This window comes from Dama dama, chromosome 21 (assembly GCF_033118175.1).
Source record: "Dama dama isolate Ldn47 chromosome 21, ASM3311817v1, whole genome shotgun sequence".
Classification (NCBI taxonomy): Eukaryota; Metazoa; Chordata; class Mammalia; order Artiodactyla; family Cervidae; genus Dama; species Dama dama.
The window spans coordinates 54,864,196-55,152,553 of record NC_083701.1 but is presented as its reverse complement, the minus strand read 5'-3'; the positions used below and the strand labels follow the sequence as shown (position 1 = coordinate 55,152,553).

At 39.0% G+C, this 288,358-nt stretch overlaps 1 protein-coding gene across 1 annotated transcript; it reads right to left on the bottom strand.

Moving 5' to 3' along the window:
• Positions 1-120,363: 120,363 nt before the first annotated feature.
• On the bottom strand, positions 120,364-281,754 carry RSPO2 (R-spondin 2). Its single transcript, XM_061122854.1, has 6 exons — positions 281,434-281,754; positions 280,791-281,046; positions 201,026-201,214; positions 175,345-175,488; positions 173,125-173,313; positions 120,364-121,931 (listed from the first exon to the last, which is right to left on the bottom strand). Exons 2-6 carry the CDS (start codon positions 280,882-280,884, stop codon positions 121,816-121,818), a joined length of 732 nt encoding a protein of 243 aa, XP_060978837.1. The 5' UTR covers positions 280,885-281,046; positions 281,434-281,754; the 3' UTR covers positions 120,364-121,815.
• Positions 281,755-288,358: the final 6,604 nt, after the last annotated feature.

Genomic DNA, 288,358 nt, shown 5'->3' with positions numbered 1-288,358 from the left:
GGTTCCTTCTCTAAATTCAGCTTATACATCTGCAAGTTCTCATTTCACAAACTGTTGAAGCCTAGCCTGAAGGACTTTGAGCATTACTTTGCTAGCATGTGAAATTAGTGCAATTGTATGGTAGTTTGAACATTCTTTGGCATTGCCCTTCTTTGGGATAGGAATGAAAACTGACCTTTTCCAGTCCTGTGGCCACTGCTGAGTTCTCCAGATTTGCTAGCATTTTGAATGCAGCACTTTCACAGCATCATTTTTTAGGATTTGAAATAGCTCAACTGGAATTCCATCACTTCCACTAGCTTTGTAGTGATGCCTCCAAAGGCCCACTTGACTTCACACTCCAGGATGTCTGGCTCTAGGTGCATGATCACACTATCGCGCTTATCCATGTCATTAAGATCTTTATTGTATAGTTCTTCTGTATATTCTTGCCACCTCTTCTTAATATCTTCTTCTTCTGTTAGGTCCAAGAGTTGGATCATGTTAAAAGTCAGTATTTAATACATGGTCAATTTCTTTCACAGCATCAACAATTATGTCAATCTGAGTCCTTAAACCTTTTAAATTTGGCCACTGTTTTAAATCTGCAGGGCTTCCCTGGTGGCTCAGATGGTAAAGCATCTGCCTGCAATGAGGGAGACCCACGTTTGATCCCTGGGTCAGGAAGATCCCCTGGAGAAGGAAATGGCAACCCACGCCAGTATTTTTGCCTGTAAAATCCCATGGACAGAGGAGCCTGGTAGGTTACAGTCCATGGGGTCGCAAAGAGTCAGACACAACTGATTGATTTCACATGGTTAAATCTGCAGATTTTAAGAATCATGATATCTGTTGTTGTTGTTGTTCAGTTTTTCAGTTTCTATCTTTTTTGTACCCATCTTTGCATGAAATGTTCCCTTAGTATCTCTAATTCTCTTGAAAAGATCTCTAGTCTTTACCATTCTGTTGTTTCCTCTATCTCTTTGCTGTGTTCACCTAGGAAGGTTTTCTGATCTCTCCTTGCTATTGTTTGGAACTCTGCATTCAGATGGGTATGTCTTTCCTTTTCTCCTTTGCCTTTTGCTTCTCTTCTTTTCTCAGCTATTTTAAGGCCTCCTCATACAACCATTTTGCCTTTTTGCATTTCTTTTTCTTGAGGATGATTTTAATCACTGCCTCCTGTACTATGTTATGAACCTCCCTCCAGAGTTCTTCAGGCACTCTGTCTATTGGAGCTAACCCCTTGAATCTACTTGTCACTTCCACTTTATAATCATAAGGGATTTGATTCAGTTCATACCTGAATGGGCTAGTGGTTTTCCCTACTTTCTTCAATTTAAGTCTGAATTTTGCCACAGGGAGCTCATGATCTGAGCTACCCAGTCTTGTTTTTGCTGACTATATCATGCTTCTCCATCTTCGGCTACAAAGAATATAATCAATCTGATTTCAGTATTGACCATCTCGTGATGTCCATATGTAGAGTTGTCTCTTGTATTGTTGGAAGAGGTTGTCTGCTACGACCAGTGCATTCTCTTGGCAAAACTTTGTTAGCCTTTGCCCTGCTTCATTTTGTACTGCAAGGCCAAACTTGCCTGTTACTCCAGGTATCTGTTGACTTCCTACTTTTGCATTCCAGTCCCCTATTATGGAAAGGACATTTTTTTTTTTTTTTTTGGTTTTAGTTCTAGAAGGTCTTGTAGGTCTTCACAGAACCATTCAACTTCAGTTTCTTCAGCATTAGTGGTTGGGTCTAGACTTGGATTGCTGTGATATTAAATGGCTTGCCTTATAAATGAACCAAGATCATTCTGTCATTTTTGAGATTGCACCTCAATAAATTAAAGATATACTGAGCATTGTCTTGCCCACCAGAGCAAGACTCAGTTTTCCCCATAGCCAGTGCCTCCCATCAGGAAGCTTCCACACACCTCTTATTCTCACCCATCAGAGAACAGACAGAATGAAAATCACAGAAAACTAACCAAATTCATCACATGGATCACAGCCTTGTCTAACTCAATGAAACTGTGAGCCATGCTGTGTAGGGCCACACAAGACATATGGGTTATGGTGGAGAGTTCTGACAAAACATGGTCCTCTATAAAAGGACTTGACAAAACACTTTAGCATTCTTGCCTTGAGAATCCTATGAACAGTATGAAAAGGCAAAAAAATATGACACTGAAAGATGAACTCCCCAGGTTGGTAGGTGCCCAATATGCTACTAGAGAAGAGCAGAGAAATAGCTCCAGAAGGAATGAAGAGGCGGAACCCAAACAGAAGCAATGCCCAGTTGTGGATGTGTCTGGTGGTGAAAGTAAAATCAGATGCTGTAAAGAACAATACTGCACGGGAACCTGGAATGTTACGTCCATGAATCAAGGTAAATTGGACGTGGTCAAACAGGAGATGGCAAGAGTGAGCATCAACATTTTAGGAATCAGTGAACTAAAATGGACGGGAATGGGTGAATTTAATTCAGATAACCATTATATCTACTGGGCTTCCCTGGTGGCTAAGCCACTAAAGAATCAACCTGCAATGCGAGAGACCTGGGTTTGATCCCTGGGTTAGGAAGATCTCCTGGAGGAGAAAATGGCTACCCACTCCAGTATTCTGGCCTGGAGAATTCCATGGACTATTGCATGGGGTCACAAACAGTTGGACATGACTGAGTGGCTTTCACTTCACCTCACTTCATTATATCTACTACTGTGGGCAAGAATCCCTTAGAAGAAATGGAGTAGCCCTCACAGTCAACGAAAGAGTCTGAAATACAGTACTTAGGTGCAATCTCAAAAAATGACAGGATGATTTTGGTTTGTTTCCAAGGCAAACCTTGATATCTGACTCATCTTTATTATTTAAATCAGTTTTAAAGTATTATAAAAGGCTTTTGCTCCAGAATTAGAAACATCTTTAACAACGTTATTGCATTTCAAAGTTTGAGTATCCTTAGAAATCATCTGATTCAAGGTCATCATTTTACAGATAAAAAAGCAAATATCCGAAGAGGCAGATACATGCCCAAACTCCCTTATCCAGGCAGCAGTAAAGCCAGAACCAGGCCTTAGATCTCTTCTTTTCCATCTCAGCACTCTGCTCATCATAATATGTGCCTCTTTTCTTCAACTTTGAATGTATGCTTCAATGTTTTCATTTCCCTGACATTTGTCCTTCATCATGAATGAATCAGAGGAGAGTGAGAATGGGTTTTGGGAAAGCAGTGTTGCAATGATTCAGGCAAATCCAGTGTTCTGAAATAGGGGAGTGTTAGAGGAGGTGGAGAGAGCTACACAGATTCCAAGTATAGTTAGGAGTATTTTCCTAGAGGGAGGAAAATAAAAGAAACACAGATGAAAGTGAACAATGAGATTAGAAGCACCATTCATAAAATGAGGCTACAGAGGTGGAATCAAGAGGTTGATTTCCCCCTGACTTTGTGCAGCCTTCAACACATCCAATGGGAAATCTCCTAGAGGCAGTTATGGATCCATATCTGTGTATCAGGATGGATAAATGCAATGAGTGCATTTGGCTCAGTCCTTTGGCAAATAAGATGTGAACACCTACAGTGTATTGGGCATTGTGCTAGGCCCAGAAAATGCAGTGAGAGCCGAGGCAGGTTGGTATTTGCTGTCATGGAGCTTCCCCGGTCACAGGACAGTACGAGCCCATGAGCATCCTGGTTTTGTTATTCCTCGTAGATGTCAAAAGTGCAGCCACAGTGTACCTCCAAAGGTACACTGGCCTTCAAAGGCCACATTCTTTTCTGAAGATATCAAAAGAACAGACTCCACAGTGCTCAATGATTTGCCCAAATCACATTAACTGAGAAATGGTAGAATGAGAGCCCTAAGCCATCTTTCTGTGGCTTACTTGCTCTCTAACTCTGCTCCTCCCTTGTCATCTTCTACATGGCTGGAGAGGAGTTTCTTATTATAAACCAAGTGGCCTTTATTTCTTGTTGAGTTCCTGTTCCAGTTCAGATTTTCAGAAGTAAGTACTGAAAATGCATGCCAACAATTTAAGCATGGATTTCTGCCCTCCCTCATGTGCTAGGCTGGCCACGAAGTATTCCACTTGGCACAGCCAGGGCCAATGGTGCTGGAATGAATGAGACCCATGACTTGGGGTTCCTTTTCTTTTTTTGGGGGGGGTTCTTTTACTTTGACACTCTTTCCTCTCTTGTTTGAAGTATATATGTTTCACCTTCACACACAAATCATTTCTCAGGCTACAAGGCTTAAAGTAGAGGCTCTGCCAAAGAGGATCTCATAGTTAAAGGATAGTGAGGCAAGAATTTGCATTGTAAAATGTTATTTAGGCAGAATTAGAAAAATCTAAAAACAATAAATGCTGGAGAGGGTGTGGAAAGAAGGGAAACCTCATACACTGTTGGCAGGAATGTAAATTGGTACAGTCACTATGGAGAACAGTATGGAGCATCCTCAAAAACCTAAGAATGGAGCTACCATATGACCCTACAACATATACTCAGAGAAAAACATGGTCCAAAAGGATACATGCACCCTAGTGTTTGTTGCAGCACTGTTTACAATAGCCAAGACACAGAAGCAACCTAAATGTCTATCAACAGAGGAATGGATGAAATAGATGTGTATACAAATATACAATGGAATATTACTCAGCCATTAAAAAGAATGAAATCATGACATTGCAGCAACATGGATGGACCTACAGATTGTCATGATGAGTGAAATAAGTCAGAAACGGAGGATTGCTATGACATCCCTTATATGTGGAATCTAAAAAGATGTGCTAAAAATGAACTTATTTACAAAACAGAAACAAACTCACAGACTTACAGAATGGAATTTATGGTTGCCAAGTGGGGAAATTGGGGAGAAGAAATAGTTAGGAAGTTTGGGATTGAGATGTATGTCTGTGAAGTTGCTCAGTCATGTCCGACTCTTTGCGACCCCATGGACTGTAGCTTACCAGGCTCCTCTGTCCATGGAATTTTCCAGACAAGAATATTGGAGCAGGTTGCCATTTCCTTCTGCAGGAGATCTTCCCAACCCAACGATCGAACCTGGGTCTCCCACATTGCAGGCAGATGCTTTACCTTCTGAGCCTGTTATATTTAAAATTGATAACCAACAAGGACCTACCGTATAGCACAGGGAACTCTACTCAATGATATGTCACAGCCTAGATGGGAGGGGAGTTTAGAGGGGATTAGGACACAGGTAAATGTATGGCTGAGTCCCTTTGCTGTTCACCTGAAAACTGTCTCAAGTGTTAATCAGCTATACCCCAGTACAAAATGAACTTTAAAAAAAAAAGTTTATTTAGGCAGAATTGGAAACTTATGGCAAAACATGGATTGTCTGACAGTCATTACCAGCTTTATCATCATCATACCTTCAATTTCTTGATTGTTTCCTATGGCCCAGACACTGTGCTAAGACTTCGGTATATGTGAAATATTTTGTTTAATCCTTACAATTTTCTTATTTGACAGATAATGGAACTATAGCTTAAAGAGGTTAAGTAACTTAAACTAGGGTTTCCCAGGTGGCAATAGCAGTAAAGAATCTACCTGCCAAAAAAAAAAAAAAAAAAGAATCTACCTGCCAATGCAGGAGACATCAGAGACACTGGTTCAATCCCTGGATCTGGAAGATCCCCTAGAGAAGGGCTTGAAAACCCACTGCAGTATTCTTGCCTGGAGAATCCCATGGACAGAAGAGCCTGGCAGGCTACAGCCTGTAGAGTCACAAAGAGTCAGGCATAATAACTGAAGCAACTTAGTACAGTACAGTACAACTTAAACAAGGCACTATAGCTAGTAAGTATCAGATCTGGAACACAAATCTGTCAGTTCCCTCCAAAACATGCTCTTACCCTCTAAACTAAATTCCTTTGAATTCAACATTTTCTCCAAGTGTGGTTTTGAAGGATGCCGTACTTTTCTCAGAGCATCACATAAACTGTTTGCCACAAGGGCTCCCTCTTCCCTTTGCACAACCTTTGGCATAAGCTGGACGGTGAATGCAGTGTAGTTCACACATTTCCTGTATTACAAGCACTGTGTTAAGCAGTCCTAAAGGAACTTAATGCTTGCACAGAATTCAAGTTTCCAGACTATTTTATTTAAATTACATGCTAATTTAACAACCAGTGGTATTTCTCACCTGAGGCAACAAGAAGTTGAACTGTAGATTGTTTTTATTAATGCAAAGTAGTCAAGTGATACATCCTACACAAGCAAGGGACACAAAGGAAAGAGAAATGCTGGACAAAGTCTGGGGAGCAAAAGGTACACCATTTGACAGAATTAAATATGAGTTAGATGGTAGAGACTCTGCCTGCAATGCTGGAGACCTGAGTTTGATCCCAGGGTCGAGAAGATCCCCTGGAGAAGGGAATAGCTACCCACTCCAGTATTCTTGCCTAGAGAATTCCGTGAACAGAGGAGCCAGGTGGGCTACAGTTGTGGGGTCGTGAAGAGTTGGAAACAACTAAGCAACTTTTTCACTTTTTTTAGATTGGTTTTAGCGTAAAATGAACCAACCAGAATTACTCAATTGGAGAAACCTATTGTATTTCAGTTTATATAAACTTTGAATGGGAAAGAAATACCAAGAAAAAATGATTTTTTTTAAATGCTAAGAAAAATAGTGAGTGAAATTTATTTATAGTTTTGTTTGATTTACTTTCTCAAACTTTCTCAGCCTTTTCATGACCTGAATTTTCAACCCCAAAGTATACACTCCATGTATTCTCTCTGGAGCAAGATAGCATGTAAAGAAAACAAGTAGGATCGCCGATGTTTTGCAAAGTTGAATGCCTGAGGTTTTCAACAAAACATACAGAGATAATTTGGGTTTGAGTAGGGAGCCTTATGGCCTATCACGGTGGCTCAGACGGTAAAGAATCTGCCTGCAATGTAGGAGACCAGAGTTTGATCCCTAGGTTGGGAAGATTCTCTGGAGAAAGGAATGGCAAGCCACACCAATATTCTTGCCTGGAAAATACCGTGGACATAGGAGCCTGGCGGGCTGCAGTCCATGGGGTTGCAAAGAATCAGACATGACTGAGAGACTAACACTTTCACTTTTTTCGGGAAAACTTATACCATGATTACCCACTAGATGGCGAAATGTGACATGAAATTGAGGCTGTGGAGGAAGTTGAAAGTGACTTGGAGTTGAGAAAGCTTGTTAGTGAAAACCTATAATGGTACTATATTCGTAAAGAGGTATAATATAATCATTTTTAAGGGATGGAAATTTCTTCTAATTAAAAGCATTTAATGTTGAAGCTGAAACCCCAATACTTTGGCCACCTGATGTGAAGAACTGACTCATTTGAAAATACTCTGGTGCTGGGAGGGATTGGGGGCAGGAGGAGAAGGGGCAGAGGATGAGCTGGTTGGATGGCATCACCGACTCAATGGACATGGGCTTGGGTAGACTCCGGGAGTTGGTGATGGACAGGGAGGCCTGGCATGCTGCGGTTCATGGAGTTGCAAAGAGTGAGACACGACTGTGCTACTGAACTGAACTGAACTAAAAGCATTTACTGATTAATTCAAATGCCTGTCTTGAAGTCCTAAGGCTAAAACCCAGTTGACTGCAAGGATGGTTCCCAAACTCTACTTCTTATCTCTGCCAGTCTCCCCCAACCCAGGGCCTAACTGTTTAACAATATTTCTCAGTACCAACCGCCATTTTGCCTGGGTACCAATTATAATTCTCTTCTGTCACAATCTTGATCATGTTTCTTAGCATTTCTTCAGCAGCCTTCACTGCTTCACCCTTGCATATTTGCTTGGACTGAGCCCAGCTATGGTCACTCTTTCTGACCATTTCGACTCTTTTTTTTTTTTTTTTTAACTCTCTGGGGGACCTAATGAGCTTATTTCTCAGCAGTGCACCTAGTAAGATGCTCAGTTTCCAGGTCCTAACTCTAAACCAAAATGAGCCCCAAGTTATGAGAGGAAACTTTCTTTCTTTTAAAAAAAGAAAAAAGGAGGGGTCATCTAAATGTTACAGGAAGGCTGATGGAGAGGAAGAGATTAAAGTCAGACCAGTTAAGCAGCTTACTCAAAATTTCTTATCGATAATTGCTAAAAATAGAGCCAGATACTCCTGACACCTTATTTGGCACACCATTTGGTCAATCGTATCTTTCTTTGATCATGAAATGAAAGAACAGAGTGGCAATTTGGAGGAAAAGCCTGCCAAGTAGACTTAATAATCTTTTCCAATTGCTATTGGTGAAACTAGAAATAGAAAAAAAGTTTTCTTTTGGCTCTTCACTATTCTGGACTCAATATTTCTATAACATTCGACACTCTGAAATTGAATCATGTTACTAGAATCTCTTGTTGGAGACTGATAAAGTGAAAGTTAGACTGGGCTTCCCTTGTGCCTCAGCTGGTAAAGAATCCGCCAGCAATGCAGGAGACCTGGCTTCAAATTCTGGGTTGGGAAGATCTGCTGGAGAAGGGAACAGCTACCCCTTCCAGTATTCTGGCCTGGAGAATTCCATGGACTGTATAGTCCATGGGGTCACAAAGAGTCAGACACGACTGAGAGACTTTCAGTTTCAGACTGAAATTTTTCAAAGTAAGTGGTCTTTGGGAGAACCCCCCTGTATAATCCATAGTATATGTCATTCTATACACAGATAAGTTATAAAATAGAGAAGGGAATTTCTTCATGAAATGAAGAATGTTGAAGAAAATTTTGAAGAAAAAATGAAGAAATTTCCTCATTTCCTAATGAGGAAATGTACCTCACCTAAAACCCAACATCCAAAAGGACTGTTGTAGTCAGTGCCCGACCCCGCAGCAGGCCACTGTCAACCCACACCTCTGTTGGAGACTTCTGGAGACTCACAAGCAAGCCTGGCCCAGTCTCTTGTGGGGTCACTGCTCCTTTCTCCTGGGTTCTGGTGTGCACAAGATTTTGTTTGTGCCCTCCAAGAGTCTCTGTTTCCCCAGGCCTGTGGAAGTTCTGTAATCAAATCCCACTGGGTTTCAAAGTCAAATTCCCTGGGGGTTCTCAGTCCCTTTGCCAGATCCCCAGGTTAGGGAATCTGTTGTGGGCCCTAGAACTTTTGCAACAGTGTGAGAACTTCTTTGATGTAATTGTTCTCCAGTTTGTGGGTCATCTGCTCAGCAGCTGTATGGTAGGGCTAATGGAGACCTCCTCCAAGAGGATTTATTTATGCCACACGCCACGCTTCCCAGGTCTGCTGTAGCCAGAGCACCTGCCCACGTGGCAGACCACTGCTGACCTGTTCCTCCACAGGAGACACAAACACTCAAAGGCAGGTCTGTCTCAGTCTGTTAATGAGCCAGATAACCACGATAGTGTGATCACTCACGTAGAGCCAGACATCCTGGTGTACGAAGTCAAGTGGGCCTTAGAAAGCATCACTATGAACAAAGCTAGTGGAGGTGATGGAATTCCAGCTGAGCTATTTCAAATCCTCAAAGATGATGCTGTGAAAGTGCTACACTCAGTTTACCAGCAAATTTGAAAAACTCAACAGGGGCCACAGGACTGGAAAATGTATTTTCATTCCAATCCCAAAGAAAGGCAATGCCAAAGAATGTTCAAACCACCACACAATTGCACTGATCTCACACGCTAGCAAAGTAATCCTGAAAATTCTGCAAGCTAGGCTTCAACAGTAGGTGAACTAAGAACTTCCAGATGTTCAAGTTGGATTTAGAAAAGGCAGAGGAACCAGAGATCAAATTGCCAACATCCATTGGTAATAGAAAAAGCAAGATAATTCCAGAAAAAATATCTACTTCTGCTTCACTGACTACACAAAAGCTTTTGACTGAGTGGATCACAACAAACTGTGGAAACTTCTCAAGAGATGGAAATACCAGGCCACCTTACCTGCCTCCTGAGAAATCTGTATGCAGGTCAGGAAGCAACAGTTTGAACTGGACTTGAAATAACGGACTGGTTCCAAATTGGGAAAGGAGTACATCAAGGCTGTGTATTGTCACCCTGATTATTTAACTTACATGCAGAGTACATCATGTGAAATGCCAGGCTGGATGAAGCACAAGTTGGAATCAAGATTGCTGGGAGAAACATCAATAACCTCAGATATGCAGATGACACCCCCCTTATGGCAGAAAGCAAAGAGGAACAAAAGAGCCTCTTCATGAAAGTGAAAGAAGAGAGTGATAAAAAGTTGGGTTAAAACTCAACATTCAGAAAACTAAGATCATGGCATCTGGTCCCATCACTTCATGGTAAATAGATGGGGAAACAATGGAAACAGTAACAGACTTTAGTTTCTTGGGTTCCAAAATCACTGCAGATGGTGACCGCAGCCATGAAATTAAAAGACGCTTGCTCCTTGGAAGAAAAACTATGACAAACCTAGACAGCAAATTAAAAAGCAGACATAACTTTGCCAACAATGTTCCATATAGTCAAAGCTATGGTTTTTCCAGTAGTCATGTATGGATGTGAGAGTTGGACCGTAAGCAAAGCTGAGCACCAAAGAACTGATGCTTTTGAGCTGTGGTGTTAGAGAAGACTCTTGAGAGTCATTTGGACTGCGAGGAGGTCAAACCAGTCCATCCTAAAGAAAATCAGTTGCGAATATTCATTGGATTCTGAAGTTGAAACTCAAATACTTTGGCCACCTGATCAAAGAGTTGACTCATTGGAAAAGACCTTGATGCTGGGAAAGATTCAAGGCAGGCGGAGAAGGGGAAGAGAGAGCATAAGATGGCTGGATGAGTTGGCATCACCGACTCAGTGGACATGAGTTTGATCAAGCTCTGGAGCTGGTGATGGACAGGGAAGCCTGGTGTGCTGCAGTCTGTGGAGTTGCAGAGTCGGATACGACTGAGTGACTGAAACTGAGCTGAATGCCCAACCTCATTTCCCTTTCACCTGGCATTTAACAGATGGTCTATTTGCACAAGCAAAGAAGGGACAAAGGAAGTGAAAAATGGAGAAGAAAAAAAAGGGAGATGAAAGAAAAATATATTTATTGAAAAGATCTAAACAAATGCTTGTAAAATCATCAAGAAGCATACTTTTTTCTTTTTTTTTTTTTCTTTTTTTTTTTATTAGTTAGAGGCTAGTTACTTTACAACACTGTAGTGGGTTTTGCCATACATTGACATGAATCAGCCATGGATTTACATGTGTTCCCCATCCTTAACCCCCCTCCCACCTCCCTCCCCATCCCATCCCTCTGGGTCATCCCAGTGCACCAGCCCTGAGCACTTGTCTCATGCATCCAGCCTGGACTGACGATCTGTTTCACAACTTGATAATATACATGTTTCAATGCTATTCTCTCAGATCATCCCACCCTCACCTTCTCCCACAGAGTCCAAAAGTCTGTTCTATACATCTGTGTCTCTTTTTCTGTCTTGCATATAGGGTCATCATTACCATCTTTCTAAATTCCTTATATATGCGTTAGTATCTATATTGGTGTTTATCTGGCTTACAAGAAGCATACTTTCTTTATCCAGTTGAGATGAAGAATTGTCAGCTCTCTTAGCATAAAACAATGTTTTAGGCTTGGTCATTATAAAAAATATTCCCTAAACATCTCTTTTCTAGACAAAACAATTCCAGCCCCTAAAACTTTCCCTCAGGACTTTCATTAATTGTCTTTGTGCTTATCCATATCAATTTTTATATCTTTCTTCAAAGTCTAAGTTGTTTGAGATTTTATACCATAGCCTTTCATTATCCTTTAAATGTTATCCTCTTTTGAGAGATAGTTGTATAAAATAAATAACAAATTTTGTAAGTTTTTAGGAGAAAGCGTACTTTTATGCCAGTGGAGAAAATATTGTATGGTATTTGATTTTGATTACAAACAAATCAATTTTATCATAAATTTGCTCTTTGTAAAAGAAAAAATAAATTGATTATTGCATCTTGATTTCTCAGTCCCTCAATACAACACACACATACACACCACACACAGTTCCTATGCTATGAAAAATTAGTCAAGTATGATAACATAATAACATAAAGGGCTTCCCTTGTGGCTCAGCTGGTAAAGAATCCACCTGCAATGCGGGAGACCTGGGTTTGATCCTTGGGTTGGGAAGATCTCCTGGAGAAGGAAAAGGCTACCAACTTCAGTATTCTGGCCTGGAGAATTCCGTGGACTGTTTAGTCCATGGGGTCTCAAAAAGTCATACATGGATGAGTGACTTTCACTTCAATAGGATAATATTTACTTCCCAATGATGATAATATTTAATGAGATATTAAAATTAAGGTATTTCTTTAAAATATTTCTTACCCTGCGTTCATGAACTATGCAAAGAATTCTTTATAATATATAAAAACTGTTGGCAAATATTATTGGGAATATACAGATAAATTTTCCAGTTTAAGCTCTTTCCTTTTTCCATTAATTTATCAAACTGCTGTCTATGAACCACCTTGCAGAAGGATACTTCAACAGTATTTGTCAAAAATTCTGATTCTGGCCTCCAGTCCAGTCCTACTGACTTAGAAACCCTAGAGGTAGGGTTCAGAAAATTGACATACTCTTCAGATAACTCTTACAAATGTTTCAGTTTGAAGGAATACTTATACCAAGCTTCTGTCTTTTCATTTGGTGGAGCAGTCCTTTTGTTTTCTTAGAATTATAAAGATATTTTTTTAAGTTGGTATTTACACAGAGATGGTAAAAATGTGAGTGGCTTCCTTCTTTTCTGTCAAACATCCTAGGTCTGGTTAGCAACCTGACTATTGTGAAGAGAGAATTTAATTGTGTTGAAATTGAAAGTGTTAGTCACTCAGTCGTGTCCAACTCTTTGCGACCCCATGGACTATAGCTCACAAGGCTCCTCTGTGCATGGAATTCTCCAGACAAGAATACTGGAGTGGGTTGCCATTCCCTTCTCCAGGGGATCTTCCTGACCCAGGAATCAAACCCAGGTCTCCTGCACTGTAGGCCCATTCTTTACCATTTGAGCTGTGAGTTGCTTAGTTGGCCAAATTTTCACCTCACGTTGCAATGAGTTTGATTTCTTTCTTGTAGTAGCTCTAATGTAAAACACTGTCTTTTGAATAAGGAAATGAGAATATTTATTTTCCCGTTGGCCACCATTGGCCAGGGAGTTGAAAACAAGGGAAAGCAATGCAGAGCTATAATTGCTAAGAGCCAGTGGTCTGAGTCTAGGAAACTCAAGATCTTGGGATCCTCAGAAGTGGGATTATAATACTCTTAATTTTCCAGTTTCCACCATTTAGGTCACCTCTGATTTATTTGCTTTAAAAGGTGATCTGTTGCAATCTTGATAGCTTAGAATTTGTGTGACAGCAATCATGTGTTAGTTTAGAATGTTGCCTGTATTTATGCTAGAATCTATCAATAATGTTATTCTCTAAAATAAACTTCACCACTTTGAAACACACTTTTTTGTAAAAATGAATATATTTTGAAATCTCTGTGGCTGTGATTTACTAGATGCTTCTCTATGATAATTTTCCTTTGATTTAACTGGCTTTCATTTTGTAGTCTGTAAAAGGTTTTGATATTTAGGTTTTGTATAGGTTTACACTTTATCAAAAACTTTCAGATCTATTTGATTCTTGCAATCACTCCAAAGATGGCAGGAAATGTACTGTCTATATTTTAATTTAAATAAAATTTAATAAATGTCATAATCATTAATATGATGTTTATCATTAGTAAAACAAGAATATTTTGGACATTAACTTTGGTATAAAGTTAAATTAACATAGAAAATATAATTTATCTTGTGTTAATGAAAGATGAGAGAGGAGTTTATTAATGAAAAATCTCTTCAAATTGCATGAGTCAAACTGCTTTTTATTCAGTGTGGTATAAGAACAGAGCTTCAGGCTTCCCAGGCTTATTATACTATCATTTACACAGAATGTTGGGCAAACTTCATCATGAGGAGGGTATGTGTCTCATTTTGCCCCATTTTACACCTGTAGCTCTAGCACTCCAAGAGTACTCCTAATGAACAATAAATTAGATTATCACTCATAATATTGATAAATTATGAGTCCTTGGGCTACAATTTAATCAAATGTAACATGATTCTTTGTGACCTCATGGACTGTAGCCTGCCAATCTCCTCTGTCCAGGAATTCCCCAGGCAAGAGTACTGGAATGGGTTACCATCCCCTTCTCCAGGGAATCTTCCTGACCCAGGGATCAAACCTGTGCCTCCTGGATTAGCAGGGGGATTCTTTACCATCTGAGCCACCAGGGTAACCCTTGGGAAAATTTAACTACATGATAATGATAACTTCCAACCCTAAGATTCAAAGGGAAAAATCTCTATGCTAATGTTATCTTATTTAATAACTACACTGCTTGTCTCTTAGGAGTATTATTCTGTTGTCAAAGAAGATACAGGAAGTTAGGCTAAGTAGATACAAGGGTAGCCATTTCATTTGATGCAGAAATACCATTTCCAAGTTGATTGCTTGGAAACTGAAACATATTTTGCCCTATGTTGCTGCTGCTGCTGCTAAGTTGCTTCAGTAGTGTCCGACTCTGTGCGACCCCATAGATGGCAACCCACCAGGCTCCCCCGTCCCTGGGATTCTCCAGGCAAGAACACTGGAGTGGGTTGCCATTTCCTTCTCCAATGCATGAAAGTGAAAAGTGAAAGTGAAGTTGCTCAGTTGTGCCCGACTCTTCGAGACCCCATGGACTGCAACCCACCAGGCTCCTCTGCCCATGGGACTTTCCAGGCAAGAGTACTGGAGTGGGTTGCCATTGCCTTCTCTGACTTTGCCCTATAAACATGTTATAAATTATTATTAAATTCCAAAACTTATTTGAAATGTTTTTCGTGGGACTACTCTGAAAAAAAATGACAAGTGGGTATAATCAACCAACCTCCAGAGAAGGGCTGTGTGGTGATATTTGTACATTCAGGCAACTGCAAATCAATCATAGGTGAGGGTCACAAAAAAAATTATGGACAAAGGCAAACTAGAGTCTTGATGCTGGAAGAGATCTTTGATTTCCTCACAGGATGATGACACATCATGGGCTAATTTCCCTTGGGAATGTAACCAGATGCATTTCAGAGTGTTGGATCTAACCCCTTTTGAGGATGTGATTCATAAGTTTTTTTTTTTTTTTTCCTTCCAAATGCCAAAGAAGCTAATGAAATGGTGTAACTTCCAGTCCTCCCTCAGCAACCCAACCCATATCCTCCTGAGACTGACCAATCACACCATCCTCATTTTGGACATCTGTATTTCTCTACCAGGAGATCTCAAAAAAAAAAAAAAAACAGGCAATAAACACCTTCAAAGATAGTCCCTTTATCTAAGCTCTACAATGAGAAAGGAACTTGATTTTGATCTCTTCCTTTGGCCAACAGAACTTGGAAGTTTTGTTAGGGTTAGGCTTTTTCCAGTAGCCAGAGCTTGTCCCTCTCCTTTCCTCAAAGGTTTCCTTCAATCAGAATAAAACATAATGATCCAATGCAAGTTCCACCCTCTCCAAGGAACCTCTCCCTTTATTGTATAGGAGGGCTACTTATAAACCTGATGTTTTAAATCAAAGAATACTTGAATTCTACCAGTTCCAAAACACAGCAGTAATGTTATTCTCATTATGAGTGTGGAGTGTATGTGCTCAGCCGTGTCCAACTCTTTGCAACTCCATGGACTTCAGCCTGCCAGTCTCCTCTGTCCATGGGATTTTCCATGCAAGATTACTGGAGTGGGTTGCCATTTCATACTCCAGGGGATCTTCCTGACTCAGGGACTGAATCCATGTCTCCTGTATCTCCTTCATTAGTAGGTGGTTTCGTTAGCATTTTACCACCTGGGAAGCCTCATTCTGGTTATAGTGGTGGCCATATTGATTTGCAGTGTGTGTATATGTGTTCACATAACAAATCTCTGCTATGAATTTTTCTTGTGATTTGCCCCACTTCTCTAAAAATTCAAATTCTAATATAAGAGATTCTGTTTGTGTGTTTCAGAGTCAGAGGCAATTTGTTCCAAGTGAAATAGTTATTTTAAATAGGGGCATGTGTGTGTGTGTTAGTCACTGAGTCATGTTCATTTATTTGCAACCCCATGGACTGTAGCCTGCCAGGATCCTCTGTCCATGGAATTCTTCAGGCAAGAATACAGGAGTGGGTAGCCATTCACTTCTCTAGAGGTTCTTCCTGACCCAGGGTTTGAACCAGGGTCTCCTGCCTTGCAAGCAGATTCTTTACCATCTGAGCTACCAGGTAAGTTCTTATATTATGATACCCCTATTTATTTATTTTTTTTAAAATTAGTTGGAGGCTAATTACTTCACAACATTTCAGTGGGTTTTGTCATACATTGATATGAATCAGCCATAGAGTTACACGTATTCCCCATCCCGATCCCCCCCTCCCACCTCCCTCTCCACCCGATTCCTCTGGGTCTTCCCAGTGCACCAGGCCCGAGCACTTGTCTCACGCATCCCACCTGGGCTGGTGATCTGTTTCCCTATAGATAATATACATGCTGTTCTTTTGAAATATCTCACCCTCACCTTCTCCCACAGAGTTCAAAAGTCTGTTCTGTATTTCTGTGTCTCTTTTTCTGTTTTGCATATAGGGTTATCGTTACCATCTTTCTAAATTCCATATATATGTGATAGTATGCTGTAATGTTCTTTATCTTTCTGGCTTACTTCACTCTGTATAAGGGGCTCCAGCTTCATCCATCTCATTAGGACTGATTCAAATGAATTCTTTTTAACGGCTGAGTAATATTCCATGGTGTATATGTACCACAGCTTCCTTATCCATTCATCTGCTGATGGGCATCTAGGTTGCTTCCATGTCCTGGCTATTATAAACAGTGCTGCGATGAACATTGGGGTGCACGTGTCTCTTTCAGATCTGGTTTCCTCAGTGTGTGTGCCCAGAAGTGGGATTGCTGGGTCATATGGCAGTTCTATTTCCAGTTTTTTAAGAAATCTCCACACTGTTTTCCATAGCGGCTGTACTAGTTTGCATTCCCACCAACAGTGTAAGAGGGTTCCCTTTTCTCCACACCCTCTCCAGCATTTATTGCTTGTAGACTTTTGGATAGCAGCCATCCTGACTGGCGTGTAATGGTACCTCATTGTGGTTTTGATTTGCATTTCTCTAATAATGAGTGATGTTGAGCATCTTTTCATGTGTTTGTTAGCCATCTGTATGTCTTCTTTGGAGAAATGTCTGTTTAGTTCTGTGGCCCATTTTTTGATCGGGTCATTTATTTTTCTGGAATTGAGCTTCAGGAGTTGCTTGTATATTTTTGAGATTAATCCTTTGTCTGTTTCTTCATTTGCTATTATTTTCTCCCAATCTGAGGGCTGTCTTTTCACCTTACTTATAGTTTCCTTTGTAGTGCAAAAGCTTTTAAGTTTCATTAGGTCCCACTTGTTTAGTTTTGCTTTTATTTCCAATATTCTGGGAGGTGGGTCATAGAGGATCTTGCTGTGATTTATGTCGGAGAGTGTTTTACCTATGTTCTCCTCTAGGAGTTTTATAGTTTCTGCTCTTACATTTAGATCTTTAATCCATTTTGAGTTTATTTTTGTGTATGGTGTTAGAAAGTGTTCTAGTTTCATTCTTTTACAAGTGGTTGACCAGTTTTCCCAGCACCACTTGTTAAAGAGGTTGTCTTTTTTCCATTGTATATCCTTGCCTCCTTTGTCAAAGATAAGGTGTCCATAGGTTCGTGGATTTATCTCTGGGCTTTCTATTCTGTTCCATTGATCTATATTTCTGTCTTTGTGCCAGTACCATACTGTCTTGATAACTGTGGCTTTGTAGTAGAGTCTGAAGTCAGGCAGGTTGATTCCTCCAGTTCCATTCTTCTTTCTCAAGATTACTTTGGCTATTCGAGGTTTTTTGTATTTCCATACAAATTGTGAAATTATTTGTTCTAGTTCTGTGAAAAATACCATTGGTAGCCTGATAGGGATTGCATTGAATCTATAGATTGCTTTGGGTAGAATAGCCATTTTGACAATATTGATTCGTCCAATCCATGAACACGGTATGTTTCTCCATCTGTTTGTGTCCTCTTTGATTTCTTTCATCAGTGTTTTATAGTTCTCTATGTATAGGTCTTTTGTTTCTTTAGGTAGATATACTCCTAAGTATTTTATTCTTTTTGTTGCAATGGTGAATGGTATTGTTTGCTTAATTTCTCTTTCTGTTTTTTCATTGTTAGTATATAGGAATGCAAGGGATTTCTGTGTGTTGATTTTATATCCTGCAACTTTACTATATTCATTGATTAGCTCTAGTAATTTTCTGGTAGAGTCTTTAGGGTTTTCTATGTAGAGGATCATGTCTTCTGCAAACAGTGAGAGTTTCACTTCTTCTTTTCCTATCTGGATTCCTTTTACTTCTTTTTCTGCTCTGATTGCTGTGGCCAAAACTTCCAACACTATGTTGAATAGTAGTGGTGAGAGTGGGCACTCTTGTCTTGTTCCTGATTTCAGGGGAAATGCTTTCAATTTTTCACCATTGAGGGTGATGCTTGCTGTGGGTTTGTCATATATAGCTTTTATTATGTTGAGGTATGTTCCTTCTATTCCTGCTTTCTGGAGAGTTTTAATCATAAATGACTGTTGAATTTTGTCAAAGGCTTTCTCTGCATCTATTGAGATAATCATATGGTTTTTATCTTTCAATTTGCTAATGTGGTGATACCCCTATTTAAAATAACTTTTATTTGGAAACAAATTGGTTCTAATTTGAACTAGGAATTAAAGTAAAATGATGTCACTAAATCTAGTTTTATCCTACCTTCCAGGTTAGATATCTGGCTTTTATTAAAATGATTGTCTTTTCTACTATTTCCACAGGAACATCTCACATGATCTCCAAATGAAATCTATTCAGTCCTCCCTGTGCACGCTTGACATCGAAAACCCTGTTCCTCCCAATGTTCCTTATTGCAATTAGTGACACTGCCATCCTCCCAGGTGCTCAAGCAAGAAACTTTATAGTCACCTTCAACTTCTCCATCTCAATTAGGAAGTCTTGGTGAGCCAGAAGAATCATGCTTCTTATTTACCACCATGAACAAGTTACTGTCAATTAAGTGTTTAAATGATTTTTAATTACCCATCTATTTACTCTTAGGCAAGACACTTAACCTTTCCAAACTCCAGTTTCTTCATCCATAACTTCATATATATGGACTACAGAAATAACTCTGAGATTCTCTAATACAGTGCTGCAACTGCATTCATACAAAGCTTTCTCAACAAAAAAGTCAATAATCAGTAACTAACACTTTTTATACATAGTTTGCTTATAGGTTGGTTTCCTGTTTCACATGCTTTTCAAATACCCTGCATTTGATTCTATTATAACATTTATCATTCTCAAGTACAACTTTGTTTGTTATCTATCCTTCCAGTAGATGCTGAGATTTCTGAAAGTTAAAACTCATACCTACAGACTATGATCTTTATCATTTACCGCCCCTTTCTACCAGTGCTTTTCAAATAGATCATCCAAAATAGATTTGAAAGCATTTGAATCTCTCCATTCACACTGGCTACCCTAGTCTAAGCCGCCCTCATTCTTCCCCAGGATGACTGACAAGCCTCTTTGTTTTTGTTTAGTCGCTAAATCTTGTCCAACTCATTTGCAACACCATAGACTATAGCCCACCAGTCTCCTCTGTCCATGGGGTTTCCCAGGCAAGAATACTGGAGGTGGCATTTCCTTCTCCAGGGGATCTTCCTGACCCAGGGATCGAACCCATGCCTCCTGCATTGTCAGAAGGATTCTTTACAACTGGGCCACCAGGGAATCCCTGAAAAGCCTCTTTAGCTGTCTGCTATCAGCACCCTTGCCTCCTTGTATCCCAAAGAGCAAAGTAATGTGCCTAAAACCCTTCCTTAGCTTCCCATTTCATTTGTAAAAGGCTCTAAAGTCCTTCTTGTGGCTTTACAGCTGCCCACTGCCTACTTCACAATCTCAGCTCCTGCCACTCTTGCATTTGTTGATCTGCTGCAGACACACTAACCTCTTTTCAGTTCCTGTCTCAGTAGCTCTGACCATGCTCTCCTATCGGCCTGGAACCCATGGGACTTAGTTCACCTAAAAAGATATATGATATACCTTGAATATAATCTTATTGTATGAAACTGTCTTCAGAAGTAGCACATTAACCTTTTTTTTTAAGCTCTTGTCCCCACAGTTGCTTTTCTAAAAATGATAAGAAGTTAATAATGTGGTTCAGGAGTATGTTTGTCTACAGTTAACTAAATAGAATTTCAAATTTTTTTCAACTGGTAGCTCAGATGGTAAAGAATCTGCCTGCAATACAGGTGACCTGGATTTGATCCCTGAGTTGGGAAGATCCCCTGGAGAAGGGAACAGCTACCCACTCCAGTATTCTTGCCTGGAGAAGCCCATGGACAAAAGAGCCTGGTGGGCTGTAGTCCATGGGGGTCACCAAGAATCTGTCAGGAGTGAGTGATTGACACTTTCACTTGGGCTTCCCAGGTGGCACTAGTGGTAAAGAACTCTCCTGCCAATGCAGGAGTCCTAAGAGATGGGGGTTCGATCCCTGGGTCAGGAAGATCCCCTGGAGGAGGGCATGGCAGTTCACTCCAGTGTTCTTGTCTGGAGAATTCCATGGACAGAGGAGCCTGGTGGGTTATAGTCCATAGGGTTGCAAAGAGTCAGACACAACTAGAGCAACTTAGCACACACACAAAGCAAAATTATCACCCACTTCTAATGAAATGTGACCTTTTCTGAGGTAAGATATCATAGGGCTTGAATATTTTATTACACTATACACTGGGATTAGAATTACTCATGAAGAATACCCAAAGGTTATCACTTAAATTAGCTTGTTCTTTGTAGAAATCATAGAATATCCTTCTTGACCTGTATTCAGCTCACAATATCCTCTTATATTTCTATCATCAGACATAGCAACACACTGCCTTATTACTAAAAGGTAGAGAATTCACACCTAATAAAACAGTCTGACATTCATGGGAAAATTTCTCAGTGATGATTTCAAATATTTCCAAGAAGATAATGTCTTAAGGAGAAGAAGCCATTGTCCTGATCTGGTCCTTTCTTGATGTGAAGATTTGAAGAACATGTGATCAGTCCTATAGTTTTAGTAAGTGATTTTCCACTGCCAATGAAATCATGTTGTTGTTTTTTTTTTTTTTTTCACTTTCTTAGGAAACCTAAAAATAGCACATGCAATACTATCAGTTTGTTTACACTTAAAATCAAGCATCAGGACTTCCCTGGTGGTCCAGTGGTTAAGATTTGGCCTTCCAATGAGGAGGTGTGGGTGTGTTCAATCCCTGCTCAGGGAGCTAAGACCCGGCATAATGCATGGCTAGAAAGCAAAGCAAAACAGAAGCAATGTTGCAACAAATTCATTAAGACTTTAAAAATGGTGCACATCAAAAAAAAAATATATATATAAAATTTTATATATAAAAATATATAAAATCAAGCCTCCTCTCATGAAACTGAATGTTATTTTTTAGCAAAGCATTTTTTAATTTGGGGGAAGTTATATGAATTGGAGGCTATTAGGTGCTTCTTTTTAGATATTTGTCTCCCATGTTCGGTAAGTACTGACTCCAGAAGGAGGCTCCTGCAATCACTAAATAACAGCAGCTCTTACGTGGGCATAAACAAAGGCCACAGCCCAGACACCAACTGTCAGAGGCTGCCAAATCTGATGTGAATTGTTGTAAACTCACTATGCAGAAACTGAAACAGCAGAGACCTTGACCCTTGCAGCACCTGGGAAAGAGGCAGACTTCCTACTGGTCACGCTGGGCCTCTGTGTGCTCTGCCCTGCAGATGCGTTTACACAAGGATTAGTTTTCCTGACAACTATCCGGGTTTTGATTTAGGAACTGAATAGGACTCTGCCACAAACAGCCACTGGATCACAGACAGTGTGTTCTTTTAATTTACTTCCATAAACAGGCAAAAATTGAAGTCAGCTGTCAGCATAGACCAAATTAAAGAGCAGAGTGTCAGAGCCAGAGTTGAATCAAGATGAGTTTTTGAGGTGGGGGTGGTGGGAGCTTGGCTTTTTAAGCTTCCAAGGAAGATATGTTGTTAGGTACAAAGTTACGACTTTCACTCTGTGGTTTAGATGTACTGTGCATTGTTTACTTTTCAAAAAGTTAGATTTAGACTGAAACTAATATCATTCCTAAAAAAACTTTTCTTACTTAAGTGATGTACAGGATCTCAAAATATAATGCAATAAATGTACAAACCATAACCATCCCTAATTATGGCAAATATAACTCAGTCAGCTAGGCTTGTGGGCTGTGTATCTCCTTGATATTGCTCATCATAAACTCTTAATGCTTCTTTTAATGATTTTAATGATTACTCTAATTCTGTCCTGGTATATTTTTTTTTTTTCTTGCTTCTCTTGTTATCTCACAGTGACCCTGCTTCTATGCCAGTCTGATGAGGCAGAACATTGTAATTGTTATTGGTGAAGGAAAGGAAGCAAAATCTCTAACCTGGAACTTTTGATCACTCACTAAATAGTACAGGCATTCATCACATATATTAAGGTAAGTGCAGACATCTGTGGCTATGTGTGGTGGCCCAAAATTTGGTTAACATCAGTATGAGTGTAATTGGGCAATATGCCATAGTAGTTAAAGTACATTGGCTATGGAGTCAGATATGGGTCTAATTTTCAACTTTGCCATTTATTAATAAGTTAGTGCATTTCCTTGAATTTTACTTTTTTCAATTGTGAAATAAGTATAACAATATTTCACAAGATTTCTCTGAAAAATGAAGTATGATAACATATACAGTGTGCTTACATAAGTCAGGTATATGGAAGGCACTCAATAAAATCATTATTCTCATTATTTTATTATTAGCTCAATTCAGTAAAAAGATTGTTAAGGCCCATTATGTGTCCAGCCCTGTGGGATACACAGAAGGAGTATGAAATAGTGTTCCTGTCCTGAATAAGCTTATAATATAGTTGTTTGTTTTAATTATGGAAATAAGCTATAGTGTCTGGAAAAAGCAATGTTACTTTTGGGGGAAGTGTCTAAATGAGCGAGGGGAAGAAACAAGAGCTGCAAGGGGATCAGAGAAAGAAGAGGTCACTGTTAACTGAGAGAGTGGAGAAACACTGCATGGAAGTTGTCAGAATGATGATGAATCTTGAAGAGTGAGCTTTCTGCCTGTGGATTAATTAAAAGGTTACAGAAATAAAAACAACCTATTTGGGGAACAAGCATCTTCACCACAGCAGTGTTTGTGCTGGAAGGAAGCAAGGATCAGGTTGTAAGGAGTGGCATTGTACACAGTGTGTTCTAGGATACGTTGTGCTCCTGATTTATTTGACCATGAAAACACTCTTTCCCTCTATTCCCCTTCCCTGTCCTCCTCCCTGCAGCCCATTCCCTGTCCCTTCTCTTCTTTTCTCTCCTCTCCTGTCTTCTCCTCTTTTCCTTCCCCATGTCTTTCCCCTGCTCCTCTTCCTATAGAACTAAGAAGTGGAAACATTATGGGAAAGGGCTTAGAATAGAAAAATTAAGAACTGGACCCAAGCTTGTCTGTCTTTGGAAGATTTGAAACACAAAGTTTATGATTAAATCTGTAAGGATTTTGTCTCCTGACAGCACTGTTCTGTGGATCAGTAGGAAATAGGAAGTAAATTACACTAAAGCTTCTAAAAGAATCGAGACAGACTCAAAACAAAGGTACACCTGTCTTCTGATACCCAGGAACCAAGACATTCAATAAATGTTTGTTGACCCATTGCTCTGCGAACATCCATGTGAACTTGGATGATTAAAGGAATTCAACTTTTATAGGAGATGTTGCCCATATATTATTTTTTTTCCTTTTAGTAATCAAAAGCATAGATTCAAATGTTATTTGAGTCCAGTAAATTCAGGTATATATTTTTTTAATGATAGTTAAGAGGCTCTTTTAAGTCCAGACTTCATCAAGATAACAAAAGAAAGTAGATAAGGATGCTTAACTGTCCCTATGGTATGAACTAAACAGTTAACGTAAACACATATACACACATCATAATAAGTAGTTGTGTCCACATTGCACTTCTGTTACAAATTCCAATCACACTTTATTAGGATAAGAATGGCTTTAAGAACCAGTCCTCATCTTCTACATAGTAATTTATATGATTGGTCTATTTCTGCATCCTTCATTTGTCCTGAGTGGCATCCATCTTTGTTAATTCTATTTCTCATGATCACTGACACTGGTCAATAAAAAACTTCTCACTTTTTTTATATGAGAATTATACACAGGCATGTTTTCTTATACATGAGGAAATTCTTAGTTGCTTTGTCTACAGCTCTTCAAATAAACAAAATATATGTCAACTATTTTTTCAGCATTTGTTATTTCTGTTCCTATACTGCTACTATATAGATAGCACTGGAAATTCAAGCCCCATCCATTCTGCAAATTATACCCATTGTGTCTGGCCAACTTCTCCGACCTGACTTGCTACAAGATGTCTATACTTTAGCATGAGAGGGCTTATACACCTTTCTGCACTTAGGCAGCAAAGGCCACCAAAAGAATTCTACTGTGGGTGCTGACTTCAAAAGTTCCTCCACCTCTTTTCCCCAGCATAATATTTTTAATTCAGTTTCTTCCTAGTGATTTCCATTGTGGCACCCTAAAATGTACCACTGACATCTCCCCAAGCAGCCTTAGTTGCAGGTTTAAAATATGAATACTTTGTTAGATGACTGGTTTTTAATCCTTTCATGTTTACTCTAGGAAGAAGAGATACATTCGTATATACAGTCAATAAAAACCAATAATTAGTAACAGCAAACATTTACTGAGAGTACTGTGTGCCAGGCACTGTGTTAAGAACTTTGTAACACATTTACCTGTTTAATTTATATACCACTCCTGAAGTTTATCCTTCATTCACTATCTAGAGTCCTCTTTTAGAAGAGTAAATCTGACCTGTCAACATGCTTAAAGTCTTTTTAGAGTAAAATTGTTTTATCATAGTCTACAAAGTCCTCCATAATCTCCCCTTTGCCCATTTCCCCAGACTTATTATCTTCCTTGTTCATAGCTTTCTTTCCCTTCAACAGCCAACCTCATTCCTGACTCACTGCCTTTACATCAGGCTTTCCGTCATCCGCTTCCTGGACTTTCCCACAAGGCTTCCTTATTTGTACCATTTAGGTTTCTAGCTCAGGTGTCCTTTCTCTGGAGAGTTCACCTTGGCCCATCCTAACTAAAGCATCATGCCCTCCCCCTTTGTCACTCTCCCTCTATTCCATTGCTGTTTTATATTCTTTCCAAAACATGACATTGTCTGAATACATCTGCTGTATTCACGTGTTTATGTACATCTCTCTGTCCATCCTTGCTCAAATGCTGCTGCTGTTGTTCAGTAACTCGGTTATCTCTGACTCTTTGCGACCCCATGGACTGCAGCACACCAGGCTTCCCTGTCCATCACCATCTCCCAGAGCTTGCTCAAACTCATGTCCATTGAGATGGTGATGCCATCCAACCATCTTTTCCTCTATCATGCCCTTCTCCTCCTGCCTTCAATCTTTCACAGCATCAGTCTTTTCTAATGAGTCCGCTCTTCGCATCAGGTCGCCAGTGTATTGGAGCTTCAACTTCAGCATCAGTCCTTCCAATGAATATTTAGGATTGATTTCCTTTAGGATTGACTGGTTTGATCTTGCAGTCCAAGAGAGTCTCAAGAGTCTTCTCCAACACCACAGTTTGAAAGCATCAATTTTTTGGCCCTCAGCTTTCTTTATGATCTAATTCTCACATCCATACATGACTATTGGAAAAACTATACCTTTGGCTATATGGACTTTTGTTGGCAAAGTAATGTCTCTGCTTTTTAATATGCTGTATATGTTTGTCATAGCTTTTCTTCCAAGAGCAAGCATGTTTTAATTTCATGGTTGCAGTCACCATCTGCAGTGATTTTGGAGCCCAAGAAAATAAAGTCTGTCACTGTTTCCATTGTTTCCCTATCTATTTGCCATGAAGTGTTGGGACTAGATGCCATGATCTTAGTTTTCTGAATGTTGAGTTTTAAGCCAACTTTTTCATTCTCCTCTTTCATCAAGAGGTTCTTTAGTTCCTCTTCACTTTCTGCCATAAGGGTGGAATCATTTGCATATCTGAGGTTATTGATATTTCTCCTGGCAATCTTGATTCCAGCTTGTGCTTCCTCCAACATGGCATTTCACATGATGTACTCTGCATAGAAGTTAAATAAGCAGGGTGACAATGTACAGCCTTGACGTACTCCTTTTCCTATTTGGAACCCGTCTGTTGTTCCATGTCCAGTTCTAACTGTTGCTTCCTGACCTGCAAACAGATTTCTCAAGAGGCTGGTCAGGTGGTCTGGTATTCCCATCACTTGAAGAGTTTTCCAAAGTTTGCTGTGATCCACACAGTCAAAGGCTTTGGCATAGTCAATAAAGCAGAAATAGATGATTTTCTGGAACTCTCTTGCTTTTTTGATGATCCAGTGGATGTTGGCAGTTTGATCTCTGGTTCCTCTGCCTTTTCTAAATCCAGCTTGAACATCTGGAAGTTCATGGTTCACGTATTGAATTTTGAGCATTACTTTACTATCGTGTGAGATGAGTGCAATTGTGTGGTAGTTTGAGCATTCTTTGGCATTGCCTTTCTTTGAGATTGAAATGAAAACTAATTTTTCAAGTCCTTTGGCCACAGCCGAGTTTTCCAAATTTGCTGGCATATTGAGTGCAACACTTTCACAGCATCATCTTTTAGGATTTGAAATAGCTCAGCTGGTTTTCCATCACCTCCACTAGCTTTGTTTGTAGTGATGCTTCCTAAGGCCCACTTGACTTCACACACCAGGATGTCTGGCTCTAGGTGAGTGATCACGCCATCATGATTATCTGGGTAGTGAGGTCTTTTTTGTACAGTTCTTCTGTGTATTCTTGCCACCTCTTCTTAATATCTTCTGCTTCTGTTAGGTCCATACTGTTTCTGTACTATATTGTGCCCATCTTTGTATGAAATGTCCCCTTTGTATCTCTAATTTTCTTGAAGAGATCTCTAGTACATCCTTGCTCAAATGTTAGCCCCAGTGAAAGCAGTATTCTTATATGTTCTCTTTAGAGCTCTGTCCTCTGTCCTTAGAAGAGAAAATATTTTTGACTAAATGAACATTTAGTGTTGGCAGTGGTATTAATTTTCTCCCAAATTAGGGAGACATGTTTGTGCTAAGTAGTTTATCCACAGTCATTCAGATGATGAGTTTGATCTTGGACAAGTTACTTACTCTAATATGAACTCAGGACTTCATGTACTGACTTGACTTGACTTCATGTACTTGACTTCATGTTCAAATCCTATGCCTTTAACACCTAGGCTACCCTGTATGAAGTTATAATACCTCTGTGACATATAAAAACTGAACAGTTCTACCTCACTTTCAGTAATAATTGGCTGGGTAAATTGTATAAAAAGAAGATATTTTGCTCTCCTACCTTATTCTTATCTGAAAAGAAGAGGACCTAAATATTCAGGATTATCATAGAACTTTGCTTCATTAAGGAGAACCTGCCAAAGAAGGCAGGAAAAATAGAGAAAAGAGGAAACTGAGATTTTTCAGTCCCTGCCTTTTGTGAGCCATGTGGTAAGTGTTATGATGATTAACACCTACACTGCTTGTGACAAACGCCATTGCACAGATGAAGAAAGGAGATTGAGAGCATTAAGGAACACACAACTTGGTAATAGTAGAATATGAATCCTGTTCTTTAAAAACCCAAATTCCATGAATGTCCCACTACTCCACTGGCTTAATGAGTGGTAGCTATGTAGTTAAGACTAAAATGTGAAGATTTTTACTGTTACCATCTACATTTCTTCTTTTTCACTGACATTTGAATATTCCCAGAATATAATATGATACTTTTTTATCAAAAAACCTGACTTCACTCTTGTTCAATAATAACAAAAAGTTATGCCAAATTAAATAAAGCCACATTACTTAAACAGCCTCACCAGAAATAAGCCAAAAAGGCTGGATAGTGCTCAGCAGTGGATGGAATTTTGAATCTCCCAGGCAATTAAGAAGTTTATTTTTCTCTGAGGCGATATAAAACATGAGCCATCTTCTCTCTTATAAAATTAAATCAAGCCAGATCTGTGTGGCAATTTTACCTAGAACCCAATGGTCTCAAATCAATCAAGTTCCTTTTTTTTTTTAAACTAAAGTCTAGGTTTGACGCTCCTCCTATTTTCCTGGAATGTGAACCAAAGAACTACACACAGATGTCAAATGACCAGCCTAGAACCATCAAAATTTGAAATCAACGTTAAAGATTCTACTTGAAGAAACATCCATTTTCCTGGTTTCTCAGAATCCTGAGTGAAGGTCTCCCTTAATTTAGGGATAACTGAGGGCAATTGGGCCTTAGCAGTGGTCAGGTTCCCCATGGAACAAGGGCTTTCAGACAGTGGCAAGGTGAAAGTTATCTCAGTGCCCTTCCTCAAAACTATGATCATGAGAAATGAGATCATATAAAAGATGCTTGCAGTTGACAACATCTCTCCCTGTTGGCAACTTCTCATTTCCTGATGAACCATCCATTCCCCGATCCTCACGGGAGCATAGCTCTTACTTCATCCACAACATCTATCTTTTGGCAAGCTGCTCACCCTGGAATTAAACTCTTTTGAAACGGTTTCCCTTCTTTCTTGGATTTCCAAATGAGAGTGCTTCCCTGCAAGTGCTCTCCTGGCAGCCACTATCTTTTACTTTAGAGACACATTTAGCACTCTGTTCTGGCCAGCAGATCACCCATGACAGGGAGCAGCAGACAAAGCTCAGATGTGAAGGCATGGAGACTGATGAAATACCATGCTGTTGGCTGCCTCCCTGCCGGAACCAGCTGTTCCCTCTGCACAATCCACATCTGCCCTGAGAGCCAAGAGAGAACTCTACAGGGCATTCTGCCGAAAGCCAGGCTTCAGGGTTGTCTGGTGCCATGGAGGACCCATCGCACTCCTATTGATGCAGGATTGCTATAAAAGCATAAAAGTACCTTCTGCTCTCTGCCCTTTTCAATACAATATTCTTTTTCTGAGGTTTCCAAACAAAAAAAAAGAAAGAAAGAAAGAAAGAAAATGTCTTAAAAGATCTTGCCTAATAGCAAAACTCAGGGGTTGGTGTCTGGAGAAATGATATGGCTTTGCTGGTATGTCTATAAAATCTAGTCGAGTTTTTTTCTTATATAGAGCATGGCATCATTTAGATCCTGAAGCAAAAGAAAACTCCACGGTACTTCACCCCTTCATTATTATCTTTTTCGGGTATGAACTGAAAACTGTCCTCTGGGACACTGGTTCCTGACCTCTAAATCAATTGAAAAGAACCTGGAGGACATCCATGGTGGCACAGTGGATCAGAATTTGCCTGCCAATGCAGGAGACACAGGTTCAATCCCTGACCCAGGAAGATTCCATATGCTGCAGAGCAACTAAGCCCCTGAGATGCAACTGCTGGAGCCCTCTCACTCTAGGGGCCATGCTCAACAAGAGAAGCCACCACAGTGATAAGAACCCCAGGCATCACAATGAGGAGTAGCCCTGGTTCACCACAACTGGAGAAGGCCCACATGTGGCAACAAAGACCCAGGACAGCCAAAAATAAATAAATACAAATTTTTTTAAAAAAGAAAGGCACGTGGATCCTTTCTTTATGAACAAACAACCCCTGTGAATCTATCAGCCCCTCCCTCTGATCCTGCATTCAAATGAGCCCTCCTATCCTGGGCTTTCTTAAAAGGTATTGAGCCTTTCTTGGCTCATTCTCTTAAACATTTGTTCTTCTCAGCGGCAAACTAAGGATGCAGGTTGATCCAGCCACTCTGGCCTTTGGCACAGCTCATCAACAGATGAACTAGAGTTTGTGTATTCTTCTGTGAAAGTGAAAAGTGAAAGTGAAAGTCACTCAGTCATGTCCGACTCTTTGCAACCCCACAGACTATACAGTCCATGGAATTCTCCAGGCCAGAATACTGGAGTGGGTAGCCTTTCCCATCTCCAGGGGATCTTCCCAACCCAGTGATCGAACCCAGGTCTCCCACATTGCAGGCGGATTCTTTACCAGCTGAGCCACAAGGGAAACCCAAGAATACTGGAGTGGGTAACCTATCCCTTCTCCAGCAGATTTTCCCGACCCAGGAATCGAACTGGGGTCTCCTGCATTGCAGGTGGATTCTTTACCAACTGAACTATCAGGGAAGTGTATTCTTCTGTAGTTTTCTGAATTTAGAATTTAAAGTATGTGGGTAGACTAAATCATCCAGATCCATGCAGTTGTAAAAAGATTATGTTCAATCAACAGTATGTATACTAATGTCAAGTAGTACACATTAAAATACACTAAGTAAAAAAATTAAGTTGCAGAAAAAGGAAGTGACTTATCCTACATGTTTATCTCATTTGTGGTAAAAATATACATTTTAATTATAAAAATAGTACACATTCATGGAAAAAAATTCATGAAAGCATACTTCTTAGATGGCCATGGATAGGAGGAAATTTTTTACTTTTCACTTTACACAATTTTGGTTTCCTTGAATTTGTACCATAAGCTGGTATTCTAAAAAAAATAAAATAAAAATGAATTAGCAGTAATAATCCTAATAAACTGGTGGGGGACTAGTCAGATGTCAAGTGAAGTTGGATATAGACTAAAGGAAATTTTAGCTTTGTTTTCTCCTGAATCAATTGTTGTACCTAACTTTCAAAGTGTGTTTGTAAGTAGCCCCTTCTGAATAAATGCCATCCTATTTGTCTGCTTGATCTACTATGCACTTAGATTAACCACAGAACTTCTTTTCTCCTGCAAATTCCAACACAGCATCCATTCTGCACTGAAGATGTTGCCACACTACCTTTACTCTGACTGGTCTATGCCATGTTCCCTCTCCATATGGAAAAGATGGACTTTGCAAGTCAGTCTTTGTCAACATCCCCCTATTGATCTATGAGCCCCGCTGTGGATAAGACAACCAAGGCCTTTTCTTCTTGCCTTTCATAAAGTGTCAGAATGATCACTGATGGGTTGATGAGACAGACCCTCTGAAACCAAGAGATTCAAAATCTCAGCCTGTAGAAAGAGGCTGCAGCTTGAGGACTGATCCCAGTGTAATGAGCGTCGTGATGCTAATGGGAGTAAGCAAACCCCAGGTTACCCAGAGGCTCGGGTGACAGCGGGCAGTTTGGCCAGTGATAGAACAAAGCAAGCTAAGTAGTGCCAGGAAGTCAGGATCATGGACAAGTAGAGGAGGATATTGTGCTGTGGCCAGGGGCACAGAGGCAGAAAAATAGGGCCCTGGGCTCAGAGGAGATACCATATTGGCTGATTATTAAGAAAAAGAGGGATGAGGGATTAGTTATACAAAGTGGAGCACAAGCTCAGAGATGCACTTGCAATGGGGCTGACTCATGCTGACTGGCTTCTTTGACCAGATTCAGGCAGCTTTTAATCCCTCTGACCGAGGAAGGATGTCAGTCCTCTGCCTGCAATGAGACAAGAGTCTTTAGGGTCAAGTGAGCCAAACAGTGAGAGAGCTGAAATTGGCAAGGCAGGTTAGTCAGTGCATTATATCAATCAGAGTGGGGGATGAGGGCCAGCTGGAGGTCATATAGCACAAGCCACAAGTGGGGCCAGCAACAGCCGGCTGTTGGCATCAATTTGAAAGTTCAGAAAAAGATAAAATCTATTCATTTTGCCTTTCTTCTGCACATTTAGGGGATATTGGAACCTGGAATCCAATGCATGTCCTGAAAGTCTCAAGCTGTGAAGCAAAGCAAATAAAAAATACAACCAAACAACAAAAAAAATAAAAGCAGCAGGATGACATTCTTCAGTCTTTGAAGGGAAAAGTGATGACTTATATGGAGCCCACCATGAGGACCATCCACAGCATTTAACCCTGGTTGCAATTTTCTTTTTATGTCTGGGTTAGAGGAACACACCCATTTTCCTTAAGTCACATTTAATTTGTTTCTTGGAGGTTCTAACGTGTTCCAAGAGAGCAACTTCCCTCCATTGCCAAAGTCTCCTCTTGGCCTGATCTTTCTTGTCTCGGGTTTTAAGGCATTGTCCATTTCACGTCTCACAACATAACACACAACATTACTCACTTCGTCAGATGGCCTAGATAAGGTGCAATATTTTCCTATTTCAGGACTGAGCTCTTACGGCAGGCTGCTTGTTGGAAAGAGTGAAAGAGTGGGGTGTGGGCAGGAGGTAGTTAGACTATTACATTCTTTCCTTTAGCTGCCAATAAAAGTGTTGAACTATAGACCGTCCAAGAGGGCCCTGTTAGAGCAGTTATATTCTGGGACCACACCAAATGGAGCTCGAACTGTTGGTAATATTTATCTCAGGGATACAAATTGCAGGTGGAGAAACAAAAAGCAGCTTTGGGCAAATTTAGCAAGCCGTTTCTTGAGGTTTTTGAAAACTGAACACCCAGTGAATCAAAATGCCTCCAAATCTAGCCCATATTGGAATTTTAAATAAAACTACTCTCATTTTGAAGAGCATTTAGTACTGAAAAGCCATCAGCATTCCTGTTCAAAATCTGGCTAAATACATTTAGGACTGTCATTCCTATGGTGTCCTTGGTCCAAATACTAGCCTGACATTACCTCCTAGGACTTTCTCCTGGTGTGTTTCCAAGGCTATGAATCTTCAAGAAAGATTCCTGGGATATCCCTGCTAACCCTATTCTCATGAGATATCACTCATGAGATAAGCACATGATGGATCCCTTTCCTACTTAATGAACTTCCTCTTTACTTTTATTGGCTATTACCTATTAAGTCATTTTCTTCAATATCTAAATTTTCACTGCATGTGCATGCTGCATGCTAAGTCACTTCAGTCGTGTCCAACTCTGTGTGACCCTCTGGACTGTAGCCCACCAGGCTCCTCTGTCCAGGCAAGAATACTGGAGTGGGTTACCATGCCCTCCTCCAGGGTATCTTCCTGACCCAGGGATCAAACTCATGTCTCTTATGACTCCTGCATTGGCAGATGGGTTCTTTACCAGTAGCACCACCTGGGAAGCCCAATTCACTCCATAGACATCTATTAACTGCTTTGCATGCATATGTGATCTAGGTTCTTGGAACAGTGAAAACCAAGATGAAAAAGGCAAGAGCATTTTATGCAAGATAAAAACAATAAGTATTTATTGAGTCAATAATTATAGGCAGAGGAATGAAGTGATATCACTAATAGGGAAAAAAAGAATAATCAGGACTTTTTCAATGAGTAAAGGAAGTTTTCAGAGAAAGGATGCTTGCACTTCTTGAAGGATATGTGATTTGACAGACCAACTGTAAAAGTGTTATGGACTCAATGATTGTTTGCATTCTCCCCAAATTCTTATATTGAAGCCCTAGCATCACCACAACGTAATATTTGAAGCTGGGACCTTTGGTAAGTAATTAGGTTTAAATGAGGTCATGAAAGTGGGGCTCCTGTGAGGAAATTTGTGTCTTTATAAGAAGAGGAAGAGAGATGAGAGCTCACTCCCTCTCTCTCTTTCATTGCAATGTGAGGACACTGTAGGAAGTTGGCTGGCAGCAAGACAGGAAGTAGGCTTTCACCTGGAACAAAATCTCCTGGCACCTTGATCTTGGACTTCCCATCCTCCAGGACTGTGAGAAAGAAGTTTCTGTTGTTTAAGCCATTGCACCTGTGGTATTTTGTTATGGCATCCTGAGCTGATTGAGACAAATGTTAAAGGAAATGGCATTCCCAACAGTGGTTAGAGTTCAGCATGACATGGTGCAATGATTTGCAATGGTGCAACCACACCAAGCAAATGAAAACTATGCTGCTTCATCATAGTGGGTGTGGGGAGGTCATGGGCCACCCCCCCCCCCCCGCCAACTGAATACACATCATTCCAGGGGGAGCACCACCTTTTGCCTTCCCCGCCATATTTATAATGGGTACTAAAGGCAGTGTTGTAGCCTTCAGATATTGTAAGGGGATTAGTGTTAGTCACTCAGTTGTGTCCAACTCTCTGTGACCCTATGGACTGTGGCCCACTGCTCCTCTGTCCATAGAATTCTCCAGGCAAGAATACTGGAGTGGGTTGCCTTTCCCTACTCCAGGGGATCTTCCTGACCCAGGAATCGAACCTGGGTTTCCTGCATTGCAGGTAGATTCTTTACCATCTGAGCTACAACCTGTTGTAGCCATCAGATATTTTAAGGTAATTAATAGATTATTATAAGTGAAGAAAGACAGAAAAAGACAAGTATCATATCGTTTTCATGCTGAATCTAAAAAAAAAAAAAGAGAGAGATACAAATGAGCCTACTTACAAAACAGAGAAGACTCAGAGAATAAACATGGGTACCAGGGAGGAAGACTCGAGGAGATGGTGTGGGGAGAAGGGATAGATTGGGAGTCTGAAACTGACCTATACACCCTATGATATTTAAACTAGATAACCAACAAGGACCTAAGGTATAGCACAGGGAACTCTGCTCAATATCCTAACAATCTAAATGGGGAAAGAATTTGAAAAGAATTACTTGTGTATATATGATAGAATCACTTTGTTGTACACTGGAAACTAATACAACATTGTTAATCAACTATTCTGCAATATAAAATAAAAATTTTAAATTAAAAAAATAAAGACTCTGCTTTACACTTGAAAAGTGGCTCCTACACATTAGCTCATTTGATTTCTTGCTGCAGCTCGGTGTGGTAAGTGAAATTATCCCCATTCTTACAAATGAGGAAACTGAGGTGGTAAGTACCTTCTCCAAGACGAGGTAGAGTTAGTTACTTTCACCTCCTTCCTCTCTCCACAGCCTTGATGAGAAATTCTACTATAATTCATGCCTCCCATGGTGCTTTAGAATTCTCTCATCTTGAGGAAAAGATCCTGCTTCACAAAGGTGAGAACTGTTTCTTACACCCCTTTTTATCACCAGGACTGAATTCTATGACAGAGTTAGGAAAAGATGCTTGGTGAGTAATTGAGAAGGGAGGACTAAGCCCTTTCATTCCAAATGCCACATTTTTCCTCTGATTCCCAGCAGGGTCATCACACCCTAAGTCAAGCCTCCTCACCTGCCTGCTTCCTGCTCTAAGCACTTGCTGTTTCCTCTGTGCCTCATCAAAGTGCTGTTTTCCCTCACCAGTTTATGCATTTCTTCATACTTAGCACAAAGAACTGGCAAGCATCTACTATAAAATTAAATTTACTTTCCACTATGTAATGACTAAAGATAATAACCCGAGGCTAAAACAGTTGCTTATATAGATTTCAGATGTGGTGACAACACCACTTGGAGAGGGTCACTGGGACCCTAGATACCAAGATGAGGTGTTCACAATTTGCTTTGTCCACACCTAGTAGAAATGTAGAGTCTAGCTCTTCTGGTTCTGAAATTTTGCACGTATTCCATATTTCCATAACAGTGCCCAAATGGCACTTAAGACTTTATTGACTTTCCTCTTCCAATGCTCTTGATCATCCCAATACGTTTCACTCTGCATAATAGGTACATTTCTGAAAATGTGAATGTAAACCAGATCTCGACTATTTTATACACTTGGAGGGAACATTTGATTTTAAACATGATTCAATAGATGTAAGATTAAAAAAATGCTGGTTTTAATTTTTCTTACTTATGAACTACCACCTATGATAATAAACATGTTATTTAAATATGAAATATATTAAAATAAATATGTTGGATATTACAGTAAATATATTAAATATATTTAAAAGAGGAAATTCAGTAATTTTTAATCTCATATCTTTTGTATAAAATGTAAAGTTCTGGAGAGGAAATAGGAAAATATTATACAGTAAAACGTCTGTTTTTCCTGGGGTGAAAGTCTTAGAAATTTTTCCAAAAAGCTATTTCTTCCTACATAGATTATAAAGAGAGGATTAAAAAGGCCCACCGCACATCTTTAGCAGGCTTAAAATTTAACATACAGAGGACCAAAGTATGCTGAAAAATAACTTCTTTATTTTCTTTAATTTTGTTTTACTGATGGCAGAAAAAAAACCTCAAACTTGCCCCTGAAAGACCACTCTCCCAGGTTTAAAATAATCTGTTTTCATTGAACTCTGGTTTAGTTTTATAAATATCCAGGCAATTTAAATTTCAGACTCCTTACAGGAGCTTAACTAATGTTCACAAGGCTCAGGCCAGTTTTAATTATGCACAAAAGATAAAAACAACCCAGAACATTTTGGGTTGCATTGTGTAAAAGTATCCCTTTCTGGCACTAGGTTTTCCCAACACGGCCACATTGCCCTGTCCCAAGTCACATGAAGTCTCTTCTGTAACCTTCCACTCCTCTGGATCTGGGGCTCTGCGCTCTGGATTCAGACTGCCTGGGTTCCAGTCCTTCTGACTTAGCTTACTGACAGGGTAACCTTAAGCAGATTATCTCAGGCCTCAGCTTCCTCAGTTGTAAAGTAGTCAGTTACTTCATTGGAATTAGTGGTGAAGATTAAATTAAGATAACATCCATAAAGGACTTTGATGCCACTGCCTCGCAAATCATCTACGGTGAAGTTTTGGGAGATTTTTAAATTCTCTAACAGCTGTGGAAGAGAATGCAATAAAATGCATTATTAGAAATTATACACACATGCACATAAAGGCAGTATATGTACACAATGTTTTTGTGCTTTTTTTTCTTTATTTATATGTAAAGGCAATAAATACATGACAGAAGCTCAAATTACTACAAAGCTTCTGGCCACTTTAATTTTTGTATGCATCTCATCATCACAGGTAATAGTTTACGGGCTGAGGTCTGCTGGCCACAGTTTGAGAACCAACACCTTACACAATACCTAGCACAAACGAACACTCATTAAATATGAGCTATTATTATATTTGTTGAGTTCGGTAGAAAGAGCAGATGGAGAATCAAGCATGTCATCAGTTAATGAATAAGAAGCATTCATTAAAGATGGAGTAAACATGAAAACTTTCGAACCATGACCACATCTATAACCTCTGTCCATCTATTTTATTTTAAAAATGCTTTGGGATCTCATTTTATAAATGAGAGGACTGGTAAAGAGCTGACTACACATGAGAATCACCTGGGGAGCTTTTAATATTTACTGCTGCCCAGGTACCATTCCAGCCAGGCAAGTTAAATCAGGGTCTCTGGTGTTAGCACATGGATGTGGAGACTTTTGTAAAGCTCCATGTATAATCCTAATGTGCAGGGCTGGGTTTCTGATAGAACACATTCCTGGACAAGGCAGGACTCTGGTGTCTCTACCTACTGTCCACACACTGTATCGCTGTTACATTGGAGACCTCCTGCAGGGGAACATTTCTTTTCAGACAATTCAGATGAATTCATTCTGTGAAAATGAAATTTAGAGTAGAAGGGGGGTCAATATTAAACAGCTGACCGATGAACCTTACTCATGACCCACACAAAGGCACCTAACTTGGTGTCTCTAAATGCCTACCTGGGTGTTTTGTGAAGTCCCAGGAAGACACACAAATAAGCCCAATTATTAGTAGAAGGGTGATATGGTGTACTTTGCATAACCTTTTAGATTCAGCTGGAAATTCAAGGCACATTTTTTTTTCTTAAATGAAATATCCTATTTCATCCTTATTTCCAGAATTGTAATCAGAACTCTGGCTTTTATGATGTATTATTTTTCTCATTTGGTTTCCCTTGGAAGAGAATGGAAACTTTGAGTCTTGGCCACTCTCCGTCACATTCTGATTTCCCCATTTAGTGGGCCAGAGAGCTTCATGTACTTTCTTTAATATCAATGGAATTAAGCTGCCTTCTGAGGAAAATGTACAATGGAGATTTATAGACTTCAAAAACATAATAAAAATTAAGCTAAATGTTGAAGTTTTCTTAAAGGTGGAGGTAGTACATTTGAAGTGCTTGCCAATGATGAATTTTGGGAAAAAGCATTTAAACGTTCCAAGGCTGCCTTTATTTTGTTTGTATTCAAAATATTGGTTCCTAGACCTCCCCTGTAGTGTAGAACTCACTCTGAGCCAGTCAGGGAAATCTTAGGGGGATACGATAATGAGTGGGGTAGATTTGATCACATCACAAGCCAAGTTGTTTGCATAATCTACTACTGCAGAAGATGATAGCATGAGGGAGAATAAATTCTCAGAAGAATTCTGCTGCCCATTTCTTGGTTTGCCTCCCTCAGATTTCTCATTCAGTCCTACCTGAAACCTCACTGTCTTTGAGAGTTCTTCTGTTACTTCACAAATTAGTTTGAATCTCTGTTATGCTACAGGTTTTTGAAGAAACAAATGACACTATCACAACTATATTTGCTTGTGTTTTCCCTGCTAGATTATAAGCTCCATGTTTACCTTGTTCTATGTCTAGCACCCCAGTTCACAACACAGTGCCTGACCTTGTGTGGTTCAGTACATTTTGTTGAATGAGTGAATATGCCTCATACCACCATCACTTCCCAACCTCGCCACGCACACACGCCCGTTGTTTAAGGGATTTAAAGTATTTGCCAGAAGAGTAGAATATACTCATACTAAAACCTTCGTGATGTCTTTAAGTTCTGCTTTATAAAACCCACAGACTACACAAACTTTGTGCCATCGTTACAAAATCTGAAACCACATTTGAAGACAGTTAGATGGGCTGAGACCTTAAAAGTTGGAATCTGACTTTGGCTTAAATCTTGAGTCTTGCCACTTGCTAGCAATTTACCTAATTTCACAAAGCCTCAGTTTTCACATACATAAAATGGCAAGCAGTAACAACAGTAATGAATAACATACCACAGACCACGGCTGTAAGGATGGAATGAGATAATATATAATTTAAAAGCTAGCAGAGTTTCTGGCACAGGGTAGGTCCTCAGTTAATGCTTATTGAATTTGAAAACAACAACAACAATGGCCATTTTGGAAGGAAGTTTTCCAGGTAAAAATCCATTTGAAAGGCTCAGATGTCATTCACCCTGACTGCTCCCTGGGGCTTCTGGGCTATGGCTCCTGCAGCACTTTGTTTCACCTGTGGTTTCTGGAGCCACATCAGAGTTTGGGGTAATTTCAATTAATATCCCTTCTATAACAATATCAGGTCATCTGAAACTTCTATTTTCTTTGTCCTCATTATTTTTTAAAAATCAAACTCAAAATTATTCTAGAAACTACAGTAGAAATAATATATTGGTATACTACTACTTATGAAATTAGTCCTAAAATGTTTACCGTTATACAGGAACTCACAAACTCAGTTTTAAAAGATCTCCTTGATTTATTTCAAAGAGTACTTTTGTACCTACTTTTCTCTATATAAGTCTTGCTTTTTCAAAATCAGTAACATTTTGAACTGTTAACAACTTTTGAAGTTTGTGACCTTAAGTAGATTATTAATACTTAACCTTTTTAGCCAAGTTTCCTTAATTGTTACATGTGAATAATGAGTACTTATCATTTAGGGTGGTTTTGAACATTAAATATGTCCATTTATGTGAAGCATAAATTCATTGTCTGGCACCTCATAAGAATTCAATATTTGCTGCTTTAATACAACTGAATGGATAAGCTGCACACGCACACACACACATACACACAAAACCATCTTGAGATATATATAGTAATTACTACTTAAAGTGACTATCTGAAAATGTCACCATTTTTTAGTTCATTAAGCTCAGATTGCATATTAAACAGATTTTTAATGTTATGTTAAACATATTAAATGTTATTTAATATTTTCAAACTTCCATGTAGTTGAGGACCAGTGCATATTGAGCCTTTAAAAATCTCATTACTGCATGGAAATATTCCTGAGTACTCTGTAAAATAGAGTTTCTCCAATTGTAGTACACCGACCACCCGCATCGAAATACCTCTGGGGCTTTTAAAGATTGCCTGGGCTGCATACAATCCTACTGAATGAGAATCTGTGGGTATGGAGCCATGGAATATGCATTTTAAACAAATTCATTAAGCAATCCCTATATATGCTAAAATTTGAAAATAGCTACAACAGATTGAGTAACAATTTGTTACTTTTTTATCACTGTGACTTGTTCACTAAAATGTCAATACCTTCCTGTAATAGGGAACACCAAAAAATGCAATGTTAGCCTAGTTCATAGAAACCAAGGTGAGTCAACAGTTATTGTATACCTCCATGGGTCAGGCACTAAGTGCTGAATGTTTAAAGATAAAAAGGGCTGGTGTTGTCCCTGGAGATGCTTGTACTGCTTATAGTTTAATTTCAGAAACTACTTCTCCTTGAAATATTCTTTAAAAGTCTGTGTCATGTAACCAAGATCCAGACCATAATAGCTCTTGATCAAATGTAATGATTCCTTTATTTGGGGACTATATTCTATTGTAAATACACAAGCAAAGGAAGAGAAATCCAATTAACCAACAAACATATATAATATGCTTGATAGATCACACAGCAGTATGCTGACAAATTTTAAGAAGAAAAATAAAATCTCTCTGGCATGGAAGTAAGGTTAACAATAACATATACACCCATCATGAAATATATAAGGACTCTGACCCATGAAGAAAGCTAAACACAGTTCTAGAGGAAGCCTTGTATCCTAGTAGGTACACTCAGTTTTCCCTGGTGTGTGGGATGTTCCTGGGTAAGGGCTGTGAACCCAGTGTGCTTAACATTGGGCTTCCAGCAACCTCTTGTAGTAAGATTATGGTTAACACTGAACAGTAAGCTGGAGGGAACTCAGCTCTCACGGAAATCTCTAACATGTTCAAAACATTCGATTGCTCTGGAACCTGAGAGAGATTACTGGAGGTCATAGGCACCCTGGTTCCTCACCAACAGACCCCTCCCAGAGTTCAAGCAAAGCCTTGAGCCAGTCAATGTGAAGTCTGTCAAGAACAGTATATAAGTGTGTTAGTGTTAGTCACTTCAGTCGTGTTTGACTCTTTGCCACCCCATGGACTGTAGCCTGCCAGGCTCCTCTGTCCATGGGATTCTCCAGGCAAGAGTACTGGAGTGGACTGTCATTTCCTTCTCCACTGTATATAAAAGGAGCTGAAAAAATGGGGGAAAAAAGCTATAACTAAAAGTATTTTTTTTAAAAGGTCAGGTGGGTACAATAGCTTGAAGCAATAATCCTCCATGCTAGGTTGTCCTAGGAAATAATAAAACTTAAACTCAGCAGAATACATTTTTTATAATACAAATACTGAATGGCTTGACTTTAATAGTGAAAAAAATGACATTTCACTTTTTCTTCTACCCCTCATAAAAAAAGAGATTTTCTTCTTACACTGAAATGTAAGAAGAAATTCAAATTCTTATTTGAATTTTTTATTCTTGAATTGTTATTCTCAAATTCTTGTTTGTGATTTGTTTAGATACTAAGAGGAACAGGTGGCAAGTGGATAAAAAACAGAAGGCTCATTTTGAACTTTCTTCAACTCCTAAAATTTCTCTATCTCTAAGAAAAAAAAATAGAAGGCACATTTCATTTGCATTTTTCACCCCTAATTGAAGAACCAGTTTCTAATGGAAGAACATGATGCTGAAAAGGCGCCAGTGAAATAGCTGGGTTTCATCCGCCGTGGGGCTGCTTGCTCAGTACAAACAGCGTTTGTGGTTTCTAACACAGAGTCTCTGTGGCTGGGTTAAGTGAGCAGCAACTCAAACCAAACTTTGTGTAGCTGTTTTGACAAGCAGGAAATGTGTTAACATTTTCAAAACCACCAAAGACTGTCAGGTAAGGGGAGGACTGCCATGCTTCTTTTCTGCCACCAAGTGTCTCCCTCTTCATTCCTTACTCGCCTGGTTAGTTTCTTCAATTCAGAATCTAGTCATATTTCATCTTAGGACTGACCTTCATTTGACATTGTATGCAAACTATAATAAATAACACATAACTATTAAGCAGTCCCACCCCTATTCTGAAGTACTGTTTTAAGGTCACTGAAAAGTCCTTTAAAAAAAGGAAGAAGAAAAAGGCAAAAGGAAGAAAAAGAGAGGAGAAAAAAGTCAGGAAGGAGAAAGGGGATGAGGAAGGAAAAAGATAAAGGAATTGTCAATGGCATGATAAAGTATTGAGCTACCCTGTAGAATACCTTTACGTGCTTCTAGTATTAAAGGAGTCTGTTTGCATTAAAGACAGACTAGTTCAGTGAAAGACAAAACCAAAACTCAGATTTCCAAGTCTCAGCTAGCTCCAGGGCTCTTTTTTGCTCCCAGCCATTTCCCACCAGGCCATACACAAGAAGGAAAGTGTTTATTTATTGCTCTATTATGACTGAAACCAGCATTATTTGGCAGTTACTCTCCAACAAGTTTAATGTCAAAACTTCAATTTCATGAAACAACGGGTTTGGTCAAAATGCCTTAGGAGTAACTTCTTTTTCTCATGGTATTTCCATGGCTGGTTCTAGCCAAAACCCAAACTACATACCCAGATGAAAATAAACATAAATCAAAAAAAAAAAAAAGAAAACAAAACCCTCAGAAGTGGTTTGAGCTTAGTGTGAAGAGTGAACGAATGATGACTTAGGTTAGCTCGTATTTTATCTGAACTTGATCCTTGACTTTTTTCAGCTGGTTAGATCAGGATTTCTTTTCATTTCTTATTGGAGTTTAAAGATCCTTGATTTTTATATGAATAAAATTGTTATTGTACTGGTAGAAAGAAATATTCAGAAATTTTAGCCTGCCCCCACTAAATGTTAGGCAAATTCCAGTGATTGATGACATATTGCAATTATTTCCTCAGTTGTTCCTGGTAGGGGGTCTAACTAGGAATTGAGCTTTTTTATAAAATAAAACAAAAGGAAACCTTGAGTCTCTAACTTCTCAAATCACTCATTCTTAGGGAAAATGTGGTAGCACCTTTTGTGAGCTGTACCTTAATGTTAGAAATAACTGAGTCAGAAGTTCCCTGGGTTCTTTTTTATTAGTTTGTGGACTTGGTGACCTTCCTTTTTTTTCTAATATGGACAGGATGAAGCACATAAAAGCATTTATTAAAGGACATATTTTTGCCTAAAAACCAGCCCCGTTTCTGCCCCCACAGGATGTTGGTGCTCTCCACAGACCTCGTGTTGATTACCCTCTGTGGGAAGCAGCGGTCAACTCTAATTAACTAATTTACTTTCAACAAGTGTTTAATTAGGGCTTTTGCCCATATGTTGTGCTCTTTTGAAGATTCTGCACAATGTAGGGACTTTATTAAAATACAAAGAATTAATCTGGCTCTCTGACGTGAGAGGCCTTTGACCACATAGAAAATAATCTGAATCAGTCGACAAGTATTAAACTCAATAAATATATATGAAACAACAGAGGGCATTGAGCCAGCCACCATGGAGATAGAATACTGAGCCTTCAGATGCTAGGCTGAAGAGAAGTACATGGAAACCAAAGGGCCATATTCAAAAGAGGCAGAATTGTGATCACTGCTGGTGGATTAAGAAGAATAATGAATTTTTTTCTGACTCATCACTGTGTGCCAGATACTTTCTGCACTCTATCTCATTTCATGCTCCTAAGAATCTACAATCAAAAATCATTCTCATTTTGCAAGTGAAGCTACTGAGACAAGAGAGTTTAGATAACAGGCGAAGGCTCCAGTTGGCAAATTGCAAACTTGAGATTCCAACTAGAAGAGGTGGGAATGACAGAGTTACTTTAAAGAGGTGCTTCTCAAATTGTGATGCCCATTAGGACTCACCAGTGTGTGTCTGCGTGTGTGTGTGCTCACTCAGTTGCTCAGTCATGTCCGATTCTTTGCAACCCTTATGGACTATAGCCCGCCAGGATCCTCTGTCCATGGGACTTTACAGGCAAGAATACTGGAGTAGGTTGCCATTTCCTACTCCAGGGGATCTTCCTGACCCAAGGATCGAACTGGTGTCTCCAGCATTGGCAGGCAGATTCTTCACCACTGAGCCACCTGGGAAGCTCAGGACTCATCAGGGAATCTGGTGAAATTAGATTCTAATTCAGTGGGTCACAGGTGGGGTCTGAGAGTCTGTGTTTCTAACAAGCTCCAGGTAGTTCTCATGCTACCAACCCTCTGACCACACTTTCAAAAGCAAGGACTTAAAGGAACCAGTGAGGATTTCAACAAACTAAAATTCGGTAGAGAACATGCAAGCAGCTCTTGAAACTTAGAGGGCATCAGCAAATTAATCAATGACACAGAGCTAATAAAATTGCGCATGAAGTTCTAAAGCTCAGATCGGGGCCAGGCACTGTGATTCTTAACCCTTTACTCTTTCCCCTGAGCACTAAGACTACATGATTATAAAATGTGGATATATTGGAAGTAATGACTGCAATTGGAATTTAACAATTAACTGCTTCTCCATGGTGCTGTCACATCTCAAACTGATTCCATCCCAGTTGATCGCCATCCTTGAAGACGGGAGCATAGGAGGTAGAATCAAACTTTTAAACCCTGCATTTCTATAAACTGTCCTAACAATGAGTAAAATGGAAGCATCACTGAGATCAGCTGTGTTCTTTTCCCAGAGGAATCAGATCATGCAGAAGTTAAGTGTCAAGTAGGCGCTCTGGCTTGAATCCCGGCATCACCTGCTAGCTGTGTGACCTAGGTTGAGTTGCTTAACTTTCCTGTGCTGCTGTCTGTAAAATGAGAATCACAGTAGCACCCACCTCTGAAGGTTTTTCCAAGTATTAAATGTGATATTATTGAAAAGTGCTGGAAATAGCTCTTAAAATGAAATATCTATTAGTTAATGTCAATTTGTTCTGATTTGCAGAACCTAGAATGAGCACTGACACACCAGTGGGGAAGGGGCAATGGTAAAAAATGAACCAAATTAAGGGAGAGAATAATTAAAGCTCGGCTCTGCCACTACTTTGCTAACTTTGAACGATTCACTAGATTTTCCCGAGCCTTAGTTTCTTCACTTGCAAAAGAAAGGATGTTGAGTAAACTGGATAATTCCAAACATTTCTGCCAGATATAGTAAAGTAAGAATCTATGATTCCATTATGAATGAGAAGGGAGGGGAGGGACATGGGGATAAGAATTATTTGCAGATCTTTGAATAAAGCTGTTCAACCATGCTCCCCAGACTGCTAGTCACCCCCCAGCCCTGCCAATTTAGTAAATATACAGAAATATAGCTGCATTTTAACAAGTACCTCACACAATTCTCATGTATGTGATCCTTACTCTTTAAGATATCCTGTCCTAGGTAAGAGAAAAAAATCCAGTCTAGAGTTATAGTTTTTTGGAAATAATCCTTACATAGGTGATCCAGATGTGGATAATGAAAGATAACATCCAAAGTAATGGCAGCTATTTACTGAGCACATACTCTATGCCAGTGCAATAAATATTAGATATCATATGTATGTGTATGGGTATAAGATATCTATTTTTCACAAAATCCCTGTAGCTTTTTTTGAGCTAGAATTCAAGTTATCTGAGCCTATTAATTCCCTTTTCACTTAAGCCATGTTGAGTTAGGGTTTCAGCTCCTTGCAGCTCAAAATACCTAACTAATTCACATGCTTTATTTCAGGTACTATGGGTTTAAAGAGAGTTTCCCCAAAAAGCTCAGGAGACTCATGGGAGGGGGAAAGGGTGTCAGACTAGCAAAGTTGTGATAAGTTTCAAAACAGATTTATTTAGGAAGCTATGGAAGCGCTGGGGAGGAATAGGAATAGTTTAGGCTCTCTTTTCGCCTTAGAAGAGGAAGGCCTGAACTAACTGGTGAAAAATGAACAAACAAAACACGTGAGAAGAATGTTACAGGCAGAGGGACTGACTTGTGTAAAGGCACAGACATAGGGGAAAACATGGGTTATGGGGCTTGCAGGAAGCGGGTCTCATGTGCCAAGCTAGATAGGGTAGATTATCAGCAGGTCCATTTAGGCAACAAGAAAACATCTGCTCTGGGAACCATGTGGAAGAAGCATCTGGGATGATATTATCTTGAATCTGAGAGATCTGGGTTTAAATCTCAACTTTGCCCTTCCTTAGCTGAGTGATCCTGAGTAAGTTGCCTAACCTCTCCAAGCCTCCATTTCCTTGTCTGAAAAGTAGGGTTAATGATGTCTAATTTGCAAATAAAGTTGAAAAATGAGGTGTAAAAAGGGTTTGGCACCTATACTTTTGCTATTAATTAGATAATGATTACTATCTTTATGCTAAGAATACAAAGAGAAAAAGACATTGCACCTGCTCTTGAGACGCTTAACATTTGGTTAATATGCAACCAGATAGTCCTCTGAGAATAGGAATGCACAAGATAAGTATGAAGTACACTTTTGAGCTTAATAATAAATTTGATAATAAAGTATTGATTGGAAAATGATATAAACAGGTGACCAAGGTTTCATTTGAGATCATGGTTTCCAGAGCTGCATGGAGAATTGATCATCAGTAGAGGCAGCAGACTGGTTAAGAGACTGTTAACAGGGAGAGGTGAGGCGAGAGGGTGAGCTAGGGGTTAGCAGTGGAAGGCAGAAAGCTAGATAGATTTGTGAGATATTTAGTAGAATTGGCTGGATTTGGATGTCATGCCTCAGCTGCAAGTCTGGGACTATGCTCACATTTCTAATTTAGGAATGTTTACTACTGATGTCATTCTCCAGAATCTGGAATGCCAGTGGTAGAGCTAGAATCACCATCATGTGAAAAGAAAGCAAAAGATGTTTTAAGTTCATGGAAGCAGGCGTCTCCACAGGAGACACCTGAGTTGCCTCCAGATTTCTCCATTCAGGCATCATCTGAATCAAGACTCTGACCTCTCCCAGTGATGAACACCAGAGAGTCATAATTCTGTGCATAGTCTAGAGACCTCTCACTACTCACATCAGTTGACCTGGTTGAACACCTGTCACGTGGAAAGCTTCAGCAGTGGGCTGAAATAATTTGGATAACTTGACCAGCCCCCTATGGATTATCTGTAACTCCCTCATCAGGTTATGGGTCATAAATTGTGACAGTGAGTTCATGAATATATACTTATCTCCAAATTCAAGTTGTATACATTTAAACATATACAGCTTTTTGTATGTCAATCGTACCTCAATAAAGTGTTCTTTGAAAAAAGCAAAATAGAATGAATCACCATCATTTTCCCGTTCTCATTGTTCTCACCTGATTCACCCAGTGCTTAGCTAACAGTTAAGCATCCTTCCCCTGCAATCTGTGTTATGCCATTTCAACACGCTGGCTTCTATCCTGGTACGTCTGCCTAAACTTTTCTCTTTTCAGGGGTTTTCAAAGTTCAGTCCTTAAGCTAGTGACATCAGCATTGTATGGGAACCTGTTGGAAATGAAGATCCCTAGGCTGTGTTCCATACTGACTGGATCAAAAGCTTAGAGGCGGGGCCTACGCAGGCCAGGTGATTACAAGGCACGTTGGGTTTTTTGTAATCACTGGTCTACAGAAACCATCGGCCTTCGGTGATGGGTAGCGTCCTGGCATGCACGACCGGAAGCCTCGCCAGCAGCATTCTCTTAGTTTCCAGGGAGAAAAAGGATGACTTCCCACGGACAGCAGTGGGGCCCCAAGGATGGAGCCGCCTGACAGCCCTCACGGCAAACACAGGTAAGATCCTGCTGGGAGAATTACAATAAGCTGGGGGCAGTTCTGTAACCGATTTGGCTCAACCTGGGTTTTCCTCCCTACTTAAGGAATATCAGAACTCTCGGAGTAGCCATGACCCGTGCTACAGGCTACCTTAAGTTTAGTCCAGTCTCCATGCCCCCAACTCCCCTCAGAGAAAAAGTGAGGCCTAGTGGAATATGTAAGAGGAAATCAAAAGGAAAAGTGTCCCTCAAACATGCCCCTCCCGCACACGGGGACATTCCACTATTCTTATGGACAAGACTTCTCAAACTCCAAGAGACAAATATAATAGCCCATCATGCCAGGTCAATGGGTAGAATTTCAAGGGTCAACAAGCCACGGTCTTAAAGGCTCCAATTACAGCTTGACCACCACACAGATGCTCAATTGTCTACTGGCCTCTGTGGCACAACTCTCTGCTTCTTGGGGAATGGGGGAAGGTCCCTTGGCTCTTTCTCAAGGAAAAGGAATTAATCCTATCATGACCTCTAGGTCTCAGCTCCCAACTGCCCATTAACTCTCTGACTTAGTGGCATGCCTGGGTGGGCTGCATGGTTTGCGAATTGCTATGAAATCCCTTCCTGTCTATTTCAGTGTAAAATCTTAGGTACAGAGGTATTTCCTTTTTCATTAAACCATTTGTTTCCTCATCCCCAGTGAGCTCTTTTGTTGAAATATTGCTGAAAATACTTAAACTGTCCCATCCCTGATGATACACAACTGTTGTTAGAAAAGCTCCTTTCTCTAATGACGAGAGGCTGTGTTAGACTCTCGAGCTAAATACGTGCAGCTGCCAACCATCGTGCTGCCTGGATTCTCACAGTTCAGCTCCTCCCTGACCCTCTTAGCTGATTACAGTCGCAGCTCTGCTCACAGTTAGACATCTATGGACAGGATCTAGACATGTAGGACTACCCAGAGGTCAAATGGGAGACTTTTCATCTGTTTGTTTTTCTCCAGTCTTACTAGGAATTGTTAATTGCAAGTAGTCAGACAGCTAATTCTGACCCAGTCCTTAGGGACATCACATTTTCCTCTACTCACTGCTGAGTTCAGTGCTGTTGCAATGAAGACCTCTGGACTCTCAGAATACGCTAAACTCTGACCGAGTGACAAAGATTTAATTTATGCAGTCTTCATTTCCTCATCTGTAAAATGGGGGTAGTTGTGAACATTAAATAGAAGAATGCATACAAAGTTAGTTATGAACCTCGTACATGGTGCTGAAAAAATGTTAGTGCTGAGATGATGATAATGTGGACAGTTTTGGTGCTCCCCAGAAACACCCTGATATTTTCTGTGCTTTCCCCCAGAGGCTTTTAGCCAATGACTAGTGGGTGCAGGAATGTGAAAGCCCCAGGACCCACTGGGACCACAAGGTTTCTCTGGAACCAAAGAAAAAGAAGATGTCACAAAAATGAGGGAAAAGATCCTCCTTGCTTTAACACAATGGCTTTGGCATAGTTTTATGTGGATAATTCTTGACTTTGTGGGCTTCAGCAGTGTCAGTACTCATACCAAAGGTGCCAAAGCCAGTGCAAGTGCCAACTTAGCCTGATGGAGGAAGCTGTAACTTCATGAGTGGGCCAGCAGCTTCCAGGTTATGGTGGGGACAACAGTAGGGGTAAATACTAATAAATCACTGGTAGCCATGAGAAGTGTGGATGGTTAACAGAAGTTTGAAGAACTTTATTTGTAAACTCTGAAGTTTCTCCCAAAATAACTAAGGGATCTTTGATAGTAATAATAAATTATTGTCTTTGATAGTAACAATAAATTACTGTCTTTGATAGTAACAATAAATTATTGTCTTTGATAGTAATAATAAATTATTATCTTTGATAGTAGTAATTACTATTTATTAATAGTAAATAGTAAATAAAAATAGTACCAGAAAAAATTTAATACACTACTGAACCAGGACAAGCTTTTTCCATGACTTTCAAAGTACAAGAATGGCAGCTATAGAACTTCCTACCTCTCTCCACCTAACGCAGCTGGACCACAGATGAGAAAGCAGGAGGAAGGATTAGGAGTCCAAGGTGGTCTGGTCAAAGAAGGACCACAGGCTCTTTGCCTGGCCCAGATCCTTCCAGTCCAATGTGCGTGGCTCACTAAGAACTGGTCACCTCTTGCCTTCCACCTCCATCCATTGCAGAATGCTCCTGTGCGAATTATCAAGCCTGCTAGTATATGATATTGGGCTTCCCAGGTGGCACAGTGGTAAAGAATCTACCTGCTAATGCAGGCGATGTGAGAGACACAGGTTCAATCCTTGGGCCAGGAACATCCCCTGGAGGAGGAAAAGGCAACCCACTCTAGTATCTTTGACTGGAAAATTCCAGGGACAGAGAGGCCTAACGGACTATAGTCCATGGGGTTGCAAAGAGTCAAACATGACTGAGTGTACACACACATAGTGTATGATATTAGAGTCTATAATAAATTATTTATTATTTATGTTGATAATTTCTTGATTTTTCTAAATCAGTTCGATCAAAGTCAACCTTGCACAACTCATGGGAAACCCACTTGCACTTATCTTTTATAGGTCTCCTTCTGTTCCTATGGTTGTATAAGAATCTTGGCACTTCCTAGTGATAAGTCTCCAAGTTGATGAACTCTGTTCTGCCGTTTCTGATCAACCATACCCCTGTGGCTCCCTGGAAAGTATCTTCATACAGCAAATCTGGTCTCCATGGCCTTTGACCAGGCTCTCACAGCCATGGAACTCATACTGGTTTTCATATGGTTCTTAATACAAGTCCCCTAATACTCACATGGTCATCTTATCTAAATTCTTGTCACCTCCAGGGTCCCATGTGTCTCTTAGCTCCAAGTGTCAAGCAATTTCACTCACCCCTCAATGAATGGTTCCATTCTTCTAGTCAGTCCTCAAGAACACCTGATCTAGAAAAATGTAGCTCTAAGATCTTATAATAATAGCATCAGCCATAGCTGACCTTTAGTGAACTTTTTTATATTTCCAGAACTATGGTAAAAGCTAAAATTATAACAGCATATGTGGTATTAAAGAACTTAGCTACTCTCTTGATTCATCCCACCCTCTCCTCCCCTCTGCTCTGTCCACAAGTCCGTTCCTCAGCATCAGAACATATACATTACCAAAATAGATAGCTAGTCAGGATTCTGCTGTGTAACACAGGGGGCTCAACCTGGGGTCCTGTGACAACCTGGAGGGGTGGGAGGAAGTTTCAAGCAGGAGGGGATATGTGTATACTTATGGCTGATTCACGATACACGGCAAAAACCAACACAACATTGTAAAACAATTTCCCTCCAATAAAAGAGACCTTCCCTAATTAAAAAATAGAAAAATATGTAGAGAACTATAAAATATGGTGCTAAGTTCTGACATTTGTTGTTCAGCTACTCAGTCGTGTCCAACTCTTTGCATCCCCATGGACTGTAGTATGCCAGGCTTCCCTGTCCTTCACCATAACCTGGAGCTTGCTCAGACTCATGTCCATTGAGTCAATGATGCCATCAAGCCATCTCGTCCTTCTGTCACCACCCTCCCCCCCACTTCTCCCGGGGAGTTCTGACATAGCAAAATTCATACAGCAAAAGAATAAGAGCACCCATTTATTGAGAGTTTATGCATTGTGCCAAGCTATGCATTTATACAATATATACCCTCTTTTATTATTTCTCATAACAAACTGTTTTAGGTTCATTTTGAGGTATATGAGGCACAGAGGTTAAGGATCTTGTATAATGTCCTCAGATAATAAGTGACAGGGCTGAGATTTGAATACAGATTGACCAGCAAAGCCTGCTGCACTTTATCCCCTTTCCCACCCCACCATGGGCACATATAAGAGATTTTCAGTCTAGGGACCTAGGGAGATCTTTCTAGTGGAAAGAATAGAAATTATATTTGAGAGAAGACCAAAAGAGTACCTAGGAGTTGGCCCATGACAAGTGCTGGTCTATGTACCCATGTTGGCAGTGGAGAAAGGAGGTAAAGAGTTCCCAATAGAACAGTAAGTGCCCAGAAACAACAAAGCACATTGCTCATTACTGATTCTATCTGCTGGTACGCTGGATGTAAAAGATTGGGAAATTAAAAAGTTGAGGAGTTTGAACATTGGTTTGAGAGTGATATGGAGCCAGTGATATATTTTTAAGATGAGATTAACAAAATAAAATGCAGAAAGATATTGTCTACATTATGCAATAGGAACTGTAGATGGACACGTCTGGAAGTGGGGACGTCTTTGTGAGTCTTCACCTCAAATGTGCATGTATCTTGTGTGTGTTTTAGCGTGTTAACTGTGGGAATACACTGTATCTTTGTGTTCTACAATTTTTGCTGAATCTATTTATTCAACAAATATTTGCAGAGTGCTCTCAGGTAAGGACATTACAGGAAATGAGGATTACGGACCAATATCCCTCATGAATATAAATGCAAAAATTATATAAGCAAATCAGACTCAGCAATATTTAAAAGAATAATACATCATGACCAAAGGAGTTTTATTTCTGGGACTTTAGATTGGATTTGCATTAAAAAATAAATAAATCGATGACAGTGACATTATCAAGATAGGTGATTCCTGACTTTAATTCCCCTCGGGAGAAGAACAAATGACATCTATTCAAGAACAAGACACAACTGAGAGAATCCTAGAACACAGGTGCAGCTCTACAGCACAGAGACCAAGGCAGACTGCACTTGAAGGTAAGAGCAGTGGCTAATGTTGATTGCATTGGGCCTCCCCACGACAACGCAGCACCGTGTGGGAAGGTCTCCCCTGAGCCTCTGACTCCCCCAGTGGAAAAAGAGACCAAGAGGGGTCAACCAGCCTTCTCCAGCTTTGTGGGTCTCTCTTTACAGCAACTTTTACTATGATCTCACACCATGGAGATTATAGGGGAATCCATGAGGCCCACTCACTGGAAATATGACTGTGACAGAGAAGAGGGGTGGGATTTGCAAAAACCAGCACATGGGGTTTGGCAAATGCCCAAGTAGTAATCCCAATGCAACAGCTTTGTTCATCTGCAGAACCAAGTCAGGGGTAAACTCTGAACAGGAAACTTGGTGGGTGTACACTTCTGACTGACTTGAATTCTCAAGAAAGGAGTTTTGCTGACCTTAGAGCCCAGTTTGCCCACACCCAGGTGGGGTGCCGAGTCACAGCCCTACCTGCTATGGAGAGTTCCTTTAAGCTTGATCAGACCAGAAGGGCTAGTGATGACTCTTGGAAGGTGTGTGGACAAGGTGCACTTGAGCAGAGAGGCAGGCGGCCAAGGCTGTTTGTCCTCAGAGCAAAGCCAGTACTGGGCCTGAAGTCACATGCTACGTACAGGCAGGGGATTAATCTACAGTCAAAGCTTAGGGTACCTCCTGGCCCTCCCAACCAGAGAGCCTGTTTGGGAGATTAATGGTAGTTTCAGGGTGGTGAGAGAAATACATGAGGATGATAAAGAGATATATAATGAATAAGTCATGGGGATATGATGTCTATATAGGGATTAGTCAATAATTAATTGGTCTTATTGCAATGATCATTTCATATTGTGCTTATCATTTCATAATGTATAAAATATCACATACTATGCTGTGTACCTGAAACTAATATATTATTGTAAGTTAATTCTAACTCACTTTTAAAAAGAGAGTGAACCAGTAGCCTAGAGTGGCAGCTCCCCCTCTCTGCCCTGCAAAAAATAACCTAGTCCCACCTGCTGTGGGGTCTTCCAGTCCCATCAGACCTGAAGGACTGACCCGAGTTGTGACAACTCCTAGGAGCCGTACAATTCACTGGGAGTCAAGCAGAGAGAAGGGCAGACAGAGCCGATAGTTTATAGAGCAAATACAGTGACCTTATTCAGCCAAAGAACTTGGGGTGTGGGTTCTCGGCTTGAGTTGGGACAACAAAGGGCTTTACTGGTTTCAGAGCTGCTTCTCCACCTACCTGTGCCTGGGCAGGGAATTGAATCATAGTCCTGCTCATCACTGAATATTGACTTCAGCCTGTCTGATCAGAGAACCTAACTGGAGCACATGTGAGGCTGCCTAACCAATGAACAGCTCTTTGTACAGTGGCACTTGAACTAAGAACATAGCCCAGCGCTTCCCCATCTGTAGAGCAAAACTGGTGCTGTCACCTGAGCAGGTAATTCAGTGCACACTGAGGCCTGATTTGGGCCCCTGAATAATAAGCTGTATAGGCTGTGGACCCTGGCCTACTGCCCTTCCAGGGCGTGGGAACTAATTCATAGCCCTATCTACTACTGAATGTAGTACATGGTCCCAACCATCTAATAAGCCTGACAAGAGAGTTCAGGCAACTGTGGAGCCCATTCTACAGCCTTTTGGATAGGGAACCGTTTAGTAGTCCTATCCAGTTCTTCTCAGGCAGCAGCACACCACCCCCCCCCAAGTCCCTAACCTCAGAGCTCAAGGGGTTGCCTTGCCCCAAAATAGACCATAGTAGCAGGTCCCACCCACCTAACAAACACAGCCAGAAACTCAAACTGATGTGACTAGTGAAGAACTGTATCTGCCATAATAAATACACAAATTCTGGAAGAGAAGCCCCGTTACTCAAGTAGGCAGATACCAACATAAGGAATCAAGAATCATGAAAAATACAGTAAATATGACACCACCAAAGGAAACTAATTAAGATCAAATAAGTGACCCTAAAGAAATAAAGATCTATGACCTGTCAGACAATGAGTTCTTAATAACTTCTTAAGGAAGCTTTGTGAACTACAAGAAAACACAGACAACTAAATAAAATTAGAGGAAAGGAAATCGCAACCATCTAAAACAAACAGAAATCCTAGAGTTGAAAAATACAGTAACTGTGGCTCAGATCATGAACTCCTTATTGCCAAATTCAGACTAAATTGAAGAAAGTAGGGAAGACCACTAGACCATTCAGGTATGACCTGAATCAAATCCCTTATGATTATACAGTGGAAGTGACAAATAGATTCAAGGAATTAGATCTGATAGACAGAGTTCCTGATGAACTATGGACAGAGGTTTGTGACATTGTACGGGAGACAGGGATCAAGAGCATCCCCAAGAAAAAGAAATGCAAAAAGGCAAAATGGCTGTCTGAGGAAGCCTTACAAATAGCTGTGAAAAGAAGAGAAGTGAAAAGCAGAGGAGAGAAGGAAATATATACCCATTTGAATGCAGAGTTCCAAAGAATAGCAAGGACAGATAAGAAAGCCTTCCTCAGTGATCAATGCAAAGAAATAGAGGGAAACAATAGAATGGGAAAGACTAGAGATCTCTTCATGAAAATTAGAGATACCAAGGGAACATTTCATGCAAAGATGGGCTCAATAAAAGACATACATGGTATGGACCTAACAGAAGCAGAAGATATTAGGAAGAGGAGGCAAGAATACATAGAAGAACTATAAAAAAAAGATCTTCATGACTTAGATAATCGTGATGGTGTGATCACTCACCTAGAGCCAGATCCTGGAATGTGAAGTCAAGTGGGCCTTAGGAAGCATCACTATGAACAAAGCTAGTGGAGGTGATGGAATTCTAGTTGAGCTATTTCAAATCCTAAAAGATGATGCTGTTAAAGTGCTGCACCCAAAATGTCAGCAAATTTGGAAAACTCAGCAGTGGCCATAGGACTTGAAAAGGTCAGTTTTCGTTACAATCCCAAAGAAAGGCAATACCTAAGAATGCTTCAACTACTGCACAATTGCACTCATTTAACATGCTAGTAAAGTAGTGCTCAAAATTCTCCAAGCCAGGCTTCAACAGTACGTGAACCATGAACTTCCATATGTTTAAGCTGGATTTAGAAAAGGCAGAGGAACCAGAGATCAAATTGCCAACATCTGTTGGATCATCAAAAAAGCAAGAGAGTTCCAGAAAGACATCTATACCAAAGCCTTTGACTGTGTGGATCACAATAAACTGTGGAAAATTCTTCAAGCAATGGGAATACCAGACCACCTGACCTGCCTCTTGAGAAATCTGTATGCAGGTCAGAAAGCAACAGTTATAGAACTGGACATAGAACAACAGACTGGTTCCAAACAGGGAAAGGAGTATGTCAAGGCTGTATATTGTCACCCTGCTTATTTAACTTATATGCAGAGTATATCATGAGAAATGCTGGGCTGATGAAGCACAAGCTGGAATCAAGATTTCTGGGAGAAATATAAATAACCACAGGCATGCAGATGACACCACCTTTATGGCAGAAAGTGAAGAAGAACTAAAGAGCCTCTTGATGAAAGTGAAAGAGGACAGTGAGAAGTTGGGTTAAAACTCAACATTCAGAAAACTAAGATCTTGGCATCTGGTCCCATCACTTCATGGCAAATATGTGGGGAAACAGTGGCTGACTTTATTTTTTTGGGCTCCAAAACCACTGCAGATGGTGACTGCAGCCATGAAATTAAAAGACACTTACTCCTTGGAAGAAAAACTATGACCAACCTAGACAGCATATTTAAAAGCAGAGACATTACTCTGCCAACAAAGGTCCATCTAATCAAAGCTACAGGTTTTCCAGTAGTCATGTGTGGATGTGAGAGTTGGACTGTAAAGAAAGCTGAGTGCTAAAGAATTGATGCTTTTGATCTGTGGCATTAGAGAAGACTCTTGACAGTCCCTTGGACTGCAAGGAGATCCAACCAGTCCATCCTAAAGGAAATCGGTCCTGAATATTCATTGGAAGGACTGATGTTGAAGCTGAAACTCTAATACTTTGGCCACCTGATGCGAAGAACTGACTCATTTGAAAAAACCCTGATGCTGGGAAAGATTGAAGGTGGGAGGAGAAGGGGATGACAGAGGATGAGATGGTTGGATGACATCACCGACCCAATGGACATGAGTTTGAGTAGGCGCTGGGAGTTGATGATGGATAGGGAGGCCTGGCGTGCTGCAGTCCATGGGGTCACAAAGAGTCGGACACAAGTGAGTGAGTGAACTGAACTGCACTGAGTTCCAGGGAAGAAGAACAAAGCACTCATGAGGAATAGCAGTAACCATTTCTACTAGGCCTTGAGTTAGGTCACCTCTATATTTCTGAGCCATAATTGAGTCCTTCAGGATATCCCATTGATCCTGTACATTTACAACACCACTTTGATAGGATCTAGAAAACAGGAAGTAGCAAGTATTTTTGTTGTTTTGTAGGACAAAAGGTAGGAAGTAAATCCCCCTCAAATAAAGGGATTTTCTATCTTGATTAAGTTTCTGGGCATCCATGGCCTGGAGTCTGCATGGATATTCTCTCCAAAGTGAAATACAAGTTGCTGTACCCAGAATTTTCTACATGTTGAAAACTAGTGATATCATTTGTTAGAACTTTTTCGACTTTTGAGAAATGACATGTTTTGGTTTAGTGTTCTGACTAATATATTAAGTGACCCAAAAGGCTGCTAATTTTGACCAGAACCTGAAACCAGAGTAAACTCTCTAGTTTGTCCAGGTATAAACCTTGGATGAGATATAGGAAAGGATATCCTCCTGGTGGGCAGAATCTTCCTAATATCCTCTTTGTACACAGCACTTTAGGACTGAAAAAAATGACCCTGCAAGCTGTAACTGTGAAAAGTGATCTTAATCATCAAGGAGAAAAAGTTCTGTGACCTTTAACATTTTTTGTCAAATGTTAAAAACTCTATCAATTATAAGTGCATAGGCCAATAAAAAGTGACACTAATATTTATGTAATAATCTTTAAAGTATTAGAAACATTGAGAATTAGAGTGTTTTATTTCTTTGTTTAAAAAAAGCTTATCAAGAGTAATTTGAGCAGTGATTGCCTTCTTTTTGTATAACTCTCAATATGGAAAGAGTGTCTTTCTATGCCTTGGTGAATTGCCAAACTCCTTTTTATCCTTCTAACATTTTATTCTTTGCACTTACACTGTCATGAAATATATCTGAGTGTTATCTCTGTGATATGTGATATGTTTTTTGTCAGCATCACTTCCTCTGAAATTGTCTTTACCTCTTGTCATAACCACTTTCCTCGCTTATGCGCATAAGTTTGCCTTCACTAACTTCCTCTGACTACATATCCAGAGTCTCTGAAATGGTAAAAATCTAAAAATTCCTCAGGTTAGCCATTTTTTTCCATAGCTCCAGTTACATTTTATTTGAATTTCACTCCCAGAGTTATCAGTTTTTGTTTCTTTGCTGCACATCCATTTTTGTGGGCCAATTTCCTTTTAGGATTATCCAGTTTTGTAAGTCACACAGGTTTATCACTGGGAGATGAGGAGGCAACAAATGACATGCTGTGTTGTTTGTGTGAACTGAATAGCAGATGAGAAATGACCATTGATAGACGTTGAAAGAAGTGACATGATCAGTCACTGATCATTAGATGTGTCTGTTGTTTCTTTAGAGACCTGTGGACCAAGAGCTGGCAGTGAAGTTTGTACTTTATGCAGTCTCTCAGGGCCAATAGACCACGGTAACTGAAATTCCAACTGTTATTGGGGGATTGTTGTTAAACTGAGATAACTGAAATTTGTGCATGTAGGTTAGGGTCTGCATAGTTATATGCCATGGGAGGACCACTAATACTTTTGTTGTTTTCCTTGAAGGATATATGATCAAAGGTAAGAGCCTATACTGATCTTTAGGCGTGGTTTGACCATTTAGCCAAAAGCAAGAAATTTTAGCAGATTAGTGACAAAGATGTTTTGGAAAGGATCACATGGGTGGTCCGCACAGAATGAGAGAATAATTGCATCATATGTGTTCACTAAAGGTCCCCTTTGTGAAAGAGCTTTTGGTAATAACATGAACAAAATGATATACCCCATGTTCATCAAGTCAGCCATTCCCAATCTCCCTAATGTTTGATTAGTGGATTCCTGAAAGTGCCATGATGGCAGGAAAGAGACCTAACCACCTCCCCAGAGCCCCACTTCATGATGCCATCACCTTGAGAATCAGGATTTCACCATATGAATTTTGAGGCAACACTTTCATAAGACCACAGCAATCATGGAAGACACAGTGCTTTCTCTTTATGATACTTCTGAATTTGGGTTCACCTCCCCTACCCACCATACTTAGGCTAAAAATTATATCTAAATCTCTCCTCTGTTAGAGTTTTCTTCTCCACAAATATCTTGATCAAGAAACTCATTTTTTCAGCAAAAGAAAGGTGAGCCTGTAGGCTAATCATCATGGAGCTCATGAGTTTTACTGTGTACCTCATCACGCATGTGAAATAAAATTTACCAAAGATTCAGTACAGCACCAGTTGGCAATCAACACCTTGCAAGGTTGGGACACAGCGTATACTCTGAACCAGTGACCGAGAGGAGGTGCTGTTACCCTCAGAGTTAGAACACTTGGCTCTGGAAACCCGGGGTTGGATGTGAACATTACACCTCCCATTATTATACCTTATTACTCATGTGCAAAAATTTTTCTCCCAGTCCCCAAACTCTGAGCTTTGCTGGTTGGAGAATTTAGCACCCTGAGAGAGAAATGTTTCCACAGTGGGGCATAGCAACTGCTGCACTGAACTGGGAACTGTGACTGACCATTGCCATTGGGGATTTTCATGGTATTTAACAAACAGGAAGGAACAGGCTACCTCTGTTCTGCCTGGGTAATTAATTCAGATGAGGGGTCTTTACTTTTTCCATAAAGGAACAGGTAATTTTTCTGGTTTTGTGGGGCATATGTTCTCTGTCACAATTACTCAACTCAACTGTGGTATGAAAGTAGTCATGGTCAGTACTTAAATGAATGGCCATGGCCATGTCCTTACAAATAGGAACAAGACACAGAACCAAAAGATGAAAGGGTCTCTTCCTTCCCCTAAGTCATCCCCATTTGAAACACAGAAGTGTGAGATCAGTTATCCTTTCAAATTTTCCATGTTCCTGACAGGGCCAGTAAAATGGGAATTCCTACCCTCTGAGAAGTATTGGGAAGAAATGCTCTCCATTTTTTAATTGGCCTTACATTCATATCTTTCTCAAGATTTGAGGAGTAACTGAGCATTATACATGTATAGTTCAGCTTTCTCTGGGCTTTGCCTTTTGGGGCAAGTTTCAAATATCCATGTATTTTTCCACATATACGCTTTACTTCTCTGATTGCTTCTCTGTAGTAAGGTTAGTGGAGGCGGGGGCGGGGGGGGCCGGGGGGTGATCAGACCCTGCAAGAGAAGGTAGGTCTGAAGGATGGGGAATTCTGCAGTTTTGCAACTGCTTTTGCCTGTACCTAGTGGATAAATTTCAGAGAAGGCAATGGCACCCCACTCGAGTACTCTTGCCTGGAAAATCCCATGGACAGAGGAACCTGGTAGGCTGCAGTCCATGGGGTCACGAAGAGTCGGACATGACTGAGCGACTTCACCTTCACTTTTCACTTTCATACATTGGAGAAGGAAATGGCAACCCACTCCAGTGTTCTTGCCTGGAGAATCCCAGGGATGGTGGAGCCTGGTGGGCTGCCGTCTATGGGGTCGCACAGACTCGGACACGACTGAAGCGACTTAGCAACAGCAGCAGCAGCAGTGGATAAACTTAACTTCTTCTTGAATAACCTCAGTCCTTGTGTAAGGCTCACTGTTTTATTCACTGATTCCCCTTCCCTAAACCTCTGCTCTAGTCCAGGATAACCAAAAACAAATTTAAGACTTTTCCTCAACTGACAGTTTTCTATAATACCTAAAGTGTCTTGCTATTGTGAATCATGAGTGTTTATATTGATAATGATCCCCATGAGCATCGCTTAAAGTGAAGATGGGAGAATATAAACTCCCCAGCTGAAAAGAAGGTCAGGGGATTTTGGAAGGCCAGGAACCCAACAACAATTTTATATAAAAAAAGTTCTAGCTATTGATCTAGGCACTTTTGATATATTACCTCGTTTAATTCTTTAACCATTTAAAACTTAAAACAACCTAAATCTCATATCCTCACTTCAGATGAGAATATTCAACACCTCACTACTTAAAACCAGAGATGTTAAGTCACTTAATATTACCTATGCAAACTGCATGTGTGCCTGCTCAGTTTTTGCGACCCCATGGACTGTAGCCCTCCAGGCTCCTGTGTCCTTGGGATTTTCCAGGCAAGAATACTGGGATAGGTTGTTGCCATTTCCTACTTCTAGGGATCTTCCTGACCCAGGGATCAAACCTGTATCTCTTGCATCTCCTGCACTGGCAGGCCACTTCTTGACTGTGCCCCCTGGGAAGCCCCATGTATACAAACTAGTAAGCAACACACTCAGAATTTAAACATAGGTTTCTTTGACTCTCACATTTGTACTCTTAATCACTGTGCTATATCAGTGATTAGCGGAGGGGAAGCTAAAACAATTAGCCATGATCATTTGGCAACCAACCGTTCCAAAACAGAGATAATTCTGAGTAGCAGAAACTACCCAAGAAAGACAGTTCATCTGTGGCCATTCCTAACTGAAGTTGAGCATTCCGCTAATCAAATATCTTCCTATTTATAGAAATTTGAACTTGGGTATATCTTAATTCACGACTCTTCAGCAGAGTTTCATTTCCTGACTTTTCCCCATTACAGTGATCCATACATGATGAACATAACCCATTGATAAACTGACAGAATGAAAGAACAACACGTAGGACTCTGATATGAAGACATCCAGTGAGGGAGACCTTTCATGGTCCAACTCATGAGTGTCGCCTTTTATACTGTCTCTACTGTCTCTGCTTTGGTTGTTGGTGGTGTTCAGTCGCTAAGCTGTGTCCGACTTCTTGTGACCCGATGGACTCTAGCACAGCAGTCTTCCCTGTCCCTCACTGGCTCCTGGAGTTTGCCCAAGTTTATGTCCATTGAATCGGTGATGCTATCTAAGTGTCTTATCCTCTGCCACCCTCTTCTTTTGCCTTCACTTCTTCCTAGCATCAGAGCCTTTTCCACTGAGTCAGCTCTTCGCATCAGGTGGCCAAAGTATTGGAGCTTCACTTCAGCATCAGTCCTTCCAACGAATATTCAGGACTGCTTTCTTTAGGATTGAATGGTTTGATCTCCTTGCTGTCAAAGAGATTCACAGGAGTCTTCTTCAGCACCAAAGTTTGAAAGCATCAATTCTTTGGCATTCAGCCTTCTTAATGGTCCAACTCTCACATCCATACATGACTACTGGAAAAACCAGTAGTCATTATTCCCTAGATGGACCTTTGTCAGCAATGTGATTTACTTTGATATATGCTGTCTGAGTTTGTCATAGCTTTTCTTCCAAGGAGCAAACATCTTTTAACTTCATGGCTGCAGTTACCATTTGCAGTGATTTTGGAGCCCAAGAAAATAGTCTGTATCTGTTTCCATTGTCTGTACATCTATTTGCCATGAAGTGATGGAGCCAGATGCCATGATCTTAGTTTTTTGAATGTTGGGTTTTAAGTCAGCTTTTTCACTCTCCTCTTTCATTTTCATCAAGAGGCTCTTTAGTTCCTCTGCCATTACAGTGATATCATCTGCATATCTGAGTTTGTTGATATTTCTGCCATTACAGTGATATTATCTGCATATTACAGTGATATCATCTGCATATCTGTTTGTTGATATTTCTCCCAGCAATCTTGAGTCCAGCTTGTAACTCATTCAGCCCAGAATTTCACATGATGTACTCTGCATATAAGTTAAATAAACAGGATAACACTATGCAGTCTTGATGTACTCCTTTCCCAATTTTGAACCAGTCTGTTGTTCCACATCTGGTTCTAACTCTTGCTTCTTGACCTGTATACAGATTTTCAGGAGACAGGTAAGATGTTTTGGTATTCCCATCTCTTGAAGAATTTCCAGTGTGTTGTGATCCACACATTCAAAGGCTTTCGTGTAGTCCATGAAACAGATGTAGGTGTTTTTCTGGAATTCCCTTGCTTTCTCTCTGATCCAATGAACATCAATTTGATCTCTGATTCCTCTGCCTTTTCTAAACCCAACTTGTACACTCTGCTAAACTAGGCAGTATTCTCAATGTCCCCCTTTTCTATAATTCCCATAATTTATCCTTTTTTTTATTCTGGAGAAAATTATAGAACCATTCTGATTCACTGAAAATCCATGATACATATAGCTTAGTTGATTTTCTACAATCTTTTAATACTTATTTTATTGGCTCTTAAATACCCTTCTCCACAGCCACTATACAAAAGGTCCAGCCTCCCCAGATATTTCCACTCAGGTTAAATAACTCCACCTACTTGTATTGAGAAGGAAGCCATATGACGTATTTCCTCATTTCTCTTCTTTGAAATGTGTCTTGATATCATACCGTGATTGGACTGTCTTTGTAAATACAGAATACTTACCCTAGACAGTGAGAACACAAGGTACACAATAGACAATTGCAATGATAGACTGCTTTCAATATGGCTAAAAGTTCAGGTCACTGCTCAGCCATCTGGCTTATACAGGGAAGACAATAGACCTACAGAATTGGCTGAGAAACACAAGAGGAATCATCTGGTTGTCTAACAAACCTTGCTTGAGTTCCTAATCTTCCAGGAACTGTAACCAAGATTGAAGATAATAGTTCGGTCCTATGGGGCTTCATACCAGAAAGGCTTTTTCCAATTTGAATTCTCTAACAATCGCCTAGTCTATCTTTAAAACCTATGTATGAATACTTCATTTGTCAACTAGATATCTACTGACCACGTCAGATATAGTAAAAATGAGTGGGTTTCTTTTTTCACCCTACTGTAAGAGATTAAAATAATTGAGTTGTTTTTAACTCAATATTTGTATTAAATGACAATTCTAGGTCCTTTATCCAGTGTTCTATTTTATACCCAGCACTGTTTTTATTTTCCCATTGCTTTAAAAATGGACCTATTCTCAGAGTCACCTGTTTGATGATGACTCTTCAGTGGTTTCTTCTAGTTCTGATTACCCCTCTAAGCACTAGCCATGCTGCCTGCTGGACATTTCCAGTTGGTTGTCTTGCTGTCTTTCCAAAGTTATTTAATCAAATTTATCCTTAACTCAAAACTAAGTACTGTTTCTAAAATTTATATTTCTATCAATAGCACAGTTTTATTCTTTCAGTGATTCTGTCACAGAATCTGGTAGTCACCATTGATGTACTGTGTCTCTCAAGCCTGAGAAATTATTAATCATTGATCATGCTGGTTCATTATTTATCATGTTCTCTGATCCACTTAAAGAAATGTTCTACCCACCCTTCCTAGTTGTTGACTCTATTCCTTAGGATGGTTAAAGAGTAGGGTACAGTATCGCTCAATCTCTCTTTCTTTCTATTTCTTCATATAAGCATATCCACACTTTTTATTTTAAAGTTTTGTTGCCTATTAATTATAGTCTTTATCACAATGTAAATTAGTTTTGACCATATTTCTCTACAGTTACTGAAAGGGAAATTAATTTCTCCCATTTCACTAAATAGCTAATAAAATATATAAGATGGCAGTATACCCCTAAAATACATAAGTCATTGGCAGTTCAGAAAAGCTGTTTCATTGTTGCTTATTTTTATACATACAAGTCAAATTAGACTACACTTTATAACATTATTGTCTCCATGATATTCTTTTTTTATCATTTTTTTTCTTTTTCATTTATTTTTATTAGTTGGAGGCTAATTACTTCACAACATTGCAGTGGGTTTTGTCGTACATTGACATGAATCAGCCATGGAGTTACATGTGTTCCCCATCCCCATCCCCCCTCCCACCTCCCTCTCCACCCGATTCCTCTGGGTCTTCCCAGTGCACCAGGCCCGAGCACTTGTCTCATGCATCCCACTTGGGCTGGTGATCTGTTTCCCTATAGATAATATACATGCTGTTCTCTCGAAACATCCCACCCTCACCTTCTCCCACAGAGTCCAAAAGTCTGTTCTGTACATCTGTGTCTCTTTTGCAGTTTTGCATATAAGGTTATCGTTACCATCTTTCTAAATTCCATATATATGTGTTAGTATGCTGTAATGTTCTTTATCTTTCTGGCTTACTTCACTCTGTATAATGGGCTCCAGTTTCATCCATCTCATTAGGACTGATTCAAATGAATTGTTTTTAACAGCTGAGTAATATTCCATGGTGTATATGTACCACAGCTTCCTTATCCATTCGTCTGCTGATGGGCAACTAGGTTGCTTCCATGTCCTGGCTATTATAAACAGTGCTGCGATGAACATTGGGGTGCACGTGTCTCTTTCAGATCTGGTTTCCTCAGTGTGTATGCCCAGAAGTGGGATTGCTGGGTCATATGGCAGTTCTATTTCCAGTTTTTTAAGAAATCTCCACACTGTTTTCCATAGCGGCTGTAACTAGTTTGCATTCCCACCAACAGTGTAAGAGGGTTCCCTTTTCTCCACACCCTCTCCAGCATTTATTACTTGTAGACTTTTGGATAGCAGCCATCCTGACTGGCGTGTAATGATACCTCATTGTGGTTTTGATTTGCATTTCTCTGATAATGAGTGATGTTGAGCATCTTTTCATGTGTTTGTTAGCCATCTGTATGTCTTCTTTGGAGAAATGTCTGTTTAGTTCTTTGGCCCATTTTTTGATTGGGTCATTTATTTTTCTGGAATTGAGCTTCAGGAGTTGCTTGTATATTTTTGAGATTAATCCTTTGTCTGTTGCTTCATTTGCTATTATTTTCTCCCAATCTGAGGGCTGTCTTTTCACCTTGCTTATAGTTTCCTTTGTTGTGCAAAAGCTTTTAAGTTTCATTAGGTCCCATTTGTTTATTTTTGCTTTTATTTCCAATATTCTGGGAGGTGGGTCATAGAGGATCTTGCTGTGATTTATGTCGGAGAGTGTTTTACCTATGTTCTCCTCTAGGAGTTTTATAGTTTCTGCTCTTACATTTAGATCTTTAATCCATTTTGAGTTTATTTTTGTGTATGGTGTTAGAAAGTGTTCTAGTTTCATTCTTTTACAAGTGGTTGACCAGTTTTCCCAGCACCACTTGTTAAAGAGGTTGTCTTTTTTCCATTGTATATCCTTGCCTCCTTTGTCAAAGATAAGGTGTCCATAGGTTCGTGGATTTATCTCTGGGCTTTCTATTCTGTTCCATTGGTCTATATTTCTGTCTTTGTGCCAGTACCATACTGTCTTGATGACTGTGGCTTTGTAGTAGAGTCTGAAGTCAGGCAGGTTGATTCCTCCAGTTCCATTCTTCTTTCTCAAGATTACTTTGGCTATTCGAGGTTTTTTTGTATTTCCATACAAATTGTGAAATTATTTGTTCTAGTTCTGTGAAAAATACCGTTGGTAGCCTGATAGGGATTGCATTGAATCTATAGATTGCTTTGGGTAGAATAGCCATTTTGACAATATTGATTCTTCCAATCCATGAACATGGTATGTTTCTCCATCTGTTTGTGTCCTCTTTGATTTCTTTCATCAGTGTTTTATAGTTCTCTATGTATAGGTCTTTTGTTTCTTTAGGTAGATATACTCCTAAGTATTTTATTCTTTTTGTTGCAATGGTGAATGGTATTGTTTCCTTAATTTCTCTTTCTGTTTTTTCATTGTTAGTGTATAGGAATGCAAGGGATTTCTGTGTGTTGATTTTATATCCTGCAACTTTACTATATTCATTGATTAGCTCTAATAATTTTCCGGTAGAGTCTTTAGGGTTTTCTATGTAGAGGATCATGTCATCTGCAAACAGCGAGAGTTTCACTTCTTCTTTTCCTATCTGGATTCCTTTTACTTCTTTTTCTGCTCTGATTGCTGTGGCCAAAACTTCCAACACTATGTTGAGTAGTAGTGGTGAGAGTGGGCACTCTTGTCTTGTTCCTGATTTCAGGGGAAATGCCTTCAATTTTTCACCATTGAGGGTGATGCTTGCTGTGGGTTTGTCATATATAGCTTTTATTATGTTGAGGTATGTTCCTTCTATTCCTGCTTTCTGGAGAGTTTTAATCATAAATGACTGTTGAATTTTGTCAAAGGCTTTCTCTGCATCTATTGAGATAATCATATGGTTTTTATCTTTCAATTTGTTAATGTGGTGTATTACATTGATTGATTTTGTGGATATTAAAGAATCCTTGCATTCCTGGGATAAAGCCCACTTGGTCATGGTGTATGCTTTTTTTAATATGTTGTTGGATTCTGTTTGCTAGAATTTTGTTAAGGATTTTTGCATCTATGTTCATCAGTGATATTGGCCTGTAGTTTTCTTTTTTTGTGGCATCTTTGTCTGGTTTTGGAATTAGGGTGATGGTGGCCTCATAGAATGAGTTTGGAAGTTTACCTTCTTCTGCAATTTTCTGGAAGAGTTTGAGTAAGATAGGTGTTAGGTCTTCTCTAAATTTTTGGTAGAATTCAGCTGTGAAGCCTTTTGTTTGCTGGAAGATTTCTGATTACAGTTTTGATTTCCTTGCTTGTGATGGCTCTGTTAAGATCTTCTATTTCTTCCTGGTTCAGTTTTGGAAAGTTATACTTTTCTAAGAATTTGTCCATTTCTTCCAAGTTGTCCATTTTATTGGCATAGAGCTGCTGGTAGTAGTCTCTTATGATCCTTTGTATTTCAGTGTTGTCTGTTGTGATCTCTCCATTTTCATTTCTAATTTTGTTAATTTGGTTCTTCTCTCTTTGTTTCTTAATGAGTCTTGCTAATGGTTTGTCAATTTTGTTTATTTTTTTCAAAAAACCAGCTTTTAGCTTTGTTGATTTTTGCTATGGTCTCTTTAGTTTCTTTTGCATTTATTTTTGCCCTAATTTTTAAGATTTCTTTCCTTCTCCTAACCCTGGGGTTCTTCATTTCTTCCTTCTCTAATTGCTTTTGGTGTAGAGTTAGGTTATTTATTTGGCTTTTTTCTTGTTTCTTGATGTAAGCCTGTAATGCTATGAACCTTCCCCTTAGCACTGCTTTTACAGTGTCCCATGGGTTTTGGGTTGTTGTGTTTTCATTTTCATTCATCTCTATGTATATTTCAATTTCTTTTTTGATTTCTTCTATGACTTGTTGGTTATTCAGAAGCGTGTTATTTAGCCTCCATATGTTTGAATTTTTAACAATTTTTTTCCTGTAATTGAGATCTAATCTTACTGCACTGTGGTCAGAAAAGATGACTGGAATGATTTCAATTTTTTTGAATTTTCCAAGACCAGATTTATCACCCAGGATGTGATCTATCCTGGAGAAGGTTCCGTGTGCCCTTGAGAAAAAGGTGAAGTTGATTGTTTTGGGGTGAAATGTCCTATAGATATCAATTAGGTCTTGCTGGTCCGTTGTGTCATTTAAGGTTTGTGTTTCCTTGTTAATTTTCTGTTTAGTTGATCTATCCATAGTTGTGAGTGGGATATTAAAGTCTCCCACTATTATTGTGTTACTATTAATTTCCTCTTTCATACTCATTAGCGTTTGCTGTACATATTGTGGTGCTCCTATGTTGGATGCATATATATTTATAATTGTTATATCCTCTTCTTGGATTGATCCTTTGATCATTATGTAGTGTCCTTCTTTGTCTCTTTTCACATCCTTTATTTGAAAGTCTATTTTATCTGATATGAGTATTGCGACTCCTGCTTTCTTTTGGTCTCCGTTTGCATGAAATATTTTTTTCCAGCCCTTCACTTTTAGTCTGTATGTGTCTGTTGTTTTGAGGTGGGTCTCTTGTAGACAGCATATGTAGGGGTCTTGTTTTTGTATCCATTCAGCCAATCTTTGTCTTTTGGTTGGGGCATTCAACCCATTTACATTTAAGGTAATTATTGATAGGTGTGGTCCCGTTGCCATTTACTTTGTTGTTTTGGGTTCACGTTTATACAACCTTTCTGTGTTTCCTGTCTAGAGAAGATCCTTTAGCATTTGCTGAAGAGCTGGTTTGGTGGTGCTGAATTCTCTCAGCTTTTGCTTGTCTGTAAAGCTTTTGAATTCTCCTTCATATCTGAATGAGATCCTTGCTGGGTACAGTAATCTAGGTTGTAGGTCATTCTCTTTCATTACCTTAAGTATGTCCTGCCATTCCCTTCTGGCCTGGAGGGTTTCTATTGATAGATCAGCTGTTATCCTTATGGGAATCCCTTTGTGTGTTATTTGTTATTTCTCCCTTGCTGCTTTTAATATTTGTTCTTTGTGTTTGATCTTTGTTAATTTGATTAATATGTGTCTTGGAGTGTTTTGTCTTGGGTTTATCCTGTTTGGGACTCTCTGGGTTTCTTGGACTTGGGTGGCTATTTCCTTCCCCATTTTAGGGAAGTTTTCAGCTATTATCTCCTTGAGTATTTTCTCATGGCCTTTCTTTTTGTCTTCTTCTTCTGGGACTCCTATGATTCGAATGTTGGGGCATTTCACATTGTCCCAGAGGTCCCTGAGGTTGTCCTCATTTCTTTTGATTCTTTTTTCTTTTTTCCTCTCTGCTTCATTTATTTCCACCATTTTACCTTCTACCTCACTTATCCTATCTTCTCTCTCCGTTATTCTACTCTTGGTTCCCTCCAGAGTGTTTTTGATCTCATTTATTGCATTATTCATTTTTAATTGGCTCTTTTTTATTTCTTCTAGGTCTTTATTAAACATTTTTTGCATCTTTTCAATCTTTGTCTCCAGGCTATTTATCTGTAACTCCATTTTGTTTTCAAGATTTTGGATCATTTTTATTATCATTATTCTAAATTCTTTTTCAGGTAGATTCTCTATCTCCTCCTCTTTTGTTTGACTTGGTGGGCATTTTCATGTTCGTTTACCTGTTGGGTATTTCTCTACCTTTTCATCTTGTTTAGATTGCTGTGTCTGGAGTGGGCTTTCTGTATTCTGGAGGTCTGTGATTCCCTTTTATTGTGGAGGTTTTACCCAGTGGGTGGGGTTGGACGATTGGCTTGTCAAGGTTTCCTGGTTAGGGAAGCTTGCGTCGGTGTTCTGGTGCATGGAACTTGATTTCTTCTCTCTGGAGTGCAATGGAGTGCCCAGTAATGGGTTTTGAGATGTGTCTATGTGTTAGGTGTGACCTTGGGCAGCCTGTATGTTGGCGTTCAGGGCTATATTCCTGCGTTGCTGGAGAATTTGCGTGGTATGTCTTGCTCTAAAACTTATTGGCTCTTGGGTGGTGGTTGGTTTCAGTGTAGGTATGGAGGCTTTTGGACGGTCTCTTAAAGTTCCATGTAGTCAGGAGTTTTCTGGTGTTCTCAGGTTTTGGGCTTAAGTCTCCTACCTCTGGAATTCAGTTTTATTCTTCCAGTAGTCTCAAGACTTCTCCTACTATACAGCACTGACAATAAAACTTCTAGGTTAATGGCAAAAGATTCTCCCCCATTAGGGACACCCAGAGTGGTTCACAGAGTTACATGAAGAAGGAGAGGGAGGAGGGATGAGCAGGAGGAGAAAAAGGGGGACTCAAGAGGAGAGAGACAGATCTACACAGTTGTCTGTTCCCAGAGTGTTCTCCATAGCCCAGACACCCACCAAGATTCACAGAATTGGATTGGGAAGAGAAGGGGAAAGGAGGAAATAGAGGTGTTCTGAGGTAGAAAACAGAGAGTCAAGATTGGGAGAGAATAATCAACACACTCCTGAATAAAAATGGAAACTGAATATTGGATTCTTAAATGTCCACAATTTATATCATATACTGAAAAACAAAGATTAAAAATCTACAGTAGAGGTTAGACTCTTAAAAATACTATATTAAAAACAAAAACCAAAACACACACAAAAAATTTTTTAGAAATATATATGAAGTTCGGTTTAAAAATAGGGCTTCTCCCTCTTTTTTTTTTTTTTTTTTGGTAAGGTTATAGTGTAATGAAAATGAAAACTAAGGAGTAATAGAGGAGTAATAGAGGACTTTAAAAGGAAATAAGAGAAAAAGAAAAATACAAAATAGAAGAGAAACAGGAAGAAAAAAAAACAAGAAAGAAAAATTTTTCTCCTAATTAAAAAAATCGTAAAAATCTATGAAAATGAAAGTTAAGGAGTAATGGGGGAGTAATAGGGAATTTTAAAAGAAAATAAAAGAGAAAAAATGAAAAAGAAGAAAAAAGAAAAAAAAAATTTTTTTTTCTTTAAAAAAATTAAAAAAAGTAAAAATATATCTAGGAATTTCTCTGGAGCTGTTGCGGTCAGGGTGGGTTTGGTTCAGTTTCATATAGCTCGTCGTTCCAGCTTACACGTCTCAATATCTACAGGCCCCTTCCGGTGTAGTCGGTGTTTTCTACAGGGATTTTAATCTGTTGCACCAGTCCCTTCTGAAGCGGTTCCCTTTGTTTATTTGGCTTCTGTTTGCCGGTTTCTTCAGTGCCTAATTTCCGCCCTGACACAGGCGGGCGGAGGTGGTCTCTTATTCAGGTTGCTAGTTCCCTCGCGCTGTGGGGAGGGGCTGGCACTGCTTTCCCCATCTACACTGCTCAGGCTCCCAGCTGCTCTATATGGAGCGTGCCCTGCGCTGCGCACAGTTCCAGCCCTCGGGTGTTCCACAAAAGCGCAGAACAAAAAGCTGCGCCTGCTTTTTGTGCCTTCCCTGTCTGAGCGGCTCAGGCAGCCAGGAGCTTGACCGGCGCACTCCCCCGGGGTGCGGCGCGCCTTCTCCCCTGCGCGATCCCAGTCTCAGTTTCCGCCCGCGCCGGTCGGGTGCCCGTGCCCTGTGTCTCGCTGCGACCCTCCCGGCAGATGTCGACCATCCAGAATCTCAGGAGGTCTTTGATTAAAAACTGGAGGCCTGTTTGCAGTGCGGTAGGGGATGCCGTCCTTGGGGCCGAGCCTGCCCCTTTCCCCTCCCGCCTGCCTCCTGCCTCCGGCAGGGCTGGGTCGGCCCGCAGCCTATGAGCTCTTCTCTGGACTTGCTCCGTCCCTTTGTTCTGAGAACAGCCAGCAGTGTGTTCGGGCAGGTTAGTTTTCTCTCTCTCTTTTGCTGACCCACAGTTTAAGTTGGTAACTCACACAAACTCCCTCCGATTGTCCTCAGGGCACTCAGGCCCGGTCCTTACCCTAAGCAATGCTGCCCGCTCCTCTCCGTTCTGCCCCCACTTGCTGGTGGCGGATGCGGGCGTCTGGGGTACTTTTCTGCTGGGAGTTGCTTTTAGGCACATAATCTGTGAGTTTTATTTTTTGATCCCCTCCCAGTCAGGTTGCCCTCCGAGATTCAAAAACTTCCCCCAGACCCACCAGTGCGAGGGTTTCCTGGTGTTTGGAAACTTCCTCTATTGGGAGTCCGTTCCCGGACGGATCTCTTGTCCTTAGCTCTTTTGTCTCTCTTTTTATCTTTTATATTTTGTCCTACCTCCTTTCGAAGACAATGGGTTGCTTTTCTGGGTGCCTGATGACCTCAGCTAGTGATCAGAAGTTGTTTTGTGAAGTTTGCTCTGCGTTCAGTTATTCTTTTGATGAATTTGTAGGAGAGAAAGTGGTCTCCCCATCCTATTCCTCCGCCATCTTGGCTCCTCCCTGGGATTCTTTTTTTAGAACTCTGACTCTGCAAAGGCTGGGCCTTACCTGGATATATAATCTCCATCTCCAGGATTAGCAGAAGATTGATATGTGGCCAGTAGTAATCCCATTTTCTTGCGTTGATTGATGATAACTCTTCGTTAGACTAACCTATAAGAACCCAGAAGGGTGGGACCTTGTTTTCAAGTATCTGGATTCTTAGATCCTAGCAAACAGCATTGCATTTAGTGAATTTGTTCAATAAAGAAACCCTGATTTTTGCTTTTTGAAGGCATTGTTAGAGAATAAAAAGACAAACCACAGACTTGAGGAAAATAGTGGCAAGTGAATTGTTAAGCAACTGTATTCGGACCTCATGAAACAGTCCATAGGGTCGCAAAGAGTCAGACATGACTGAGCCACTAACACAAGACACACATTGAAGAAAACACAAAGAACTGCTCAAACTCACTAATAAGAAAACAAACAATCCAATGTTTTAAATGGGCAAAACAGTTAAGCAGACACTTCACCGAAGAAGATATAAAGATGACAAATAAGCTCAGGAAAATATGCCAACAGCATACTAACTAAACCCAATGATATACTACTATACACCTATTAGAATTTCTAAAATGAAAAAAAAAAAAAAAACCTTACCATATCAAGTGTTGGTAAGGATGTAGACCAACTGGATCTCATACACTACTGAGAATGTAAAATAGTTAGATCACTTTAGAAAATAACTGGTCAGTTTTTAAAATCTTAAACATAAACCTACCATAGGACCCAGCCATTCTACCCTTAGGAATCTACTTTAGGGGAAGAGGGTTTCTCTTATGGCTCAGCTGGCAAAGAATCCACCTGTAGTGTGGAAGACCTGAGTTTGATCCCTGGGTTGGGAAGATCCCCCGGAGAAGGGAAAGGGTACCCACTCCAGTATTCTGGCCTGGAGAATTCTATGGACTGTATGGTCCATGGGATTGCAAAGAGTTGGACACGACCAAGCAAGTTTCACTAAGGGGTAAAAATGCATACATTCTCACAAGGATTTGCACACAGATGTTTCATGGTAACGTTTTTGGGAATACCCAAAAGCTGTAATGGACTCAAATGTCCATCAGCTGGTAAATGGACAAATTGTGGTATATTCTTGCAATGAAATTTGTTGTTCAGTCGCTCAATAATGTCCGACTCTTTGCAACCCCATGGACTGCAGCTTGCCAGGCTTCCCTGTCCTTCACCAACTCTCAGAGTTTTCTCAAACCCATGTCCATTGAGCCAGTGATGCCATCCAACCATCTCATCCTCTGTCATCCCCTTCTCCTCCTGCTTCCAATCTTTTCCAGCATCAGGTTTCTTTTCCAGTGAATCGGCTCTTCAAATCAGGTGGCCAAAGTATTGGAGCTTCACTTTCAGCATCAGTCCTTCCAGTGAATATTCAGGGTTGATTTCCTTTTGGATTGACCCGTTTGATCTCCTTGCTTTCCAAGGGACTCTCAAGAGTCTTCTCCAACACCACAATTCAAAAGCATCAATTCTTCAGCACTCAGCCTTCTTTATGGTCCAGCTCTCACATCCATACATGACTGCTGGAAAAACCATAGTTTTGACTATATGGACCTTTGTTGGCAAAGTGATATCTCTGCTTTTTAATATACTGTCTAGGTTTGTTATAACTTTTCTTCCAAGGAGCAAGCATCTTTTAATTTCATGGCTGCAGTTACCATCCACAGTGATTTTGGAGCCCAAGAAAATAAAGTCTGTCACTGTTCCCATTGTATTTGCAATGAAATACTACTCAGCAAAAAAAAAAAAAAGAATGGACTAGTATTACAACATATATTAAATCTTAAAATAATAATGCTGAGTGAAAGAAACCAGGCATAAAAGAGTACATACTGTATTATTCCATTTATATAAAATTCTAGAAAAATTAAATAATATATAGTGACAAAAATCAGATCATTGGTTGCCTGAGGACAGAGTATTGCCAAGGGGCATAAGTAAACTTTCAGAGGTGTTGAATATGTTCCTTATCTTCGTTGTAGTAATGATTTCATGGATGTTTACATATGTCAAATGTCACCACGTTGTACACTTTAAATATATGCAGTTCTTTGTATGTCAAGTATACCTTCACAAACCTGAGAAAAAGAAAAAAGAAAAACTCTTGCTTTCACTGTATTTGAAGATATCAATCATAGGGATAAAGAGAAGTCACAGAGGGAGACTTGCATTTTTTTTTATGAAAATCTGACTAAGGATTATTGCTGCAAATGCAAGACTGGCTCATTCATTCACTTGTGCTGTGCTTAGTCCTCGGTCATGTCCAACTCTTGTGACCCCACGGACTGTAGCCCACCAGGCTCCTCTGTCCATGGGATTCTCCAGGCAAGAATACTGGAGTTGCCAGTCCCTTCTCCAGGGGATCTTCCCGACCCGGGGACCATACTCAGGTCTCCTGCGTTGCAGGCGGATTCTTTACTGTCTAAGCCACCAGGGAACCTATTCATTCATTCACTTAGTATCTACTTATTTAGGACTTATTATCTTCTTGGCGCTGTTCTAGGCACCAGAAATATATCCTTGAATAATGAAGGCAAAGTTCCCACTTTCTCGGAGATTAAACTTTAGGGGTAGAGGAGATGAAATACTTATTGCATAGACAAATTGATTCCCTGTTTTTGTTAGGAAGAGTACAGCAGGGGAAGCAGATAGACAGGGATGATGCACGGTTGCAGGGACAGGTTTCTATTTAATTTGGATGGTCAGGGAAGATCTGGCAGGTAACATTTGAGCATAAAACCTTTTTCATACATCAATGCTTTTAATTCACAAATTGTCATAATTACATTTTTTGAGATTTTTGGATAGGGAAATAATGTTCTGGAGAGTAACTTATAATTCCTTGATCCTTTATGTGACTCACTTCCTCTATCTTAAGAAAGAATTTGGGGGGTTTGATGGTAGGAGAGTGAGCTACAGAAAGTTAAACAAAATGTATATAAATTAAAGGCCTGTGAGAATTCTAAAAGCCAGACACCAATTAGGGAGCTAGTTTCAAATTAGAATCATCTCTTTAATTACAACTTGGAAAGGAATTACCTTGCTCCCCATAATAGAACATGTAGCTCCCTTTCATTTTGCAGCTGAGCATAAGCATTCTGTTTTTGATTTACCTTTTCTTGTCTGTACTGACTTTTATGTGATGAAATCAACACATTCATATCAATGAATGATGAGATCATTTCTGTCTGAGCATATTGGCCCCTCTGGGTTATTGTCTATCATTCACCATCCAGCCAGCATGTACTAAGCCCCAACTATGCTCTGTGTATGAGGCTATGGAAATGAATCATACATAGACCTTGAACTTGAGTGGCTAATCTTAGCTCCTATAAATATATGTCTTCTATATATATTTATATGTAAATATATTTACATATTAATATAAATACATTCACATGTATTTTTAGTAGATACATGCAAATAAGTGAGAACTGAAATTATCAGACGTGTTGACTTACAAGATAAAGCAGAAGGAGAAAGGTGGCTTGTCACGCCCACTATTATGGGTGTCCTTGATGACCTTTCTGTGAGGTGGAGTTTTTTCCCCCTCCCTGTGATACTGTGTCTTTAGCTTTTTGGAGTCAACAAATCTCAGTTATATCTTTAAATATCTTTCAGGTCCTTAAACCTCTTCTAGCTGTTTACTTATAAAGTTGGAGATAGGTAGCAATAAAAATTAAAATATACAACAAATATAAAGTGTCTTACATATTAAATGTCCAACTGATATTTCTTTCCCCCATGTTTTGCTCACCCTAAAAACCAAGTCTGATTTTACATTTCAAAGGGTCTAAAAAATTATGAAATGTTTCAGATACAAAAGAGTTTAATGAATAAATCAGTAAACTTAGCCTCAGAAACAAAACATTATCAATGTAGTTGACATCTATGTATCTGACTCTTTCATCTCTCTCCTAATAGTAACCCCTTCCAAAAGAAGTAATTTCTATCCAAAGTTTGCCGTCTTCAACCCATGCATTTCTTTATATTTTTACTACTTATGTATACATATATACTGCATATGTGTACAATGTTGCTTTGTATGTTTTTAAAACTCTATATAAATAGCTTCATATTTTAAGTATTCTGAAAACCAAGATTTTCCTGCAAACTTGTCTGTAAGATGCATCCTTGTTGATATGTGTAGAACTGGTTCAGTCGCTTCTCTGAACTCTTCTTTGTGAACATTCCATGATTTCTTTATTTCTGTTCTGCTTGGTAGACTTTTAACAAAAGCTACTTCAACACTGCTACTTTAAATGTTCCTATATAAGGTGTCATATGCAAATGTATGTATTTCTTAGCATTGTACTTGGAAGTGAAATTGTTGGATTATTGAATATATGCAGCTTCCATTTTATGGGTGTTACCAAATTGCCCTGAAAATGTTGTTGTAATGTGAACTCCCACTTTCAGTATATGAATTCCTCATTTTCTGCATTCTCACTAATAGAAATGTTCATCACAGCATTATTTACAACAGCCAAGATAGAGAAGCAACCCAAGGGCCCATCAATACACAAATAAAGAAGATATGTTATGATACACACACAAATACACAGTGGAATATAACCCACAAAAGCAAATAAAGTCAGTGAGTCTGTTTTTGTTTTGTAAGTAAGTTCATTTTTAGATTCCTCTTATAAGAAAAATCATATATTTGTCTTTCTCTGACTTATTTTACTTAGTATTGTAATTTCCAGGTCCATCCATGCTGCAAATGACATTATTTCATTCTTTTTAGTGGCTGAGTAATATTCCATTGTATATATGTACCCAATCTCCTTTATCCTTTTATCTGTCGATGGACCTTTAGGTTGCTTCCATGTCTCGGCTGTTGTAAACAGTGCTACAGTGAACACTGGGGTGCACGTACTGCTTCGAACCATGTTTTCCTCTGGTATATATGCCCAGGAGTAGAGTTGCTGTATCATATGGTAGCTCTATTTTTAGTTTTCTGAGGAAGCTCCGTACTGTTCTCTGTAGAGCTGCATCACTTTCCATTCCCACCAACAATGTACAAAGGTTTCCCTTTCTCCACACCCTTCCCAACATTTATTGTTTGTAGATTTTTGATGGTGGCCATCCTGACTGGTGTGTGGTGATAGCTCATTGTAGTTTTGATTTGCATTCCTCTAATAATTAACAATTTTGAGCATCTTTTCATGTGTTTCTTGACCATCTATCTCTCTTCTTTGGCAAGATGTCTAAGTCTTCTGCCCATTTTTAATTGCATTGCTTGTTTTTTGGATATTAAGCCACATGAACTTTTTATACATTTTGGAAACTAATCCTTTGGCGGTCACATCATTTGCAAATATTTTCTCCCATTCCATGGGTTGTCTTTTTGTTTTGTTTGTGGTTTTCTTTGCTGTTAAAAAACTTTTAAGTTTAATTAGATCCCATTGTTTATTTTTATTTCTATTACTCTGGGAGACAGATTGAAAAGATACCGCTGTCATTTATGTCAAAGAGTGTTTTTGCCTATGTTCTCCTCTAAGAGTTTTACAGTATCCAGGCTTAAATGTAATGGGCTTTAATCCATTTTAGTTTATTTTTGTGTATGGTATTGAAGAATGTTGGTTTCATATCTTTTATGTGTAGCTGTCCATTCTTCCCAGAAGTATTTATTAAAGATACTGTTTTTTCTCCATTGTATGGTCTTGCCCCTTTTGTCATAGAGTAATTGACTGTAAGTGTGTAGGTTTTTTTCTGGACGTTCTATCCTGTCCCATTGATTTATATTTCTGTTTCTGTGCCAATACCATATTGTTTTTGATGACTAGAGATTTGTAGGATAGTGTTAAATCAGGGAGCCTGATTCCTCCAGTTCTGCTTTTCTTTCTCACATTTACTTTGGCTATTTTGTGTCTTTTGTGTCTCCAAACAAATTTTAAATGAAGTGACTTCAGCAGTTAAAAAAAAAAGTGAGTGAAATCTTGCCATTAAAAACAACATGAATGGACCAAAAGGGTATAATGCTATGTGAGATAAATCAGACAGAGAAGACAAATACCATATGCTTTCACTTATGTGTAGAAGCTAAAGATCAAAACAAATGAACATTTACAACAAAACGGAAACACAGTCATAGATATAGAGAACAAACAGGTCAATTGCCAGAGAGAAGGAGGGTGGGTGATGAGAGAAATAGGTGAGGGAAGTTAATAGATACAAACTTTCAATTACAAAATAAATGAGTCAGGGTTATGAAATGTACAGTGTGGAAAAAAATTTTTAAATGAAAGAGTGTGAAATGGTAATTCAATATGGTTTCAGCTGACATTTTCCTTTCTACCGGCAGAGCTGAGTGTCTTTTCATGGGCTTAGTGGTCATTTGGGTTTCTTGTATGAATAATTTTTGCCAGTTTCCTCCATGTGTCTTCATAGCAGAATAGGATGCAGTTGAATCTTTTGGAATATATATTTTTAAAAATATAAATGAGGGGGATTCTTCATGCCCTCTCAGTGGCTATGCTGAGAGCATTGTACTTTCCTCCTCTCCAATAAATCCTATTCACTTGCTACCATGAATGTTTGCATGTTTGTGGATTCCGTTCTTTGGCTGCATGACTAAGAACTCAGATTCCTGTTGCATCTTTTGGGAGCTCACCTGGGATTCCTCAATGCTGACTCAAGCACAGATACTCACTCTCAGCTCTGTCATCCTGTAACTCCTGCCTTTGGGGGACTCTTTACTCGCTGTCAGTCTCTATGCTGAGAACTTTGTACTTTCTTTCTCTCTAATAAATCCTAATTGCTTGCTACCATAAAAAAAAAAAAAAAAAAAAACATAATGAGATTTTCCTACCACCTTTATCCCCAACCACCCAGTTTTCCTCTTTGTAATTAACTTGTTTTCAAATTTGAAATCTGTAAGCAACACATGGGATTATTGTTTTTACCTGGGGATTGTTCCATCTATGCAGTGAGGGGGAATATAGTAAGTAGAGTGAAACTTAGGGTGCTATGGCAATTTTTCAAGGACTAGAGAGACCGGAGTCAGTCAAAAGGCATTTATTATCCTTGCGCAGGGAGACAGGGTGAAAATAAAGGAGAGAGAATGGTCACTGATGGTTGAAAGTCACAGAGAAAATTGAGAATGGAAGGTCTCATCCCACTGGAGAGCTTAGGCTGGAACTGTCCTTGAGTGCAGCAGACTCATCAGCTTGGGTATGAACCTGTCTGTCTGTATACAAGGTAATGAACACTGGGCTTTACAGAGATGAGGGAGTCCATACCTGGTATCCAGAGTTTCTTTACGAAGCCTGTTGAGTCATGCAACATGATGGATGTTGCTTCAAGGTTCTCTGACATTATAATGAATAATATGTCTATGGCTTGTACTTATTAAGTGTTTGTTATATAGGAAATACTTTGGACACTAGCTCATTGGATTTATCAATACTTCTAACAGATTATTGAACCATTTCACAGATGAAAAACCTGAAGTTCATACTGGGGAATAGTTTATCCATAGTCATAACTGATATGCTACAGCTTGCCTTGTGATGAAGTCTAGATTCATTTAAAATTCATTGGGAAGGAGAATTTAGTTATTCTCAAGTTAAAGTTGTTGAATCACCCACCTGCAGGTGAGAATGACCAGTTTATTGGGAAATGGCTGGGTTACTTCACACCAAACTTCACAGGGCATTTCTTTACAATGAAGGTATATGTACAGAGTATATAAACCTCAGAAAGGTGGATGCCAGGTCACCACTGAGAAAGATCTGACTGGAAGCCCAAACAGTTGAACATTGCTAAACATATAGCACTTTTTCCTTAGTGCTACCATCCTCAACCATCTCCCCCTGGGTATCGGTAGAGGCACAAGTTACTCTTACATCGCAGCTTTCTGGATTTATCATAAAAATGATGAAACCTCAGATTTTGGCAATTTTCATTTCTGCAAGGAATTTTTAACAATCTAGCTCTAGGATCCCACACTTGCATATGCTAGCCAAAATGAACTCCAGGATTTTCTTTCAGGATTCCCTAAAACGTTCCCCACTCTCCCAAGGTCTCCTTTCTCAGAGGCTGTGAGAAGTAGTTGAGTGTGAACTTGAGGGTCTAACTGCCAGTTGTTATTATTTAGTTGCTAAGTCACGTCCAACTCTTTTGCAGCCCCATGGACTGTATAGCTCCTGTCCATTGGGAGCCTGGCAGGCTCCTCTGTCCATGGGATTTCCCAGGCAAAAATACTGGAATGGGTTGCCATCTCCTTCTCCAAGGTATCTTCCTGACCCAGGAACTGGACCCACGTCTCCTGCATTGGCAGGCGGGCTCTTTACCACTGAACCTCCAGGGAAGCCCTAACTGCCAGTGCTAGAAGGTTAATTACTACTAAAAGAAGTTTCCCAGATGAAAATTCAGTGTCTTTTATAAAAAAAAAAAAAAAACATATTGAACATGTGTTTTAAAAGGTGATTTGGACTCCGTGAAAGTCTTTGCGCTTTTCAGCAGAATGAATCAAGCCAGTCTGGTGGTGGGGGGTGGCAGTGGGTGTTCGCCTTTCAAACTCAGGTGGCCACTAGTCCACAGAAGGTGTTCACACCTTTGAAGTTTCCTTTCACTCTGAGCTGACAGGGTTTTAGCCAAATTTGGCTTTAGGAGACCTTCAGAGATTATTCTCTGCCTAGGTTGTGTCCTCTCTGTGTAGTGGTTGAGCCCTTGGCTTAAATTTCATGGGGAGAACCAAGTTGTTGGAGTACAAGGCAGACTGGATAAATGTTTCCAGTTCAGGGAGAGAGTTGTGGGAGGGATGTGTGTGCGTATGTGCATGTGGCTTTGGTTTCACTGGAGTGAACCCAGGAGGTATGTACTGAAAAGTTTAATTGTGTACTTAGTGTTTTCTAAACATTTATGTTTATCAGATCTAGAAATAGCTTTGTTTCCAAATGGTAAGGACTATACAATGGTTATTTTCTATATTATCATTCTTTCCCCATGAAATTCTTACCTAACTTGAAATATTGATGAAATAATCTCAGTAAATTGTCTAATAAAAAGTGTCATGCCAAATTGACCCTGAGCAGCAATGAAAAAGTAGCACATAAAAGTGGTTAAGTGTATTACCCAAAGTTCCCATTACTGTATTCAGCCATCTCGCTTTACGAAGCACTAATATTTCTCTTAAATAGGGTCATGGATCATTAATTCCCTGCCTGGCCTTGCAATCTCTTATTACTAAAAGTGTTACTTAGCAACTTTTAGACATTGAAGTTAATCCAAACACGAAAAGCCAAAAGGTCTGTTGGTCTCTTCACTCTTACTGTGAAAAAACGGTTGATGTCCCGTGCCGAAATATTTTTCATTTGCTTTCTTAGAATTATATTGTATTGACTGAGTTAGGGGAAAAAAGGAATAAAATGTAAGTTTCCTTGGCTCCCATAGATGAGAAAACAAAATCACATACACATTTAGTGTTCATCTCATATGTCCGCCTCACTATTCTTCATAAATGAAAATGAGTTTCTTCTGTCCTCCAAATGTTGGGTTCAGTCTTTAAACAATACATACTATGTAATATCTAGCTGGTAATCCAGCAGGTCCAAATATGCCTATTGCTTTTTCTGCAGGTTTGATTCAGTGTCTGTAGTTTTTTTTTCTGAAAACAATCAGGTTTATGTTGATTACCATATACTAATTGGTGGAGCTACTAGAACTGTCCAGAATGAGAGCTCCATTTCCACTGCAGCATGTGAATTTAATGCTGCCCATGGCTATCTTGAAATTCAGATGTTTTGAAGAAGACGCTCAACATTTTTTGTTTTGTACAGATCTCCACATGTTACGTACCTAATCCTGCTTACAAGTCTTTCTTCTTACTGGACTTGAGCTATTGGAGGGATGAGGTTGGCCAGCTAATCCATGTTGCATGGATTGATTGTTTCATGGAAAGCAGAAAGTTTTGATTACTCATAATACAACCTGATAATACATTATTTGTTTTAAGTTTTGAACAGAAACTTCTTTCTTCAAGTTGAAGTCTATACCTAAATGATTCAATCAGTGTATTTTAAGTATCTCAGGTAGGTCCCTGAAATGCTTTGGGTACCAAGGCATGAATAATTAAGGATAAAAGACAGTTTTTCTCAAGAGGAAGTTTAGAATTAAATGTGATAGCATAGCTTTCTACCTGAGAGGAGAAAGCATCTTATTATTAAGGTTTTAAAATCTCATTTAGATGGTTATTAAAACTTGTGATTTAATAACATAGCTGCTCTTAAACAGTGACTATTAGCTATCATCATTCTCTCTCTGTGCTCTACATATAAAACATACTTGTATTCATTACTTTTTTTCCTTTCAATTAGATCTCAAAATACAGCATTTTCATGCACTATTGGTGGGAATAAAAATTATGATAAACTTTCTATAATGGAATATGGAATAATAATAAAAATCTTAAAATATACAAACTCTCAACTGACCAACATTTTATTTCTAGGATTTTCTCCTAAAACACATTACACCTACAACAGTAAAATATAGGAATAAATAAATAGTTTATTTAAAAATAATATATATTATTTTATTTTAATGATTGAGGGAAATTACAGAATAATTATAAATAAATATAAATTATAAAACAGTTGTAAAGCCATGCTTAAATTTTTATGATTCCAATTTTATTTTTCAGTGGATCAATGCATTCAGTTCAGTTTAGTTGCTCAGTCATGTCCAACTCTTTGTGACCTGATGAACTGCAGCATGCCAGGCCTCCCTGTCCATCACCAACTCCCGGAGTTCACCCAAACCCATGTCCATTGAGCCAGTGACGCCATCCAACCATCTCATCCTCTGTTGTCCACTTCTCCTCCTGTCCTCAATCTTTCTCAGTGTCAGGGTCTTTTCAAATGAGTCAGCACATTAAAAAGTAGAAATAAACACACTAAGGAATGCTCTTTTGGAAGAAGAGATTATAGATAATTTTTGTTTTCTTTTTAATTTCGATATTAAAATGATTGTTACATGTTTTTAAATATTAGTTTTCAACATTTGAGGTTGCCTCCTCCTTTGTTAAAGATGTTAATCTAAAATTATATGCCTGTGTATCAAAGATTGTATTTAAACTACAAAAACCCTTAAGGGGTATTTGAATTTTTGAGGAATGGATGTAAACCCCAATGAATCCTTAAATGCAGTGATGTTGAACTTGGAAAGTGTTCCATTCTTTCAAAAAACATTGCCTGAGAATCAGCATCGTGGACAAACACCAACTGTCCAACTTTGTAAGTCACCTTAACACTGCAGGAAAGCAACAGATATTCCCTGGACTTGGGAAAGAACTTTATAATGACAGATCCCTAAGTAAATGTGTAAGACTGGGTCTATTGAATTGAACTGGTCTCTTTGCAAATGGTGGCAGAACCTTTGTTTTAACAGAGTAATTTATTCACAGCTCACTTTTAACACTTTGTATTCAAAGTGTTCAAGTACCGCTTTGCAGGTCTGTTTTCATTGCTAAACTTCATGCTGCTTGAGGGCATGCACCATGTATTTTTCACATACCACTCCTCCCAATGCACAGCGCAGGCACTGGCAGATAAGACGACACTATATATGTTTTGAGAATGAGTGAGGAATGTGCAAAGGCAAGACTTATTTATCCTAATATGGGTCATATTGCTTGACCTTTGGTGTTCAGTAAAGCTATATAAGTGCTTTTTATGTTTAAACTAGACAGAACCAAGTTTTGGTGTCAAAATTTTGAATAAGATGATGGAAACAGGCCTTAAATTTAGTTATAATAGCTGTTTAGTCCTGGAGGAAACACCTCTACAGTTTCATAGAACATTTGGCTGCCAATTTCAGATTCATTACTGAACAAATATTAGTTGATAGCCTGGTATAAAAAGAACCATAGATGTAGATAAATTACTCACTGAGTCTGTTTCCTGTTGTGTCAAATGGGAATACCACTATTTGCTTATTGTACCTCACAGTCTTGTAGAGGCCAAATTTAAAAAATAACAAAGCTCTGCAGAAAGATTACTTATTATAAGTCCCATGTTAAATGATCTGGGAAAGCAATGCTTTAAACCCCAAAGTCCTATCTTCAGGGAATTTATAATCAAATTACAAGTTTGAATTGTTCAGTCTAACAATGGGGGGGGGTGGTTAACAGTCGGGGGCGGGGGGCAGTTTGTTTGTTTTTTTGGATCACAGAGCAGAAGTACCTCCATGATTAAGTCAATCCATCAAAGCCTCCTGTTTCTACTATAGACTTTGTGAACCTGTGCTTTTTAGCTGCTCAGACTTTCAGACAGTTTGGAACCTTAATTTTCATAATTTTGCACATTTGAAACAATGACAAGAGGCAAAGATTCTTATTGTTCTTTTTGAGTTTTTTCTGCTTTGAATAACATATAATTTCCAACAAAAATCATGGACCATAACTTTTCCTGAATTGTTTTTCTCAAGTTGAGACCGATTATGGGAAAACAGAGGGGCTGGTGGAGTGGGAAAGAAAGAGAAACAGAGAGAGGAAGAAAGAGAGACAGGGAATATGAGGGGCAGAAAGGGAGGGTGGGAAGCTGATAGAGTAGAATCAGGACTGTCTGCAAAGGTTGCATTAGCATCTTATATTCATCCTCTTGTCTCCTAGGCTTGTGAAAAATTTACCACGTTTCCTGGATGAGGACGCTTGGTAAACATTTTAATATATTTGTATAAAAGATTTTTTTTAAGTTACAATAAGTTTTCTCAAAATCATTATCATCATTGCTACCAGAGGAAGGGAGAGGTTATATTTAAGAAATAAGTCTATACAGTAGTATAGAATTGGCACCACTAAGAAATTCTGCCACTTTAGGTAAATTTGGGCATGTCTAAGATATAAATTGAATCTGCCTTGAACTTGGACAGTTTGAGTTTTACCTGGAAGAACACAGAAGGAATTGCTCAGGTAATAATAGCCCAGAGATTTATGCAGAGCAGATGTGGGATGTGAGGTAGTGGGGAAAAAACCACTCCTATCCTTCTTTTATCTGGGCCTCAATTTCCTGTAACTCCATTGTCTAGGGAGTCCAGACCAGTTTCTGGACTCACTATAAACTTTACCCAACTTCAACTACACTCATTTTTATGTAGTTTTGTATTAAATCATCCAAGGCCCTCACAGAATCATAGGGTGAGTTTGTGGTAGCTTTTCCCCAAAATTATTCTGGAATGTGTTTGGATTGGCATTTGAGCACCAGTTTTATTTGCCTCTGAGTGTAAATCAAAGAAATAATCATTTCTGGGTAGAGCCAGATCCAAATATCTCCAACACAGCTGAAGTATACATGCAGTCAGTAGAATGTTATTTAATTCATTTTTATAAAATACTGTTTGTACATAAAAAAAAAAAGTTTTAGAAACAGATCATGTCAGCACTTAATCAGTACTGTGAAGTTAAAAAAAATCATAATCTGAGAAAATATATTTAATAATTGGTGCCAATTTTTAGATGGTGGTCTTTTGAATTTTCTAAATTTCCTAATTAGGGTGTAGCAAATTTAATGACAAAGAACTGCACACAAGCACCTAATTATAGTGGAGCACCACTGATATTGAGAAGCTAAAGAAAGGGTAACTGACATACCATCCATTTTGCCTGTTGCTATTCCGCAAAACACATCAGAGTTCAAAACTATAAGATGAAACACATTCAGCCAGCCTATTTTCAAAAGCTCAATTGCCTGTGTTTTTGAAATGCACTAATTTAAATTTAAAGACACATATTTAATGTTTCCCCTTTGTAGGCTTTTCAGCAGCATACACACGTGGCATCACCATCTGTTTTCTGCCTGGTTCATTACCAATTCATCCCCTGCTCTGTGTGATCAGATCAAGAGGGCGGACATAAATTTGGCCACCTGGACACCGGTGTCATTAATGGGCAGTCCAGCCACACACTCATAAAGTGGTTTTGCTTGGAGCTATAGCTTCGTGGTGCTTCCTTTTTCCATTTGATCAATGTTGAGTTTTGCTCAGTAAGCTCTTAATAGTGTAATTTCAGAACAAACTAAGAACCAAGAGCTTTTCAGGAGTCCTGCATATCTGGAGAAAATAATTAGTGTTTTCAGGGACAAATACAGATTGACAAAACTAGCAGGGGTATAGTCAAAGAGAGAGGGTAGAAAGGCAGTGAGAGATACACAAAGACATATAAACAGGAACAGAGAAACATACACAGGGCCTTGTGCCTTTTATTTTAATGAATATGTGCATGAAAGAGTTCAGACTATTTCAGTATAATTCTGAGTATGGTTCATGATTGAAAATGGGTGAGTCCATGTTTTTTCTTTGTTGTAATAGAAACCCATAGCTATTCATCCCAAATCACTTAGTTCATCCCAAAATAAAGATGTTATATTTAAAACACATGTTTTACATCCCTAATTAAAGCTTTAACTGACCAAATATCATGTTGCAAACTACAGTGAATGGAGAAATAATATGATAAATTATGAAGTCAATTAAGACAGATAAATCACCCTGTTTCCTTTTTTCTACCTCCTTTAAACATTGAGCAAAATCACAGAAACCCAGTTGTCTTAGAAACATGATAGAAAGTAATTTATAGTACAGCAAAAAATCAAAGCATGTACCATTAACCAAATCCTTTAGTGAAAACCTACTATGTATGCAATTTTGAGAAATAGAAGGATGGAATATATAGCATGGACTCTCATCTCAAGGATTTACAATCAATTGATGAGATTATTCACTTGAAAAAAATTATATTAAATCTCAAATCATTTTTACAGTAGAAATTCCGAGAAGGAAGGTATTGTAAGTCAGGAAAGTAAGGTTACATGGAGGAGGTGATGAGAATCTTGTGAAAGCTAGTGAATAGTCTTCTAAAGTTACCTTAATGAAATACCATAGACTGGGTGGTTAAATAACAGAAATTTATTTCTCTTAGTTCAGAGGCCAAACGTCTGAGATCAGGTATTGGAAGGTTTGATTTTTCTTTAGACCTCTCCCCTTGGTTCACTGGTAGCTATCTTCTCACTGTGTCCTCATATGGCTTTTCCTCTTGCATGCCTTCTTTTGGTGTTTCTCCTCTTATAAGAACACAAGTCTTATTGGATTTAGATCCCAACCATGTGCCCTCTTATAACTTTATCACCTTCTTGATGGCCTTATCTTCAAATACATTCACACTGAGGGTTAGAGCTTCAACATATGGATTTTGAAGGTGCATAATTCAGTGTATTGGAGAAGGCAATGGCAACCCACTCCCATACTCTCGCCTGGAAAATCCCATGGGGGGAGGAGCCTGGTAGGCTGCAGTCCATGGGGTCGCTACTAGTAGGACACAACTGAGCAACTTCACTTTCACTTTTCACTTTCATGCATTGGAGAAGGAAATGGCAGTCCACTCCAGTGTTCTTGCCTGGAGAATCCCAGGGACGGGGGACCTGGTGGGCTGCCATCTATGGGGTCGCACAGAGTCGGACATGACTGAAGCGACTTAGCAGCAGCAGCAGCAGCGATTCAGTGTATAATAGGTGGGATTTGGATGGGGATATTTTGTGGGATGAGTGGTCAGTGATGTGATACATATATGATAAGGCAGTCAAAGATCAGCCTCATTAACACAGAATAATTGCAGGCTATTAGTTTCAGTCTTTTTTTCCTTTAGCTTTATTGAAGTTTAATTGTACATTATTTGGTATGTATTAGGGTATATATTATGAAAGAATTCCCCCCATACATCACCTCACATATTTATCATTTCTTTGTGTGAGAGAACATTTAAGTTCTACTCTCAGCAAAATCCAACTATACAATATAGTGTTATCAACTGAAAGTCACCATTAAATACAGATGGTCCTTGTGATTTTTCAGCTTTACAGTGGTATAAAAGTGATATACATTCAGTAGAAACCATGTTTTGAGTTTTGATCTTTTCTCTAGCTAGTAATATTCAGTACAATTCTCTCTCTCTTTCTATTTTTCTCTCTCTCATGATGCTGGCCCACAGTAGCTAGCCACAACTTTCAGTAAACCATGCAATCTTGAGGGTAAATAACTACTCTGCACCCAAACAACCATTCTGTTTTTCACTTTCAGTATAGTATTCAGTAAATTACATCAACTATTTAATACTTTATTATGAAATAGGATTTGTGTTAGATAATTTTGTCCAACTATAACCTACCACAAGCACATTTAGGTTAGACTAGGCTTCCCTGAAGGTCAGATAGTAAAAAATTTGCCTTCAGTGAGAGAGACTTAGGTTTGATCCATAATGGCTATACCAGTTCACTTTATCACCAACACCATATAAGCATTCCTTTCTCAGCTTATCATCTTGACTTTTTGTTAATAGCTATCCTAACAGGTGTGAGATGATATCTTATTGTTGTCCTTTTAGTTTAGTTTTGTTTCGGTAACAAGAAACATTTTAATGGAGATTGTGAAGAGACTGAATTCTGGAATAAGTTAATATTAGTTAAGAGTGAGTGTGAAGTGTTGTCTTTTTAAGTCACTCTTGGGATTATCATTTTCATTATTCAACATTTTTTATTTTTTCCAGTTTTACTGCATTATAATTGACATATGACATTGCATTAGTGTAAGATATATAACTAATGATTAGATATGTCTACATTGTGAAAGGATTATCTCAATAAGTGTAGTTAATATTCATCACCTCACAATTATACTCTCCTAGCAACTTGTAAATTTATAGTACGGTATCGTTAACTATAGTAATTATGCTATAGACAATATCCCCATAACTTCTTTATTTTATAACTAGAAGTGTGTACCTTTTGACTACCTCCATCCATTTCCCCTACTGTCACCCCCTGCCTCTGGCAACCACCAATCTGTTATCTGTTTCTATGAGTTCAGATTTTATCAAACTCACAATTAAGTGAGATCATACAGTATTCATGTTTCTCTGTCTTATTTACCTCACTTAGCAGAATGTTTTCAATTTCCATCAATATATTCACAAATGACAGAATTCCATCTCTTTTTATAACTGAAAATTATTTCATTGTGTGTATACATATATATATATACATATATATATCACATCTTCTTTATCCATTCATCCCTAGATAAACACTTAGGTTGTTCCCATGTCTTGGCTATTTTAAGTAATACTGCAGTGAACATGGAGACACATGGATATGGAGATACCTTTCTGAGTAGTAATTTTCCTTTAGTTGAATATCCAGAAGTGGGATTGATGGATCACATAGTTTTTATTTAATTTTTTGAGGAGATGGCACATAGTTTTTCAGTAGAGCAGTGAACAGGGGTTCTCTTTTCTCTCTGTCTTCACTAGTATTTATTATCTGTTACTGGATTTTTATGATTGGCATTTTAACAGATGTAAGATCATATCACATTTTGCTTTTGATTTGCATTTTCCTAATGATCAGTGATCTTGAGTATCTTTTCATGTATCTGGTGGTCATCTGTATGTCTTCTATGGAGAAGTGTTTATTTGGGTCCATTATTCATTTTTTAATTTGGTTTTTTTTCTATTGGTTTTTATGTGTTTCTTATGTATTTTGGATATTAATGTCTTATTAGGTGTGTGTTTTGCAAATATTTTCTCCTATTCCACAGGTTGTATTTTCATTTGATTAATGGTTTCCTTCACTGAGCAGAAACTTTGGTTTGATGTAGTTCCATTTATTTATTTCTGCCTTTGCTTTTAGTTAAATCCAAAAAAAAAAAAAATCGCTGCCAAAACCAATGTTAAGGAGTTTACCCCATATGTTCTCTTCTAGGAATTTTATAGTTCAGATCTTATTTAAAGTCTTTAATTTATTTTAGGTTTATTTTGATGTATGGTATAATTTAGGGATCTGGTTTCATTCTTTTTCATGTGACAAGTTCCCAACACATTTATTGAAATGACAACCCTTCTGCATCATATATTCTTGACTTCTTTGTCATAAACTAATTAACCATACATATATGGGTTTATTTCTGGATTCTCTATTCTGTTGCACAGAGCTGTGTCTGTTTTTGTACCTGTATCATATTGTTTTAGTTAATGGAGCTTTGTAGTTTAGTCTGAAGTCAGGGAAAATGATACATACAGCTCTGTTCTTCTTACACAAGATTGCTTTGGCTACTCAGGGTCTTTTATATTTCTATAAAATTCTAGAATTATTCCTAGTTCTGAGAAAAAATGCCATTTAATAGGATTGCATTAAATCTCATCTGTAGATTGTCTTCAGTGATATCATCATTTTAACAATATTAATGCTTCTAGTCCATGAACAATGTACATCTTTCCATTTGTTTGGATCCTCTTCAGTTTCCTTCAGCACTGTTTTATAATTTTCCTTTTACATCCTTAGATAGATTTATTCCTAGGTATTTTATTCTGTTTTGGTGAAATGATAAATGGAATTTTTTTCTTGGTTTCTGACAGTTCATTGTTAGTATATAGAAATGCAACATTTCTGTATATTAATTTTCTAGGTAGCAACTTTATCAAATACGCTGAGCTCTAGTAATTTCTTGGTAGTGTCTTTGGGATTTTCTGTATATAGTATCATGTCATCTGCGAACAATTTGGACACCTTATTATCCTTTTTTCTCTTTTTTTGCTAATTGATCTAACTGGGATCTCTACCCCTATGTTGAATAAAAGTGGTGAAAATGGGCATCCTTGTCTTGTTCATGATCCTAAAGCTTGCAATTTTTACTGTTTAACATAACATTGGCTGTGGGCTTGTCATATACAGCCATTTTTATGTTGAGAAAGATTCTACTATACCCACTTTGTTGAGAATTTTTATCATAAATGGATGCTGATATCCATTTTTTTGAAAGCTTGTCCAAAAGCTTTCTCTGCACCTGTTGAGATGATCATAGGATTTCTATTCATTTGTTAATGTGGCATATCACATTCATTGATTAGCAGATATTGAACCAACTTTGCATACCTTGTAAATCCCACTTGCTCATGATTCATGATCTTTTTAATGCATTGTTAAATTTTGTTTGCTAATATTTTGTTGATGATTTTTGCGTCTTTGTTCTTTTTTATTGGCTTGTAATTTTCTTTTTTTGTGATATCTTTGGATTTGATATCAGGGTGATGCTGGCCTTGTAGAATGAGTTTGGAAGTGTTCCTTTCTCTGAAGTTTTTGGTAATAGTTTGAGAGGATAGGTGTTAACTCTTCTCAAAATGTTTGACAGAATTCACTCTCTGGCCATGGACTTTGGAAAATGTTCTTCTGTCATCTCATTTTGCCTAATTTGCTGGTTTTTTCCTATGTATCTGGTAGGTTGGTTATGTTTTCTGACTTGGAGAAGTGGTCTTTTGTAGAACTGTCCTATGTGTCCCAATAGCACATTCTACTCTGATCACCAGAGATATGTTCTCTAGGGGTAATATGTTCCCTGTGGGGTGTGTGGGTACTTCTGTTGTGGTGGAATGGCTACTATGGGTGATCTGGTAGACATGGCTGGCCCCCAGTCCAATTGGTTGCCAGACCCTTCCTTGTACAGAGGCTGCCATTTCTAGTTGGCAGGGCTAGGTCATGAGGCAGGTGGCTACAGAAACCCAGGGACACCCAGGGCTACTGTTGGTTCACTGGTGGTAGAGCTGACTCCTGGGTTGATTGTTTTCAGGGTCTGGATTCACAGATCTAGTGTCAGTCTGCTAGTTGGTAGGGTTAGTTACAGACACGGTTGGCTTTGAGTTCTGAGGTATCCCAAAGCTGATGCTGGTGTACTGGTAGGTGTGGCTAAGTTTTAGTGTGGCTCATCTCCTTGAAGGAGATCAAGGTGTCTCAGAGCTGTTGTTTGTTGGTAGATGGATCTAAGTCCAAGGGCCTCTGGCTGTAGAGTCCTGGAGGTCTCAGAGCTGGTGTCAGCCCATTGGAGTGTGGGGCTAGATCCTAGAGTTGCTGGTTGAGAGACTCAAGTTGTCCCAGAGCTCTTGTAGGCCTGCTGGTAGGCAGTGTTGGGATCTGATGGGTCCCAGGTCTGATGCCATTCTGCTGCTGTGTTGACTGTGTCCCAGTAAGGCAGGCTGCAGAGGCTCAGGTGATCATGGGGCTGGTGTCCACCCAGTGCTGAGAAAAGCTGGGTCCTGGAGCTAGTGCTGGCCTACTTGCAAGTAGAGCCAGATCCTGGGGTCTCTGGTGCAGGGCTTAGGTATCTCTGAGCTGGCTTAAAACTATTGGTGGGTAGGTCCAAGGCCCAGGGTTTCTGGGTGTAGTTCAAACTGACTGGTAAACAAAGCTGAGTCCTGGGATCTCTGTCTGCACAGCCCTTAGGGCCAAGAGCTGGTGTAGACCTGCTGGTAGGTGGACTGGTTCCTGACAGCTTTCTGGGGGTCCTGGGGTGTCCAAGAGCTTGTGTCAGTGGGTGGTAGCTTGGACCAGATCCAGGGTGCCTGGTTGAGGTGTGCAAGGTGTATCAGAACTATTGTTGGCCTGCTGGTGGGTGTGGCTGGTCCCAGGGTGAGGCTTTGGTGGGTGGGGCCAAGGCCCAAGAGGTTGCAGGGCTAATGCTAGCTTGCTGGTAGATGGAGCCAGGTCTCAAGTTCTCTGGCTGCAGGGCCCTGCGTGTCCTGGAGTTGGTGTGTCAGCCTCCTGGTGGGTGGGGCTGGGGCCTAGGATTTCCTGAGGTTGGTATTCACATGCTGGTAGGTGAGACTGGTTCTGAGACTGAAGCTGGATCACTGGGGGTCAGAGCTGAGTCCCAGTGTCTCTGGCTGTAGGATCCTGGGTGTCCTCGGGCTACTGCCTACACACTGGTATGTGGGGCTAGGTCCTGGGCCCTTTAGTGAACAGGATTGTATCCCAGTGTGGTTGTGGGCTTAGGAGGTCTTAAGGCAGCCTGCCTGCTGGTAGGTGGAGCTGTGTTGTTGCCCAGCTAGTTGCTTAGCCTGAGGTGTCCCAGTGCTGGTGTCAACAGGCTGGTGGGTGGGGCTGGGTTCAGGTGCTAATAAGCTGGAGGGAGATTTCCAAAATGGTGCTTGCCAGCACCAGTATCCTTGTGATAAAATGAGCTCTCTATAATGCCTGCCACCAGTGTCTGTGTCCGCAATGTGAACTGTAGTTTTTCTTTTCTCTTCAGGAGACTGCAAGAGCAGCAAATGGGTCTGACCCTTGCTTCTTTGAAATTATTGCTTCTTCCCTGGGTCTCGGAATGTGTGAAATTCTGTGTGTACTCTTTAAGAGTGGAGGCTCTATTTCCCACAGCCCTCTGGGTCTCCCCAAAGTAAGCTCCACTGGCTTTCAAAGTCAGACATTTTGGAAATTCAGCTTTGCAGTGTAGGATCCCAAAGTTTGGAAGCTCAGTGTGGGGCTCAGACCCATTGTTCCTTGAGGAAACTCTGCAAGTTTAATTATCCTCCCATTTGTGGGCCACTCATCCTGGGTATGATACTTGACTATACCACAACTTGTTTATATCTTTAGTTATAGAAGATTTTTATTTTATTTATTTATTTTTTTGCTAGATTCTGGTCTTTCTTATCAATAGTTAAAATTTTGGTGTGCCCATGACAGGAGGTGAACTCATGGTCTTCACACTCTGCCATCTTGGCCTGGACCTCTCTTTATAGTTATTTTTAATCTTTATACAAGAGTTATAAGTGATTTACCCATACACATTATATGATAGTATTTTGAATTTAACTATATATTTATATTTACCAGTGAGTTTTATACTGTCATATATTTTCTTGTTACTAAATAACATCCTTTTGTTCCAGCTTGAAGAATTCTTTTTAATATTTCCTGTAAGGCTAGTGTAATTGTGATGAATTCCTTCAGCTTTTCTTTGGCTGGGAAATTCTTTATTTTTCCTTTTATTCTAAAGGACAACTTTGCCAGATAGAGAATTATAGATTAACAGCTTTTTTTTTTTTTTGCTTTCAGCATTTTGATTATGTCATTCCACTCCCTTCTGGCCTACAAAGTTTCTGCTGAAAACTTTGATAGTCTTATGGGGGTTTCCTTATGCATAACATGTTGCTTTTCTCTTACTGCTTTTAAGATTCTCTTCTTCTCTGTAACTTTTGACAATTTCATTATAATGTTTCTTGGTGTGTATCTCTTCAGATTTATCTTATTTGGTTCTCTCTGGGCTTTCTAGATCTGGATATCTGTTTCTTTCCCCAGGTTATGCAATTTTTCAGTCATTAATTTTTTGAATAAGTTTTCTGCTCTCTCTTACCTCTCCTTCTGACACTCTCTATAATATATATATGTTGGTCCAATTGATAGTGTCCCACAAGTCCCTTAAGCTGTCTTCATTCTTCTCTCTTTTTTTTTTTTGCTCTTCTAATTGGATGACTGCCCTCTCTTTGAGTTCACTGATCCTTTATTCTGTTTTACCTAGTCTGCTATTGTACCCCTCTATTGAACTTTTGTTGTTGTTCAGTTGCCCAGTCATGTCTGACTCTTTGCAACCCCACAGGATGTAGCACACCAGGCCTCTCTGTCCCTCACCATCTGCCAAAGTTTGCCCAAGTTCATGTCCATTAAATTGGTGAAGCCATCCAGCCATCTCATCCTATGATGCCCCTTTCTCCTTCTCCCCTCAATCTTTCCCAGCATCGGGAACTTTTGCAATGAGCCAGCAGTTCACATCAGATGACCAAAATACTGGAGTTTCAACTTTAGCATCAATCCTTCCAACGATTCACAGTTGATTTCCCTTAAGATTGACTGGTTTGATCTCCTTGCTGTCCAAGTCACTCTCAGGAGTCTTCTCCAGCACCATAGCTCGAAGGCATTAATTATTTGGTGCACCACCTTTACAGTCCAGCTCTCACAACTGTACGTGACCACTGGGAAGACCATAGCCTTGATTATACAGACCTTTGTTGGCAGAGTAATATCTCTGCTTTTCAACACACTGTCTAGATTTGTCATAGCTTTCCTGCTAAGAAGCAAATGTCTTATGATTTCATGGCTGCAGTTACCATCCACAGTGATTTTAGAGCCCAAGAAGAGGAAATCTGTCACTACTTCCACCGTTTCCCCTTATATTTGCCATAAAGTAGTAGGCCAAATGCCATGATCTTAGTTTTTTTAATATTTAGTTCTAAGCCAGTTCCTTCACTCACCTCCTTCACCCTCATCAAGAGGTTCTTTAGTTCTTTTTTGCTTTCTGCCCATAGAGTGATATCATCCACATATCTGAGGTTGATGTTTCTCCCACCTATCTTGATTCTGGCATGTAACTCATCCAGCCCAGCATTTCTCATAATGTGCTCAGCATACAGATTAAACAAACAGGGTGACGGCCCTGTCCTACTCCTTTATCAGTCTTGAACGAATCAGTTGTTCCATAGAAGATTTTACATTTTTAGGTTCAGGTATTTTTCAGCTCTGTGACTTGTTTTGTATGTTTCTATATTTCCTCTTTGTCAAAATTCTTGTTTTGTTTGTAAATTGCTCTCATCTCCTCAGTGATCATCTTTATATCATTACTTGTTTTGTTTTTTAATAGTTAAAATAAAGGGATTTTTTTTCTGAGCCAAATTGAGGATTATAACCTAGGAAACAGATTCTCAGAAAGCTCTGAAAACTGTTCTGCCTGTTAGAAGTCAAAGGCCCAGTTGTATATGTTTTTGAGAAAAGAGATTATATATCAAAATGATATACTGATATTTTACATAACGTTCATCAAAATATATTGTCAAGGTAAGCACAACAAAGTGAGCACTAAAACATTGTGACTCTCCCTAATTTAGCTTAGCAAAACTATGAGGCTGCACATTACCAAGAGATATAAGAAGCTATTTGACTAGAAATACTGTTTAAAAAAAAAAACTATAATTAAAAAATTTCCTTAAAAATTGATATCATTTACATCCACATAATTTATTTGTTCTTAACTATCATACATAGATTATTCATGAAAGTTTTGTGAGACATTAAATAAATCATTATTTTAAAGATCTTTTGTTTTACTTTGCTGACAAATTTTGTAACAGATAAAAATGAGCCTATTTGATTTTACTTGACACAGGTATAATAAATGTAATATGCATAATATGCATAATACTAATACCTTTAAAGACATGTCCATATTAATTTCACCAGCAGAGTTAAACTAGCTTTTATTTACCAAAAATAATCCTAGATCATATGAAATTCAAAAATATTTTGCTTAGCTTTATTATATTTTTGAGAATTTATATTTAATTGTCTAATCAGCCTTTGATATATATACACAGACACATATAGATACAAGTAGACACAGGCAGAAATCTCATAGTTTTTACTTAAAACTTTAGGAGTGTTGCTGTTGTTCAGTTTTTCAGTCATGTCCAAATCTTTGCAACCCCATGGACTGCAGCACGCCAGGCTTCCCTGTCCTTCACTATCTCCCAGAGTTTGCTCAAACTCTTGTCCATTGAGTCGATGAGGCCATCAAACCACCTCATCCTATGTAGCCCCCTTCTCCTCCTGCCCTCAATCTTTCCCAGAATCAGGGTGTTTTCCAATGAGTTGGCTCTTCCCATCAGGTGGCTACAGTATTGGAGTTTCAGCTTCAGCATCAGTCCTGCCAATGAATATTCAGGGTTGATTTCTTTTATGATTGACTGGTTTGATCTTGCTGTCCAAGGGAGTCTCAAGAGTCTTCTCCAGTGCCACAGTTCAAAAGCATCAATTCTTTGGTGCTCAGCTTTCTTTATAGTCCAAATCTCTCATCCATACATGACTACTGGAGAAGCCATAGCTTTGACTAGACGGACCTTTGTTGAAAAAGTAATGTCTCTGCTTTTTAATATGCTGTCTAGGTTGGCCATAACTTTTCTTCCAAGGAGCAAGCGTCTTTTAATTTCATGGCTGCAATCACCATCTGCAGTGATTTTAAAGCCCCCCAAAGAGTCACTCTCTTCACTGGAGAGTGGTGTCACTGCTAACAGTGATACTTTAGACATGAGGGGACAGCCTTGAAACCTTAATTGGAAACCTTGAGAGTTTCCTGCATCTTCAAAGTTTTCCTACACAGAGAGCCTGTGATATAAAGTGTATATCTCTACAGACGACCAACATTATTCATTGAGTGTGGATACTTATTCTTTTTTAAAAAAATATATTAGTTTATTTTTATTTTTGACTGCATCGGGTCTTGGTTGAGGCACACATTGAGACTCCGGGGCTTCTCTCTAATTGTGGCGCGGGAACTCCAGAGCGCATGTGCTCTATAATTGTGGCCTGTAGGCTTAGTGGCCCGACCAGGGATGGAAGCCTCATCCCCTGCATTGGAGGGCAGATTCTTAACCACTGAACTACCAGGGAAGTTCCAATACTTTTTCTTTCAAATTCATTGACCTTCCTTTTTTTTTTTTTTTTTTTTTTTAAATAATCAGTTCTGGGGCTTTCCTGTTGGCTCAGTGGTAAAGAATCCGCCTGCCAATGTAGGAAACACGGGTTCAGTACCTGATCTGGGAAGATCCCACATGTCTTGGAACAGCTAAACCCATGCACCACAACTACTGACCCTGTGCTATAAAGCCAGGGCTCTGCAACAAGAGAATCCACGGCAGTGAGAAGCCGGCATGCTGGCAAGTAGAGAGTAGCCCCCACCCACTGCCACTGGAGAAAAGCCTGAGCAGCAGTGAAGACCCAGCACAGCCAAAGATGAAATAATCAGTTCTATACAAGATTTCAAGGTACTTGTATTTTATTTTTATTTTTTGGCTGCACTATGTGGTATGTGGGATCTAAGTTCTCCAACCAGGGATCGAACCCACACCCCCTGCATTGGAAGCATGGAGTCTTAACCACTGAACTGCCAGGAAAGTCCCCCTGAAGGTATTTAGTGTACTAATGTTGAATGGAAAGAATGTTGTTCTTAGAAGTCAGAGTACACAAAAATGAACACAAACACAGTGAATGCCCATGTCAACTAACTTTGCAATGGCACAAAATAAAATGAGCATGCAACCACTAACCCCATTATTTTCTGATCTTCATTGCTCTAGTTTGTATTCTCCCTACTGTTTATAGCTGAAAATATATTATTTCTTCCCTGTATGTTCATTCTTTCCTGGTCCTCCCACTAAAGTATAAATCTTCCCTAAGCTCTAAAAAAAAAAAGAAAAAAAATAAAGCCCCCCAAAATAAAGGGTCTCACTGTTTCCACTGTTTCCCCATCTATTTGCCATGAAGTGATGGGACCAGATGCCATGATCTTAGTTTTCTGAATGTTGAGTTTTAAGCCAACTTCTCCAAGAATCTTCTCCAGCCCCACAGCACTCAGCCTTCTTTATGGTCCAACTCTCACATCCATACATGGCTACTAGAAAAAAGCATAGCTTTGACTATATGGACCTTTGTTGGCAAAGTGATATCCCTGCTAGATTTGTCATAACTTTTCTTCCATGGAGCAAGCGTCTTTTAATTTCATGGCTGCAGTCACCACCTGCAGTGATTTTGGAGTCCAAGAAAATAGTCTGTCACTGTTTCCATTTTTTCCCATCTATTTGCCATGAAGTGATGGGACCAGATGCCATGATCTTAGTTTTTTGAATGTTGAGTTTTAAACCAGCTTTTTCACTCTTATCATTTACTTTCATCAGGAGCCTTTTTATTTCCTCTTTGCTTTCTGCCATAAGGGTGGTGTCATCTGCATATCTGAGGTTATTGATATCTCTCCCAGAAATCTTAATTCCAGCTTATGCTTCATCCAGCCTGGCATTTAACACAATGAACTTTGCAAAGAAGTTAAATAAGCAGAGTGACAATATACAGCCTGATGTACTCCTTTCCCAATTTTGAACCATGTCTGGTTCTAACCGTTGCTTCTTGACCTTCTTACAGGTTTCTCAGGGGGCAGGTAAGATGGTCTGGTATTCTCATCTTATTAAGAATTTCCTACAGTTTGTTGTGATCTACACAGAGGCTTTAAGTGTAGTCAATGAAACAGAAGTAAATGTTTTTCTGGAATTCTCTTGCTTATTCTGTGATTCAGCAGATGTTGGCAATTTGATCTTTGGTTCCTTTGCCTTTTCTAAATCCATCTTGTGCGTCTGGAAGCTCTTAGTTCACATACTATTGAAGCCTAGCTTGTATGATATTGAGCATTACCTTGCTAGCATGTGAAATGAGTGCAATCGTGTGGTAGTTTGAACACTGTTTGGCATTGCCTTTCTTTGGGATTGGAATGAAAACTGACCTTTTCCAGTCCTGTAGCCAATGCTGAGTTTTCCAAATTTTCTGGCATGTTGAGTGCAGCACTTTCACAGCATCATCTTTTAGTATTTGAAATAGCTCAGCTGGAATTCCATCACCTCCACTAGCTTTGCTCGTAGTCATACTTTCTTAAGCCCTCTTGACTTAATGCTCCAGGATGTCTGGCTCTAGGTGAATGATCACACCATTGTGGTTATCTGGGTCTTTAAGACCTTTTTTGTATAGTTCTTCTGTGTATTTTTGCCGCTTCTTAATCTCTTTTGCTTCTGTTAGGTTCATACTGTTTCTGTCCTTTATCGTGCTCATCTTTGCATGAAATATTCCCTTGGTATCTCTAATTTTCTTAAGAGATCACTAGTCTTTCCCATTCTATTGTTTTCCTCTATTTCTTCACATTGTTCACTTAAGAAGTCTTTCTTATCTCTCTTTGCTAATCTTTGAAACTCTGCATTTGGATTGTATATAGCTTTTCTTTTCCTCTTTGCCTTTCACTTCTCTTATTCTGTCAGCTATTTGTAAGACCTCCACAGGTAACCATTTTGCCTTTTTGCATTTCAGGTACAATATAAAACTCACTAAATTTTAAAGAAGAGTTGCGATAAATTAAGTTCCTGATATGCCAGGGTCATTTATTATTTGAAGAGGAAAATTTTTAAGATTTGTACTTGTTTTTTTTTTTTTTTGTAATTCAGTTACTCAGTTGTGTCCAACATTTTGTGAACCATGTACCGCAGTGCTCCAGGCTTCCCTGTCCTTCACCATCTCCTGAAGCTTGCTTAAACTCGTGTCCATTGAGTTGGTGATGTCATCCAACCACCACATCCTCTGTCGTCCCCTTCTCCTCCTGACTTCTATCTTTCCCAGCATCAGGGTCTTTTTCAATAAGTTAGCTCTTTGCATCAAGTGGCCAAAGTACTGGACCTTCAGCTTCAGCATCAGTCCTTCCAATGAATATTCAGTACTGATTTCCTTTAGGATTGACTGGTTGGATCTCCTTGCAGTCCAAGGGACTCTCAAGAGTCTTCTCCAACACCACAGTTCAAAAGCATCAGTCCTTTGACTCTCAGCCTTCTTTATGGTCCAACACATATTCATACACAACTACTGGAAAACCATAGCTTTGACTTTACGGACCTTTGTCGGCAAAGTAATGTCTCTGGTTTTTAACACACTCTGTAGGTTTTACTTCTACATCTTAGCTTTTCTTCTATGGGGCAAGCGTCTTTTAATTTCATGGCTACACTCACCATATGCAGTGATTTTGGAGCCCAAGAAAATAAAGTCTCTCACTGCTTCCATCATTTCCCCAACTATTTGCCATGAAGTGATGGGACCAGATGCCATGATCTTAGTTTTTTGAATGTTGAGTTTTAAGCCATCTTTTTCTCTCTCTTCTTTCACCTTCATCAAAAGGCTCTTTAGTTCCTCTTCACTTTAGGGTGGTGTCATCTGCATATCTGAGGTTCTTGCTATATCTCCCTGCGATCTTGATTCCAGCGTGTGCTTCATCCAGCCTGGCATTTCTCATGGTATACTCTGAATATAAGTTAAATAAGCAGGGTGACAATATACAGCCTTGATGTACTTCTTTCCCAATTTTGAACCAGTCTGTTATTCCATGTCCAGTTCTAACTGTTGCTTTTTGACCTGCATACAGGTTTTTCAGGAGGCAGGTAAGGTGGCCTGGTGTTCCCATCTCTTGAAGAATTTTCCACAGTTTGTTGTGATCCACACCGTCAAAGGCTTTAGTGGAGTCAAGGAAGCAGAAGCTGATATTTTTTCTGGAATTCTCATGCTTTCTCTGTGATCCAACAGATGTTGGCAATTTCATCTCTGGTTCCTTTACCTTTTCTAAATTCTGCTTGAACATCTGGGAGTTCTCAGCTCACTACTGTTGAAGCCTAACTTGGAGAATTTTGAGGATTATTTTGCTAGCATGTGAATTGAGTGCAGTTGTGCGGTGCTTTGAACATTCTTTGGCATTGGCCTTCTTTGGTATTGGAATTAAAACTGACCCTTTCCAGTCCTGGGACCAGGACTGGAGTTTTCCAAATTTGCTGGCATATTGAATGCAGCATTTTCACAGCATCATCTTTTAGGATTTGAAATAGCTCATCTGGGATTCCATCACCTCCACTAGCTTTGTTCTTAGTGATGTTTGCCATGACATGAAATTTTTTAAAATTAATTTTTATTGGAATATAGTTGCTTTATAATGTTTTAGTTTGTACTGTACAACAAAATAAACAAAATACACACACACACACACACATACATATATATATATGGAATTACGTAGGTAAGCCTTTCCTGGGAGAACTTGGGGGATAGTCATTTTCAACTGTTCACTCAGTCTGGGTTGGGGTTTTAGCCATCGTGGGGAGGGGAAAGAGGTGTGCTTCTATACCCATTAAGAATCACTTCTTTGCTTACTGCATTTGTGTAGGATCATGAGTGCCATCCCCATTGGCTGTTAGAGCCAGGAGATCAGAGGCCTGTCCCTCAGGCAATAGCCATGAAAGCTGGGGTGTCTGATGTGAGTATGGCTCCCCTCATGGAGATACTTGTGACCTGGAGTGGCCTACGGGCAGAAAATGAGGAAGTGTCCATCAGCTTCCCTGGCCCCCAGGAACAATAGTTGTCAGCCCCTAAGTGCATTTTAAGTTAAATGCCTGGCCCTCAGGCAGCAGCTTTTAAAGTATGCAGATTTATTCCTTTCTGGGAAACTAGGAAATAGGCATTTTTGCCTTTCCCCTTTGCACTGAACCTTGGGGGATAGCCATTTAATAACAGTTCTTGTGGGTTTCATGAGTGGAAGCTCAATTGGCTGTCAGAGCCAGCCAATCCAGGGATCCATTCCTCAAGTGGCAGCACAACAGCAGGGGTGCAGGTATGTCTAGAAGCTCCTTCTGGGGAGATACTAGTGATTTGTAGCCAGCTATAGGAAGACAGGGAGGTGTCCACTGGTATCTGTGGTCTTCAGGGATGATCACAGCAGGCCCTGGATGTGTGATAAGTTAAGAGCGTAACCCTCGGGTGTGTGTTAGTCCCTCAGTCAAGTCTGACTCTTTGCAACCCCATGGACTGTAGCCCACCAGGCCCCTCTGTCCATGGGGTTCCCCAGGCAAGAATATGGAGTGGGTTGCCATTCCCTTCTCCAGGGGGTCTTCCTGACCCCAGGATTTAACCGGGTCTCCTGCACTGCAGGCAGATTCTTTACCGTCTGAGCCACCAGGGGGGCCTCAGGTAGCAGCTTTCAAACTATGCAGATGGACCTCTCTCAGGTAAAAACTGGGAGATGAGCAGTTTGCGTCTTCTGCTCCCTCTGCACTGAGCCTTGGGGAGAGAGCCATAGTGAGCATTTTTACCAGTTAACAACTGCTTCTTTGTTTGCTATCGTCTTGTGGGTCTCATGGACACAAACTTCATTGGCTTTCAGAGCTAGGTGTTTTGGGTGCCTGACTCTCTGGTGGGAGTCTTAAAAGCTGAGGTACTAAATTATAGGGTCAAAAATCCTTCCACCTTCAGGTAGAAGCTGGAAGTGTGAAGCACCCTCTCAATTGTATGGTGCTGTCCTGGGAGTAGGGTTTATGGTAAGTGTGTGTCTCAGCCTTTCCTGTCCATTTCATGGTGGGTATTTTCTCACTTGCCCAATGTGGAGGAGGCATTCCTCTAGTTGATGGATCTCTCAGCGGTTTCACTCTGTAGCTGTGCATTCAGTGTGTCTGTGGGAAGAGGAGGACTGAAGCTTGATCAGCCCCCACTATTGGCGTTTTATAGGCTGCCTATACTTGTTGCATAGGGTAGGTGTGTGGAGACAAACTATGGCAATCATGTGTTGCCTTGAACATCTAAGAATATTTTATAAGCCTTTGAGAAAGTATGACAACAAATTATTGCACCATCATCATCAGAATGTCAATCTCTTACATCAAAATGAGACATTTCACTAAAAGTAGATATCATTGTTCTAACTCTAAACTTACATAAGCTGATTATTTTGGTCAAATATCCTTTTGATTTTTCTGCTTTTGTGTATCTACTGTTTAAGAGTTTCTTGACCTTAAAAAAAGTGAAACACTACTCTGAAACCAAAGAATTGATGCTTTTGAACTGTGATGTTGGAGAAGACCCTTGAGAGTCCCTTGGACTGCAAGGAGATCCAACCAGTCCATCCTAAAGGAAATCAGTCCTGAATATTCATTGGAAGGACTGATGCTGAAGTGGAAAATCCAACACTTTGGCCACCTGATGCAAAGAACTGACTCATTGGAAAAGGCCCTGATGCTGGGAAGGATTGAAGGTGGGAGGAGAAGGGGACAACAGAGGATGAGGTGGTTGGATGGCATCACTGACTCAATGGACATGAGTTTGAGTAAACTCCAGGAATCGGTGATGGACAGGGAGGCCTGGCATGCTGCAGTCCATGGGGTCACAAAGAGTCAGACACAACTGAGCGACTGAACTGAACCAAACACTGAAACACTGCATTATACAAAGTAATGCCAGACCATGCAAGGTAACTGATGACTTCAGAATCTCAATGGATTAATACAATAAAGGTTTATTCCTTGCTCGTGCAAAATCAGAATTAGGTTGACCAACTACCCAAGGCAACTGTTTTCTGTGCATTGACTCAGAAATCCAGGTTTATTTCATCTTGTGGTTCTGCCTTTATAGTCACAGCCAAAGAAGAAAAGAAATCATGAAGAGCATATATCTGCTCTTAAGTGCCCCAACCCTGAAATGACACATATAGTTTCCAGCCAAGTTTTATTGATTAAAGTCAATCACAAGACCCTACCTAACTAAGAGGATTAAGAAATAGAATATTCCTTGATGGTAAGAAAGGAGAGAACTGAATATAAGTAAGCACTAGGTTCTCTACAACATTTAGTTTTTCTAGATAGTAGTAATATGTAGGAGAGACTAAATTTGGGAGAAGCATGTGTGATGGGAAAAAAAGATTATAAAAGCAAAAAAAAAAAAAAATCAAATTAGAAACATATTTATTTTAATTTAAAAATGTAATATAAGTACTTAAACTTTAGCCATCCTATTTTATACAGTGAACACTGAAAAATGTACTATTAATACTTGTCTTGTTTTCCAGTCAAATACCATGATTATGTATGTGTGTGCAGTACCTAACTCTGTTCAGACATGTATGGTCTTACATCAGAAAGCTGTTACAAAAGTGGCCCAATAATTACAAGTTTAAAAAATCCTCACTGTTGAAAATTACAGGCTTAAGGACCTCTAATTCTCAGGTCTTTTTTTGGTATTCACTTGATATATTTCATTAAATTTTAAAGAAATTAGAAAATTCTTACTTGGGTCATTGAGATAATTATTTCATCATAAATGTAGATGAAATTGGTATAGTAAAATATGGTAACCTGAAATTAAGTATCATTATCACATTTATGTAAAGAATAATTTCCATAGTTTTTAAGAATTGATTTAAGTTCATTCTATATCAATACTGTTTTCAAGGAGAAATAAAACTATTGGTAAGTTTTACTTCTGGGGTGTAAAATGAGGGGGAAAAAATTGAAAAGACCAAACTCCTTGATTATTACAAAATTTTCCTAACTGGCCTTCACTTCTTCTGGTGATTTTTCCTAAAATGAAGGGGAAAGGAACAGTGTAAGCCTTGAATCCCAGCTCTTGTGGTCTCTGTTGTGACTGCTCCTGGTTTTCCTCCCTGGACACTTTCTCATAGTCTCTTTCCTGGTATTTCCTCTTTTGGTTGATGTCTGAAGGTTGAGTGCTTCTGTGTTTCTTTGCTCCTCTTTGTCCGTTCATTCTCTGCATCGGCCCACAAAGTTCCTTGGTGCCAAGTGCCATCTGCACACTGATACAGCTCACAGTTATATCTCTAGCCCTGACCTTTTCCCTAAACTCCATATTTACATCCAGCTGCCTATGTGGTATCTCCATTTAGATATTTAGCAAGCAGTTCAAACTAAGTATGTGAAAAATGGATTTATTTATGCTCCAGTTTTCCTTACTTCTCTGTATATCCTGTTGCATAGGGCAAAAAAACCTAGGGGACATATTCTGTTATTTTTTCCCACGTTCCTCCTGACTACTCTCTAGCAACTTCTCCCTTTGGTCTATACTTTGAACATGCTGACCCTTTTCGCACCTCAAGACCTTTGCACTGGTCGTTTCCAGTGTCTGGGCTACTTCTTTCCAGGATCGGCATACACCAGGGTCCAGGCTTCATGCCAAGTCCACCTCTTGAGAGAGATCTTCCTTAACACTTCTGCCATTATCACATAAACTGTTCTGTTGTCCATAGTAGAAGAGCACAGGATGACACAGTCTAAAAATCATTGAGCAGCCAAAATGAATAAGTTGGAAAACAAGGGCACTACAATCATTGTCTATAAAATTTCAGTTTTAAAAAGACATGGCATATTCTGTGTTCATAGGCTAATACAGGAAATGGAGCTAAACTCTAATGAAAAGAAAAGGCACTAAGATAATGGGGGAATACAATTAAGGAATTATAGGCCCCAGAAGTATAAATAAGCCAGTATGTGTAATCAAATAATCATTTTGAAAAGTGTCTTTTGCTGTGTCTAAAACGAGTTCACTTCTAGAAGAACAAAGAGTACACCACTGATGCCTGTTACAGAAAAAAGATGGGGAGGTCTTGATGTTGAGGGGACAGAAGATAAAGTATAGGTATGATTCTCTAAGCAGAACACAAGGGCTCCACTATGCTAGAAGATAGTTGCCACAATGAAGTTATAAAGGAGAGAACTTAGAAAAAATAATTTTGGTTTTTGAGTTTTTACTGTTTCACTTCAGGTTTGGGCCAGAAATATACTAAGAGTTTGTGGCCAGTAAGAAATAAAACTAGAATTGGAGTGAGATATCAAGAGTGGAAATATCAATTCTGTACTTATCGCCACACACAGGGTGGTTTTAAAATGGCATATGCATTCAATGCATTTATTGGATGCCTCCAGAGGCAGAGTGTGGAGAGCTGAGGCAGAGTTAGAGGCAGCCTCTCAAAGAGTTTGCAAGTGGAGTCCACAAGCCAACAAGTTATTTTTTATATCAAGGATTCAGGATAGTCCTGGACCAACAAGGGTCAACAAACCCAGCCTGTGGCTAAATCCAGTCTCCCACTTATTTTTACATAACTGGTGAGCTAACAATTTTACATTTTTTAAATGGGTGGGAAAAAATCAGAGGAAGAGTAATATATCAAGACATGTGAAAACAAATTCATATGTAAGTGTACATACAATTTTATTGCACTATAGCCATAGCCATTGGTTTATATATTGTCTTAAGGCTGGTTTTGTGCTACAAGAGGACAGGATTGAGTAGCTGTGACCGAGACATGTGGCTTGTAAAATCTAAAATATTAGTTATCTGGCCCTTTACAGAAAAAAATCTGATAACCTCTCTTCAAAACAGACCTAGAGAGGAAGGGTTGTGGTTCAATTTTATATTGAAAACCAAAGTAGGAGGGAGAAAGGGAACCAATAGGAAAGAATTAGAGCTGGATGTGCACCCAGACAGCATGCTGCCATGGAAGCTAAGGTTATAAAACCCATGGAGAAGCGAGCTGGTTACGCCATTAGAGAATTTCAGAACACCAGCAAAGGGCCACTGCTGAGCTACTTAAAGGGGATATGCATGTCTTCAAGTATGAGTGACTATGTGCCAAGGAGTATATGAAGTCACAGGACCCAATAAGCATGAAACATCTTGGGACATGATTTCACTCCAGGTTTGTGGTGGGGGGTGGGGATGCAGAAGGCTGGGGAAGTGGTTTTATATATAAACATTTTACTGAGTAGAATGCAAAATTTGCATGACATTTTTATATTAAAATTTTTATGTTGCATAAATAATTTGTATATTTCAATCAGGATGCTGAAACACTTCAAATTTTCAATAAGTTGGCTCCATGTTAAAATCCTAGAGTTGTAAATTCACTTTTCTCTGTCTTTAAGGGTACTTTCATGGGAAGGTTTGAAAAACAGGACATGGAATACTTCAGAGGGTATTTCTGAGAGACAACAGTTGCCACCATCTAGGGCTTTAAGTTGAGCTGGAAATAAAAAATATTATACCTCGCAAACGTTATGACTCATCTGTCAACTCCAATCTGTTGGTAGTGTTTCCTTGGAAGAGCTTTGCTGGGAGGGATTCTGAGACTTGTGTTTAGTTCAACAGTGTTTAGATTAGCAATGTGTTCCAGTGCTGGGGGAGGTGGTCCATGGCAGTTTGCTTTAATGATTCAGCATAGATTAATATGAGAGTCTATTTAAATCTTTGACATACTTTTCATACTGCTTAACCTCTTAATCAGAATTATGTTAAGCATCTACTTTCAAAGCCAGAGTTGCCCTTATGTCTCTGCCTTCATAATTCAGGGGTATGAACAAACATGACAAGCATGTCCAAGTTTACCATAAAAGAACCCTTGAAAATTTTACAGTAACTACCATCCCAGTCCATTCAGTCTTTTCTTAATGCCCACAAAATACATAACAAAACTAAAAGGACACTATATTCCATGTGAAAATTTTAAATATTTTATCATACAAGGATAGGATAGCATTTGAGAGACTAGCAGAACAAATGTATTAATAGAAAAATAAATGAAAAGTTGAAGTTAGTGAAATTGGGGCAAGAATATTTAGGATAAAAATGGGAAAGTTCAAGGGTGCCCACTCTCACCACTACTATTCAACATAGTGTTGGAAGTTTTGGCCACAGCAATCAGAGCAGAAAAAGAAATAAAAGGAATCCAGATAGGAAAAGAAGAAGTGAAACTCTCACTGTTTGCAGAAGACATGATCCTCTACATAGAAAACCCTAAAGACTCTACCAGAAAATTACTAGAGCTAATCAATGAATATAGTAAAGTTGCAGGATATAAAATTAACACACAGAAATCCCTTGCATTCCTATATACTAACAATGAAAAAACAGAAAGAGAAATTAAGCAAACAATACCATTCACCATTGCAACAAAAAGAATAAAATACTTAGGAGTATATCTACCTAAAGAAACAAAAGACCTATACATAGAAAACTATAAAACACTGATGAAAGAAATCAAAGAGGACACAAACAGATGGAGAAACATACCGTGTTCATGGATTGGAAGAATCAATATTGTCAAAATGGCTATTCTACCCAAAGCAATCTATAGATTCAATGCAATCCCTATCAGGCTACCAACGGTATTTTTCACAGAACTAGAACAAATAATTTCACAATTTGTATGGAAATACAAAAAACCTCGAATAGCCAAAGTAATCTTGAGAAAGAAGAATGGAACTGGAGGAATCAACCTGCCTGACTTCAGACTCTACTACAAAGCCACAGTCATCAAGACAGTATGGTACTGGCACAAAGACAGAAATATAGATCAATGGAACAGAATAGAAAGCCCAGAGATAAATCCACGAACCTATGGACACCTTATCTTTGACAAAGGAGGCAAGGATATACAATGGAAAAAAGACAACCTCTTTAACAAGTGGTGCTGGGAAAACTGGTCAACCACTTGTAAAAGAATGAAACTAGAACACTTTCTAACACCATACACAAAAATTAACTCAAAATGGATTAAATATCTAAATGTAAGAGCAGAAACTATAAAACTCCTAGAGGAGAACATAGGCAAAACACTCTCCAACATAAATCACAGCAAGATCCTCTATGACCCACCTCCCAGAATATTGGAAATAAAAGCAAAAATAAACAAGTGGGACCTAATGAAACTTAAAAGCTTTTGCACAACAAAGGAAACTATAAGTAAGGTGAAAAGACAGCCCTCAGACTGGGAGAAAATAATAGCAAATGAAGCAACAGACAAAGGATTAATCTCAAAAATATACAAGCAACTCCTGAAGCTCAATTCCAGAAAAATAAATGACCCAATCAAAAAATGGGGCAAAGAACTAAACAGACATTTCTCCAAAGAAGACATACAGATGGGCTAACAAACACATGAAAAGATGCTCAACATCACTCATTATTAGAGAAATGAAAATCAAAACCACAATGAGGTACCATTACACGCCAGTCAGGATGGCTGCTATCCAAAAGTCTACAAGCAATAAATGCTGGAGAGGGTGTGGAGAAAAGGGAACCCTCTTACACTGTTGGTGGGAATGCAAACTAGTACAGCCGCTATGGAAAACAGTGTGGAGATTTCTTAAAAAATTGGAAATAGAACTGCCATATGACCCAGCAATCCCACTTCTTGGCATACACACTGAGGAAACCAGATCTGAAAGAGACACGTGCACCCCAATGTTCATCGCAGCACTGTTTATAATAGCCAGGACATGGAAGCAACCTAGATGCCCATCAGCAGATGAATGGATAAGGAAGCTGTGGTACATATACACCATGGAATATTACTCAGCCATTAAAAAGAATTCATTTGAACCAGTCCTAATGAGATGGATGAAGCTGGAGCCCCTTATACAGAGTGAGGTAAGCCAGAAAGATAAAGAACATTACAGCATTCCTACACATATATATGGAATTTAGAAAGGTGGTAACGATAACCCTATATGCAAAACAGAAAAAGAGACACAGAAATACAGAACAGACTTTTGAACTCTGTGGGAGAATGTGAGGGTGGGATATTTCAAAAGAACAGGATGTATACTATCTATGGTGAAACAGATCACCAGCCCAGGTGGGATGCATGAGACAAGTGCTCCGGCCTGGTGCACTGGGAAGACCCAGAGGAATCGGGTGGAGAGGGAGGTGGGAGGGGGGATCGGGATGGGGAATACGTGTAAATCCATGGCTGATTCATATCAATGTATGACAAAACCCACTGAAATGTTGTGAAGTGATTGGCCTCCAACTAATAAAAAAAAAAAAAAAAAAAAGGGAAAGTTCAGAAGAGAGACAAAGAGGATCAAACAGGCTTAAGTGAAGAGGTAGGGAGAAATTCAAGAGATGTTTCTGATGTAGACTCATTATTAGCAGATTTGATGTATAGAACAATGATAGTAAATGGTGAATACAAGAGTCTTAGTTTAACCAACTAGGTAGGTAAAAATGTTAATTATTAAATGGGGAAAGCAGGAAGAGCAATTGATTTGGGAGGTGGGTAAGCCAGTGATTCTGCCATAGCATCACAGAGAACTACATTATCCAGGGTCCCTGGTTTCCAAGTAAGTTAAGACAGGTGCTGTTGGAAGACTGGAAGTGACTGTAGGGAGAAGCTACGGTATTTCTTAGTCTCTCACTTTGCTTCAGGCAGCATTTCTCCTGGTGACTGGAATCTTTTCCAAGATTTCACTTCCTATTAGACAAGCTTTCTGTCTTTGGTTCCAGCTTCCCCAGTGGCCATAGCTGTAGCCTCAGCTACAACTCTAGCTCTAGCTGGGTGGCCTTGCCTTCTGGATTTTGGAAACTCCACCTCATCCTGTTACCCCTCTTGATAGTGGCTTTCTGCTGTTGCTAATCTGCTTATCTTGCTGTCCTAATTTTAGTTTCTCATCTCATTCATCACTGGTATAAGCAATTCCCAATATTAAATTTCCTGTTTGAAATACCTAGACTGTTTTTTTTTCCTTAACTGAAACCTGAATGATAAAGTAATAAATTCAGTTCTAGAAATATTGAGCTTCAGATAAGTTTGGAGCCCCCTGGTAAAGATACTTAGTGGAGCCTTGGAAATAGTTAACAAAGCCCTGGAGACAGAGATAACAGACCTACAAGCCAACAACTGCAGGTGATAGTTAAAGCCATAAGGTTTGATTTCCCAGGTGGAATGAGGAGGTGGAAAGATAAAACCAAAAGGATTAAGCAGTGGGATAACCCCTGAAAAGTCAATATTTTTTCATTTAAATCAGGAAAGAACTGAAGACTGAAAAGGAGTAACCAGAGAAGTAGAAACCCAGGTTAGGAATGTCACAGAAGCCAAATGAGAAACAAAAGTCCTCTAAGGAAAGGGCCCAGTTGAGTCAAATTTGGTGGAAATAGCAGATAGAACACATTAAAGGATTGAGGCAAATAAAGCAAGTATTTTCCTTTGTGTCTAGCAAAGGGACTGTCTGTCAGACAGTCTGTCAGAACTGTCAGACTGTCTGTCACTACGTCTGTCAGAACAATTATGATACAGTGGCAGAAAGAAACAAGATTATGAGTTAAGACACAAATGAGGCTAGGAAGAGGTTGAACATGTCAATGAATGTAGGCTACTTTTTCAGGATCCTGAATGATGAAGACCTTGAAAGAAAGAATACCTTAAGATGGAGGGAGAGGAAGGCTTGAAGCTATGAAAGGAGGGGATACTGAAGGTCTCACTGAAGAGGGGATGGGTCAAGAGTAGAAGTAGAATGGTTATCCTTTTTGAAAGAAGGAGGATAATATGGGTGGTCAACATGTTCAATGTTACTAAGTCTGCTTTTTCTAACATGGTATTATCAAGTAGTATCCATCATACACAGATTTCTCTAAAATGAACAGTAGTACCATTCACTTTTGCTCTTATAGCTCCCCTCTAAATCAAAAACAAAAATGTAGTTCATTGAAAGAATCGTGATCATTTTTATGTATAAATCACACCCTTGAGGCTGAGTGTTAACTCTTCTCCAAATGTTTCCACCAAGACATGAAAATTCCATGTTTAAAATGGCTGATATGAGCATCTCGAGAAAGAACAAGGATATATTCATAAAATTGGCTTTCCTAAGTGCTAATCTGTCAAACTTTTTTCTCTTGTGATGAGGTCATTTAAGATTTACTGTGTTAGCAACTTTCAAATATGCAATATTTTTTGCAATACGATATTATTAACTACAATCACCATGCTGTACATTACATCCTGTGACTTATTTTATAACTGGAAGTTTGTTGCTTTTGACCTCCTTCACTCATTTCACCTACCCCCGACTCGTTTGTTTTTTCTTAATTGAAGTATAGTTGATGTAAAAATATTATGCAAGTTACAGGTGTACAATATAGTAATTCACAAATTTTAAAACTTATCCTCATTTATATTTATCAAATATTGGCTATATGTCCTATGTTGTGCAATCTATCCTTGTAGATTATTTTATACATAATAGTTTTTACCTCTTCATCTCCTACCCTGTTATGCCCCTCCCGTCTTCACTCTCCCAAATGTACCCACTGATTTGTTCTCTATATCTGTGAGTCTGCTTCTTTTATGTTCACTAGTTGTAGTTTTTAGATTCAGCAAATTTGGAAAACTGATCAGTGGCCACAGGGCTGCAAAGGTCAGTTTTCATTCCAATCCCAAAGAAAAGCAATGCCAAAGAACGCTCAAACTACCACACAATTGCACTCATCTCACATACTAGCAAAGTAATGCTCAAACTTCTCCAAGGCAGGCTTCAACAGCACGTGAACTGTAAACTTCCATATGTTCAAGCTGGATTTAGAAAAGGCAGAAGAACCAAAGATCAAATTGCCAACATCCACTGGATCATTGAAAAAGCAAGAGAGTTCCAGAAAAACTTCTGCTTTATTGACTATGCCAAAGCCTTTGACTGTGTGGATCACAACAAACTCTGGAAAATTCTTCAAGAGATGGGAATACCAGACCACCTGACCTGCCTCTTGAGAAATCTGTATGCAGGTCGAGAAGCAACAATTAGAATCGGACATGGAACAACAGACTGGTTCCAAATCAGGAAAGGAGTACATCAAGGCTGTATATTGCCACTCTGCTTATTTAACTTATATGCAGAGTACATCATGAGAAATGCTGGACTGGATGAAGCACAAGCTGGGATCAAGATTGCCGGGAGAAACATCAATAACCTCAGATATGCAGATGACACCACCCTTACGCAAAAAGCAAAGAAGAACTAAAGAGCCTTTTGATGAAAGAGGAGAGTGAAAAAGTTGGCTTAAAACGCAACATTCAGAAAACTAATATCATGGCATCTGGTCCCATCACTTCATGGAAAATAGATGGGGAAACAGTGAGAGACTTTATTTTGGGGGGCTCCAAAATCACTGCAGATGGTGACTGCAGCCATGAAATTGAAAGACACTCCTTGGAAGAAAAGCTATGACCAACCTAGATAGCATATTAAAAAGCAGAGACATTACTTTGCCAACAAAGGTCCATCTAGTCAAAGCTATGGTTTTTTTCAGTAGTCATGTATGGATGTGAGTTAGACTATAAAGAAAGTTGAGCACCAAAGAATTGATGCTTTTGAACTGTGGTAGTGGAGAAGACTTTTGAGAGTCCCTTGGACTGCAGGGAGGTCCAAGCAGTCCATCCTAAAGGAAATCAGTCCTGAATGTTCATTGATGCTGAATATGACTGATGCTGAAGCTGAAACTCCAATATTTTGACCACCTGATGTGAAGAACTGACTCATTTGAAAAGACCCTGATGCTGGGCAAGATTGAAGGTGGGAGGAGAAGGGGATGACAGAATATGAGATGGCTGGATGGCATCACTGACTCAATGGACATGAGTTTGAGTAAACTCCGGGAGGTGGTAATGGACAGGGAGGCCTGGCATGCTGTAGTCCATGGGATCACAGAGAGTCAGAAGTGACTGAGTGACTGAACTGAACTGATGAACACTGGGGTGGATGTATCTTTTCAAATGAGAGTTTTCAAACATATACCCAGGAGTGGAACTGCTGGGTCATATGGTAGTTCTATTTTTAGTTTTTTGAGGAACATCTATACTATTTCCCACTGTAGCTGCACCAATTTACATTCCCACCAATAATGCATGAGGGTTCCCTTTTCTCCACATCCTCACCACCATTTGTGTTCTTTTTGATGACAGCCATTCTGACAGGTGTGAAGTAATAACTCATTATGCTTTTGATTTGCTTTTCCTTGATGATTAGTGATGTTAATCATCATGTGCTTGTTAGCTATCTGCATTTCTTTTTTAAAAATAAATGTCTATTCAGGTCTTCTCCCCATTTTACAACTTGAGTTTTGTTTTGTTTTTTTATGATGTGTTGTATGAACTATTTATATATTTTGGATATTAACCCTTTATTGGTCATTTAATTTGCAAATAGATTCTCCCTTTTGGTAGGTTGTCTTTTCATTTTATCAATGATTTCCTTTGCTGTGCAAAAGTTTTTAAGTTTAACTAGGTCCCATTTGTTTATTTTTGCTTTTATTTCCTTTAGGAAATTATCCTGAAGCTTTAGGAATCGGATACAAAAAGATATTGCTCCAATTTATGTCAAATAGTGTTCTGCCTGTGTTTTCCTCTAAAGGTTTTATGGTTTCTGGTCTTAAATTTGGGTCTTTAATTCATTCGGTGCTTATTTTTTGTATATGGTGTTAGAGGATGTTCTAATTCCATTCTTTTACATGTAGCTGTCCACCTTTCCCAGGACCACTTGAAGATACTGTCTTTCCACCATGGATATTCTTGCCTGCCTTGTCCTAGATTGGCCAGAAGTCTGTGGGTTTATTTCTAGGCTCTCTATTCTATTTTTTTCTTTTCTTTTTTTAAATTTTTATTAATTTACTTATTTTAGTTGGAGGCTAATTACTTTACAATATTGTAGTGGTTTTTGCCATACATTGATATGAATCAGCCATGGGTTTACATGTGTTCCCCATCCTGAACCCTGCTTCCACCTCCCTCCCCATCCCATCCCTCTGGGTCATCCCACTGCACCAGCCCTGAGCACCCTGTCTCAATCATCAAACCTGGACTGGCGATCTGTTTCATATATGATAATATACATGTTTCAATGCTATTCTCTCAGATCATCCCACCCTCACCTTCTCCCACAGAATCCAAAAGACTGTTCTATACATCTGTGTCTCTCTTGCTGTCTTGCATATAGGGTTATCGTTACCATCTGTCTAAATTCCATATATATGTGTTAGTATACTGTATTGGTGTTTTTCTTTCTGGCTTACTTCACTCTGTATAATAGGTTGCAGTTTCATCCACCTCATTAGAACTGATTCAAATGTATTCTTTTTAATGGCTGAGTAATATTTCATTGTGTATATGTACCACAGCCTTCTTATCCGTTCGTCTGCTAATGGGCACCTAGATTGCTTCCATGTCCTGGCTATTGTAAACAGTGCTGTGATGAACATTGGGGTACATGTGTCTCTTTCAATTCTGGTTTCCTTGGTGTGTATGCCCAGGAGTGGGATTGCTGGGTCATATGGCAATTCTATTTCCAGTTTTTTAAGAAATCTCCACACTGTTCTCCATAGTGGCTGTACTAGTTTGCATTCCAACCAACAGTGTAAGAGGGTTCCCTTTTCTCCGCACCCTCTCCAACATTTATTGTTTGTAGATTTTTGGATAGCAGCCATTCTGACCAGTGTGAGATGGTACCTCATTGTGGTTTTGATTTGCATTTCTCTGATAATGAGTGATGTTGAGCATCTTTTCATGTGTTTGTTAGCCATCTGTATGTCTTCTTTGGAGAAATGTCTGTTTAGTTCTTTGGCCCATTTTTTGATTGGGTCATTTATTTTTCTGGAATTGAGCTTCAGGAGTTGCTTGTATATTTTTGAGATTAATCCTTTGTGTCTTGCTTCATTTGCTATTATTTTCTCCCATTCTGAAGGCTGTCTTTTCACTTTGTTTATAGTTTCCTTCATTGTGCAAAAGCTTTTAAGTTTCATTAGGTCCCACTTGTTTATTTTTGCTTTTATTTCCATTACTCTGGGAGGTGGGTCATAGAGGATCCTGCTGTGATTTATGTTGGAGAGGGTTTTGCCTATGTTTTCCTGTAGGAGTTTTATAGTTTCTGCTCTTACGTTTAGATCTTTAATCCATTCTGAGTTAATTTTTGTGTATGGTGTTAGAAAGTGTTCTAGTTTCATTCTTTCACAAGTGGTTGACTAGTTTTCCCAGCACCACTTGTTAAAGAGATTATCTTTTCTCCATTGTATATTCTTGCCTCCTTTGTCGAAGATAAGGTGTCCATAGGTTCATGGATTTATCTCTGGGCTCTCTATTTTGTTCCATTAATCTATATTTCTGTCTTAGTATGGTACTGGCACAGTCTTGATGACTGTAGCTTTGTAGTAGAGCCTGAAGTCAGGCAGGTTGATTCCTCCTGTTCCATTCTTCTTTCTCAAGATTTCTTTGGCTATTCAAGGATTTTTGTATTTCCATGCAAATTGTGAAATTATTTGTTCTAGTTCTGTGAAAAATACCATTAGTAGCTTGATAGGGATTGCACTGAATCTATAGATTGCTTGCATAGTATACTCATTTTCACTATATTGATTCTTCCAATCCATGAACATGATGTATTTCTCCATCTATTTGTGTCCTCTTTGGTTTCTTTCATCAGTGTTTTATAGTTTTCTATATATAGGTCTTTTGATTCTTTAAGTAGATATATTCCTAAGTATTTTATTCTTTTCGTTGCAATGGTGAGTGGTATTGTTTCCTTAATTTCTCTTGGTGTTTTCTCATTGTTAGTGTACAGGAATGCAAGGGATTTCTGTGTGTTAATTTTATATCCAGCAACTTTACTCTAGTCATTGATTAGCTCTAGTAATTTTCTGGTAGAGTCTTTAGGGTTTTCTATGTAGAGGATCATGTCATCTGCAAACAGTGAGAGTTTTACTTCTTTTCCAGTCTGGATTCCTTTTATTTCTTTTTCTGCTCTGATTGCTGTGGCCAAAACTTCCAACACTATGTTGAATAGTAGTGGTGAGAGTGGGCACCTTTGCCTTGTTCCTGACTTTAGGGGAAATGCTTTCAATTTTCACCACTGAGGATTATGTTTGCTGTGGATTTGTCATATATAGCTTTTATTATGTTGAGGTATGTTCCTTCTATTCCTGCTTTCTGGAGAGTTTTAATCATAAATGGATGTTGAATTTTGTCAAAGTCTTTTTCTGCATCTATTGAGATAATCATATGGTTTTTATCTTTCAGTTTGTTAATGTGGTGTATTACATTGATTGATTTGTGGATATTAAAGAGTCCTTGCATTCCTGGGATAAAGCCCACTTGGTCAATTGGTCATGATATATGATCTTTTTATTATGTTGTTGGATTCTGTTTGCTAGAATTTTGTTAATGATTTTTGCATCTATGTTCATCAGTGATATTGGCCTGTAGTTTTCTTTTTTGTGGCATGTTTGTCTGGTTTTGGTATTAGGGTGATGGTGGCCTCATAGAATGAATTTGGATGTTTACCTTCTTCTGCAATTTTCCAGAGGAGTTTGAGTAGGATAGGTATTAGCTCTTTAAATTTTTGGTAGAATTCAGCTGTGAAGCCGTCTGGTCCTGGGCTTTTGTTTGCTGGAAGATTTCTGATTACAGTTTCAATTTCTGTGCTTGTGATGGGTCTGTTAAGATCTTCTATTTCTTCCTGGTTCAGTTTTGGAAAGTTATACTTTTCTGAGAATTGGTCCATTTCTTCCAAGTTGTCCATTTTATTGGCATATAGTTGCTGATAGTAGTCTTTTTTGATCCTTTGTATTTCTCTGTTGTGATTTCTCCATTTTCATTTCTAACTTTGTTGATTTGATTCTTCTCCCTTTGTTTTTTTGATGAGTCTGGCTAATGGTTTGTCAATTTATCTTCTCAAAGAACCAGATTTTAGCTTTGTTGATTTTTCTATACTCTGTTTCTTTTGCATTTATTTCTGCACTAATTTTTAAGATTTTTTTCCTTCTACTAACCCTGGGGTTCTTAATTTCTTCCTTTTCTAGTTGCTTTAGGTGTAGAGTTAGGTTATTTATTTGACTTTTTTCTTGTTTCTTGAGGTAAGCCTGTACTGCTATGAACCTTCCCCTTAGCACTGCTTTTACAGTGTCCCATAGGTTTTGGGTTGTTGTGTTTTCATTTCCATTCATTTCTATGCATATTCTGATTTTTTTTATTTCTTCTATGATTTGTTGGTTATTCAGAAGCGTGTTGTTTAGCCTCCATATGTTGGAATTTTTAATAGTTTTTTTCTTGTAATTGAGATCTAATCTTACTGCATTGTGGTCAGAAAAGATGATTGGAATGATTTCAATTTTTTTGAATTTTCCAAGACCAGATTTATGGCCCAGGATGTGATCTATCCTGGAGAAGGTTCCGTGTGCACCTGAGAAAAAGGTGAAATTCATTGTTTTGGGGTGAAATGCCCTATAGATATCAATTAGGTCTAGCTGGTCCATTGTGTCATTTAAAATTTGTGTTTCCTTGTTAATTTTCTGTTTAGTTGATCTATCCATAGGTATGAGTGGGGTATTAAAGTCTCCCATTATTATTGTGTTATTGTTAATTTCCCCTTTCATACTTGTTAGCATTTGCCTTAAATATTGCAGTGCTCCTATGTTGGGTGCATATATATTTATAATCTATGTGTCTGCTTTTGTGCCACTACTGTACTGGATTTAATTAGTTGCTTTGTCATATATAGTCTGAAGTCAGAATGGGATTCCTCCATCTCTGTTCTTCTTTCTCAGGATTGTTTGCCTATTTATAGTCTCGTGTGTCCATGAAAATCTTAAAAATTGTCCTAGTTTCTGTGAAAAATACCATTGCTATCTTGATAGGGATTGGAAAGGAAGATGTAAACTGTTACTCTGCAGATGACATAAGAGTATACATAGAAAAATCCCAAAGATGCCACCAAAAAACTACTAGAGCCCAAAGAATTCAATAAAGTTGCAGGATCCAATATTAATATACAGAAATATACTGCATTTTATACACTAACAATGAACTACCAGAAAGAGAAGTGAACCTCCAATTTTAAGTAAATTAAAAAACAAAACAAAACAGAAAGAAGTGAACAATCTCATTTACCATCATATCAAAAAGAATAAAATATAAAGGAATAAACCTACCCAAGGAGGCAAAACACCCATAATCAAAAAATTATAAGACACTGGTGAAAGAAATTGAGGACAACATAAGCAGATGGAAAGATAGTTTTCTTGGATTGAAAGAATACTGTTAAAATGGCCATACTACTGAAGGCAATCTACAATGCAGTGCAATCCCTATCAAAATACTACTCAAGCTTCTTAATTGAGAAAGTTGTAGTTCCATATTTTACTTCTACAGATGCTAAGATACCTGAAAATACTAAGAAAATCAGTTTCACATGTTCTATTTATATACACTGTATGAAGTATAGGAATGGTATAGCCACTTGTGAAAAACCACCAGATCTTCTTTGTCTAATTATCCTGAAGCTATGCATTACACTGTAGACAGTCAGTCTTTTTCTCTCTCTCGTGAGCACATGCACACAGATTGCTTATAACTAGAGGCTTAAAAATCAAGTAGCTTTATTCAATTCCTATAAAAGTTTGAGCAAAGAATATCCAGACATCAAAAATCGTTTGAAGGGAATGGATATTTTCATAAATGTATTCTATTTTGTTGATAAGATAATTTGGGGAATAAATAGCCAAGGACACAGGTAATGAGAGTAGCAGGTAACAACTTGTGTATTGCTTAGTCTATACCATGCTGTACTGACCCTACCTTACACAGTTTACCTAAGACACAACCTTGCACGGTAGGTAATACTATTACGTCCATTTTGCAGATGACAAAACAGACCTGGGAGGACAGTTTGATCCAGGTTACTTCAGAGTCCAGATTAGACCTCAGGCAGTGTGGCTCTAAAATCCCCAGTCTTAATCACATGCTAAGTCTGTTCAGTCATGTCGAACTCCATTGCTGCAATGCAATTTATAGCTAAACTAGTTTATCTCCTTGAGGTACTTACAAACACAGGTTTTAAAAAGTTGCTTTTTTTTAAAGACCACTATTTGGGGGTACAGTTGCTAAAATATTGCTTTCCCCCCTTAAATGTATCTCTAAAGAAAAGAATATCTCCACAAAAATAATTTTGAATTTTTTTAATGCACAAAAAGAACATCCCAGAAACAGAACAAGTATTGATTTATTAACAATGAAGCACTATATAAAGAAGCCCCCTCCCCACTTAGTAAATAGGAATATAGTCTAAATAGATGTGAAAGGAGGTGAACACTTTAGGATTAAATGCAAACCCTAAAGTTGTATACAATATTCATATATGGCTTATCTCATAGCAATATTATTTTCATAATGATGTACATGACATTTATACTTATTGGTAAGATGCTCTTGACTCAAAAGTTAAACACAAATGCAAAGAGGTAGTTTGGCCAATGCAAGGTGAGAAAAAAAGGCTTTTCCCTTGCTTTGTTTTTTCCCTCAAAAAAATCTTCCATCATTCCTTTTGGTTCTAATTTTCTTCTGGATCATCCAGGAAGATGATAATGCTTCTGGAAGAAGCATCATTATCAAAACCCTCTAAGAACTAATACCCCCTAGTGGACAATGACATTTTTGAAAACAACTACCCTGAAAGTCACCTGGGAAGTCTCCACAGGGTTTCTCTCTCAGTCTTGAATCAGAAATTCTGGCTTAAAGGGGCCCTGTTAAGATCTGACAAGTAAGTTCAGGAATTCATCGTGTTTTCTCCTCCAATTCTATGCATGGTCTCATGAGGTGGTCATTTCTACACTGACCCAAGAATATTGGTAGGTGCTCTGTCATTGCAAGTCAGGAACTGCTTTAAATAAAACCTACACATATTGAAGTTTGAAAGTAAAAATTTGAAAAATTCTCTAGCTGGCCTGTGAAACTGCATGATGAGTAGTATAAGTAACTTCATGTAATTGCTCATGTAGTTGTGTTTCATAAAGTCATCACATCTTAGACTCAAAGGCAGTTTTTGGCTTCTGACCTCCAGATGCCTCATGCTTTAGCTATGGTGAGGAGTGGGGAAGGTCTATTGATATTCAAATTCTCTGACAGGGGTCATTTGATCCTATGTACAAACTAGCTTATCCTATCTTTACAATGAGAAATAAGCCCACAAAGAGAAGTTTCAAGGAGCAGCAAAACATTCATCAATTCGCAAAACTAGAACAGTCATTTATGGGACAATGGTTAGGAACCACTAGAAACGGGAGACATAACATTAATTGGGTATGACTTGTTACACAGAAGAAAGCATAAATATACAGTAAATAAGAGGTTTATATGCAGCCCCAGCAGGGTATGTACACATCCGAGCTGCTGTGACACTGAGCAGGAATTCCTGCCGCTAAGAGCAGTCTCCGGACACAACAGTTGGAAGGTAACAGATGCTGAGAACAACGTGTGGTAAGACTAGGCAGATATCCACATACACTGATCCTTGAAAATACACAATGGGGGAAACACAGGTCACAAGTAAAACAGCACTTTGCCTGCCAAGGGTCATCCTTCCATAAATATGCACAAGTCAGTTCTCCAGTCGGGCGGGGGGTAGGGGTCTGCAGCCTTGCGCCTCTGGCGGGCAGCCCCTCCGCCTCGGGGCACATAGGGAACCCAGTCACACGCTCTACACTTACTCCTGCTGCCTTGGCTGCAGGTCGCAATCGCCCACCTTCACAGTCTCCCGATGCAAATCAAACCATGACTAACACAGAGCCCACGCCTGCAGCTCCTCCTTTCACAAGGTTCCTTGGGAACAGGTTCTGGTCAGAGCCACGCAAATGCCACCACCATGTCCAGGAGTGGGCAGTAGCTGTGTGCACTTCTGCAAAAAACACTACCCCCTGCCCTCCACCCAAAACAAAACAAAACCTCCACCCTCCGTGTCTTTTATTTTACTGGTTAGCTCTGTCTGTAGCTAGGAAGACGCTGTGTTGCTCCTGGGCTCTTTCTATCAGCTTCCTCTTCTTTTTCTTGTTCTTTTTCTCCTTTGCTTTTGGAGTTCTCTTCCCTACGACGGCCAGAAGAGAAAGAAATGAAGACATGTCAGAAAAGGCTCTTGCTCTCGGAAAGAAAACACAAAACATTAAGAGTTTTACACAAAGCCCATCTGGAAAACATCACCTATGGAAAAAGCAGCCTCAAAGAGAAAATTGTTCGCATTAATTTTGACGGAATAATAATAATTTACTAAATTGGATATGCTGTCTCAGAGACTGATCTTCCCGTTACAGGGAACTGGCATATTTAAAAACCTCCCAGCGCCCTGATCAGTCTTGCAAATATCATTCTGCCACAAAAATTCCATTTATCCCCTCCTCCTTTTAACAATGCTGCCCTGTACTAGACATCTTTACATCTTTCCACTGCTCCACATGTCAGTGGGTCAAAAGAAAATAAGCATTTATCTACAGTAAATATACCAGAAGTTTCAAACGCCCCTCTCCCTGCCTCAAGGGAGAAAAAAATGTCTAGCTTTTAACATTATTCCCTCAGTGTTCTCCAAAGGCCAATATTTGAAATGACATATGTGGGATACCTCTTTATTTTCTATAAAAATTCATGAGGACATCATTTATTATGTGGTTTAATGGCTTTTTATATCAATCCTCCTAACCAAGGTATTCTTACTGAGAGCAAGAAAAATGCTTGTTTCTGAGGAACTGGTAGGGGTGTGTCTTACTACCAAAAAACAATCACACCCTGTTACTCCTGTTTCTCCTCTTCACCTTAGCCACTAGGAAGCCCAGACCACAGCTAAATAGTTGAGGTTTTCCTCCATCAGGAGTTTGGGGATGCAGTTTTCCCTTGGTCTCTGCTGTATTTGACTTCTTCCACTTTGTGGTTACCATTTCCAGTCTTCATAAGGTCTCAACATTTCTTTGCAAGTATGTCTACATAGAACTGTGAGAAAAAAGAATAAGGAACATAGATGTTTGCTTTAGGTCCTTTGCCCTCTTTGGGTTCTAAGCACATAGGAATCATGGGACTTTTAGAACAGGAAAGAGCTTGAAAATTCATCTGCATTTGTAGTTTGGTACTATACACCTTCAGTCCAGGAAGGCTCTTCCTCACAGAGTAAAAAGAATCCTCCTGTCAGCTCTTTTTCCTCTTCTACCTGTCCCTACTTCCAGTTTTATCATGTAGTTGCACAAAACATAAGCTTTCTCTTCCTGTGAGGTATAGCTATTCAGTACCACAAATAGAACATTCCATTCTAATCCATGATCTCCATCCTTCCTACATCTAAAAAATCCAATATTCCTGAGATCCTTTTATTACACAGACATAGCTGGTCAGGTTTTCAATCCAGACAGTGGAGAAGGTGGCTGATGACACCACAGGGAAAATAAACAGACCAGAGGTTAGGATGATAGATACGTGCTGTAGGAAACTAGAGTCATCCAAGATTAAAGGAGGTCAGGGACTTTCAAGTGAGGGAGGTGGTTCTCATTTCTCCTCTTTCTGATCAGAAATGGCCTGTTTTGTTTTAGAATGGAAGATAGTCTCACGCATGAGATGCTGGCACACGGTAGACGCACAATTGGTATTCAATAAGTACAGCTTTGCTGAGTTAAACTTTTTATCTCAAGAACAAAGATAGGACGCTATAGTAAAATAATAAGAACATAAGGGTGCCCTCATATTAAATTCTAAATGTCCTTGAAGTTAACTTCTGGTTCTCATTAAATTCTGGCGTTAATGTTATAATGGCATTTTGCCATTTTAAATGTAGTTAATCCTACCCAATGAAACTTTAGTGGAAGGCTTCATTAATCAAAGAAACTGTAAAGTTACAACTATTTAGTAACACTGTAACTAATGATGAGACACACCTAATGAGGGCAGAGAAATACTTAACATAAAATAGCATATTTTAAAAGAAGCTCCACTTATAAAGTTTTATGAAGGTTTTCTTAGTTCTATGTTTTCTCTAAAAAAAAAAAATCTTTTGTTAAGAAAATTCACTGCTGACTACCAGTTAAAAATTCAGTACATTTCTGTTTCATTTATTTAAAGGCTGGAATTTCTTTTAGAATGAAAACAAAATTAAATGAAAAAATATTTATGCAAACATTTCTAGATTTTAAATTTTGTTTTGTTAAGATATATGCTAAATATACATTATTTAAAGAAAACATCACAATCACCATTTCAATTTTTCATATAAATTATGTAGTTGAATGTTAAATGTTCCCTACTTTCACTAACAGCATATCTATGCTTAATGACTGAAAAGAGAAGGTTACGTTCATGTCACTTACCTAATATATTATTTTGATGTAACTGTAAGTGCCAAGTGGTTTTTGTGTTTGCTGGCTGATAGAACACTGTGTGGTAGGGAAGTTACTCAGTATTTGCATAAGGCAGAAAATTCAGAAATGCTTCTGAAAACTTATTTTATATGATTGTTTGATTATCCCACTGGTAATAAGTTATATGGTACTGGTTCCAACTAGAGATGTTTTGGGAGATTTTATTACAACCCTAAAATTTTGCCTTAGATCTCTCTCTTAAATGACATCTCTGTGCATTGGTTCATTGCTTGGTTTTGTTTTTGGTCAGCCCTATTTCTCATGTAGGATATATTGCAAACGCCAAAGGCTTAAAGCTGGTTAGCCAAGATTTAACCATGGACAGTTCTAAATGAACTGAAAACATTTTGTGGTCCATAGTAGGTTGTTATGACTTTAAGCCAACTCTGAGTAATAAACGATGAAAACATAACCTACCATAAGGTATGAAAGGGGTCTTGCACACATTTTCTGAACGCTACTAAGATTTTCAGATATAAAGAATTGGAAAGATTAAACCTAATAAAATATATATATTTGAAGGTAAGTTATATTGGACATATGAGCATGTTAATTCATTCCACTTAAGTTCTCAACATCTGTGACTATGAAATTAGACTCAGAGAATGATTTCTGTACTTTCAGATTGTTTCACATTATGAATTCACCCTGAGCATTTAAGGTCAAATATGGTGCCAGTCACCCAAAGAGTAATTCAACTCATGAACCTAACTTTCTTAGTTCACAAGAGAAAATGTTCTGCCCAAGATGAGCAGAAAAGGTTTGAGTTTTATGAGGAGATTGTCAGCCTTCAGGTATGTTCAACTCTAGTGAAAAATTCTGCATATCCTGGGTACTTGAGAGTGGCCTTAAGTCACTATTAGAAGAATATCTTCAAGATCAGGCAGAATTTGATCTACAGAGCAAATATCAACAGCCCTGTTATGTAAATGCAAGAAGATGACTGGCCCAGATATTACAATTTTTAAGGAAAACATTGCATTTAATGGAGAAAGGCCCCTCTGAGAGGAAAGAAACCCAATAGGTAGGCAGTCTTGTAACTGAGTTGTCTAGTAACACATTATGGCTGTGACTTTCAGTTTCTACATTTATAAAATGAAGATACTACAACCATCTTTCCCCTCGAAGCTTATGAGGCATTAGGTAAAAAGGTTGTGTTCCTAGGATGAAAAGATGTGTAAAATATCACAAGCAAGACATGATTATCATCAAAATGAACAAAGTTAGAGGGATGCTATCAAAGCTACACTAACCAACATAATGACATTGACTTGCACACATGTGGAAATGGTCCAACAGGATAACCTATCAACTCTTCTACAGAAAAAGGTGAACAGTCCCTTATGGAAATACTCGTAACATCTAGCTGTAGATTGATGCTATTAGGATCAGACATAGGATAGATTATTTTGAACCAAGGTATCAGTCAGACTCACAAATTACATGAAGCTGTGAAAATACCGGCTCCACTGCCAGTGAAATGTGAATTTCATTCTTTCAGAAGCTCCCTAATTCAAGGAAGGTCTTCAAATGATTTTTCCTCTTATTAGATTTAGTTAAGAGTCTTTTCATCATGGGAACAATGGTTCTTGTACATATATCAGTAACATACAAAGGCTATCTAGGGTTTACATCTTGATTACTAAGTGCTTTGAGAAAGATTTCCTTATGGTAAATACAGAAAAATTTGAAAAATAAATTCACCCTTGATAGTATACTTGTTTCAATGCTATTCTCTCAGAACATCCCACCCTCACCTTCTCCAGATCACCAGCCCAGGTTGGATGCATGAGACAAGTGTTCAGGGCTGGTGCACTGGGAAGACCCAGAGGGATGGGATGGGGAGGGAGGCAGGAGGGGGGATCGGGATGAAAACACATGTAAATCCATGGCTGATTCATGTCAATGTATGGCAAAAACCACTACAATATTGTAAAGTAATTAGCCTCCAACTAATAAAAATAAATGAAAAAAAAAAATTCAGTAGCTGTGACTATGGAAAAAGATAAAAGCTTCTCTCTGTAGACATACATGTACACACACAACAGGGCAAAGTAAGCCACATCATGCAAATGTAATTGACCATAATTACCATTGTTATAGCCACAACTATGATGACGAGGCTAATCACCTGAAACCAGTACCAATTTTTACTAAATTTTAATGATAAGTCTGTGATGTTGACTTGAAACCTGGGCTTCACTGTATTTATGAAATTCACTATGGGGACTTGGGAGTCACCTTCAAAGCAGCTGAAACTGAGGACCAGAAGTCTGTAACTACTGACTCAATGAATCTTAGACTTCAGAGGGGGTGCTGGATGCATAACATAAGGTTGCTTCACATCTAAAGCCACAAGGACTGAGATGTAGACAATAAACAGAAATTGGGTTATTTCTCTTTTTTTGTATGAGCAACTTTAGTTTGCCTAATAGCAAACTAAAGCAATTGAGATTTATTTATTTAAGAGTGATTGATAATTCTCTGGAAAAGTGCCAGCTGCTTCCTGAACTACTTTAAAAGCTAAAACTAAATAGACAAAAGACAAATATAATTCATAAAGTAAGTAAAATAGCTATTAGGTATATTTCAAGAATCAAATCTCATAATTAAAACCTCCAACTAGGGTGTGCTGTCACTGCAAAAATTCTTAAAATATGTAAAAGCTAGTGAGAACGTGATAAAATAGGCATCAGGATGCATTATAAGAATATAAAATTGATACAGCCTTTTTGAAAAGCCATCTGGCAATGTGTACAAAAGCATTAAAAATATTCTTAACTTTTGACTTAGATCTAGGAATCTATCTTAGGAAAGTGACCTAAAGTTGGACAGAGATTTACACATTAAGAGTTGTTTACTATTATTCTAGAAAAATTGCAAATTACCTAAATGTCCTACTATAATTCTTCATGACCTCTTTTTTTATGATTACAGAAATAATAGTTTGTTTTCAGCTATGAATTGAAGTTTTTTGTATTTTAAGGCCATGACAAATTTATTCCTAGGAGTACTACTATAACTTGTCCCTAAAACTTATCATAAATGAGTATAAGGAAAAGCCTGTCATTCAAAAGCATTCATACTGTGGTGGTAAGCATGTTCCTCAGTAGAGGCATCAGTCACAAAAGTATCTAAGCTGTGAAACCTTAAGAACTACTACCTAAATATTTTAGACATTAAGAACGGATGCTAGCTCACAAAGCTTCTTTTATCTAGAAAGGAGTCCAAAGAGGCAAATATGATGAACATGACTGGGACCTCCCCCTCTATATTCTACACAGCCCAAGATAAAAATCTTACCACTGTTCATAATGGTTCAGAACAACATATTGATGGTTGTTTATTTACATCATCTGGAAAGCCAGAGAGAGTGAGCTAGTATGAGTAAAGGAAATGAGTCTATTTGGCTCCTTGATAACAGTAGTGCAAAGTCCATTAATTGCATTTTTATCTGGTTTTTCAAAAATACACTCCACTAAAAACATTTCACAGAGAGACTGTTGTCGTTTTAAAGGACTGGCAAATTGTTCAATAGTTGTTTGATGGCTATGATCAAATTTTGAGAAACTTTTAGGGACAATCCAATAAAGGTCATGGTGTTGAAAAATAACAAGCCACCTACTAAGGAAACTTTACTAGACATCTTGAATTTCAAGTCATAATTTGAAACTTCCAAGTAGTCACTTAGTCTTTCCATCTTTACATTTGAAAAAAAAAAAAGCATGTGCTTTTAAAATCTACACACAATCTGGAGATAACTTACTAGTTATCTTGTTTAAATTCAAGGCCATTGGTGGAGAGTGACAACCATCCAAAGTAAAAAATAACCAAGAAAATGGGTTTCTCTGAACATATAACATGAAAATGATTCAGAATTCAGAATACTTACTACCTATCGCAAAAAGTCGGACATGACTGAACGACTGAACTGAACTGATGCAGATTTATACTAACTTGTAAGCACTAATTCAGTAAACCAATTCTGTGTATTATCTGTAAAATTTTACTGTTCTTTTTTGCAAAAAGACAATTACAAAATGGCTTCTTTTCTCTTTGAGGCCTCTCTACTCTTCTCAGAGACATTTTAGTAGCCATGAGGTCTGTTGCCTATTTCGCTGAAAGGGAAGTCCCATTTAGTTTAAAAATCTTGTTTCATTGTCCAAACTGAAGAGAGTAGAAGAGAAAAAGTAATCCTGAGGATGACCTAAACCTTTATGAATTAAGTGTATTACCACTAAGATGTCCCACACGTGGTGTTTCAAAATTTCCTCAATGAGTAGCTCTGGATAAAATTATTGTTCTTCAGGTATAGGACACAACTTCTATTCCTGAGTCCTTATCAACTCATGTGAAGCAATAAAGATTACAGAAAAGTAACTTGAATAATATGAGTTTGTTCCATATAACATCGATCACTCCAGTTGATTTAAGTTCTTTGATATCTAGTACCTCAAACAGAAAAGGAAAATCAATTTAGACAAATTTCCATAGAGTTTAAGAAGAGTGAAAATAAACATAGAGGTGGCTTCAAAAATATCTCAAGTTGTTTTCGTAACTATTTCAGATTCACTGTGAAGGACAAAGAGTTTCAGGGTAGAGAAGACGGAAATATCCTGTCCAAAATGTCATTTGTGTGAAAAAACAAATATATAACTCTACCACAAGGGGGCAATAATTCACTTTTACTGTAAGAATATCTCTGGTTTAAAATACATATACAGGGGAGTTTTTAGGCTCACACTTCTTAAATACTTTCTTTTAACCCCAACTGAAGGTCTTTTTTTTTTGGCGGTGGGGGGTGGGGGCAGCTGGCAATGGTAAGCTCTGTAGTGAACTAGAGAATACATAGCAAGATCCAAATGCAGGATGAAGAAAAATATAGTAATTACATTTCTATTAAAAAGATGTTTGAGGGTAAAGGAGGTGAAGGAAAAAGAAAACAAAATTAAGATGAAATCTGCTGAAATTATGCAAACATGGATTTAGAAGGAAAAAAGTATTATTCATAAACTCAGGTTTCCAATTTCTTATGAGGAAAGCTAACATAAACTGCCTGCAAACAGTAGGTCTTTTTCTCTTCACGTCTCTTATCTATGAGAATGGAATTGTAAATCTAAAAATGATCTTCATTATCTTCTGGTCCAGGAAATGCACGGAGATTTAATATCACGTACAAAAGCTGATCACTAGGTGATAATCCCTAACCAAGGCTTCTGCTGGCATTGGCTTCCCAGCCTCAGTCAGTGGGCTGTGTTCAAAACAGTGGAGAGACAGCAAGTATACCTGACATCAGTACCCTCCGCTCTAGTCCAGCTCTGCTAAATGCTTTAGAAATGAAGCAGGCCAGGCACACAAAAACTCAAGCGACCCACCCAAGTTCCTACAGCTAATCAGCAGCAGAGCCGGACTTGGGACCAGCTTTCAGTATTTCTCTTTCAATTTTACAGCTTTAAAAGTGTCTGGATAAGGACATAGCAATAGTTACTTTTCAAAAGACAGAAAAGCATTAGGCAACAACTAATATTGCTCTGACAGACTTCTAGGAGGAAAGTCCATGACCTCATCATAACTGGAAACCCTTTATGAACTGGTAAGTACAGCGTACATGACAGCTTATCTATAACTTAAACTTTCTGTACATTTACATTGCCTTGATTCATTGCTTATTCTTTTCCATACCTTTTACCAAGATGCAATCTATGAAATTTCTTGAGGGGGTAAGTGGATTGGTGAACATTTCTGCTCTAGACTATGCACTGTAAGCACTTCATGTGCATTCTCATGTAATTGAACATCATCAAAAAATGTTAAGAACCAAACCATTCTGCTAGAATGTCGTACAACCATGCACCCTACGTTTACTCAAAATAAATAAAATTTGCAGAAAACCATCATGCTCATTTGCCACTCTTAAATTAAGTCAGAGAAACATCAAGTTCTGCAGAGAAAATGATACTGATTTCATTTGATTAGGAATGATGGGATAAGCAGAGAAGAATTTCAAGTTGCTCCAAAGCTGACTTCATACTGTAACGGAAGGTACCTTTTAAGATAATTCTATTTGAATAAGATGACTTAATCCCTCCATCTTGATCTTCAATCAATAGCCATTCACTAAATGAAAAAAGAAGACCAAGAAATGATATTTAGGACTATCATCATATGGCAAGCATTTATTTAATTTGGATTCAACACAATTTGGAACTTGAAGACATACCCACAAGTAAAAAGAACATAAGTAATGGTTTCTACATGGTAGCCACATCAGAGCGTGGGTTATCAGTCTAGCCTATGGCTTACCTAGATGTCAGGCCCTACATGAGGACAGTCAACACAGGGTGACATGAGGGGATGGGCACTTCAGCCTCCATAAATGTGTCCCCTCCCCTGTGCCCCTGTAGTACTTTTAACCTCCCTCCCTAAAATATTTGCCACCTTTTGTTGCAATTTTATGTGTGCTTGTATTTCATGGCTACTAGTTTGTGAATAAGTACAAATAGCCACAATTTAATGCCAATATGTGTCACAGAGTACTGGTTAGAGACTTTCTAAAAATCAAGTTACAGATATTCACTCAAAGTGATCTCAACTAATATGGTGAGTTAGAGCAAAGATTTTAACACTGAATATGGTCAGGAGCCAAAACCATAGGGTCTCTGTCGTCCATCATCAAGTGAACTCTCTTGCTCCTTCTGGGCTCCACAGGGCTTTCGCCCTCAACTATAGCTTACACATGAACTACGAAGAGACCTCTGGCCCTGACAAAAATCCCATGACCTTTTAGCTCACCTCCTTCTCACAACAGCCTCAATCTCTTTTGCCTGAATTGCATACTCCCAAGGGAAGAATTCAATGTGCCTTGCTCCCCGCTGGGCTAAAACACAGAGTCATGGAAGCCTGGCCAGTCCACAGATAGGTCACTGCCAGGCCCAGCCTGGAGTGGCAGGGGAGTCCCGTGACACTGGCTGGGGTCGGCGTCTAGGACACGTAGTTAAGGACATGGGTTTAGGGGTCAGATTGCCACAGATTCAAACCAGAGCTCTGCCTCTCCAAAGCTAGTGATCCTGGATCAACTGATCAACTTTCTCTAAGGCTTAGTTTTCTCTTCTCTAGACTGATAATATCAATGGTATCCAACTTGACATTGCTGTAGGGATAAAGAAAATGTCAAGTTTCAGATACTCTACCTGGCACGTACATGGTAAATCACTTCTAGCACCAGATGAGGTGCCTCGCGGGTGTTTTCTAATCCTTATGACAGCCCGCGAGGTAAGCATTATTTTCACTTTGCCCATGAGGAAATAGGTTTAGAGAAGTTAAGTAAATAGCTCAGAATCACATGGCTCGGCAGTGAGTCAAACCAACATCTGGCAGATTCTAAAACCTGTACTCTTTCCACTATACTCTGGATCCCGTGTGCCCAGCAAAACGTCTTTGATCTCATAATCATTTAAATGACTGCTGAACAACAAATTAATCAGTAAATACTAGACCGAAGAAAGGCATCGACCTCCCCACCCAGTCCTCCCACGCATCAGGGTGCTTGTGGGCTGTATTAGCTCCCCAGTGGACCTGGCCTACAACCTCCATTTCTCATATTAATTATTCTCTGGGGTTAAAGGCCTTCAAAGCCTCAGTTTCCTGGGGTCAAGCAACACATTTAAGCATTTTGAACTCAGCAGCAACAGTGCGCCCATGGTAGAACTCAAGGGAAGATGACACAGGGATGTTTCTTTTTCAGCTGAGAGTTCCAAAAGCTGGATCATGGGCCAGAGACAGTAGGATCCTCCAGGGAGGGTTTTTTGTTTTTTTTTAAATGTAGGTTCCCTAGCCATACACTCACTTCTGAATGAAACCTTCAGGAGGGAAAATCCAGAATTTTGGGCTCAGCTTCGGACATGATTCAGTGCAAAATCAAGATTATATGCAAGTCTAGAACATAAAGCTATGCTGAAGAGGGTGTGGGCAGTAGAAAGAAAGAGCTTTGGAACAGGAGAGAGAAAGAAGAGCTAGCGTGTGCATGCTCAGTTGCTCAGTCATGTACGACTCTGCGACCCCATGGACTGTAGCCCACCAGGGTCCTCTGTTCATGGGATTCTCCAGGCAAGAATACTATGGTGGGTTGACCTTTCCTCCTCCAGGGGATCTTCCTGACCCAGAAATCAAACCCCCATTCTCCAGGTGAATTCTTTACCACTGAGCCTCCAGGAAAGGCCCAAGGAGTGCTAAACAACCCTTTAAAATAAATGGCATCCTCCTTCCAACTCAGCTGGGAGGTCACTTCCAAATTATGAAATGAGGCAAACCTCTTTGTGCCTGGACTCCCCTCCCAAGATTCTGTTTATGGTGATTCCCTAAGAAAGCAGCAGAGATCAAGCTACCCATGTTGGAAGGCATGTGCACACCTTATCTTTTCATTCCAGCTGGGTTATTCATGCTGTAGGTCATTCATGTTACAGCAGATTCATTTCTCCTGTGATTATATCCCACAAACTTGCTTCACTCTATAGAATCTATCAATTCACTCAATATATTCTGTTTTGAAAGACAATCTATTTGGTTTGCCAAAATTCTAGAGTTGGACCAAAAAGAAAAAAATAGAAAAAAATTATAGTTGAAAAAAAATTAAACCTATGATCAACTTGGGAGCTTCTGCCTTACTTGGGTACAGATTTGGTACTTTAAACATTGAAAAAACAAGAGAAGAAAACCCCTCATATGTGGTGAAGCGAATACCAGGAGTCTTAAAATGTTGTTGACTGTATCACAGAAAGAAGGAGACATATTACAAGTCTTTTTCCTTCTTTCAGAAAGATATTATGAGTTTCCTTCATGTTATTAAATCATCACCATGATGCTCTGTTAGCTGTATGCCAGGACTAAGTGTTTTATATACGTTATCTCATTTCCTACTAAAAATATTCCTAGAAATAGATACTCTCTTTGGTCCGACTTTGCAGAAGAAATCCAGAAGGTCAGAGAGGTAAGGTGACCTCAGGTAAGTAAGTAGGAGAATTTGGATTTGAACTCAGTCTGGTCCCAAAGCTTACCCTCTTATTATCCATTATGCTATACTTTCTCTCATCACCTTTGTGGTATAATAACTGTGATATCCTTAGAGGGAAGCAAGTAAGATGGAGTCAGTATTACATGCTTCCTTCCCTTTAATCATAAACTCCCACAAACCCTATGAATAGGGCATTCGATTAAACAGTTGAACCATTAAATCCCTAAAATGGGGGCTGGGTCTATCATTGGTTTGTTACAAGACCAAGATGATCAAGGGCATATTTTCTTTGTTATTCTTGCAAGATAAGGAAAGTAAACAAACACTTGCCAAAATAAATATTCTCCACAAGTGAAGATCAGACAAATGTTTTGGTCACTGTGAATCTGACAACACCTGAGTAGCAGCAATGGATTTCAATTAGAAGAAAAACACTTTTCAAGGTACTCTAAACAACATTTCACACAATTAATGATGATTAATTAAATCTAAGTAGCATGTTCCACACAACTAATGATGATTAGAGACATCACATTTCTAAGATTGTAAAAAGTCTGCAACTTTTGCCGGGTTATCTTGAATCTTGGTATCTTTGTGATTACCAGATAACAAAAGAGCAGAACACAGCTAATTATATTTTCCACAAATATCCTACTGTTTAATAACACGAGTTTACTTCCCCACAACTGAAAATGGCATTTCACTCTCCAGAAAGTGTACTTAGACCGTTAAATATATAAGCTAAAATCAAAATAAACTACTTCACATACGTACACACATATATACACATCAATATCTGTCGTATTTCCCAAGTGCTTGTTTCACTATGTTCTAATCAGGTTTATTCAACTTATATGTTAAAGAAAAACATGAGAAATGAAAAGTTTACATATAACATGAAAAAATTTAATGTAAATGATTTAAAATAAATCACTGAACCAGATATATCCAAGAGGAGACTTGCATTCCAAACGACTATAATTTCAGTAAAGACATCACCTGAAATTTGATAAGAAAAACTACATTAAAAAAATCAGTGAGTTATTACTATGTTGTAAAATACATACTTCTCACAACCCGAGCAGAGCAGATTGAAGGCCCTGTGCTAAAACTTGACCTAAAGCTTCAATATGAAAATGGTTATTTTAAAAAGGACTTTTGGGAAATACTACAGAGAATCAAAAGAGATGTCAATGGTCATAGGATATTTTAACAGTTATCTTTTAAATTAGAACTGCTTTTGACATTTCTACTTTGTTGCTAATCAAAAATAGATATTAATACAATTATAGCTACAGAGCTATAATACAACCATGTGAAAGTGAAAGTCGCTCAGTCGTGTCCAACTCTTTGCAACCTCATGGACTATATACAGCCCATGGAATTCTCCAGGCCAGAATACTGGAGTGTGTAACCTTTCCCTTCTCCCAGGGGACCTTCCCAACCCAGGGATCGAACCCAGGTCTCCCTCATTGCAGGCAGATTCTCTACCAACTGAGCCACAAGGGAAGCCCAAGAATACTGGAGTGGGTAGCCTATCCCTTCTCCAGGGGATCTTCCTGACCCAGGAATCGAATCTGGGTCTCCTACATTGCAGGCGGATTCTTTACCAACTGAGCTATCAGGGAATACAACCTTAATAATTTATTTATCTATTGGAGAAGTTAGAGAGAAAGTTACTGAGAACTGATGTGAAAAGCTTTCTGCTTTACCACTTTTCAAAAATCAGGTTACCATTTTTCAAAAAATTAGGTAAACATTTTTCTGACAGTAGCTTAATTAGAACTCAGTTGGAAGATAAGGGATGAATTAAGAAACTTCTGGAAATCACTTCCCATCAGTTTGATTCTAATACAAAACAAAAATAAATGTGTGGGTGATAAATATAAGATTGACACTTATACTCTGATCCTTTTTAGAAGCAGTATTAAATGACCCTAATGCCTTTCCACTTGGTCACCTGATGAGAAGAGCTGACTCATGGAAAAAGACCCTGATGCTGGGAAAGATTGAAGGCAGGGGGAGAGGGGGATGACAGAGGATGAGATGGTTGGGTGGCATCACCGACTCAATGGACATGAGTCTGAGCAAGTTCTGGGAGACAGTGAAGGACAGGGAAACCTGGCATGCTGGAATCCACGGGATTGCAAATATAGGACATAACTGAGCAACTGAACAGCAACAGTGTGTTTCCAAGTCTTCTTGAAGAAGAATTTAAAATTCTACCAAATAATGCCATTGAACTATCTTACATTCTGGTTCACTGAATGTCTCAGTAGCAATGAGGTATGCAACCAAAATTACCAGGGACAATTTCTCTGAGGTACGTGTGTGTATTCCTAAGTGCATGTGTATCCAAAATATATCCTCCTCCATAGACCATCTGGGCATATTAGTTGAGAAGCCAGCCTACTTTCATGTAAATATGTGTGTTCATCTTACAGCATAAAATTATGTATTTTCAGATTATGACCAACAAATTATAAGTTTCTTTTAAAATAAGACTAAAAAATTCTGGGGAATTAAAAATTGTAAACTGAAGAAGGCTTGCAAAATTCCTATGGTAAAAATTTATGACTTGGAGTCATCAATAATCAATGCTATTTTTCTGGTTCTGACAAAGAACATTCTGCACTGAACAGCAAAGTTTCTTTAAGGGGCCAGTTTTCATCCATAAAATACAGGAAAATGATTCCTATTAACTTAGGACAGAGCACAACTTAAGATCTCTCTTCCAGTTCCTGTGCTCATAAATAAAATATGGAAACAACCAAAAATATGGACAAGAGGAAGTTGTGTGGTGACAGGGAAGAAGAGAGGGAGGAAGGAAAGAAAAGGAGGGGGAGAAAAATGATTGACCATTATGGCTACCATTCAACTCAAATGCAAATTGGTCTAGGGGACCATTTTAGAAATTTTTCCTCATTTAGAAATCAATCACTGATGTAACTCAAACACAAGGAGACATTTTCATCATGATAGGATATGATTTTTGAAGACTTACTAAGCTACTAGTTGTTAGAGCTTATAAGCTTATATAAAGATTGCTTTGTCATAGGTCCTATCCTAATGATTTCCATTATAGGAACGCCAGTGAAACTAGATCATGAGGAGGTTCTGAACACATGATCTGCTAGGGAAGTGTGCAAGGAAGATGGTACAAAAACAAAATGGCAACATTTGGGTCATATGCATTTTGTTCTAAGCATTAAAGTAAAAAGGCAGTATGATGACTATAGTTACTAACACTGTAGTGTCTGTGTGTGTACATAGTCATGTGTTACTCTTTGCAACCCTATGGACTGTAGCCTACCAGGCTCCTCTGTCCATGGGATTTTCCTGGCAAGAGCACTGAAGTGGGTTTCTGTTTCCTCATCCAAGGGGGTCTTCCCAATCCAGAGATCAAACCCATGTCTCCCATATCTCCTGCATTGCAGGCGGATTCTTTACTGCTGAACCACTGGGGAAAAGCTGCTAAGAGTAGATTTCATGCATTCTCATCCAACACACAAAACAGTAGGTATGTGAGAAGGTATGTTAATTAGCTAAACTGTAGTAATCATTTTGTATACGTAAATCAAATCATCATGTACACATTAAAGATATATAATTCTTATTTAAAAACTAAAGAAAAGAAAATGGCCATTTGATTTGGTCCCTGGGACACCATCAATGACCTTTAAAGCAGGAGTTCAGAGATGGTGAATGCAGAAACCAGGCTAGCTGCATTAAGTCAGAAATGAGGGAGTGAAGCAGAGAGCATAAAGACTCCACCAGAAAGCGCTATTCCAAGAGAGATGGAAGGAGGGAGCAAGGGATTCTTCAGAATGGGGGAAATCTGAGGTTATTGACACCTGAGGAAGAGAAGCAAACAGCAGATTGGAGATGCTTTCTACTATGGCTATGATGTGTCTGGCCACATTCACATGATCAAAGGGATTTAAAAAAAAGCAAAGAGAAGGGACTCTCTCCAGGCAAAACTGCATTAGCACCTTATCAGGTAGTATTAAGCAAAGGAAACTATTTAATTCCTGTGTAATTTGCTCTGTATCTGGAGTGCAGGGAAATCCAGAGACCATGGATATGTTTAATAACTTTCTTTGGTTCCTGATCCCTTCCTCATACAGTCATTCTTAGATCTCTTTACAAGAGAAAGCCAAAAAATTAATGGTCTTTCCAGCAGGAAAAAATTGAATTAATGTATTCTCTGTGCCAAACTGTGATAATAAAAAGTAAATAAATAAAGGAAAAAGAAAAGTAATATTTGAGCTTAAATCCTTTTCCAAATTCATTTCACATAACTCCACAAATTGTGCATTACACAAGTTGAGTACACTGATGAAATACTGTGGCTTTTCCATTGAGCAATAAATACTCCCTAATGCCAGCAAAATTCTATTTTATAGGTAGAAATTAGATCAGTTCCCATTAAGGGTTATCTGAATGTATAATGTTATGCAGGTAAAGTGCTTTTTCCCTAAGTGTTACTCCATAGGAATCTTATATACTATCATCTACAACTGGTATGCACCCATAACATGTATACATTCAAAGTATGAAGCAGATTAAAAAAATAATGAAGTATTTACATATATGTCTGGTTTAAGTGTAAAGTAATACAATCCTTCTGAAAGGAGACTTTCACCTGTTTTCTTCTAGGAATTTTACAGCTTCAGGTCCTACATTTTGATCTTTAATCCATTTTGAGTTAATTTCTGGTGATGTAAGATAGGGGCCCAAATTCATTCTTTTGCATATGGATATTTAGATTTCCTAAAGCCATTTCTTAAAGAGACTATCCTTTCCCCACTGAGCATTCTTGGCTTCCCTGTCAAATATCAGTTGACCTGGTATGTTTGGGTTTACTTCTGTGTGTCTGCTCTTATGCCAGTACTATACTGTTCTGATTGCTTTGTACCATAGTTTGAAATCAGGAAGTGTGATGACTCTAGCTTTGTCTTTTCTCAAGATTGCTCTGGCTATTTGGGGTCTTCTATGGTTCCATATGAAAATTAGGATTGTGTTTTCTATTTCTGTGAAAAACAGTGTTGGAATTTCGATAGAGATTACTCTGAATCTATAGATGGCTTTGGGTAGTAGCCACATTTTAACAATATTACCTCTTCTGATTCCTGAATATAGGATATCTTTCCATTTGTGTCTTCTTCAATTTCTTTCATTACTATCTTGCAGTTTTTGGTGTGTAGATCATTCACTCCCATGGTTAAATTTACTTCAACAGTATTCCTTTTACTGTTTTTGATGCTATTATAAATGGGCTTATTTTCTTTTTGCAGTAGTTCATTCTTAGTGTACAGAAGGGTATGTTTGTATGTTGATTTTGTATCTTGTAAGTTTGCTAAATTCATTTATAAGGTATAAAAAAAATTTTGGTGGAGTTTTAAATTTTTTCTAGGAACAAGATCATACAATCAGCAAACAGCCAATCTTACTTCTTCCTTCCCAATTTGGATGCCTTTTATTTCTTTTCCTTGTCTAATGGATTGCTCTGGCTAGGAATTCCAGTAATATGTTGAACAGGGGTGGGGCAAGTAGGCACCCTCTCAACTGCATGGTCTTTGGTGATGCCGCAGGAAGAATATCTTCAGTGGCCACAAGGGCTGTTGGGGTTCTCAGAGGTGAGCCCCAGTTCAGAGGCTAGGGACCAAGGCAGGCAGCAGTGGTGGCTGGAGCGTGTTGTGAACACACACTTGGCTGTGAGAAGCCAGCTGCAGGTACCTGGGTGGTGGCAGGGGCCAGCTGCAAGCACACACACAGTGCTGGGAGCCAGGGCAGGCTGGCTGAGGTCCCAGCTGCGGGTACACCGGCAGCTGTGAGGTTCTGGCTGGCAGTGTGACGGGCCCAGCTGCTGACTCTGGTCTCTAGGGCATAGCAGTGGAGCCTGGCGTCAGGAGTCAGGCTGGTAGCATGTGACGTATGGCTGGAGTGACTAGCTGCAGGTGCGCAGTGGCACAGGCCAGCGAAAGCAGACAGGGCTAGACCCAGATCCACAGCAGCTGTAGGGGCTGTGGTGTCAGCGCATCCTCCTGTGACCGCCCGGTCTCACCACGGGCCTGCACGTAGCAGTGGAGGCCAGCGATGGAGGCTGGGCCCCAGGCATGAGCTGTGCAGCTGGAGGGGCTAGCTGCCGATGAGCCCACCCAAGCAGTTCAGGCCAGTGACTGGGCCAGATCCAGGACCACAAGCAGCCTTGGAGGTCTTGGCTATCAGCGTGCACCTGCATGGCTGTAAGACCTTGTCACAGGTGCACACACGGCCATGGAGGCCGATGACGGGCATGAGACAGGCAGTGTGCAAGCGCATAGCAGGAGGGGCTAGCCCAGAGAGCAGGCAGAGCAGCTTGGGGGCTCCGGGCTGCTGTCAGCCACTCACGCAGCCACAGAGGGCCCCCGGCTTCTGCTGGGCTGGGAGGGGCCAGGGCAGTGGGGAGGGACTCGGGCAGCTGGTGTCAGCAAACACGAATACCTGGGGGTGAAAGTCCAGTGAAATCACTGGTGACTGTGCTGGCCCCTGGTTTCGCTGGTAGCAAAAGCTGCTGTTCTCATCTGCAGGACAGGTCACTGGGAACCAAGCTTTCTTCCTCTGTGGATCTGACACTGGCAACCGTCTTTACGGGTCACCTCCCAGCTCTGCTGGTCTCTGGTGGGGGTGACTGATGTGGGTCCTTTGAGTAGTGCCTCCGAAGAGCAGGGCAGCTGGTCACTCTGCCCACTCTTCCTCTCCCTGTGGGGGGAACTCTTTCCAGCTGGGGAGTCTCCTTTGGTGCCAAGAATGTGGCCTTGGGGGACAGGATGATGAAGGCAGAAAAGAAACGTTCTTCCTTCCCTTTTTGTGGGGTTGTTCTCAAGTTGTTTTATTCAACTGAGTTGGTGAAGTTGCTCTGATTCCAGAGCTCTCCCAGCGCTGTTTTTGTTTGTGGATAGCTCTCTACTTGATTGATTTTTGTGGAGGGATGGAGGATGGGGATCTCCTACTCTGCCATCTTAGTGAAATCGCTGATAACTCTCTACTTTATAAACAGAATGGTAGAGCTCTGGGATGACTTTATCATTGTTCTTTAAATTGTACATATAGGTTACATGCACTTTTCAGTAGGTATATCTCTCTAAAAAAAACACAAAATCACCATAAAATATCCCCCCAAAATAGAAAAAAAAAAAAAAACCCTCAGAAATAACCGTTGTTAACCAAAAGTGTATACACACACACACACACACACACACATTCTGTAAACAAAAGTGTTACCATTCATAAATGCTAATCAACCAATTGGCTTCTTACAATGTTTTGCAGTGTTTTTTCAAGACATGAATACATTGGCATTATACTTTGTAATTGTCGTGTATTTAAGTATATCTCTGTCCTGTCACTACAGTAATCCTCATTATCTGAATCGAATTCATTTCTGAAAAACAGGCTGGATGGCAAACTTTTGGATAGTGGAGGCCAGTCTTCCATTTTTGAAATGGAAAAAGTAATTTATTTCCAGTTTATAAAAATATCCCAACTAATTTCCCAGAATATCTCTAAAATCCTTGAAAATATCTATGTAACAATCCAGCCAAGGCTTTCTGAACTAAAAAAAAATTAAATAACCTGATGACTTGTTTAATACAATTCAACAAATTCTTTAATGTGTTTGTGTTAACCAAGCAACGATGCTGTGTAATGCTGAGTTCAGTTCAGTCACTCATTCATGTCCGACTCTTTGTAACCCAATGGACTGCAACATGCCAGGCTTCCCTGTCCATCACCGACTCCTGGAGCTTACTCAAACTCATGTCTATCATGTATAGTGCTGAAAGCCTGCTATACTGGGAAATAAAGTGAGCAGTGAGAAACAGTATAGTGGTGTGACCCCAAGACAGCTACCATCATTTTCTTCCTTTCTTGTACCCATATGCCATTCTCTCACCCACAGGAGTCTGGTCCTCCACTCCCATTGCATCTGGACTTGCATGACAGACACAATATTCTGGAACGTCTTTCAATAGAATCATTACAGCTCCATTCAGGGTCCACCATCCTGTAAGGAAACCCAAGCTAATCATGTGGAGAGACTATGTGGATAGAGAGATATCAGCCAATACCAACTGTTCTGACCACACCAGCCTAGGAGTCAAATGTGGGAGTAAGAAGCTTTCAGATGGATGTACCTTCAGCAGTGACTTGACACAACAGAATGCACACCCCCAAATGAGAGCCTCCCAGCTGCAACCTGTCTATGCCTGGATCCATGCAAAATTATAATAAAATTCTTGATCGTTAGCTTCTAAATTTTGGAACATTTGTCATGCAGCAATGCACTATCCTACTGAGAAGACTAACTGAGGTAGGAGGTACTGTACCTCCTTCTTGCTTGGAGTCACGTCATTGAAATCTTTTTGTTGGCAAGTGCATGTTAACCCACTATGACAGAGTTTGACTCATAAATTTGGAGTAAAACTCTTGCAAGTTACAGAAATATCCCCTTAGTGACAATTCATGATTGTCACTAAGGTAACATGTCAGTAAAGATAACTTAGCTGGGTTACAAGATTATAGGGTTAGATTCTTCATCTTTCAAAATTTAAATGCTATTTCTACTACTTAAAAAACAAAACAAAACAAAACTGGAAGCCTGAGGACAGCTTGACTTTGATTTTTGTCCTTTGGATATAAAGTACTTTCTTTAGAATTTTCTTTTTATCCTTTTTCTTTAAATTAACTTATTTTTTATTGAAGGATAATTGCTTTACAGAATTTTGTTGTTTTCTGTCAAACCTCAACATGAATCAGCCATGTTTTTGCCAGGCTATGACTATATGTAGATATCTCTTTAACAGACTAAGTTCTTTGTCTCTATAAAACTGGGCCACTTTTCAACTCAGATTTTTTACTGTTAATATCTATCATCTTTTCCATCACCATTTTTAGCAATTTGTCCTTATCTGCTAAAATTCCCAAGTTTCTCCCCTATATAATTATTCTATTTCCCAAATGATCAATTCTGTACCTGACACTCTCCAATGAACATGTTAATGTGACCATTCTATGTTCAGTTTGTTTTCAACTTTTTATCTTGCCTGACCTCTGTTTATATCAGACTATTTACTATTACTTTCTAACCTATTTTATGAATATTATGTTTTCCCTGTATCTTTTTGAGGACAAACTCTCCCCCTAACTTTTTCCTCTGTCTTATAAAATACAATATCAGGAATCTGAAATTTGCTAAGTTTTAGAATCATTTCCCTCTTATTTTACAGTAATTATTCCATAAATTCCTATTTTCCTCCAAAAAAGTATAGTCTACTCAGATTTAAGGGATGAACTGGCGGGGCTGCCTTTAGAGCCTCTCTTTGCCCATCTTGGTGTTGATTAAATTCCATATTCATCTCAACTCTTGAACAGCACTTGATTTGGCCAGCTCCCAACCTAACCTTCCTAAAAAGGCTATGCACTAAAGAATTGATGCCTTCAAACTGTGGTGCTGGAGAAGACTCTGAGAATCCCTTGGACAGCAAGGAGATCAAAGCAGTCAATCCTAAAGGAAATCAGTCTTGAATATTCATTGGAAGGACTGATGCTGAAGCTGAAGCTCCAATCCTTTGGTCACCTGTTGCAAAGAGCTGATTCATTGGAAAAGACCCTGATGCTGGTAAAGATTGAAGGCAGGAGGAGTAGGGGATGACAGAGGATGAGATGGGTGGATGGGATCACTGACTCACTGGAAATGAGTTTGAGCAAGCTCCAGGAGATGGTGGACAGGGAAGCCTGGTGTGCTGCTGTCCATGGGGTCACAAAGAGTTGGACAAGACTGAGAGACTGAACAACAAAAACGTAATCTGTGCTTCCCAGGTGCTGCTAGTGGTGAAGAATCCACCTGCCAATGCAGGAGATGCAAGAGACACAGGTTTGATCCCTAGGTTGGGAAGATCCCCTGTAAAAGGAAATGGCAACCCATTCCAGTATTCCTGCCTGGAAAATTCCATGGACAGAGGAGACTGGCGGGCTACAGCCCATAGGTCCACAAAGAGTCGTCAGACATGACTGAGCACACACACACATCCTAATCCAATGCTTAGGCAATTTTTCTCTGCTATGACTATGCTGAACTAAAATGGAACCTTCTCTAAATGACTGTCTAGATTTCAGACACACTAAAGAGAAACACATTAAATTATGATCTTTAACAATCACTCCCATCAGGTTCTTCCCAGCACCCCCTGACTTACAGCACTTAAGGAAACCACATTTTCCAGGGCACAATGTGCATGCTTATGTAAATGCTTAGTTTCTGGGAACTGGTATTTGTAAGAAGAGCAATACTAGTAGACTTTAGAGAGAAAGATGTAGGAAAGAGGAGTCTGGGTTCATAGGCAGTTTATCCTTGTCACTAGGAGCATAGGCCCTGAAACCAGACAGTGCAGATTCAAATTCTGGCCCCATTAGTCACCTTGCGCAAACCACGCAGTTAATGCTGATCATCTCTGTGCCTCTGTTTCCTCATCTGAAAATCAAGAACAACAACAGAATCTAACTCACACAATTATAGTAATTAAACAAGCTAATGTATTTAATGGACTATTATAAGTATTCACTATTAGGTATATCACTATTAGTTACAATTATCATTTTGTTATTAAGCTGAGGCCACACAACAAAAGGACATCCCTCCAGTTTTCTATTTGACACGAAACTTTCAGTTCTGACCCAGGACCCAGTCAGTTGCGAGTGCAGCAAGTACTTCTAGCTTTCAGGGAGACATAGTCATCAGCAGCATAATGTAAATGACCCTCCATTTACGTTTTTAAATATAGTCCTTTCTGTTCTTACTGAAACTTCCTCTGGATTCTGATAAGTTGTCCGTTGGTTTTAGTTTACAGTGTCATCCATTTCATCCTTATCAGGGTTTTAGGGAGAAGTCAGGAGTGGGGGTCGCAAAGGCAAATCCATCTAGATACCATTCTAAAGCAGAGGCCATTGATCATTAATCCTGAATATGTTCAAATGCTAAAGCCTCAAGTTTACATGACTAAGGACAGCTCTCAAGTCCAACTCTCTTATGTTTACACCAATGGCAAATGTCAAATTCTAAAAACCACCTCTCACTAATCAGAACTATTAAATGTGATAAAAATATCACAGTGCTGGCCAGGACTTGGAGAACGCATCTGCTCCATCAATCTGCCTTAAAATGTGTCAGTATCCATTTATCCTGGAAAAAAAGTATATTGGAGACCCAAAGGAATACTTAAGTATTCTTGAAAACCTTAAGTACCAAGGAGCTCTTGATTATGTGAATTCCAAGCCTTCTCCTGTGGTTACACAAGTACCATTTTTCAGAGAGAGGAATAGTTGGCCACCAGGTTCTGTGTAATCTTTATGTTCTTTAAACCTTATTAGATCATCCTTTACTGCCCTTTTTCTCAAGTATATAGTTAACAGAGGCACTGCTTAACTGAGAAAGTTTGCATAAATAATTAGACTTATGTAAATACCACCCATTCTTCTTTGGATATGTCTTATTTACTGTAACAAGAAACTAGAAGTTGAGTCTTGCCAAATTATGTACAGATTTCTCTAACACTGCTTCTGGCCTCACCTTTTGATTCTCTTTACTGGAGGTACTTACATTATATAAAAGTAAGGGAACTGGGAGAAATACTATTCCGAATTTTTACCTATACAGCATTTAAAAGTGGTAAGTTCCTAAAGTGGATACTTTCCAACAGTCATCTGAGTTCAGGAAAGCAACATTGCCTCCGAGGTTAAGAAAATGCTCCTTAGACAATGAGAAACCCAACGTAAATCTTCGCTCTGCCACATTCATTCATCCACAGCCTCATAGCTGGTATCTTCTAAGCCTCAGTTTCTCATTTTTAAAATGTAAGAAATAGTTGTTCCTACCAGATAAAGTTGGGGTTATGATTAAGCAAGGAAATAAAGTTTTAGCCCAGTTCATGGCAAGTATTGGGCTGCCCAGAAAGTTTATGTGGGTTTTTTCATAAGATATTATGGAGCAAAAAAAAAAAAAACAGAACAAACTCTTTGCCATGCAAATAGTAAGCGCTGAATGTATGTTAGTAGTGGCGGTGGTGATGGTGATGATAATAATAATAACAAAATGACTATACATGAGACAGATAGGAAGAAATCTCCTTAGCATCCCTTAAACCAGCCATGTGAAACAAGCTGACTCACAGCCAAACCACAGGGGAGGTTTGATCACATGCCCGACGCTGCCATAAGCCCGTCATGGCCCTTCTGTTCCAGCTCGGATGGACTGTTAGCTTTCTGACTTGTATTAGAAGTTGCTCTTCCTCCCACCTCTGGATGGATGGGAACTGCTGCTTTGGATGGGATTTACGTTACATCCTCTGACTTAAACAGCTTTGCAAAAGTAATTTTTCCTTGTTTTGAGAGGATAAGTAACCCTACAGAACTACTTGTGTTCAACAAAGTGAGGATCACGCAACAAAAGGCAAACACCCAAAGGAAAACAAATGTGTAGAGGAGATAAATTCACTTCAGGATGGATGACCAAAAAGAAATTACATCCACAGTTCTCGCAGTTGGGGGCTGATGGCAAGTTACATGCCCCCTGTTTAGCAGCTGAAAGGCAGCCAGGTCCTGTGGCTTGGCTCCCTCACAAACTTTAAATACGCGGACTTGCAGAACTGCACCCTAGTAAGCAAATAACATGCAAACTGCTTTCGGCTAAGAATAGAGAGAAAAGACAGAAGTTTTTCAATAACTCCAAGCTTGAAGAGATTATACAGATAAATGAGTTCAGTTTTGCCAAGGTAGAAACATTCAATTAAGTTTTCAAAATCTCTAAAGGATGCTTTAAAACTCTCTTCTCTTGCTTTGTCTCTCCCATCTTACAACTAGCTAAGATGGGTTGTAGGAAATTTAGATAAATTTAGTATTTTAAATGGCTGTTTTTTCTTCTGTTTTTTTCTACCCACCCAAATAGGTTTCCCACTCTGAAGGGAAATGCAAAGCAATTCTGTCTATACTATTAACTCTGATTTTTTTTAAGAAGCTGTAGGCAGAGTATCTACCAGTGAGGAAAATGTTGCCAGTAGGGATTACATGATCTCTGTTTAGCTAGAGTATTCATAGAAAAAAATCTGCGTGTCTATTTTGCTACCTATTTTAAGTCATCTGATTGATTCTGCTGTGCTTTCCTTATATTGGAACCTCTCTCTAGATGAGTGCCATTAAAATTGCTTTATCTGTGTTCTCTAATTGCACTGATTACCACTATCCTTATTAGTTAACATCCGTGTGAGGTATTATACTACGCCAGGCATTTCCCATGTATTGATCCACTTAGTTTTCATTACAGCTTTGGAGGTGGGCATTATCATTTTACAAATGAGTAAACTACGGACTTGAAGTTAAGCAGCTACAGGTAAAGGAGCCAGGACCTAAATTCCAAAGCTTCAAAATATGTCATCATGCCTGGTTAAGTGAAAGTTTCAAGACTTTGAAATACAGTAGGAGTGGAGAATAGGAAACCATATTTGAAAGAATAACAAAGATAAAAGAAGAGGATTTTAACTTTCCAGGCTCTGTCAGCCCAATCACTATCACTCTAATTGCTGTACTGTCCCATTGTCTCCAGTTCTGAAGGACCATGAATCTTTCAATTGCTCAGTTGATGAACATGGTGAGTCCATCAGACATCTGACCTAATAAATGTCCTTCATGACACCATGTTGCCACCAGGATTTCTCGTGAATTTTCTCACAGGATTTTCTCGCAGTTTGAACCACGATGAGGAAAAACACCAGAAATTATGTAGTCTTGGTTTTGTGATTTTGAAGAATGTTGCTTTATCCCTAAATAAGAAATCTAACTCATGGCAGGCACTCAACAAAGCCTTATAAAAAACACACAACTCTGGTCTCACACTTGAAGAAACTGGCTTCCTGTCAGGGGCCCAAACACCATCCCCTACATCAATAGCAGAGCAGGCACTGAGGTTGACCTGTTACCAGGCTGGTCCTGACCGCTGTGTGACTGAAATATGGCTCAAATCCTGACTTAACTAACTGACATGCTAAACCACCAAGTAGGATTTTATAATCGGATTTGCTGCTCATCATTTAGGCAGCTGTTCTAACCAAACTGTGCTAACTTGTTTCAGGACATACATAAAATCCAGCATTCCTCTACCCAGGCTAGAAACATAACAGCACTTTGCCAGGGAATAAAAAAGCTGAGATGGCTCCCATTGAAACCTGTGACACGAAATTAAGCTAATTACGAGATACAAACTTAAGGTTTAAACTACTTATTAATTCTTATTAATCTTACTAGGTTTAATTGAAACTAACAATGGACAAGAGTTACTTTGTGTAAACTAACTCTCTTCAAATTAATGCTATTTCCTTTATAGTAAAAAGAGTTACTTTGTGTAAACTAACTCTCTTCAAATTAATGCTATTTCCTTTATAGTAAAAAGAAATTTTAATATAAAGTAGGTCTTTATTCTTCATATACCCTCCAAATCATAGCTTTGCAACACTTATAGCTCCAAGATAGCCAAAGTCCTGTAATGCCCTTGGTAATTTGAGATCTGAAGTACACTTTTGACACAGCCTCCTTTATTTTCCCTTTAAATGCTGTCAAAACACATGAGTGTTATCACTCCACATTACTTATGTTTGGATGCCTGGTGCTCCCAAAATGAATTGAATCATTTTTGGTGTCAAGTTACAGAAACAAATATTGTACCCAATATAGAAAAGCAAAATAAATAAACCTTACAAAAGTCCAGTTACATAAAACTAGGAACTAACAATGAATATGAAACAAGATGTTGGCTAAATTTTAAAGTGAGGTGAAACTGTAGAATAAATGCAACATGTATTTTTAAAAAAAAGACTATCACTAAATAATAGTTAATCTAGAAATGTCAGCAACATTTTAAAAATGTGTATATTTGTTTCAAGGTAATACCTGGATGAAATTAGATTCTAATTTCACATACTAAATTGGTACTCTTCTAAAGTTAGAGGGGGGGAAAAAAGACCAATCAAGGAACCACTAAAGTAGTCAAGGTGGGAAAAATGAAGGAAGAGTGGGACTGGACGAAAACAGGGAGTGCTCAGTAAGTTGTTGAGGTGGTAGAATCAAGTAGAAAGTGAAAGTTACTCAGTTGTGACCGGCTCTTTGTGACCCCATGGATCATACTGTCCATGAAATTCTCCAGGCTAGAATACTGGAGTGGGTAGCCAGCCCATCCCTTCTCCAGGGGATCTTCCCACTCCCGGGATCGAACCTAGGTCTCCTGTATTGCAGGCGGATTCTTTACCAGCTAAGCCACAAGAGAAGCCCGAATCAAGTAGAATCAGTGACCAAATGAATATGGAAAATAAGGATAACAGAAGAGTCGAATGATTTCCAGGCCAAAATGAGTCGGGAGGTGATGCCAGTCTCTAAAATAGGACATAGTAGGTGGCAGAGCTTATTTGAAAGAAGAATTAGAAGTCATTTAAAATTTTTAAAATTTGAAGTACATGTTGGATAAACAAGTAGAAATGCTGGGTCAGGGGTTAGGGTAATGAAGTCACTGAGAGGAAAGATATAATAAAGAAAAGATCATAACAGACAAATAACACCTTGTAGAGAAGAGCCCAGACCCAGGAATACTAGGGTAGCCTGGAAAGAAAAGGTTTGTCTTTCTCATGAGAAAATACAAGTTGAGTAGGTACAGTATTTGAAAATATACACATGGAAAGAAAGGTAAGGTAGTCTAATTGTCTGTCCTAAAGGGAAGATATTGTCTTCTGAAGAGTCAAGATTAGGAATAACTTCTATGAAAAATGAGAAAGAGCTTAGAGACTGAGAGGTAATAGGGTCTTCCAGCTGGGCTGAGGAATTCGCTAGGATTGTGAGGTCTTCTGTCCACATGGCTTGTGATTTCCTCAACCTTAGGCTGAATCAGGTTTGGGGGATTCTGAAGCATTAGAAGATGAGGCTAAGTTCCAGCCTATCCTGCTGAGCCTGTTGCATGTCTTTCAATCACAGAAAGACTAACAACCATTATGCAGCCTCCTCAGGAACAGTGCCTCATGGAGTTTCCACTTATATACACATACGCCTCTCTGATCTGATGTTGAGTTTAAGTGAACATTGTCACTATCAACATGAAAAAGATGACATAATTTTTCCAGTATTACAACCAAAACCACATACATTTAGGCCTGCTGTAAAAGCAGACCTAAGCTCACATAAAACAGGCAACTTTTGAAAAAAAACTGGCCAAAGAGACTGCACATTTGTTCATATGAAATGTTGTTGTTGTTCAGTCGCTAAGTCATGTCTTACTCTCTGTAACCCCATGAACTGCAGCACTCCAGGCTTCCCTGTCCTCCACTATCTCCCGGAGTTTGCTCAAAATCATGTCCATTGAATCGGTGATGCTATCTAACCATCTCATCCTCTGCCATGTATATTTCAAATACATATGAAATATACATTTATTGAAATGATCCATTCTCTTTCCATCAGTGCTCCTAAAAAAAATGCTGGTCTCCAATTTATCACCCATATAAAAAATATAGATTGATGTTAAAAAAAAATTGTAAGTACCATCACATGAACAATTCTAAAAATGCTGAAACCTGTGAACAGATTTCTGTGGGAGCACATATGCCAAATTTTACCTCAAAGGAATATTTTAAAACTCATTTTCTTAAAACAATTTTTCAAAAAAAGGCTTAATTCTTTTTGTTTTAGCCACTTAATTCTGTTTGTTTTAGCTGGCACTACTCAAGACTTAGAAAGCTTAGAAGACAAGAGCAGAAGCTAAACCTATCATTGTACAACACAAAAGATTAGAAATTCAGCATTTTTATGTAACTTTGTACTCATTTCAACCCATCTAAAAGTTAAAAACTTTATACTTAGACTGGACAATCTATTCATAAGTAACCAACTGTGATCATTTCAAAACTCTTGTCCACTGTGAAGGTTTTAGACCTTCATCTTAAAAAATAAAATGACCACACAGTTCTTTATATCTCTTTTTTCCTAAGCTTCTTAATAAATACACATGCTTGTTGCCTATCATGGGCAAAGGTTCCAAAGACAACTCACGAAAGAGGAGGCACAACTGGTAAACAAAGGAGTGGAAGAGGGCGCCTCCTCATGAATAAATGAATATATCTGAAAACAGGTGAAATATCTTAAAAAACATAATCGTTTTAAAATAGAACACATAGTTCTGGCAAGTTGTAGCACAAGGCTAATACTATTTTGCCAGTAGCACAATAATACACACAAGTCCTTTGGAAAGACATTTGGCAATATGAATTTTGGCTTAAAAAAACATATCCTTTGATATAGTAATTCTACTACTCAATCTAAGAAAATAGTTCAAAATATTAGAACATTTATAATAATAATCACAAAAATATTTTCTTTTAAAATAACTTTAGGGTATTTTTTCCTGATTATAATACTAAGATATGTTATTCATACAAAATTTAAAAACTTCAAAAAAGTATAAAAGGAGAACATTTTACATAGCTACATTCACTCAGATATTTACTGACTACCTACTTATATAGGGCTTTCCTGATAGCTCAGTTGGTAAAGAATCTGCCTGTAATGCAGGAGACCCCGGGTTGATTCCTGGGTCAGGAAGATCCACTGGAGAAGGGATAGGCTACCCACTCCAGTATCCTTGGGCTTCCCTGGTGGCTCATGGGAGCCGGTAAAAATATCCACCTGCAATGTGAGAGACCTGGGTTCGATCCCTGGGTTGGGAAGATTCCCTGGTGAAGGGAACGGCTACCCACTCCAGTATCCTGACCTGAGAATTCCACGGACTGTATGGTCCATGGGGTCGCAAAGAGTCAGACACGACTGAGTGACTTTCACTTTCACTAAACACTGAGGACTGAGAAGTGGATGTGACAGTCCCTTCCATCAGAAACATAAACCTTGTTGGCTTATGGTTGATTGACCAATACTTGTAACTAGGGATGCTATTGATTTTTTTCATGACAACTTTTTTTTGTTTAGGAGCCTTGTTGACCAAAAAAAAAAAAAAAAACTCTCCCAAAATGCAGGAAAATCTTAAGTGCTCAAATTTATATTTAGATATGGTTAAAAAAAAAAAAACCCATAGGATTATTACATTCAAGGCATCTTCTTATTCCTATGATTATATCTTCCTATGATACTTATATATATGTAATATGTGTAAAGTAACTATATATATAATTTAATATACATTTTATACAATAGTCAGACTTTAATATGTATAAAATTGTCCAGATACACAAAAATTATATACTACTGCAAATCTATAAGCTAGTAATTTTAAAACTTGTTTCAGAAAACATAGTAGTAGTACAAAAGATACCCATCATGAGATACGGCTCAAAGTGGATATAATCTGAATACTCATCTCATATTCATCTCATGGCTTCCTGCTGAGTCCTGGATTTGTGGGAAGTCCTTACACCTGTGGGAAGATAGTCATGATTGGGGGAAACCATGATCAGGTCTGAATTAAAGACAATTGCCCGACTAAGTGGGCAGAATCAGAAGACATAAAGGCATAGGACTGCTGCATCAGAGCCACAAGTTAGTATTAAATACTCAGTAGCAGAAGGTACCCTGAGGGCCTCATGAATAAATGACCTAGGTTTGTGTGTCTAAGAAAAGGAGCTAGGAATCTGGAATAGCATTACTGCTTTCTGGAAGCTGAAGCTCTCTAGATCCTGGCAAGTCATCCAGGGTCAGCTGGAGGAGTTGACAGACCCACACTAACAAACAGTAAGTGTCGGGAAACAGGAGCTATACACGGACACTGTGTGTTCTCTCTCCCTTAAGCCTGAAAGGTCCCACTTCACAGAAGAGAACACGAGTATCAGACATGGGTCCAAGGACAAATAATTAATGAGTGGTCGCCATGGTGAGACAGTCTCAGGACATCCAACTGCAAAGCCTTTGATCTCTTTACTGCTTTCCTCTTTCTGCCTCTCCTCATTTGAGGGCTGCAAAACATAGAAACAGAAATAGCAGGTGGCCCCATAATGGAAGCCCAGGTGGTGGTGGCATCAAGGCTGAAAGAGGTTGACACCAACTGGAGATGCCAGGACATCAAGAAGCAAGACGGTTCACAGGTGAGACACTAAAATATTTACCCCTGGATTGGTAACCTGCAATTCTACATTATGACTTTTCTGGGTAGTTTTTTCACCAAGCCTTTTAGTAACTGAGTATTTCACCAAATAGATTTGATCCACATTACAGGGAGAGTTCCTCCTCCATATTTTCAGCAGACCACTTAAGAAAATATACATCTTCATCATATATACACATACAGAGGGAATATGAATGAATGAGGTATGTAAATACTGATATTTCTTGTATGTTTGCTTAAAATCCTGAACCTGTCCACAATAGGATTCTTGAAATTACAACCTAATAGGGATTTTTCAGGCAACATTCTCATAAAAATTTAGTGTCCTTTAGAGTTTAAATGTCAAGTTAGAAGAGATTAAGACTTTTAATAGACTCAGCAGTTTTATTGCTACAGATAAAAGTGTTAGTTTTGCTGCATTTCTTGGCATGTTTATTAAATTAAATATTTGGCTTCTGTTGTGAAGTGTATATGAATTCAGAGCTTGAAAATATTAAGAAATTAAAATTAACCCAGAAAGGTCCAAGTGATTTCATTCTTGTGACAGTTCACAACTACCCACCATTTTCCGAGGCAATGCTCTTGGAACCCTCTTTAAAATACATTATCTTAAACCTTCCAGTTATGAATTCCTGCAGAATTATTTAATGTATTGAAGTGAAAGGTTTTCTTTTCAAAATATACAGTCTCTTTGCCCACAACAGTATCAGCACAAAAGGTCATTTATTAAAGCTGTAATGTCCCACCCACTTAGTAAAAATAAACAAACACAATAAAACAGACCGTAACACCCCAGCCTATCAACCAAATGGATTAAAAATTGGGTAGCTCACCTGACTGTGAAATGTGAAATGTATTTGGAAGCTAAACACAAAGCATGGGTTCAGGGAAAAGGAGCCCCTCCCAAGAGGCATATGGTCTCTGAGGAGATGGGTGACAGATGTGCCTATGCACCAAAATAAAATAAAGATCTGGCTGACCAAGTTGAGAAGGAATTTAAACACAACAAAAACTCACGTTAGCACATGTTGGTCCCAAATGTATTCTGAAATCTTGTGTGAGTAAAGCATTTTGATGAACTGAGGCTGTAAGTCATGGACTTGAAATGAAAACCTCCTAAGCACCTACCCCTGCCTGCCGGCCACAAATGCTCCCCACGTTTTGCCATAACACAGGCTAACATTGTACTGTGGCAAGAGACTTGAGGTTCTGCTGTTATTGTGTTTTTAATGAATGGTAGGAATCAAAACAAAGCCTTGAATCAGCACAGAATACATGCTGAACACATCTCTCGAAGAGTGAAGCCAGGTCTCAAAAAAGACCAATGTGTCTACAGAAGATGAGGAAAGGTGTTGTGGAGAAAGGAAACATGTTTGTGAGCAAAAATAAGATTACATCTCTTGTTATTAACTCTGGCCAAGCCTAAACAAACATTTTTTTTTTCTTCCAGTTATTCTTGAGTCATATGGCCACCGGCAGGAACTGTTATCACTTCATTTTCTGCAGAATGTTTCAGAAACTTGAAACCTCCCACACTTTCCCCCATGTGAATACTTTGGATTTTTAAACAACCATGAAGTATTTGCTTCCAAAATTGAATACATTTGATGGCCTGGTAGTACAGCTGATCCCTCACAAACTGTTTAGCAGGGAGAATGAGGCAGCAGAGAAGGCACCTAGAAAGTTACTAGACCAAAGGGCACAATGATTAAAAAGTTATCCTGGGACAGCTAGATGGCACAGCAGTGTAATTGTAAGCATTAAAACTGTCTCTATTGTACCTTTGCCTCTGTTTTGCTTTTCAGTCACACAAAACAGACAAGAGCACAGCCTGGAACACTGAACATAAAGAAGTAAAATGAATTTGTTGTAGTCTTCCTTGTGTTACTGACCTCCATGAAGCACCTGCTCATCTGTACAAGAACATGAAGTAAAAGATGCCAAGTAAGTTAAATGCCAAGTATTTTGCCTATGTCCTATGAACATAATGAGAAAAAAAAAAATCAATCCTTGATTTTTCTGCAGCTGTTTTAAAAATAAAGTGCCTATTTGGAGTAAGTGTTTTTCTCTAAACATCATCTCTCCCCAAAACAAAACAAAAAAACTACAATGCTTAATATCATCTTTGAACTAGAGATAACTTTAAGGAAGTCTCTGATACCAACAGATCTAAACTGACCTCTCAGAAGTCAACACAGCAGAACATAGCTTCCTCAACCTCATAGCTTGTAGCCCCCAAACCCTTTTCATTTTGCTATCATAACATCATATTCGATTTCAACCAGTTTGAAAGGCATCCTGCCTTTTGCCACTGACCTGGCTAAAGAAACCACTTTGTCCCAAGGGGGTTTCCCCTCACGTTAGTCTACCCTTTCCTGAGCTCAGGGCTAGTTCTTAAATTTTCACAGAGGTGGTCGTTTCTGCTTAGAAGGTCAAGTGTTGAATTTTGCCTAAAAGGAACCTGAAATGTAAAACACCAGGTTTCACAGCTCCAGCCAAGTTAAGTATGTGTGCTTAGAACAGACGCTAGCCAGAAATGCAAATGATTTCTATAAAGTTTTAATCCTGTTATCAATCCCTTGAGACACACCCCCTTACCCCTGATCTCTCCCCTGGCTATGGTTCTACATTTTTATGGCATGTTTTATAAAAGAAAAACACTAGTAAAGATACCCTAGTTTCTGGTTTAGAAGTCCCAAGAGGTGACACCGAGGTGTAGACTTAGATGGTTTTCTAATTAAAAAGTCAGATGGTCTGTTTCTCTGAGAAAAGTTTCAGTTCCCAGCCTGTGCCTGTGGGTGTTTTGCTCACGGCCTCTTGGCCCAAAGCCATTTAAGATCTGCCTCAACAAGCCCCTTCCTGAAGTTGGGTCTCTCAAATGGAGAGTCAGGATATCAAAGAAGATCTGTATACCTTAAATATGTACTGTTTTATCATAATTTTAAAAATATATTTTAAAAGAATTTGGAGACCTGAAGAACGTAAGCACAGTTTTGAAAGGAAAGTCATCATATAGTAAAAGCATCTTGAAAAATTTTAACCAATAGATGAAAAAGAATCAAATACACTGACCTGTTTTAGCTATTGATGAAAACACCAATCACACGTCCCTTCTGATCGTTTTTTTTTTTTTTAGGGTAAGGGTAGGTGAATTGAAAGAGCAGTATTTACATGTATACACTACTTTGTGTAAAATAGCTAGCTAGCAGGAAGCTCCCTGAACACAGGGGAGATGGGGGTGGTGGGAGAGAGACTTAAAAGGGAGGGGATATATGTATACTTACAGCTGAGTCATGTTGCTATTCAGCAAAAACACAACATGGTAAAGCAATTATCCTCCAATTTTTTTTAAAAAAAGGTATAATATACCTCCTTTATGAACCTCGAGCAAATTGCCATCAACATTTTTCTATGGTGCTTGTTCCCTTCTTTCAGCATTTGGTTCTTGCTTTATAATTCCAGCTGTAGCAGCTTTCAAACTTTTCAAATCTTGAATCACATTGTTAACACAGCTCGTGGTTTGTAGAATATCCATTATAATGAGAAACCATGCATCTTACCAGGAAAATGCATATTTTATTAATTTCTTTCAAGCTTGTTGATCAACAAACCCTTACACCAAGAAGACAGCAATTGTATTCAGACTCCAGAATAACTATTTTCAACTCATCTGGAGCTGTGGCGTAGACCACAGTCAGAACCCATTAAAGAGCCTGAGAACAGAGCTGCTACAATTTACTCTCTTATATTCTTCATCTAGAAATTATCTTCTGTGGTGGCTTTCTCTAAATCAAACTGCATGGAAGTCTAGGACTTGGGTATACAAAAGCTTCACCAGATCTTTTCTAGATTATGGTGATAATAGTAACAGCTGCAACAACTAAATGTGTTAGTCACTCGGTCATATCTGACTCTTTGCAGTCCCATGGACTACAGCCTGCCAGACTCCTCTATCCATGGAATTCTCTAGGCAAGAATACTGGAGTAAGTAGCCATCCCCTTCTCCAGGGGATCTTCCTGACCCAGGGATCAAACTCTGGTCTCCTGTACTGCAGGCAGATTCTTTACCATCTGAGCCACCAGGAAAGCCCACAACAGCTAAATAAGTGAGTACAAAAAAAAAAAAAAAAATCAGTATAATAAAGAGTACATTGAAATCATTTATAAGAGGTAATTTCTGCACGTGGTACATAAATAAATATGGAACATTTTTATTTTGTGTTTTGGGGCTATATCTGTAAAATCCACTAAGATAACCCTTACCAGATAATTCATAAATTACTTTAAATATTAAATGCAATGAAATTTACACCACCATAAGATACCACTCTGATAAAGGCTTATTTCCATCAGAATGGGCATCAGTCAGACCCCAAGTAAACTTAACAAGTGAGGAGTTGGCATTTAGGTGATCCCATTCTGCTTTTAGTGACTTCCCCAGTAGCTCAGATGGTCAAGCATCTGCCTGCAATGCAGGAGACCTGGGTTTGATCCCTGGGTTGGGAAGGTCCCCTGGAGAAGGAAATGGCAACCCACTCCAGTATTCTTGCCTGGAGAATTCCATGGACAGAGGAGCCTGGTGGGCTACAGTCCATGGAGTTGCAAAGAGTAGGACATGACTGAGCGACCAACACACACATTCTGTTTCTAAACAGAAAAGCAGCTTGGTTTCACAGTTGGCAGAACCCAGTAATGCTGTAACTCTGAAGTGGTCCTTGATTGAACACTCTATAAACAATGTAGTAAAACTAAGAAGTGAACCCTTTAAAGTTAGTGTTTAATAGATCAGGTGGGTTATGCCCACTGAAAACTAACCCAGGAAAAAAACATGAAAAAGGAAATAATTTGAATTAGGTTATGTGAAGGTACAAAAACAGATGATTTTGAAGAAATGTAACATACCATAACTTTCTTTCAGGGCTATAGAACTGCCTTGAATTCTCTACCACCAATTATCTGTCTTCCATTAAACTTCCACCATCTATAAGCATTTTTGAGCGGGAATGTTCTGTGCCAGACTTTGCAAGTCAAAATTCTAAAATCACTTTAGGGAATCGACTCAAATCAGAAAACTGAGATAAGTATCTCCAAGTGTCCAAAGAGCAGCCCCAGTCTTTTTAAGAATTGATGAAGGTGGCTGCATTGTCCATGGTTATGGAATAAAAGCAGGCTATCACTTCTAATTCTACAACCAATACACATTAGATTTAGAAGCCTTGGGGACACCAGAAGATTGATGGCATCCTATGTAAAAGGGGAAAATATATTAGCTGAAGAGCTAAATGTCCTATTTCAGACTGTGTGAACATTCTGAAGATCCTATTGTACAACCATGGCCTAAACCTCTTGAAATTCTGGCATTATAATGATCTCCAAAGAGATACACTGGTCTCCTATTCAAGTACTAACCAGGCCCAACCCTGCTTCTGAGATCAGACGAGATTGGGCACATTCAGAGTGGTATGGCTGTGGACGGCAAAGAGATACCATTGGTAACAATGGTATCACCTAATTTAACCACACAAGGGTTCAGCAAGTTTAATCTCCTCTATGTCATAAGAATCAGAAATTAAGATTTAAATATAGGAGTCTTTTGACTCCAAAATTCTTTGATTCCTTTATAGTACTGGCTTTGTAGCCTAAAATATCACTAGGAGGTACAATTTAAAAGCTCAGTTGTTTCCTTGGTTGACAAAAGGGAATATCATCTTATATTTAATATACAAAATATTTTTGTCCCCCTTGGGAAAATCCAGGTAATGGGACACGAAAGCTTTTTTCCTGGTCAACAAGAAAACTATTTCTCTAAGTTCATGGGTGAGGGTAGTTTTGGCTGATAGCTAATTCTGATCTTATCACTATTAAAAGGAATGGATGCTTTTTTTTAAAGAAGTCTGAATGTGTGGACAGTAGTTCTGAAACAAAGGTATGAAATGAACTTCTCCTATCGTTCCTTTTTGTGTTTGAGCTATCTTTGTTTCCTCCAGAGCTTCTATCTCCAGTAGCAGACTAAAGCTCTAATTTTCTCAATATGGAAAATGCCAGCATTAAAGCCAAATAAAGTCGAGTTTAAGATAATTACACTAGATTTCATCAAAGCAACTTGGCACTCATCAAAATTCAATCCCAGTTAGCTGATGAGATTTCATCAGGCTGCTTAAGAAAAAGGGAAATAAACAAAATGGAGAGACAATGAAAACAATGTGACAACTGTCAAACAAAATGCCTAGCACAACATTGAACATTTCCCTAAATGCAGCACAGAAAGCACTAATTCTCATCCCCGCCACACATACACACACTCACACGTGTGTGTACAAGAGTAAATGACCACAAGTTTTGAATTTTCAATCCATCTTTCACTGTGCATTCATTGCATAACACTGGCTGTGGAATCATTTGTTACCAAACACTAAAAGTTGCATAAGAGATGAACGACTTAAGGACTGTCCGATTGAAAAAAAGGATTTTAAAATATGGGTGTCTAAGAGGTCACCACCCTTGTTTGAACTCCTTTAAGCAAGTTCTTCATAAATGTAAGCTATTATAAAAGGCATGGTTCGAATTAGGCTACTACCGATGGTTATAGTTTTGCAACCAGATATGCTCACATGTCATCCACCTGGTTGAAAATTTCACATAGTGGTTCTTGGGATATACAGGTCTTATGTTTCTGATAAAGTGGATGCAAACTGGTAACGGCAACACACTGCACTGCTTCAAACAGGGCTACAGAAGTTAGCCAAATAACTCTTAATTCAAAGCATATCTGATGACTGTATTAGGTCAGTCTGTGAGCTTAGAGCTGACAATTACACCAAATAGAGGAAGATCTGAAATGCTACAGACACTTGGCATTTGAAGCAGAAATTACTTTAAATTACTAAGGTTATCAATACCACTCTCAACATGAAAATACAAGAATACTACAAGAAATCTTTGCACATATGCAAGACATGCGTGTGGTTTCCTCCTATGGTTTTGATGTAAAATGAAAAGAGACGAAAGGAACAGGAGTCTACACAATATACATCTTACAGGAATTAGCATTACTTACTTTTTACCATTTCATCAGAGGTTTATTTCCTTTAGAATTTTGAAGAAAGGGATAGCTTGGAAAGTAGATTTTTTTTTTATACGTAGATATTTTAAAAAATGGGCTCTTTGTACCAGTCAAAGTCTGTTGTACATTTTCTCTGAGATAATAATCAAAGGCTTATTATGAATTCAAGTTTCTAGTTTTTGGTTATTATCTAATAATTAAATCAAGGCTATATCAATGACAAAATGACCATAGGACTTTTTCACCAAAAAGTGAGCAGAAAAGATGTAAGGCCTGCCAAGATTTTCCCCTAGGAACAAGGGAAGATAATACCTACTGAGTAAGACTGGCAGCCCAAGATGAAATAAAGTTGTGTTTGGAGCATATCATGTACTTGTCCATCTAATACCATATTTAACTCTATGTAATTTGCATACCCAATTGAAAAACTGTAAGCTAGCTAAAGGCAGGATTGGGGCAGTCTTATTGGTCCATCACAGAATCTTGCACAGTCCACCCTAACGAAAAGCACATACTTTATTGAATCAGCCCGAGCTGAGTTTTATACCACTATTTGGAGAGAAAATACTGCAAAAATAAAGTGCTAATTGGTAGAGGAGATGTATATGTGCAAGAACATGAAAATCCTAGTCACAGCACCTCTGAGGAATTCCCAGAGAGAACTATACGCTGAGCAGAAAAGAGGCTGTGTGGGTGCTCTGTGATGACCTAGAGAGGTGGGATGGCAAGGGCGGGGAGGGAGGCTCAAGCAGGAGGGGATATATATGTACTTACAGCTGATTCACTCTGTTATGCTGCAGAAACTTAACATTGTAAAGAAACTCGACTCTAGTTTTTTTGTTTTTTTTTAAAAAAGGAGGCTGTATGGAAGCAAGACCTCTAGGTTTGGTGTCTAAGCCAGAACCAAGCTTTGCCCTTATCCTCTGTTACCCTGGGGAGTTCACTCATCCTCTCTGCACCTTAGCTTCTGCCCTGTAAAGGAAAGGATGTAAATGAATACAACTTAAACTTTTGTTTTAGAGAGAGACAAGTTCCCTCCCCTTCCCCTGCAAAGGAAAACTCATTAAAAAAAAAAAAAAAAAAAAAAAACAAAACAAACCCAAAACATAAAAAGGAAAAAAGTAAAGTTATTCTCTCTTAGCCAGGGTGAGAGATGAGATACTTCCCTGCCGGGCCTCCTCCTCACAAGCCATGAAGCAACCCACGCCCTGTGAAATCCTGCAGAGAATCTAGCTTGGCTACTCCTGGATCTATGTCTAGAGACTTCTTCCCTTCTATGGATCCCATCCTCCCCTCAACTGATGGATCTTACTCTCTCAAGATTAAATGACTGACACATAATGGGTTTAAGAAATTGAATTCCCACAGCAAAAATGTCTTTAGGTGCAGTGAAGCGACATGCATTGCTGTATCTATTATACATCCACCCCCTATACCCATCCTTCTTTCTGAGTAACTCCTTGGGTGAGCTTCAGGTTTGTAAATGAATCATCATAAATCAGCAGAAACTCTCTTGTGATAATTCTTTAGTTAGTCTCAATTTTTTTCTGGCACCAGTCAATCCATGAGGCTTAATTTGGTAATTATTAATTTTGAAGAATTTACTGACTTGTTGTCTTTCTATTCATTTTGCCCCAACTTTTCCTTTTTTGCTTCCTGACACATACATTATATCAAGTAGATGCCCCATGTCTACTTATTTAGTAGATACACAGATCCATTTTTTATGTTTTTGCTCATTTGATCTTCTCCCTCTACTCAGTTTTACTTACTCAAAACCCCCCATGACTCCAGATCTATATTCTGAATGTATCACCTTTTCAGCCACTATTAACCTTTCCTAGTTATACTGCAGCCTTCATCCCTTTCAACACTTGAGGCTTGCTCTGTCCTAGACCCTGTGCTAATCAGGACACTCAGTGGCTGTCCCAGCCATTCCTAGAACTGTTTCAGTTTTACCACCTAGATTACACTATGTGTGCACAGATGCTCAGTCGCTCAGCTCTGTCCAGCTCTTTGCGACGCCATGGACTATAGCCCGCCAGGCTCCTCTGTCCATGGGATTATCATGGAAAGAATACTGGAGTGCATTGCCAAATTGACGTTAGAAGAGTTTAATGTTGAATATGCTGAAACAACTGTTAACTGGAATGCGAATTAACCTACATTCTCTCCGCCTTCCAAAGGATATTACAATCTTCTAGGTAGAGAGAATAAAAAGGCTTTAAGTCAAGTAGAGATGACAGAAATAAAAAGGAACAGTGGAGACACAGAACTGGATAAGCAGTTATTTTAAAAAGATGAAATAACAACCCATATTTTCTGATCCTTGATCCCATGTAAGGCAAGGTATGAATGATGTTTAATCCTCTTAGAAATCCTATGCAGCAGGCATCTATTATTATGTTCCAAATATAATACACACTGAGACGTAGAAAGATTAAGTAAACTTTTCAAGTTTTCAAATTTTTTAGGTGGCTGAGCAAAGATCTGAGCTTAATTTGTGTGAACGTGAGGAAGAGATTTAAAGGCAAGGCTGAGGTCCTAGGTAAGTGGGAAGCTAGTGATGCCTTTAGAAATGTTAGCCATTCCCAGAAAAACAAGGCTTTGCAAGGATAGTAAGGTGGGTTTCAGCTGCGCTTAGTTTGACATGCTGGCAGGATATCTAAGGAAGCATCGACGGCCAGATCTGTGGGATTGGGGCTCAAACAGGAGATGATTCATGTTGAATGAGAGCATGACCAGGTAAGAGTAAACCCTGGGAAGAATGGAAAATATAGCAGAATTAACAAGGAAGTTACAACAAAATGTAGAGAATAATAAGAATCCATCAATTTGCATATATGCTCATTTACTCCTCACAACAATCCCTTGACATAATATCCCCAGTTCATAATTGACTAAGTTTTAGGAAACTAAGTAATTTGACTAATGCCATTCAACCAGTATGGGACCAAGACCAGTATAAACCAAATTTACAACTCTTTCCACTAGTTTTTCATATTGCTTTTTTCCAATATACACTCATTCACTACCATTAAAGGTATAAGATAGAAGGTTGATGACTATTTATCAAAGATAGCCAAGTTTGTGTTGGGGACTTGGAGGGTTAGAGAATTAGTGGGAACAAATACAACATTATTTCCCATCCCACACCACAAACAGTGCAAATTGATAACTATACAGTTTTCTCCTAAATAGCATTTAACTCAGATTCCTTCTCAACCCAGCATTCCAGGCAGATGCTAGTAAACAACATGCTAGATAAAACCATCTTAGATTATACAATTGAAATTGGGTCCAGGAGAATCATTTCATCCTTTCCCTGAATAATATTTGATTTGCGTACTTTAAACTGTCAGAATACTCCAAGATGGCTGGTAAAGGACATCCATTCAAAGGGTAACATCATAAACAAAAAAGTAGGGAAAAATACATCCAAGGGTCTTGGTAAGTGGCAAATGGAAGTGGCAGTTAGAAAGCAAATATAGTTCAGCTAAAGTGTTAGTCACTCAGTCGTGTCTGTCTCTCTGCGATCCCACGGACTCTGTCCATGGAATTCTCCAGGCAAGACTATTGGAGTGGGTAGCCATTCCTTTCTCCAGGGGATTTTCCCAATCGAGGGATCCAACTGGGGTCTCCTTGCTTTGCAGGCAGAATCTCTACCATCTGAGCCACCAGGGAAGCCCATAGTTCAGTTAAGGTGAATGCAAAATGTGTCTAGATCTTAAAAAAATAAACCACACTAATACAAACTGGGGAATGGCTTGGCTTAGAAAGTTGGCAGGAAAAGATTTAAGGGTCACAGTGGACAGCGAGTCAAGGCAAAATCCTGTGCTCTTTAGAGAAGCAAGCATTACAGAAAAATGCATAAACATCAGAACCCAGAAGTATTCTCTGGGAATTCTCCCAAACTCAAGACTCTGCTTGATGCCCTGCCCCAAATCGAGACATGCAGTTTACCTTCTTCCTGTGTGTATGTGGTCAGTTGTATCTGACTCTTTGCAACCCCATGAACGGAGCCCACCAGGCTTCTCTGTCCATGGGATTCTCCAGGCAAGAATACTGGAGTGGGTTGCCATGCCCTCCTCCAGGGGATCTTCCCCACCCTGGAATCAAACCCGCATCTCTTGGATCACCTGCGTTGGCAGTCAGATTCTTTACCACCAGCGCCACCTGGGAAGCCCATTGCACTGTACCAACACACCCTCGGCCACTCCCACCTTCAATGGGTGTTCTACCAAAATACTCCCATGCACAGAAGTCCCCTAGGACTCCTCTTTGTTCAAGATAAAATTCAAAATCCTGTTCTTTCCAAAGAGGTGCTTCACACATTCAGTTTACCACTTGTATTTTTGCTGTGAGCTGCTTACGACTGCCATCCTCAATATCTGAGCTCCAGCCAGGCTCTTCTGCTCAGCCTCCCTTGGACACAAGAGGTTCTCGTTGGCATCTATATCTTTTTCCTACAATGCTCTGTCTCAAACGATCTCCCTATTCAAACACGTTTTTCACCCACCTCTCCTATATGTTTTGCTCCTCAGGAAGCATTCCCTTGCACAACAGCTAAAACAGGATATGTTTCCTATCATTTCAGGGCCTATAATAATACTTATATTTACAAATTCAATTTTATTTCTTTGGTTATTTTACATTACATTTGTTTCTTTATATTACTTTGTAATGTGCATTTTCTTCATCCCCAACTAGACTATAAACTTTTGTTTCTATCACCTCCCACTCCCCATTTGCCTGGTTCTTTAAAACATAAGATTTAAATAATTGATTTGATGAACCTATAGACATAGCTAGGGGAAAATCACAGACTGCATTTGAAGCTCAGCTCCACCTCTTAATACCTGAATTATATAAGGGAAGTAAACCTGAAAGAGGCATTAGAAGGTACCTTGTAATATATTTTAATAAAGTCAATTCAGAATTTCCCTGGTGATCTAGTGGTTAAGAATCTGCCTTGCAATGCAGGAGACATGGGTTCAATCTCTGGTTGGGGAACTCAGATCCCACATGCATGGGAAGACTAACTCTTGATTGATTGTATAGTTCCATAGGGAGATAAACAGTAAGCACACTAGAGTCCATGTATCACATGATGCAATGAAGATCCCGCATGCCACAATTAAGACCCAACACAGCCAAATAAATATATTTTTTAAAAATCTTTAAAAATGAAGTCAATTCAACTCAGTAAGAATTTATTCAAAATCCACGTCGTTCTCTCATGTCAAACCACTTTTAAAGGTTAAAATAATTGAAGGCCAGGCTTAGAGAACAAATATCACAAAAAGGTATTTAAAACGTTAAGTGTGGGGCCTGAGATAATCACCAGACGTAACTCAGCATCTAAATACACAACTTCTGAACTTAGTTAGGAACATCTTACCAGGTAGAAAAGATACTTGGCTTATTGACAAGCTCAAAGCATAGTTGACCCTCAATACAAAAGCACTTTTTCTAGATTCTCTGGATACCATGAAGTTCTCAGCGGATTCAATATTCACTAAAAGAACCTAGTGGGTGACTGCATTCAAATGTAACTGGTAAGTCAGAACGTCCTGATTCCATGATGCCTGTTCCTCTGTAGACTCATATTTCACTATTAAATCTTCTCCCTTCACTGAGGGATAAACACTTCCAAGTTGCCCTCCACCTCCAGAAACATACATATGTTTGACATGTGTGTTTTTGAAGACACTGTCTGCCGTACTACTCCTTGCTCTCGGTATGATTTCCCACTTGAGAAATCTGTTTAGTGTTTACCTTCTCATGGAACTAGAATATTTCCCTTACTGTGAGAATTATTAGTTTCCTTAATTCTACAATATAAGTCTCACCCCTTGTGCACACCTTAATGTGTCTTGAAGGTGAAGTATACATACCTGTGTGTCATGTATCAATGTGTGAATATGCATATACATTCATATATACATACATGTATGTGGGCATATGTATATATTCATATGTTTGTGTATATGTATGGGTATATATGTGCTGTATGTATATACATATGTGTACGTGTGGTGATTTTCTCTCCTAAAGCTGTTATGAAATTGACACTATATTTTATAACTAACCATTTATTTTTAATTAAGATATAATCATAGCCACATTTTCCTACTACCTGGTAGGAAACCCAAGGTCAAATTTTTGGCCCGATTATTTCACCCAACACATATTCACATGGCCCATTCTCCTTGTCAGTCCTTAGCTCTTATTGTAAGTTTTTCCTAGTTCTGATCTTTAAAAATTTGTTTTGTTTTAGCATGTTATCAAATACTTTTTACATTAAGTTATCATTAAATCCTTTGAGTAACGGGCAGGCTATAGGGTATGACACCAATTATTAATGTCTCTGCACTACATCAGTTCAAATAATTTTACTCATTTCCAAAGTCCTCAAAAACAAGAAAATAAGGCTGCTACACAGAATATTAGGTCCAAATATTACACAAACAAATCAACTGTAAAGTAGAATCTACTGCCCTTACATTTTGAGTTTAAACTGGAATCAAGTTTGCCACCTGAACTTTGCCCCTCTCTGCTGCACAAAGTAATTTTGTCGTCTTAACCACTTCTGTACGATGACAACATGAACCACGCTGGGATTTGAGTAGAACTCTGTCATCATTTCCATGAAAATGTTTTCTTTCTGCGTCCTAATCCTGGAGGATATCCATGAGTCCAACTGGAGGTCAATCCAGTAGCTGGAGTATTTACAGGAAATCTCACCGAGCGAACCGCATGTGCTCTTTTTATCAACACCGTTTAAAGATCCCAGAGAGGTGTCTGATGAGGAAAATAAGTTGTTCCAAGAGACCATTAGGGGATTTATACTTGAGACTCCCTTATCTCATAAGGGAGGGGAAAAAAACTCTCCTGTAAAAAGGGGGGAAAAAAAAAAATCTACCACTGACACCATGTGTGTCCTATTAAAGTTGTTTTTATTTTAGAGTGTTGTAAAAATTGTTTTATATATTTTACATTAAGATCAGAGTAGCTTACTGCTGGGTAGAATTCATAAAAGAAAGCCTCCTCCAAAACGTTCCTATCCTTGCCTTGTTACACATAGACCTTCAGTGGCATACGTAGTTGAGAAATCCTTTTTACGAGTGCCCATAAAAGAGACTAGTACATGTTGCTCCAGACTCTAATTACATGGGGCTCATAGCGATTCCAGACTGGAAGCTGCAGAGAATGGCACAGAGGTGTGGGTTCGCTCACTCACTCCCTGACCCCTCGGGCGAGCAAGCCTGGCCCCAGGACAGGCTCGAAGGGACAAGAGGCTGTGTTAAATCCCCTCTCTCAGTGCATGAGATGGGCATTGGTCATGCCCCTGAATTTCTGTGTCTGGGTCCAAGGCTGCACTGCGTCTTGCCCTCTCTGGACTTTCCACGAGCTCCCGTGCACCGCACACCAGGCCCCACTTTTCTGCTCCCCAATTCCTCAGACCCTTACCTTCTGAAATGTGAGAACTTAAAAATCTGAAAAAAAATCATTGCCCCCCACACCCAGAAAAAAGCCCAAACAAGCAAAGAACAAAAACTACCACCACCACCATCACCAGGTGACATTGGTTATCCCCTAGTCACTTTTCCAGAAATAAGTTAAAAAACTTAAAATAGTGTGTGGTGGTGGGGACAGCAGCGAGAGGGGATACACCCCAAGACACAGCCTAAAGGCTCATTGTTAAGACAAATGAAGCAGGACTTACAGATACTTTACTAAGAGAAATGTTTGGGAAGCAGGTGGATCTTTGTTAAATGTCAATTTTATATGATAAGCATACATTTACATTTAAGATGTGGCTGCTTATGAGTGACCGCCCCAACTTAATAATAAAAAAAAAAAAAAAAATTACCATTTGCTGCCATGTGTCCAAAGTACCCAGGAAATAGTACAATTTTCTTAAGGCGACTAACACAAATCACTGATTTTAAAAGAAACAATTTACCATAGCAAACAAAAGGGCAAAAAGAATTCTTTTCTAGATGCTCTCTTCTTCATATAAAAATTTCAATATCTATATTCTTGACAACTCTGAAAGTTTCAAAAGAAAAGAGGTTTTTCTCTTATCCTCTCTCCTCCAAACTGCTTTTGAGGTTGGCTTGTATAAAACAGACCACATAAATTGCAACTCAAATGTAAACAAAATGTAGAGAAATAAAGAACATATGTCTAAAGCATATTTTCTTGACCCCATCTACTGAAAATGTGCTTATTTCCTGCTCTTGGTTTAATCCATCACAATCTACAATCATCTTTAGTTATAGTGTCTAATACCTAATCCACATGTTGCTGTCAGTTTATACAAAGAAAACAAAAACTAAAGAGGTCTTATTAATATTGCCTTTAAAAAGTAGATGTTTACAAGAGATTCTGGTTCTAGGTGGCTAAATAGTATTTTCTTTTAGATCCTATCAAGTTAAAAGCCAGGGCTTCCCCAGTGGCTCAGCAGTAAAGAATCTGACTGTAATTCAGGAGATGTGGGTTTGATCTCTGGTGTGGGAAGATGCCCTGGAGAAGAGAATGGCAACTCGCTCCAGTGTTCTTGCCTGGGAAATCCAATGGACAGAGGAGACTGGTGGGCTACTGTCCCTGGGGTTGCAAAAGAGTCAGACACCATTTAGTGACTAAAGAACAACAAAGTTAAAAGCCACTTAAAAACACAAAGTAGATGCTGGTCAAATAATGTCACATAAGAGGAGGAGTGAGTTATTTTCAAGTTAAAATCCTAAGTAGTAGCAGTTTTTATACTTAAATTTTAGCACAGTCCTGAGAAAATATGACCTAAGGCTTAAAGAATTGCACCATATTGTTACTAACAGCTGCAGTATGGTAATGCTGAGGCAGCCATGAGCAAAAAAGACAGAAGGCTGTCTGTACATCTGTCCAAGCATTACCTAAATTACTTTAACCATCTGATTGCTTAGATGTGTCAGAAAAAGAGAAGCCATTCCAGGCACCAAGCTACTAGAAGTGGGGTTGGGTTCAGATCCCAGGGCTCCTGGGCAGGCCAGGGAGCAAAGGGGCAGAGAAGAGTGCTCCGTGTGGTTCTGTTGGGACAGCCTCAATGGAAGGGTGACCTTGAAAGACTAAGGATGAAAGAACAATCTTGCACTCACACTTTCCCCCCCAACAAACTGAGGGCCAATGATACTTAAATTACGGAAGAAGAGGACCTTCTCCTGTAAGGCAGGAATGGCTTATAGGAATGGCTGTAAGTAGGAATGGCGGAATTGAAACAAAGCCAGTGACTCAACACTTTGCATTTATAAAATGACCATTGGGGTATGTTTCACTAGCTATCTCAATTGGGAAGACGTTGGGAGGTGATAGTGATGGCAGAGTGTCATGTTTTTAAGAAACACTTAGTAAAACAAAAATAAAATGATGCATTGAGGTGGAGGGAGAAATAGTTTAAAGTCAGTTACTTTGATGTTAGACAACTATGGGTTTATCTTTGCATTTTATAATAAGGACCAAGGAAAAGGTACAGGTAAGCATGAGCTTCCCACTCTTGGCTTTACCATTAATAACTTGCTACATCTCTGTGGCCCAGTAAAAGAATCCTAGATCCCAGTTCCTTCCTCTTCTCTAATAGGTAATGGGGGAATCAATGATGTTCAAAAAACATAGCCATTGAGTCGAGAGCTAAAAAAAAAAAAAAAAAAAAAAAGAAAGAAAATTTCCCTTAGGTCTTCAAAAGATCTCCTTCATTCAGATTTGTGATCAAATGTTACTCCCTCAATTTCCCTGAACACCCGACATAATACACCCGTCTTTCACTCGCTACTTATCCTGCTTTACTTTTCTTCATACGGCTCCCACCTCTCCATATGTAGTAAGGCACTATCCACTTCTCTAATGTCATGATACCCAGCAGAAAAAACACTGTTAGAACTGTGTACCAATGATTGGTACACAGCACTGCTCAATAAACACCTGATGAATAAGTTAGAATTAGCTGTCATGGGACTTTACAGATGGGACAGACTATTTCAGGTTGGGCTGGCATTGGTCAACCCTGTGAAAGACTACTGTCCCCTCCAAATGACATTTCCCCTCCATACATGAATGTCTCCCAACTTTGTACCTGAGTAGCCATGACTTTGTTCTTCCATTTGTCACTTAAATATGATAATAGCACATTCATATTTTTCTATTAATATATTGCCTAAGGTACAACATAGTGCAGACTAAATTTCTTCCATTTAAAGCTGCATATATGAGTAGGATAACTTGGTTCCATCGTAATGAATTCTATTAGTGAGCTCAGGGTGGGAGGGAGAGAAGTGAAGACAGTTACATCTGCTGGGAGCCAAGTGTTCATTTTTAGTAATCTGTTCTTTTATCCCTTGCTTCCTACACTCATTGTTCAGTTTTTTCCCTCTAACTCATTGTTACCCTTTCCCTTTTTCCCACTATCTTTTTATGATCCCCTCCTCTTTCCTTCTCCATCCTCCTGCTGTCTTTCTCCGTATCCCCCACTAACTAAACTATAAGTCATTTGAAGATTTTACGAGAATCTTGTTCAGTCTTTGAGAGTCTTTCAAAAGGAAGGAGGAGAGAGGAAGAGTGTGAACTGCCAGATGGAAAAGGCTGCACAAATGCACAGTTCTAGCTACTGGAAAAGTGTTCAGTTCTCGGTCATAAAACAATGTTCCTGGGCTTACAATTCTCTTCCTCACCCTTCACATGACAACCACAAAATATATCCATGTCATTTTTGGCAATTAGTCTTAGAATCACTGGATTTTAGAACTGGACTGGATCTTCAAGACTGCCTACCCCAATACCCTCAATTTAAAATAGGAAATAGAGGCCAGGAGAGGTTAAGTGACTTGCCAAGGATCGTAGAATTAATGAGGTGACAGGGTGCAGAGACCCAGATCGTCTGATCACCAGACCGGAATCCTGAGGAATGAGTGTCAGAAAAGCCCCAGGAACTCTACAGATTACATAATCAGAAATGAAAGAGAAGATAACTGATCAAGAAAAGTTTGGAAATGGATGCTTACTTCATGTCATGTATCAGTCCATGACTTAAGATATTTTCAAATATCCTTTCATTGTTTTAAAGCAAATAAGCATTGATAGTTAAGGAAAAATAGGCTAAAGAATTACATTGTTGTTTTTAAATATTACAGCCATTTATTGGTTCATTTTTAATAGTTTTTAGTGTAATATCTTATATATTTACTTAGGACTACTCCATTTTGCTGACCTCTAACTTATGCCTTCCAGTAATGAAAAGCAGCTGATTTTAATGTGCCTGTGCTCTAGTGTGAAGGAGGTTAAGGCTGCGTTTGTGTGCAATCAGGTTAAGATTGGCTCCAACAAGAGGAAAATCCATACATATGTTGAAAAGATCTGAAAAATGCCTGTATTCCCAACCTGATTACGACTTACATTTTTGCATGGTTTGTCAAAGCAGATCACTGAAATCAAGTCAAGATGTAAAATGGGATAAAGTGGTTTTCTTCTCCATTCTTCCATTAATCACCATGAACTACAGAAGAAAGGAACCTTTTCCTCTCTCACCTGAGGCAAGGTGGGACACTCCACTGGAAGTTATGCCAATTTTTATCAATTGGTGCTCAAGTTCCAAAATTAATTTTCTAGTTTTCATTTCCTACATTTGTAAATAGAAGTTATTTTATTGCAGAGTCATTTTCCATTTCTATCAATTTTATGTTAGTTCCTTTTTTATAAAACAGAAAACAAATTCCAGTATAACTTTTTAAACCTACTAACTTTAAAGGTTACTTAAAAATTGAATTTATTAAGCTGAATATGTCAATACAGGGATTAGAGCAATAGCTTGTCTCTGCAAATGTCTATCCTAATAAATAATATTTGGCAAAACCTAAATGTAAATTAAATAAGAGTTCATTACTGGTTCACTTGTCAAAGAAAATACTAACAGATGATACATAAACTTTTGTTTTGACATGATTTTAATTGCTGACAGTGTCGGGTTATATCTCTTAAGACAGTACACTGCTTTTGGAAGCATTAAAAAAATGCAATAAGCATTATAGGTTAAAAATCTAGCTGTTATCTACAAAATTCTCAACAAGACCAGGGCTAAGTCAAAATAGTTTCTGAGGGGAGGGGGGCATGCTGGTTCTTGTTACACATAAGCATGTTTGTTATAGGAGCATTTTCAGGTTAATTTTTGCTATTAACGTAAACCACAATTGGGGGACCACGTTGCTGGAAGAGGAGTGGGGGGTAGTTAAATAAACAATATACAACAAAGGAAGCCTTTATTCCCAATACCTGAATACATCGGGTTTGTTTTTAGGCACAAGGTTGCAGGTTAAATGCTCTCAGCTATCCAAGAAGTGGCTTATTAGTTTTGTAAGAAAATATTTTCTTATATTTTGACTGAAAAATACCCAGTTTAACTGAACAAAACCATCCTTGTTAGTGCAAAGCAGACCCAAAAAAACTTTGTTTCAAAGACTCGGCATAGAAAAGCAAAACTAATTCAGGAGGAAAAGCTGCCTTCCTAATAGTAGCTTCTGAATCTGGATCTAATAGTTCTCAAAAGGCCGACTGGAGTCTTCAAGTCTTAAAAGTTTTGTCTTCCTCCATGGATCACAGACATTCTCTATGAGGCAGCAGAATAGGGATATAAATCCATTCTAGGCAGATATATATTCTTCTCTGGGCTACAGCCACAAAGCTGAAAGCTATGCCCCAACAGCAAGAAATGAAGGCAAACGAAAGTTTTGATTGTTTCATAGGGCAATTTTCTACACGCAACTTTCTTTTTTTTGCTTTTCTATTTTGTGCACTAGAAAAGTCTTAACTTCATTTCTGGCAATGCAGCATTCGTTAGTGATAAAATAAACAGTAACAAAAGATTATGCTTTCAGAAGCATAGCATCAGCGCTAAGAACTGCATTTCAACATACTCACTCGGCTCCAGCCGGCACCTGAGCTATGTACACTTCTCCCAATTTGTAAGTGGGCCTAATCCTGTTATTACAGAATAATTACTGCAAATCAGCACAATTACTACAAAGACACAAATAAACACACACATACTAGTAGCTGTTTTCCACAAATTATTATCAAAACAGAGAACCGGCTAATTGTGGCAACATTAAGACAATGTTTATTCCTCCCAGTGTTTGGGCAAGTTTATTTTAAGTTGTCATCTTCAACTAGTTGTGATACAGATGATTTTACGGATTCCATAAACCTTTCTAATCTAAACTCTTCTCAACTGAAAGTTGGCTGCTTCTCTTAGAGCAACATCTGCAAAGGCCTGATTTCATAAGAACTGGCTTTTATGGTACATTAGTGAAAAAAAGAAAAAGAAAAACACTGACACACACACACACTTTTAGAAATCTCGTTTTAAAAGTTGATTTGTAAAGTTGTCTTCTAAATTACTTTCAAGGTATCATGAAATTAACCAGTCATTTTATATTCTTCACAATTTAAGCATTTGTCTCTAAGGAAGTTCAGTGTGGAATTTTACCCTCTTGCCAATGTTATTATGAGATTTCCTTCAAGGATAAATACTCTTTATTGGGAACAAGGGTGATTAGGGAGGAAGAAAATCCAGAGAGCACATAGTCCACAACAGGGATCATCTGAACTCACCTCCTGGACAATGCCTCATGGCCATCTTACATCTCCTGGATTCAGCAATGGTTGGACATGGTATCGTGTCTTTTGCTGGCTTTTTAACAATTTGCCGTGTTCTGGTTTCCAGACCCCACTTAAATCCACATGTGCGATTATTTCTGCTACAAATTCCCCATTCACTCCAGTGGCCAACCTCACATCCTTCTAATAGAGAAAAAACAAACAGAGATAACAATTTGGTATACATTTCTCCATTGTTACAAAACTTACATAGCAGTATCTCTCTACTCCCTCACTTTCAGATACCAAAAATTAAGCTGTACAGCCCCAGACCTGTACATACCTTTTGGGAAACTTTTGCATTATGGAGTTACAGATAAAAGTAAAAAGCTGCCACATAAGTAATTTAAAAACTATTACTTTCTTTTTGTACTGGTTCATTTTTTGATGGATGTTAACTAGTCCATTCTAAAGACATGGAATATATTATCTTTAAAAGATTCAACAGCTAAAACCTACAGTAAAATACACTGTTTTCATACCATGAAGAGGAAACAAAATTTTACAAGTAAATTCTGCCTGCCCCCACTGAAATTCACAAGTGTGTTAGTTTTAGTTGGAAGTAAATATGAATACTTCATGAAAAGATAGGGAGTGTGTTTTGCATTTTCTGATTATCTCATTTCCTTTAATAGGTATCTGGAAACCACAGTATGTATTTCTTATTCCCTAAATTGATGCTATAGTTTGAAAAGTAAACAAATATGATCAGATATTTGAAAATGTATGTTTTCCCAGGTATGTAAAAACTTTTAGCATCCTCCTTTTTTAACTTCATATAATGAAAAAGTAGGCTACTCTGCAACTCCCCTGGGATAAAAGAATAAAAATATACAGTTAAACCTCATCAAATTCACCATTAAAAGCCCCTAGTGTAACAGCCGAAGAGGACCCAGGCACAGAATCCACACACAATGAATATTTCTTCATTCCAGATTTCATAAGGCATCACGCTGACTCTTGGGTTTTTCAAAGCTATTTAAGATTTTTATCCAGGGGAATGCATAGGACTCCTGTTAATTTGTTAGGACTACTGTTAATTTGTTAATGCTTAAAGGTTTCATAAGAATTTCCTCTGGACTTCTGTAACTGGTATGGGTCTCGCCTCTCAAAAACAAATCCAACATTTTGAATATGCTCTTTCGGTGACTTTCTGTATTTTTCAATAGGGTGTTGCTTATATGCATGTATTAATTCACACATATATAGGAACATAAGCACACATTTCTTCAAAAATCTTTCATTTAAATGTCTTCTCTGCAAACTTTCAAATATAGTTACAGACTACTTTGGTATTTATGCAGGAAAAAAGTTCTCAACTTAAGTCTCCATTTTAAAAAGATGGAAAGTCTCATTCCTAATACATTGCTCTGTTGTACACCATATCAGATATAAAACATGGCAAATAAAATTCAGGCATGTTGGGGGTGGAGGTGGTGAAGATGTCATTACACTTGATTAGATTCAGGCATTTATCAAAATGTAGGTACTGATAGACCTTTACATTTTAATCAGTGGCATAAAAAAATGCCACAAGATTTTTTAAACACACCAAAAAAACCCAAAATTTATAAAAATATGTATTCCTAATTATTATTTACAAACAGCATATATGTGATTAAATTATGCATTCTACATGCCTAATTTAGTAAAATTATTTTAATGTACTTTGCAACATGCAGTCAATCATCAACAAACTATATGTGGCACAAAAAAAATCTCTTCCTAATAGATTCTTTTTATACAAATGTGTGGCTAAGCAAGAAGCTATAAAATTAATACACATAATGAAAATGATAGACTAACTAACCACATGACACTGCTTAAACAGTTTCTGCTAAACAAAATGTTTTTCTCTAACAGTTACTAATAAGATAATTAACAAATGGGGATATATTACATAAATCATAAAAACATTATTCTCAGCATTTAAGTAGTTTAATCTAATGTTCTACCAGCAAATTTTGTAGCAAAATATAATTTATGATACTGCCCAATGGCAGAATGACTAAAGAACTCAATAGCAAAGAACTTCAATAATTTTCAGTTCTAATTAATAACAAGAGAACCAATTTGTTTTTAGAATGAATACATCCAGCATTCATTCCCCCCCACCCAAGAAACAGGTGTTAAAATAAAAGTGGAAATTTGAAAGTTACATGAAACACTACTTACCCACACATTCCATGGTTTCATCTAATGGTGCAAAACCATCTGGACATTCCTCAAAGCAACGGCCTCTATGCAAATAAAAGCCTACTTTGCACTTGGTACAAAAGTCTTTGCTAAAGCAAGAATCACAGTTTTCTATTCTGCATCCTAAAAACAATTTTAAAGAGAAAGAAAATTTCAGTCAAACAATTTACTGGTTTTGCAAGTAAGACTTTCATAAACGTACCAGTTAGCTCAATTGGAATTCTAGTGGTCAGAGAAATATGTGTTTAGCTCATTAGTTTCCTGATGCCATCTCCTTCTACATCACTCCTACCTCTTCCAACAGCTCACCACATCAATAGGCTGAGACAAAACTGCAGCCCGGGGCCCTAGGCAGCATGAGAACCTTCAGAAATTTTTGTAACTCTAAATGGGATTAAAATGAAGGTTAAAAAGTAAAACACCCCCACTACAAATGACACTGCTGCTGGGATTGTAGTCGGTTCTCCTTTTCCAAAGATGTACTATGGAAAATGCAATGGCAACAATCTAATCAGCCTCTTCTGTTCCAAGACAGTAAATTAAAATTCTATAATGTGTTTGCTTTCATCAGCGGGTGTCAACCAGGAGGGGGACTTCAGGTCACTTTTTGGAAGACCCACAATGCGCCATACATTCCCACTTCACGACGATCCATCAGGGTGAGTGGTAGTACCCTTATTTTGCAAATAAGAAACCTGAGACTAAGTCAAGAAGTTGGTAGCGGCTGAGTTGGTGCTGAGAGCCCCTACACAGACTGACTTCTAAATCTATTCTCTATAACACATAAACTGCATTTCATTGGAAACAGTTGACGAAAGAGAAGTGCTTTCAGGTCTGCCAGGTATGGTTTTGACCTTGACTCCCAGCTCTGACCTTCCCAGTTCTTGATTGTGAACAGCTATTTATACATCTCTGAGTCTCTATTTCCTTCTGTATAAAACAGGGGTGTCACTAACTTTGTAAGGCTATTGTGAGGATTTGAAATAACACATGTAAATTGACTAGCTCATAATAGGTAGTCTGCACCAGTGGATTAGAAACATGTATTTTTCCATCAAACCATTCACATTACAAAAAGGTATAAAGAGAAGCAATAATTTAGACTTGTACTCAAGATCAGATTCCCTGGTATGCCAGTAACATCTGGGCCAGAGGTAATTGGCATGTATAGGTGAAAATAAATAGACCCTAAACTACTCTTCAAGGAGAAGGAAGGAAAGGTTGGAGAATTGGTTAATTGAAAGGTGAGGTTTTCAACAGATTACAGTACATTATTACTTGTAACAGATTTAATTGCAGGCAATTAACAGCACATAAAGCTCTATGAAAACTCCCTGGTAACACTTTTACTCACTTAACAAGCCTCTGAGTAACTGTATTTGGTGATTTAATGATTCAGATAAGCTTTCAAATCTAGTTTCTGCAACCAAAGATATAATTGAATAAAAAATGTAACCAAAACATGAAATCATTGAATCTCAAAATTTTAAAAATTAAGCAGGCAAAGCCAGAATGTGGACTATAAACACTAAAAAAGTTTCTGTTAAAACAATTACAATATAAATAATGACAGTTTCTAGACTTATAAAAAGACAGTGGCAACTCGTCACCTTTTAATTTTGAGTCTAAACGGGACTTTATATATTAAATGACCACCCTGAAGCAGCTAATTCAACTTCTAAAATGTTACCCAAATTTACAATTGGAAAACCAACTATGTATGGGCGAAAAGTCCATAGTCAAATTATACTATTGCTCTTTTAGGGGAGGATGGTGGGCATAGAAGAACAGTTTATCACCTTATAAAATGTTAAATTTATAGTCTTAAATGCTGTAACCTATATTTTAATAGAACAGTGATCTATTGCTGGTCAGTAGCTTCTTAACCATGGTCAAAATACATGACCATCCTGTCCACAAATTGTTGGCTTTCTTGCTACATTTTTTTTTAAAGCAAGCTGCCCTTCTTGTTAGCAGTATTATTTTCCAAGAAGTAATTATAAACATTCCAAAGTATAAAACAGAACTAAAGGGTGAAGAGAACAACACATTATATTTTAAAAAAGAGAGAAGACTGTACTTTATAAATCAGCTGTTATCTAAAAGATCTTATTTTAACATGGTCTGCACCAACAAGACTTTTGGCCAAAAAGTTATAACAATATGCATTTGGAAATAGTTTTACAAGATCCTTTCCTGATCATTACTGTTACCTGTAGGTCCCTTTCCTCATTTCATCCCATGCTCCTAATACCAGTCCATAGAATGTGGAATTTCTAGAATACCTATCATTCTCTCTAAAGTCCCTTCTTCAGGTGTAAATCTGGCTGAAAGAAAGTTTAATTATTTGTTCTCAAATTTAAGTACAATAAAATATTGATGCATTCAAATTGTAAAATACTTCAACCATGAAAAAGCACAAGGTCCATTATAAGCAATGACTGAGAATAAGCTCTAAGCCACATCATTAAATGAAAAAGGCAAGTGCAGGGTATATAGAATATGATGCAATAAAACCACTACATGAGTGTATGCATATCTGTATGGAGTAGCTTAGAAAAGTGAATTTGGGAATGGGAATAATAGAATTTTGAAGTATTAAGAGTTATATTTCTGAGCCATGAATCTTTTAATCGTAATGTATGTATTAAAAGTAAAACGGAAAATGATATTTCAATACATACTTGTGACCTACTTAAATATACAGAAAATACCACTATATTAACATTCTAAATGAAATTCTTTTGATTTTTACCAAGCAAGACTAAATAAAGAAATATTATCCTATGCCATTTTTTTTCAGATTTGGGAGCATGAAGTTATACCCCTTATATGATAATGGTGAACCTGCCTTGGCCTTCGAAATAATCATTTGACCATCTCTTGCCAGTATCCTTTTTTTTTACATGTTCAGTGGTGCTCTCCAAATCATTAGGAAAAAAGCTAAACATTGTTTATTCACTGAATCATTTAAATAATAGCTTTGATTGTTGGTAAAGAATCCACCTGCAATGAGGAAGATCCAGATTCAGTTCTTAGGTCCAGAAGATCCCCTGGAGAAGGGAATGGCAACCGACTCTAGTATTCTTGCCTGGAGAATCTTATGGACAGAGGAGCCTGGCAGGCTACAGTCCATGAGTTGCAAAGAGTCGGACATGACTGAGGGACTAAGCATGAATCCATTAACAGCCTTTGCTATAACTATGGGCTTTCCTGGTGGCTCAGATGTTGAATTATCTTCCTGCAATACAGGAGACTGGGTTCGATTCCTGGATTGGGAAGATCCTGTCGAGAAGGAAATGGTTACCGACTCCAGTATCCTTGCCTGGAGAATTCCATGGACAGAGGAGCCTGGCGGGCTACAGTCCATAAGAAAACAAAGAGCCAGACATGACTGAGCAACTAACACTTTCACTTTTCCTTTTTGATTGGTGCCAAGTTGTAATGGTTCCAAATTGGGAAAGGAGTACATCAAGGCTGTATATTGTCACCCTGCTTATTTAACTTATATGCAGAGTACATCATGCGAAATGCTGGGCTGGATAAAGCACCAGCTGGAATGAAGATTGCCGGGAAAAATATCAACAACCTCAGATACGCAGATGACACCACCCTTATGGCAGAAAGCAAAGAAGAACTAAAGAGCCTCTTGATGAAAGTGAAAGAGGAGAGTGAAAAAATTGGCTTAAAACTCAACATTCAGAAAACTAAGATCATGGCATCTGGTCCCATCACTTCATGGCAAATAGATGGGGAAACAGTGACAGACTTTATTTTGGGGGGCTCCAAAATCACTGTAGATGGTGACTGCAGCCACAAAATTTAAAGACGCTTACTCCTTGGAAGAAAAACTATGACCAACCTAGACAGCATATTAAAAAGCAGAGACATTACTTTGCCAACAAAGGTCTAAACAGTCAAAGCTATGGTTTTTCCAGTAGTCATGTGTGAATGTGAGAGTTGGACTATAAAGAAAGCTGAGCATCAAAGAATTGATGCTTTTGAACTGTGGTGTTAGACAAGACTCTTGAGAGTCCCTTGGACTGCAAGGAGATCCAAGCAGTCCATCCTAAAGGAAATCAGTCCTGAATATTCATTAGAAGGACTGATGCTGAAGCTGAAACTCCAATGTTTTGGCCACCTGATGCGAAGAACTGACTCATTTGAAAAGATCCTCATGCTGGGAAAGATTGAACACTGGAGGAGAAGGGGACAACAGAGGGTGAGATGGTTGGATGGCATCACCAACTCAAGGATATGAGTTTGAGTTAGTTGGTGAGTTGAGTTAGTTAGTTAGTATGAGAGTTAGTGATGGATGGTAGGGAAGCCTGGCACGCTGTAGTCCATGGGGTCGCAAAGAGTTGGACATGACTGAGCTGAACTGAAGTTGTAATGTGATCCAAAGCTCCTCTGACCTTCATACCTTCCTGATCTCAGTCACTCTTTGCCATAACATAAAACCAAAGCAGGCCACCTACACATTGAGCAACCTGAACTGACAGAAGTAATTTAATCATAAACACCTTGGAATCAAAAGTTTTTTTAAAGCTAACAACTGCATAAAACCACCTACCCTGCCAGTGTGCTTCCTGACACACTTCAGCCCCTGAAAGCCTCTGCTCCCTGGCTTCTGGTCAATCCATAACCCCTTGCCCAGTTCAGTCACGTCTCTTAAAACTGAAGAGAGTTCTAGAAAACCACCATTTGTGCAGCCTCATAGATCTGTCCTTTCCCCTCCAGCCAGAAGCCTCTCCCCAAACAAATTCTTAAGCTTTAAACAACTCATATTCACATCAACTCTATTAACTCATTTTTATACAAAAGTATATTTTTATATAAAAGTGAAACATCCTCATTACAAATAAAAATTCAAAACAATACATAAGCTTTAACAGAAAATACAGAAATATTCTTTCTTACCTGAATGACACACTATGTCTACTCCTCAGAAATAGCCATGTATTAAAGCTTCAGGAAAATCTTTATGTCCATTTTATAAACAAATGAGTTTCAAAATACCAGTGGGATCATTCAATACACTGGTAAGCTTTATAAAACTTCATACTGCCTAAGAAAATAGGTTTATCAAACTTGACTAAACATGAGTCTTGTCTATAAAAATCTGGGCTTTAAGTCCTTGTTCAGAAATACAAGACCCTGCTTTATCCAACTTACATGTTTCTAAATTACAGTGCCTCCTCAAAAATGTAATCCACCGAATGAGGACTGCCAGTGTCGGTTTAAGTAAAATATTGTCCAAGTAAAACTGTGTCCAAATGCTAACTGATAGGGCTGTCATTTGGCAAGGGAGGCTTGCTCCAGCCAAGAAACAGAAAAATAGCCTGGGTATCCTTTCTGTCCTTCCATAGTATCCATACTGGCTCCATTATAACAGTTCTCAAATTATGCTCTAGTTCAGTTCAATAGTTCATTCCAAACATTCTCAAAAAATGGGAATATGTGCCAGGTATTGTGCCATTTTATGAGAACATAAAATTATAATACTCGTTCCCTGTCCTGAAGGTGCAAAAGCTAAAGAGAAGCGGCCATGTGGCACTTTCAGGGCATTGCAACATAGCCTAAGAGATATTAGAAGCATGTGCTTGGTACATTAGAGGCAGAGAAGTAAGATCCATTTCTCTTCTGCTATTACAAACTTGATTTTTTTTTTCAATCTCTGAATTCCTTGTTTCTAACACAGTGCTGGACACATGGTTGAGTTTTAGTGCTTGCCAAGAGAATGCCATTTAAAAACTCAATTCCTTTATATTTAAAAACTCATTTGAATGTTTAATATGAGATTGCTTGCACATGCACTGTAAATATCTTTAATATAAAAAGAAAAACCATGGTTGCTAGTAAAGGGCTACAAATCGTATTGGAGGAACATATAGTCCAACATCTGAAAACAATTATAATGAGAATGTAAATATGGAAGTGTGGCAGGTCATAGGAGCTATGGAAGTTGGAACCTCTGCTGAGCAGGTGTGAGATAGAGGGGAGAGAAGAATCCAAAGAGGGCAACTCCATCTATAAAACATATTGGAGATGGTTCACATGGTGTGTGATGGTCCCTGAAGGGAGGCAAGAATGAGCTGCAGGTTAGATGGAGGGGGTTACTTAAGTTTAGATGGGTGTGGGTGGGGAATTTCACCTCTTATTTTGTTTAGTTTCAAAAAAGGAGGTAAAATTGTAAACCATCTCTACTTTGTGTGGTTTTAAATATTTGAGTAACAAATGAATAAAAATGAAGTTCAAGATTAGGTCTTCGTTTAACTAGATGTAAGAGGTCCCCATAGGCTGAGCATGATGGTTTTATTCCCTCACTTCAACAGATAAGAGCCCCTCGGGGCCAGACATCAGGATGGTAGCTACTGCCTAGGTGCTAAATTGCTTCAGTTATGTCCAACTCTTTGTAACCCTAGAGGCATAGATAAAAAAGCATAGTTCCTGCACTTCAGGATCTTCTGTCTACTAATAGAAAAGGTACCCAGGCAGGCAACAAGGAAATAATGTAACTATGCTAAAGTTTATACAGGGTGAGCTGGGGAGAGCTTGTTTTCAGCTAACCAGGTAGTACTAGAATTATAGAACTTGCCTGCCAATGCAGGAGACATAAGAGATGCAGGTTCAATCCCTGGGTGGGGAAGATCTCCTGGAGGAGGGCATGGCACCCCACTCCAGTATTCTTGCCTGGAGAATCCCATGGACAGAGGAGCCTGGCAGGCTACAGTACATAGGGTTGCAGGAAGTCAGGACTGAAGCAACTTAGCACGCATGCATACAAGCTTCTAGAAAGCAGGAAGAGAGTGGAGGTAAGGAAAAACCACTGAGAGGCGCATCCTCTAAGAGCCAACAGTCACGGAAAAAGGAGCTACAGTGAATCAACAGAACCAACAAACCGGGTGGAGGAGAAGGTGATCTCAGAGAAGAGAAGGCTCCATAGTTCCCCCATCCCCCACCTCCTCCTTTGGTGCCTCAGTACTCAGGGCCTTGACACACTGAGGGGGTTTTATTATCTCCCCAGCAAAATCCAGATGACAAAAACCATCTCTTATCTGAATATCACTGTGTGGCTAATAATATAAACAGAAAAATGAAAACCTTAAATGAAAAACAAAAAAGTCAACGTTTGCTCAACTCAACTGTGGCAATGTAATTTGTAATTCTATAGGTTACAATCAATTATTGGAGAAAGGAAGGAATCAGTGAGGTAGAGAGGACCTCAGACACACACAGAGGAATCTGTTTCTTGGTCACCAGGTTTGTGGGCCTCAGGCTCCTCAGTACATCGTGAATATCTGGTTGCGTATGGTTCTCTAACCATCCCTTAGTGTTGGCACCTCCATTCAGAACCTGGCAGACACACCCACAGCAGAAACAGGGTGTGGGGGGTAGGGGCATTTAGTCGTCAGGTTGCAGTTGCAAGGATCAAAGAACATCAAGTCAACCCCTGGAAAACTCTAGAGGTTTCTCGCCTCAGTGTACGCTAAACTTTGAACAGAAATTAAAGGAACAGGTTGTTCCAAAAGACATTTGAAATTAGACTTGAAGCAGTTTTTTCACATGGAAAGTACTAGACTGCAACTTCATATGAGGTTTCTTAAAATTGTTTAAATATTTTTAGGCTTCTCTAACAACTTCAAATACTGCTGTTTAACATTCCTTCTCAAAACATGCAATGGTTTATAAATATCCCTAAATAAAGTTTTTCAGCTTTATGTTACCCAAGTCATTCCTCTGCAATGTGTACTATTGCAGTAATCCCATTAGAGTAGGGGCTGATGAAAACTTATGACTTGAAATCTAAGATTACATTTTTTCTGGTAAGGTCTAGTTACACACAGCTCATCAGAAACTTCATTGTAGTTCAACCTAAAGGAAAAAAAGGACAGATTCAGAGGCTTCAGGACTCAGTGTTTCATACTTACAGTGCACTATTTGAATGATGATGCAGAAACCCAGCATTAATTTCACTAAATTAAGAGCAGATCCAGGATAGAAGTCTGTGTAAAGCCCACCAGAATGGATTTAAGTCAAGAGTGTCTTTATTATTTAGGAGAGTTAAAACAGAGTGAAATTCAACGATGTCAAGTGCAGAAGAGGACACTTTGAACAAGAACCAAAGGCAGAGAATAAGAACTATGCTGAGAATATCATGTTCTTTCAGATAGCACAGTGGTTAGCAGAGCTGAGGTTACAGTCTTGGCTCCTTTACCCATGTGTCAACAAGTCAGTAAAGCTCCCTTTACCCATTTACCCTTTGCCTCAGTATCCTCACCTTTAAAAGGGAGGTAATATCAGGCCCTATTTGAGTTGAGTCAGAGGTTTAACAGAGGCAAAGATCTCAGCATAATATCTAAGAAAAGAATATGAACTATTATAAGTGTAAAAGCTTGCCACCAAGGATAATTTAAGATGTCATCTGGAAGGAAGCTCAAATAAGGTATCAGGATACTGTGTGTATGGGTATATGTGTATATATTTTAATTATATATCCTATACATTCATATAAATTTAAATATACCTGTGTGTATATATGTATATATATGTACTACTCAAATGAAAGGCATTATCCAAAGACCACTTTCTACAGTAAATAGAGTATAGCCTTACTCTTGTTTAGGTCCTACAGCTGAACACACTGAATATGATCATTTGTTGAGTATTGACATGGAAAGTCGTCTACTTCAAACACTCAGAGCCAGGATTTAGGAAAATTGAAATCTAAATGTAATTTTGAATTTGGTGGGGGGAAAAGTTATATCCTGTTTGTGCCCCAGTCCCTTCACTGTCAAATAAAAGGAGAAAATATCTGACTTATCTATATCAGAGTATCAAGTTAAAGATCAGAACAAAAAGAAAAGGTTAAAAGATACCACATGAAATCTGTATTACATTCTAGAGCCAAATAAACCTAACCTTCAGCAGACTGCTTCACATATTCACATCCCTTTCTAAGCACTATAAAGACGCTCAGTTTATGAAGTGCATTAAGGATAGCATGGCCTTTGGAGCAGTGACAAGGATGGGAAAATCTTGCCCTGACAGCAATTTTAATCCTCAAATTGCAATTTGGTAGAATGAATGGGTTCAGTCCAAAAATGTGTACAGATTTTTCAGATAACTACAGAATTCTGTTTTATATGCCAAAGTGTGGTGTTAGTTGCTCAGTTGTGTCTGACTCTTTGCAACCCCATGAACTGTAGCCTGCCAGGCTCCTCTGTCCATGGAATTCTCCAGGTAAGAATACTGGAGGGGAGTTGCCATTTCCTCCTCCAAGGGATCTTCCCAACCCAGGTCTCCTGCATTGCAGGCAAATTCTTTACCAGCTGAGCCACAAGTGAAGCTCAATATCAGAACTGAAGCCTTATTTCAACTTCAGAGTATATATATGTTGTCAAAAGTTGTTTTCTCCTGATTTAAAGTGTTACAACACTTCTTTTGAAAAACCCTCAAATTTTTAAAATATGTTGCTGGTACCTTCACTGCAACATCTGACTATTTAAAAATCATATCTTGCCCACCCATACAAAGAAATCTGAAGAAACATTGAGCCTTGTGTAAAATCATGTGGTCAAATGATAAGGAACTATAAAAATGCTGGCTTCATTTCCCATACGTTCAAGTGACAGATACTTGAAATAACTCTCAAAACAATGGGAATACAAAGCTAGGTGTTTAAAGGGCTTTTTTCCCCCATTTAAAGAATATGAAAGAAGAGGATGACTACCTCAAAATAAAATAGAAAAGGAATGTGATAACAGTGAAAGAAGTTTCAAAAATTATAAACCAAATTAATATCTCTTTTCAGATTTTAAATTCCTGCCAGTAGCCAACCTCTCATGTAGGTTACTCCTTGTGCTTGTCTTTTTTTGGTAGCTTGTTACCCTTTCATATTAAGGTGGAACCAAAGTAGTTTAATAAATTTCAGACCTGAGACTTAGTTGAACTTTTCCAAATGTTGGAAAATGCAGATCTCTCCACCCAACTAAATGGAAAAGCATATGCAAGCTAATATATGCCTTGCACTCCACTCAACCTCCATCCAAGGAAAACAGGAAGAACCTCTCAACTCCTTCACACTCCAAAAAGGTAAAAGCCTTTCACCTTTCCTGTGAAAGGCCAGACAGTAGGTATTCCAGGTGTTGTGGGCCCTACAGTCTCTGTCCAAACATGATTAGATTAGATGATTACACATGACTGTTTTCCAATAAAACTTTATTCATGAACTCCAAACCTTACAGTATCATTTTGATGTGTCATAAAATACCACTTTTCTGACTTTCTCCAACCAATAAAAAATCTGAAAATTATTCTCACCTTAAGACAGACCTGATTTTGCTGTTGGTCATATGATGCTGACTATGATAGCTAGAAAATGATGGAAATTCATAGGGCACATTAGAAAGGGGAAAAAAATTTAAAAATTTCATTTTTAGAACACCAAATGAAAGCACTTAAGCTTAAAGAGACATAGAGATGTCTTATACACACTGACTGTGTAACACAAATACAGTATCAAACAAATATAAAGTGAAAGTGAAGTCACTCAGTCATGTCTGACTCTTTGCAACCCCATGGACTGTAGCCTACCAGGCTCCTCCCTCCATGGGATTCTCCAGGCAAGAATACTGGAGTGGGTTGCCATTTCCTTCTCCAGGGAATCTTCCTAACTTAGGGATCGAACCCAGGCCTCCCGCATTCCAGGCAGATGCTTTAACCTCTGAGCCACCAGAGAAGCCCATAATAAGGATGCTGCAATTTAGTTCTTTCAGCATAGGACAATATTACTTCAATGTTCAACACACTATATTGATAAATTTAAAAGGATGACTACTTATCAGTTTGCAACAGGTCAAAATTCCACCCTATTTCAATAAGCTTTTAATTTCTCAATTATGTGTGGCATTCATTTGTCAGTGAAGGGGTTGACTGAAGAGGAAAAAAAAGAATACTTTTACAAAACAAGATTTTGGCTAAAACCTGCATCGTGTTTGTGTCTAGTGATCTGATCTGATCTATTTACCCAGCTCTGTTCGTGAAGGTAGCTTTGTCATGCCTGCTACCTTGTTTGATGATAAAAGTAGATATGGTCTTTGCTGTGTTGTGCAGTAGCAGCCAACCCTTAGGCTTGCCAGCGGACTAACCTTGCTCTGTAAGTAGGAATATACCACCACCATCATAGGATTGTTGAGAACAAATGGAAGAATGTACTGGAAAACACTTTAAAAATGAAAGTGCCAAAGAGGTGCCATACACAAAGGGAAACGGAGTGCAAAGTAGCATCCGTCTTTAACAGAGAGTGATACTGTTGGACTTGGGTGTATCCTGAAATAATAGGCTCATTCAAGAGAGCTGCAAAAAACCCACAAGAAAATTAAATGTAAGCTTGAAAAAGAGCTCCTCTGTTAAACATCAGGACAGACTCTTTCCAAACCTTGCTACCATACTTTAAAATTTTTAAGTATTTTATAAGTAGTATTGAAAATCACATAGCCATGTTCGCTGCAGAAAGGAAACTATGCATCCTAGCTCTTAGAATATCTATTTGATGTAACCTGTCTTCAGATCAAATAGCAAGAAAGAGCACCCTTTAAGTTTTCTCTAGAGGTTATCTGATACAATTAGAGCAGTCTTTCTTGCTACAAGTAGTCACACCATGGTTACCCTAGGTCGGTGTAGTAAACAACTGCAGCGTGAAGGTGAATAACCATAACTGGAGTTGTTAATAGTATCTCCAATCTGGCCTGCGTCTTAAATCCTTGATGGTTTAACCATACTGGTGTTTCAGATCACAATGATCAAACTAAGATTGTCTGACTGCAGCTACCTGAGGACTTCTGTGATCTTTCAAAAACACAAGTTAGTCATGTCATTTTCTTGCTTTAAAATTTTTCAATGGCTCACCTTCACTTCTGGAATCAGTTCAAATCTTCAGTTTTCAAACATAAGATCCTTCTTGCTGGACATACCCATCTATTAATACTACTTTCACTCATCACCCTGTGTACCTCTCACCCTAGCCATGAAGTTTCCTTAAAATCCCTCGAGTCTCCCAGCACCCAGATACCCATGATGGTAATTCTTCTCATAATTGTTAATAACTCTGTTCACTAGAATCACCCTATTAAATGCAGAGCTCTGAAGACGACAGAGCATGTCTTATTCTCTTCAGTATTCACAGGGTATGGGTGCTTGACATAATAGATGATGACAGATGTATCTGCTGAATGACTAACAAATTTAACAGTGAATCTCTTTCAGGTTAGAACAAACACAGAAGCAGAATCCACCTCATGAATTTTAATGCAATAACATGATTTTGTTACAAACAAAAATACTTCAGTAATAAAGACCTCCATTTCCAAATTAGGCATCAATTTACTACAAACTACACTGAAGCTCCTATGTTTCATTTTTTGTCTTTCTTTAAGAAATAAAAGTATGCATATTCATGTAAACCAAGTTAAGATAAGGTTTGGAAGAAGAGACTGAACACAGCAGAAAGTAGACTTAAAATACATATAAAGTCACAGAGAAATCAATATGAGAGAAGTGAATGGCCATTACCAGGTAGTACTCCATTACCAAGTTTTTTATAGATATTTATGAGAATTATTATGAATTAGAAGTTTGTTATTAGAATTATAAATTAGAAGGTTATTTCAGAGTGTGTTACACAATTTGTCTAAGCTTGCAAAGCAAGAAACACTGCAAAAGCCCAATCAGAGCCCAGGAGTTCCTTATAATACAGTGTTCTTTTATTTATTTTTTTTGCAATCTTTTTTTTTTTTTTCATTTATTTTTATTAGTTGAAAGCTAATTACTTTACAATATTGTAGTGGTTTTTGCCATACATTTACATGAATCAGCCATGGACTTACATGTGTTCCCCATCCCGATCCCCCCGCTCCCGCCTCCTTCCCCATCCCATCCCTCTGGGTCTTCCCAGTGCACCAGCCCTGAGCACTTGTCTCATGCCTCCAACCTGGGCTGATGATCTGTTTCACCCTTGATAGTTACAGTGTTCTTTTAAAGTGATTTTCCACAAATTGATTTCTTTTAGAAAAACCAAACATCTTGCAATTGTTAATGGGATTTAAAACATTTAAATTGACCATTCATTTAAAAAACAGTCAAAGAAACTTTTATATCTTTCTATAATACTCGGGTTTGTAACTGTGGATAACAGTTTTATCTATATTACATGGTTTATTTTTAAAGAACAGTATAATGGAAAGAATATTCCATTGGAGTCAGTATCTCAGACACTGAGACCACTCTGCTACTGACAAATTGTGTGACTTTAGGGAAACACTTCCTTCATAAGCCTCAATATGCACATTTGTTGGGGATGGGGGAGAAGGGGGAGAGGGAACAGAATCAATTAGGTTTCTTCCAGATCTATGTGTAGTTTTTAATTAGTTTAAAGGAACTTCTACGTGCTTGACAGAGGCCTTGTAGGGTTGTGAACACACACAGATTAATCAGTGAAAGTGTTTATTAATTGAGTAAAACATCTTCTCCTTTAAGAACTAGTAGAAATGTGCTGTTATTACCTGCTTTCCTCAGCACAGCTCAATAAGCTATTGTTTATCTTTATCTGAACTTTGTTTACAAAATGAAAAGATAGGAAATATCTTCACAGTATACCCAATTTAAATGAATAGAAAATAACTCACAACTAACAATATATTCAGTGGTGAAAAGCTGAAAGCATTTCCTCTCAAGATCAGAAACAAGACAAAGGTATCTATTCTTGCCACTTTTATTCAACATAGTTTTGTAAACCCTAACCACGACAATCAGAGAAGAAAAAAAAAATAAAAGAAATCCAAATTGGAAAAGAAGTAAAACTGTCATTACTGAGCAGATGACATGATACTATACATAGAAAATTCCTAAAGATGCTACCAGAAAACTACTAAAGCTCATCAATGAATTTGGTAAAATCACAGGATACAAAATGAATACACAGAATCTGTTGAATTTCTATAAACTAACAAGAGGGATTTCTGAAGGCATTCAGAATCCCAGGATGTTAGAGTAAAGGTTCCAAAGACTCCCCTGGTTCTTATAGATAAGGACACTGAAGCTCACAATATGAAGCTCATCCATTGTCAAAGAGTAAAGCTGTAATACCTGATCCATCTCCATTCTTGAGCCAGCTGTAGACAAGGCCAACAGAAGGCCCCTCTCTACCTGGGTAGTCACCATGATCCTGCTTTTCTGCCAGTTAACTCACCCCTGCTCTTCCCTTTAAAGTCTGGTCCAGAATAAAAGTTTACGATGCTTCTGCTAGTGCAATAAAAGTGAAGGTGTCAGTTGCTCAGTCATGTCCCACTCTTTGCAACCCCACCCATGCCAGTCTCCTCTCTGCATCAGATTCTCCAGGCAAGAGTACTGGAGTGGGTTGCCATTCCCTTCTCCAGGGGATATTCCTGATCCAGGGATCAAACCCGGGTCTCCCGCATTGCAGGCAGATTCTTTACTGTCTGAGTCCTTAGAAGAAGCTACTTTCAATCAGAATCTTTTGTCAGAAACTCTGTCCACAAAATCAAAGCATATGGGAATTAGATTCCTAGATAGCAAGACAAAATTATAAATTTGAATACCATATGTACCAGAATACATACACTACTGTAATCTTAGAGAATTAGGAAGAGGGAATTATGACAAAATGGGGGAGGCAGAGAAGGGAGCCAGCATAGAGTCAGGAGCATTGGAAGCCTGATCTGAAAGTCAGTGTATTCCACCATGATCAACTTAGTAGAATCCACAATCAGATATATGATCATTGATCTTAATACATTGATCATTAATGAGGGATGTGGGGAAGAATACACATCACAATATCCTTATGTGTTTATGCATATTAAAATGTGTCTTTTACTAAATGCAAAGCCTTCTCTTCCATAATCAGTGACAGTTAGAGATAACATAATTATTAATTACACTGTAGCAGCGATTCCCGAAGCCAGCCACAGCAGCAGCATGACCTGGAAACTCATTGAAAAGGCAAGTTCTAGGGCACCACTTCCAATCTACCAAAGCAGAAACTCTAGGGGAGGACTCCGCAACTCCTGTTTTTATAGATGATTCTGATCTACATTTCAGCTTAAGAATCACCTCACTTAACTCCTTGCTGCCACTAGAGAAAATTCAAACTAGTAAACTGCCTGCCCAACTTATGGATCCTCCATCCTCATTTTCCAGGATTCCATTCTCAAACCTTCTCCGACTCTCAGTGGACTCCCGCTGTGAATGCCCTTTTTCCTCTTGCTCTTACTCGCCCTGCTCCTCCTTTGGATCATTTCAGACAATACACTCTCTACAAAATCTTAAGACTTATCCACCTCCAACTGCATGTTAGCTGATGTCCATGGGTTCCCTGAGCACCCAGGTCATCACTATCACGGTTCTTACTACATCGTATTCCCTTGCATTTTTTCCTAAAAATACATTGCCCTTGTATAGTGTATAAAAGGCAAGCACTAAGTGTTTGCTACATTTGCACACTTTTTTATGCAGCCTAAACCATCTCCCAAATTATAGTGTGCTCTCTTTCCTCACCAGATAAATACATAAGATTAGTGCTAGGAAAATTACTCAAGTCCTTCCTTTATTACTATGCTTCCTTGACTCTAGCACAGTCTCTACTCCAAAATAAAGACTATGAGAGACTCCTTCAATGTATCCCTAATCCATTTGCTAGTTTGTTGAAGATCAAACCTAAAGCAAAACAACTCTAACACAATACATGATGTAGGACATTTCTGGTTTCATTTAAGTATAATCAGAATTTCAGTCCCTAAATTTGAATGTTATTTTTAGTTGGAGCTAAATCACTTATCATCTCTAGATTTAACATCAAGGTCTCATTACTGCCCCTTTCATACTTCATGCTCATGCATGTCCTCTGAATTCCTCCTAGCTCTTCACTACAGATCAAGCCACCCAGGCTAGATGGTGACAGAAGGAGAGAATATACCAAAGTCACACAATTTCCGTAGCTTTTCATGACTGTCCTCACCTAACCACTGACTTCTCCCTTCTTTGTTGTTGTCTAGTTGCTAAGTTTGTGACCCCATGGACTGTAGTCTGCCAGGCTCTTCTGTCCATGGGAGCTTCCAAGCAAGAATACTGGAGAGGGTTGTCATTTCCTATTCCAGGGGATTTTCCAACCCAGTGATCGAACTTGGGTTGCCTGCATTGCAGGTGGATTCTTTCCCACTGTCCCACCTGGGAAGACTTCCTTTCTCTCTCCTCTGTTACATGACATACCAAACCTATTTGTCTGTGTGCAGACAAATTTTTCAGCCACTTTAGATAACAGTGCTGTATATTACTACTGTCTAATTCTGTATCAGTTTCACATGCAACCCCATTGTATATTCAGTCAATTTGTAAGTATTTTGCAAATAAAGACTTTCTTTATTTCTCCTGTAATCCCACAAATACTGAGGTTGCACCAATGTATCTGCTAGAGGTCTGCATCTTCACAGATCATTGAACAATTATAAAGCCTTTATGGTACTCAAAGTAATATCTATGTACCCTTATTTGTAGTTCAGTTATCTAGATTTGATTAAAAACATTCTAATCATCTTTCTGTTAATTCTAAATGCCTTGACTTTTTTTTTTTTCAAATGCATCATTACACTGTATGATTCAAGAATGGCAGGAGTTTCCAAAACGAATGAAACTTGACAATGTTGTAATTTTTCAAAAACACCTAAATACTGAGCAGCCTTGTGGCTCAGATCATGAACTTATTGTCAAATTCAGACTTAAATTGAAGAAAGCAGGGAAAACCACTAGACCATTCAGGTATGACCTAAATCAAACCCCTTAACGATTATACAGTAGAAGTGGCAAATAGATTCAAGGGATTAGATCTGATAGAGTACCTGAAGAACTATGGATGGAGTACATGACCTTGTATAGGAGGCTGTGATCAAGACCACATCCAAGAAAAAGAAACGCTAAAAGGCAAAATGGTTGTCTGAGTAGGCCTTACAAATAGCTGAGAAAAGGAGATGTGAAAGGCAAAGGAGAAAAGGAAAGATATACCCATTTGAATGCAGAGTTCCAAAGAATAGCAAGGACAGATAAGAAAGCCTTCCTCAGTGATCAATGCAAAAAAACAAAGGAAAACAATAGAATGGGAAAGACTAGAGATCTCTTCAAGAAAATTAGAGATACCAAGGGAACATTTCATGCAAAGATGGGCAAAATAAAGGACAGAAACAGTATGAACCTAACAGAAGCAGATAGTATTAAGAAGAGGTGGCAAGAATACACAGAAGAACTATTAAAAAAAAAAAAAAAAAAAAAGATCTTAGTGACCCAGATAACCACTATGGTGTGATCACTCACCTAGAGCTGGACATCCTGGAATGCGAAGTCAAATGGGTCTTAGGAAGCATAACTATGAACAAAACTAGTGGAGGTGATGGAATTCCAGTTGAGCTATTTCAAACACTAAAAGATGATGCTGTGAAAGTGCTGTACTCCATAGGCCAGCAAATGTGGAAAATTTAGCTGTGGCCACAGGACTGGAAAAAGTCAGTATTCATTCCAATCCCAAAGAAAGGCAATGCCAAAGAAGGTTCAAACTACTGCACAATTACACTCATCTCACACACTAGCAAAGTAATGCTCAAAATTCTCCAAGCCATGCTTCAACACTATGTGAACCATAAACCTCCAGATGTTTAAGTTGGATTTAGAAAAGGCAGAGGAACCAGGGACAAATTGCCAGCATCCATTGGATCATAGAAAAAGCAAGAGAATTCCAGAAAAACATCTATTTCTGCTTTATTAGTTATTCTAAACCCTTATACTATGCAGATCACAACAAACTGTGGGAAATTCTTAAAGAGATGGGAATATGAGACCACCTTACCTGTCTCCTGAGAAATCTGTATTCAGGTCAAGAAGCAACAGTTAGAACTGGACATGGAACAACGAACTGGTTCCAAGTTGGGAAAAGAGTATGTCAAGGCTATATATTGTCCCCCTGCTTATTTAACTTATATGCAGAGTACATCATGCGAAATGCCAGGCTGGACAAAGCACAAGCTGGAATCAAGATTGCCAGAACTATCAATAACCTCAGATATGCAGATGACATCACCCTTATGGAAGAAAGCAAAAAGGAATGAAAGAGGAGGCTCTTGATGAAAGTGAAAGAGGAGAATTTAAAAGTTTGGCTTAAAATTCAACTATCAGAAATCTAAGATCATGGCATCTGGTCCCATCACTTCATAGCAAATAGATAGGGAAACAATGGAAACAGTGATAGACTTTATTTTCTTGAGCTCCCAAATCACTGCAAATGGTGACTGCAACCATGAAATTAAAATATGCTTGCTTCTTGGAAGAAAAGTTATGACCAACCTAGACAGCATATTAAAAAACAGAGACATTACTTTGCCAACAAAGATCTAAACAGTCAAAGCTATGGTTTTTCCAGTAGTCATGGTATGGATGTGAGAGTTGGACTGTGAAGAAAGCTGAGCACCAAAGAACTGATGTTTTTGAACTGTGGTGTTGGAGAAGACTCTTGAGAGTCCCTTGGACTGCAAGGAGATCAAATCAGTCCATCCTAAAGAAAATAAACCCTGAATATTCATTGGAAGGACTGATGCTGAAGCTGGAATTCCAATACTTTGGCCACCTGATGCAAAGAACTGACTCTTTGGAAAAGACCCTGATGCTGGGAAAAATTTAAGGCAGGAGGAGAAGGGGACAACAGAGGATAAGGTGGTTGGATGGCATCACTGACTCGATGGACATGAGTTTGAGCAAGCTCCGGGAGCTGGTGATGGACAGGGAAGCCTGGCATGCTGCAGTCCAGAAGTCTCAGAGAGCTGGACACAACTGAGCAACTGAACTGAACTGAAATGCTGACTTTGGGGTTAATCAATTAAGGTATGCTTATATATTCAAAATTACCTGTTTTTTAAACTTGTGTCTTTTCATTTCAGAAACAAACTAGAGCATTCTCCCAACCCAAAACACATTTTTCACAAAGTGTCAAATCAAGGACGGAATCATAAAATAGAGTGAAAAAAAAAGTAGCCAGTTCACTGGATACAGAAGTACAAAATCTCAATTCTGTAATTTTTTGTTTGCAAATGATTTTGTTAAAATATACTGTCCCTGGCAATACAAGCATATATATTATTTTCTTATACATAAAAAAATTTACTAGTCCATATCCTTTTACTTCAGCATATTTTTGATCCCCTTCCTTGTACATTAATAAAACAAAATCTTGACTGATATGAGATAGATTCTTTATAGACTGCTGATTAAACAGCTGTTCTGTTCAAGGCTAATTCCCTCACTTAAGTTTTAGATCCTAAGTTCTTCTGTCTCTTAAATGATCTTGTTTTCCTTAATCATCCCTTTCTCCATCTCAACTCCTCCACCCTCTCCCCCCACCCCCCCCAAAACACACAATCTCCTAATTTGTAACCCTTCAACCTATCATCAGAGAGTCTTTTTCAACAAGCTTGGGTGAGAGGAAAGAGAAAGTGTCTATAATTGCGTGGCTCCTCCCTAAGGCTCCATGTACCCCCTAAAACCATATTAATCAGGATAGCACTCCAACAATAACAGTGAATCAACCTCCACCAAGGTCAACAACTCTTGTTTACACAGCATGACTTTGACATTGACCCTTTGATACTTCAAGTCTCCCTACCTGCTTCTACGACATCATTCTCTAATTTTCCATTTTCCTGGTATTTCTGTGATAGCCTCCACCACAGGCTTGGCTTTGCTTGTTGTAAGAGGTCCACATTCTTCAGGCATCAATCCTCGGAACTCTTTCTCTCTGTTGATATTCTTTTCTTCTTGTCAATAATTCAGTTCTTATCTCCCTTGACAGCTCCAGCCCCTGACAGCCAACTGCCTATTGGGCATCCTCCCCAGGATGTCTCATACTTTCTCAAGCTCAATGTGCCTCACATCAACCATCCTCCACCACCATCTTTCTCTCGAGCAGATATGCTCCCCTTTCTATATTGTGTACCTTGATGAATTTTACTCTCCAGCTCTCGGGTGAGAGTCATAAGAGTAATCTCAATTTCTCTTTTCACCTTTGGCCAACACCCTCCGATTGACTAAGAAGTCCTCTTGATTATTCCCCAATTTCTATCTCCACTCTTCCATTTCCACTATAATTGACTTAGGTCATTTATTCATTCAAATATTTACTAAGCACCCACAATGTGTCAGACACAATTATATATAACACAAGCCTGAACAAACAGACTAAAAATCCCTTCCCTCTTGGAACTTACATACAAGTGGGAGAGGTGAATATAACAGATAAGTAAAATATACAGTGTGTTAGTTACCCATAAGTGCTAAGGAAAGAAGGGAGGGAAAGAATGACTGAAAGAGGGAGCAAAGAAGAGTGGAAGGGATAAAGAAAAGGAAATATTGCAATAGGGGAGGTTAAATTTTATATAGATTGGCCAGGGAGAGTCTAACAAGGATGCAGCTGATTTGTTTGTTTGTTTTTTAACCCAGATGCTTGATCTTGCTACCTTCATTGCAGACTCTCCTCTAGCCCATTTTCCAACTAAAAGAAAAATATTTCCTCAAATCATAACCTTATCATTCCCTTACTTGTAATGCTTCATTGACAGCTTGTGGCTTTCAGGATATTTCTACTACCTAAATTTAGCACATAAGGTCTGCACTGACCTAGCCCCCACCAACCTAACTAGCACCATTTCTGGTTTTAAAGTAGAAATTTACTCAACCACCTGCATTTTACTTCAAAATGAAAGATTTTTTGGTGTAACTCCATACCTTTCCATGTATTTTTTCCCCTTTTTTTCTTCCCATAATACTGAATCCTAATAATTCTGAAAACATAGTCTTTATAAGTGGCATCTCTTTCATTGCTGAAATCCATCCCAAACATTAGAAAGTGTATTTTACTCAGTTGGTAACTTCATCCATAAAATAGAAACACCATAACCTACTTTCCACATTTATTTGAAAGATAAAATGAGAAAAAGTACATCTAATAGCATAGCTGGCACAGGATGGAAGTGAAATAGTTAGCAGCCTCTACCACATAATACACTTTATTAACTATCTGTCTTTCCACTAGATCAGGCTTTCTCAACCTCACAAGTACTGACATTTTGGGTCAGGTAATTCTATGTTGCAGGAGGCTGCCCTGTGAACTGCAGAGTGTTGAGTGGTACCCATGGCCTCTGTCCACTAGATTCCAGGAGCACCATAATATCCAAAATGTCTCCAAACACTACTAAAATATTCTCTAGTAGGCAAAAATCATCTCTGGTAGAGAATCATTGCACTATACCATAAACAATTCCAAGGACAGAAACTAATTATTACTCATTATTTTGTCTATAGGTATCTAGAATTGAAGTCAGCATACAGCAGGTGTTCAATAAATGCATATCTCTAGCACCATAGATTAATTTTACCTATTTTTTGAAAAGCCTGTAAATGTACATTTTATTTTATAGCCCCTTTCATTCAGTGTCAGATTATGAGATGTATTTACCATGCTTCATGTTGCATGTTCATCTCCAGTTCTCCATATACTTTTTTAGACACTATTGTTTGGACACTTGAGTTGTTTCCAGTTTGTAGCTAGTATAATTAGTGTTGTCATGGTTTTGGTTACAAGTCAGCATACCGGTTTTGTTGAAGGAGGAGAAAGGGGAGTAATTGGTAAGGAAACAATGAGGGTTCTTGGGGGTGCTGTTAACATTTGTTCTCAAGTAGTGGTACCATATGTGTGTCCACTTTGTGGTAATTCATTGAATGCTCCATTTATGATCTGTGAATATATAATTCTCTTTTACACTTTATCTGAAGTTTTTATTTATATTACTAAGGAAACAGTTGTGCAAACAGATGAAGAAAGAAGGCCAAAGATTCTGGCAAATACTCTATAATGCCAATATTCATGTGAAAAATAAATGGTTACCTTCATTTGTATCATAGAAAAGCATATTAAAAGAAAAAAGTGTGTTTTACACTTTTTGTCACTAGTACCCATTGTTGGTGAGAAGCTAGGGAAAATGTCTGCTATTAGTAAATATGTAAACAGGCAGAACTTTCCCAGAAGACCATTTGGCAATATATACGAAAAAGTCTTTGAACTATGCCCATTATGCTTGCATCTCAATTATATCTCAATAAAGCTGGAAAAATGTGCTATGTTTAAAAGTTTATCTTATGAAAATAAATCAGAAAAATGCATAAAACTGCATATGTGTGTATAAGCAAAAGAATCTATATACAAGGAAATTCTTCATATAACTGCTTATGATGGTAAAAACTGAAAGCAAATTTTCAGTAATTAGCTAGATATATTATGGTTATCTATTCAGTAGAAAATATGCACTCATATTTAGTGACAAGGGAAAATGTTCGTAACACATCAAGTAAAAACAAATTACAAGACAGGATGAAACATTTGTAAGGAAAGAAAGACATAAACATGCACAGAAACAAAATGTCAAGAAAAGACGCCAGAATATTAGTCAGCCATAGAAAAGAACAAAATAACGCCACTTGCAGCGACATGGGTGGATCTAGAGATTGTCACACTGACTGATGTCAGACTCAGGAAGACAAATGTCATATGATGTGGCTTATAATGTGGAAGCAGAAAATGGTACAAGTGAAGTTAGTTACAAACCAGAAGTAGAGTCACAGATGTAGAGAACAAATTCAGGGTTGCTAGGGGATAAGTAGGGGGAGGAATAAATAGGGAGATTAGGATTGACATATACACACTCCTATAGATAAAATAGGTAACTAACAAGAACCTACTAATAGCACAGGACACTCTTCTCAAAACTGTAATGGCCTATATACGGCAAAAGAATCTAACAAAAAAGAATGGAGTGTATCATCCTCTGTATAAAATATAAATAACATGCAACATATGCCAAGTGCCCATGAAAAAGTCAATATTACTAAGAACAAACCGTGGTCATCTGAAGTCATATACTAAGAATTATGAAATAATCTTCCACTTTCACTTTGCTCCACAGGAGCCTTGTTAATAAGCACTTCCTGCTTGTACCAAATAAGTAATGATTTCTAGGTCAGTAAATTGCAACATTGATTGCATTCACTTACAATAAGTATAACCATGGCAAACCCATTTTCACATGGAGATTCTCTTTCTAAGCCTGATTTACAGTCACTGCTCTCCTCGCCATTTCTGAGAAAGGGATCACCTTAGCCAAAATGTCTGTGTTAGCCCCTGTCTCAGAGTGTCTCTTTAAGGAAGACCCTGCTGATAGACTGAGATATTGCTGAATGACTACCCATCCAGTTTGCCCAAGACAGCCCTGGTTTATACCCCATGTCCCCGCACAGTTGTTAAGAGCAGCTGCTCTCAGTCCCCAATGTCCCAGATCGAGTAAAACATCAATGGTCACCCTCCTGTCCATACACAGTGTATAGAATGCTAAGCATAGAACTTGGAATAAATGCCGAGTCATCTGAACTCTTGTCTCATCTTCCCTCTGCACTGTTAGTCTAGAATAAACACCCACACAGACCAGTCATGGGCTCAAATCCCCCCTGCCAACACATAGGTGGTCTAAAGCAATCTAAACAGGAATCCACTTCAAGTTGGCCCCATCCTCCTATGGGTGGTTCAAAAACTATGAGAATACACATTATTAGCTACCTCAAATCATACACTTTAAGGATAAGGCACATATTTGAAAAATTTGATCAATGTATGGATACTTTGGGGGAGCTCTGTCTGTCTAGTTATTAATCCAAATAATTCTATAAAATGGAAGTATCAATACATGCAAAGTTCCTGAAAGACTATATATTTCTATCTGTGCTAATGGCAAAACTATTCACCCAGTCACCTTAGCCAGAAACCCTATGATCAAATTTGATTCTCTCTTCACTCTGTGAAATTAGTTATTTACTAAGTCTCATTGATTCTAAATCTCTGAAATTCACTACCCACAAACTTTTCATCATAACAAGATTTCTCATCTGCAATTGTTACAGTAGCCTTCTCCAACTCATTCCTGCACTTCTTCAAGAATTATCTTAAATAAAGCAATTGCTTTAGTTCAGAGCCACTCAAAACCCTCAGATAACATCCAGACTTCTTAACATAGCACTCACGACCTTTATTATTTGCACTCAAGCCTCCCTTTTCATCCTCAATTCCAACCATTCCTCACACAAAGCACATACTACTCAGTGGTTCTCCTCCAGGGATGGTACTGCTCCCCTAGGAGGCGCTGGGAAATGTCTGGAGATAATTTTTATCGTCGTGGTGATTTGGGGGAATGAAGATGATTTAAGGAGCAGAGACAGAATGCTCAGTGACCAGCAGTGCGGGACTTGTGCCTTGTCAAGATGCCAACAGTACCATAAATGAGACTTCTCATTGCCCAAACACATTATTTTTTTAAACATGTTGTTTCTTCCTCCCAGATTCTATTTAATCTTCCTCTATTAGTTGTGCCTCCTTCCAAAATAACATTGTCCTTGGATGATAAAACTCAAACACTCTTCCTACCTAAAGACCTCAGCTGATTTAATAGTCATGCACAATGTGTTAGAGGTAATTAAGTCACTCCCATAACACACTGGTTGCCTGCTGATCTAGTGCTTAGTACATTGAATTATGATTAAACTTCTTACCCATCTGTCATTTCACTCCATGTTCCCCTTCTCCTTATCCATTCTATCCTCTAAAATTTGCGCTCTTTAAAAAAAAGAGATGTTCCTTTGTTATTGCATTTTTTTAAACTCCAATTTCTACCATTTACCTAGAAGCTGAGAATCATGCTATAATGATAAATGATTTGGGGTTTAAAAATTGTACTTACATTCCTATCCATAGAATGATATCCCCTAATGACCTTTTTGTTTGTAGTTCCTAAACTTAGAATACTTTGAAGTAAACTAAGTATTTTCATGACATCTTTTATCAGTAAGGGTGCTTTAAATTAATGTATTAAATTACAGATTAGACTAATTCAGGTATTACAAACTTAAGTATAAGAGGAAAAAGAAGCTGCAGACACTGTGGTAAAATTCAAGAAGATGTTCCCAATATAAAGGTATTTAAAGTCTTTTACTTTTTGATAAGTGCTAAGCAAGTATGTCTTACAAAGATCTGCCTACCATGTTTGTTTCCAAGATGCATGTTATGAAAAAGTACTTATGTAATCTTAGAGTATGTGTACAATCTTCATTGTTTAGTCCCTGAGTCATGTCCAACTCTTTTGCGGCCCCATGAACAGTAGCCTGCCAGGCTCCTCTGTCCATGGAATTTTCCAGGCAAGAATCCTGGAGTGGGTTGCCATTCCCTTCTCCAGGGAATCTTCCCAACCCAGGGATCTAACTCACGTCTCCTGCTTTGCCAGGTGGATTCTCCACCACTGAGCCACCCGGGAAGCCCCATGGACAATACATTTCTATACAAAAGATAAAGTTAAAGTGTTCTTATCCCACCCCACTCATTTTTTTTTTTTAAGTTTAAGCTTAAACTATTTCTGTAGTATATTAAAAACATACTTAATCAAAATTTTCAACTTTTAACTCCCCCTAAGTTGCATAAGCAGTAAAATAGGGTGGACAAAAGTCAACTGCTTACTTGCACATCTGTTCATATCTGGGGCTCGGTGTCCATAGTATCCGGATGGGCAGGAATGCAGACATTCTCCATACTGGCGCATGCCTTCTCTTCGAAGAAAGAAGAATAACTTCTGTTGACATCGGCTGCACCCATTGTCCTTTGAACAAGACAAGCAACCCTTGCAAATGGGATTTGATACATAACTAGCTGTAAAAGAAAAAAGAATACATACTTAAATATGAATGTGGTCAGACTTCTGGTCAGCACAACATGCTGAAAAGACAAGTATCTCCTTTCCTTTTGCTCTAATCGTATAGAAATGCTAAACAAAATAACCTTTGCCATTTAAAAAAAAACAAAAAGGTTAAAACACAACCAAACTTAGCAACAAAGAGGAAACCCAGAGGCAGACTTGAGGCTGAAAACTCAAACTAAATTGCTGGAGATGCTGAAGCAGACAGAGGCAGATCTCATGGCAGGGTCCTGAGTCCAGACCAAGCAAACATGCATGGCAAATCACATTGCTGTAAGCATGAAATTAACAGTATTGTGAGTCAACTATACTTCAATATAAATAAATAAAGAAGTATGCATGTAACAAGTTAACATTTGTTCTGTGTAGACTGGAGTCATGAAGGCTGCTTGTCAACAAAACAAGTATTAGAAGCCCCAACTCCAACTGGCCAGAGAAAATGTTTCCAACCCTGGATTAGGGGGCATACAGGAGAAGAGAAAAATATAGCCCATGAGAAATAACTACACCAAATCTACGAGACGTCCAAGTGTGGGATCAAAGTTCAGATCATCAATGTAGTATGGGGTTTCTAAGTCAAGAGATTAGATCCAGGAAAATCCACAAAGGAAAAAAAAAAAAAAAGTATGAAATGACAAATGACCCTACAAAAATTTTCTACAACCCTGACACGTGGGACTTTCAAGGAAAGCCACCTTAATATCAAAATGAACAAATCACATGTGCAAGCAAACCCCAGGAGAAACAATCAGTCTGAGTAAGAGATTTTATACCTAAAGAATAAAAAAGAACAATATGAAAATAATCTTAAAGTGAGTATCTTTAGAGTATTGGAAGGGATGGAATGACTGGAAATCACACAGGAAGAAACAGTATCATAAAATATGCAAATGAGAAAGAAATTAAAACTCTAAACATGAAAAAAAATTTTATGGACAAGTTGAATGGTAGACTGGGAGAGGGACTTAGCTAAAAAAAATAGGTTTAAAGAACTGTACCACAAAAAGTAAGAAACATGTAAGAAAAAATAGCATCTGAAATACATAAACCTCATGAAGTTCACTACAGTTAGTGACAAAAAGGGTAATTAAAAGAAAACATTCTGTTTCTAGTCCTGGTATAAAATTCAAAAATGATACAACCTGAAATCCCAGTATAATTTCTAAAATATGAAAAATTCATGTAACTTTTAGTTATCCTTATACCAAGCAAGGTCATAAATACAGCAAGATATATAAGGCCACACTGACTTCATCTTACTGAGTTAACCCACAAAAATCTTAAGTAGGAATAGAAAATTCATCAATTACTGAAACTTTTCACGTTGAGACTACAATCCTATTTGCCCTACAATAATCTTTATTGAATAAGAAATAAAGAGTATTCAGTACTCAGATTAGCAGCAATACAATGAAGTACACTGTATACCACACCTGTCCTTTACTTAAAATGATTCAGTATCCAATATATTTACTGCTACCTGGAGCAGTTCTTCCTAGGTTTCAGTTCCACAAACACTCTCTTCCCACTTCTCCTGGGTTCCCTGATTATTCTTACAGTCTCTCCTCCAGAGAGATCCCCCAAACAAGAGCTTAACCTAACATTTCAGAGAAGGAGCCAAAAAAGAACTAAGGTACTCAGGATCAGAAACCAAGGCCAAGATAACCATTTGAATTGGCCATTGAGGTCTGCTTCTTACCACCTATTCTAGGACTTTGTTCTATCAACTGTTCAACTGCTTTAATCTACATAGTGAATCTATTTTATGGACTTTTTCTTGCTTGCAAGCCTATCTATGCTTCCCAACTAATTTCTTATTTACCACTTATTTTCTTTAACCTGCAACTGTGGAGCAAAAAAGAATCAAATCAAATGGAAAATCACCTCCTAGAATTCCTAATAAAATCATAACAAGCTTTCCAGACACTGCTTTATATATGTACACTTATACAACATTTATAATATGTAACTGGGATTTTTCATAACTGTGATCAGACTTTACATGAAGTATGATAACTTACTCAAATTTCATCAGGTTGTGAGCATCCTCTCCTACCAATGAACCAGACCAATATCACTCATGTTTCTTGGGAGTTGTCAGTTTTATCTGTAGCCTCTACCTACCAACCAGAGAAGGCAATGGCACCCCACTCCAGTACTCTTGCCTGGAAAATCCCATAGATGGAGGAGCCTGGTAGGCTGCAGTCCCTGGGGTCGTGAAGAGTCAGACATGACTGAGAGACTTCACTTTCACTTTTCACTTTCATGCGTTGGAGAAGGAAATGGCAACCCACTCCAGCGTTCTTGCCTGGAGAATCCCAGGGACGGGGGAGCCTGGTGGGCTGCTGTCTATGGGGTCACGCAGAGTAGGACACGACTGACGACTTAGCAGCAGCCGCAGCTACCTACCAACACCATCCATTTAATTATGCCCAACATTGTTTTTATGAAGACCACAACCAGTTTTTAGAGCCTCAATTCAAGACCTCAATCTCAGTCTCTGGTCCTCCCAACTCCTGTGGCTGGGTCATTAATAAAAGTTTTCTTCCTCTTCTAGCTCCCATGATAATGTCTTCTGAAGATGTAATCTGAACCCTTATTCTTGTGATTTCCACTAATCTTCTTATAGGTCAGGCCCTTGCTACCTCTAGCTTAGACACCCTAACCACCCCACCCCCTGCCCCACCTATCTTTCTCTACTCTCTCCATTCTACTATAGGGTCAGTTTTTCTGCTTTTATTATCATCATAAGGTTTCTGTTATGCCTTACTTTCATGAAATAATTACGATTTATAAAGCGTTTTCACATAGCTGACTGGAAATAAAAAGTGAAAGTGAATGTATTAGTTGCTCAGTCCTGTCTGACTCTTTGACACCCCATGGACTGTAGCCCGCCAGTCTCTTTTATCCATGGAATTCTCCAGGCAAGAATACTGGAGTGGGTAGCCTTTCCCTTCTCCAGGGAATCTTCCCAATCCAGGGATCAAACCCGGGTCTCCTGTATTGCAGATGGATTCTTTACCATCTGAGCCATCAGTGAAGCCCCTGGAAATAAGCCTAGACTATTTACAATTTTTCCAGATGCCTCTGAAGAGGTTTTATTCTAAGATTTTGTTATTATTGTTCAGAGCAGGGTGTAAGGAATGAGTATATAAGTTTCAAAAACTGGGACACAGACTAACTTCCATGTAAGGAGGAGGTAAAGACAGAGTAGGGTGGGCAGGGTGTAGAACATAAGTGAAGGGAGCAGAATCAGAAAGACTCGGCAGCTCTGTGATGGATGAAATGGCTTGGCAGAGGAAGTGGTGACTGGGGAGAACCCAACTCATTTTAATTTTCAGGGCTGTCTAAGAACATAACCCATCTTAAGCAGAAAGACCTTTATGGCATGATATTTGGAGATGTAATTTATGACTCTCATGACTCTTGTGGGGAAAAAAAAAAAAAAAGCCTTTAAGTAGGAACAACCAGGAGACCAAGGCAAAGATAGGAGCTGCTGGCTGGAGCTCAGCAAAAGGCAGCCCCACACTGCAGAGCCCTCTGCAGTAGTTCACTGCTGCCTTTTGCTCTGCAGCTTAACTACAAATATGAAAAGGTAATATCAAGGTTATCCAAATCCCAAACTTAGCTTCATAAGTAAAAAGAGAACTTGGAAGATTTACATATGTAGCAAATTGTTCAAGGAGAAGGTTCTCTGGACCACAGTCATCACAAAGTAAAAGTGAAGCTATACTTACTTTAAGTTCAAAAGTTAAACCCAGAGCTATCACTATAAATCACACTCCATAGTAAGAAGGATGGAGAAAAGAGAATTACAGAGCTAAGAGAATCATTATAAATTAAAGGCTTTTTGTTTTGTTTTGTTTTTATGTATCAGAAGTCAACTTTCATCTTGACCACAAAGATTGCAGAGTCAACAAAGTGTACTCCCCACTTTTTAAAAGGTATTCTTAAAATCAGTAAATGCATTTCTTTATTTACTTGAACTTTAACTGACAATGAAAATGAAGTAGGGAATACTTACCTGAGTCCATATCTTAGATATCTTTATAACCCTACATAAGAGGAACCCTCTTAAAACAAAAGTGATGTGAGCCACACCCAGCCTTAAGTGCTCTCTCTTCCCTTGCCCCAACTTTCAGCAGTGCTCCTCAAAGCTGAAAGATAAGAACGCATGTAATTTTTGCAGTTTGAAGCTTCATGGCCCAAACCTCAAACAAATTTTTTGGTTTAATTAACCACTGTCCAGTGTCAACTATCCTGGTCTCCTCTATGTTATAAATCAGCAGCTAAATTCAACAAGAACTTCTTCATCCATCATATGATGACTATACCAATCTCTGGGCTTCCCTAGTAGCTCAGATGGTAAGGCATCTGCCTGCAATGCAGGAGGCCTGGGTTCAATCCCTGGGTCTGTAAGACCCCCTGGAGGAGGATGTGGTAACCCACTCCAGTGCTCTTGCCTGGAGAATTCCATGGACAGAGGAGCCTGGCAGGCTATAGTCCATGGGGTCGCAAAGAGTCAGACGTGACTGAGCGACTAAGACACACACACCAGTCTCTATATATCTAAAGCCAGGCAAAAATTAGACCTTTAAGCATGACTAGAGTAATTTATTTTGTCAGGATCTTAATAAGTCAAATGGCTCAGCCTATTTCTATGAGATTTAATTCAAGTGTGCAGGTGAATAAACAGATCTTAATTCCCAGCTTTGAAGACCATGTTTATTTGCTCTCCCCGTAAGCTTCAACTTTTCCAACCCTGAAGCCTGCTGAGATCCAGGGCCTCATCATTCCAACCAAAACACTTTTCTAAATCTAGACCCACCCAAAATTCTAAGGATGAAATATATCACATAAAACTTTAAAACTCCTCTAAAAGGTGTTAGACAGTGGTATTAACACAAATCCACACATATCTCCTTGACAGGAAAAGGAATATATGGGTACAGAAAACAAAAATCATGATGCAGAAACCAGGTAACAATTCCTTATATCACTAATAAGCTGTTTTTTTCTCCTTGTGTATTTAAGTAAAACTCTTTACTCTAAATTCTAATCACCTGATTTGTATTCCTCTTAAATTGCAAAGTTTGGTTTTTTATGAACCCTGATATTTTAAGTTTGATCCTTTGTTAAATCAAACCCAGTTATGCACATTTTATCCCATAGAACATTTTATGTAGGTGCTGAATGCCCATCTGTTTCTAATATACTCCTAATACTCCTTAAAAGTGTTCCCCTGTTTCTGTTGTAAGCCCTGCCAAACAAGAAGAAATCTAAATTCTTGCTAGCTGAAGGCATCCATTTCTGACAAAGGGTACAAATTTCTAATTCTGAAAATAATGAGACTGAACAATGGGCTGTTAGCATCTTAGCCTCACTTAATATTTTCAAGTTAAATAATGTTACAAGTTCAACAGCTTTTCAAAAAAAAATGAACATTTATTATTAACTTCATTGATCCATCCTATCACAAAATTGCTAATGATTATCTCCACCCAATTCCAAGTTCAAGATACCTATTTGGAAACAAAAACCCTATCTCTGGCACCAGTAATAGAGAACTTGCCTGTCAGATCCTATGCAAATCAAGTTGGGCATAGACCCTTCCACTAGAACTTGGCATCACCGAGATAAAAAATCCTGTAATCATGTATACTACCAAGCTCAAACTTGACTAAGCCATCAAGATCATGAATGAACAAGCCATGCAAAATTTGACCAAAATGAGAAATACCTTTCAGAGTACTTTATTTTACATTAAATTTTAAATGTTGATAAAAATGAAATATGTAATCTGATCTTTGATGAAAAGACAACAGATTTTAATATGCTAGATATTCACCATTATAATCATGCCTTAGAAAAGAGATGTTAAAATGAACAATTTTAATAAAGCTCTGACAGAAGTTTCTAAATGTCTGCTAAAGTTTTAGAGGAGCTAAAATAACATGAATTTAGTCTAGAAAAAAAAAATGAGAAGGGCAAATTTGTGCCAACAATTCAAAAGTTTCATAACCTGTAGAATTGAAACACACATTCTCAGAATCATTTTTTATCTTTTGTTATGAGTCCTTCAATAGATAACAATATTTTTAGGAAAAATGCTTATGAAACTTTTAACTTCTACAATAAGTATTAGCTTTGAGAAACCCATATCCATTGGCTGTCTGAAAATGTTATTAGTTGATAATTAATAATATCATTGTTCATCCACCTAAAACATGTCAATTAGGAATGAAAGCCTGGATATATCCCTAACTTCAGATGTATTCCATAGGAAAACAATACTTCTAAAATTTTGAAATATTTGAATTCCAAAATATTGAAATCATCTCTGAAAGTGATGACTTCCCTAAGGACTTCCCTGGTGGCTCAGGCAGTAAAGTGTCTGCCTACAATGCAGGAGACCCGGCTTCAATGCCTGGGTCAGGAAGATCTCCTGGAAAAGGAAATGGCAACCCATACCAGTACTCTTGCCTGAAAAATCCCACTGACAGAGAAACCTGGTAGGCTACAGTTCATGGGGTCGCAAAGAGTCGGACACGACTGAGCGACTTCACTTTCACTTTATACTTTCACTTTCTGAAAGTGAAAGTCACTCAGTCATGTCCGACTCTTCACGATCTCATGGACTGTAGCCTGCCAGGCTCCTTTGTCCATGGAATTCTCCAGGCCAGAACACTGGAGTGGGTAGCCATTCCTTTCTCCAGGGGATCTTCCCAACCCAGGTCTCCCACATTGCAGGCGGATTCTTTACCATCTGAGCCACCCAGAGAAGCCCAAGAATACTGGAAGGGATAGTGGGATCCCTTATCCCTTCTTTAGGGGATCTTCCTGATCCAGGAATTGAACCAAGATCTCCTACATTGCAGGCAGATTCTTTACCAACTTAGATACCAGGTAATATTCCTAATGACATCAGGGTTAAAGGAATTTAATTAGATGATTTTTCTGCTCCTACCGAAGTATGTATCTTACTGTACAGAAACTCAAATCTACTAGAAGATTTTAAAATATGGAGGGAGAAAGTTGAGTTACAGATTTATTTTAACATGTGAAGTGCTAATATCATCACAAAAAATGAGGAAAAGGACCACAACTGTAAGCTCCTAATTCCTTTCGAGTGCTAGCACCACACGAGTCATAATCCTCATAGATTGGCACCTCAGAAATACATTTACAACCACGATTAGCCACGGTTGTTGCGTGGTTAAGCAGATGAGATATTTTTTTAAAAAATACAAGCAGAAAGCTTGTATGAGGCATGTGTCATGCATGCTCCAAGTCTGAATTAACTAAGATGTCCCAGGGAAGCCCAAAATACTCAAGAGGGTAGGTCTAAGAAAGATGATAAACTAAGATATGGTTGCAAAATAAATGCGGATGAAATCTTACATCAGTTTGTTTGAGGGCACAATGGACCTATTCAGAACACAATAAACACATTCTCCTTCTAATTTAACAAATCATCATTAATATTCAAGGCAGTCTGCCAAAACTGGAGGAAATGGAAAGATTGTATCAAAGCAGTCACTGCAATCATCAGGGAAAATTACTTTGGTTCAACACATTTTACCTTGAGACAAAGCAGTATCCTTTCAACATAGTTCACCCCAAATGTAAGCAGCTGAAGCAGATACAGATTACACATCTGTTGATGTAAGCCACAGATTTCCCAAAAGAGCTTCTGAATGCACATGTTACATTGCAATGCAAGGTACCTAAATGTTTGGTTTTTTTTTTTAATCAGCACTCATCAGGTCCTGATCCTGAGAGTTTGACACCATTGAGTTCTAGGAGCTCAAGGAAGGTTGAAATGAGCATTCTGATGTGCCAGTTCTATGCACTCATCAACTAACCATCAAGTAGAACGTAAGAATTTGAATGAATTAAATGAGACCCAGAAACATTTTTCCAAAAACAGTCATTAACACCCAACATCAAGTAAAAATACCCAAGCAAAGAAGAAAGTAGCTATGTATAGATGTTAATGAAAAATTAAAATCATGAGCCCTCAAGTAAGCATATACAATTCTGCAAAGAGTGAAGTATTTCTCATGATGAACACTCACTGTTGAAGTCAAGTCCTTTAAGAATTATTCCTCTTCCCCTCACTCCCACCACAAACTTTGACACAAAAATCTTAATGCATATTCCCAGGCTAAATGTTAACTCTGACAGGTAACGGGGAAAAATGTAAAATTAAAGATCTGAACATGCTCATCCCAAAACTAAACTATTAACACAGGCAAAGGCATAAGCTCTTCAGTTTCTACAACGGCTAAGGCAATTAACATTCATTAGTTGATGAAGTCAGAGAACAATATAAGCTGATTTGAGATTGCTCATTTGCCCAAAGTTATATGATGTTTTGAAACAAAGGAAGACATATCTTACATTGTATAAAATAAGCCACCAGCTTGAATCTGGGACAGAGAAAAAAAATTTACTCCATCAAACTGTTCTAATGCCAGAAGATACATAAGTTTAAAGTTAGAATGTGTGGGATCCTCTGAGTCATGCCTAGAAACTGCTGTGTAGTATAGATTACTCACGTCAAGGGTTGGCTGGGACTTTCTCAACATACTTAAAAGATCCTGTGGAAATGTTAACAGAATGTTGGTGCTAATGATAACTCAAACATGAGCAGATCTAAATATATACATTTATGAAGATTGTGAAACCACCACTTTCACATGAGTCCAAGTTTATACAAGGAGATAATCCAATTATTTAAATAGAAAAAAACAAACTGCTCATAAACAGAGCTGGGCTTTTATTCCATAAAGTACTTAAATACTTCTTACACTAACAGTATTTCAAAATAAGTTCTGCATACTTCCTAAGTACTGTAAGCTAAGTGCCATAGTGTCAGACTTACCCAACTGCCTATAGGAAAAAACCCCCCATGGATCCAAAGATTAAATTGGTTTTTTAAAAGGGGAAACAGGGTATGATGGAATTCTCACTGTGTACAAATTAATCAACTGTCTCTCATGTACCACGTGCTTCCTAGAATAGAAACTGACTCCTGCTTATTTCAATATTTTAAGACAATAAATGGAAAGTCAACTGGATAACTTATTTGGTGTCATAAACACAGCCCTCAAGAACCACCAGTGTCATAACTAACCAGATTAAAGAATCCATGTGTTTTAGATGTGGATTATACCACTGTGTTTTAAAATTGAGAATGAATACTGTTAGCTACACTGTCCTAGAGAAAGCTCTCTTCAAATGAAGATAATAAAAAAAAAAAATTAAATTGTCTTAATGAAAAACACACTAGCAAGCCCTTAGGGCTGACAAACATGATTGTGTAACAAGTATTCAGGAATACACTATGATGCAAAAATAAAAAATAAAAGCTTTATTACACTCAATCTAGGTCACTGTGGGTGAAATATCACATAGACTTAATGAAAATTAGAAAGATTCACTATTAAATCTTCAGACCTACACAGGGTTTAGTTCTCAGTAATTTTTAAATAAATCACCTGCATTTAATATTTATCAAAGTTCATTTTAACATGCTTTGTCAGTTTGCTAAGTTTATAGCAATCAATACCTTAGTTTGAAATCTAGCTACTTAATCGTTCTTGTTCTAAGAAGTTATGTGTATTCAGAACAAGAAGAAATGAAAACGAGGAAAATCAATATGGCAGGAGAAGAAAATGAACACAGAAGAACACGCTATGTGACAAATTGCAGGCTATATGTTTTCATCATTTTTGAAAGTAGTGCTTATTACTCATAATTTCTGTTTATCAAAAGTGAATAAACAGATCAGAGAGTTTAAGAAACCTTTCCAAAATCATACACTTTGTTAGTGACAAATTTAAATCCAGCTCTGACCTCTGATTTCAAAAGCCAGGCTTTTAATTTCCTCATTAAAAGATATATGTACAGCACCTAGGGAAAAAATGCATTGTACCAAGATTAAAACTGTGAGAACTTTCTTTCAAATTAGGCTGTACCCTTGTAATTTGCTCACTGCCCCGTGCTCTGTTTTTAGCTACAAGGAAATAATCAAGCATCGTTTTAATGATTAGTCACTAAGAGTACTAAGCTAATTCTTTCCTAACATAACGAGGACTATACTAAGTCCCATAAATCAACAAAATTAGGATGTCATCCCCAAGAACACTTCAGAGTCAAACTGCTGATATAGCAAGCAGGATAATAGGGGAAACTGAGTTACAGGTTTCTTCTGGCAGAAGTTAAAGAGAAATCCTCAAAATTATAAATGGAAAGTCTTTTAACGGTTTGGGCATACAGCAAAAGGCCAGCACTTTTAAAACTGGAATCTCCAATTGACAAGTTCAAAAAAACATCACCCCCAAACCATGCAATTTCCTGCAAATGGGCCACTCTCCTCACTGTCTTTGAAGACAAATCCTGCCCTGGACAAGGAGCCTTTGATGTAACACAGCAAGTGTACCTATGTAATTAGAAGGCTCTGTGTGCCATCCAAATGAGTGAAACTAGACTTTAAAGATGCACTGCAGTGAAGAGTTATGGACCGACAGACTGATACAGAGTTCAAGAGCCGTTTGCCTCTGCTCCCCAACCATAGTTCTCCTTCACTCCTCCAAGCCTAAGAAGCTGAAAGCGAATTGCACATGCACTGCTGGAAAACTGTAAATCGTAGTTGGTCACTCCCAGAAAGTGGCAAAACTATATGTGTGCATGCTTACAGACATGTGCTCACTCAGTCGTGTCCAATTCCTCGAGACCCCAGAGACTATAGCCCACCAGGCTCCTCTGTGCATGGAATTTTCCAGGCAAAAATACTGGAGTGGGCTGCCCTTTCCTTCTCCAGGGTATCTTCCTGACCCAGGGATCGAACCTGTGTCTCTGGCATCTCCTTCATTGACAGGCAGATTCTTTACCACTAGTGCCACCTGGGAAGCCCATTTGCAGATATAGCTTTGTATATAGAGACCTACAGTTATGCCTGTATATATAAATATATTCATATACTGTTTTCTGAACAATTTGAGTACAAGTTGTAGATGTCACACACTGAAATTACACTCTACACTGAAATTTCAGTGTTCAGTATAGATTTCTAAAACAAGATATTGTCTTATAATATCTTCCATATTGATATAATCCAATACTATGTTCTAACCACAGTCCATATTCGGTTATCCCAATACTGTTCCTTTTATCTATTCTTTTCCTAGACTAGAATCCCCTCCAAGATTATGCATTGCAATAGGCTGTCATGTCTATTGGTCTCCCTTATTCTGGAACAGTTCCTCTTTTGTGAGCTTGATGTTTTCGAAGAGAACAGGTCAGTTATTTACAGGATATCCATTTGAGTGACTGATCTCATATTTGGGGGATAATGTATGAACTGATGTTATGGCCTTTTCTGTGCAGATCAAGAAGCACTTGATGAATTTGATTGCAGTATTGGTGATACTAATTTTGATCCCTTGGCTAAAGTTGTGTCTGCCAGGTTTCTATATTATAAGGTCACTATTTTTCCCTCTGTAACAGGGGCCCAAACCCCAGGGCTGATACTGGCTCTGGACCTGTTAGGAACTGGGCCACACAGGAGGTGAGCAGCAGGTGATTGAAGCTTCATCTGCAGCTCCCTGATGGTAAAGAATCTGCCTGTAATACAGGAGACCAGGGTTCAGTCCCTGGGTTGGATCAGAAACTTCCCCTGGAGAAGGAAATGACAACCCATTCTGGTATTCTTGTCTGGAGAATTCCATGCAGAGGAGTCTGGCAGGCTACAGTCCATGGGGTTACAAAGAGTAGGACACGACTGAGCAGGCTAACAGCTTCACTTTCACTTTATCGCTCGCATTGCCTGAACCATCACTCATGTTACTGTACCATCCCCCTCCACATTGCTGGGATTACTGCCTGAACCATCCCACCTCCCCAAACTGGAAGAACTGTCTTCCACAAAACCGGTCCCTAGTGCCAAAAAGGTTGGGAACTGCTGCTCTAGAAGACATATTTTTTGAGGAGATATAGTGAGACTAAGTACCCATCCTGTTCTTCAAACTTCCACACTAGTTTTAGTATTCCTTGATGAAGAGCCATGAAATTAAAAGATGCCTACTCTTTGGAAGGAAAGTTATGACCAACCTAGACAGCATATTAAAAAGCAGAGACATTACTTTGCCAACAAAGGTCTGTGTAGTCAAGGCTATGGTTTTTCCAGTAGCATGGTACGCATATGAGAGTTGAACTGTGAAGAAAGCTGAGCACCAAAGAATTGATACTTTTGAACTGTGGTGTTGGAGAAGACTCTTGAGAGTCCCTTGGACTGCAAGGAGATCTAACCAGTCCATCCTAAAAGAAATAAGTCCTGAATATTCATTGGAAGGACTGATGTTGAAGCTGAAACTCCAATACTTTGGCCACCTGATGCGAAGAGCTGACTCAACAGCTCTGATGCTAAGACCCTGTTGCTGGGAAAGACTGAAGGTGGGAGGAGAAGGGGACGACAGAGGATGAGATGGTTGGATGGCATCACCAACTCAATGGACATGAGTTTGGGTAAACTCCAGGAGTTGGTGATGGACAGGGAGGCCTGGCGTGCTGCAGTCCATGGGGTCCCAAAGAGTCAGACATGACTGAGTGACTGAACTGAACTAACTTGATGTGCGTGCCTGTGCAGTCACTAAGTCATGTCCAGCTCTTTGCGACCCCATCACTGTAGCCCACCAGGCTCCTCTGTCCATGGAATTCTCCAGGCAAGAATACTGGAGTGGGTTGCCATCTCCTCCTCCAGGGGATCTTCCTGACCCAGGGACTGAACTCATGTCTCATGCATTGCAGGTGGATTCTTTGCCACTGAGCCACCTGTGTAGCCCAATGATTCTTGCCTTAATCAACTATTCTTTGGATGACTATCAAAGGTGATTCTCTAACTCCATCTTAATGATGGAGGTTATCAGGGGGCATTCTAGCGTTGGAATGAGCTTTCCCTTCTCCCTCATTTGTTGGTCTCTTGTTTGTTTATATCTGTAGGGAATACAGATTTTGTTCATTGTACTATCATCTGTTATGTTTGTGCTCAACTTATCCTAGACTTGTTTACTGAGAGCCCTTTAAGGTGTTGTTGTTCATTCACTAAGGTGCTGTGGATTTTACGTTGCATTTTCTGTGCACGCTGCCAAGTGCTTAGGGATAGAGAAGAAGGACATTTATCCTGGAGAGCTAAGACACAGGTGGTAAGATGACCTGGGTCTTGAAGACAGACCAGGAGTTTGCCAGCTGGAGAAGAATATCCAAAAGAGAGAAAGAGGACATGTGCAGGTGTCAGCACACAGTTGGAGGAGGCTGAACTCTTTGTCCTTGTATGGCAGACAAACCTCGGCCTGTCTTATCGACAATCTACCTTTCAGACAACAGCAGAAACAGCAAAAGGAGACACTCAATACTTAACTTGAACACAAGGAAGCACTTGCTGAGAATTATAATGTTACCATGGGGTTTATAAGTATAGAATATATAGAAACTGCAACAGTAGAAGTAAAACCCAAGACTTTAAGAATGGATTTCTTTTTTAAGTTTGGAAGGATACAGGTTTGGCTTTGCAGCCAACATTTCTAAGTTAGAAAAGGAATTAAGAGGATATTTTCAAAATAAGACTCTACGTACATAATCTCAATGAGGAAAAAAATGAATGATATGATATTCTATAGAATTCAATAAGGCTTCATAGGAAGTCCTCTGACAAATTTAAACATTTAAGCAACATGTGCAAAAGGATATATTCATGAGAAAAACAGAAAAGTCACAAAGAAATGTGAAGAAGGCTAAAGTTTCCTAAGGTTTATGGGAAACATTTTTTAAGAGCAAAATTAACAAGATGACATTGTTAAGCTCAACTTTTAAGATATAACATAATAGTAGATGAAAGAGACAGAAAACTTATTTTCTGCTTCCATTTTATATTTATTAAAAATAAAGACATGAAAAGAGAAAATTATCACAGATTAATAAAAAATAGTGAATATGGGATAGGCAAGGAGATCCTAGTAAATATATCTTTTTTTAATAATAAGAAATTGATTCCTGAAAAAAAGTGGAGGGCTTTCAAGATGGGACATGAATAAGTGTCTCATTTTCAATAAGTTGGGAAAACTGAATTTCAAGAACTCCAGATTCTAGAAGATGCTTTAGGACACTAGCATTGTAAGCACTTATAGTTTAAAATAATTAATATAAACACCTATCTTGGTATTTATAAGTCACTAAGAACAAGTTATTTCAAAATTAGCCTAATTATTTAAATACATCATAATATCCCTTGCTTTCTCTCCTTACTATGTATCTATGTCTCTTTCTATATACACACAGATCTACAGATAGATACAGAAATAATACACTCATATTTGGTAAATTATTTACAAGTAAGTTGCAGACACCATAATACTTCACATGCAATTATCCTGCGCATACTTTCAGAGAATAAGAACATTGTCTTACATATTCACAATATCATTGTCAGACCTCAGAAATTTAGCATGGACAAAACATTATTATTAATACGCTGTCTACATTCCATACTTTGTCAGCCATCCCCAATGTTCTGTTTTTCCATCTATCCAGAAACTGAGAACTGTGGACTGCATTTGGCTTGTTTCTTTAGTCCTTTTAATTTGGAACACCTTCCCCACTATTTTTTGTCTTTCTTGACATTGAGATTTTTAGAGTCCAGGCCAGTTGTCTTATGGAATATCCTTTAATCTGCATTTGAATGACTATGGCCATATAATTTGGGCTTCTTTGATGGCTCAGAGAGTAAAGAATCTGCCTGCAATGCAGGAGACACAGGAAATGCGGGTTCAATCTCTGGGCCTGGAAGATCCCCTGGAGGCAACCCACTCCAGTATTCTTGCCTGGAAAATTCCATGGACAGAGGAGCCCAGAAGGCTATACATTTAGACATGCCATTTTGCCATCATTGATACAATCATTTAATTCAGGCAGGGACCATCACCAACTAATACCATTAGGTAAAAGCTTATTGGGAAAAAAATATTGCCCAGGAGATTACTTAATAATTCCAAAGGGGGAAGTTGCCTTTATGATGAAGAGAGTTGGCCGAATCCACATTAACCAAGGGATCAAACTGAGAATCACCGCCAAACACAGAACAAGCTGCCTCATATGCTTCCTGATGTGGTGAAATGGGGAGTCACATCTGTCAAGAATTTTTGTCAACAGATACTTCTTCTAATCACTTTGTAATCACTAAGTCTCCATCTCATTTTCAGGGATGCTCAACTTGATATTGCAGAGACACGTTTCTTCCTCTTTATTCTTTTCATTTTTACTCATAGTACTCTGAGAGCAATGTATTCCAAACAGGAGTGGAACGAGGAAGATAAGGAGCCAGTAGACAGATGAGGAAGGATTGTCTGCTCTCATTAAGTACCGATTATCAGGCCCAAACACACAGGCCTATGTGCAACCACAGACACATATATGCATGCCCATACGCCCCAAGCAAGTGGGCTGGGGTGACATTAGCTACTTCCTGGGAAAATTAGTCTATCATTGTGGAATAGAAGCATTTCTAAGGCCACCACATGTAATCATACACTACAAAGCTCTAGGGGACACTATTTACATATAGCAGTTCTGCCTCAAAAGGATATAAAGCAGAGATTCCCACCTGATGGCCACGAGCCCTTGGCAGACTAAAGAAGTACTTTCTTTTCCCCCTAAATTTTTTTTTCTGGAAATTCAGTTTTCTTGATTTTTCTTGAATAATCAGATGGTATGGCCATCATACCATCATTCCTGCTTAATAACCATCAACTGAGGTATTTGGCAGTTGCCTCCATCAAACAGACATGCCCTATCTATTTCATCTCATCACTCTCCATGGTCTAGCACGTGACCAACTTCACACACAGAGCAGCCAACTGGCTTACAAGGATCACCTTCCATAAAAGACATAAGACACTCAAGTTCATGCTCTCATTGACGACATTTTCCTAACATTCGATTCACTTACTGCCTGGGAGATGTACAGCATCTCACAAACCACTGTAGCTTTCTCTCTGTGAATTAATAATCATGAAATAGCAACTTTTTCACTGTAGCCTAGTAGAGACCAGTTGGCATAAAGAAAAATAGTGTTATTACATAAGAAATATCAGTAAAAAAAACAAAATTAGATTCAAGTATTAAACTACTATAAACATTTAACTGTACCTAAATTTCACACATATGTGATAAAAAAAATCACTTTGTAAAATGGTTTACCTCTTTTAAAATCTATGTTCACAGAGCAAAAGAATCTCCTGAAAGGCTGTGTGACAAAGTCAGAAACTGCAAAAAAATACTTATTAAACAAAGAAACAAATTGGAAAAAATTATAGCAACACACAAAAAGAGTACATTTTTTGTGTATTGAATACTTATAGATCAACATGGAGAATGGTTCTCTTAGAAGAGGAAGCAGGGAACTTAAATTGCTAAACATTGATCAAAGAAATGGAAAAATGTACACAAAAATATGTTCAACCTCACTAGTGACAAAAAATGCAAATTAAAATAAGCAGTAAACCTCATCATATATTAAAGTTTAGGAGTTGGCTGATTAAAAACTATCAGTAAGCATTTAGAAAAGATGACCTCATATACTCCTGGTAGTAATGTGAATTAGTACAAATCTTCTAGAGTATAATTTAGCAATATTGTACTTTTCCTTTGACCTAGCAATGAAACTTTTAGGAATCCTACAGAAAGAAATGGAAAACTAAATAAAGGTATAAAATTCACATCACAGCATTTGTTTTTATAGTGAAAAGGTAGTAAACTGCCAAAATGTCCAGCAATAGAATACTGAATAATGTATATTAAATCTAAAATACTGACTTTAAAGATCATTTGTTATATATAGCAATGTTAACATGCAAAGAAGGCTCTTTTGATATAGAAAAATGTGAGAAGGCAAATAATACAGGACTCATTTGATTTAAAAACACATACATCTGTATAATGGCATTATATTCTGGAGTATAACTGATTTTTTTTCTTTTAAGTTCATTCTTAGTCCTTAGGTTTTTCTTTATTCAAATAAGCAAGTGGAATTCACTGGCTCAGAGAAGAGTTTCTCAAAGAAAATTAAGTGCAAATACCCAAATTTTCAGTTTCCAAATGAGATTTTAAAACCCTTAGAAGAAACAAAACCTTCCCATTCCTTTCATTTCACCACGTTATGAGACACTGAGTTTTGAGTTTCAAAAACAGGAGGCCAAATTCACAGAGAACAAAAGTTTCTGTCCTAAATAAGCATGAAAGATTATCAGAGCCAATTACCTGCTTAGACAGGATAAACACCCCATGAATTGCCAGGTGGAGTAGGAAGAAGAGAACACTCAGTTGAGGTGGAGGGTGTCTCTACAAAGGATCGTATGCCCTAACCTTAGAGGAATGGGAGCACAAAAAAATATTCCTATCCTGTCCAGATAAGTTTGACAGTCAGACCAGAAGATATATGTGAAACCCAAGAATGCAGGCACATCCAGGTATGTGCTTCCAAGCTGGACACTTAGGAGCCACGGGATGGAGACATGGGAGTAAGGTATGGAGAGCCTGCAAAGGCCTCTCAAGCCCAAAGCAGTCTAGGAAACCATCTGAAATTACCCCACATGCCAAGAAGAGCTCAGATGGGGCTGAGAGAGACCATGGGTTAGGGACAGAGGGCAGAGACCTTGCAGGCATGAACTGAGGCCCTGGCAGTAGTGTGCAGGGCTAGCCATGGAAGAGTCCAGACCAGCGCTGACCATGCACAGCATGCAGAGTGGCGACAGGATGAGGGAGGCCCCCCACTGCTTTTTCTCTCCAGACAAGCCTGATGCAAACCTTGCTGAGAAGCCAGTGGTGGAGAAGGAGGAAAGGGCAGAGCTCATCTGGGGATGAAAATGGAAAAACACTTAATTGACAGAGTACTCAAATTTACCAGGATTAATTTTCCACTACCAAGAAAAACAAGGCTTCAAGACAGACACTAAACTCAAGTGTAGAAAATAAAGCAACTTTGTTGCACCCCTGGGCATATGTCTTAGGAAATGTCTATATTCTAAATACACATAGAAAAAATATCTTAGAAATACAATGCAAAAACATTAACAGTGGTTAATGCAAGGAAGTAGAATGAATCCATCTTTTTTCTGTATACTCTTCGGCATTACATAAAGTCTTGCAACAAACCCATGTTACCTTAATAGAAAACAAAATTACTTTGGAAATAAAAGGCAAGTGACAATTATTCTGCCTTAAAATGTTTTAAAGAATTGAAAGTAATAATTAAGTTTTTAAAATAATTTAGGTGGCAAAATACAACAGGCTACTTTTCTCCACTTCTTAGTTTCTACTTCTCATTATCCTGACTTTCACATATGGAGTGGAGGAAAAACAGTCCTTAATGCCTGTGATTCATCTATAAGAACAAAGCTGCCCACGTGCCGTTTGCACCACTGTACGCGCATGCATACCCCAGCAAAGGTCATAATTTTTCAGGGAAGTGTTACTGTCTCTTTAGAAAACATAAAAATTCTAATTTGCTTAAAATACACACAGAAACCCAAAGGCCTTAATAACCATAATTACAATTTCCTCCAAGTAGAACATTCATAAGCCTTAAATCTCTTTACTGAGGTTTATTGCTAGTAATTAGGCAAAGTACACAGAACTAAAGAGTGTGTGCATGTGTTTGTGTGTTTAATTTAATAGAATCAAGAAACATTTGTGTCTTTTAGCCCCCACTTTTCAATACTGAATTGAAATATTCAAGAAGGAAAGGGAAGAGAGATGGGAAGAATTCAGAAGAGGTGGAAAAGAAGGACTTTCTAGATTAGTTCAACATCCAAATAAATGTAGTATTTGGATCCTGTTCATATAAGTTATTTGTTTTAATTATTCCCTAAACTTTCCAAAAACATTTAGTGGGAAAGTTGAAACCAAGATTGGCTTTTCAAACTATAGTGCTATATTAGCAAGTAGTCTTATCAAGTCCTGCTCTGCAAAATGTGGTCCTTAGACTCCAGGCAGTAGCACCCTCTGGAAGCAGAATCTCAGGCCTCCCCCCACACCTACTGAATGCAAATCCATTTCAAAACAAGACCCCCCCTTGACTCCTACACATTACTCTAATGCATTCAGATCCAAGTTTTGAATGTAGCACCCCCCTCCAAAATAAAAGTTGTAACAAGGAAAATTAATCTCTGTACCTAAAAACATTAAACCTACCTTTTATGCTTGCCTACACATAGATTATAATCAATTCAAAGGGGAATTTTATCTTTCTATCAGAAAAATCAAAAATCATAATTAAAGTAAAATCTTTCCATTTTAGTTTTTCAGTCTTAAACTGCAAATTGAAAATGGGTTAATGTGCAAAAGAAATTCCAAGGGTGTAAAATTTATTTTCCAAGGTTATTTGTTGACCCTATTCAACCCTCAGGATAGGAAACTGCTTGGTCACGAAGTACCATCCTAGTCAAATGAAAGCTACATAATAAGAGATCTCTCAAACAGCTGAAAAATGAGGTTTAAGAGTACATTATATAAAGAAGTAACAAAGATTAGGAAATATAGAAGTTAAGATTTTTGAGTTTTCATTCATTGAAATTTACAACCCTCATATTGGAATTTACCCTAAATTTACAATCCACACAAACCTGGCAGAGTCTACTGGGTCTTGCCACATTGGATCAGACTCGTGCTTCTTCCTGTCCAGCATTCAGATGACGGCACCAAGGGACATGCTGTGGGAACAACGGCTGTTCTTTGATGTCCGCCTCAAAGGTTAGGAGTGTACCCAAAGCATCCTAACTCTCTGTAATAGCCCATTATGAAGCTGTCATCCACAAACTTAGTTAAATCATTTTTTAGGTTATTTATATTTTCTACCCCTACTTCCTCTTAGAGAAATCAGTTCCACAAGTTTGTAACTAGTTGAGTAAGGTGATATTTTCTAGTCCTACTGCTCAACAAAACAGAATAAGGCAGTGTCCATACTGTCAATATTATTCACATCATCCACGATGTCAAAGGAAAATGTCCACGTGTCCTCACAGCACTTGTGTCCACAGATTCCTATTGTTTTTGTTTTTTTCTTTTCTCTCCATGGGTAGGCATTTTCTATTGTGACCATTTTAGACTCCTTGTAGCTTCTCACATTTCAATATAGATCTTCTGAGTATCAGTCTATGACAAGGAACCAGTATACTGCTAATTTGTTCACAGCCAAGAGAATGCTCTCCACTTGATTTCAAAATTCATTTCCTGACAACTTACGACCAAACTCAAATTCTTAGAGATGCTGTAACCTGTCATCAAAATTAGAAGCAAACAAACTAGAAACTTAACTTCCCATACTGCCAGTTTTCCTTCTTTGTTGATTTGTTTGTTGGGTTCTCCCGGTGGTATTGGGGAGCTCCTCTCTTATATTTGCCCACCACTGTGAACATAAATTCATCCACCTATTTCTGTTTCTCAGGTAAGCTCTTGAGAAATGAGTTAATGTGCAAAAATTTCTCTTCTTGTATGGCTCGACCTCATAGTATCTGGCAGAGATGAGCATTGGCAGCAAAAAGTAGAACCTGCATACCCTTTAAAAATAGTAAATTACATTCATCATCAATTTTTAAGATACCCAGCTTGGCACAAACTTTAAAGTTGAGCCTAGTTCTAAACTGAGGTCTCTTGTCACATAGTAAAAGTTCCTAAATAAAATCTGCTTTTACCACTTTACTGTCCAGTTCTAATTTTCTTTGACAACCACAAAGAAAAGAAAAAGATACCAAGAACAGGCACCTATGGTAACTTTTAAGGGCTTCTCTGATGGCTCAGTCCATAAATAATCTATCTGCAATGCAGGAGATCCATGTTCAATCTCTGGCTTGGGAAGATCCCCTGGAGAAGGAAATGACAATCACTCCAGTATCTTGCCTGAAAAACCCCATGGACAGAGTAGCCTGGCGGGCTACAGCCTATGGGGTTGCAAGAGTCGGACATAATTTAGTGACTAAACTACCACCATGGTAACTTTTGAAGGTGAGGGTGCAGAGAAAGGAAAGATACCCTTCTCCAAGAGTAGAAGCGCATGCTCCTAACTTCCACCACCCACCCGGGTGCTAGAGAACTAGAGAGGAAATCAAGAGAGTTAGATGCAGTGAGTGCCACCAGAGGGCCTAGCCTGAGGTTCCAATACGGGAGTGAGGAAATGGCTCACTCACTTTCTGAAGGAAAGTCTTCAGAAATATCCAGAACCACCCAAAACAATCAACTTTGAAGAAGAATAAAGACATTTTCTGACATGTAAGGCCCCAAAAATATATATTGCGTGTACCTTTTCTCAGTAAGTTACTGAAGGATATGTTCTACAAAAACGGGAAAAAGTGAAAGTGTTAGTCACTCAGTCCTGTCTGACTCATTGTGACCCCATGAACTGTAGCCTGCCAGGCTCCTCTGTCCATGGAATTTTCCAGGCGAGAATACTGGAGTGGGTTGCCATTTCCTCCCTCAGGAGATCTTCCTGACCCAGGGACAGAACCCCAGTCTCCTGCATTGCAGGGAGATTCTTGACCGTTTGAGCCACCAGGGAAACCACAAAAACAGGGGAGTAAGTTAAAAAAGGAGAAAGAAAGTGAAAGATGGAACCCAGGAAACAGCACATTAAACACTAATGAGAGGCAGAAGGAATCGCCAGAACAATTACCTGTGAAGCTGCATATATAGCAATCAGTTTAGACTGCACCTTATCAGAGACTCCAAAGTTTCTTCAAAGGATAAAATTAAGAAAGTAATTAATATATTCTAACATACTAGGAAGAGATGCAGGCAAGCTGAAGAGAAGAGTTGAATTAGGGATGCATATATAAAGGAAAAACCATCTCCAGAGAAAACAACAAGTTATGCGGGAAACAAAATATAGTAAGTATATATATACATATTCTGTGACTCAGCTGTGTTTGCATGGTTATAATAATATAGACACCAGTTACTCATCCTTCTAAAATTATACTATAACCATATGGAGGATAGGGAGGAGAAGTGAGCTTGTTCATAGAGAGGAACGGCAGTAACGAAAGTGGGCTAAATCCTTATCTCCCATTTTGCATTTATGCCCCAGATCATGCCCCAAACTAAAATGTATTAGCAGGAGCAATAAGAGCATGTTGTGGACAGTTAGGACCATAAATACCTAAAGGTTCTAAAAGTACTGAAATTAGTCAAGAGAGAGTTAGAAGGAGGGAACTGGGACAAGGATGGGAGTTTTTCATAACAACCTTGGTAGAACTTTTAACTCTATGTGTGTTTAACTTTGGTAAAAGACAAAAGACGTGGTATTTCCTTGTGATATTAGTAATGAGTAATTTATCTATACTTAGGAATGTTTTAAACGTATGCAATTAAATTAGAAGAAATTACAAACTAAAGATTTAATTACATAGCACTTACAAAATCAAAGAGAAATAAATATATAGCTGAATGTTAATATTTTGTGAGTTGCCAGCTGTTAATACCACAATATTCAAATTCCCAGATTTGTTCTAACTGCTAGCAATTAAAGTAACAAAAAGACTTCAGAATGTCAAGTCTCATTGTACAGTATCCTCCTTCATTCATCAGTTGAACAATTTATTTGATGTAGAGAAAAACATTATTTGCCATAATGTTTTTGTTTAATTATGGATAAATTATACCCTTAATTCACATTTATATTTCCCTACTAAAAGAGAAATCTTGGCAGGAAGCAAATCTCAAGATGGACACAAAGTTCATCTCATTCTGTGATGAACCATTTTAGAGGGGGCGTCTCTTATTTTACTCAGAGGGAAATGAGGGAATGAATCCAAGTTATTGTGTGTGTTCTTATATAAAATATTGGGTTTACAAGGAAAGAATGCCTGTACTAATGACACATGGCATTTGTAATAAATCCTTCTCACACTGTGGTATATTAACCAGTATTTCCCAAAACTCCCTTAGGTCAACACAAGAGACCTCAAATAGCCAACCAGATTAACTAGGACCACATCAAGTAAAACCAGGCCACACAGGAGTACTTTCCTACATAAGAGACAAAACAATACATGTATGATTTCAATAGTTTCTCAAGCTGTTCCAGTGTTGGCTAAAACTTACATCTTTCCAGACTTAGCAAAAATACAGACATTATCCAGGCCTAAGGAGTTTCATATTCAGTAAGAATTAAGTCTCTTTGTTCCTCTTTGCCAAGATGTCTCAAAGTCTTAAATAGAAATGGAAAGGGGGTAAAGATGTGATAGAAAATCCAGATAAAGTATGAAAGGTAAATGCATGTATCACCAAATGTGAAGGTTTTTTTTCTGTAAAACATGAAGAATCTCAAAGTGCCAGTACTCTGAATTTCATGACTTTATGATCTTTTAGTGAATTTGGTTTTCAAATTAACAATTCATTCTTTAAGAAAACAAACTTTATGCCAGCCCAAGAAGTGCACATATGCTATTGCATATACGTTTGAAATAGTTTTGAAAACTGACATATGGTGGTAGAGTTAAGTGTAGCCAATGCAGTATAAATTATAAATATAAGAGAGGTGTATATAAAAGCAAACTTGATGGAAGATTTATTATTTTATTCCCAGTCTATGGACCTCATAGTCTCTAATATTTTCAAGCCTAACAAAATGAATTCAATTCAAAATTTTACAGTGAACTACCCAACATTGACTCTTGTTATTAAAATAAATATATATATATATATATATATATATCCCATACAAACCTTTCCATTTTATACTTTATTACATTTTCTACAAAACTGACCCAAGCTCCATGGTAGCCTTTCCCTTTTGGTGGGCTTCCCTCAGCCTTTTGGTCTGAGCCACAAAATAATCGTATATTTACATGCTGCTTTTAACATTCACTTGAAAGTTTTTTTTGTTTTCTGGGGTTTTTTTGTTTCTTTTCTACTTTTCATTCAAAACAAACTGGGTGACAAAGACCATAATCTCCTCCTTTCTTTTTTGTTTTTCTGTCTTAGGAAGGGCTAAAGTCCCTGTTGATCGAGTACATGTTAAAAATATGAGTCACATTTTTCTTGCAAATATAGTAATCCCCCACTGGTATAGGATGTTTTTCTCAAAATGTTCTTTAAAGGAATAGACTTGGTGCTTCTTTGTTTAATACTGACATTAGGAAGACTAACAGGTCACTTACCACCTGTCAGACATTACTAGTTAGCTGCCTACCCTTGTTTCTGGATCCCAGTTCTCTTTAGGAAGGCAATATGCTTGGTAAAAAAAAAAAAATTCCCTTCCCAGACCTTCTGGTAGTTAGGAGGCATTTGTTACATGGCACATTGTGCATGGATGCATGCTAAGTCACTTCAGCCCTGTCTAACTCTTTGCAACCCCATGGACTGTAGCCTTCCAGGCTTCTCTGTCCATGGGATTCTCCAGGCAAGAATACTGGAGTGGGTTGCCATGCCCTCCTCCAGGGGATCTTCCCCACCTAGGGATTGAACCCACGTCTCCTGTGTCTCATGCATTGGCAGGCAGGTTCTTTATCACTAGCGCCACCTCTAGGCAGGGTCAAAGGTATATGCCATTCGAGTCTCTCTTATTTTTAATAAGAAACCAACAGCTTTTTCCAGAAGCCCTATCCAGGAGATTTCTGCTTATATTTCAGAGACCAAAACCTTTATCCGTTCTAGACGCCCATCCCCTCACCACAGTCCGTTACCAACTCCTAATGTTCACTGACCACGCATGCATGCTAAGTCACTTCAGTCAGGTCTGACTCTTTGTAACCCTTTGGACTGTAGCCCACCAACTTCCTCTGTCCTTGGGATTCACCAGGCAAGAATACTGGAGTGGGTTGCCATGCCCTCCTCCAGGGGATCTTCCCAACCCAGGGATTGAACTTGCATCTCTTATGTCTCCTGCACTGGCAAGCAGGTTCTTTACCACTAGCGCCACCTGGGAAGCCCAGTCTTTACTTTCTAGTACATCCTTTACTCCAATCCCTCTTCAACATATCTATTACCATATTTCTAACTGCAGAACTTGGGCCATTCCAACAGCCTACAAACTTTCAAGCTTCCACCTCTCACCCCCTTCCATCTAATCCCTTCTCCATGAAACTTTCAGAGGACTTTTAAAAATTAAATTAAAATTCTGTCACTCCACCTGTTTAAAAATCCACTATGGTCTCTACTACCCAAAGAACAAGTCCAGTCGCATCTCTGAGCTATGCCTCAACCCTCCACAAAGTACCAGTCCCAAACTCTTGAGTTTCTGTTTGCACTCTTCACCATCCAGCCCCAGGATACCTTCACCCCCGCCATCTGCCCTTATTTTTCAAGTTACTTTATATGTGTTATTCAAGTCTTATATCAGGTTCTAATTTATTCATTAATTCAACAAAATTGACAGTCAACTCCCCCCACAAGATGTGGAGTAGAAGGACGTGCGCTCATCTTCTCCTGCAAGAACATCAAAATTGCAAGGAACTGCTGAACAACCATCAACAGGAGAATGTTGGAACCCACAAAAAAAAGATATCCCATGATTAAGGGCAAAGGAGAAGCTGCAACAAGATGATGGAGGGGTGCAATCACATTTAAAATCAAACCTCATAGCCGCCAGAGATGCTTGGAGGGCACAAACAAAACCTTGTGTATGCCAGGACCAAGAGAAAGGAGCAGTGACCCCCGCAAGAGCCTGGGACAGACCTGCCTGTGAGTGTTTGAGTCTCCTGCAGAGGCATGAGTGAGCAGTGGTCTGGCGCGGGGACAGAGGCTATGGCAACAGCAGTCCTGGGAGGCAGTGTGTGGCAAGAGTCCTCTAGAAGGAGGTCGCTGTTAGCCCCACTATAGAGCTGCCGGGCAGGCGACTCACAAACTGGAAAACAATTATACCGGAAAAGTTCTCACACTGCTGAGAAAATTCTAGGCCCCATAAGAGACTTCCCAACCTGGGGATCTGGCAAAGGGACCAAAAATCCCCAGGGAATCTGACTCTGAAGGTCAGCAGATTTGATTACAGAACTTCCACAGGCCTGGGGAAACAGAGACTCTTGGAGGGCACAAAAAAATCATGCGCACACCAGGACCCAGGGGAAAGGAGCTGTGACCCTACAAGTGACTGGCCAGACTTGCCTGTGTGTGCTTGGGAGTCTCTGGCAGAGGCTTGGGTTGACAGTGGCCTGTCGCGGGCTCAGGGACACTGACTACAACAGTCCTGGGAGGCCCAGCATGCTGGCATAAGTCCTTTTTCTGAAGGAGGTCAACATTACAGCCATTACCCTCACCGCGGTTTGGCCTCAGGCCAAACTACAGGGAGGGAACACAGCCCCACCCATCAGCAGAAAATTGGATTAAAGACTTACTGAGCATGCCCCTGCCCACCAGAACAAGACCCAGTTTTCCCCACAGCCAGTCCCTTCCATCAGGAATCTTGCACAAGCCTCTTATCCTCTTCCATCAGAGGGCAGACAAAATGAAACCACAGTTACAGAAAACTAACCAAACTGTGAACACATGGACCACAATCTTGCCTAACTCAATGAAACAATGAGCCACAGCGTGTAGGGCCACCCAGGACAGACAGGCCATGGTGGAGAGTTCTGACAAAATGTGGTCCACTGGAGAAGGGAATGGCAAACCACATCAGCATTCTTGCCTTGAGAACATCATGAACAGTATGAAAAGGCAAAAAGATATAATAGTGAAAGATGAACCCTTAGGTTAGTAGGTGTCTAACATGCTACTGGAAAACAATGGAGAAATAGTTCCAGAAGGAATGAAGAGGCTGAGCCAAAGTGGAAACACTGCCCAGTTGCGGATGTGTCTGGTGGTGAAAGTAAAGTCCAATACTGCAAAGAACATTATTGCATAGGAACCTGAAATGTCAGGTCCATGAATCAAGGTATTAGAAGTGATCAACAGGAGATAGCAAGAGTGAACATTAACATCTTGAGGAATCAGTTAACTAAAATGGACAGGAATGGTCAAATTTAATTCCAATGACCATTATATCTATCACTGTGGGCAAAAATCCCTTGGAAGAAATGGAGTAGCCCTTATAGTCAACAAAAGAGTCGAAAATGAAGTACTTGGGTGCAATCTCAAAAATAAGAGATCCCAGTTCATTTCCAAGGTAAACCATTCAGTATCACAGTAATCCAAGTCCATGCGCCAACCACTAATGCTGAAGAAGCTGAAGTTGAACAGTTCTATGAAGACCTACAAGACCTTCTAGAACTAACACCCCAAAAAGAATTCCTTTTCATTATAGGGGACTGGGATGCAAAAGTAGGAAGTCAAGAGATAACTGGTACGCATGTGCATGCTCAATTGCTTCAGTCATGTCCAACGCTTTGTGACACTAAGGACTGCAGCCTTAGTCCATAAGGATTAAGACAGAGGACAGAGGACAATCCTCTGTCCATAAGGATTCTCCAGGCAAGAATACTGAAGTGGGTTGCCATGACCTCCTCCAGGGGATCTTCCCAACCCAGGGATCAAACCTAAGTCTCTTATATCTCCTAAATTGGCAGGCAGGTTCTTTACCACTAGTGCCACCTGGGAAGCCTGAAGAGATACCTGGAGTAACAGGCAAGTTTGGCCTTGGAGTTACAAAAGGAAGCAGGACAAAGGCTAAAAGAGTTCCGTGAAGAGAATGCGCTGGTCATAGCAAACACCCTCTACCAATAACACAAGAGATGACTCTACACTTGAACATCACCAGATGGTCAATACTGAAATCAGATTGATTATATTCTTTGTAGCTGAAGATGGAGAAGCTCTATATAGTCAGCAAAAACAAGACTGGGAGCTGACTGTGGCTCAGATCATGAATTCCTTATTGCAAAATTCAGATTTAAATTGAAGAATGTAGGGAAAACCACTAGGCAATTCAGGTATGACCTAAATTAAATCCCTTATAATTATACAGTGGAAGTGACAAATAATTCAAGGGTTTAGATCTGATAGAGTGCCTGAAGAATTATGGACGGAGGTTGGTAACATTGTACAGGAGGCAGTGATCAAAACCATCTCCCAGAAGAGTAAATGCAAAAAAGCAAAATGGTTGTCTGAGGAGGCCTTAAAAACAGCTGAGAAAAGAAAGGAAGTGAAAGGCAAAGGAGAAAAGGAAAGATATACCCATCTGAATGCAGAGTTCCAGAGAATAGCAAGGAGGGATAAGAAAGCCTTTTTAAGTGAACAATGCAAAGAAATAGATTAAAACAATAGAATGGGAAAGACTAGAGATCTCTTCAAGAAAATTAGAAATACCAAGGGAACATTTCATGCAAAGATCAACACAGTAAAAGACAGAAACAGTAGAGACCTAACAGAAGCAGAAGATATTAAGAAGAGGTGTCAAGAATACACAGAAGAACTAGATGTTAATGATCCAGATAACCACAATGATGTGATCACACACCTAGAGCCAGACATCCTGGAGTATGAAGTCAAGTGGATAGGAAGCATCACTACAAACAAAGCTAGTGGAGGTGATGGAGTTCCAGCTGAGCTAGTTCAAGTCCTAAAAGATGATATTGTTAAAGTGCTGCACTTTATATATCAGCAAATTTGGAAAACAAAGCAGTAGCCACAGGACTGGAAAAGGTAAGTTTTCATTCCAATCCCAAAGGAGGGCAATGCCAAAGACTGTTCCAACTACCACACAATTGTACTCATTTCACATGCTAGCAAAGTAATACCCAAAACCCTTCAAGCTAGGCTTCAAAAGTGTATGAACCGAGAACCTCCAGATGTACAAGCTGGATTTAGAAAAGGCAGCAGAACCAGAAATCAAATTGCTGACATCTGTTGGATAATAGTAAAAGTTAGAGAATCCCAGAAAAACATCTACTTCTGCTTCATTGACTACACTAAAGTCTTTGACTGTATATATCACAACAAACTATAGAAAATTCTTAAAGGGATGAGAATGTCAGACCACCTTACCTGCCTCCTGAGAAACCTGCATGCAGGTCAAGAAGCAACAGTTAGAACCGGACATGGAACAATCGATTGGTTTAAAAATGGAGGAGTAAAACAAGGCTGTATATTGTCACCCTGTTTATTTAACTTATATGCAGAGTACCTCATGAGAAATGCCAGGCTGGATGAAACACAAGCTGGAATTGAGATGTGAGAAGAAATGTTAATAACCTCAGATATGCAGTTGACACCACTGTTATGGCAGAAAGTGAAGAGGAATTATAGAGCTTCTTGATGAAGGTGAAAGAGGAGAGAGAAAAATCTGGTTTAAAACTCAACATTCAAAAAACTAAGATCATGGCATAGGGTCCCACCACTTCATGACAAATAGATGGGAAAAAATGGAAACAGTGTCAGACTATTTTCTTGGGCTCCAAAATCACTGCAGATGGTGACTCCAGCCATGCAATTAAAAGATGCTTGTTCCTTGGAAGAAAAGCAATGACAAACCCAGATAGCATATTAAAAAGCAGAGACATTACTTTGCTGACAAAGGTCTGTATAGTCAAAGCTATGGTTTTTCTAGTAGCCATGTACACACGTGAAATCTGGATATTAAAAAAGCCTGAGTGCTGAAGAATTGATGCCTTCAAACTGGTGGTGAAGACTCTTGAGAATCCCTTGGACTGCAAGGAGATCAAACCAATCAATCCTAAAGGAAATTAACCCTGAATGTTCATTGAAAGGACTGATGTTGAAGCTTAAGCTCCAATACTTGGGCCACCTAATGCAAAGAGCTGACTCACTGGAAAAGACCCTCATGTTGGGGAAGGATTGAAGGTAGGAGGAGAAGGGGACAACAGAGGATGAGTTGGTTGGATGGTATCACCAACTCAATGGACATGAGTTTGAGCAAGGTCTGGGAGATGGTGAAGGACAGGGAAGCCTGGCATGCTGCAATCCATGGGGTTGCAAAGAGTCAGACATGAAAGAGCAACTGAACAACAACAACAAATATTTATGATTATTTCCTATATCACACACATTAGGGACACAATGATAAGTAAAATAAATTACCATTTCCCAACTTGAAAAGGAACATGCAACCCCCATCAGGAAGTTGCCTTTGATACCTGAACCACTTTTAAAGGATTTAAGGGCCACTACAATTTGCCCTCAGACACGCTGGTCATGTACCACTATGTTTGCCGCATTATGATGAAATTAGCCAGCTGTCTATACATCCTCCCCAGTGGAAAGTAAGCTCTTCCAAGGCAGATGTCACCTCCTGTTCATTCTGACATACTCAGAAGATACTTTATTTCTTCACAGCTAGCACTGCCATTCACTCACTCAGTCATGTCTGACTCTTGGCGACCCCATGGACTGCAGCACGCCAGCTTCCATCTCCCTCACTATCTCTCAGAGTTTGCTCAAACCATGTCCAATGAGTCGATGATGCCATCCAACCATCTCATCCTCTGTTGCCCCATTCTCTTCTTGCCCTGAATCTTCCCCAGCATCAGGGTCTTTTCTAATGAGTTGGCTCTTCCCATCAAGTGACCAAAGTATTGAAGCTTCAGCTTCAGTCCTTCCAATGAGTATTCAGGGCTGATTTCCTTTAGGATTGATCTAGCATAGATGTTTTCTATCATGCAACAACTTAATGTTCAAATGCAATGTCTTTCAACTAACACATTTCAGTGCACACTCCCTTTACTCAGCTTATTAGAAAATAAAATGAGACTCCTGTTCTCCAGAAACTACCATCTAATTTAACAGGATATAAATATGTATGTCAAATTTAGAGCAACATTAAATAATAAAGAGAAAAATCTATAAGGTTTGGTCTCAATCATTTTAAACAATCTTACGACAGTGTTTTATTGATCACGGATTTGAGAAACACATCAGCTGTATCTCTTTTCCAAACAACTATTAACCCACTTACTAAGACAGTCTGACTGACTGATATGTAAATAAACCACACCCCAAACTGGCCTCCATCGACTGTTAGCCTGAAAACTCACTTTCTAGTTGGGTATCAATTCCCTAGGCATGCTGAACAGAGTCCATGAATGAAAGCAAAATAAATTTATTATGGCGGTTCTTGAATTTTTAAGACCTGTTTCTTTTTATTTTAAAAATCAATTTAAATTGAATATTAAGCCAAAGCCTTTCCTCCATTCCACACAAACAGGCAGGAAAAGTCTAATTCCCCAACATCTTAGGGTACACAGGGACTGGCTTCGTTAACTCCCCAGTGAGCTACAGAGGAAAAAGGCCTGTCTTTCACTTAAAGGATGGGGTTTCATCCCTCCCCTTAGCTGGCCTTAGTTGTCTCATTGCCAATGGGCTCAGGATGGAAGAGTGATGAGACCACCTTCATCAACAGGAACTTTGTCGGGGAGGGCCTCAGACCCATAGCAACTTCCCTGCATGTCCCTTTATAATCTCCCCATGCCTTCCAGCTGACACTGTCCACACTGTGTCCCCTCGATACAAGCTTTAGCTGGCCCCCTCCCAACCATACTATAAAGGTCCCATCAAGACCATAATCCTAGTCTCATCCACTCTGTAACCAAACATGCAGGCTGCATCTTTAGTGTTTCCATCTCCCAGTATCCTTTCTCTTCTTCAGATAGAAAGACAGCAATAGTGAAATGTCTAAACAGCTTCCAGCAATGGAGGGAAAAGTCATTCTCCCCTTTCTGACAGTAGCAACAAAACTTAGGAACGATTTTCTAAAAGTCCCTACCCTTGTCTTTGGGGAGTCACTGCCCCTTCATCCTCAAGCTCCCAAACTTTAAGAGTTTATATGTTGTTTTGTGTGTTAATCACTCAGTCATGTCCAGGACTTTGTGACCCCATGGACTGTAGCCCACCAGGCTTCTCTGTCCGTGGAATTCTCCAGGCAAGGATACTGGAGTGGGTTGCCATTCCCTTCTCCACAGGATCTTCGTCCTCAAGCTTGCAAACTTTAAGAGCTTATATGTGTGAGGGTACAAATGTATAGAAAATATAAGAAATTGATATAAAATAATAGTAGCATGTAGAGAAGGGTAATGAAAGGGTACACTGGAGACAAGCTTTTTACTTTGTTTTCTTTCTTCATTTTCTTTTTTCTTTAATAACAAAATGTATTTGTATACACCAAGTGTAACTAAATGAGGATGAAAGGAGAGGAAGAGAGGAAATGAAGGAGAGAGATTGATTGCTTCCTTATAATGAAATGACTCAATGATCAAATTTTTTAGTTAAATTCTTTTTGTGTTCACATTACTATTTATTAATTTACTCTTCAGAATTAGTGACAGCAGCTCTTCTTTGTGGTTACTGCAAACAAATAAAATTACACCATCTTAATCAAATACAACAAATTCAGAATTAAGGAAAACTTCATAGGATTTGAACATCCCTGAGGAGTACACCACATTACCTCCAGAGCCCATTCAAACACGAAGCTCAGGAAGCACCAGCTTCTGGTTAAAGTCAATCAACTCAGAAACAACAGCGTCTTTGTCAAGGAAACCCGAGTTCAAGTGTGTGAGGATCACATAAAACACAACACATGGCATCTGAACTAAAATGATGTGCTTTGATTTTAGATTAGATGTTAAGAAACCAGCAGAATGTGAACCCTTAAGAGAAAAGATGTACAAATAAAATTAAGATTGGCTTCCTCTTAGGTGGTGACAATTGAACAGGAAAATGGTAATAGTAAAAAGTGCTACAGGGCAGTCCTGAAAACATCGTTACTTGTAAATCCACAATATAGAGAGTTCTACTTAATAAGACATTGTATTATGGTCACAGATAAGAGATATTAGATAATCAAGTGTTTAGAAAGTACACTGTTTGGGGGACTACTGATAATAAAAGAACAACTATTAATTTGGAAAAGCACATGGCCCTGCTTGTGGTCCTTAAGGCCTGTATCCTGTACAAGGAGGAGGAAGTGGTGGATGGAAGGAGTTATGCAGAGCTGTGTCTCAATTACGGCTATAAAACCAGTTCCCCAAATTCTTTTAGAACCTCTCGTTAGAAGCTACTCAGATTACCTAAGATAATAAAAAGCCAGGAAGCATAAGGGCTCTTTTGACCACACATTAAACATGAATTAAATTACTGAAATTTCATGGTGAGTAGTCCCAATATGGTGTGCTTCTCTGTTTAAAAGTAGGAGAATTTAACAATTTTATATACTGAAGATGCTTCCAAAGGAAGAAAAACAAATACGTAACTCCAAAATTCTCTTCATCACAGAAAACTTAGGCAATACTTGGATTAAATTGCTTTAATGAAATAAAAATTATATTAATCTGAAAATATATTTGTACAAGGTTATTCTCTGTAGTATTGTTTTTCCCTGAAAAATATTGGAAGCGACCTAATTGTCTACACACAGAAGAGTAAGTGGATAAATGAGGATATATCCACAGGAAACGATACAGTACATCCATAAAAAAGAGTGAGGGAGAACTCTAAACTTAAATGGAATGATTTCCAGAATGTACTGTTAAGTGAAAAAAAAAAAAAAAAGAATAAGAAAAAAAGAAATCAAAGTTCAACAGGGTAACTAATGCATGTTACCTTTTATATAAGGGGAAAGGAGGTAAATAAGAAAATTTTTAAATGTCTACTCTCTTGTGCAACATATACATAAGATAAATTAACCAGAAGCTAGTGGAACAGGTCACTGCATTAGACAGGTGAAATGGAGTTAAAAAGATAGGGGACTGTAAGTAGCTTAGAAGGGGTAGGGTATAGGAAAAGCAGACACCTCTTTTACACTGTTCTGACTTTAATAATCATGTTAATATTTGACATACTCAAAAAATAAATGCAAACAGTAAGGATGGGGAAGAGGGAACACTCCCACCAAAAAAGCCCAATCTAACTGAATTTCAGATGAACAGAACCACACTGAAATGAGAGGAGAACTAACCTAAGTAACTTTCGAATATAACATTTTGACTCCATATCATTAAGCAAAAGACAAAGAAAACTGTAAACGAATACTGATTCTGAGTAGGTTGTGTTTCACAGTGGTATGGGTTAGCATCTCTAAAAGCCTTCTATGCAGATTCTCAAATTGAACAGATGAGTAAATATATTGTGGATGAGAGGTTTTTCATTGCTAGAAATGAGTTAGAAATATGGAAAAAGATCACACTAAAATGAACCCTGTAATGTTGGGTTGGAACTAGAGGCTACTGCATCATGAGGTTATTTTTAATATGTTCATAGAGATAAATTATATATGTATATACAGGTATACACACAGACACAAAAATACACACACATGTTTTCTAGCTTTGTTTACTAAGAAATTCTAGAGTTAATGCCATTCCCAATAGCAATGAACATATCAAGTGTCCAGATTCTGTTTTCCAAATTCTATTTTCAACTAAGCTTCCCAGGTAGCTCAGCTGGTAAAGAATCCACCTGCAATGCAGGAGACCCCAGTTCAATTCCTGGGTTGGGAAGATCCCCTGGAGAAGGGATAGGCTACCCACTCCAGTATCCTTGGGCTTCCCTGGTGGCTCAGATGGTAAAGAATCTGCCTGCAATGCAGGAGACCTGGGTTCGATCCCTCGGTTGAGAAGATCCCCTGGAGGAGGGCATGGTAACCCACTCCAGTATTCTTGCCTGGAGAATGCCCATGGATAGAGGAGCCTGGCGGGCTACAGTCCATGGGGTCGCAGAGTCAGACACAACTGAGCGACTAAGCACACAGCATATTCTCAACTAACAGAAGCCATAGCCTCCTGGAGAAATGGTTGATTCAAAGGTGAGGTCAGGAAAAGTACAAAATCAGCCTGAGACAACATGTGCCAGAAAGCAGAGCAGTCTTCAAGGAATGTTGGAAACGTGTCAAAAATACAGAAGCTTAATGGAGCTCCCAGCGGCCCAATCTAGGACAATTTGAGCAACAGAATTATAATTAATAGATTATACTCCATAGAAGAAAACAACAAACCATGAATCTACACTGCTAAGAATGAATGAATGAGGGAGAAGAGAAGCTCTTCTTCGTAGAATTCTAACTAAAATAAAATACGTAAGGAATTAGAAGATTTTCCCTACTTGGAAATCACCATAGTAATAATCATTTTAGGCACTAGTTAAAGATATCAAGTACATAATTGATGAGTAATAGATTTTATAGCATCAAAGCATTTCCAACAAAACACTTATTTCAGAGAGAGATACAGTAACTTTACAGACAAGACACCTTAGTGATCAAAATTAGTATCACCAAAAATGGAACAAATCAGTACCAAGTGCTTCCTGATATGATGCACTGAAAAAAAATACATCATTTCTGTCAAATCCCTGGCAAAAACACAGAACTTCAATCTAGTCATGAGACCATATTAAACTATCAATATTAGGAATGTTATATAGAATAACCAACCAATACTCTTCAAAAATGTCAAGGTCATGTTGTGAAAAGGCTGAAGAATTGGTCCAGATTAAAATGCAGATAAACATAAAGTAATGTGTGATCCCAGATTGGATCTGAAACAGACTTTTCTTCTTTTACTACATAACACAATAGTGGGACAACTGGGAAAGTTTGAATAAGCCCTGTAAACTAGGTAACAGTGTATTTCAGTGCTTTTTTAATAAATGCACTGTTGTTATAAATTGGGTTTTCATTTTTAAGAACGAAATGTCTTTTAGGGAGCTCATGTTTCTAGTTTACTCAGTTTCAGAAAAAATAGATAATATGATATAGCAATTATAAAGTGTGGTAAGATCACACTTAAGGAACCTGGGTAAAGGGTATATAAGATCTCTTTGTACAATTTTTAATCTTTTCTATAACTCTGAAATTATTTCAAAATAAGTTAAACAATATAAAGATTCAAATTTAGGCAGAAAAAGCAATAAGCAATTCATTTCAAAATAATTAACATAATAATTACCTATTAAAAAACTAGAGCAATTAATACAAAGAAGTTTTATGAAACTACTTCCAGTTTTCCAAGGAACCAGATCTCTATTTCACATCTATATTTCCTGGAGTTCTTGAGTAACTCATAAAAACCATCTCTGATATTTCTTAGATGATAAAGCTTATTACTTAAAAAGACTAGAATACTCTAACATTGCAGTTTCCTCTTAGATTTTTCAGCAGCGGGAGTTATCTACCTGATTAATTAACAAATAGTTGTTGAATGAGAGACACCTTATAGATGCTTAAACAGATAACATCTACATCTGGTTCATCCAGTTCAGTGCCAACAACAAATGACCATACAAGTGTTACCCCTCTGTCTTTGCCAAATGAATTATATCAGTCTGGTCAATCTGGTAGGATTACCACATGCAAGCAGAACATTCAATACAGTCATGATAATAAAGCTATTCTTGAATAATAATTTCAAGGAACTCACTAGAAATGCATCCTTCAATGCATTTTTATCCAGGAAAAGACAAGAGTAGAGAGCTTGCATTTAAAAACAACAATAACAAACAATCCATGATTTCAATTCATCATATATAAAATTCATTCCTAATCACAATTCATTAGACTAATTGTGATGTAACTGACAAAACATTGTGCAAGTTTAAGGTGTCCAATGCATTGATTTTATGCATTTATATACTGCAATATAATTACCACCACTGTGTTAGCTAACACCACCATAACATCACATAAACTGCTATCCATTAGAACAGACAGATCAGGATGGATGTGGTTTTGGGAAGTGAATTCTAAGTAGCTCTGAACAGGAACAATACAAATGGATCATACAGCTCTTAGGATTTCATCCTTCTCAAAAGCAGAATCCTTCTTGATGTTTCAGTTTACTCCCTAAAATATTCTCATCTAGTTTTATATTCAGTAGTTTGCAAACTCCTTTCTACATATTTGCCATACTCTAAGATTCAATGTAACCCCCTTATCCTTAGAAAATTCTTCAATGGTTCCTATCATCTACTGATAGCCTTTGGCCTCTCACCTCTCATTTTCAGCCTAGTGAGCCCCTTGAGGAAGTAACTGCCAAACATGGAGCCATTCCATATATTGTGCACGTGTTCATGATAAGTTGCTTCAGTGTGTCTGACTCTTTGCAACCCTATGGACTGCAGCCCACCAGGCTTCCCTCTCCGTGGGATTCTCTAGGCAAGAATACCGTTGCCATTTCCTGTATATCGTACCATCCAACAAACAAGTTTCAAGTGCCTGGCCAGACACTCAAGAGAACAGCCATCTGGTTTGTACAGAACTGAAGGGTTTCCTGGGATTCTAGACTTCAGGGTGTCTCAAACAAATCGAGGTGTTAGGTCATGCTAGCCCTATGACCTAGCAACTGACCTCTAGATATCCCAAGTGCCCCCCTGCTTCTTATATTCCCTTTCTCTGGCTCATCCTTTCCTGTCATTTCCACATATCAAAGTGAAAATTATTCACATACTTGTCTAAACGCCACCTTCTTGGTCAAACGATTCCTTCTCTCCTATCCTGGAGGTAATTTCTCTTCACTATAAATTTCAAAGCATCTCAATTGTTTTCGCCCTTGTGGGGCTTATACTATGTTGGGGGAGGAAGAGGTGAGTCATTTACTCCCTAAATCTGGTGTTCCCTTTTTCACAGGGGAGGGGGCAGAATCTCTCTTTATATGATACTATGCATGTTCTCCACCTTTTCACTAATTCTTTACCAAGAAATGAGTAAATTCTCTCTGGGGACAAGAAACCATGCACCCTTCTCCATCTTTTCCTCTTTGGAATTGTCTTGCATTGCCAAAGTGTTACAGAAGCGGGCCCCTTTGTGGAGTCCTGTGGTTGTGAACACTGCCTGGGTCTAGCCAGATGGACTCATTCAAATCCAAGATATGAGATTAGGAAGTTCATTTTTGCTGAACATCAAAGCCATGCTCTCCAGTAAGTTTTACCATTAACAAAATGATATTTAATTAGTCAACTGAAAACCCCAGTCTCTCGTTATCATTCACAACTTAGGCAGGTAAAAGGAATGTTATTTATCAACTTCCACCTCCTCTAAATTGTAGGTTCCCGTAAGTGGGCCTGTATCATCTTCATAGCATACTGGACAGTGCCTTGCATGTAGTAGACACTCCTAACCAAATGGGTAGATACTAATCTCTCATTATTGAAGTTTTTCACTACTGACAGAGTGAAGTCAATTTATGCTAAGTGAAATAGAGAAAGACAAATACTGTGTATCATTATATGTGGAATCTCAAAAGTACAACAGACTAGTCAATACAACAATGACAAAAGAGAACTAGACCCACGTATATGGAGAACAAATTAGTAGTTACCAGTTGCAAGAGGGAAGTAGGGAAGGGTTAATTTAGGGATAGAGGATTAAAAGTTTCCAACTATTAGATATACAGTGAGCTATAAGGATACATTGTAAAAACATGAGGAATATGGTCAATATTTAAAATAACTATAAATGGAATATGACCTTTAAAAATTGTGAACCACTATATTGTGTACTAGTAAATTCTATAATATTGTACAGCAACTATCCTTCAATTCAAAAATTCAACAGGATTGGTACTTCTTAGCAAGGTGGTCTTGGGTAAATTTCATCATCAGAGTCCCATTTTTTCCCCAATTAAGGAGTTGTTATAGAAACTTATGAGCCACAAAGCCTAAGACATTTACTCTTTGGCCTGTACAGATAAAGTTGGCCAACCCTCTTCTAAGAAATGATGTGAGGATTACAGACCAGACGCTATTTACTGCTAGTGCTTAGCATATTTTTGGCTGTTACCAATTTAAATGCCATGGTAATATTTAAAGTAATAAATTTAAAATAAAATTTCTATGGACATACAATATTAACAGCTCAAACATGCTATACTCAGAGAGTCCACACCTAAAAGAGGGGAAAACAGACCATAAGAATCAGCATTTTTAATTTGCTACAAATTAAGGGGCTCAGGAAGCATTACTGACCACAAAACTCTTACACTGCAAAGCATCTAAAACATTTATCTCTGTGTTCCCAAGAACGATGATGACTCAAAGAGAAATAAAAGATACACTAAACATTTTTTCCACTAAAAGGGAATCTTGAAATAGAACTTGAGCAACAAGAATATTTACATATTTAATATTCTTTAGTGGATGAGAAGCAAAGGGTACTGATGGGAGTTATTTCAGCTTAGAATAAGTTGTGAAAGCTATTAAGTCTGACCAAGACACTGTAATAATTCTTCCTCCAATTAACTTTGACTTCTTTAACTTTGTGTGAAATGCCATGGATAGACAGTCCTGGCCCTTGCAGAATTCAGAGTCCAGTGAAGAACACAAACATGCATTTAACAAAGTTATCTAAACTCTCCAAGCTGGAGTTCAGTGCTAAGCTAAGAAAGCACTTTCTCAACTCTGTACTGGTTTTGTTTGGCATCAGGGATGAAAGGGAAGAATTTTCCAAGGGAGGGTCCTAGAACAGGTAAAAAGACAAGACAGCTAAGCTTGTGAGGCTAGCCAGCCCCTTGGACTGGATTTTAGTTCCTGAAGTAGAAGACAGAAATCCTAACCAGATGGGCTTATGGAGAAGACTGTGGAGAGACAGTATTCATTTACACAATCAAAGCGCAACTTAGGGTTTGGGAGAGTGCCAGTCTCTCTGACTATGCATGGAAACCAGTATGGCTCCAGACCTCTACAGGTTGGCAACTTGAGATGTTTCAGAAGCAAGGTTTTGGTCCTGCCTGGTACCTGCACTGTCCGAAGCAGTGGCCATGGTGGGGCTCCTTCAAATGACTTCATAAACCACACACATTGACTAATCCCGTCTAAGGGAAGAAAACCATGATATAGGATGCTATATGGTGATGACCGATGATGCCCAGAAATAGTTGGACAAATTGATAGGGAGTGAAACCCACAATCCTTTAGTCACTCCTCTGCTGGCTTAAATATACCTGTTCATTTAGTATACATATGAAAATAAAACTAGTACATTGCGCTAAGTGCTATGATAGAGGTCTGCACAAGCTCCTGTGGGAATCCACAGGAGGGGTTGCAAATTCAACCAGTGGAGGCAAGTCAAAAAGAACTCTGAGGAAGATCAGTTCTGTTTTTAAAAATGTAATAAGGAGAACCATTCCTTACTGTGAAATGGTTCCCTTTCCACATTTCTGTCAACTATTCAGTTTCCTTTCTTCTAAGGATAACAGTATGACAATGGGATATATTTCACCAAGTGTATCTTCCATTAAAATCCTTGCATTAGGTCCCTGAAGAATTGGCAAGCATTTTGCCACTGATGATTATACACCTGTGTTAGTATTTTTGAGGCTCAAGATGACTCTTAATGCTCTGAGAGAATTAGTGTTTCCCGTTTATTGAGTTCTTTCAGACACGACCAATTCCATTGTTAAATTATGCTTGAGTCTCACAGGATATGCATCTAAGTTATATTTTCAAACTGGAACAAGCATAACTTGAAATAGTAATAAATCATGGTATTATAGGCTTAAATCTACCACCAGATTAATCTTTTTTCAAATGATGGCAGTAAAGAGGGTACTTAAAAGATCCGAAAGACCTTGCATCACTAATGGATCACCATTACATGGTGCAGAAAACGTGACTCAAGAAGTTATAAGAGTCAACAGATGGGGTACATTATAAGCTTTCCTTTCTTGTGGTGTAACTGAAGGGCCTTATTATGCTACCAAGTTGAAAAAATAAATTGTCATGTTAATTACTGATTATTAACAACACCATGCATTTCGAAAAATTGAGAGTAGAATGTCAATTCAAATCTTTAATGTTTGCAAGCACCTTTTCAGAACAAATGGAATACAAGTATGAAGTGTCACCTGGATGAGAATAAGAATTAACAAAAATTGGAGAATAAAAGATTATAATTTTATACAGTAAAAATTTAAGATCAACCATGAGTGAAAATGTAAAAATATTTACTGATGCTAGGAATGCTAAAGATTGAACCTTTGGTTAGACTTTTGTTTCTGTATTTTTTCCCCTTGCTCTATAAATGGAAAAGGGGAAAAAAAGTGACCTTGACCTTAAACCAAGAGATCCATCAAGCTGCCAAGGTTGTTGGCAATCTTTTGTAGACAGTAACTAGTGTCTCCAATTTGGGGCACTAATAAAAGAAAGGTGATTAGAATGGAAAAAGGATTGGTGCCCCACACCTCACTCATAACCCAACTGGCCCAGCCACTACGATGTTGGCCTAGACTGGCAGAGACCAGTGAGTGGGAGGGGACATAGGGAAAGTTGTCACTCCAAGCACCAGCACCCAGCTTGTACAGGAGGCTGCCCCAGCCCAGGAACTATGACTAGACCACAGGCATGTAGTACAAATATAAGTGCTGACCCCCAATCCTGCCTCTTCAACAACTTCAGTAAAATGTCTTGCACACTCTTGTTCTAACTCTAAAGTTAAGATGTTTTCTAAAGGTAAACAAAAACAGGGGAGAAAGGTAGACAGGCTATCATAGAAAAAAAAACTGGTTTTAGCATCAGTTCAGTTCAGTTGCTCAGTCTTGTCCTGTTCTTTACGACCCCATGAACCACAGCACGCCAGGCCTCCCTGTCTATCACCAACTCCCAGAGCTTACCTAAACTCATATCCATCAAGTCGGTAATGCCATCCAGTCATGTCATCCTCTGTCATCCCCTTCTCCTCCTGCCCCCAATCCCTCCCAGCATCAGGGTCTTTTCCAATGAGTCAACTCTTTGCATCAGGTGGCCAAAGTATTGGAGTTTCAGCTTAGCATCAGTCCTTCCAATGAACACTCAGGACTGATTTCATTTAGGATGGACTGGTTTGGGATCTTCTTGCAGTCCAAGGGACTCTCAAGAGTCTTCGCCAACACCACAGTTCAAAAGCATCAAATTTCGGTGCTCAGCTTTCTTCACAGTCCAACTCTCACATCCATACATGACCACTGGAAAAACCATAGCCTTGACTAGACGGACCTTTGTTGGCAAAGTAATGTCTCTGCTTTTTAATATGCTATCTAGGTTGGTCATAACTTTCCTTCCAAGTAGTAAGCGTCTTTTAATTTCATGGCTGCAATCACCATCTGCAGTGATTTTGGAGCCCAAAAAAATAAAGTCTGACACTGTTTCCACTGTTTCCCATGAAGTGATGGGACAAGATGCCATGATTTGTTTTCTGAATGTTGAGCTTTAAGCCAACTTTTTCACTCTCCTCTTTCACTTTCATCAAGAGGTTTTTTAGTTCCTCTTCACTTTCTGCCATAAGGGTGGTGTCATCTGCGTATCTGAGATTATTGATATTTCTCCTGGCAATTTAGGCCTAATTATAATCATAAACATTTAACAATTACATAATTCACATGTAGTCTATCCCTCTCTCTACTCATTCATCTTCATTCCTGATCAAGTATGAACTTCTTGGGGGCAGACACTCTTAAATTTGTGTCACTGACACCTTAATCAAATCTCTATTACACGAGGGTTGATCAGATAATCAGTTGATCTATCCTGTGTCCTGATCATGCTTCCAAGATATATAGGGAACATTTCTTCTTGGCTGACTCTGGTTTCAAAGTGAGGGCATCAAAATTAAAGAAAAAAAAAAATCAAGCTCCTGCATCAATTTTCATGTTTCTTCTCAAAAACATAGTAAATATATTAGTGTGTACTACAACACAAATTCTTGGTCACCCTGTTCTTTCATTCCTCAGATGTGGTAAGTTACCAAGGTAAAAGTCAAAGTGTTGGGTGCTCAGTTGTACGCCACTCTTTGCAACCTCACAGACTGTAGCCCGCCAGTCTCCTGTCCATGGGACTCGCCAGGCAAGAATACTGAAGTGGGTAGCCATTCCCTTTTCCAGAAGATCTTCCCAATCCAGGGTTCCCACATAGGCAGATTCTTTACCACCTGAACCACCAAGCAAGCCCACCAAGGTGTAAGGATACTTCTAAACCTTTCTAGCATCTCTTCTCGTGGCCCAATGCTAGGACCCTCATCCAGCTGCTAATTAACGTGTGCTACACTCACAGCAAGAACTTTCAGGTAACCTCCCTGATTCCAGCTTCCTCCCCTCCAAACCACCAGTTTTCCCCATGCCCCACTTCCATCCCTCTTGGAAGACAGTCATGCCTGGAAGGCAGGTGCCATGTCTTCCCAACTCAGTGTCCCTTCACATGTTTGCAATAAAAACTTTCAAGTGCCTCATGGACCAAGGTACCACATGAACTTCAATTTATGTTCAAAATTAGACTTCTTTGAACTCATTATTTTACGTAGAGCCTTACAAATCTTTGTAAGTGCAAGGGAACAGATAGTTTACTTCTTATTAGGAAGCAGCTCTTGCTATAGGTTATCTATATTCACCTGTGTACTGTGCTTCTCAGACTCTTGGTTAATTCACAAAAAGAAAGAAAGAAAGAAACAAGATGGAGAAAAGGAGGCTGGATGTGCTCGGTGCTGGTGAAAGAAAGGCATGGGGAGCAGAGAAATGCAGCACTCCACTGAACATTCTTTATGCAATTCCATCATAATTGGAGAGCTAAAAATGACAACCCACTGGCAACACCCTTCGCTGAGTCACAGTATTGTGTGTGTGCATTTTTCTAAGAGCAATCAAAATTGTAATTGCAGAACTAACTTTAGAATATGAAATCACTGTTTCTGCACCAACATGGAATGCAATGTGAAAAGTAATCTCTCATTAAACCAGAAACTGTGGTTTACAGTGTTTAAAAAGTGCCTTGGGTCGCTCATTCTCAGAGGATAGATCATAGTGCTCCTTAAGGACAGAAAATTTAAAGAAAGTAATAGTTCCTGCCACAAAATACTTAAGAAATCCCATGAGGTTCTGGGTTTTTCCCCCACTTGTTCTAATTACATCAAGAATAAAACGTTTTTTATGCATGTCTTTAGCACTACTCCTAAAAATGTCCTGTTCCCAAACTAGATTCCCAATTCAAATAAGGAAACTGTAAAAAGCCATTTTTGAAATAATCCGAGAAATTTGATTGCAGTAAGTAATAAATGATGCTGACAAATTGTGTTAATTTTGCTAACTCTGGAAATGGGACTGTGATTATAAAATAACTTCATTTTATTAAATGATGAGGTATGTTAAGGTAACATACATGCTATCAAATTTGATTTAAAATACTTTATCAGATAAAAAAGAAAAAGAATATATATATTAATTAATGTTGAGTCTGAGTAATGACTATAAGGGGTATTCCCTATTTGTGGTTTGATAGGAAAAATTCATAATAAAAAAGTTTGCAATGTACATAATAAAAATGTTTGTAAAGTTATCTTTCCATTTTGTGTAGAACTCAGAGGAATGACTGCAGTGACCCAGTGGAGAAGGTGTCAGGTCAAAGCAGAGAAGATTTGGGGTGACCAGGCTAAAGTCACGTGAAGATCAGTGCGGGATGTGTCCTAAACAGAAAGTCTAGGAGAGATGTGCACGTGTACAGAGAACATGTAACCATCTTGCGATGACCTCACATGACCAAGCAGACTCCTACACAGAAGTGAAGTGCTATTTTCATGTTTTGAATGAAATTACTAACTTTCCTCCAAGCATTTGCTTTGGTTCTCCCCCTCCCCCAACCATAACATGCATGTGTTTTACATTAAATAATTGAAACCTACTGAAAACTGCCTCCAGGTAAACACACCTTCCAAGTTTTGACCACTGCTCAGTAGGGAGGGGAAAAAAAGGAGGTGGTGGGAAGGGACAAGATTAGATCCTTTTCCAAGAAAATAATAAGGTGGACACAAAAGACCAAAAGATTGCCTGAGGGTCTGAACAGTAGCAAGAGAACTTTAGAAATCTCAGTCCCTTTTCTGAATGATATTGTTATCTGCAAATCACTGCCTCTTGAAGCTGCTTCCTAGGAAAACATACCAGATAAGTGGGCTTCCCAGGTGGCACTAGTGGTCAAGAATCCACCTGTCAATGCAGGAGACATAAGAGATGAGGGATTCAATACCTGGGCTGGGAAGATCTCTGGAGAAGGTCAGCTCAATTCACTCCAGTATTCTTGCCTGGAGAATCCCATGGGCAGAGGAGTGGTCCGTAGGGTTGCAAAGAGTCAGCCATGGCTGAAGTGACTTAGCATGCATGCACACACCAGGTAAGTACAAGTCAAAGACTTCATGATACTTCCTACTGAGTTCCAACTCTGTCTTCTTACTGTGTTTCATTTCACTTCGGAGTATTCCTTAGTATCACAGACACAGTGAGTAGTTTCCATGTCAACAGCACAAGCTCACAGTGACTGCTGGCTTCTCCCACAATTCTTCAGCACCTGTGATTCCTGGATGCAGAGTCCAACTTTTTCCTCGAAGAGTCTACTTCAGTTTATCTGGAGGGAGGCCCAGGCTCCCCCATCATTAAATGCTCCCCAGATGATTCCCACCATTATCAGGTTTAGGAACCACAGACAAAAATCTTTCCATGGACTGCCTAATATGGAAAACTTTTTCTTGATTTTGTTACATATATTAAAAAGACAGAGATACAAGGGCATCCTGTGAATATGTGCATACTGTCCTCCAAATATTAAAAAGCAACTTTTAAAAAGTTTGTACTAAAACCAAAGATATTTTATGTAACAACAACAACAAAATCCCAGAATATTTGGTACAATTAACATTCCCTTCATATCAAGTAAACCACAACTGGCACTTTGCTGTCCTCACAGATCTTGGTAAAGCAAACAAAACAAAAAATCCCACCTGACATCACTGAGGTCTATAGCAAAAGATGCACTCTGTCCCCTCTATAAAAGTCTGACCACTTTTAAGACTCAGCTCCTCCGACATCTCCTCTGACACCATAGAAGCCTATGGCACATCCTATGTATCTGTGTCCACAGCACTTAACATTGAGATGCAGTTATTTAACAGTTTACCCTAAGAAGCTGAGCATCCACAAAATAAAAGCCACATGTTGCTCATCTTCACACTACCAGTGTCTAGGAAGTACTGGGTCAATGCATTGCTCAGTGTCTACTAGGTGGTACATAAATAATCATCCATGTTCTAGAATGGTTTAAGTGATTAACTCAGTTGCTTGGTCCCTTGGTGTATATGTCAGCTTCCCTAGTGGCTCAGCTGGTAGGGAATCCGCCTGCAATGCGGGAGACCTAGATTCAATCCCTGGGTTGGGAAGATCCCCTGGAGAAGGAAAGGCTACCCACTCCAGTGGCCTAGAGAAGTCCATGGAGTGTATAGTCCACAGGGTTGCAGAGAGCTGGACACAACTGAGTAACTTTCACTTTACTCAGTTCCTCGGTGTATATGATAAACCAAAATGAACCTGGATTCCTTAATTTTCTGATATTTCCATTCATCTGCTCTTTCACTATGCTCTATATCTTAAGAGATTTTAGATCTTATCCTCATATGTTAAAATCATGTTGTTGCTGTTTAGTCGCCAAGTCACATCTGACCCTTTTGTGACCCCATAGACTGTAGCCTTGTCAGGCTCCTCTGTCCATGGGATTTCCCAGGCAAGAATACTAGAGTAGGTTGCCGCTTCCTTCTCCAGGGGATCTTCCCGACCCAGGGATGGAAACCCTGTCTCCTGCACTGGCAGGCAGATTCTGTACCATCTGAGCCAGCAGGGAAGCACTGTATAGTGCCGTCGCACACTGGAAAAAATAGATCCATACTAATGTCTATTATCTTGCATTTTTCTGAACACTGGCAACAAAGAGAAAATTCCACTCATTTTCAAAAAGAAAATACATAGAAACAAATTCTAATACATCTATTGCTTGTACCAATTCCCTCATTGCTTAATAGTAGTAATATTAATTGCCAACATTTGAGAATATTCTATTTGCCATTTTGTTTAATATGCTCTGCATGTATTAACTCATTATTATTTTAAGCACATTATGAATATATTATTATTCCAATTATACAGTTAAAGTAAAACACAGAAAAGGTTTTCTATTCGGTTGGCCAAAAAGTTTGTTAGAGTTTTTTGGCAAGATGTGACAGAAAAATCCAAACAAACTTTTTTGCCAGCCCAATATCTTGCCCAAGGTCATTCAGCCACTAAGAGACAAAGCCTGGATTCAAACCCAGGCAGCCTGGCTTCAGTGCTTCAAGTGTGTTTTCTTGTGCATTTAAAAACAGATGAATAAAATGAGCATTTCTCATAAAGTTCCTTTCCAAAAGAAAAGAATGAGCTGGTAATGAAGAGACCTGAGCTCACCCATGCAGCCCCACACTAAGCGAGCCCAGCTTCTCTTGCCTCCATCAACCTTGAGAGCTACCGAGCTGCCAAGCACACTTACCCTTTCTCACTGCTGGTCAAATAATAAATAGTATAAACAAGGGATTAATCAAGAAACTAATACTGAGCACCTGTTGCTAGAAGACTCTGAGGAATAGGAGAATAGAAGACATAACCGAAGTCCTTGAAAAGCATCCAATCAAAAGGGCTATATGAACAGGCATTAGATAGTCTACCCTACTAACAGGCAGTAAGTGTTATCACAGAAATTTCCTGCTTTAATCCACTAACTCCTTGACTGGGATGATCACTGAACGCGTCTGAACAGGGTCTGGTGGGCTAGACTTCAAACAGAAGGAAGGTAAGGGGAAATAAAGGTATTTCAAACAAACAAAAAAAAAAAAGCCCATGTGAGCAAATGCATGGGAACAATCAGTCCACAAAATAGTCTCAGAAGACAGATGCAAAGGTAGGTTGGGTCCCAACCAAACAGACATGTAATATCACACTGAGTAAGAAAATTAGTGTCCAGACACTGATAAGTCCTTAAAAATCTGAGCAGGAAAATGATACGATCAAAGGGTAGTGATAGAAGGACTAATCCAGTTGGTGTCTAAAACTTAAGAGACAGAGATGGGTGATGAATGGAGACAAGAATCAGTTAAGAGACTTTTGCAACAATCATGACTAAAACACTGATTTGGGCCAGTGCACTGGCAAGCTGAATTTTGGACTTGATTCGTTATGAACTAAAACTAACAAGGATAACAGATGAGTGTGGAGATCTGAAGGAGACAGAATATTTGAATATGTAGTCAAAATTTTCAACCTGGGGAAGAGAATGGAGGTATCACTAAAAACAGCAGCAAAGTCAGTGACAAGCTAGGTGAGTCCAGTGTGGATTTCATTGGTTTAATTCTGACCAGGGGAGGAGGTACAGAGACTTCACCTTTTAGCAGAAGTTAAGTTGGCCATGAAAATGAAGTTCCCCAGGATGCAAATGAAAACACAGGGCTTGTCTACAGAGAGATATTAAAGTTATTGAACAATTTAGGAGGGGAACCCCAAAGCATGAACTAAAATCAGGTCTTTTTTACTCAGTTGTGTCCTACTCTTTGCGACCCCTGAACTATAGCCCACCAGGCTCCTCTGTCCATAGAATTCTCCAGGCAAGAATACTGGAATCGGTTGCCATTCCGTTCTCCAGGGGATCTTCCCAACCCAGGGACTGACCCTGGGTCTCCCACATTGCACGCATATTCTTTACCGTCTGAGCCACCTGGGAAGGTGCAACATTTTAGAACCAGATAAACCTTGAATGTGTGACAAGAAAGAAAAATCTGACAGGGATTGCAAAAGATTTTTTTCCCAAAGGTTGAACAATGAAAAGAATGCAAAATAAAGTGGCAAAAGGGGCCATTTTAAGGATTGTAGAGTCAATGGATATTTTTATTTTACATGTAATTTGGAGGATATCTAAAAACTTTTGATAAGTAAAAGGAGAGAGTATCAAGGAGGAGTAAGACAGATGTAAGAGATTCTATCAGAGAAAAGCTCTAAAAAGGGATCATAGGCCCGAAAGTACAAGTAGAAGTGACAAAAACCACTCGTCTGAGATAGGAAGAAAAAATATATATAAAGAATGGGTGACATATTTTAAAGAAGTTTTTAAGCAGAGTAGGATATGGTAACAGAAAGGTACAATATGGTGAGAATGAGAGAAAAGATTAGTGAGCTCCCATTGGATAACTTTGACTTTCCTCAGGAAATTAAGTGGTGAGGTTGTTATCTGAGTGCTAAGAGACTGCATGTGTTAGGAGGAACACTGACTGAAACCACCCACCCTGGGCAGGCACCATAGTAACCATTTGCATGAGCTATTTTATGATAGGAGGCCCTGGTAAGGAACATAGAACTAATAAGCTGCCACTAACTGGAAGAGTTCAGGAAAGGTCAAAAGGAGATGCCATGCATCCTACCAGCCTCCCAGAATCCTTCTCACTGGAATCCATCTTGGCTGAGCAATGTGCGCACCCCCAGGAAGGACCCTGAGTCAGAACGATTGGCCAGAGACAACCCAGAAACTAATCCCATCACCATAAAACCCAAGGCTGCAAGCACTCAGCAGAGCAGTTCTCCTGGGTTCCCTTACCCTACCTCTCTCCGCCCAGGTGCCCCCTTCCTAATAAAGTCTCTTGCTTTTTTAGCACATGTGTCTCCTTGGACAGTTCATTTCTGAGTGTTAGACAAGAGCCCACTTTGGGGGCCTGAAAAGGGTCCCCCTTCCTGCAATGCATGGACTAAAAGACCAGAATTGCAGAAAAACATTTGGAAGAGTTACTATCAAAGGGACTGCAATGAAGAGTCGTAAAGGAGTAATGAAGAGGGTTTCCATGGAGTAGGAAATCCCATCTGTGGGCAAAGTGAAGTCACTCAGTCGTGTCCGACTCTTTATGACCCCATGGACTGTAGCCCACCAGGTTCCTCCCTCCATGGGATTCTCCAGGCAAGAATACTGGAGTGGGTTGCCATTTCCTTCTCCAAGGGATCTTCCTGACACAGGGATCAAACCCAGGTCTCCCACACTGCAGGCAGAGACTTTAACCTCTGAGCCACCAGGGAAGCCCAAAGAGCATACCAAATCCCCCTTAGCTGCATGAGATTTGCACCACAAAAAGGCAAAGGGGAAAAGCATTAAGATAATAAAGACAGCATTTTGGAGGGATTGAATGTTTATGTCCCCTCAAAATTCCTATGATGAAACTCTAATCCCAATGTGACAGTGTTTGAAGGTACAGCTTTGTGGGGGTTGGGGGGGGGTGGGGTGGTGGAGGATATAAGGTCATAGCAGTGCAGCCCTCAAGAATAGGACCGGTGCCCTTAAAAGAAGCAGAGACTTGGCTAGCCTTCTCTCCAATCATGTGAGGATATAACAAGAAACACTGGAAGAAGATTCTTGCCAAACCCAATTATGCTGTCACCCTGATCTCAGACCTCCAGCACCATGAGAAATAAATTTCAGTTGCTTATAAGCCACCTTCTCTATGGTATTCTGTTATAGCAGCCCAAATGGACTAAGACAATGACCATAAATCCAGTCAGAATTCTGAGTTTACCAATACACTGACAGTCCAAGGAAAATGAAATTTTGGACTATCAGCACTTTTTAGACCTGTGGTTACCAAAGGTCAAAGAATAAGCTCAATTACTTTATGGTAAGGAAAGGTTAAGCTATATAAGTTGTAAGCAAGAGAAGACACAAATTTGAGAACTAGGAGTTAGAAGGGTTTTGAGATGCAGTCACTTCAACAGGTAATTGAGGAGAAAATGAGATCAAGGACAAGCTCTCATGGGTTACCAACATGATACCTACTGGTGCTGAATTTAGAGGAAACTTATATGATCAAGTTTGAAGAAGCTAATGAAAGATGGTGAAGGAAGATCCTGAATCTACAGGCATGGTGACAATGTGCAGAAAGCAGCAGAAATGAATGTAGTAGACTACAAAGAAGAGACTGTCAAATAACCATGGTCAGAAACAGTGGCGAAGATGAGCACAGAAATGAGAAGCAGGCCTTCCTTTTCCAAGGAAATCTAGAAAGGTGGAGGAGGGTGGGTCCTCCACAGGAGGAAGACTCCAGAAAAGAGGCAGTATGCTTTGCTACCCAGATTTCCTTACAGCTCATTAAATGTTGAGTTTGTGAATGGCAAGAAGATAGAAGGAGTCACTGTAAAGAAACAGAAGCAACTTCACCATTAACATAGCTTTCTCCTGACACCTGGAGAACCAAAGTAACAAAATGGGGAGCACAGAAAAAGAAGATTCTGAGTTCTTAAAGATGATGACTAGCACAGCAGTGGATGCAAGATAAACTTTGTGTCTAGAGCAACAATGATGGATAACAGATGAAGGAAGTATGAAAGTAGCAGACCAAGAGGCAGTGCAAAATTGGAAATGGGGTGGGGGGGGCGGGGATCAAACACTTGAGAGTCAGGCCCAGCTTCAGATCCTGGTTCCATCATGTGTAAGCTTTAAGAACTACTCTTAGCTCTTTGCTCCCTTCAACTCCTAGTCTATGAGTTTCCAAAATCCATTCCAACCTCATGTGGCAGTAGCAAGGCATAAATGAAATAATGAGTACTTGTAAAGTACACAGCTGAAACAAACTACATACACAAAAACAGTTAAAATAAATGACAACTATCATTACGAGAAGGAAAGAGGCACTTAATAGTCTCATATAGAGGCTGTGAAAAGTGAAAACTGCCTCGGGCAGACTGTGGATGAAGGACAGAAGAAGATGAGCGAGAATGCATGACAGCAAGTGCCTTGATAAGTAGAGCTTTTAAACCTTAATGGTGAGTGCACTCAATTTGCAGCGGGGAGTTCGTTTTGATGAAAACCCTTGCTCTGTTTACAGGTAATGTTAATGCTTCATCACTTGAAGATTTTGCACTCTAAAATCCTTCTTGTCTAAGGCTTAGAGAGATCTAGGCAGTGGGTGGTGAGACTGCCACTGATGTCTCTTTTCATTTCGGCAAGGTAAGGATTATGTTTCATCCACTCTGTCTCTAATGGTGCCAAATAAGTAATAATATTTCATCCCTATTAAGGAATGAAAGAAAGTATTTAAGTTGTGGCTAAAACACTATGCTATTCTTTTTGCTAAATTACTATAGGAGAATAGCTATTTTTATTTGGTAATACTTTTTACAAAGATACTTTGGTGGGGGTGGGGAGTAGCATCTTGGAAAAAAAATAAAAATGTCAGCACCTCACACCTGAAGCATGCCAACATTCTCTCATTTCACATTTAATTCAAAAGAAAATTATAGAGATACCCATGACATCTTGGCTGAATTTATAACTGTGATAGCCAATCAAGAAGCATGGCATCCAAAAGCTCTGCAGCCAGCCAGGGTTGTCCCAACAGAGGTAAGGACAGGAAGGGAGTCTCCGATGGGCACGGATGCTCCAGAGAAAAGTGAAATGAAAGAGTCACTGTGCAGATCATTGCTTTGATAACCAGAAATTTTAACGGGTGTTACAGGGATAGAACTACATTTGAATTGCTACCAATAAGAGCTTTTAGAGGGAAAATAATGCTTAAATTTCCAGTAAAAATTTTAATGTTTTTACTGACTGACAAAAAGACACTTCTAGCACAACACCTGACCCCCAGCAGGAACTCAAGAGACCTTTCCTCAGTGAATCCATGTCCCGTGGAAGAGTGGATCCATCCCAATGATTACACCACAGTTCTAAAATGGGCTTACATACTGTCACAAATGTCACTGATTCTGCAGTCCAGAAAAAAAAAAAAAACAAAACTCTGGATATTTATGATGTGCTCAAGAAAGGAAAAACTCTGATTTTAGAGGTCAAGAAGTATCACTAGTATCTACACCTCTAATTCCTCAAAAAGCTAATAAAAGATTAATTTTAAACACCAACGTTTCTCTTGATCACAAAGCCCATGCATTAGACACCTGGATTCAAAATCCAAACACTCTCAGAACATTAATTCCTTTCTCCCTTTATTATATAACATGACACATTCAAGATTATAAAGTAACTTTCATCCATTATTCTCAAAAATACCAAAATTCACAAGCATTAGCATTTTCTGGTGGGCAGGGGGCACTGGGTAGTGGCAAGCAATGTCATTTTCACATGTAGCTGCAACACAAGCTTGCTGAATCACAGTCGTCTTTTCTAGACATTGGAAGATAGCCATCTTGTCTGTGTATGTTACACTGATATATACATCTTAAGCAGTAAAAGACCTTTTCAAACTACATCTGCTTAAGTGAAGTTGCAGAGGGAAACATGAACAATTTGCTAACTGCTTACTCCACTCAGACCGCCATCGAGTCGGCACTCCAGGAGACATAGATATGGTTGGAATTAAACTGTGTAATATAAAACACAGCTATGTTTTTAATCTGTCCTCCTACCTCACCATCTTTAGTCACTAAAGTGAAGAATCCCTGTATCTCAGATTCACATAAGTCCATATTCAATAAAACACGAAATACCTCTTATCTTGGAGAAGCAAAAAGCCAATGCAGGTAGAGTTAAATGCTAAATGCCTCCTTTATCCAGACAGCGTGAAAGATGCCAGTGGCTGCTTACAGAAGGCTCCCCTGCACACATTTCACAGAGTATGGAAACCATTTGTTAATGAGAAGCCATAATTTAGGCCTAAGGCCTTATGAAAAGAAAACGTTTATACATTTGCAGAACAGCATAATGAGATTTCACAAATGCAAAGATAAAACGTGCTATCATTTATCTTGGATTAAACTATCTGGGGTTTGATTGCCTTGAGAAAAGTCCAAATCAAGAACTATTATAGATTTTTCTCACACCACATACACCGTGAAACATTTAACAGATACTTCTTTTAGACTATTCAAAAGATTAGAAAGAAAATTGCCTATTCAGTGGCAGTCAAAACCAGTAAGATGGCAATACAATATGATGTACAGAAAAAAAACACAGAGAACTGAGACTAGCAGTGAAAAAGATCATTGGTCATTTTTTTTCATCCTTACTTTAGGGAAGGAACAGTCTTATATCCAGCCATGCACACTTTTCTCTTGGGTCAAAATTGGCAACTAGAGATGAAAAACATCATTTGCAAAATACATCTCTTTACCTTCATGGGTTTGTCAGTGACCTGTAACACTGTGTGCCTCCAGCCCATAATTCAAGTCTGGCCCAGGGTGTTAATGCAAGTCTGCCAAATTATACATGAAATGGACAAAAACTTTAATATTCATCCTATCAGTCCCCTCTCCCAATACAATTGCCAAGGGAAATACTCATTAAACTTTCTAGAAACAAGATAAACCATTTGGGTGTGCAGACAAAATACTAAGAGACAAAAAAATCAAGAAAGGTTAAAAAAAAAAACGAGGAAAATAGCAAAGATGGAGACTGGAAACTGCATGAGTCAGGGTCAGAGAGTAGGACCTAGAGACTGAATGTTGGGACTCCACAGCCAGAAAGCCATTTCTTTTCCAGTGGTCACCCGTAGAGGCAGGGCTAGCAACTGGCAATCGCTTTAACCACCTTCCTGCTCTCCAGTACTACTTAATATGAACTATAGGCATTATCTAGGACATGAAATATTACTAATGAATGTGAGAATTAATCATGTACCAGAAAACATCATCTGAAGCTTTCCCGTATTATAAGTATCTGAATTGTAGTCTTTCATACCGTGCATGACAGAGGCCAGGCCGAGTCCATTAAGGGGAACTTTGGGGAATTTGTGAACTCTTGTCTTGTCAGCAGAAGTGCTATGTTTCAATACCAACAAAAAATCTGAACACTTTACTGCAACATGCTCTTCAAAACACCTCAGGAAAATTCTTCAAAGATAGCTTCTTCTTACTCAGTGAATAACTTGGTAAAATAAAAAAGTGCCTGCAATTAGAGAGGAAGCCTGTAATCCACTGTGTTTATAGCATTCACCCAAAGTAATGGGATAGATAAGGGACTGACACCCTCAAGATTTCTTTATTGTAAAAAGAAAATATCTATATACAAGGGAACTGCTTCTGTGTAGTTGCTAAATATTTCTGCGTAAAATTAATGACAGCCAGAACATTTTTTGTCCTTACTGTGTGCTGGATACTGTGTTAAGCACTTTTTAAGTATCACTATCCAGTCTTTACAATTACTCTAAGGAGGCAGGTACTCTTAAAGTCCATTTAACAGATAGAAAAACTGAGGCCCAGAGAGGTTGAGCAACTTGACGAAGACACACAACTTAGACCCTAGGGTGCTATCCATTAAGTACCCTGCCTCTCTTTACATGCTTCATGTCAAATTATGAGAAAGAAAATTTTAAAAAAGCAGATTCCTGAGGAACCTTAAGAAAGTAAATTCCAGGGCCACTGGGAAAGGGATTGGGACTGACCCATCAACATTTATTCACATTAATATCCCACACTAGGCTTCATGATAACCCAATAGTTAAGCTTAGAAATAACAGCCACAAAAAAACAGTGAAATTACAGAAAATCTACTAGAGTCAGGAAAATAGAAAAAAGGACGTAGATTTTTCTAAATTCCAACACTTAAAATGATCACTTTCATTTACTTGGAATCTTGGCTTTCTAAACTGACTTATTCTCTGCTGTACCTTTAAAATCCTAATGTTTTGAAAGAACCATAAAAGTCATCCTAGTCACATTTTCTAACCCCAAGTTGGTAATTATAAAGTTTTTTTTAAACATCTAACTTGTACATAATTCCATAATCTCAGAATAAAAAAGAAAACACTAGACCACTCACTGCTCTTTTTCTACTACAGTTAGTCAGCATTGGGAAATCTTCAGAACCCTCCAAACCACTTGTGTTTCCAGGATATACTTGTTTTAAATCAATCGCATTTTCAAACAATTTCCATAGGCCAGGAAAAAAAGGCTTTCCAATGAAAACAAATTGTCTTTTACTTATATATATTTAAGTGCTAGAATGTTTGCTTTCATAAGATTTTGCACTTAAGGTATAGATCAGTTAATTAGAATAATGCTTAAATTTAAGAAAAGTTTATGCAAGAGTAAGATCCATTCTTTTGGATAATTCGTCACTTCTTTCAGAGCATGGAACTAAACAGCTCCATTTATCTATTAAAAATTAGTAACAAAAGTATGTATATATAGAAACAATGAGACAAAGATAACAAAACGGTAACTTTATTTTCATCTGTGGGTATGGAGATGTTTATTATTCTTATGTTTCTGATTATTTCCAGTTTATCAAAATTAAAAGTGAAAAATATATTTTTCAAGTAACAAAAGCTATAAGGCAGAATTAACAACATCTCATTTAGAATGAACAAAACAAAGAAATAAATTGCAAGCATGAATAAATAAAACAAGCTCCAGGGGAAAATGCTGCCACACCCTGGTCTGTGTTAAACAGGACCTGAAACCTGGCTGGGCTGATCACCAGTTCCCATCTCATCACCCTCTGCGGCTGGAGAGGGGACCAGCAGCACATACACTCTATGAGATCAGGGAGAAGAGTAAGCTATCTACAACCCCAAGCATGGAAGAATCACCTGGAAAAAAAAACAAAAAACTGATGCTCTGCTGCTTTGTCCAAGGTTCCTTTTTACTGACTTGAACCTTCAGATTTCTTGCTGGGAGATTAATTACAGTAACAGCTATAGCAACATACCACAAATGAATCAAGAAGTGAAGTACCCTCTTACACCATAAAATCAAAACCACATGGAAGGATGTGTGCAAGAGCTGAAGAAGGCCTCGAGGCTTTCAGCAACAAGCAAGTATCACCAGCCCCACTGCACCACTATGCCGCCAAGAATACATTTGGTGAAGAAAAGGAAAACTCATTGAAATGTGAAAGGAGAGAATCAAAACTGGTAGTTGATTTTTTTAAGCTCACCTAAATATTAAAATAGATACTGTGACTTGTCTCACTGGCAGCCAACAAGTTGAGAGTGAACACTGCAAAAGCAGTTTTGGAGGTGGGAGCAAAAATCAGGACTTCAGATTCTGCCCAGTTTAGATTTGGGTTGAAGGGCTCCATCAGCAGGAAAAAAAAAAAAAAAAAAACCTGCAAAGAAACTTAAGTTTTCTTTTGAAGTGGCTTCTTTCACTGGACAGAAAGTATGAGTACTAAGAGATGTCAAAAGATTTAAAAGAAATTTTTAAAATACTTAACCAGCTGTTGCCTGAAAACCTTGTCAATATAGATAGCAATGAACAGAGAAAACACATGAATGTTTCAAGACTGGTACAGAAGAGTCCTGGTCTCATGAGGACTTGTTTTTAATATGTTAAATAATATCTTTTTAAATTTTGCTTTTATTTTCAAGATTTTTTTTTATGTGGACCATGTTTAAAGTCTTTATGGAATTTGTTATAGTATTGCTTCTGTTTTCTGTGTTGTTTTTTGGGCCATGAGGCATGTTTGATCTTAGCTCCCTGACCAGGGTCAAACCTGTACCCCTTGCATTGGAAAAGCAACGTCTTAACCACTGGACAACCGCCCCCTCACACCCTGCCCCAGGGCTTGCTAAGTCCCTTATTAGGACTTTTGAGAGGCCAAGTGGAACAGCTAAACTAAGTAAACTTGAGTATTATCCCAGTAAATGAAGACAGGGAGTTAAGTCTTAATAGAGAGTTAAGTCTTTAGAGACAAAAAGTGGAAGAACATTCACGACCTCAAATTCAGTCTTTGAACACAAAGCCCAGAAGGATTCAAGGACTATAGTCATGGTGAGAGCTGACATCACACCGGAGTGAACTCTAACCTAGGACTCCTGACTCTTAAGCCGGTGGTTTCCTACTAAACTATCTCCAAAGAATTCAAATCACATGCACATCAGCAAGCTCTGGAAACCTATGGTTAGCACAGTGCTTATATCCAACAGCCCTGCATGTATACTTACAGAGGGTAGATCTTATGCTAAGTGCTCTTATCACAAAATAATAATAACAATAGAGTTGGGAGGGAACTTTGGGAGATGATGTGTATCTTTATGGCCTTGATGGTTTCACAACATACTTGTTCCCAAGTACAACTTCTCACATGTCAATTATGTCTCAACAAAAAGCTTTTTTTAAATTACATACACACCCAAGGTTAAGTCAGTCAATTAAATTTTTTTTCTTTAAGTATTTCCATCCTAGTGTTTTGGTAACCTTTATCAAACTAAAGAAATGTACATAAAATAAAAAACATGTTAAAAAAATTTTTAATGTACATATTAAAATGTACATGCTTATGTATAACTTTTAAAAAGTAAAAGTTCTGTCAATATAAAGAAGGAAAATCTTAGCTTTTTCAGCTGGGGAAGTATTTCAAATGTGACTCATTTTCAAATTGAAAAAACTATATAAACTGGATCAAGCAGGAACGAGATCATACAGAAAGCCAGCAAATAAACCACATGCTGACTTAGGGTTCTAGATTAAGGAGTTTCTCTGAACTCATTACATTTTGAAAGGTGACCTTTGCACTTTAGCTCACATTTGGTATCTCTAAGCCATGTACATTTTCTATTCTTCACCAAAATCTGTCAATTTAAAAGAAAAAGCTCCTTCCTTTGAGAAATTTAAACTTATCTATGATTTTGAACAAACTTCCAACAGGAATGTATTCCTTGCAAATTCATTAGAACGAATTTTTATTATTTTATTTTTTGGTCATAGCTAGCCAAATGGTATTTTATTTATTCTTTCTTAGTATCTAGAATGAGTTTTTAAAACACATCATTTCAGGGAGTTTTTCAAAACCATGAATGGAGAATTTGTTAGAGACCTAGGAGGGGAGCAAATATGAGCAAAGACACACTGAGGAAGCAAGGAGGAAACATAACCAGCAGCAGCAAGGGGTCATTGCTTAGTACCAGGCTCTTCTCCAAGGCTCCACATGGACCCTTTAATTCTTACAACAAAATCATCAGCTAGGTAACTACCATTTCCTCCTCTTTACAAACAGCAATACTGAGGTAGAGAGACATGAAATAATATGATTGATGTTACAAGGTAATTAAGAAATGGAAGAACTGCAGGTGCAAAAATTTGGACCAAAGGAAGAATAGAAAAAATGAATTTTATTGTTGAAAAGATTCTGGGGACTATTTAGTCTAAATCTTGTATGTTAAATAGGCAGGATGTCTGGTCAAAAGGTAAATTGAAGGTCTGTCTCTTACACACAGAGAGAGTTTGTGGCAGAGCTAGTGAAGAGTTACTTGTCAGGGCTAATTGAGGTGGGGCAGACAGCCCTTCACAGCCATTCCCACCAGAGTGTGACCTACCAGTGACTTTAGAATGAAAGTAGGAATAAAGGCCTCAGATTTTGTATAGCCTAGTCTTAATTAGGGGCTTCCCCAGTGGCTCAGCAGTAAAGGATTTGCCTGCAATGCAGACAGGTTCAATCCCTGGGTTGGGAAGATCCCCTGGAGAAGGAAATGGCAACCCACTCCAGTATTCTTGCCTGGAGAATCCCATGGACCAAGAAGCCTGGCAGACTACAGTCCATGACGTCACAAGAGTCAGGCATGCCTTCTTAGCAATGAAACAACAATGGTCTTAACTCTGGTACAGAGCCTTATAGCAGAATCTTCTAACAGATCACAAATCCTGAGCCATCTACTGCCATTGGTTTATGCTGTTCTCAGGGGCTCGCAGGGCAGGCTTCTCGGTGGGAAGGTGTCCACAGCGAGTGGTACAAAACTCCTCCTATCCCCACTGCCTGTCTGGAAACTTCATTAGCAGCGATCATCACTCTCCTCTTACCTGTCCTCCTTCACATCCACAATCTCAAGACTTCCCAGAAAATAAAAACACATTCTCTTCTTAAAAGGGTTTAAAGAAACCCTTAATCTTGACCAAAAGTCCTTCCCATTATCAACAGTACAGTGCAACACAATGCCTTTTCCCTAGAACCTATAGACATTTCTGCAAGGAATGCCACCAGATCCTAACCCTAAACTGATGTTTATATCCCAAGGCAAGCAAAATAATCTACTGAACCTTTAACATCAAGGAATTTCCCTGCATCAGTAATAAAAGCAGACATTCCTTCTCTGTTGCATTAAATTCTCAAAAGTTCAAATATATATTGGGCATGAAAAGTCAAAGTGTTAGCTGCTCAGTCATGCCTGACTCTCTGTGACCCCATGGACTGTATCCTGCCAGGCTTCTCTGTCCATGGGATTTTCCAGGCACGAATATTGGAGAGCCTAGTCAATCCCTTCTCCAGGGATCATCCTTAACCATGGATCAAACCCAGGTCTCCTTCATTGCAGGCAGATTCTTTACCATCTGAGCCATCAGGTATAATCAGTAAGAAATAAAGACAAGAAATTTTCAATATTTTCCAGTTATATTAAATGAAATTATATAAAAATTACATAAATTATGTAGTACATAAAAATTATATGTTATGTAAAAATGATTAGATATAGTAAGCTGTTATTAAATTTTATACTTTTTATGTGAACTCATTGTGCTGTACATTTAAGTTTCCAAAATCCCTATGACTAAGAAATATAAGGACCACTTTATAAATAGTGAATCTTATGTTTAAGAGTCCATGAGATCTTTTCCGAGAGCATCATCCATTCCTTCCCCTGTGAACCCAGATGTTTCCTATCTGTATTCTTTCAGCATTCTGTCCTGAATTTCTTGTATACGGCTATTGATAGCCTGCATTTATTTGTTCAAAAGACATTTCTTCAATACAGCCTAAGCACTGTACTGGGTACTACTGATACAACACGAACAAAGTCACCACAATTTGGAGCGTATGCTTCAAAAGCTCTGGTGTGAGTAAAGGAGCTTACATCAGTTAAGGCAAGAAATGCTAGCCACCCCTCTTTTCTTGTTTTTTTTTTTTCCAGCTTAAAGTATAATTGACAAATTTGTAATATAAAGTATACAATGTGATGATATATGTATACAGTGTGAAAGGATTGCCCCAATCAAGTTAATTAACACATATAATTTACACATCTCACATTTACTTTTTTTTTTTTTTTTTGGTGAGACTATTTAAATTCTAAATCTCAGTAAAAGAGTACTGTGTTACCAACCATAGTCACATTACACATTAGGCCCTTAGAACATCTTCATCTTTTTTTTCATATTTAGTTCTTTTTAAAAAATTTTTGACAATGCTGTGTTGGCTTCTGCAGTACAACTCAAATCATCCATAATTAGGCAGATATCCCTTCCCCATCCCCTCCCGTATCCCAGCCCTCTAGGTCTGATTCATCTTGTAGCCGAAAGTTTGAACCCGTTACCAACCTCTCCCTATTTCCCCCACCCCTCAGCCCCTGGCATCCACTTTTGTACTGTTTCTATGAACCTGATGTTCTCTTCTTTTGATTCCACATATAACTGCTACCAGGCAGTCTTCGTCTCTGGCTGATTATTTCACTTAGCATAATACCCTCCAGATCCAACCACGTTGTGTCAAATGTCAGAGTCTCGTGGCTTTAACACAAAAGGAGTTTGTTTCTTGCTGACACGGGGTCGGGTGCAGATGTGCAGTAGAGACACTGCCAGGGGGTCACTCAAGGACCTAAGCTCCATGCACCTGGTGGTCCTGCCATCCCCTGGGGCTCAGAGAAGGGGCCTGTGTCCTCTGCACCAAGCTGGCCAACTCAAGATGAGAGAGAGCGCCCCTCCGGCAGGAGGCTTGTGGGACAAGTATAGGGGCAGGAAGAACATCCCTTCTGCTCATTTTCCAGGACAAACTGAGGCCACAGCCACACTCAACTCCAAAGGAGGCTGGAAAACAGTCTAGCTACTAAGGCCCAAGAGGCAAAAGAAACAGAAATGATGAATGTGGAGTGTTCATTGCCACAAGAGCAAAGAAAATTCTACTGTGTTTAAGAAATAAATAGCTGATATCAGAGTAGGGCTGGGACTCGGGTGAGGTGAGTGAGGCTCTGACAGAGGAGATGCTGAGAGTCGCTCTCTCTCAGGCTCGGGCGAGTACACTCTTTACATCTATGTTGTGGACGCCCCTCTTACCTCCCTGTATCCTGGCCCTGATGGTATAACTGCAGAAAACAGAGCTAGAGAACTGCGCTGCTTTAGAAAATTATTGGACAGGAATTTGTCATGAAGAAGATGAGAAAAGAACTTGTTCGAGTACGCAGCAAATGCAAGGTCTTGAGTCAGGGACCAGTTGACGGTGTCTGAGAAACAGGAAGAGTCTGACAGGACCAAGCTAACAAACGGAGAGCTGGAGAAATGAAATGTGACCAGGTCACACATAGACTTTCAGGCTGAGTCAAGAGTTTGGGCTTTATTTCAAACACAACAGAAATGCACTGAAGCATTTCTATGGCAGAATCAGATGCTCTGACTTTTGTTTTACAAGTAATTGCTCTGATGGCCTGTGGAGAATGGATCACTGGGAGAGGAACTGGAAGGATAACCATGTGGTTCAGGACAGATGGTGATAGCAAGTGACGTAACAAGAGAGAGGGTCTAATTAGCAGCAAAAGACATAGAAGGAGGATTCAAATATACTGGAGAGGGGGAAAGAAATCATAAGTATTGCTGAGAAAAAAAAAGTTTATACAACTAAGTGGATATTAATGTTATATGAAGGCAAGGGGAATGAGAGAAAACATTTTGTCTATTTTAAACAGTGAGCTTCTTGAGAGTAAGGGAGATATTTCTTCCTATTCTCAGTTGGAGGAGTAATCCAACAAGATTTTTTAAAATTATTTTTTAATTGAGGGATAATTGCTTTACAGTATTGCCAACAAGATGATTTTTTTAAAAATAGAATATCAGAGGCTCAAGGTGGATGCACACCATCTCCCGTCTGCAGAATAAGAATCAGTACCATATCCTGGAGAACAACTGGCAATAAGATCACAAGCTTCACCTTCCGTCTTGTGGTTAAGGGCATGGCTAAATCAAAATGCCTAGACTGATGCCAGCTCTATCAGTGAGTGCTGTAACTTTGGGCAAATATTTACTCCCCTGTGCCTCCAACCCTTCCTTTGTAAAATGGAGAGAAAAATAGAGCCTACCCCACAAGGTCATTTGAGGATTAAATAAGATAACATGTAGCACGAAGATCTGTGACTGGCACATAGAATTGTTATATCTCATTCTGTGAATGATTCCTAAGGAAAAAAGATGCAAAAAAAGATGTACAAGGATGTTCACAGTAGCATTACTAACACAGAAAACTTTACATTAAGCTGTTTAACTATCTAATTATAAGGAAATGTATTTTGAAATGTCATGATGGAATAGCATTGAAACATGAATATTACCACATATAAAACAGATGACCTGTGAAAGTTCAATGTGTGAAGCAGGGCACCCAAAGCCGATTCTCTGGGACAACCCAGAGGGATGGGTGGGGAGGAAGGCAGGAGGGTGGTTCAGGATGGAGGACACATGTACACCTGTGGCTGGTTCATGTCAATGTAAGGCAAACCCACCACAATGTTGTAATTACCCTCCAGTTAAAATAATTTAAAGTAAAATGTCATGATGAACGATGACTTATGAAGTAAACATTATATCATTAAAATAATTACGACTGTGTACTTGATGATGTATTAAATCTGAAAACCTTTTATTTATGTACAAGGTAAGGAAATATCTGGAAGGAGAAAAATCAAAATGTTAACAGTGATTACTGCTAAGTGGAAAGATGACCGGTAGCTTTCTCCTCCTTATTGTTTTATTCTCTATTTTCCATATTTCCATCAATAAATTAATGTTAGAATTATATCCATAATAAACTCTGCAGCTAGTGGTTTTTAAATGAATGACTTTCATGAACATAGTATAAAGTCTTTACCGCTTGCTTCCAAGTCAAAACACTTAAATATCTCAACAAGAGGGGGATTTAGTACCAAAATAAATTTTAAATCTAAAGGAAGAAAATGGGACATGAACTACTAGCCCTAATTAGTGGATATAGCTCATTTGTTCCTACTTTACACAGATTGAAGTGAGGCACCTTGCCAGTTCTGTTTCCCTGACTTGCACTATAACCGATTTCTTCAGCTCGCAATACTTTCTGCTCTCCTAACACTGTGAAGGCACTTTACTTCTAAGAAAACCACATACGTACCAAGTTGTTTTGCAAGCCACGCTCTAAATGTGTTTATATTTATATTCAAAAAAACTTTTTAGCATGCTCTCATCTACTCTTCCCAATAGACATTTGTGGGAGTAAATCTTCAATTTTCAATTATGAAATGTAGATATTATAGTATTTTTCAACAGGTAATACAAAAATGATACCAATGGTAACTTAATTAGTAGCAACGACCTAGGTTTTTAAATGGATAAAGGAAAGATTTCTGTAATCAGCAAGAGCTAGCCACAGCTAATAAGTAGGAGGAATTGTTTTCCTATAACTTTTACTGCCACTTAAGTGCTGAAGACAATCTCTAGGACCTTCTTTCACATACCTTCAAGTTAAAGACTGCACAGCTAAACCTCAGCCGCCGAGCGGCGTGGGGTGCCCATTCTAAGGCATGCAGCCATTCAGGTCAACCTTTGAGGAAACTTTAATCCTTCTCAGGTGACATTACTTCTATTCTACAATATCCAGTTGATCTCCTCAAATACTTTCCTTCCTCCCCTCCCTAAGCCTTCCAGCAAGTGTTTAAGTAGCACAAAGTACTGTTTTTCTACCCAATGAGCGTCAGATTACACGAGGCTGACTACTGTATGTTCACTCAGTACCTTCTCTGAAAGCTGTTAACAGAGAACATTATCAGGAGATGTCTAATCGAATTCAGGTTTTCAGAAGGCTTGCATTTCATTTCTGTTAGCAGAAGCCAAAAAAGAGGTGCTTTTTTTTTTTCTTTTAATGTCATCCAGCACTAATGTTTCAGTAAGCAGAAACTACTGGAAGACTTCACCTCCCCCATCTGACAGGCCACAGCTAGAGAAAAATCAAAGCTGACCCACTGGCCAGCCAAACATGTATCAACTCCTTACTTCGAACATTACTCTGCAATTAAAGAGGAAGAATTAAGTACTGTCTGCTCTAAGAACTCTCATAGTTAACAAAATAACTATGGTTGAAAAGGAACAGTTCTTTTTTATTGAATTTCACGTAATAATTGTGGAAGGAATAAAGTTAGAAAACAAACAAAAAAGCTTTTTACAACCCCTAAAGTAATTGATGATTCAGACAAAGATCAATGGGAGAAACTATTACATGAAAAGTTAATAGGAACCTCAGTATGGAAGAATCAGGCTGTTACCACAAAAACCTGCTGCCTAACCTTAGCATCACTAAGAATGGGATGTGTGTGCTTCCTGACACATTATAATATGAAGTCCACAGCAGCAGCTGCAAGCATTCTAGTCAAAAGAGTTGAGCCTGACTGTAATTAAACCTTCAGGGAGAGCTTCTAGATTACAAAAACATGGCAGATAGAGGATGTCAAATTATCCCCACAAGGGAACGAAAGGAAAAATCCGAAATGTCAGACATTCTGTAGAAAACAGATCTGATCTTTTCAATAAGTCAGTGATATGGAAAACTGAGTGGGAAGAAAGTACTGCTCTAGAATCAAAGGAACCTGAGGAACATACCAAGTCCAGGGAGTGGGTGTTCTGTCAGTGCTGATTCATGCAGATCAGCTGTATAAGACATTGTTGAGGCAACTGCTGAAGCTTGATGACATATTGATTATGAGGTGTTACCAAGGAGTAAGAAATTTAGTCAAGTATGTTAATAACATCATGGTTTGCTAAGAAAATGTTCTTATTTGTAAGAAATGCAATCAGAAATAAGGTAAAATGGTGTAATAGCTAAGATTTGCTTTATAACATAAAGCAATAAAAACTTAAGGATATACAGAATAGATGAAACCAGTGTGATGAAATCTCAATATTTGTTCAATCTGGGCGACAAGCAGTCATTATGCCACCCTCTCTGCTTTTGCGTATGTTTAAAACTTACCACATTCAAAACATGAGAACATTTAAGTATGTCCTTCCTAGCCCTTTATATAGAGCACACAGTTGTGAACAACAGAGCCAGCTCCCGTGTGTGTGCTCAGTCATGTCCCACTCTGCAGCTCCATGGACTGTAACCTACCAGGCTCCTCTGTCCATGGGATTTCTCAGGCAAGAATACTGGAGTGGTTGCCACTTCCTGTTTCAGGGGATCTTCCCGACCCAGAGACTGAACCCTCATCTCTTGTGTCTCCTGCATTGGCAGGCAAATTCTTTATCACTAGCACCACCTGGGAAGCTCCCAGGTAGTGCCAATATCAGATACTACTCAAAATCAGAGGGAACTAATTTAAGATACCTCTAACACCAGAAGCATGTTGACCATGTTGATATTTCAGTAATTAAAAACATAACTTCATAAAGGAGACTAACAGCTCCTGGAGTTCTGTAAACTTCAAAAAGAAGGCAGTTGAAGAGAATTCTCAGGGGTTTTTTTTTGCTTCCCTGGTGGCTCAGAGGGAAAAGCATCTGTGTGCAATGCAGGAGACCTGGGTTTGAGCCCTGTGTCGGGAAGATCCCCTGGAGAAGGAAATGGCAAGCCACTCCAGTATTCTTGCCTGGAGAATCCCATGGACGGAGGAGCCTGGTAGGCTACAGTCCATGGGGTCACAAAGAGTCAGACACGACTGAGCGACTTCACTTTCACTTTCCTTCTCAGTTTTAGCTAAACAAAAATTTGATTCATGTATTTATTTGAAAATGTAAATCAACACATTCAGATGGATTCATGCAATTTCATGGAATTTTAGCAGCAAAAAGGAATTTGCAGGTCCTATTTCAAAACCTATACACTTATAAACCATGTCTAAAGCATCCCCACGCCCAAGGCCACTTTGTGCACAAGTCCAGAGGTGTCATTAATATCATGCTTTATAGGTAGGACAGTCTACATACAGTGGTCTAAACTCTAGTTATTAATATTATACTTCTATTGCCAATACTTTATCTTTTAATACTATTGTTATGGTATAATTAATAATAATACTTATTTCAGAGTTTTGAAAATGAGGATTTAAAGAACCTAAAAGGTCTGACACAGTTCAGGACCTATTGGTTGAGTGGTACTCTCCGAAATATATGCTGAAGTCATATACCTCAGTACCGATGAATGTGAGTTTATTTTGAAATATTATCTTTGCAGCTGTAATTAAGAGAATATGGGGTATCCTCCAACATAAATGGTATTGTTGTAAGAAGAGATGAGAAACCAAACACAGAGGGATGACAGCCTTGTGAAGATGAAGGAAGTGACTGAAGTCAGGCTGCCACAAACTAAGGAATATCTAAGACTCCCAGAAGCTAGAAGAGGCAAGGAAGGCGTCCTCCCCTATAGTCTCAAAGTGGGCATAGACCTGCTGACACCTTAATACCGTGCTTCTAGCTTCTAAAGCTGTAAGAAAAGCAATTTTTGCTTTTTACGTTACCTAGTTTGTGGTACTTTGCTACAGGAGCCCTAGGAAATCGACGCAGTATTATAATGTGTGCTGCCAATTCTGAAAGTAGTGGCATCTAGAGAAGGACACTGGTGTGGGCTGAGGACCTTCAACTACCTCATTCTTTAATCTGGGTAAACATTTCTCTTAATGCAACCAACTCGTTTTTGCAACTATATCATTACTATATCCCATTGTCACCTCAGGATGAGTCAAAAATAAATGATAACCCCTTCTCTCCAACATCCTTTTCTTCCATAGTTGGTTTCTTCAACTTAAGATCTAAACTCTGTATTTTTCCTGTTAAGATTTCATTCAGGGACTCCCTTGGTGGTCCAGTGGCTAAGACTCTGCTCCCAAGGCAGGGGGCCCAGATTCAATCTCCTGCTCAGGGAACTCGATCCCATCTGCTGAACCTAAGCTGAGGTCCTGCATGCCACAACTAAAAACTGAAGATCTCAAGTACCACAACTGAGACCTGATGCAGCCAAATTAACGAATTAAAAAAAAAAAAAAGATTTTATTCATAAGTTCTTCCTGCTATTATTCCCAGCTATTAGGATCTTTTTGTAACCAACAAACATTTAATGTCCTCTTCAACTTCATATTATGCAAAACTGTGGTTGGCATGCCATCTGTATTCAACCAAATCATTATGAAAATATTGTTCCAAAAAAAGACTGAAGAGAGGTCCTTTATTGTACCAGAGTGTGCATCAATCCATTACTCACCACTCTGTCAAATGTAATTCAAGTAAGTAACATAACCTTAATATTGCATAATATGCATGCATTTCTGTGTTCCTAAAGAATTTTTAAGCCTGTTATGCTTTCATAAGTGCCAAGTAATATGATTAATGAATTTTTTTGTCAAATGCTTCTTTATCTTCCAGTCTAGTCACCCCATTAAAGAAAGCAAAGTATTTGTATGGCATAACCCATGCTGGTTATAACTGAATTGAAATCTGACTTTCTTACAATGAAATGTTCTCAAAACTGACATCATGATCATGTATGAATTGAGAAATATCTTTCGCTTTTTGAGAATTCAGATTAAACTTCAATGTGTACGATATTTACCACTGAAACTTAGAATCATAACTCAGAGGCATGATATGCAGAATCTAAAGAATTTTGTTTAGTATCCTCTATTTAGGAAGGACACAGTTAGGTCTTACAATAATTTGAGTCCAAATAATTGCCAGCACGAATTTCTATTTAGACACCTCTTAGGCGTCAGATGCATCCCAAGTGTGCTCATCATGGCTCTTACAGTGCGAGTGGCCCTCCAACCTTTCTCTACACTCAGTACAGCCACTGCGTTTGCGACACTCTTAAGAGAGACGCTCTACTGTTGGAGAGGGGCAATTTCCAATGATTCAGGGCATCAAGAAGGGGTCTTTTACATGAATGGATAGTTTCTTAAATATAAGCCATATTCTTCCTCCCTGTGAGCCTCCTTCATTTTGCCTGAATCCTAAAAGAACAAATCAGATCCTTTTATGTAAATTACATTTGACAGAGTGGTAATGGAGTGAAACACATTTTGCAAGAAGGCTCTGGTATAGCCTACACAAGACACGCTTTAAGTCTTGGAAAGGACTGATCCTATTTCTGCTCTTTCCTCCTCTCTCTAGGTCCAGGCTCTCCCATTTCTTCAAAACGCCCTCAGAATTCAACAATAACAACAAAAGATAACGACTCCAAGCTTGCCAAAACCTTTAGAACAGTTATTATTCACGTTGAGTCACTTTTGAGTCAAAATCATGTTGAGATCACTCACAGCAGCTGCGAAGAACTAGTTACTTTCACTTCTACCATAAGAACAACTAAACTGCACAAAATTCATAACTTTGAACAATTTTCAAGGGACAATTGCTAAGCCCTAGATCAATTTTCAGGATAGTATTATTTAAAGAGGGGACAGAGAAATCTTTCATAATTGACAGATTCGGTCAAGAATCACATCAGTCACTACATGACTTACTGACCACTGGGAGTGGTGTGAATAACTGCCCACGCTCCGCAGCCAAACTAACCTCAACCCACTAATCACGCTTCTGGGAACCACCGCTGTCCACTATCAAACAACATTTGGTTTTTCAAATTAGTCTCCTAGCCCTAACAACTGGACTGCCAGGGAATTTCAAAAGCTAGCTTTTGACTACAAGAAAAAGGCATTAGAATACAAAATGGAAGGTGATCAACCACAAGAGGACAGAATTAAGTTCTCTATCAGACTTTATTACATGAAGGGAAAAGAGAACCTAAAAAAAATTAAACTTTGGATTTTCAAGATAAGATCGGACAATTTTTACCATTTTCAAAGTGTTACAATGTGAGAGATCTGTTGAATGAAATGGGTATCTACATAAAGATTACAGAATTTGACAAACAAACGGGAAGTATTAACTTGAAGTTGTTTGGTCAACTCCAGATTTTACCAACTGCTTACATTTTTAGGCATGTAGTTTATGGAAAACCTTTTTAAAAAAGAAAAATTAATGTTTTCCAAAGTGACTACAGAAGCTGTAATGCACTTCCAGGTTAACACAATCTCTAGGCTTAATATCTGCCTCACAGTTATTAACATTGTGAGGTTGGTTAAGTTTGCCTTTTGGTGAGAAGGTCTTGTCAAAAGGAGTCTAGGGACCAAAACCAGACATTTCAGTAAAACTGAAAGCTCTCTTTATGATTCTTTTTCCCTTCCTCTCCATGAGGAAGTCAAGTTATTCACAGTATCAGTCTTGCTGGAAATTGTAGAACAGGTTTGCCACCTGAACCTACTGGACAGAGCAAGACAAGCACAAAACCTACAGAACTTCCTAGAACAAAGCACGAGGAAAAGAATGCAAAGTGCGCCCTCTATCGGTCTGTTTTAAAAGCTGGTGGCTGGTTGGATCGCTGAAGCCACCGATAGGTGAGAGACTAAGGCCGTCAGAGTAGGAAAATTCTAAGTGTGGCGACCCAGTAGCAAAAATCTAGCTGAAGCACGCTTGGTCAGAAGTGAAGAGTGCTCTGCCTGGTTCCGACCGGTCTGTGAACTGGCAGCGTGATATATACAAATCCCATCAATGCCAGCACTGCACATCGTCAGCTGGAAAATTGCAACACTAATTTCTAAAACTTTATATTACTGTTTAGTTAACGAGATAAAAATTAGACCATACGAGAAGTTTTAACAGAGCCCCTTATTTTGTTTATTTTGTACTTTTATAAACTTTTTCGGGAATAGAGACAATATAACAACTATTGCTTTTGAGAAAGGGATTATTAGCCAAGTAATTACTTACTGAAATAAGTCTTGAGGTAGTGTTCCCAATGTGTCCTCATATTATGAAGTACACACATGGCAAATGGCTGGAAACCCACACACTGAAAATAAACTTTTAGGAAACAAATGTCTATGTCAATTTTAAGCAGCCAACTGGCATCATGCTCATTTATATGGTCCACCTTCTATTTCTTTAACCAATGCTTCTTAACTTCTTTAAGGAAAGATAAACCATGGCCACTTTAAGACTGCAGTGAAAGCTCTAGAATCTCTCTTTACACTCAAAAAAGAAAGAAAGAAAGAAAAAAAAATATTTTGATTCTAATTTCAGGAGAATCACAAAATCCCTGGCCCCATCTCTGGACCCCAAGTTAAGAAGCTATGTTCAAAAGAAATGTGCAGAGCCAGTTGTTTTATAAGCGCTTTTAGTATCTTTCAGCAGGTGATGAAAAAAGTCAAATGGCTTTAGGTAAACTGTAAAGGTTTTCCCCAAAATGACTAGATAAGGTGAAGAACTACCTATAGTTTCTTGACATTTTAAGAGTAAAAATAATACTTACTAGCTTTTCTCTAACCTTGATTGGCTATTCTGATCATATGATGATTTCATGATATAAATGTGTATGTATAAATATATATATACATACACACACACACACACCTACAACACACATATTGATATACAAATGTACAAGCACACCCTCAGAGACACGCACATAATTGTTCTGGCTACTGGAGTACCCGAAATTAAAGTTCCTGTAATTCATATTCAAGAATGATGATTTAAAAAATTAACAACACAAGCATGCAAGCTTTTACCAGATCACACTCTGATCTTCCGTCAGTTCAGTCGCTCAGTCGTGTAAGACTCTGTGACCCCATGGACTGCAGCACACCAGGCCTCCCTGTCCTTCACTATCTCCCAGAGCTTGCTCAAACTCATGTCCATTGAATCAGTGATGCCATCCAACCATCTCATCCTCTGTTGTCCCCTTCTCCTCCTACTTTCAATCTTTCCCAGCATCAGGGTCTTTTACGGTCCAAACCTCAGTTATTTCACCCCCTCAGCCTTAAGTTCCTTAACCAGTTATGTTAGTAGTATTATTGAGTTGCAGCAAGTTCCGAAGCTCAGTGAAACTCTGGGTCCAAAGGACATTTGAATGACTTTCAAAGGTGATTCCTTCTTTTAAAATGAATGCTTATGTTAAAAGTGTACTTTGTTCAGGAAAAGTCAGTGAGTTCAGGAGGGCTGGATTCTAGTTTTAGCTCTCTTCCACTTAACTATTAGTTTTTTTTAATAACACATTTCAGTAAGCACCTCAGCTTCTTCATTAGTCAAGCCAGTCTCACGTCCTTCAAAGGGAGACAAAATGTCTGTTCTGGTAGGCACTGGACGAAAACTATGTAGTCTATCCACATCTACACCAAACTTGTTGTAATACACACACACACACACACACACACACGCATCTGTCTCTCACAGATTAGTTTACATAGCTATACTAAAGTCATAAATATAAGATTGAATGTCTGCCTGCACTAATTTATGTTGTTAATGTGATTGCCTTTTAAGAAGATAAAAACTACTTTCTTTTTGGTCCACATAACTATTCATATAGACAAAGAGTTTGGAACCGAAAATCCCTTTTGGCCCTTTCTTTAGAAGTGCTTTTATTTTTCATTTTTTTATTTGTTTTTATTTTTTGTTTGTTTTTTCTAGAAGTATTTTTAGATACAGGTTACTCCCAGTTTCCCCTCTCCTGCCCCAACTCATCCTCTATCATTCAAATAATAAACAGGTATAGGAAAACACACAAGGGCACTAGTGTATTCTGTGAAATGCTGAAGACTGTCAGAGACTTCAGAATAAGGCTAGGCTGGGGATGCTTTTATATGTCAGCATTGCTTGTCTTTAAACTCTAAAGAATAATAGTAAATAATAAAATTATATCTATTATCTAATTATTCATTCAAACTTCAGCTATGTGCAAAGAACTTTGAATTTAAAAGAAAAACATTTCTAATGCTGTTTGCAGCAATGTGGATGGAACTAGAGATTGTCATACTGAGTGAAAAAAAGTCAGACAGAGGAGGAGATAAATTGCATAAAATCCCTCATACATGGAATCTAAGAAGACATGACACAAATAAACTTATAAAACAAAAAAGAGATACACAGACTTAGAGAACAAACTTACAGTTTCTGGGGGGAAGGGACAGTTAGGGAGTCTGGGATGGACATGTACACACTGCTATACTTTAAATGGATAACCAACAAGGACTACTGTAAAACATAGGTAACTCTGCTCAATGTCATGTGGCAGCCTGGATGGTGTGGGCTTGGGGGAGAATGGACACGTATATATGTAAGGCTGAGTCCCTTCATTGTTCACCTGAAACTATCACAACATTGTTAACCGGCTATACCCAATACAAAATAAAAAGTTGAAAGCTGGGGGAAAAAAAAAAAGAAAAACATTTCTCATTAAGTCATTAGCATTATTGTAAGAGCAAACAAAATCTCAATGACTTTTTTGTTCAGGCACAACTTGTGGAGGAAGCACTCTATTTGGCCTGGTTTAAGGACTATTAAGGTGAATGTGCCAAAGTTCTGCCCTACAGGCGCTTAATATATAGTAAAGATGACACATATGGCAAAGTAACCAGAATAAAGGTAAAATGAGAGTCCTTTAGGAGTAGCATGAAAAGCTAAGCAAGCTTTTAGGGAAAATTCCAGGAAGGCTTCACAGAGGCAGTGACATTTTATTTAGCTGGGCACCACCCCATGCACAACACAAAAGCATGAAAACACACACAATGGTATGGTTGATAATGAAATAATTCAGTATAGCGTGAGCATACAGGGCTTTCATGGTGGTGGAAGGTTAGAAAAAGGCTGTGGTCAGATGGTGGAGTGCCCTTGAATGTAAAGTGAAAGAAGCTGGAACTTATTCTTAAGTCAATATGGAGATCTGGGAGGTTCGAGGTTTATTAGCAAAGAAGTAACATGCTCAAATTTGTGGATCACTTTGAGAAAAATTCAATGTGGAAGCACTGTAAAGGATGGAATGAGGAAGAAGTCGATGATGAAAGATGAGTGAGTGAGGATCTGGACTAAGAAATATCTTTGGGAACGGAAAGTATGGGGTAGACATAAACAACATTTCTAATACCCACTAAGACTGAATGAACCATAATAGAGACAACAGAAAAGTCAAAGACTGTAGTGAGGCTTCCAGCCTTCACACACAGAAACCCATGAACAGGAAAAAGGAACACAACTGGAGGAACATATTTGGGAAGAGCATAGAAGAGGGAATGAGTTGTCAAGTTGTGTGCATGGAATGGAATATCTATCTACACACGAGGGTGCATGAAGTATCTATTCATATGGCAGTAGCTGGAAAATAAGAGAGTAATATAACCTGAAGCTCAAAAACATGGGGGATAGAGTTGAAGGACTTTACGTGGAAAAAGCAGTTGAGCATACAGGAATGGATAAAATCCTCCAAGGAAAAGAAGAAAAGTAAGGAAATACCAGCCTATTCGGACTCTGAATGAGGAAACCAAAGAAGAAAAATGCACAGAAAATGGGAGGCAAAGCTAGAGCACAGTGTCACTAAGAAAACAAAACAAAACAAAACCTTGGAGAGGAGTGATCATCTTAGTGACAGGAGGAGCGGAACGACATAGGCAGGGTTGGCGTTGAGGTGAGTATTGAGCATGGATGACCACTAAGAAAATCCTTCCCTTAAAACGGAGGGAGAAGCCAGGTTGTGACAGATTGAAGAGTGAGTGAATGAAAGAGGATCATAAGGCAAGACAAGAGAAGGGTTGAAGTGAAGCAAAAGATTGGAAAGAAATACGAGAAAGAAGGAAATTTCAGGACAAGAGGGATAGCAGCATGCTTAAAAAGAGGGTGACTCATACAGAAAGGTCCTAGAGGAGAGGACAGGTGAGGGGTGGGCCTTAGAAAGATGAGAACACTGTGTCGTTACCCATTCCCTCGCCTAGTCCTCAACCCCTAACCTACAGCTGTCCTCTGACCCCTGTCCTGCTCCTGAGAACAAGATGAAAAATGGGAAAGATGAGTAAAAGTCCTTTTTAGTTACAAAAAGCCAACTGTCCATGGTCATACTGTCCCCCCTCCACACACACCTACATATATACACATATATAAGCATGTAATAGATATGCCTTCCCTATCATATATGGTTATATATTATTTATGTACTTTATTAATTAGTGCCTTCCATATGCATTCCAGCTCAAAATGTGAAAGCTTACAAAAAATATGACACGCAACACTCTTTATCTAATGGTCAATCCTTGATTGTGGCAGATAATGGAGGGGGAGGGGAATGAACATCACAACATTTTGAAAAAAGAAAATTTTGAGCTTACTACCTCCTTTTAGCAGGGTGGTTCTGCAGTATTATGTCGAGTGATTTGTCTGTCATCTATTTCCTGAACTTGGGAGGTGTAAGAGTGCTTATTTCTGGGGGAGCCAGGGGGTGGGGGGGGGGGGGGGGCAGGTAATGGTTCAGACGGCAGTCAGTTGGGAGAAAAGGAGTAAAAAGTGGCCGGGAAAATCTATAAACTGGCCAGTTAGTCTCTGAATAAATCAAGAGGTGGCTGTTCATTAAGAAATTAGAAGTGTCATTTCCAACTTGTGATTTCTGCAAACATTGGATTCTACCCAAGCTGAATTTATAAACAGTTAACGAAGCCAGAATTAAGTGGAGGCCTGACAAAATGTCACCTATTCTTAATCACTTCCAAATTTTCAGGAGCAGAGTAAGATGTTGGTTGGGACATGACAACTTTCTAACCTCTGTGCATTGGTAAGATACTAGCCAGAAAAACTCAGAATTATGTTGAAAGAAAAGCCCATTAACAAAAGAAGAAAAGAAAGAATGTATTTATGCTACAAAGTTAAACATCACACTGAGCTTTTCTGAAACACTCTGGAACTTAAAAAAGCAAGCATACAAAATGTATTTTGAAGCTTTTAAGAGTAGGTTAATATGTTCCATGTGCCATTTTTATTTTCAAAGAATACTGTGAGAAATAAGCTATCATTAAAAGTACTTGTGAAACTTGTAAATATCTCCACATCTTTTCATTCAATTTTTAAAAATACAAATTAATTCAGCGCTATAAGTTTTAAGAGAAAACATGAGTCTTTTTTTTTTTTTAAACAAAAGTTGCCAGAAACATACCACAATATTTGTGATAAACATTTGTTTCATGGAAGAAGCCAAGTCTAATCATAGGAAAATGAGCGGTTATGGAGGGAGAAGCTGAAGCTTCAGTAGGGAAAAGGCTACAGCAGGAAACACTTGTCATACCGCGCCCCCTACCATCAGACCGCCAGAAACACAATTACATGTCTGGGAGCCTTGCTGCTTTTAAGAGTTTCATGAAGAAGTTTTCATAAATCCCTGGTAAATTTGTGACCGGGCATATGAACAGAACAAAGATATATAAAATGAAATCACTACATACTAAACTCAAGAAATCCTAGGAATACCATAATAAAGTCATGATGTCTATCCACTTTTCAGTAATTCACCCTGAAATGTGACTTAAAACCAATCCCCCAAATAAAACAAATTGAATAACCCAGTTTACCATGCAAATAAATCATAAGAGGGCCCAAGACAGAGATTTAGGCTATAGGGGTTAACAGTAGCTAACAATGACTATGTTTTCAAAAGGGACTGGAGAGTGAGAGGGCCAACGAGTTAATGACTGTTACCACGAAGACAAAACACGAGTTGTCAATCAGCTTTCCAAAACATTGGCATGTGTCTCCCCTCTATAAGAAATCCATTCACACTATTATGTTTGTGCCTTACTTTCCAATATATTGCTGCCAGGCCCCAGCAGTCACTATCAAATGCATTTCTATTGTCTGGTTTTGTTTTCTAAATAAGCAGACAAAAGACCCGTAGGTGGCTAGTGTTGTTTATGATGGTCTCCCCTTAAGAAGTTTTATCCGATATTCTAGTCTCTAATCCTCTGGCCATATTTTGAAATAAAGCATAGAGTTAAATGATATATTTGCTCTCTATTCTAGACTGGATGCAATTGATTTTAACTGACTAAATTATCTGATCTCTGCCAAGAATTTTATTTCATTAAGAAAATGATATTATAGAGCATCTGAGATCATAGAGCAGACTAAACATAATGCCAAAGGAGTTCTGAGAATGCTGCACAGTGAAGGTTTGATTATTTGCAGATGGAATATGAAAAAAAGGAAAAGAATCAGATCCCAGACATTAGCCTAACCAATCCTGATATCACTGCTGCCGACATCACAGCACAAAGTCAAGAAAATAACTGATCTTCTAAGCCACAGCACCTTTTTTTTACGGTACTAATCACTTTTCTTCCTAGAAAGTAATACTTAACTGCCACCATCCAAAACAAAGGGAAAAGGGGAAATGTTGGTACCACAATAGGCTCCAGCATGTCAAGTGTCACTACTGACAAGATTTGGCTAGTACTCAAGCATTCACCAAGGAACTAATTTAAATCAATCTCCTTTGGGAAAGCCAATTGTTTGGTATGCGCAACAATTGGTGTATGATCAATCAGCGGACATGAGATCAATTAAAACCAGCTTAAGCCTGTGAAGAGGGACAATTCACACAACCTGAGTTAGATCTCTATTCATTTCAATACTCTCACAATGCAATCCTTAAGCTTCCCTGCAAAGCAGAAAAGCTACTATCACCCTACACTGTCTAGCCAGCCCTTTAAGTAGTTCCACTTTTAATTAAAAACACAGTACGCCTTTTGTTGGCACAGATAGTGTGGTCACTTTTAAGGACCGAAGTTATTTTAGCCAGCAGCTTGAGGTTTGGGAAGGGACATCTGTTAAGTGAAACACACACACACTTTTTTTTTTTTCCTTTACAACCTTACTAGTTTATATGTAGTTTGAAAGCATTTGAATTTTATTAAATTGAAAGGTTTGTCTGCCAAAAGTTACTACAGTGGCAAAAGTTGCACACTTTAGAATTGGGTTTCTAAACGTCAGCACTTGGGGATGTAGCAGTAATTGCCGTGAGATTTTGCTAAAGCAGCTTTGAAAAATAGGTTTTGCATGAGATACTTAAGGAGGCATAGGCAGAACTTTGGAGATGGCTCTGCAAATAAAAGCATGCAGTATCGCTTCTGGCCGCAGGGGTGCTGTAAAGCCATGCTCCACCAAAGAGCATCTATGTGTTAAGTTCTACTAAAGCAACAAGCTCGATTCCTCCCCATTCAACCACAATCCAACAAGCAGTGTGGATCAGAAAGACATCGCTGAATTAGCAAGTCATTTAATAAACAAGAATTTGGCAAGGGGTTTTAGCTCTTTCTGTGAACATTAGTCTTTTCAATCAAATAGACTGCAACCTCTATTTATAAGGAGGAGGGTGGGGGGAACCTCTCCAAACACTTTGACCACAGTGTAATCAAAACTTGCCAGCTCTACCAAGTGATACCTGGAAAGAAAATACTGGGGTGGAGAAAGGAAAGGGGAGGTGAAGGAGATGGAAGGGGACTCTTACAAGACATAACAATATCAAACTTTCACTTGCCTCTGGCAAGAAATTCCTCCCTAATGTATTTATTGAGAAAAACTTGTGCAGATAAGCATTTTGGAAATGTCAGAAACGAGAGACCCAGAGTAAGAGAACCCGGGGTTGGAGAAAGGGGTGTCCTTTTTAAGCACAGCTCCATGGTGTCAATTGCAGAGCACAGACGGGGGCGGCAGAAATCGCACACGACCAGCTGTCCTGGGCTCTGCCCTCAGGCCGGCCAACCTTCAGCCCTGCGGGTAGGTGAGAACAGCTTAACGACGTCCTAAAAAGCTTTAAAAAAAATAAGGGCGCAAAAAGCTCTCTCCAAAATCTGGATGCAGGACCGGAGGTTCCATAAAAAGAGTCAGAAACAACCCACATCACAGGTCGAGCGAGACGTTCATATCCCAGAAAAACCCACATCTGTCAACCTCAGGCCAAATTCTAACTGCGCAGAAGTCCAAACTGCTAGACCAAGATGGATAAGCTCTGGGGAGCCGCTGTCCACCTTCCGCGAGGCAGTAGCGCGAGGTGAGCGTGTGTGTTGGCGGTGGGAGTGTTGTGGTTTGTGTTTAAATCCTTCAGGAGACTTAACTGTGTTTAGCAGCCCCTAAAATGAAGTTAGATTAGCTGCAGCCGCAGCAGGACTCAAACACGGGCGCACTAATCTTCGGGGAAACTAGCTCTCTGAAACCGTTCTGGAGGCTTCCACTGGCCTTCCGGCAGCGCACACAGGTGATGGAGAGAGAGGGGCGGCTAAAAAAGCCACACGTGAGTGTCACCGAGGCCAGGAACCTCAGAAATAGCTGCTTGTGAGGGAAGTAAACGCAGAGGGCAAAGTCGGGCCTGTCCCCAAAACATCATTCTGCCCGCGAGCGTTCCCCCCAAAACAACCTGCGCACGAATTGCTGCCCAGTGTACCAAGTTCAGTGCGTCCTCCCACCTCGTCTTAGGGTCCAGAGGAAGACAGCATTGCTCTTTTCCTGGAAATGCGGATCCTCCACAGCGACTTGGTACCCCCCCCCCCCCCCAGCCTTCTCGCTCGCGCTTTCTGGCCCACACTCGCACACAGACACAGCACAGACACACACACCCACACCAGTTGTAGGTAGGCCGTGTCGAAAACCATCTGGGGACAGGGTTTGGGGCGCACCACGTGGGTGGCGAAGATACAGAAAAATGAGCTGCAGGGGAGATAGTTGAGAGGACTCAAAGAGAAAAAGACAAAAAAAAGAACAAGGGGAAAAGAAAAAAAGGTTGCCAGATTAAAAAAAAAAAAAAAAAATGAGACCTAAAGAGAAGAGTTCAGAAGTAGAAGCTCGACAGCTAACGTGGGTGCGGACCGCACCTCTCAGCCCGGAGCGCCCGCAGGACGCCCGGCTCACCCGGCTCGCCGCGCCTCCTGAGGACAGAAAAGACCGAGCTCTCGGCAGCGCCCCGGGGCCCGGAAAGTGAGGAGCCCAAAGGCCGGGTGGAAGGCACGGCCCTGCCCACCTGAGCCCCGGTGCGAGTGCCGCCGCCCGCGCCCCCGACCCCACGCGGCTCCGGCAGAGCAGAACCCACCTCTCTTACTGCGTCTCCATCGATTGCCTTGGCAGTGGCTGTAATCCATACAGTTCAGGATGATGAGGGCAAAGGAGAAGAGGCGAAACTGCATCTGGGCGGTCGGGCGGGGGAGAGACGCCTCTCAAAGTCGGGGAACTGGAGGGCTCAACCGAGGAGCCGGCGCAGACCGCGCTGCTGGGGAAGACGCCGAGGGGGGAGCCTCCACTAGCCAGCGGGGCCGCGCGGGTCAGTTCGGCATCTCTCCGCCTTGAACCTGAGAGACGAAGAGGAGAAGTCGGGTGGAGAGAGGCCCAGGGAGGCAGCTGCCTCTTCACGCGTCCCAATTTAAGAAGGGAAGGGAGGGGGAAAGCGAACCCACTGCCTGGCGCGAGCCGCGGAGCGGTTTAACCCGGAGCGCACAGCTGCAGGCAACTTGGAGAGCAAGGTGATTACAATCAGTGAATTAGCAACCTCTGCGGACCTACAGGCTCCTACCCCGGGGAAGGGACGTTGCGCCGGCGCTTCAGGAAAAGAAAAGAGCTCCACGGCCCCCGAGGGTGCAGGGATAAAGGCGCGCTCTTAGGTCCTTTGGTCCAGCAGGGGTGTACCCAAACGCTGTGGCCGCGGTGGCGGGCGCGGGTCGCCTACCGTGAGCACTTACGTCTCAGGCTGCGCGGCGTGCCTAGGCGCGGCGCTCCATCCCGGGATCGGGAAGCGATACACCTCGCTAGCACGTGGGCTGGGGAAAAGTTTGCCGAGACCCGCAGGGAGCGCGTGGCAGCTCTGGGTGCGGGCGGCCGCGAAGGGTTCGAAGCGCGCGGAGGTTCCTCCGAACTGACCGCGCCTAGCAGGAGCGTGGCTGGGCGGGCGGGTCCGCAGCCTCTGGGATGCTGCGTCCCCGCCGGTGAGTGCGATCCTCCGGCGAGGGGCACGCCCTCTGTCACTCTCTGGATCCGTATCCAATTGTGCAACCGCACAGAGCTTTCTCCACAGCCACTTTTCAGCTAAGGTTTCTCCCTTTCAAGCTGTGGGAGACAGAACGCTCCTGAAAGGGCGAAGGGATGGCGAGCGCACTTTCCGATGGAGATGCAGCCGGGCCCAGGCTCGGGATGCTTCTATAAGTAGGTGGTGCTGTGGTCCAAGGCAACTAAGTCAGAGCTGCCTTGGAGTTCCTGGGTCCTAAAGCCAGAATCTCTCGGGTTTCCCTGAGGTCCTAAAGAGCTCTGACAGCCTCCCAGAGAGCCTAACCCCAAGCGAGTCCCTTCTGCGCTTTCCTGGAGTAGGTAGCTAAACTGAAGAGTGGCTGAGATGAAGGCGCACCCCCAGACTGTGCCGGCCCTACAGCCCAGCTGTCTTCACCCCCGGGGCGTCTGCTCTGGTGCTCCAGGGCCGGTTCCAACCTCAGCGCCGACCTTCGTGCGGGAAGACTTGACTGATGGCTCCTCCTAGACCTGCCTTTCCGAACTCTGAGCCGGGACTGCTGTTTCTAAAGCGGAGTTTAAACTTGAGCCTTATCCCGAAAGATGCCACACCTCTGATACTCTTACATTTATGTCTTGGCTTTGTTTTATAAGAAGATGTCTTAGCACAGCTGAATCTAAAACGCGTCCTCGGTTTAGGGAGGGAAAGGGGTGTTCCAATCCTTTGCTTATCCTTAGAAATCTTCTTTCTTGACTTTGTGTCTCCTCCAGAAAAACTTCCAAAAACCTTTGATCCCTTGCTTGCAGTATTCTAGAAATTAGGGCCTTGCTTCTTCAAAGAGAAGTTCAGTTCTTACTGAAACACTTCTTATTCATAATCCTCCTCCCTCCCCCACCCTCGCAGTCTCCTGAATTGAACTTTTAGGTGCCTTGAGTTTAGGGAATACTCTGTTTAACGAAGTGCTACATAGTCTCGATGCTATTCTATTTCATTCTGGTGAAATCTTAGGTTCTGAAGTCATTACTGTAGGGATGAATTTACTGCCTAGGCAAAAGATAAGAATTTATACTGCTAACCAGGGGTTTAGGAATGTTTGCAAATATGACCACAAGTACCATATTATTATGCTAGCATTTTGTACCATTTAAATTTCTCTATGCCTTCAGTTTAAGATGTTCAGAAGTTTGGAGATTTGAAACAATCATATAGAAACAGTAAGACTATTAAAATAGCACATTTATTAATTGCTCCATTAATACCTATCTGTAACTTTTTATAGACATTACTATTTACATAGAAGCATTTATGTGGCTAAGAATTTTAGTGTTATTCATTTTATGTATGTCTGAGAACATCCAAGTCAATCTGAGTTGAAGTCCCTGGTCCCATTTCCCACATAAGAAAATTAAGCCCCGAGACTGGCCCACAGGGCACAAACAGAGTTAAGCACATAATGGCTAGAGCGGATTTGTTTCTTAGCTTTCAGAACCTTTGGTTTTTGTCACAGAATTTGGAAGTGATTGGAAACATTTCAGTTTAGGGAGTGGCCCAGTATTTGGCATGATATTGCAGTGACTACCCCCCAAGCACCATAAATACCATTTCTCCCACAGACTCACACATACACACACCAAATTCATTGCACTTCCAAAGGAATTCAATCCATGACACAACAAACTCCTCTCTAAATAAACCCTCTGCCTTTATAGCCTTGGGATCCATTCAGGATTAGAGATCATCAATGTCTTTTAAAATATTTAAAGACAAAAGTAAGTACAAGACCAAGTAGATCTAGCTCCATGTGGGTTGTTTTAGACACATCTCTGGATCTTTTTCCTTATCAGTACTTTTAGGTAATTAGAACAAGATCTCTTTCACCCCTACCATGTTCTGATTTACAATCAATTTTCTATTTCTATCAAGAAGTGAGTCCAACAGTGTGAGAACAAACTCGTAATTGATGAGTTTTCATTGTAGAAAGATGAGAATTAGCCACTGTCATCCTTAAATTTACAGACCACTTTCAATCTTCTGTCTTCAAAGGTTACTTTCCAAAATTTTAATCATTTGGATTGCACTGTTGGCATTTTTTAAACCAGAGATACTTTTCAGCTTAGTGAACTCCTAAGTCCATTTCACACACAAAGAAGAATTTTAATAGTATCACTTCTGCTGAATATTGGTTAATGCTGTTAATAAGACAAGAACGGACCCTGGAAGCAAAGAAGAGTCCTAATTCCTAATTCCTTTCTCCTTGTACTCTCTCCTGGTCTGTCTCTGCTTTTTAAAGGACACCAAGGAACTTCAAAAATCTTTCACACTTTGTTCTTAGGGTACTTAGGATCTCACACTTAAGCTCTTTGGACTAGTTTGTTGATAAAGCAGAATTTTTTTTTTTCCTTTTTTTTTGCCATTCACTGAATATTTTTCCTGATTTCAAGAACCCAGGAATGTTTTTGCTACTAAAAAATACACCCCTAGCAGATCCTAAACTATCATTAACTTTAATCCCATATTTCTGCATCCTTTCATTTCTAAACTGTGAAAGTGTTGTTGATGAGGCTCAGTGCTCAGAGTTTCTCCATCGTAGAGACTCAATGGACTTTTTCTTTAAACTGAGTTTAGATGGTGGTTTCATTAAACTCGCTTTATAAACAGACATGTGTCTGGTGTCTGTTTACAGAGAAGCCTACTGAGGAGGTTGACATCATACCACTCACTGGTGATAGAGAAGGTTAACCGAGTGTGAGGGAATGCCTTCCACAGAGATTCTATCCAATTACAGTGTATGAAAATGCCCATCTCCCTATAAACCAGCCAATGTGTTTTGATCTTTAGCACTCCTAGGCAGAATGTGATATATCAATGGTTTTAATTTTTATTTCTTTTAAATGAAATTATGCACCTTTAACATGCTTAGGCAATTTATATTTCCTTTTTCATCAACTTTCCAAAGATATCATTTACCTCTTTTCCTGGTCTTGCTCACTTAATTTTATTTTGTACAATATACTATAGATATATATAAATATATTATCTCTTGCTATTTGGGTTGCAAATGTTTTTTCCAGGTTTATCATTTGTCTTTTTACTTAAATTTTAAAAATAATTTTATGTAAAATTTGTCAGTCTTATCTTTATAATTTCTTTGTGTTACTCTTGTAAAAAGCTCTTCTTCATGCCATTCTTTTTGGTTTTTATTTGGGAGTTTTCTAAGACACTTTTTTCAATGTTAAAAACTGTAAGATGTTAGTGGTTTCATGGCTGTATGATGTGGCTACATTAGAATAGAGTTTACATTTTCTAAATTTTCACTAAGTATTTATGTTCACAGATTTGGTTGATTTTGGCTCTGACTCTGATTTTCATCATCTAATTGATTTAGAGTCTTCTTATCTTTTCTGTTATCAGATATTCATATTCTCAGAGTTAAAGTTTCCCACAATCTTCTTATTGATTGTTGAAATTAGTTGGTGTCTTGCTTACTTTTCCACTCTAGAATTTATCCGTTATTAACTTTGGAACAAATTATGGCATTTTTGCCATTGTATTAATATCGATAGTATATTTTTTTTTCTTTTAAATACAAGCTGAATGTTCATTTTGCTAGTTCATGTGATAGCCTATGTTCATTTATTATATTTTGTATGAGGTAATTAAATTAATTAATACAAAAGATCTTCAACCAGGTCACTGACCAGTTCTTATCCAGGCTAATTTGTTGTTTTTAAAAGCCACATCATAATCACTTATTTAACTTTTGAAAAATTTGTAAATATTTGACTCCTCCAAATATTAATACTATGTCCTGCCACTTGAGAACTCTTCTGTAGACTGATGTGATAAGGCCCATTTCTCATTTTGTTCTCCATACTCATGGAAGAGATCCAGGAGGCTCTCTTCAAAGGAAGTCTAACTCAGACCAGCTTATAAAGAAAAAAACACAAGATTTGACCTGAAGTTTTAAAATTATTCCCTTTATTTAATCTCGTGCACTCTGAACTCTTTTGAACTAAAATAGTGTCATTTCCATTCTTTTTTGTGTGAATGTGGTTGCTGGAAGGAAGTGTTACTACACTTGGTTAATAACAAGAGATAAAGATTCTCAGCTATTTTAAGAATGAGACAGTTTTCATTAATAGAAAAGAATGTCTCTTTTTGCTGTTTGTGGACATTCAATTAGTTATGCTAATGGAGATGAACAATAGAACAAGTAACCTCTAAGAGCAGGAAATACAGGTCCTAGAACCTTTTTCAGTGCCCACATCACAAATAGATTTGCCTCTCCTAAGCATTTGGTCTGTCTTTAACTTATGGTTACAATGGGCTGTGTTGCTGCTCAGGAGCAAACCTGTGGTTTACCATCAGCAAGTGCAGGAGATGGTCAGGCGCTTTATGCACGAGTCTCATTTCTCAGTCCATTTTATATTTCTACTCTTATTTTCCCTTTGCTGTTTTTTCTTGCATGTATTTTTAATGTTGTATTTTTCAGTATTATTATGCATCTTTATAAGCTGCTTTAACTTTGGAACAATACAGAAAACTTAAAAATAATAATACATACCTTATACACCTGATAATTTATATATGTATATGTATATAATATAGATATACGTAAGTTGAAGACTATAGGGGTTCTAGTTCAACATAGGGGTTCTAGTTGCTGACTATGTCTATTCCAATTGTTCACTCCAGAACTGAGGAAATAACCATGGCATGAATCATGGGATCCACTAGGCCCATTGAGAGGTGAACCCAAACCCAAACTCTATTAATTGCCCAGTCTTCATAAGCTACTTCTCTTGACAGTTTGGGTGTCAAGAAATTAACCAAAGTCTAGTTACTTCTCCTTCCCCAAAACATAGTCATCTGAGTAAATGGCTTCAGGTCCTATGGAGGAAGACCAGGAAAAAGACTTACGGTGAGAGTCCTTCCTCAAGAGACCTGATCTTCTCTTCATTCAAGGAGTTCTCTTCATTTTATGGTTTTGAACTGGCTCAAGTCTTGGTTGGATAAGAGGCTGGGGCTTCCCTGGTGGCTCTGTGGTAAAGAATCCGCCTGCCAACGCAGAAGACACGGATTCTACCCCTGATCCGGAAAGATCCCACATGCCTCAGAGCAGCAAACCCCTGGACCGCAGCTACTGATTCGGTGCTCCAGAGCCCAGGAGCTGCAACTACCGAAGCCCTAGAGCCCGAGCTTTGCAACAAGAGAACCACTGCAATGAGAAGCCTGTGTGCACTGTAACTAGAGAAGAGTCCTCGCAGCAATGAAGACCCAGCACAGCCAAAGCCAATAAATTATTTTAAATAAAAGAAGAGGCTGTGACTATTGTGGTGACTCAGGTTATACTTCTATAAGCCAGAACTAAGGTTTTTCTGGTATATAAGACTTTAGTAGTCTGTCCTGTCTACCTCAGTCCTAGGAAAAAGTTAGTTATAAATACCAACTACAATCACATAACTAGCTGCAGACACACATACTGCAGCAATAAGTACTTCCTCCTTGATTTGATATAAATATCAAATATCAATATTTTGTCATCTCCTATTCCTATTTACAGCTGGTAAAGAATCTGCCTGCAACTCGGGGGACCTGAGTTCAGTCCCTGGGTTGGGAAGATCCCCTGGAGAAGGGAAAGGCTACCCACTCCAGTATTCTGGCCTGGAGAATTCCATGGACAGTCCATGGGGTCGCAAAGAGTTGGACACAACTGAGTGACTTTCACTTTCATTCCTCTACTACTTAACATAAAATGTATAAATTGCAGTTAACCTTATATCTCAGTATTTAAGCTACAGAGCACAAAATTCTGAGTATGACTCAGCTAAAACAATGACTGTCACCCCAAGATGAATAAAGGGACACTTGAGACTTTGAGTATCCTCTTTTGGGAAGCAGGTCTATGTTTTTTTGTGGATAGCTGTGCCATGTACTGTGGAAAAAAAATTTGTGTTTATCTTTATTTCTAAGTTAAATGTGGTTAAAAGACATGTGTATTGGATGCCAGATTGTCAACAGCTGGATTGTTGTAGTTTATGCTATCACTTGTGTTATGTTGGGAACTGTATTTCTCAAATCCTCTGCTATGTAGTGATATTAAATTGCAGCTGGCTTAAAGAGGAATTTGAGTTTCAAGGGTAACTCAGTCATAAAGAATCTGCCTGCCAAAGCAGAAGACTCTATTTCAATTCCTGGGTCAGGAAGATCCCCTGGAGAAGGAAATGACAACCTGTTCCAGTGTTCTTGCCTATGAAATCCCATGGACAGAGGATCCTGGCAGGCTGCAGTCCATGGGGTCACAAAAGAGTCAGACATGACTTTGTGATTCAACAACAACAGAGGAATTTACATGGGATTTGGGGGGACAGAAATGAAACAGTGGTCACGACTTCCTAGAGGTCTTTTTTCAGCAAGATACAGTGATGGACAGAAGCCTAGGTAGGTATGCAGTGGGTACGAGCTTGAAACTCATTCTACTGTACATCCTCTTTTCTTCTGAATTCTGATGCTGCTTACCCAGAACCCCTAGCCCCACCACTAGATGACCAGCTGCAGAGGCAGTATATTTCCAGAGGCCACCCACAAATTCCCCCTTTGCCACCACACTCTGGTGGTGGGGCACACTTGGCTTCCCAGACATGTTAGTGACTCCTCTGCCCCTC

Coding starts and splice junctions, on each gene's coding strand:
- RSPO2 (XM_061122854.1), bottom strand. CDS start 280,884: ATGCAGTTTCGCCTCTTCTCCTTTGCCCTCATCATCCTGAACTGTATG. Junction 201,215..280,790: donor ATGGAGACGCAGTAAGAGAG/GTGGGTTCTGCT, acceptor TTTCTTTTACAG/CTAGTTATGTATCAAATCCC. Junction 173,314..175,344: donor TGAAACCATGGAATGTGTGG/GTAAGTAGTGTT, acceptor TTTCTCTATTAG/AAGGATGTGAGGTTGGCCAC.